Source organism: Bubalus kerabau, chromosome 3 (genome assembly GCF_029407905.1).
Source record: "Bubalus kerabau isolate K-KA32 ecotype Philippines breed swamp buffalo chromosome 3, PCC_UOA_SB_1v2, whole genome shotgun sequence".
Classification (NCBI taxonomy): domain Eukaryota; kingdom Metazoa; phylum Chordata; class Mammalia; order Artiodactyla; family Bovidae; genus Bubalus; species Bubalus kerabau.
The window spans coordinates 35,645,992-35,934,349 of record NC_073626.1 but is presented as its reverse complement, the minus strand read 5'-3'; the positions used below and the strand labels follow the sequence as shown (position 1 = coordinate 35,934,349).

Sequence of the window (288,358 nt, the reverse complement as noted above, 5' to 3'; positions counted from 1 at the left end):
AAAGGGAGAGCAGCAATTGCCAGCTGTCTTCAGAAACTTGCCAGCAAGAATTCTTAATTAAAGTCTTTTGTTGCAATGCAGCATTATTCTTTTCAATGACTTTTGTAAATTATAAAATTGATTTGTGCTCACTCCAGAAAACCAGAAAACATTTCATTTTTAATGACTTTTTGTAATCATAAAATAAATGCACGTTCATTACAGAAAAATGAGAAAACTTGTTTAAAAAATCCCACCTAAACAAATCTAAATCTATATGTTAATCAAATCACATTCCAATTGATAATCAAAGAAACTCCAGAGTTGGGACTGATGTTAAAGAGGGACAAGGGACAAGTGGCCTCCTAGGCTATGCCACAGAGTGCTGGAGGGCGATCATTACGACAGCAGAGTCCCTCTCCACAGCCCCTGACAGGTGGTCACCTGCTCCAACAATTCTCACTTTTCCAGGCAACCCGTGCCATGTGATGGACACTCCAATGGTTCTTCTTGCATTGGAGAGTGGTCATAATTATATGCACAGGAGTTGGTTTTTTTTAAATTAGGGTTTTATTTCACAGACTTTTTATTTATTTGATTGAAGTCTAGCTGATTTACAATGTTGTGTTAGTTTCTGGTGTATGGCAAAGCAATTCAGTTAACATGTACATGTTCCCTTTCATATTCTTTGCCATTATTGTTTACTATAGGATACTGAATATAGCTATCTAGTAGGACCCATTGTTCATCCATTCCATATACGTCAGTTTGCATTTACCACAACCAACCATCCTTCACCCACCCCACCCTGGCAACCACAAGTCAGTTCTCCGTTTTCCATGTTTCATAGATAAGCCTGTTTCTGTTTCATAGATAAGCTCATTTGTATCATTTTAGATTCCACCTACAAGTAAATATTGCATGGTATTTGTCTTTCTCTTTCTGACATATGCACAGGCTTTTAAGAGACCTGGACTTGAGTTCAATTCCAAGCTCAGCCTCTTACATGCTCCTTGACACTGGGAAAGTCACTTGGCCTCTGTGAACTTGAACTTGCTCATCTCTCAGATGGGAACAATAATACCTGCTTACAAAGATTGTTGTAAAATTGAAATGAGAAAATGTATAGAAAGCATTTAGCAAAGTGCCTGCACAGTGGAAAGGGAAAGTGAAAGTGTTGGTTGCTCAGTCATGTCCGATGACTCTGCCACCCCATGGACTGTGGCCTGCCAGGCTCCTCTGTCTAGGGAATTCTCCAGGCAAGAATACTGGAGTGGATTGCCATTCCCTTCTCCAGGGGATCTTCCCAACCCAGGGATCAAACTCAGGTCTCCTGCACTGCAGGCAGATTCTTTACCATCTGAGCCACCAGCTCAATAGATGGTAAGTATTGTTATTAAATGCTCATAACCGGTAGCTCATAACAATGGCCTTCAAACTTTTCCACCTCACCCCCTAATAAGATATTATACCATGACTTGGTACATAAAATATCAACATATACATATATAAAACTGAACAAATATTTCATAAATAAAACTGACCCATACACATCTGATCCACTCAAGTCTTTTTTTCCAATTCTATTTCAACCTTTCTATTCTATTTCATATAGAACAGTCTTATGGACTCTGTGGGAGAGGGAGAGGGTGGGAAGATTTGGGAGAATGGCATTGAAACATGTAAAATATCATGTATGAAACGAGTTGCCAGTCCAGGTTCGATGCACGATACTGGATGCTTGGGGCTGGTGCACTGGGACGACCCAGAGGGATGGAATGGGGAGGGAGGAGGGAGGAGGGTTCAGGATGGGGAACACATGTATACCTGTGGCGGATTCATTTTGATATTTGGCAAAACTAATACAGTTATGTAAATTTTAAAATAAAATAAAATTTAAAAAAAAAAAAAGAAGACTCTTCTAAAATAAATATTGAAGACTAAAAAAAATAAATAAATAAAAAAAAATAAAAACTGCCGGTTTAGTCACTAGATTGATTGCACAACCCACTAATGGGATGCCAACAGCAGCTTGAGAAAGACTGATATATACACTAAGCCCAAATACCTCCTCCTGTAGTTTCTACCTTTCCATTCTAGCTTTACCTTCTGGAACCACATGGAACTACTCTGCTCTTCACATGCTTGTTAAATGTCCAAGCACGAGAAACATTTCCCATTCTCTCGAGCAGCCACTGTGTGTGATCTGGCTTCCCAATCCCTCTTCGTACCCATCTGCTCCTCCTCTGGACTCCTTCCTCCCTCTGCAAGTTTTCCTCCTTCAGTTACCACTGCCCAGGATGTCCTGCTCGTTTGGCAGCCATTCTGCTCTTCTGGTGGCTTCTCTGTTGCCTCAAGTCAAGCAGCCTGATAAGAGCATCGTTGTGAACCTTCCCAACAGATGCACTATTCATCCCCGAGGAACTCAGCTCTCCTTCAGCCCATCCCCAACTCCTCTCTAAGCTGGTTCGTTCATGCAAAGGTGTTCCCTCCACCTCCTCTTCTGCCTTTCCACAAACGAGATAAGGATGCCTCAAGACCCACCGACCAGAAGAGGGAAAGTGAGGAAGAGTTTCAATATGCACAGTTGAGCTTGAATCTACAAACAGAAAGTGCCCCCTTCTTACTCATTTCTGAACTAGCTCTGCCTGCAAATCCTGGCACCAAACCGAGAAGGCCTCATCACCCAGTCACATCTGTCCCTTCATGGTGACAGCAGCCTTGTGACAAGGAATCTCACACCTGGCTGCAAACACAGCCCTTCAGCGCTGACATCTCCCAGCACCACCTTGCATATGCAGGAAATGATACATATCAGATACAGCCAGTTTCCCATATCCTATCTGCATTTGTATTCATCAAAAACATACACTTCTAATGATAAAAAAAAAAAAAGAAATGCACACACTTGCACCTAATGTCACTACTTTGATGGGTAACATTTCATAATCTGGTCTTTAAAAAGTTTCCAAAGCAAAACCTAAAAAAAACCTACTGTGCCTTCAAACTGAGAGCTGGCTTCTCCTGGCTCCCCTATCTATCCTGCAGGTGGGGATCTCATCACAAAAACATCCACATATCTTTCCCACAGAAGAGAACCCACCAACTCATATTTATGGGTTTATAATTTAAGTTTGGGCTTCCCTAATGGCTCAGACAGTAAAGAATCTGCTTGCAATGCAGAAGACCCGGGTTGGATCCCTGGGTTAGGAAGATCCCCTGGAGGAGAACACAGCAACCCACTCCAGTATTCTTGACTGGAGAATCCCATGGACAGAGGAGCCTGGCGGGCTACAGTTCATGGGGTCACAAAGAGTCGGACATGACTGACTGACTATCACTTATATATATCTGTACCCCTAAATAATGTATTTTAAATATTTGTTGAGTTTTTAAAATATATTCCAAAAGTATCATATGGTATGGAATACTCAGGGTATCGCTTTTTTTTAGGTTGATTTTTCTTTTTTTTTTTTTATGTTTTGGCCACGCCCTACTGTATGCAGGATCTTAGTCCCCAGACCAGGGGTTGAACCCGTGCGCCCTGCAGTGGAAGACAGAGTCTTCACTACTGGACTGCCAGGGAAGTCCCCAGGGTCTTGCTTATTTAAATTCAACCTTAGATGACTAAGATTCACACAGATCATTGCAGGGAAATGGTTGTGCATTCGTGTTGCTGCCAGATAACAGCCCATCGTGTGACCAGAATGTTTTGACCCATCCTCCGGCTGATGAGCATCTCGGTTTCCAGTTTTTAGCTAGTATCAACAGTGCCACAAGGAACATTCTTAGTATACCTCACCTGTGCCCACGTGAATGAGCTTCTCATGGCAATTTTACGCTCAGAAGTAGAAATGCTAGGTTATGCCATAGGTGCACATACAACTTCACAAGATAATACCAAATTGTTTTCCAAAGGGCTTGCATCTGTTTACATGCCGGCCAGCAGCACATAAAAAGCCAGTGATCTATGTTCTTTCCAATGCTTGCTACTGCACAACTTCTCAGTGTTTGACAATCAAATGGGGATATGGAATCTCATTGTGATTTGTATTCACCGATTACTAACGAAATTAAGTGTCTCATAAAAAGAGAGAGATCCTCCCCCAACCTAAAGGCCCTGTACTTTTCTTTCACAGCTCTTATCATGGTCTGTAAGTACACATTTGTGGGGTGATTTGATTAAAGTCCATCACCATGCCTGTTTTCTTCGCCATTACATATTGGACCAAGGCACAAAGTTGGGCTTCTGTGTGTGTGGCGAATAAATGAATGAATGCATAAAGAGCTGAGTAGGGACTTCCCAGGTGGCTCAGACGGTAAAGAATCCACCTGCCAATACAGGAGATGCTGGATTGATCCCTGGGTCAGGAAGATCCCCTGGAGAATGAACTGGCAACCCACTCAAGTATTCTTGCCTGGAGAATCCCATGGACAGAGGAGCCTGGCCGACTATAGTCCACAGGATCACAAAGAGTCAGACACGACTGATCCACTGAGCACATACGCACGCACAATAACAATAAAACAACATCTAGTGTTGTAAGCTGCAGGCCTAACAGGGACCACACACTTCACGCCAAATAATAAAAACTATCATGTACATAGTATGCTTATTAGACTCCAGGCACTGTATTATGTGCTTACGAGATTATTCTGATCCTCCCAACATCTCCATGGGAAGGGATATGACAAGCCCCATCTTACAGCACAGAAAATTGATGTACACAGAGACTAAGAATGTACCCAGTCGCAGCACATGAGGGACAACCCCAAGAGTCAGAGTCGAATCAAGGTCAGTCTGGCTCTGGAACCCGGGCCCTTTCCACACACCTGCTGCCAATCCCTCCCTCCGGGCTTTCCTCCTCCTCCACATGGGCTGCTTTCCCTCCCCATCTGCCCCCACAAAGACCCTCTGACTCCCAAGTATTGCTTCACAGCCCATAAATAACTTTCCCTGCCCTTGGGGAACAGTACTCTAAAGATCACCCACTATCTGTCACTTAAACGTCTGTCCCGACGACACACTTACCTAGCAGGTCGCCGGCTACAGAGGCTGGGTGTCACCTGGCAGGCAGGCACGAGGACATCACCCATGCCAGGCTCTCCCAGAGCCTCCAGAGCCACAGTTCCCACCAGCAGAGCTTCTGCGGAAAACAGCGCCTTTTCAACTCTGGGTTTTACTGAACCTGGAAACAAACATCTAACAAGTGCCTACTAAACCCCAGCACATGACACGCCTTAATTCAGCAAGAAATACTATGTAGCCACTAAAATTATACAATCTAGACCAATACATAGAAATATGCATGCAAAATTATGTTAAGTGGGGAAAAGAACAACTCAAAAATAGTGTCTACCAAATTAAGGACATACAGTACCCCCCCACCCCCACCCAGACCCCACCACACACCCATAGATAATATAAATAGAACTGAGTGTTCACTGGAAACTTTCTTCAGTAAAGTTACTTAGGCTTCCAATGCTCCCCCCAAAGCTACTTGTCAACTATTTATAACAGGTGTGTTTCCAAAGCAACTCTATTAACAATAGCAAAGAATTATTCCCAAGGGAATGAAAGCGCCATGAGGGTCATAATGATGTCAGGTTTGTTCATAGCTGTGTCTCCAACAAAGGGGTCAAAAGGGTCAGACCAGGGGTCAGCAACTGTGGTCTGCTGCTAAGTCCCACCACCTGGTTCTGCAAGTACAGTCTGCCGGGAGCACAGTCACTCACCCATCTATGTGTTGTCTGTGGCTGCCTTTATGCTACAGTGCGGAGTAGAGTACTAGGGACAGAGACATGGCCCACCAAGCCGAAATATTAACTCTCTGGCTTTTTATAGAAAAACTGCCAATTCTTCAATAAAACATGTATAATATCATATATGAAACGAGTCCCCAGTCCAGGTTCGATGCACGATACTGGATGCTTGGGGCTGGTGCACTGGGACGACCCAGAGGGATGGTACAGGGAGGGAGGAGGGAGGAGGGAGGAGGGTTCAGGATAGGGAACACGTGTATACCTGTGGCAGATTCATGTTGATATATGGCAAAACCAATACAATATTGTAAAGTTAAAAAATAAAAAAAAAGTAAAAAAGAAAAACTGCCAATTCTTGATCTAATGCTTAGCCTAGTATTCTGCATATAGTGAGGATTCAATCATTTTTATTGAATTCATCATTTCCAATAAGACTAAGTCGAGCTAATACATAAGAATGAAGATCTTATTGACCCAGGGCACACGATAACCAATGCCTGAATGCTAAGTCACTTCAGTCCTGTCAGTTCAGACTCTTTGCGACCCCATGGACTGCAGCCCACCAGGCTCCTCTGACCGTGGGATTCTCCAGGCAAGTATACTGAAGTGGGTTGCCTTGCCCCCTCCAAGGTATCTTCCTGACCCAAGAATCAAACCCCTCTTGTGACTCCTGCATTGCAGGCAGATTCTTTAGCACTGAGCCACAGGAGGAAATAGCCACCAATGCCTAGCAAATGAGAGATATGTTCTTTTTGTTTTGGAAATATCTCCTTTTACATTACAAAAAAGGAAGGGAGGGACCCCTGACATCCTCAGTAGGAGAAATGCCTTGAAGACGGATCACACAGAGTCACCCATAGAACACTGAGAGACAGCTGGCAAGGGCTTGGCAGGCCATCTAAGGTCAGAAGTAGGAGTCAAGTCTGGACAACCAGTCAAGATGCTGTCATAATCCCCACATAGGCTCAAAGCAGGATTCTGGCCTCCGGAGCCTTCATTCTAAATAAGTCAGCTACATGCCGAGCCTTCATTCTAAATAAGTCAGCTACATGCCCAGGACCTACCAGGGTGAAATCATTTATTTCCTTTGTAACTTCTGGTTGGGACAACACATCAGCAAACAACTGTAGACTCAACTATTTCCCCCTTAATTTATCAGTACATCTGCATTATAATGCAACCCTGTATTTTTAGTTCTGTAGGGTTGATTATTCACGGCTGATCATTTGGCTAGTGGCTTTTTGAAGCTTATTATGCCCCCAGAACCAGAAGACAGGAGAGAGGAAATGAAAGGCGGTGAAACTCAAATCGGTTGGTGTTGCTACTTTATTAGCTGATGAGATGCTAAGATTGGGGCAGAGAGGGTGGCAGAGGGTGAAACCCCTGGTCTGGAGGGCAGAGGCTCCCTGCAGGCATGCGTCACCATATCTCCACATCTCACATCCCTGCGTGCTGAGAGTCTATCAATAACTTCGTATAACTGGCCTGTCCCTATCGAAGAACTTACTCCCTAAACTCTCTTCCTTTTTTCATATAGAAAAACCAAAAGTCACAAGGAGATTCAGAGCTAAATGAAGCTCTAAGGCCTACCTACAGCAAACCCTTGGCCTCCTGGAGTCAGAGGACAGGCCTGCCCTGACTCTGAAAAGCCTGAAGATGGATTCATTTAGGAAAATGTTTAGAAAAGAATGCTGGGAGGAGCCGAAGCCACTTCCTCATCAACCGCGATGTCCTCCTCCCTCCCATCCACACACATGAATTACTGCCAGCGGGCCTTCCCACTTCCCAAAGACCCACAGATTCAGGAGAAGTTCAACACGCTGGCTCTGAGCCACTGGGTTCACCCAGGGTCCCCAGGGACCAGCCACCCCGCGGCCTCTGAGTGGTGATGGGAGAGCTGACTCCAGCCCAGGCCCACGGACCCTTCTTCCTTCTAGCCCATCTGTATCCTAGCAGCCTCTCCATGACTATGGATGAGCAAATGAATGCCATCCACCCATCACTTGAACCAAAAACTAACAGTCACTCAAGGAGGACCACACTCCTCATTTCTCCTTACAACGTCATTCCTCCAACCGAACCGAACAGAAAAAACACACCTCGCTGTCCCCTCTCGCTCTTCTCCTCTCCAGCCTGCCTCCTTCTTCCTTCCGCCCTGGGTACTGGCGACTGGCGAAAAGCCTTCACTGCAGGAAGGCAGGCGTCCCCTCTCTGGCTGACCACACACTCTCCCTCGGATGCACCCTGGGAGGTCTGGGACTGCTCCCCTCGACTCTGTGGGCTTTGGGACATCCTAAGTGAACCAACCACCCAGAAAAAGCCAAGGAGAGGGGGCAGGCGGGGAGCTGCCGCCGCCGCCTCTCACTTTCCTCAGGGCCTGAGCGCCCTCAGATTTTGAAGCATAATGAGTTTTGTTTCATAACAGTCTTAAATGAACTGGAAGGGGGAAGGGGTTGACAATGATAAAAATCTTAATTAAAAAAAATTCCTACAGGCAAAGAGACTTTCCAGATCCTAAGATGTGATGAAAATCTCTTGAGTTCGGGGCTCTACAGAGGATCCCACCCCCCCGACAACGACCCAACATTCAACATACACCTATGAGGACCTACTATGTGCCTGGCGTGATTTGGGGTGCTTAGGATACTGCAGAGAACACACACACAAAGATCCCTGGCTTCCTGGGGGCTCATATCCTAGGAGGGAGGAGGGGGCAATAAAGATACTTAGCAGGTAAACAATACAGAGGGCTTCCCGGGTGGCTCAGTGGTAGAGAATCCGCCTGCCATGTAGGATTCCTGGGTTTCCTGGGTCAGGAAGGTCCCCCAGAGAAGGAAATGGAAAACCACTCCAGTATTCTTGTCTGGGGAATTCCATCGACAGGAGCCAGGGAGGTGGGGAAGAGTTGGGGGAAGGGGGTGGGGGAGGGGAGGGGAATGGGGCACGGGGAGAGGGGCCCTACAGTCCATGGGGTTGCAAAGAATCGGGCAGGACTGAGCAACTACACAACAACAAACTATCTGGAAGGCTAGAAGGTTAAAGAGCCTGCGGATAAAAGAAAAAGTCAAGGAGATAAAGAGGATAGAGACCTCAGCGGTGAGGGAAGCCTCAGTAAAGAGAGACATCTGAGTGAAGACTGGAGGAGGAAACAGTGAGCAAGGCAGATGGGTATCCAGGTTCTGGAAGAGCCATCCAAGCAGCGAGGGCAGCCTGGGCAAAGGCCCTGAGGCAGGAACACAGAAGGTGTGTCCAAGGAATAGTCAGAGAGTCATTGTGGCTGGAGCGAGTGGGCAGGTAGAGAATAGTAGAACATCCCATCACAAAAGCGGGAGGGGGGGGCGGGGAGGGGGCAGGGTGTCACCAGACCATCTGAGGACTTTGGCTTTCACTGACTGAGGTGGGGGCCACTGAAGGTTATGAGCGGGGGAGGGACAGAGCCCCTTCAATTCTCTGTTACACTGTCGTTCCTTCCTGGTGACCTGCTTGAATATATTTAACAAACACATCTCTTCTGCAAAGCCCTCGCTGATTAATCACAGCAAGTTATAAACTCAAACCACTCCAAAAAAACCAGCAAACCCAACCCCTACCTTTCCCTCAAATCAATATTAGACCCAAAGGGAAGGAGAGTCAGAAGGTGAGGGAGGGGAATGGGACCAGGAAAACACAATGACAAACAGAGAGAGGCAAGGAGAAAGAAGATACACGTGGGAATGAACACGAAGTTCCAAAGAGAGGCTCAAAGACAAAGGAACAGGAGTCCAGCTGCTCCTAAGGTCCCTTATTCTTCATCTACTCCATCCAGTTTATAAGATCCACAGCACCAGTGCTTAAGTTTTCCAATCCCTGCTGCCCTGTGGCCGCCCTGACATTCCCATCAGTCGGGAGCCCTCTCTTTTTACGTCTTTACTCTATATCCTGATATTCAGGGAAGGAAGAGACAGAGTCCTTTACTCTTACTCTCTAACCTGCAAAGGCCCAGCAAACACTAGCCCAAAAGGTGGAAACAGAAACTCCCTTGTAGGGACTTCCCTGGAGGCTCAATGGTTAAGAATCATGGCCATGGCAGGGGACATTGCATTTGGACCGAATTCAATCCCTGATCTGGGAAGATCCCACATGGCACGGAGCAACAAAGCCTGTGCGTCACAACTTGAGAGCCCATGCTCTGCAACAAGAAAAGCCACCGCAGTGAGAAGTCCGCACATCACAAGCATCACAACCCATGCTTGCAACCACTAAACAAAGCTCAGGCACAGCAACGAAGACCCAGCACAGCCAAAAATAAAATAATAAATTAATTAATTTTAAAAAAGAGACTCCCTTGTCATTGAATCCACGCCAGATCCCCAAAAGATTCACTACAGGCCACTGCTGCTGCTGCTGCTAAGTCGCTTCAGTCGTGTCCGACTCTGTGCGACCCCATAGACGGCAGCCCACCAGGCCCCGCCGTCCCTGGGATTCTCCAGGCAAGAACACTGGAGTGGGTTGCCATTTCCTTCTCCAATGCATGAAAGTGAAAAGTGAAAGGGAAGTCGCTCAGTCATGTCTGACTCTTAGCGACCCCATGGACTGCAGCCTACCAGGCTCCTCCGACCATGGGATTTTCCAGGCAAGAGTACTGGAGTGGGGTGCTATTGCCTTCTCCGACAGGCCACTAGGCAACCTCAATCAGCCGATCTACAAAGTGAGCGGCCACCACAAAGCCCGAGTTCCAGGAGTCACTTCTGTCCATGGCACCTCCTTCCCCAAACTGTCCCCACATTCACACTCATCCCCCAGCTACCACACGGGAGAAAAAAAATAAATGCCTAATTGTAAGAAAAGGCTGGGGAAGCCCTGGAAAAGGCCAATGTTGGTAGAAAGGAAATAATAAATTACAACAATTAGCTCAAGGTGGTACAGTGTGGTGGCTAAAAGCACCAGCTCTCAAGCCAGAATGCACGGTCCAGCTCTGCCACTGAAGAGTGCGTGGCCTTGGACGAGTCATCTTGTGAACTTGAGTGAGCTACCCATCCTCTCTTGCCCCAGATTCCTCATCATTATTAGTTCCATTATGGCCCTAGGACTATTAGGAAAACTAAAGTTAGTATTATATTAAAGCATGTAAAAGAACGTTGGCACACGGTAAGCATTACAGGAATATTTTTAAAGAAGGGACGTCCCTGGATATCCAATGGTTAGGACTCCGCACTTTCACTGCCAAGGGCCTGGGTTCAATCCCGGGTAGGGGAACTAAGATCCCACAAGCAGTGCAGCACGGTCAAAGAAAAGAAGGAAGGAAAAACACGTTTGTAAAAAAGGATAGCTTCTTTCTAAAACATCTGAGAGAGAATCAGACTAGTTTTATTTCCGTACCTGACATATACATGAAAACAATCAATACTGATAATATTTTCAACTCTGTTCATTCCCATCCCATACTTTTAAAATAGTAATACAGTACTACAGCACAAAGATTGCACCATTACTTATATAAGAGCTTAATGGGAAATGACCTAAGTGTCTGACAATAGAATGGTCAAGCAGATTATAAAAGCTGTAAGAAGGGGTTCTGTGCAGATATTAAAAATCACCTAATGATTTTTTTAAAGACATGGAAAATACTCATAATGTCAAATAATAAAGGATACAAAAATTAGCCTTCACTTTCAGCTATTATGACATGTGTCTGTGTGATTGCTCAGTCACTCAGTCATGTTTGACTCTGCGACCCCATGGACTGTAGCCCGCCAGCTCCTCTGTCCATGGGATTTCCCAGACAAGAATACTGGAGTGGGTTGCCATTTCCTCCTCCAGGGGATCTTCCTGACACAGCGATGGAACCTGCATCTCCTTTTCTCTTGCATTGGCAGGTGGATTCTTTACCACTGAGCCATCTAAAAAGCCTCCATTATGACATAACTTCCAGTAAACTGTCCTGTATAGAACAACCATGAAAGCCACTGTAAATAAAATGTAAACCATTGTAAATAAAATACAAAACAAAACAATAATAATAACTGTTTGCTGGTGTGGCATAGGAGTACGACGAGGCAGCTAGGACTTAAGAAGCCAAGCTCTTAGGGAAAGGGAAGCTTCTGAGACGCATATTAGTACTAATGCTTCCCCTTAGGACATTTGCCGATTTGGTAGAAGGAACATTAAGGTGAAAGAGAAGGCAGCAAATTAAAGCTTGCAGCAGCTTCCTCCCTGGACTGAGAAGACAGAAACTGGAGTTCAGGGCCATGACAATAGCCAGGATTTGAGAGGCCAAGATCCCAGACAAAAAGAACACACATAAGTGAGCCCAATATTCAGCAGCAGTTTCCCCTCAAGGCGTTGGCTGACACCGAACCCAATGTGTGTACAAGGCTAGACTCTGGGAACCTAGCAACAACAAGCTATTAATAGGGGTCCAGTGGTTAAGAATCCACCTTGCAATTCAGAGGGCACAGGTTCAATCCCTGTTCTGGGAACTAAGATCCCACATGCCAAGGAGCAACTAAGCTCTGAGCCACAAGTACTGAGCCCCAGGGGCGGGTTGGGGGTTGGTTTCAGCTATGTGTCATAACTAGAAAGTCCATATGCCATAGCTAGAGGGTCCATGCACCGTAAAAAGATCCCGCATGACGCAATAAGACCTGACGTAGCCTAATTAATTTTTTTAAAAAGAAGAAGCTATTAAAAGACTTAAAAGGTAGGTAGAGATTTTAGTAGTTTCACAGGGGCAGGAAGACAAAATCTGGAGATCAGGGCCTATGAAGAAAAAGGGACCCTAATAAATACCCACATTACAAGTAAGGGCAAATCAGAAATACCAAGCTTAAATGAATCAAGGCGATACAGCCTGAGCCTCTATATTTTCCATGTAAAATGCCCAACATTCAGACAAAAATGACCAAGCATGTCAGAAAAAGGCCCAAACCAAGAGAAAAATACGCTCATTAAAAATAAAGATATATTTTATCATAAATCAAATATTTCCAACAATAAAAACAAACTTAAGAAGTAAATAGATGAGTTTTATAGCAAAAAAAGAAACAGAAGGGATAGTCGATGAATTAGAAGATAGAACAGTAGGAAAAAATATTCATATTATAGCACAGAAAAAACAAAAACAAGCTCACGGGGCATGCAGGATACCATGAAATGGTCTAACACATGTACAGCGGTCTAAGAAGATGAGAGAAATAGTGGGGCAAAGTAATATTTGAAGAACTGCCCAAGACTTTTCTAAAACTGACCAAAAAAACACCAGCCCATGAATTCTAGAAGCTCTCCAAACTCCACAGGGCTCACACACAAAGAGTACCATACTTTTATGCACATCATAGTAAAACTGGTGAAAACACAGCACCAAAGGTGGGGGGAAATATGTTAATTTCAAAGGAGTCACAATAAAACGGACAGATGACATTTTAACAGAAATGAAGAAAGGCAGAAGACAATGGAATGATATCTTAAAAGGACTAATTCTATACCTGGTGAAAATATCCTCCAAATATAAAGGCGAAAATGACATTTTCAGACAAGCAAAAACTGAGAGAATTGTGACACCAGCATACACATACATATACACATAACAAGGGGGAGTTCTCCAAATAAAAGAAAATTAATCTGCGAGGAAAGCATGTATATGTTTTACAGGGAGAAATGAAGAACACCAAAAAGAGGAAATATGTGAATTAATCTAAAACACTGTTGACTTTTAAAAACAATGGGATTAAATTCTTATGATAATTTTACATTATTTTATAAATAAAATATTTACATATTTAATTTAAATATATACTAAAATATATCTATTTGACCTAAATTTATATTTGTATATAAATATATGTATTTTATATTTAAAATATAATGTATTTATTTTATTTTAAAAATATAAATGTATTTATTTTATATTTTAATTATGTTTTATATTATACTACCATAATTTATAGGATAAAATTCTTAGGAGAATTAAAATCACAACAAGACTTCAAAAGGAATATAAAGAAGGTATAAGAGTCAAAGTGTTCTAAAGAGCTTGCATTGCCCAGAAAATGGTGAAATGATCACTTCAGGGTAGATTCTTAAAAAAAAAAAATACAAAATCACAGACAAAGCATTCAACTGTACAAAGGTGTATCTATTGAAAAAAAAAAAAAGGAAAAAAACACCACTTTTTAAAACAGAGGTTCTACCTAGACGATGGAATGAGGTTCTACCTAGATGATGGAATGAGGACTGGTTTTCATTTTCTTCATACTTTGTGGCATTTTCAGTAGAACAACTTTTCCCCTCAATATCTAGTTTCATATAACACTAGTCAGTATTTTCTTATACTTGCAGGGGGTAAAAGTAGCCTTCATTTTCTTATAAAGATTTAAAAAGAACAAATTCCTAGAAAATTGGACCAAGATCCTGTATTTCTTCAGTCAATTATTAGCAACATTTATTCTAAGAATGCTGCTTGTCTACTGACCAACTATTTGACATATCCCGTGTCCTGGGCACGGAATGACTACTCATGCTAGGTTTGGTGAGAGACACCACACCTAAGTCCTTCTCGATAAGCACGAGGAAATTCTCACTTCACTTCTGAGAATAACTCGGGTCATCTGTTTGGTCTTCCATAACAGAAATCCAAAGAGCCTACTAAATTAACAAGTAACAGTCATCAAGCAAGAGGCAGTTCCACTCCACTTTGCAGCTAGGAAAAACTGAGCCCCAGAGAAGGAAGGCATATTGTTTACAGAATAATTCATGTTACATAAGAATGACCATTTTTTGAAAAACAGTAATATTAGGGTGGAGGGGATGCAGCATACTCTCGTATGCTGGTAGTAGGAATGAAAATTAATTTTATAACTGTGTGAAGTACAATTAGGAAATATTATCAAGAACCTTAAAAAACACCCACTCTCCTTAACACAGTAATTCTCCTTTCCAGGAATTTAGCCAAAGAAAACAATCCAAGATGTGATCAAAGATCTATGTATATCTATGTTCCATGATCTATGTTCATCAAAGCACTATTTATTGTATAATAAATGATAATATAATAAACAATATTAATACATAATAACAAATGAGAAGTAAGGTAATCTCTAATAAAAATGACTAGTTAAGTCAGGGGACCCAATGCCTGGTATACAGTATGTGCTACATAAATATATATTGAATACAGAATCCAAATAAGAGGATACTAAACAAGTATTTCAGAATAAAAATGTTTCCCAATAATATTTAATGAGCTAGATATTAAAACATATGCAAAATAACCCCATTATTACTTTTAAAGCACAATATCATAGCTAATGCTTCTTGAGAATTTACTCTCTGCCAGGCACAGCCCCAAATGTTTTACACGTACCATCTCATCTCATCTCAACCAGTCCTAACAAGTTGTTGTTGTTATTTCCAGTAACTGAAGGATCCTGGATTCAAACCCAGGCAGTCTGGGTTTGAACTTATATTAAGAACTTATACTCTTAATATACTCTTAGCCACTAGACTACACTCAAAAAAAAAAAAAAATACTGGATGGAAATTACTAAAACGTTAATAAGAACGAATTAAAGAGAACTTAACAACAATTTTTATTTTCTTCCTTAGACCTGCCGATATTTTCTAAATTCCCTATGATCACTATGTACTATTTACAGCCTCTTTCTCCAAAACAAAGTCTTATGAACTCTTTTCATTTACCATTTACACAATTTCAGTGAAAAAGTCTTAGCTCTAACAAAGCTTTGAATCATCTTTTTTTTTTTTTTTTTTTGGCCCTTGCAGGGTGCAGGATCTTAGTTCCCCAACTAGGGATTGAACACATGCCCCCTGCAACAGAAGCTTGGAGTCTTAACCACTGGACCACCAGAGAAATCCCTGAATCATGTCTTCTCCAGGCCTTACAATCAGGAGCCATGACATTCTGATCAGAGAAGAGGGACGAGCCTAGACTGTGGACTTCTATTCCACAAATACAGGTTATCCTCTGGCTGCTGAGGTGCTGATTTTTACATATATTCTGCTGTTAATCTTCCCAATGGCCCTACCAAGTAGATGTGACTATCTCAGGAAATGGAGGTTAAGGAAAGTGAAGTGACTTTCCCAAGGTCATGTACACCACTCCACCTCTGGTCAAAGGTCTGTCCACCAACCATCCCTCAAAATCATGTAGAACAATTGGGGCAGAGCTGAGAGCATGTCCAGGCCCAATCACTACATCCCTTGGTACCTCCATTCCCTCACTTGTATGATAGGGATAATAACGCCTTTCTCATAGAGTTGCTTTGAGGCTTAAATGAGGTAATATATGTAAACTGGTGGCGTGTATTTGCGCTTATTAGGGAGCTGTTACACTTTGAAATGCATCCTGCCCCCAAACATGCACAATGTGAGGTCACCACGGCCTCATCTACTGAAAGAAAAGAATCCTCTTATGCTTCTCTAAAGCCTATCATCCTGGTTCCCTCTTAACTATCTCAGAGACTGGACTGATCTCAGTTACATCCCAGGCTCCTTTTCAAAACTCTCTACACAGGCTTCTTCAATTTAAGCCCCCAAAAGTGTCCTCAGAGAAGAACCTGGCACAAGTCTGCAAAAACAGAAAGGCTGAAATCCCAGCCTCGGCGCCCTGCACTTCTACTCGGATTTGATCACAAACTGAGGCTTGGGATGACCCAGAGTGAGATGTTCCCTGGAGGGACATGAATAGGCGGGCATAGGGCGGCAGGGGAGGGGGAAAGAGGACAGCCACCAACCAAGCAGAGAGTGGACGGGGTTGGGGGAGGGTCCCAGTACACGGCAGGGGGCCTCAAAAGCAAAAGGGGTGCAAGGACCCAGAAGAAGAATTCTTCTTGCAGTCTCCTTTAGAATTAGAAAAGAGCATCTAAAATAGAGAGACACCCACTTCTCTAGTGGTCCAGGGGTTAAGACTTTGCCTTTCAATGCGGGGGGTGTGGGTTCAATCCCTGGTCAGAGAGCTAAGACCCCACAAGCCTCCATGGCCAAAAACCAAAACATAAAACAGAAACAACACTGTAACGAATTCAGTTCACTTCAGTTCAATTGCTCAGTCATGTCCGACTCTTTGCGACCCCATGAATCACAGCACGCCAGGCCTCCCTGTCCATCACCAACTCCCGGAGTTCACCCAAACTCATGTCCATCGAGTCAGTGATGCCATCCAGCCATCTCATCCTCTGTCGTCCCCTTCTCCTCCTGCCCCCAATCCCTCCCAGCATCAGAGTCTTTTCCAACGAGTCAGCTCTTTGCATGAGGTGGCCAAAGTACTGGAGTTTCAGCTTCAGCATCATTCCTTCCAAAGAACACCCAGGGCTGATCTCCTTCAACAAAGACTTTAAAAATCGTCCACATTCAAAAATTAAAAACAAAACAAAAAAAACTTTAAAAATAAATAAAATAGAGAAAGAAATGGTAGAAAGCCCTGACTCGGCAAGATGGCAATGCTACTCTTTCCGCATCACTGCCACAGCCCGGAAGTCCAGACCCTTAGCCCTCTTACGTCTGCACTTCCAACATTTTCCTAACTGCTTTCTCTCGGCCTGCAGGCTCAGCAGAGCCAGCCTGTCCTTCCACACCTCTCAGGGTAATTTTTCTAATACATAAATCTGATGTGGCCCCATCCCAAACCCATCAGTGACTTCTCCACTGCCGACAGGGTCAAGATCAAGTTCCAGACCATGGCACTGAGTTCCCCCTGCCCAATCCTTTGCTTATTCCTCCAGCCTCTTCGCCTGAAATGTCATTAACTTCTTTGTGCCAGGCCTCAGCTGGGGTCTAGGTATACAGTGATAAGCAAGACATGACACAGATGAACAAGACCCAGTTCATGCCTTTAAGAAGCTGAAAGTCATGCTGGGGAGATAGGTACATGAGGGGAACGCTGTAATCCAGACGGACAGGGAGACGGAAGTCCTGCCTGTCTGGGGTGTTTAGGGAATGGCTCTGGAGGAAGTGGGAGTGAGCCAGATGAGGGGCAATGGAAAGAACATTCCATGCTAGAAAAAGCCTCAGAACACAGTTTGACAGCACTCTCCTGACAGAACTTCTCCACTAGCAGAAATGTCCTACATCCATGCTTTCCAATATGGCAGTCACTAGCCGTGGGTGGCCACTGAGCACTTGACATATGGCTAGTGCAACTGGGGAACTGAATTTTAAATTTTATTTATTTTTAAATTAATTTAAATTTAACTGGACACAAATAGCTAATGGCGACCATGCTGGACGGCACAGTTCCAGAGCATTCAACTAAGGGTGATGTGAAATGAAGTTAGATGGGTAAGCCTTGAAACAGAAGTGGCACTGCAGTGAGGCCAGACTGTATGTGGCTTCCTATACTAATCAGGCTGTCAGCGGTCCCCTCCCCCTGGTCTAGCTGTAAGCACCCCTTGAACCCACACAACCCACCCACATACCACCTCTCTCTGAAGACTTCCCTCCTACTTACTATTTCTGAAGTTTTGTCTTTTTCTAGGGCGGCATCACTGTGTATCGTCATACTTCTATGTTCTATATATGTTCTTCTAACAGTCCTCCACTAGACTTTGAGCACCTTCTCTTACTTGTTCTAGTACATCCAGCCACGGGAACAATCCCAGCACACGGGAGATAACCAATAAATGCCTGATGAACAAGTGAGTTATCAGCAAAGGGACCATAGCCTGGCAGGTGTTGGGGGGGCGGGGGGAGGCGGGGCATTCACCTCTTCTAACAAGCCCCTAACTTGACCTTTCTTAGAATGCCAGCTCTGTCCAGGAGGGCACCAGCTCTCATGATCGCCCTGAGCACTTTACCCTTACTGATCATCAGCATGCCTCGTGGTGGCTCTATTTTCCCCAAATTCCTAGAATCTAGAGGCCTGTACAAGGACGGCGATGAACCAAATTTTAAAGGCAGCATGGCCTAGCGATCAGGAGCCAGTCTTTGGAGTCAGTCCTAGGTCTGGAGACCAGCTGGGCAACAGCCCCTGAATGTCCTGAAATGAGTTACTGAGCCTCAGTTTCTTTGAGTGTAAAGTAGGCATCATGTCTGCCTCTTACAACTGTGCAGATGACACTGACATTCGACGCGGTCCGCTCTCTATAAGCACAGGGGGCACGATAAAGCAGACACACTGTAAGCTCTCTATAAGCACAGGGTGCACGATAAAGCAGACACACTGTAAGCTCTCTATAAGCACAGGGTGCACGATAAAGCAGACACACTGTAAGCTCTCTGTAAGCAATAGCTACCATTCCTAAAGCCATGTGGAACCCTCACTTGGGTTCCCTGTGGCATGTGCAATTCCTGAGCCTCTCAACTGGCTCTTCACGATGCTCCCCCAGATGCAAGGGATATAATCCAATCTCTGACTCACAGCACACTTGCCAAAAATCTCCTCAAGTTCCCAGGAGAAAATTTATTTTAATTCCCTCTAACTTTAAAAATTAAACAGTCCTCACAGCATTTTGGGGTGGCAGGGGTGAGGACGGAGACCGTGAAATCCAACAAGCCGCTTGGAAAAGGTTACAAACTGATTGGAGAAAGAAAAGGAGAAAGAAGCTGGAGGGGGTGGGGAGGGATGGGGACAATCCCCTGAGTTTCTGCTATTATTGAATACCCCAACTCTCAAAGCAGCCCGGCAGCCCCCTCCTCCACGTGGGCTAAGCTCCGTTAATGAGAAAGCGGAGCTCTGCCTACATTACCACAATAATGATTTCCCCGTTGCATTTTTACATGCCTGCTGCTTTATCATAGCAGAAGTAGACATATATTTTCAATAAATCCCTTCTCTCTCCTTCCTCCTCCCCAACTCCAGCTCTCCCAGTAAATGTCGCTCCCTCCGCGCCCTCCCCCACCGCAATCCCAACCCCGGAGCACAATGAGTTCCACTAATCAAAACAGAAAGAAAAAGAAAAATGGAAAAATCACAGCTGCTGAAAAACAGCATTCGCTACAAGTCAAAGCCCTCCACATTTTTTCTGCAGGCAGCGTTTACTTCTTCAAGGACACAGCACCCCTCCCCTATCAGAAATCTTACGTAGAGTTGCTCCAAGGGGAGGGAGGGGGGGTGGTGAAGAAATCTAATATTCACTCTTTCCTATTTTGACTAAGCCAGCACAGACAGAAATATAGATAAGGCCTTGAATAACTGATTTAACAAAATGTCACTTATTAAAAGAGATGGGGGGATGGGGCCACATTTGCATTTGAGAGCTCAGTTAAACCATCCCACTAAAGCCTGCCAGGCCAGAAAGGCAAGGGGGAAGCAAACATTTCTCTGATCTGGTCTCCTTCAGCGGCTGCAAGAGCTGACCCTGGTGGCATAGAGGCCGGGATTTCTCCCTCCACCAAGAACTGATGAGGAGAGAACCAGAGAGGCAAAACCGAAGCAACAAAGCAGCTGGAAGCATTTACAGCGTACTGTATTAACCAGCACCAGGCTCTGTGCTAGGTGCTGGGGGTGCAGAATTGAGTGGTGACCCAGTTCTGGCCTCCCCAGGGCAGTCTAGAAGGAGTGAAAGACACGCCCAGTGGTCAAGATGACAACAGTCCTGCAAGCCAAGGGCTGCAGGGGCCCAAGGGTATCCCCCCTCCCCAACCCCCGCAGCCCACCCCACAGTTTGGCCCAGGACCAGGCACATGGAGCCCTCAAGAAAGACTTCAGGAATGAGGAGCCGCACTGTGAAACTGTCTGAATTCCATGCTAGTCTCTAAAGCAGCTCAGACCCTTCAAAAGGAAAGAGGCCACCAAATGTCCTTACCTACCCTGGCTCCCCTTGAAAACTCCTCAGCTCACATGTGTTCCCCCAATTAAAACACAGAAGTGGACACGTCCCAGCACTTGAAAATCAGTTCATTATGGGTAGCCTTCAGTTGAATTTTAAGGGAGTTGGGTATCTCCCATTGTGATAACAACAGAGGGGACTCAAACGACCCTCCTACTAAAACTCCTTGGGTATTGACTCCATTATTTTTTTCTTTTCCTTTTTTAAAAAGCTTTCAAATAAGTGGGACTGGAGGTGGTTTCCCAAAGATGAGGACTGGCTCTCAGGGCAGCCTCTGTTACAGCCTCTGTTAAGACAAAGAAACCCTAGGGGCCCTCAGGAAGCCTCCCCAGGTAGCAACCTGTTCTGGGCCCAGTTGTTCAAAGGCAGAGCCTGCAGACTGAAGGCCAAGATCTCTATTATAGAAATGACCACGGAGGGGCCCCATAGAGGGGCCAGGGCTGAAAGTAGTAAGTCGATGAAGAATAGCCACTAGATCTGTTAAAGTCAAGTTTTTTGGCTTTCATCACGAAGCAGACTTAAAGCTATGTGCTACAGCACGAGCCAGACGATTGAATTTTTTGAAAAATGTAATGCCCAAAACATGCTTAAGTCATCTGAATATTTCCAGCTAAGGTCGTTGGAGTTCTAACCCCCAAATTCCCAGAGGATCTTCTTGGTTTCCAGGATCCTTAGCATTTATTCTGTACCACACCTCTTATTGAATACTATATAGCATTATCTGTTTGAGGGTACACAAAATTTGGAGGCCATTCAAATTCTGGCATTAAACTAGGGCTTTGGATGCTGGCTGGACATGTGACTCTGGGTTAATCACTTATTTATATTTTTTTCAATTCTACTTCTCTAGCCTCCCTTTCCTCGGCTGTAAAATTAAAGTAAAAGCTACCTCCTATGGTTGCTGCAAGACAGTTAAAAATAAGACATGCCTAAGAGGCTCTGGACCTGTAACATGCTAGGTAAACACTAGGTATTACAATGACGTCATCCACTTCCTCTCTCTCTCTGATTTCTCGTTGATTATTTTCCCTCTCTATGAAACCAAACTGATATCGGTCCTACTGATCTCTCATAACTGACAACTTGTGTTTATTTTACAAATACAGGAAGAAGTCCCCTTATCCACAGGTGTGCAAAATCTAACTTCTGAATCTAGGAGATGGGTACAGTGCAGTTCATTATACTAGTCTGTCTGCTTTTGTGTGTGTTAAAGTGTTTTCATAGTAAAAATTAATTCTAAAATATATAAATAAAGCCTCAACCTCTGAGGCAGAGGCCAGGGGTCTGATTAGTAAGAAGCACCAGTTACTTTTTAAAACTAGAAATGACTTTCCAGCATACACAGTAAGACTGAGTGCTAAGGACTGTTTTCAGGTAGACTCAGCTTTATGGAACAGTCCTCATTTGCAAAACAAATTCAGAAGGTGAATGAATCACTGCTAAGACCACTGGACCACTGCTGGTGTTCTTCCCTGGGTTCAAGGTTCCCCTGTACCAAATTCACAAAACAAGTTCATTTGGCCCTTTGAGTGGGCAGGTCTCAAATTCTATATATGGAATCAGACCGTGAACCTATAAAGACTGGCATTTCACAGCCAGCCCTGCTGATGCCAGCTTTCCGGCAGTAAGAGCAGTTTCACTGAAAGAAATCACAGAGGACTTGAAAACCCCAAACAGAAAGCGGCTCCCAGCAGGGAGCAAGAGTGAGAGTGGACACAGTGTACCGGGAGGGGGGGTTTCAGCAGAAGCTTTGGAGAACCGAGGGAAGTTGTTCATTGGTTGTCAGGTTTCACATCTAAAAAGAGATCCGGCTGAAGATCACCGCACCTCGCTGCCGCCCATGTGCCACACCGCTTACAGTTTACATCGCACTTTGCGTACATTATCTGATTCCATCCTCACAACTCTCACAGAAGCGGCGGCAGATGGTATCACCTTCTTCTTACAGATGCGGAGACAGACTCGGAGGCTGACTTGTCCAGAGCCACACGACGGGGCTGAACCCCCAACCCAGATCTTTTGACTCTCTCCTCGCGCACTCACCTGCCAGACAGACCCCATCAATGGGGCCACCGGCGCAGTCCACGGCAAATTTTTGTTAAAGGCCACCTGAAGAAGAAACAACCCTTTCGCCTTTTATTTTTTATCCCTCCAAACGTATGACACCAGTGCCCACCAACTTTTGAATAGGGCTGCAAAGCTCAGATGTCTTTTCCCAATTATAGTTTTCAAATCAGTCTAACGCGAAGCTCAAATTACTTTAACTGAAGACTCTCTTCCCCAAGCGAAAGAATCCTGTCTTTCCTCTGTACTGCTCCGTAATGCAGTCAAATGTTCAGAAAAAACGCAGTACAATTTTCTGATGCAGTCTTAACCCTTGTCGTCTCTGGCTGGTGTCAAAGCCCGACCTCAAAGCCCCTGTCCAAGGGGAGTGGGACCTCAGCCTGGAGAGACAGAGCACATAGCTGCCCCAGCAGCTCCTCAGCTTTCCCTCACTGCCACCTTCACTCTTTCTGGATCTTCCCTCCAGGTCATCATGAAGGAAGTGTCCCTCCCTCCTCTCACCAAGGCCAGATCTTCCCCACAGACTTTCTCAAGGACTTTTGCTCAGGCTGACCCCACCCATTGCTCAAGATCAATCCCTCCCTCTCCCCGATCTTTCCCATCATCACACACATAGACCAGCAGCACCTGCAAACCCTTCCCTCTACACGCACATCCTCCCAGCTCCCCCTCCATTTCTCTGCCCCTCTTTCACAGTCAAACTTTGCCCCAAAGTTGTCTACACATGCTATTCCGGGGTTCTTCACCTCCTATTCCCCTCCCAACCTCCTCCAATTTTGCTCCCACCTAATCCATTGCTCCACTCAAACTGTTCTTTGCAAAGTCGCCAGTGGCTTCCATTTTGCCAAATCTAGTGGTGACGTTTCTGGCCTTAAATTCATGAAACATTTAACACACTCCTGGCCCAAACACACACACACACACACACACACACACACACACACACACACAGCCTTTTCTTATCTCTCAATAGACTCTTTAGAGCACCTCATCCAGTCTCCTGGATTTAAATACCACCCTTTGGCTGATGGTTCACACATTTTGATCTCCTGCCTGGCCATTCCTCTGGGGCTGGATGCTGTAACAGACTGCAAGCTTAACATGTCCATCTTGAATCTAACAGGCATCTCACACTTGGCAGTTCCCAAAGTGAAATCGCTTGAGTCTCCTCCCTGGGACTCTCCCTTGCCCCCATCTCAGCAAAGAGTACCACCTGTGTGTATGCAACCACCCCCATCAGAAACTTCCTCTTTGGATTCCTCCTCCTCACCCTCCACCAGATCCATCAGCAAACCCTGCCCATTCTACCTTTAATGTGTGTCTCACACCCACCTGCTCCCCTGCATTCAACTCCTGTCACCTCCCCAACCTGGCCTGCTCCAAGTGCCTTTTACTGTGTTTCCTAATTTCACTCCTGCCCTCTCGACCAATACCATCCCCTTTAAACATAAGTTAGGGGATGTCACTTCCCATTACAAACTTTCAGTGACTTCCCACTGCCCTTCAATGAAACTCAAACCTTTCCAAGGCCTGGAATTCTGCAAGATCATTTCAAACACCCTCTCCCCCTCCCCCTTATCCACCTTGTCTCTTCTTAGTCCCACCCCAACCCCGCACCAAGTTCTTCCACATAGACTTCCTTGCTCTGCCTGATGCTCCCTGTCTTCCTCCACTCCCAATCCCCAGAGAGGCTTTTTGAGGCTACTTTAAGTAAGTCCAGGTCACTGCCCTCTGTGGTTTCATCTGAGCATTTATGGCATTTTGCAAGATATATTTCTTTACATATCTGCCTCCCCTCTGGACTGTAGAATAAATGGTAGGGTAGGGGATGCATAGAGGAAGATGATAATGTCTCTTTTAATTATCAGTATATACCCAGAGCAGTAACACAGTGCTTAGGAAACAGTAGGTGCTCAATAAGGAGCTGCCAAATGTACGCATGAATAAACCAGATCCGGTTACAGCATGAAAATAACTGTTAACCTCCAGCCATTTAAGCACATAGGTTCTTTTTCCCCTTCCTCTCTATCAAAAAAAAAAATTTTTTTAAGTGTTACTAAACCAATAGCTCAGTACATACCACTCATCCCCAGCTTGTCTTCCATGAGGAAAAAGCAAAAATCATCTTTCTTCAGTAAACTCAAATTTACCAGAAGTCCCTACAAGCAGCTGCTGTGAGAACTTAAACATTTTTAGACAAAATTCCAGAAGTTTTTTGTTGTGTATTTTCTTTAACCCAGAGGAAAAGTTTATTAAGAGAGCCATGGAATCAAACTTACATAACCAGGACTATATTATTCTTTAATATGCCACAGCACCCTAGCTGAAAAACACGCCAATATCTCCAGTTGCTCTAGTCTCCCCCTCCCCACAAAAGAAATCATCTAAATTTTAGTCTCCCCTTTATTTCATTGGTTCCTCTCTGATGTGCAAATTCAAAAATATTATTAATCCACGAGATTCCAGCTGATTCTCCTCCCTAAATCACAGTTTCATGAGGTCAGAAATAAAATGAGCTGAATTCAACTGTTTTTAGAGCAGGACAGTCAACACCCATCTCTACTGCCTGAGGTCTGAACCACTTGTCTGGATCCTTACTTCTCATGTCAATACTCAAGGTCAATAAAAACATCAAGAGCTTTTCCCCCAAAAGTGCCTGTGGTAAAATATACGTTATTGCAGAAGGGACAGTAACACAATATCATTATTATGAACCTTATCACAAATACATGACCAAATCCCAATTACCCACTTGTGAATTCTCCACAGAAAGTGGGTAAAGCCACACTGGGTGTTCTGGTCTCCCACTCCTCCCAGGACTACCTCCCCCTGCTGCCTGGGAATAATAGCTCAATTAACCTTAGATTTGACCAGGCATAATTAGGCAGGTGAACCAGTTGGCTGGAGGGGAAAACTTCCAAGATGAACTGAAATTATTTTCGGTGTCTGGGATTATATGCCCCACTCTTTATTAGCACATATAATTGGGAAATGCACTCCCCCCACCCCCCGCACCACCCCCAGCACTTTTTTCCCCCTAAGACAAAGTATTTCCTTGCATTTGACAGTCAAGATTATCAGGCCACTCAAGAGTCCTTGTTGGAATGCCAAGGTATAAATCCACTCTGTCCAGGAGAAGACAAAAAGAGAAGTTAATCAACGCCCAAGTCCATGAGGCAATCTGGCCGTTGGCCCAGGAAGAGACGGACTGTGGAGATCTCTTGAGACTTCTCTCCACAAGACCGAGTCACAGAATTTCAGAGACGGATGCAACTCTCGGATCAAACCATGCATTTTTAAGATAAAAATTCTAAAGCCCAGAAACGGTTAGATGCTGATAACCTCCCCACTTTTCTTTCCAGTGACGCTGTCCTCCTCACCTAAGAATCAAATCACCTTAAAAGTTCTTGTCATTTTACAAATACTGTAAACTGAGCCAATGGCTGAACACAAGACAATTTTACCATTTCCTGATTAATCAGCTTTATAGACAATTCTCATGCTTCTCCCAAAAAAAAAACAATGCTTTTGATTCTTAGGACCAAGCCACCCATCAGAGCAGGAGAAAAAGAATTTTAACTAAGTCTTGTTTCTGTGACCACATATTTTATTATATAAGCAGCAAAGAACACTACAGACTATCGCCTCTTTTACAATGAAAGCTCCTACCTCAACAAAAACCACAGGCCCAAGTGGGTTAAAAGAGGCAAAACTGAGTACTTTCCACACAGTTCATAGAACAACTGTTTTCACAGCAAGCTCACATAAACGCTATGTGATATTAACACATGCCTGCTATGTGGAAGCCTGCTTACCAAGCTGTGAAAAGACCCATGCTTACTATGGAACCCACAAAATTAATCTTCTCAGTGCTCATAAAGCAGAAGGGAAACGCTTTTTTTTGAGATGTCAAGCAGGCTTCTTAAACAATTCTTTGGCGAAAATGGACATGCCTAAAAGGGCGGAGCCCAAAGAGGTGTGTCACTGCCTGTATCAATTCCTATAAATCAAATCCTGACAATATTTTTAAAAGAATGAATTATGATTCATGGGCCTTCAAACCTTTATTACCACAAGAACATTCTCAGAAGAGGGAAAAAAAGCTTCTGTGACTTGATTAATGGCCAAAGCAAGACAATAAAATAAATCTCATAAATTAAAAAAAAAAAACTGAATGACTGCTCTTGGCTTCAAGGGTAGACATGTAAATAATTCCCCTTCCCTGGGATAAACACACATAAAGATTTTGTTTACCTTCCCAGCATATACATCAACCAGACTCAGATTTTCAGCAGGGAAAAAATAATAGCTAATTTGTTTAACGAATGCCTAGTTAGGAACACTTGATAAGTAGCAATAATATTTAATTCCCAGCTAACTCAACTCTCAAGCTGCCAAATATCAAATTCTCAATCTGGAAATCTGATGACAGGAAGGAAAGAAAAAAAAACAACTCTCCCATCAGTAACATGTACAGAGCTCATTTTTTTAAAACAGATTTTTTTTTTCCTGCTAGTATTGAGCTTGTCTACAGAACTGCAGAAAGCTTAACCAACTTTAGTTAACCACATTGCTTACTGTTTACTCCCTGACTCTTCTAAACATGTCTTGGTTTGAATCCCTGATGCTAAAATTATCCTGACCAAGTTAAAATTCCTAGCATATTTATGGTGGTGATCATTTCATAATGTATAAAAATACTGAATTGCTATGTTATTCAACTAAAACTAATACAATGCTGCAAGTCAATTATACTTCAGTTAAAGGAAAATAAGGAATAAATAAACCTCCCAGCATAATAAAGGTACCTGACAGCCAAAGACCTACAACTCATCTGCAGAAACCAGTAGGCTGAGGACCAGGAAAAGAGGCACAGAGAAGCAAAGAGGGCAGGTTAACTAGTTAAGCACTGACTACTCCTCCTTGTTATCCTTCCACTGAGCACCAAAACCACATTTTCCATCACCAGACTGTTTTCCTGAGACAGTAAGTGATGCAGGAGGTTGGTACCAGTTGGGACAATGTAAAACTCCTTTCTTAAAGCTCTGCTCCATGGCCTGCTAAAAAGTGCAAACAGCCGGCATTTTTTAAAGAACTCTTCAGCAATCCCTGGATCCGTCATTCCTAAGCATCGCTTCCATGCACTTCACGAGACAGCCGGGGCCATGCTGTTAGCAACCCGCTTCACCACGTTCACTTGCCAAAGCCGCGTCTAGCGTGGGGAAAGAGTTTCCACAAAGCTGGCTCTAACGGGCCAGTCGAAGGCACACGGACGAACCAGAAGTCATTTTCTTTTAACCTAAGGATGGCAGGCGCACATGCTCCAGCCCAGTGCCGGCCAGAGGCTGCCCGCCAGGTGCTCTTGGCCTCTGCCAGTGAATGGGTGGTTTTGTGCTGTTTTTTAAATATCTATTTCTTTAGACCACCAGCAGTAACTTCCCAGCCTCCCCGAACTGAAGTTGGGGAGTGAAGGGATAGGTTTACTCCCTTATACATTTCTCCCATCTGGGTGGCCACTTTAACTTCTGGGGAGTACCCAGCCCCCGAAGAGCCCACAGGAGCGTATACATACACATATGCATCATGTCAAAAACCCCAAAAAGCACATCCCTAGAGTCCTGCGGTTTCTTGGCTGGAAGAATGAAGGCCTTATAACAGCACAACCTTCAATTGCAAGCTTCACCGCCACCATCACCCTTTAAGCTGGGGCTGCCAATTACAGCGCCCACCTCACCCCTCCCCCTTTGCTGGGATGCTGTGCAGCGCAGAGAGGGGAGAGGGAAGAAGGGAAGCAGAGAAGGCCCTGCGAACATACTGAAAGTAAAAAAGAAGGGGGAGACGTCTCCTAATCCATCCCCCCACTTTTTCCTTCCCCTCCCCTGTCTTCTCACGGAGCATCCCCCAACTAATTTTTTTTAAAATGTAACTTAACAAGCTTCTTGCCTACCTTGGCTGTTTCTGCAACAAGTGCATAGGCAATCCGACAAGAAGACCAGTCTTCGCCTGGGGGGTGAGATGAGGGGCGAGCAGAGCTGATGGAGTAATTTCAATATTAATTTATGTCAGAGCCGCCTTCTCGAAGCGCTACTCACTTACAGTACTGCCCTTAGCCTGTAAACAAATATCGCTCCGCCAGGAAACATACTCCCCAGATGCAAGCCCCTCTCCCCAACAGGGAACCTGGCCCTTCGCCCCCCTCCACCCCACCCCCCGCCACCCAACAGCGTGCTTCCCCACCCCGGGTAGGAAGCGCTGGGTTTCCAAAGCACCAACCCAGCAGCTCCGCCACCACCCCAGCAAGAAACTTACTCGGTCCGTCTACGCCTCCACCCTCCCTTCAGGAAATCTACTCTCCATATGCATTCAGCCTCCCCGCAGGAAATCTGCTCCCCCCTCCCCCCTTCTGTATACATGCACCCCTCCCTCTCCTCCTCCCCACGCGCCCTCCCCGGCCAGAAACTTACTAGCGAGCAAGCGTGCAGGCTCTCCCGATCCTGGAAACTTACTCCCAGATATAGCGCCCGCCAGCCCCCTTTCCCGGCCCTGCTCCCCTTCCTGCCCTCCGCCGCAAGCAACTCCAAACTCTCTGCATCCAGCCACTCTCCCTCCCCGGTGGAAATTTGCAGCGCGGGGCCGCGCGCGTGCATCCACCCTCCCCTTCAGGAAACTTACTCCCCATCTGCATGCACCGCCTCTCAGCCATCGCTTAGAGGGAAGGGGGTGTGCTAGGGAGACAGAAATACATATGTATCTCTCGCCCCTCCCCCGGCCGCAGCCCACTCGGGGCCGAGCCGCGGTAACCTGGCCTTACCTTTTGCATTGCTCCCCACCCTCGCCCCCTCCCTTAACCCTCCTTATCCGCTCCCCGGCGCCCCCCTTTTTTCACCCATTACCCACCCCTAGCAACCGTTCCCAAGCTCCTCTCGGCCTTTTTTTTTTTTTTTTTAATCCAGGATGCAAATTCCTCCCCTGTCAGCAAATCGACTGTCAAATTATTTTCTTGCAAAAGGAGAAAGGCGGGGGGGTGGGGGGGGAGCAGAAGCAAAAAGGAGGGGGGGCGGGGAAAGGGAGAGAGAGGGACAGAGGAGGGGAGAGATATCCCTCCGCAGAGCTGGGTCTGGCCGCGGGCGGGGAAGCAGGAAGTAAGGTGTCCAGCGCCTCGGCCGGCGGGTCCTCCGCCGCGGCCCCCGCCCGCGCCCCCTTGTCCCCCGGGGCGCCGCGCTCTGGCGGGCGCGGGCCGCCCGGCGCATTGTTCGCAGCCTCCCCGGCGATGCGCTGTCGACCTTATTATGTGTGCTCTGCTTGTGCGTGAGATTGCACCTTTTGTAGGCTGGGAAGACTCTGGACGAGGATGGGGCAGGGGGCGCGGACCAAGTTGCTGCCCCGCGCGGGACCTGACAGCCCCGGGGTGTGGCAGAGTCTCCGACGAGGCCGGAAAATCGAGGCCCGGGAGACGGCGGCGTGGCCGGGGAGCTGCCGCTCGAGACCCAGACCAGTGCAGGATTGTTTCCTGCGTAGCCGTCCCGGTTATTGTAACGCGCTTTGCAATCTAACGACTGGGCTTTGGGTTTTCTGTTTATTTTTTAAGGGGCTGCAGAGATGCCAAGGTCTGGGTGGGCTGCGAGGAGACGGTCTGCGCCTACCCACCACTGCACCCGGCCTCGATGGGGCTGGGAGAAGGGCTGAGGCTCCCGGGAAGGGGCTGGAGGTTCGCGAAGCGCGCGGCTCCTGTCCCTCCGCCCCTATGGGGGCGGGGACGGGGTGCTGCAGTCGGCGCTGGAACGGCAGCCCTCTGGGGAGGGGTCTCCATCTCCGCTGCGCAGCAGGCCGGGGAGGGAGGTTGCCTAGGAGAGGGGCCGGAACCGGGCGGCGGAGGGGAGGGGAGGGGGCGCGGGTGCCGCCGCGGCGCGCGCTCGCCCCTCCTCGTGCGCCATGACTGTGGAACGTGGTGCTGGGGAGGAGGGCCGGCCGCCGGGGGCCGCCCGGGGCTGCTCGGCATTGGTGCGGAAACCCGAGCCGGGAGCCGCTCCTCGCTCAGTCTCCTCCTCCTCCTCTGCGGGGGAAACCGCTGCACCCGAGCCGAGAGCAGCTGCGAGCAGGGGGCAGGGCGCGGGCTGAAAGGCGAGCCAAGGGTTCAAACCTCGGCGGCGCCAGGGGGGCGAGAGCCGGACAGCCCCTGGTCCCTCAAAGGCGCAGCCGGCCTTTCGGTCCATCCTGGGACGCCAGCCTTTCCAGGAGGCTTCACGAGTTCAGGGAAACGTGAACCAAAGATGGTTGGGTGGCACAGACCACCTCGAGCCGCGTAGGGGGCATCTCTCTCGTTGAGGTCCCACAAGACAGCGAGTGCTTTTTGCTCCGGAGAAAGTTAAACCATGCGTTTTTCACTATGGGAAAATCGTTGCGCCCGTTCCCCCAAATCTTCGGGCAGCATAAATAAGGTGCTCCCGCTCCCCGGACCTTCGCCACTGTCCCCCACCCCCACCCCCACTCGGGCGCCGGGTGTGGACAGGGCGGGGGAAGGCTATATGGGAGCTTAAAGCATGAGGTCATGGGCAGAGAAGGCTGCTGCCAAAAGCGGCCGAGGTTTTTGTGTATTTTGAGGGGTAACGGTTCTCCATCTTCAGCAGTGTTGAGTTCTCCCGCATAACCCTATAAATTCTGGGGCACCTGGACCAGAGAGCCCCCGAAAGAAGAGGGGGCTCTGCGCTCTTTTCATTCTATGAGCTTTTGGCCGGTGCCCTACCCTTTTAGGGAGCCCTTCCACAGAAGCAAATAAAGTCGAGGGACAGCGCACAGTGTCGTGGGGTTTGAGAAAGATTCTGATTCCTCAGTCGTAGGTTATCTTCCAACCGGATTGCTTTCTGCGATGGCCTCCTGCCCCCCCTCCGACCCATTCTTCCTAAGTGTCCAGAAGAATCTTCCTACAACTCCGGACTACACTCCTTCAAACCCCTCCCATTTGCTCTTAGAATAAAGCTCCGAAGCCCCCGCGCGATCTCGCCCCTACAGACCTCCACTCTCACGGCTCCTCCTCCTCTACTGTAAGCAGGGTAGTGCTTCTTTGTTCTGTGGCTGGGGGCGGGGGTAACCCTTCCCCCTCCACCTCTTCTTACTAACTCCTGCTAGACCTTCAGACTCGACTCAACGTCACTACCTCCAAGAAGCCTTCCTAAGGATACAGTCTCAGCTCTAACTCCCTCAGAGAGAAAAGACCCACCCTCGACCTCGCGGCAGCTGGGCTGTGGCCGAAGCTGGCCGCAGTGGCAGCCCTTTTCCAAGTGGAGGAGGAATAGCCAAGCTTGAGCGCCATCACTGACTGGGGACCGGACCTCCTGGGTGGGAGTTGACGAGGACAAAACCTCAAAACACCCTGTTTCCTCAAGAGACCTAGGAAAGGCAGCGGCAGTACCGCCCAGAAACCTCAGCTCCACCACCTCCCACCCCCGGCACACACCCACACTTGTAATGCAGGGAGAGGTCTTTTAATCTAAAACTCCTCCCTGGGGCAGATAAGGAACCTGAGACTTGAAGGGAGTAAGTAACCTGCCTAAGGTCAGTGAGGAAATTGACACCCTGGTCTTTCTTGCTCCTAAGCTAAAAGGAAGGATTGGGGACCTAAAGTACTGCTGCTGCACAGCCTAGGATGCCCGCGTTGCCTTCCAAGGACCCCTACATGCTTAGCCCACTACCAGCAGAGGGGTAGTAAGCCCAATGGTTAGCCGGGCAGGCTCTGACCTTATTAGGCAAGTTACTTAACCCCACTTGGTTCAGTTTTTTGCTTGTAAAATCAGAATAATGGTACCCGCAGTGTAGTGTTTTGTGAAATTTTTATGAGTTCGTACATGTAAAGGCCTTAGAACAGAGTCTAGGCAAGTTCTTGGTTACTTGTGAGTGGGGTTTTTTACCCTCTCTTCCCAAAGACTCTAGAAAATCAGGGCCTCAGAGTCTTACCATCAAAAACTGCCTAGGGCCTAGTAAACTTTGACAGCACCTATAAATGCACAGATAATACACATTACAAAGGATTTAGTTAGCCAACAGATTCAGCTCTCAACAACCCCAAATCTGGGAGCACTGGTTCTGGACTTTTAGAATGAGTGTCAGAGGGAGGGTGACTAAGGTTAAAATATTACCTGGGATCTTTGAAATCAGTGTCAGGCTGAAATAGTCCCAGCCTGGTGCGAAACCTGCCTGAGATGACAGAAGCCTTCCCAGGGCTGCAAAAACTGTAAGGGGACAGGAAGGGGGTATAGCTCACTGGTAGAGCACATGCTTTGCATGTATGAGGCCCCGGGTTTGATCCCTGCCACCTCCAGGCATTGGTTCTGTTTGGGGACTTCACTGGTGGCTCAAATGGTAAAGAATCCGCCTGCCAATGCAGGAGACACAGGAGATGGGGGTTTGATCCCTGGGTTGGGAAGATCCCCTGGAGACAGAAATGGCAACCCACTCAGGTATTCTTGCATGGAGAATCCCATGGACAGAAGAGCCTGGTGGGCCCCAGTCCATGGGGTTGCAAAGAGTTGGTCACCACTAAGCCACTAACACTTTCACTTTCATTATTATTATTATTACTATTATTATTGTCATTAGATCTTAGTTTTCCCATTCTCAGCATTTACCCCATGATAAGAGAGGGTTGTTTTTTTCAATGAAATTCATTTTCTTGGAATTTGTTTGATGCATTTATAATGGTTCCAAATTCGAATAAACACTGAGATGTCTCCCTCCTTCCATCTCTACTCCTAACAGTTTTCCCTCTGTGGAAGGTCCAAAGACATGTTCAACTGTTGTCCAGCTGAGGTCTCCGGAGAACTCTTCGGACGCCTATTTAAATTTTTATGTCCAGGGCTTTCTTCTCCAATTCAGGCAGAATCAACCCCCTACTCCCAACCTCTCTACCCCTTCAGACTCAATCCTAAACAGGTTTGTAGTAACAGTGATGAAGCACCACTCCTGGGCTACTGACAAAAGCAGAAAACTTGTTTGTGATTCTTTCTCCTCCTCTACACTAGAAATAATAGCTAAGGTTTACTGAGTACTTTCTATGTGCCTAGCACTATGCTAAATTCTATATGTGCTTTCTCCTATTTTATCAGCCCCAAACCATCATCATTAACCTTATTTTACAAATGCAGACAGAAGAGGAGGATCAGAGAGATTATGTAACTTGCTCCAGTTTGCATCCAGGCCAACCTGAGCCCAAACACTCCCTTAACCACTAGGCCTTTTGCCTCTCTCCAATGCAGGAAAAACCCTGGTAGCCTGAAGGGGAAGGAGTGAAAAAGAGTTTGGGGACTTAAATTGTGGTTAGTTGCACAGTCGTGTCCGACTCTTTGCAACCCCACGGACTATACCCTACCAGGCTCCTCTGTCCATGGAATTCTCCAGGCAAGGATACTGGAGTGGGTTGCCATTTCCTTCTCCAGGGGATCTTCCTCACCCAGAGACTGAACCCAGGTCTCCTGCATTGCAGGTGGATTCTTTACCATCTGAGCCACCAGGGAAGCCTTAGGCAGATCTTACTTCAAATTCTGGGTCATGCCCTAAGCAGTGAGAACCTGGAAAGATTTCTTAACCTTTCTGAGCCCCAGTTCACCCACCTATGAACTGGGACCATACAATTCTTCCTTGGCCAAATGAAGTGAAAGTCAAATGCCTGTGAATAATGAGTTTTAAAAGGCATAGTAAACCAAATGCAATGTTTAGATCTTGTGTGGCTGTGATTAGAATAAACCAATTGTTTAAAAGACATTGTTGAGACAATCAGGGAAAGAAAATGTCGACTTGATATAGATGTAAAGAAATTATTAATTTTTCTTAGACTTGATGGTACTGTGGTTATGTTTTTTCTTGAGTTCTTATCTTTTCATGCATAATGAAGAATTTAGGATGAAAGTTGTTTTGGATTTATTTTCAAATACTCCAGGCCTCTCTCCCAAACCCATAAGATAAATACAATAAGATTAGCAAAGTTTGGATAATTGGTGGAACTGTCTATAATACTGTTTATCCTACTTCTGCTGAATGTTTCAAATAAGTCTGAAATAAATTTAAAAATAAAATAACTATTTTAAAGCACTGAAATTTAAAATGATCAGGCTTATTTAATTACTATGAAAGGTTATCAGTGACTATGAACTTTTTTTAAATTGTTGAAATAATACAGTAGTGGCTTACAGGTAGGTAAAGATGGCAATTTTGTCACTATAAGACATTTGGAGCAACTCCTGTGTCTGGAAGGTAAACCAGGGAAGAGGCAGAAATGAACATCACAGAGAGCAAAGTAGACAGGTGATTGTTAAGCACCCTCCCCCACTTAACCACACAGAGAACAATGTACAGGAAAGAAAATGGCAGGAATGGGTGATGGAGGAACAGGCACATTAAAATGGGGGGCCAATTTTCCCCCAAACTGTGTGTCTCCATAGAGCCACTTCAAAACTGCATGGATTAGGAATCTGATACCTTGGGCAAACTTCTCAACTCTGTGCATCAGTTCTGTCACCCAGTCCAGAAATGTTGTCCTGAGTTTCCTCATTTGTAGCTTGGGTATAAGACCTCTCAGGCCCTTCCAGCCATCCAGACTAAAAGTCTAAGCAATTCTGTTGTTGGCTTTCACAAGAGAAGGCTCATTTTTGTGGCCACACTGGTTATTTGCCTAGCTCAAGAACAGACCCCAAATGAATGGAAATGTAGCTGATTCTCAAACAAATGAAATGTTTTAGGCCCAATGAACATTCTGTGTATTGTTCTAGGAGTAATTTTTCTGGGCTCTGGATTTAAACAGTTGGATTTTTTTTTCATATGACCCCCTTTTGAAATGAAAGTTTGTTCTTGAGAGAAAATTTGCATTTCAGAGAAAAGATGAGACAATATATTTGGTAAATCTTCAAAGAAGTGAACTTTTCTGTATAATACTTTATATTAAAGGTGACTGTTCAGGAGAGTTTCTTAAAAACTGAGACTTCCCTGGCAGTTAAGTGGTTAAAGCTCTATGCTTCCAATGCATGAGGCTTGGGTTTGATCCCTTATTGGGAGCTAAGATTCCACATGCGGAGTGCATGGCCAAAATTTTTTAAAAAGAATAAAAACTGGGAAAACAAGGCGTGGAGAAATGGGGAGAAAAACATGGAAATCCCACTTCCGCTTCCTGCTCTATCCAAGGCTCTGAGATGCAACGTGACCAAACCAACGGACTGTGTGTGTAGAACCCATCAGTGTATACTTTAGGAACGAGTGATACTGCTATATTTAAAATGGATAACTAACAAAGACCTACTGTATAGCACAGGGAACTCTGCTCAGGTAACCTGGCAGCCTGGACAGGAGGTTGAAGGAGAATGGATACATGTATATATATATGGCTGAGTCCCTTCACTCTTCACCTGTAACTATCACAACGTTCTTAATCGGCTATTCCCCAATACAAAATAAAAACTAAAAAAAAAAAAGAAAAGAAACAAGTGATGGATGTAACTCCCACAGTTGTTGAAGAAGGCTCAGTGGTCAAGGGCAAAAAAGCCTGTGGCAAGTTCAAGCAGTGAAACACAAGAGTTGTCGAGTATTTCTGAAACTCGTGTTTGTTTGCCACCAAAGCAACAAAAGCAAAAAGTCCTGGCACAAGAGGGCTTATGGGACTCCCATTTTGAAACTAATAAGATAGCATGATATGTTGACTGTCACCTTAACCCCCAAGTCTGTTAAAGACGGTGTTGAGAGAGCAGGCCTTACTCAAGACAGGAGGCCTAACTGGTTTTTATTTAGTAATACTAAGAGATCGCTATCTCAGGCAAGTTTCTAGCCAGAGAGAGAAAATAGGTTCCAGACTATGAGACGGTTCTCAGTTTAAGTCTTATTTCCAAGAGAGAGGAGAAAAAGCTAGCATATTTGGTAGATTCTGTATCTGGTACCAAAAAAAAAAACCAACACAAAAGCAACACATTGGTTGAAATTCCTGCTAAAAATTCCTGCACCTGCCTAGAAGGCATGCTTGGGAGTCACACATTTCAGCTAGGGTACCAGCCCATGGTGAGTCCGACTCAAGGGTTATGGTGGTGGCCCCCGCTGGTTCGCAAATGAGTGGCTTTTTTCGATATAACGTTGAGGAAGAAAAAGTAAGTGAATTTCCTACTGGAGATGCAAATCTACTAAAAAAGTTTTAAATTGCACAGTTTTTAAATCTAAATATAGATCACAACTACTGTTCCAGGACCCCCCAGTGGAGTCACAATTTTTTTTTTTTTTAATGGGAAAGAGAACCCTTAAGACCTCATATTAGAAAATTAACCTGGCCGGCACACTTCAACAGGTAACAGAGGAGCATTTCGGGTAAGAACTGTTTAAAATAGTGTGCAGTAAGGGCGGGCTTCGTGTACATGCAGCTTATGTAGTCACGTAAGACCCTGCACGTAGAAGGTCCCAGCACTGTTCAGTCAAGATGGCGATGGTGGTCGCCATCTTTAAATTCATTGTGGTTTTTGAACGAAAAGTTCTGCGTTTTCATTTTGCTCTGCACCCTGTGGTTTAGATGGTAAAATCCTCTGCTTGCAATGCTGGAGACCTGGGTTCAATCCCCGGGTCAGGAAAATCCCCTGGAGAAGGAAATGGCAACGCACTCCAGTATTCTTGCCTGGAAAATTCCATGGATGGAGGAACCTCGTAGGCTACAGTCCATGGGGTCGCAAAGACTCGGACACGACTGAGCGACTTCCCTTGTGCAGGGCTTAGGGAAACCAGGAACAGACAACATAGCACCAGAGGACTAAAAGCAGTGTGGAACCTTAAACAAACCCATAAGTCAGAAAGGGCAAGAAAGAGAAATATCTGGAATACAGGGAAGGCTGTTGCTGAAGTCATGTGTGAGAGGGTTACACAACATTAGTGACTGTCTTCTGTAAGAACACAACACAGAACACACCCACAGTCAACTGGCAGCCTGCAAAGAGCACTCTCTGCCCCTGCCCTCTGACCTCCAGCACGTGCCTCCCATTGGCTGAACCCTACAGGAAGTCAGAGACTCTGGAGCCTATTGAAATCCGTATAGGTCAGCCTGCCGGGCCACAGGATATGCTGGGGGAAGGTAAGAGTGAGTTTGGAGAGGGCAGAAGAGAGCCAGCTCAGGACTTCTATCTGAAATTTTCAGGATCATGGTTAAGAGTAAATAACACGGAAATGGAAAATTCAAACAGTGAGTTTCAATAATTGACTTTGTGTTGATTTTTTTTAAAGGATAGTCATTTGCTAGGCATCGTGAAGAGGGTCTTACATACTTTCAAAGGAAAAACGAGGTAGTCCAAGAAATGTTTTTTTAAAAATCAGATGTTTGAAAGAACCATCGTTAAGTGAAGAGAGAAGCCTAAGATTTCAAAATTTTTAGAAACATTCCAGGCCCCAAAGTCGAATTTTGTAGGTAACACCTCACCTTTACTTCTCTCACGCTTAAACCAACATCATAACAAAAAGGTACCTTTGACAGGCACTGGATCCCAAGAATTGCAAGGACCATTAGGGTTCGAGAGATTCTTTTCACACATGAATAGCTTGTACAAAGGGAGTTCATTATGCTGACTTGTAACCATTCCGACTACTCAATTCCTCTAAACATTTTTAGACTATTCAGATCACTTTCAAAAAAGTGCATATCACTGATTAATTCTCATGCCACTCAGAGTTCTTAACTATTCAGATATGGGCTAAACTAAATTTATCCTTTATAATTTCCTTGAAAAACAAAGATTTTTGCTGCAAATGTGAAGAATACTGCAGGGACACACTTCATCTCTTTTTTAAAAATTGAGGTAAGAGTCACAGAGCACAGAATTAAGCATTTTAAAGAGCATAGTTCAGTGACACATCTGTGTAGTTCCAAACATTTTTATCACCCCAAAGGGAAACACAATACATGTTAAGCAGTCACTCCCCACCCTTCCCTTCCTCTAGGGCCTTGCAACCACTTACCTGCCTTCTGTCTTTAGGTTTACCTATTTTGGATATTTCATATAAATGGAATCATATAAAACGTGACCTTTTCTGTTTGGCTGCTTTCACATAGCAATGTTTTCAAGGTAAATTCATGATGTAGCATGTGTCAATACTCATTCTTTCTTATTGCTGGGTGATATCCCCTTATATGGGTATTAATATTTTTTAATCAGTTCATCAGTTGATAACATGTGAGTTGTGTTTCCAGCTTTTGGCAATTGTAAATAATGCTGTGGTGAACATGAGTGTATATGTACTTATTTGAACCCAGGTCTCCCGCATTGCAGGTGGATTCTTTACCAGCTGAGCCACAAGGGATGTCCAAGAATACTGAAGTGGGTAGCCTATCCCTCCTCCAGGGCATCTTCCCAACCCAGGAATTGAACCAGGGTCTCTTACCTGCAGACGGATTCTTCACCAGCTGAACTACCAGGGAAGCCCTACTTATTTGAACACCTATTTTCAGTTCTTTTGGGTATACACATAGGAGTGGAATTGCTGGGTCATATGGCAATTCTGTTTAACTTTTTGAGGAACTGCCAAATTGTTTACACAACCTTTTAAGGGAACTCTGAAACCCTTTTAAAAGCACGCATTTTACAACCACAGAGTCGGACACGACTGAAGCGACTTAACACCAGCAGCAGCAGTGAACTCGTAATACACACTTTTTTTTTTTTTTTTTTTTACAAAAATAGCCTCAGAGTGCTCATCAATAAATCCAGCCTGAAATAGAAAATGAAATTAAGTCAAAGAAGAAAAACAACACAGTAAACCTCTGAATGGTAACAATTTCACATCAGAAAGCACCCCTGTCTAGCTTTTTCAGTTCAACCCGTTGCTCTAAAAACCTTAAGCACGATTGTATGATTGTGTAAGATAATTCAATTCAGTTCAGTTGCTCAGTCGTGTCCGACTCTTTGCGACCCCATGGACTGCAGCACACTAGGCTTCCCTGTCCATCATCAACTCCCGGAGCCTGCTCAAACCCATGTCCATCAAGTCAATGATGGCATCCGACCACCTCATCTTCTGTCATCCCCTTCTCCTGCTTTCAATCTTTCCCAGCATCAGGGTCTTTTCCAATGAGTCAGTTCTTCGCAACAGGTGGCCAAAGTATTGGAGCTTCAGTTCAGCATCAGTCCTTCAAATGAATATTCAGGACTGATTTCCTTTAGGATGGACTGGTTGGATATTCTTGCAGTCCAAGGGACTCTTAAGAGTCTTCTCCAACACAACAATTCAAAAGCATCAGTTCTTCAGGGCTCAGCTTTCCTCATAGTCCAACTCACATCCATACGTGACTACTGGAAAAACCATAGCGTTGACTAGATGGACCTTTGTTGGCAAAGTAAATGTCTCTGCTTTTAAATATGCTGTCTAGGTTGGTCATAGCTTTTCTTCCAAGGAGCAAGAAACTTTTAATTTCATGGCTGCAGTCACTATCTGCAGTGATTTTGGAGCCCAAGAAAATAAAGTCTGTCACTGTTTCCCCACTTATTTGCCATGAAGTGATGGGATCAGATGCCATGATTTTAGGTTTTTGAATGTTGAGTTTTAAACCAACAATAAGTAGGATAATTACCTAGTAGATTAACTCTGACTTTGAGTTGCTGAGCCTGCATATAGAAGGTGTGGTTTGTGTTTGTTTTTGTTTTTTTTCTTGCTGTTGTCCTTTTTTTAATCTATTTATTGACTTAATATTTATTTTCTCCTTTGGAATTGAGTTGAGAAGCACAGAATTTTGGCAAACTGTCTCTTTCAGATGAAGTCAGAGGTCCTACCTAGGAATAGGCTTTTCTTTCTTTTTTAAAATCAACATCTAATAAGTATAATTGATGAGTGTATGTGTGTGTTCTATGTGTAAACATCATCACAATCAAGATAAAGATGGTTCTATCCCCTTCACACTAAAAAATCCCTTTAGAGTTCCACTGTCCCCTCATTATAACCCCTGGAAAGTAGTGGTCTGTTCTCCATGACTCCTTCACTTGGCCTTTTTCCTAAATGTCATAGAAATGGAATTAAAACATATACAGTCTTTTGAGACTGGCTTCTTTGACTCCACATAATGTCTTTAAGACTCACTCATATTACTACATATAATAATAATAGTTCATTCCTTTTCATTGCTCAGTAGTATTCATACTCTACTAGCAATAATATTTATTGCTAAATAGTATCTTAATGCTAAAGAATATGAATATACTCACTTTATTCACCCATTGGAGGATTTTGGGGGTTGCCTTCACAGTTTGGGGATGATTAGAATAAAGCAGATATAAACATTCATGTACAGGTTTTGGGGTGGACATAAAATTCATTTCTTTAAGGTACATACTTAAGAGTGGTACTTAAGTATATACTTAAGGTACATACTTAAGATATACTCATACCATATCACATGATAAGTATGTGTTTCACAGGCAAATTGTATTCCTGAGAATCATTTTATATTCCCAGCAATAAATGAGAGTTCCAGTTGTTCCACAGCCTTGCCATCAGTAGATACTGCCAGGCTTTTGTCGCTACTGATGTTTTTTCATCCTATGAGCTATATAATAGGATCTGAGTGAAAAGTGAAAGTGAAAGTCACTCACTCATGTCCGACTCTTTGCAATCACAGTCCATGGAGTTCTCCAGGCCAGAATACTGGAGTAGGCAGCCTTTCCCTTCTCCAGGGGATATTCCCAGCCCAGGGATCAGACCCACGTCTCCTGTATTGCAGGTGGGTTCTTTACCAGCTGAGCCACAAGGGAAACCCAATAGTATCTCAATATGGTTTTAATTTGCATTTTCCTAATGGCTGATCATACTGACATCTTTTCATATGCTTATTTCCTCTAAGGTGAAGTACATAGATATTTGTCTTTTGCCTTGTTTTTTTTTTTTTTTTTGCCATCTAACAAACTACATATTTCATCTATCTATTTTACTTATTGTTTGTCTCTCCTATTGAAATGTAAATCCCATTAGGGTAGGGATTTTGGTCTGTGCTGTTTTTCCTTTAATTTATGATCTAAAATGCATGTGATTTACCCATCAACTGTAACAGTGCTTCATACATTGTAGTTTTCTAACTAATAGTTTTTGAATAAATGAACATGTATTGAGGACTTACTATGCATCAGGGACCATTCTAAAAGCACGGTAATATTATCAGAATTTTTGGTTGTTGCCATTTAATTATTTCATCAATAATTTTACTTTTTCTTTACAAGTCTTTAATTATTCAACAAACACACTGACTGGTTACTACCTGCCAGTTACTATGCTAGGGCTTGGAAATAAAGTGAAAGCCACCCTCAGGAGACAGGTTAATACTGTAAAATAAGAAAGGTTCTGTGATAAAGATATGTATAGGAACCGGGCAAAGCACAATGGAAGGAATATGGAATTCATATTTAAGGGGCTGATCTAGAAGAGCTGATCACTTAAATCAAACTGAAGTGAATAAAGTGCTTACTTATACTTTTCCTGTAATATTGATATTAAACAGAATTAATTTTAAACCTCAATTATTTTTGTTCCCACCTACAGTAATGTAAAGTCTTCCCCGGTGGCTCAGACAGTAAAGCGTCTGTCTACAATGCAGGAGACCTGGGTTCAATCCCTGGGTGGGGAAGATCCCCTGGAGAAGGAAATGGTAACCTACTCCAGTACTCTTGACTGGAACATCCCATGGGCGGAGGAGCTTGGTAGGCTGCAGCCCATGGGGTTGTGAAGAGTCGGATACGACTGAGCGACTTCACTTCACTTCACAGTAATGTAAGTTATCCAGAAAGCACTATATTTTAAAATGGCATTGAAACCAAATGAAAGGCATTGGTCATCAGTTCCTATCAAGATAGGTATCTTTGGGGGCTTTCCTGGTGGTACAGTGGTTAAGAGTCTGCCTTGCAATGCAGGGGACACTGGTTGATCCCTGTTCCAGGAAGATCCCATATGCTGTCGAGCAGCTAAGCCCATGTGGCATAACTACTTCGTCTGTGCTCTAGAGCCCTCAAGCCACAACTGTTGAAGTCCATGCCCCTAAAGCCCGTGCTCCACAACAAGAGAAGCCACCACAACAGGAAGCCCAGGCACCGCAACTGAGAGTGGCCCCAGCTCACCACAACTAGACAAAGCCAGCACACAGCAATGAAGATCCAGAACGGCCAAAAATAGATACATAAATAAATGATAGGTATGGAGGAGCCTGGCAGGCCACAGTCCATGCAGTAGCAAAGAGTCAGACATGACTTAGCAACTAAACAACAACTTTTGTTTTAAGGATGGTAAGAATTAAACTGTAACAAGATGTTCTCCTCATTTTTAATTGGGTTGTTTGCTTTCCTACTATTGAGTTTTGAGAGTTTTTCTAGATACAAGTCCTTTGTTGGGTATATGATTTGAAAATACTTCCCCCCACATCTATAGCTTTCCATTCTCTTGATGTCTTTCACAAAGAAAAAGGTTTTCATTTTAATAAAGTCCAATTTGTCCATTTTTTTCTTTTCTGGGTTGTGCTTTTGATATCAAGTCTAAGAAAGCTCCCTGATCCCAAGTCATGAACATTTCTACTCTGTTTTCTTGTGAAAGTTTTATAGTTTTACATTTTACATCTATGATCTATTTTTCAATGAAGTGTGAGATTGAGGTCAAGATTTTTTTGTCTTTAGCTTCTTGTGGCATACTTTTGCATTTGGATGTTCAGTTATTCCAACATCATATGTTGAATAGACTATCTTTTAACCATTGAATTGCTTTTTTACCTTTGTCAATAATTGACATTTTCTGACTCAGTTGTTTGATATAGACTGATCCATTGGTCTCTGCCTCTATCCCTCCACCAGCACCACAGCATCTTTTTTTTTTTTTTTAACTTTACAATATTGTATTAGTTTTGCCAAATATCGAAATGAATCTGCCACAGGTATACATGTGTCCCCCATCCTGAACCCTCCTCCCTCCTCCCTCCCCATACCATCCCTCTGGGTCGTCCCAGTGCACCAGCCCCAAGCATCCAGTATCGTGCATCAAACCTGGACTGGCAGCTCGTTTCATACATGATATTATACATGTTTCAATGCCATTCTCCCAAACCTTCCCACCCTCTCCCTCTCCAACAGAGTCCATAAGACTGTTGTATACATCAATGTCTCTTTTGCTATCTCGTACACAGGGTTATTGTTACCATCTTTCTAAATTCCATATATATGCGTTAGTATACTGTATTGGTGTTTTTCTTTCTGGCTTACTTCACTCTGTATAATAGGCTCCAGTTTCATCCACCTTATTAGAACAGCATCTTGATTATTCTTCCTTTATAGTAAGTTTTAAAATTGGGTAGACTGATTTCTCCTACTTGATCCTTCTTTTTCAAAATTGTGTTGGCTATTCTGTTCCCTTCCCCTTTCCAAATAAATGTAAGAACCAGCTTGTCTATATCTGCAGAAATCTTACTTTTGATTAGACTTTTGATTGGAATTGTATTAAATCTATTGATTTCTTGGAGAAAATTGGCATGTTCAACTAAATTGGATCTTCCAATCCATGAATCCAGTATGTTTCTCCATTTATTTATGTCCTTTGATAGCTTTCTTTAGTGTTTATAGTTGTCAGCATGCAGATCCTGAACAAGTTTTGTTAAATTTATATTTAAGTATTTCTCTTTTAAATTTTTTAAATGAAATATATTTTGAATTTTGATTTCTGAATTGTTTAAACATATAGAAATATAATCGTTTTGTGAATGAGCCTTATCTCTTATAGTTGTGCTAACTTCATTTTTTAAAAAAATTTATTTATTTATTTATTTGGCTGCACAGGGTCTTTTGTGGCATGTGGGATCTAGTTCCCCCACCAGGGATCAAACCAAGGGCCTCAGCATTGAGAGCTCAGAGTCTTAGCCACTGGACCACCAGGGGAGTCCCTTCATTTGTTAATCTAAGAGTTTTTAGTAAATTACTTGGGATTTTCTATGTAGAAAATCATGTCATCTACAAATACACAATATTCTTTATTTTTTCTGTATCCAAAATGTGTTTATTGGGATGGTTTCCCATTCATCCTGATACAGGGTATTTTAAGTGCTGCTTCCATCTGAAGAAGCATCCTTCTGTAAGCCTTGCTTTTCCTCCTGTAGGCTGGCAGAGGACAATAGAGCAGCCAAACTATGATTTGTGCATGGCTAAAGATAGTGGTGATTTTATAGCATCCTGGGCATTTCACATCCATGAAATACAAATTGGAGCTCTGCATCAGGCACTTCTTCCTGTGTTTCCTCTTTTCCACTTCTGGAGAGGGATGAAGGTGATCCTTTGCGAAAGTCACGTTCTCATGGGGAGGTCGTCACTGCCAGAAAGGCCATATTTTCTTTCATATGCTTTTGTATGCCTTTTACTGCTACTTTCTCTGACTTATTGCACTGACTAGGACTTCCTGTATTACACTGAATAGGAGTGATGAAAGGACATCTTTGCTTTGTTCCTGATATTAGGGGAAAGCATTCAGTATTTCACCATTAAACATTACATTAACTGTAGGTATTTTGTAGATGGCCTTTATCGAATTAAGGAAATTTCCTTGTATTTCTATATCACTGAGAGTTTTTATCATGAATGGATGCTGGATGACTTCAAATGCTTTTTCTGCATTGTTGGATATACTCATGTCATTTTTCCTCTTTAGTTTTTTAATATGGTGAATTACACTGATTGATTTTTATATTTGGAGCCAGTCATGCATGTCTAGGATAAATCCCACTTGGTCATGGAGTAGTAGTCTTTTTATATATTGCTAGATTTGATTTTCTAGATTTTTGTTGTTGTTGTTGCTGTTTCAAGATTTTTGTGTACTGTTCATGAGAGATAGTGGTCTATAATTTTCTCTCCTTGTACTGTTTTTGTCTAGTTTTTTAGGTATCAAGGCAATCCTAGCCTCATAAAATGGGTTGGGAAGTGTTCCTTTCCCTTCCCTTCTGTTTGCTGGAAGAGATTGTATAGAAATAGTGCTATTTGTTTTTTTAAAGTTTGATAGAATTTACCAGTGAAGCCATTGGGCCTGAAAGTTTGTTTGTTTTTAAGGTTTTTAACCTGTGGATTCCATTTCTTTAATACATATGTTACCTATTTCTTCTTTGGGTGAGTTTTGGAGTTTTGTGGCTTTTAAGGAATTGGTCCATTTCATCTAAGTTTATATACATAGGGTTGTTTAGAGTACTTTTTTTTTAACATCTCTGAGGTCTTTAATGACATCAGTAATTTGTGTCTTTTCTATTTTTTAATTGTTATTAATAGTATTTTGATTTCATTGATCTTTTCAAAGAACCAGCTTTTGATTTTACTGATTTTATCATTTTTCAGTTTTAAGTGGCTTTTTTTTTCTCGCTTTATTATTTCCTTCCTTCCACCTTCATTTGGCTTACTTTGCTTGTCTTGGTTTCTTAAGATGGATGCTTAGTCTGTTGATTTAAGACCTTTCTTCTAATATAAGCTAATTTATAATGCTATAAATTTCCCTTTAAGAACTGATTTAACTTCATTCCACAAAATTTTATGTGTTGTGTTTCATTTTTGTTCAAAAATATTTTATAAAATGCATGCATCCCAATGTTCATTGCAGCATTATTTACAATAGCCAAGACACAGAAACACCTAGATAACCACTGACAGATTAATGAATAAAGAAGATGTGGAATACTCAGTCATAAGAAAGAATGAAATAATGTCATTTGCAGCAACAAGGATGAACCTAGAGATTATCATAAGTGAAGTAATTAAGGCAGAGAAAGACAAATATCATATGGTATTGCTTATATGTGGCATCTTAACAAAAAAAGATAGAAATGAACATATTTATAAAACAGAGACTCACAGACATAGAAAACAAATTTATGGCTACCAAAAGAAAAGGGAGGAGGAATGAATTAGGAGGTTGGCATTAACATATATACACTACTATACATAAAATAGATAACCAACAAGGACCTACTCAATAGCACAGGGAACTATATTCAGTATCTTGTAATAACCTATAAGGGAAAAGAATCTGAAAAAGAATATAGTTGCTACCTCCCCGAGTTGCCTTCCATTAGACCACTATTCTCCTTCAGGAAACAGCAAACCTTCCTTTAATTTACTGACTAAAGAGTTAATATTTGGCCCATTAGGAAACCTACCGGACTGAGCTCCAGTGCTGTGATTGAAGACTATTCTGATTGGTCAAGGCCAGTGCCTACCGCTCATTAAATATTTGAAACATCATCTGTGCCAGTACCTTATGTTTGTACAGCATTTTTAGCTTATGAAAGATATTTACATATATTATCTTAGTTAAGTTTCATGCCAACTCTGGGCCATCAGTAGGAATTGTTATAGACATCATAAAATATTTTAATTATAGAATTAACACATATGAGTGTGGAAAATGAATTATTATTTGGGGACTCTCTGCTAGGAAAAATGATCACTTACCTGATGGCACCCCAGTCCAGTATTCTTGCCTGGAAAATCCCATGGACAGAGGAGCCTGGTAGGCTGCAGCCCATGGGGTCGCTATAAGTCGAACACGACTGAGCAACTTCACTTTCACTTTTCACTTTCATGCATTGGAGAAGGAAATGGCAACCCACTCCAGTGTTCTTGCCTGGAGAATCCCAGGGACAGGGGAGCCTGGTGGGCTGCCATCTATGGGGTTGCACAGAGTCGGACACAACTGAAGCGACTTAGCAGCAGCAGCAGCAAGATCACATGGTTATAGGAGTTGGGGTCTAAACTCCTAAAAGCTTCAAGAACAGTCATATCTTACGTGCTCGGGTTGAGGGAAGACGATTTCACTCAGCACTAGATAGATATCCAAAGGCAATTCCAGGAAGAAGGCACCAAGCTTGTACTGAGGGAAAAGTGGGGTATGGTTCACAGAGAGGAAGAGCAGGGATATTTTACTAAGGAACAGTGTGAAATGTGGCCCAGAATGTAGTAAAAGATCCTATTTCCATGATAATTTCAGGACACCCACTCTCAAGGGGTTGGAACTGAAATTCTCCAATGCAAATTCACAAAGAGCACCCAAGGCAAAGCCTACTTTGCTTGCTCAATTCTGGAGTGCCGTTGAGGGTGGCAGGAAATGCATTCTGAAGCTGCTGAAGCCGAATTACATTTATTGGGTCACTTTTTCTCCGTCACACTTGGGTCCCTCTAGATCGAGCAGTTGATGAGAAAGCAAGTGAAGAAGTCTGAAATATTATTCACAGCTCCTCAGCGGCTGTTAGCAAGTTCACAGAGGCTTATCCCAGGAGAGAATGGTACTCTAGACCACCATAGTCCTAAAGTTCTTTGTGTGTTTGTGTTCTGTCTGCAATAGCAATGGGACCAATTTCCTCACATCACACTCCTTAGGTCATTTAACAGCAGCATTGGACCATTCCTTAAGATGGCGCTGGGTGGCAAGATGGCGGTGCCAGTGTCCAAGAGGTCTCTGATGGCATCCTCAAGGCTGAACTGAACAAGCCTCTCACTTGGGTACTGGCCAAAGATGATGCCCCTGTTGAAGTCCGACTTCAACCAACCAGGACAGAAATCATTATCATGGTTCCCTGGACACAGAATGTTATTGGTGAGAAGGGCCAGCGGATTCAGGAATTAACTGCTGTGCTTCAGAAGAGATTTCGCTTCCCTGAGGGCCATGTAGAACTTTACAGGGGAAAGGCAGACAGGAGAGCTCCATGAGCCATTGCCCTGGCGGAGTCTGCAGCACACACTTCTAGGAGGGCTTGTTGGAGTGTGCTATGGGTCATCATGAAGAGTGGGGCCAAGGCTGCTAGGTTGTAGTGCCTGGGAAACTGAGGACAGAGGGTTAAATCCATGAAGTTACGGATGGACTGATGATCCACAGTGGAGACCCTGTTAACTCCTACGCAGACACCAGCTGGCTCCATATGCTGCTCAGACAGGGTGTGCTGGGCATCAAAGTGAAGATCATCCTGCCTCTAGACCCAAGTGGTAAGAGGGACCCTTAAGAAGCCCCTGCCCACCACTACCATCCCCACTCCAAAGAGAAGGGAGGGAAGCCATGGATGCCTGCTGTGCCCACAAGTACCCGCAGCATAACACGGTCATAACATGGTCTCTTCGGCAGCTGGATCTGGAGTCTGGATGTTGCTCTATAATAAAATCTTTTTTCTTTTTTTTTAAAAGTAGGGTTGGGGAATTCCCTGTCTGCCCAGTTGTTAGGACTCTGTACTCTGCCTGGGGGCAGATTCAGTCCCTGGTGGAGGAACTAAGATCTCACAAGCTGCATGGTGTGGGGGGGGGGGAAAAAGTAGGGTTGCCTCCAGGTTTCATGGAGCCTGAATCTTATATAATACAATACAATTTGGGGCCTTTTAAAAAAAGAAAACACAATTACAAACAGAAAATTAGCTATAGAACTTTGTAAAGAACCCTACAAGTGAAGGTCCAGGAGCTTTAACTTTATTAGCATCCCAGTGCTTAACAGATCTTATAAAAAGAGGGGAGATTATTCAGTTAAATAGCATAGGAGTATTTTTCACCTCTGCTTAACAGTAATTTTTAAAATTTGCTAAAAGAAAGGGAAACTACCCAAGGAATAGCATAGGAGGTTTTATTGTTTTGTTTGTTTGTTTGCTTTATGGACCTGTGCTTCCAGGCTGGGTTTTTTTTTTTTTTTCTTTCCAGTACTTTTTAAACAGTTTTATTTAGATAAAATTGACATAAACTTGTATTTAAAGTATACAATATGCATTTTATAAAAGCATCAGTATAATCAAGATAGTGAATATATTCATCACCCTCAAAAGTTTCCTCATGTACCTCCCCCATCCAGGCCCTCCTTGTACCCCAGCACCTATTTTTTCATATATTTTAATCTGCTTTTGTAGTTGTTGAAGGCGGAAGGATAAATCTGGATCCTGTTGTTTTATCTTGTCTAAAAGTAGATGCCTTCAGGCTTTTTGTTTGGTCTGTTTTATTTTTGTGTTTGTGTGTGTGTGCTCAGTTGTGTCCAGCTCTTTGCTACCCCTTGGACGCTAGCTCACTAGGCTCCAATGTACATGGCATTTTCCAGGCAAGAATACTGGAGTGGGTTGCAGTTTCCTACTCCCAGGGGATCTTTCCCACCCAGGGATCAAACCTGCATCTCCTGTGCCTCCTATATTGTCAGGTGGATTCTTTACCACTGTACCACCTGGGAAGACTTTATTTTTACTGGAGTATAATTGTTTAACAATGTTGTGTTAGTTTATGATGTACAGCAGAGTGATATATGCATTGTGATATATATATGATATCCATATATCCCTTCTCTTTTGGAACTTCTCCCCACTCCCACGCTCTAGGTCATCACAGAGCACTGAATTGAGTTCCCTGTCCTGCACAGTAGATTCCCAGTAGCTATCTGTCCGCAGTTGTCACCGCAGCGCTGTTTACAATAGCCAGGACATGGAAACAAGCCAAACGTCCAACAACAGATGAATGGATAAAGTAAACGTGGTGCAGGCTTTTTTAACACAGAGAAAAATATAAACAACCCAAATATAAAGAAGTGAAGAGACACTCCTTTCGGGTAAGTATGGTTTTGAACAGAGAAACTAGAAGAACAATAATCCACGATGAACTCCTCAATCTTAATTCAGAGCAAAAGGGGAGGAGAACACACCCAGAAAGAGGTGTGTCCAGTCCATATGGGTCTTTCTTTACAAATTCACAAATGCGCTTTAGGGATGTAATCATCAAGGCAGAAATCAGGTAAAAGAAGCAAAAGACATTTTCTCCCATACCTGACTTGTCATGAACCCACAATGAAATTAATTTTGGTTTCAGTTTATGTGTCTTGGGTATGAGCCACTATTGTGTGGCTGGATGTGTACTCGTGCCAGAGTGCAGTTTCTGTATGAATTCAGTAAATCTTCAATTCTTCATAGTGTTCACTGAGCACCTGTACATACCCTGGGGATTTGCAAAGACCCTTGAATCCTTCCTTGCCCTCCGCTTAGCCTCTGGCACGTTTATCATCCAAGGCTGGGCCCAAACGCTTCTTCTAGGTTCACTCAACCTAGTCATTTTTTCCTTCCAAAGTACTTGCCAACTGTACTTTTAGTTCTCAGTGAACACTGTTTCCTGAATACCTTGTCTTATTATGAAATGTTTTTCCAATGTATGTATGAACAAGATCATAAATCTCTTGAAGGCAAGTCTATATCCGTATTACTTCGTAGAAGCTCCACCCACATCACAGAGCCTAACACAATTTGATATATATTTATTTTATTTTAATATCCTTATTATGTAATTAATACTTGTCCTTGATGGAAATGTTCATTATGGAAATGTTAGATGATGCAGATAAGCAAAAAGATTTAAAAATTAACCATAATTCCAATATTGGAGAGTAACTACTACTGATATTGTGTATAAGGTGTACACCAAATAGGATGTATGCTGCTGCTACTGCTGCTAAGTCACTTCAGTTGTGTCCGACTCTGTGCGACCCCATAGACGGCAGCCCACCAGGCTCCGCCGTCCCTGGGATTCTCCAGGCAAGAATAGTGGAGTGGGTTGCCATTTCCTTCTCCAATGCATGAAAGTGAAAAGTGAAAGTCAAGTCGCTCAGTCGTGTCCGACTCTTAGCGACCCCATGGACTGCAGCCTACCAGGCTCCTCCATCCATGGGATTTTCCAGGCAAGAGTACTGGAGTGGGGTGTCATTGCCTTCTCTGAATAGGATGTATAGAGGAGCTAAAATTTTAATGGAATAAATTGAAATATACACAGCCACAAGTAAGATGGGGTTACAGGGATGCAGTGACATTTCTTGAGAAGCCAGGAAAATGATGTATCACTTGTGACCCAGAGCAGGTAGCATAACTGTGCCTTTAGAGACTTGGCCGAACACGTGATCCAGAAAATACTTCTCCCGTCACTTCTTGGAATTCTTATAGCAGGAATAAAGTCCTCTCGCGATAGTATTCAAACAATGTCAGGAGACATGAGGTCCCCAAACCCACAACATCATCTGGGAACTTGCTAGAAATGCAAATTCTCAAGGCCCATCCCAGACCTACTGAATCAGAAATCCTGGTGGGCCCAGCAGTGTGTGTTTTAACAAGCCTTCTAGGTGATTCTGACGCACAATAAAGTTAGAGAACCACAATCTAAGATGGGGGGGGTGTATCTTGTTCATTATTGAGTTCTCTGTCCCAGAAGGTCAGAAAGAATTTGCTAAATCAAGAATACAAACACCCCTAGAGATGCATCACTTGTTAACATTATTTTTATTATGGCATATTTCTCATCAAAATATATAAAAGATATAATGAGTACCCAGTATATCCAGCACTATCTATAGCAAATTAAATCTTAACAGTTGGCCACATTTCCTTCAGATATTTTTTTGGAGAACAAAAGCATTGCAGATTCAACTGAGAGCTTTCTGCATGTCCTCTTTCCAATCTCATTCTTCTTTCTACTTCTTCAGAAATAACCAAGATCATGAATCATTAATCATTCTTGTACATGTTTTATGCTTTAACTGCATATTCATGTATCTGTAAACAATATATGGCACTATTTTGCAGGTTTTAAAACTATTTAAATGGTGTCACACTCTACATACCCTGCAATTAGCTTTTCTGAATTGTTTTTAAGATTTATTACTGTGCAGACCCAAAGCTGTGATTCATCATTGTAATTGCTGTGTAATATTCCCTTCTATGAATACCTGATGATATATGAATCTGATCTTCCATTAATGACATTTAAATGTCTCCAGTTGATTTAGTTTTTCACTATTAAAAGTAATGCTGCCACAAACATATATATCTTCTGGTGCAATCAAATTGCTTCTCTAAGGTACAGACCAAAGAGTCGATTTTGTGGGATGTAGGAATCAGAGAATTTCCAATATTAATAGATAAATTGCTCCCCAAAGTGGCTGTACCAATTTCAATACCCTTTTCCAACATTTGATATCATTGAAGTTTTAGATTTTTGCCAACCTGATGAGTATGAAATAATATTTCATTTTTATTATAAATTTCTCACTACCTTAATTTCTAGCGAGGTTCAGCACCTCTTCATATTCTCATAAGCCATTTGGATTTGAGAGATGTACAATTAACACATATTTACATGAAAGATATAAATCCCTAACATCATCTGTACTTTTTTTAAAAATTAACTTTTGGCTGCACTGGGTCTAGTTGCTTCTTGCAGGCTTCCTCTAGCTGTGGCGAGCAGGGGCCATTCTCTGTTGCAGTGCGCAGGCTTCTCTTTGCAGTGAGTTCTCTTATTGCAGAGGACGAGCTCCAGGGCCCACGGTCTTCAGCAGTTGCAGCACGTGAGCTCAGTAATTGTGGCACTTGGGCTCAGTTGCCCGGTGGCATGTAGGATCTTCCCGGACTAGGGATCAAACCATGTCCCCTACCTTGGCAGACAGATTCCTAACCACAAGGGAAGTCCTCATCTATGCTTCTGAAAGAGTATACTAGCTTGAAAGGGAAGAGAAAGCGGAAATCCCTGCCAGATGGGAGAAGATGGAATGAGAAGGTAGAGGTATCATTTGCCATCCTTAAGGTCCTTTCCAGGGCTGGTCCTGGCTGATTGTCACATCAGCTGTGTTTCCTTCCCCCTAGAGCTGCAGTCCCTAGGAGAGGCTGAGGGAAAGTGGAGTTGTAGTTCTCCTCTTCATCGAGGAAGGACTTTTCTGGTCCTGAGTTTTTTCAGCCTTCCTGGACTCAAGACTAGTTAACCCAGTGATTGTCAATGAGAGAAGAAAATCCCTAGTCAGGTGTGTTGTGGAAATCGGGGGGGATTTTTTATTATCACAATGATTAGGAGACTGGTATTACTGGCATTAGTAGATTAGGACCAGGGGTGCTATACCTCCTTCCACATATGACACAGTCCCACCCAACAAACAATTTCCATGGACACTCCAGACCACTTTCAAAAGCCCATTTATATGGGTGGAAAGCCTGTTCCAATGATCAAACCTAGCACCTAACTCTGTTTTCCACATAATCACAAAGTGTACTGTCGTGGGTTTACACTGACTTTTCCAGGAATGTAGACTGCAGTTTAAACTGAGAGAAGATTCTAACTTTGTTTTATTCAGCATCTGACAACTTTATTATATTTTGTATTATAGTTAAGCCTACGCATTTTATATAGCTTTATGATAAACAGCTCTTCTTTTCTTTCTCCTTTGTATGTGGGCATTATAATTATTTAAAACTTCTCAGTGTAGAATGATCATATTACCTATGAATTTCATTTTGGTATTGAAAAAGGACCTTCCGAAAAGTTTATTGAGAACCAGTGCACTAATGGTTCCTTGATAAGGAAAGTTAGGCTAAGAGAGTGAAAAAAATATCCTAACTTACCCCAAGATGCCACGGTTGGTAACTGGGAGAACTACAAGACCCCTGTAGGATGATGAATCTTAAACACTTCCAAAACCAGTGGGTAAAAAAAAAACATTGGTCCAAATCTTTAAATGGGAAATTCTATCAGAGAGGATCTTATAACTAAAAAGGAAGTATATAGTGAGGTCTATCCCAGAGTAGACTTAAGGGAAATAATTTCAGAGGATCACCTTATAAATAGGTCTTAAAAGAACAATCTTGTGCCACTAGGACCTCTGCAGGGGGTTGTTTAGCTGTGCCCTAGCTGAAGGGGCAAATGGAGTTGAATTCCAGCCAGCAGTCTCTTCACTAAGCTGTGTGCCCATGTGAAGGGTCTACTTTTTATTTATTTATTTGTGACCATGACTCAGGGCATGCGGGATCTTAGTTCCTCGACCAGAGATCTATCCCACGCCCGGTACATTGGAAGGGCTGAGTCTTAACTACTAGGCCACCAGGGAAGTCCCAAGGGTTTACCTTTTAAAAATTTGCCCAAAGGAGATTATTCACACACAGTCCCATGTGCAACCACCACCATCTCTGCTGCTTCACACTATAAAAATCAGCTAGGTTTCATCCTCAGATCTAAACTATCATCGCTAGCAATATATTCTTCATAACAATATTCCACTGATCTAGAACAAAAGCAATTTAAAAGCCTCGGGCTGTTTGTTATAATGGAATTTTCCTGATGTGAAAAAGTAAGCATTACTGTTGTATTATTAATGGAGTTTTATTCTCTTTTCCACCAAGTTGACAGTTTTAGGATCATGTTGGTACGATTTACTCTACTAAATGATTAGAATACTTCTGTGTCACATTTCTATCTTCCTTTTCTAAATTGGAAATATTTGTATTCTTGCTCTAAAGTCCAACATTTAATGAGATTTGAAGTTGTTTGCTTTGTGTTGAATGGGATTAACCCCCCGCCAGAGCCTACTCTCAAGTCTTTGTGTTGGGGAGGCCTTGGTTATGTGGGCAAATGGATGGTTATTCTCAGCAATAAAAATGAGCAAATAACATGAAAGCGCCCATACCTCAAAAAGCAGAAGAGTGACCTCTGTTTGACCTTGAGGTCTGTGCGCTGAAGAGAAAAGTTCTTTAACAGACAAAACAAGCTTCGAGCCAGAGAGAAAGAAGAAGATTGCTTACTTTCTGATTACTTTTGTTTAAACCAACCTCCTTTCTAGTTTATAATCCTTTATGGGAGCATATTAAGAAGAGGCTGTTTAAGGTCTGTTTGGAGTAGAGGAGAATTGTGAAATAAACAATTAATATTTAGGAAAGAGACCCAGAACCTTCTATTTGTTGGGTTTTTTCCTTCCCCTATTTAATGACTATTAGCCTTTGGCTATGGTCTCAGGCATCCCATGTGTTTCTTTTGATTGCTGCTGTGATACATTCATTCACTGGTTACACTCCATGTGTTATTTTGGACAATCCAAAAACTAGGGGAACTCATTGGAGTAAATAATGCAATTGTTTCTACTGGCATGAGTTGTTTATGGCATACAGGATTGTCAATTCCAGTAACAGGGAAGCAAATTCAGTAGTCATGTTTTGTCCTGGCTAAGTGGTCTTGGAACTTTTGCTTTAAGGAATTAAAAAAAAAATCAGTCCTATTCCTTCATTTTTCAGCCAAAGACTCCATTACATGGAAGCTTAACGTTTGGTCTCTGTTGCTCCTGCCCCGAGGCTGATCTGCATTGTCCAGCTTCTAGGCTTCTGCTCAGGTCAATGCCTCCTGCTGGGGTGCCCTCCCAAGCTTTTGTGCCTATTGAATCCTTCTTATCTTCAAAGGGGAGTTCAAATCTCAGTCCTTCCAAGAAGCCTTGACACCTACTCTTCCTCCTCCGAATTTTGGCAACCCATGGCTTGGTCCTTCCCAACAGACTATTCATTGTCTTTTCAAGCCTACAGGTTCTTATCTCTCCAAGTTGATTTTAACTTCCTACAGCAGAAATTGTCAATTGCCACCCCATATCCATTCAATACCCCACTTTTCAGTAATAGAGGTACACTGCCATCCTCTATTAGAGTAGAACTTTCTAATAGAAATTGGTCTCTCTGGGGCTTTCCTGGCAGTCCAGTGGTTAAGAATCCGCCTGGCAATGCTGGGGACACAGGTTCCACTCCTGATCTGGGAAGACATACCACAGGGCAACTCAGCCTGTGAGCCACAACTACTGAAGCCCACGCACTCTAGAGCCTGTGCTCCTCAGCAAGAGAAGCCACTGCAATGAGAAGCCCATGTACCATAACTAGAGAATAGCCCCTTCTCTCCACAACTAGAGAATGCCCTCACGCAGCAATGAAGACCTAGCACTTCCAAAAAATAAAAATAAATAATTTTTTTTTTAAGAAATTACCCTCTCCAGCCTCCCTTTACATGGTAAAGTATGGTCATGTGACTAAATTCTGATGAATGAGATATTAAGAGAAAAGTTTTCTGGAACTTACAGGAAGACAGATAAAGGAGAACAAATTCAGATGGGAGCTGAACATTTTGTCCTTTCCTCCTTCCAGCTTCCTGCCGCCTGGGGTGAAGAGGGGATAGCTAAAGCTAAGAAAGCCATCTTGAATAATGTAATTTGCAGCAATATGCAGTGACCTAGAGACTATCGTACTGAGTGAAGTAAGTCAGACAGAGAAGGAGAAATATTGTATGACATCTCTTATATGTGGAATCTAAAAAGAAATGATACAAATGAACTTATTTACAAAACAAAAGCAGACTCCCAGACCAGAGAAGGAACTTACGGTTGCTGGGAGAAGGGATTGTTAGGGAGTTTGGGATGGACATGTACACACTGTTATATTTAAAATGGACAACCAACAAGAACCTACTGTATAACACAGAGAACTCTGTTAAATGTTATGTGGCAATCTGGATGGGAAGGGAGTTTGGGGGAGAATGGATACATGTATATGTATGGCTGAATCCCTTTGCTGTCCACCTGAAACTATCACAACATTGTTAATCGACTATACTCCAATAAAAAGTTAAAAAAAGAGAAAGCCATCTTGGATCATGCAATGACCTTCATTATGGATACCAGTTAAGGATGATGAAATAGAAAGAAAGAAGGAGGCCAGAGTCCAAAGACTGTGAAACCACTAGTCCAACCCTGGCTTATCTCCCCTAGACTTCTTTTCTGGAAAAGGATCAATCTTTTTATGTTTCAGTCATTGTTGTTCACTACAGCCAAATGTACTTCTCTCATCCAGCTTCTTACGAGCAAATCAGCTTTTTAATTATTGTATCACCAGCAGTGCCTGACACAGTACATGATAAATTCTGAACAGTTCAGTTCAGTTCAGTTTAGTCAGTCAGTCATGTCCGACTTTGTGATCCCATGGACTGCAGCACGCCAGGCCTCCCTGTCCATCACCAACTCCTGGAGTCTACCCAAACTCATGTCCGTTGAGTTGGTGAGGCCATCCAACCATCTCATCCTTTGTCGTCCCCTTCTCTTCCTGCCCTCAATCTTTCCCAGCATTAGGGTCTTTTCAAATAAGTCAGCTCTTCACATCAGGTGGCCAAAGTATTGGAGTTTCAGCTTCAACATTTGTCTTTCCAATGAACACTCAGGACTGATCTCCTTTAGGATGGACTGCTTGAATCTCCTTGCCGTCCAAGGACTCGCAAGAGTCTTCTCCAACACCACAGTTCAAAAGCATCAATTCTTTGGTGCTCAGCTTTCTTCACAGTCCAACTCTCACATCCATACACAACTACTGGAAAAACCATAGCCTTGACTTGACGGACCTTTGTTGGCAAAGTAATGTCTCTGTTTTTAATATGCTGTCTAGGTTGGTCATAACTTTCCTTCCAAGGAGTAAGTATCTTTTAATTTCATGGCTGCAATCACCATCTGCAGTGATTTTGGAGCCCCCCAAAATAAAGTCTGACACTGTTTCCCCATCTATTTGCCATGAAGTGATGGGACTGGATGCCATGATCTTAGTTTTCTGAATGTTGAACTTTAAGCCAACTTTTTCACTCTCCACTTTCACTTTCATCAAGAGGCTTTTTAGTTCCTCTTCACTTTCTGCCATAAGGGTGGTGTCATCTGCATATCTGAGGTTATTGATATTTCTCCCGGCAATCTTGATTCCAGCTTGTGCTTCTTCCAGCCCAGCGTTTCTCATGATGTACTCTGCATAGAAGTTAAATAAGCAGGGTAACAATATACAGCCTTGATATACTCCTTTTCCTATTTGGAACCAGTCTGTTGGTCCATGTCCAGTTCCAACTATTGCTTCCTGACAGGCATAGAGGTTTCTCAAGAGGCAGGTCAGGTGGTCTGGTATTCCCATCTCTTTCAGAATTTTCCACAGTTTATTGTGATCCACACAGTCAAAGGCTTTGACACAGTCAATAAAGCAGAAATAGATGTTTTTCTGGAACTCTCTTGCTTTTTTGATGATCCAGCAGATGTTGGCAATTTGATCTCTGGTTCCTCTGCCTTTTCTAAAACCAGCATCTAGAAAAACATCTGGAAGTTCATGGTTCATGTATTGCTGAAGCCTGGCTTGGAGAATTTTGAGCATTACTTTACTAGTGTGTGAGATGAGTGCAATTGTGTGGTAGTTTGAGCATTCTTTGGAATTGCCTTTCCTTGGGATTGGAATGAAAACTGACTTTTTCCATGGCTACTGCTGAGTTTTCCAAATTTGCTGACATATTGAATGCAGCACTTTCACAGCATCATCTTTTAGGATTTGAAATAGCTCAACTGGAATTCCATCACCTCCACTAACTTTGTTTGTAGCGAGCGATGCTTCCTAAGGCTCACTGGACTTCACATTCCAGGATGTCTGGCTGTAGGTGAGTGATCACACCTTCATGATTATCTGGGTCATGAAGATCTTTTTTGTATAGTTCTTCTGTGCATTCTTGCCACCTCTTCTTAATATCTTCTGCTTCTGTAGGGTCCATACCATTTCTGGCCTTTATTGTACTCATCTTTGCATGAAATGTTCCCTTGGTATCTCTAATTTTCTTGAAGAGATCTCTAGTCTTTCCCATTCTGTTGTTTTCCTCTATTTCTTTGCATTGATTGCTGAGGAAGGCTTTCTTATCTCTCCTTACTATTATTTGGAACTCTGCATTCAAATGGGTATGTCTTTCCTTTTCTCCTTTGCTTTTCATTACTCTTTTCGCAGCTATTTGTAAGGCCTCCTCAGACGCTATTTTCTTCCTGACTCATTTTAACAGTTTTTCATCATCATTAATATTACAATTTCTGTTTTTCAAATCATGCCCATTAATATTATGCTCCAATTTCAAAAGTTGATATTGTTTCCACTGCATAAAGTTTTTTATCCTTACAGATGAAGTCATTTAAGAAATAGAAGAGATAGCAGGGAGGAAAGGGAGAAGGCCATTATTAGATAACAGAGAGAAGGAGGCAAATTCACCCTATGACCCAGAGGAGCCCATATAAAAGATGTTTTCATGGGTTTAATTTCATCTGGTTAATTTTGCTCCATTTCAGGCAAAGGAGAAACAAGGCATTTATATGCCTGTACAATTCTCTGAAGCCCCATCTTCTTTCATTTATTTGAACTTCTGATAATGAGGTCATCTGTGATCTATGATATGGACCCCAGTCACTTAGCAGGAAGAAGTTTTGAACCATGTTATCCAATATGTCAGTCAGAACTTGGTCAAGAAATAAAAGTCATTCCAGGTATTACATGATGCTCAATATCGCTCATTATTAGAGAAATGCAAAACAAAACCACAATGAAGTATCATTTCACACTGGTCAGAATGGCCATCACCAAAAAGTCTACAAGAGTAAACGCTGGAGAGGGTGTGGAGAAAAGGGAGCCCACCTATACTGTTAGTGGGAATGCAAACTGATACAGCCACTATGGAGAACAGCACGCCTTTTGCTTCTCTTCTTTTCTCAGCTATTTGTAAGGCCTTCTCAGACAACCATTTTGCCTTTTTGCATTTCTTTCCTTGGGGATAGTCTTGATCCCTGCCTCCTGTACAATGTCACGAACCTCTGTCCATAGTTCCTCAGGCACTCTGTCTATCAGATCTAATCCCTTGAATCTATTTGTCACTTCCACTGTATAATCGTTAGGGTATGATTTAGGTCATACCTGAATGGTCTAGTGGTTTTCCCTACTTTCTTCAATTTAAATCTGAATTTGGCAATAAGGAGTTATTGCCCTATTATTATTTCCTAGAACATCGATGGTGCCAACCCTCTTTTTTTAAATTGGAGTATAGCTGCTTTACAATGTTGTGTTAATTTGTGCTGTACATCAAAAAGCCAATCAGCCACACGTATGCACACATCCCCTCTTTTAGATTTCCTTCCCATTTACATCACTACAGGGCACTGAGTAAAGTTCCCCGTGCCATATAGTCGGTTCTCGTTTGTTATCTATTTACAAGGGCTGCCAATCTTGAATAAAATTTTATTTATAAACACCCTTCCCTTGCCTTTCTCCTGAATATAATAATTCTTAGGAATAAATGGAGGACAAATTCTCTTCCAAAGCTATACAGACTATATGGCAAATCATAGCTTTGCTATTTTAAGGAAAAAGGAGTTAAAACTCAAGCTTATAATTTTTCTTTCCATTTACCATTCCCATGCTCTATTTATGTGCCTTGGGGGCAAAATAAAATGGAAAGCTTAAAATTTATCTGTGCTCTTGAATTTTAAATATGTAAAAACCCAGAACTAGAAAAGGATCTTGAAAGAGTATCTGATTTTGTACTCTTCCTTCACATAGATGAATAACTAAACCATAAAAAACATGTTTCAGTCCATTCCATTCATAAAGTCCCTAGGAATCAAGAAATACATTGATATCTCAGATAGTCTTGTCCAGAATTTAAAAGTTCTCTTTCATATTTGACCAGAGTATCTACACCTCCAGCTCCATAACTGCCCTAGAAAGGTCCCTTAGAAGAATATCACCAATACATGAATCTTTTTATTAGAAGCCCAGTTACATGTAGTGAAGTGGCAGGCACTATGGAAGGAGAATTTCTGTCTCCATCTTGCTATAATTTTTCACTGAACATGAACAGGCACAACTGCACACAAATGGTGGAGGGGCTTTTTTTGTTTTTGTTTTAAATCAAATCAATACCTAAGTGGACAAGGAGACTGTCTTACATAAGAAGCCTTCCTCCCACTGGCCAGGTAATGAATTCTGTCCAGGAAATTCATTTACAGAGGATAGCAACTTTCTGTAAAATAAAGGAATAATTTTTCTAGGAAAATATTCCCCCAAAGGGAGAAGGATTGATGAAAAATTGGGTTGAAAGCCAATCTATTTGAAACCCATATTTAAAACTTGGTCATTCATCCTCTTTATACCCAAATAATTATACCCATAATTATGATTCAAGCCCCTAGCAAACTCCTTGCTATAAATAACCACACACATCCCTCAACATGTTTGAGAAGCTCCTGTATAGTCCACATCATGATTCACCTTTCTCCTGGACCCAGCTTTCTTCGGCTGACTGATATTGCTAACCGTCTTCATTGAGAAGTTAGGGATTCCAATTTTCCTTCTAATTCATTGCTCCAAGCCTGGGCACCAAATCTTTCCTAATTTCTCCCAGCAGCATTGAGACCAAGATAATAACATTAATAACACCTACTGGAGGCAATTCCCTGGAGGTCCAGTGGTTAGGATTCCATGTTTCCATTGCAGGGGCACAGGTTCAATAACTGTAGATAATACCCTAACACCTTGAGTTTTTGTTTCATCAACCACATTTTTATGTTTTTTAAATAGAATTAAGATATTAACTCCGCAACCAATCCATTCAACAATTCCACAGTTCAATTCAAAAATTTCATTATCAAGGTCATTCCTAGGTTTCCTAAGCGTTACCCAAAGGTTGGTTATGAACAACTAAAAATCAATTAAAACTCTCCTGTTGGCAATAAATGCATCATGATTACAGAATCGAATACTGTTCAATATAGCATTGTCTTATCTCCTCTCATTTTAACTCCTTACATAAGAAGGCTCTAAAGACTTGCTATGTAGCTGAAAAATATATAGATATACTGGGGAGAGACAGAGACAAAGAGAGACAGATGGACAGACAGAGATGAGCAAGGATATAAAGGCTATGATCTGCTTGGGAGTTATATTTTATACCTAAGTGAACAACATATTACTATGGCATGAAGGGCATAAAATCCTTGCAAAAATTAAATACTCACATATGTAACATATATACATCTTTCACACACACCTGTGTAGAGTGAGAGGAAGAGAGCAAAAAAAAAAAATTCCCTCTTTACATTATTGTTATTGTGAAAATACTGTTCATTGCAGAAGCTGTAATCATTAGATTTCCTTTCTTACTGCTTTTTGATTTTTTCTGGAGTTTCTAGCTGCATTTATCTTTCGGTTCAGTTCAGTTCAGTCGCTCAGTCATGTCCGACTCTTTGCGACCCCATGAACCACACCATGCCAGGCCTCACTGTCCATCACCAACTCCCAGTGTTTACCCAAACTCATGTCCATTGAGTCAGTGATGCCATCCAGCCATCTCATCCTCTGCCATCCCTTTCTCCCGCCCTCAATCTTTCTTAGCATCAGGGTCTTTTCAAATGAGTCAGCTCTTCGCATCAGGTGGCCAAAGTATTGAAGTTTTAGTTTCAACATCAGTCCTTCCAATGAACACCCAAGACTAATCTCCTTTAGAATGGACTGGTTGGATCTCCTTGCAGTCCAAGGGACTCTCAAGAGTCTTCTCCAACATCACAGTTCAAAAGCCTCAATTCTTTGGCACTCAGCTTCCTTTATAGTCCAACTCTCACATCCATACACGACTACTGGAAAAACCATAGCCTTGACTAGATGGACCTTTGGCAAAGTAATGTCTCTGCTTTTTATTTTTATTCTATACTATTTATAAATTTTTATGAATAATGTATGAAAATTTCCCACATTATTATTTACATATTTCCAATAGCTATCTTTTTAAAAACTTTGTGCATTTGTGTGTGGGGGGGAGTATATGTGAATGTACGTGTAAAGAGGGTTTTATTTTGTAGGTTTGTTCAATGTCTTATAACACAGTACACGTGGTTCTTTGACTTGCCTTTTTAACTTCCTTTAACTCTCACCCAAGTACTGGTATGGTTCTATCAGTTTTGTTCATTTGTTTGTTTGTTTTGTTTTTCTAAAATTGTTTGTTTTGTTTTTCTAAAATTGTGTTGCTGCTGCTGCTAAGTCATTTCAGTCATGTCCGACTCTGTGCGACCCCATAGACGGCAGCCCACCAGGCTCCCCTGTCCCTGGGATTTTCCAGGCAAGAGTACTGGAGTGGGGTGCCATTGCCTTCAAGAACGCAGCTAAAAAAATGTATCAACATGATTTGATTATTCATACACCTTAGTTATGGCCAATTTTGACCTTCATTCCCTACCCCCATTTTTCCCCCTTCACTATAGACATCTACTCTCAGATATTTAATGTGTATCCTTTTAATTCACCTGCCACATTTTTCTTTGATAACATAAAGCATTATTTTGTGAGCTTAAAAACTGTTACAAAATTGGTTTCTTTCTATATGACTCTACAACTTGCTTTTATCATGCAAATTTCATTTGATATCCATCCACATTGATAAATATGTGTTTTTATTCCTATTAACTGCTATATAGTAATCTATCATATGGTAAGACCACGCTTTATCTATCCATTCCTTCATTATTGTCATTTAAGTTGTTTTTAAGATTTTCTACTACAAATAGTGATGCAGCTAACATTATTGTACATGTCTTCTTGTGCACATGTACAATCCATAGATCATTTGCTACTGCTACTGCTAAGTCACTTCAGTCGTGTCCGACTCTGTGTGACCCCATAGACAGCAGCCCACCAGGCTCCCCCATCCCTGGGATTCTCCAGGCAAGAACACTGGAGTGGGTTGCCATTTCCTTCTCCAATGCAGGAAAGTGAAAAGTGAAAGTGAAGTCGCTAAGTCGTGTCCGACTCTTAGGGACCCCATGGACTGCAGCCTATTAGGCTCCTCCGTCCATGGGATTTTCCAGGCAAGAGTACTGGAGTGGGGTGCCATAGGTCATTTAGTTCACCTTAAATTTTTATTATTATAGAATCTCTTTGTCACATGTGCATATAGTCTCATAGTGTATGCTATGTAAGTAGTGTGCTTACATAAAAGGATGTGCATTTTTAGAATTCTGATATTGCTAAATTATCCTCTAAAAAGATTGTATCAATTCAAATTCCCAACAACTGAAATTAGGGTATCAATTTTTTCCCTATTTGCCTGTGCTTAATATAACCGGTATGAAATTCTTGACTATATCATAGTTAACAAAATAGTTTCTCATTGTTAAGATCTGGATGTCTCTGATAAACTACATAAGGGATATATCTCTTAATATCTTTATGGGGTTTTTATTTTGCTTCTTTATAGTGTTTTACAATTTTTCTGTTTAATTTCATTTTTTCTTGTTGACTGGCTAACATATTTGTGATGGTAGTTTTTTGTTACTCTATATAAGATGAAAATCTTTTCTTCTAGCCTCTCGCTTTTTCTTTCATTTTGGTTTTGATGATGAAATAATCAAATTTATCAAATTTTTCTATAAGGCTTTTTGTGCAAGCACAAGTATGTCTTGCTTTAGGGAATTTTCTCTACCCCATGGGTTATAAATATTTGCCTGTATTTTCTTGTGTGAGTGTATGTATGTTTGATTTAGAGGATCATTCCTTCTCCGTAGTTAAATATATACATTTGTCTGTATTTTTATCTAATAATTTCATAGCTTTTTTTTTTAAGTTTAGCCCTTCAATCCATCTGGAATTTAATTTTGAAAAGGCTATGTCATAAGGATATATACTAATTTCTTATATAGAGACAGATCTATTTCTACAGTCTCCATTCTGCCTCATTAATCTAGTTACGTATTTCTATGCCAAAACTACACAATTTTAATTGCTTTAGAATTATAAAATATGTTTGATATGGCAGGTCCTAATTTCTGTTTCTAGCAGTATAGTAGACCAGATAGTCTTAACTACTTCTTTCTGCAAGACAAGTAAAAATTTTGGACAAAATAGATTTGCTTTCAGTTTTAAGAATAAGTTAGCAAGAGAGTTAGATGAGACAGTTAGATGAGACGTCACCAACTCAACCGACATGAATTTGAGCAAACTCCCAGAGATAGTAAAGGACAGAGGAGCCTGGCAAGTTGCAGTCCATGGGGTCACAAAGAGACACATTAGAGACTGAACAACAATAACAACAACAGCAAGAGAATCACAAAAAGTTGCATAGGTCATATGAGTGAAAGGAGCAATCTAAGTGGAATGCTAGGTGCCTTAAAGTCACCTTTTATGACCTCAGGTTTCTATCTTGACATCCTCTCAAGGTCTAGAGAACAAAAGTCCTTCCAAAGTTAGGGAAATGGATAGGAGACCCATGCAGAAAGCTAAAATACCCAACGATGAGCTAGGAAAATCCAGCATACAGAAAAGCACAGTAAAAAAAACTTACCTGCTTCAGTCTTAATGGTGGGTGGGAGGGAAAATACAAAAATCCTCAGAAAATATGGAATCACAGCTAGGCTTCACATAGGTGCCTGACTTAAATTCACATGGCCCATGGTTTCTGAGAAATCTCTATCTGATCATTGATTTGTAAATGGTTCCAGAGCAAACACAACATTGATATCAAAACCTGACAAGGACTGCACAAAGAAAGAAAATTATAGACCAGTCTTACTTATAAATATCAACATAAAAACATTAAATAAAGCATAGTTGTTGTGGTTCAGACACTAAGTCATGTCTGTCTCTGTGACCCCAAGGACTGCAGCACGCCAGGCTTCCCTGTCTTTCACTATCGCCCAGAGTTTGCTCAAACTCATGTCCATTGAGTCAGTGATGCCATCAGACCATCTCATATTCTGTCATCCCCTTCTCCTACTCTCAGTCTTTGCTGGCATCAAGGTCTTTTCCAATGAGTCAGCTCTTTGCATCAGGTGGCCAAAGTATTGGAGCTTCAGCTTCAGCATCAGTCCTCCCAGTGGATATTCAGGGTTGATTTCCTTTAGGATTGACTGGTTTGATCTCCTTGCAGTCTCAAGGAATCTCAAGAGCCTTCTCCAGCACCACAGTTTGAAAGCAACAATTCTTCAGTGCTCAATCTTCTTTATGGTTGAACTCTCACAACCGTACATGACTATTTGGAAAACCATAGCTTTGACTATAGTGATCTTTGTTGGCAAAGTGATGTCTCTGCTTTTTAATATGCTATCTAGGTTTGTCATAGCTTCTCTTCCAAGGAGTAAGCGTCTTTTAATTTCATGGCAGCAGTCACCATCTGCAGTGATTTTGGAGCCCAAGAAAATAAAATCTGTCACTGTTTCCACTTTCCCCCCATCTATTTGCCATGAAGTAATGGGACCGGATGCCATGATCTTAGTTTTTTTTACTGTTGAATTTAAGCCAGCTTTTTCACTCTCTTTCACCCTCATCAAAAGGTTCTTTAGTTCCTCTTCACTTTCTGCCATTAGAGTGCTTTATCTGCATATTGAGGTTGTTGATATTTTCCCTAGCAATTTAACTTATAGCTTGCAAATAAAATATTAGCATGCAGAATCAAGGGATACATTTAAAATAATAATCAAGAGTTGTTTATTCCATGAATGAAAAGATGGGCTTAACATCAGTGATAGTTCTATATTAATATAAACAAGGAGAAAAATTATCTCAGTGATAATAAGGATTTGGGAAAAAGTAAAAACCCATTCTTTATTTTTAAAAACACACCATGGGAGTTTAGGGGAGAATGGATACACGTACATGTATGGCTGAGTGTCTTCGTTGTTCACCTGTCACAACGTTATTAATCAGTTATACTCCAATAGAAAATAAAGTTAAAAAAATAAAAATAAAAAAATCCCATAAAATATTAATGGATGATTTATTTAATATGATTCACATAATTTATTAATCCAGACACCAGAAACAATCTTAATGGAGAACAATGGAAGAACACATGCTAAGGTAAGAAATAAGCTGAAGATGCCCCCTGTCAATACTGCTATTTAATATTGTCTTGATCTGCCTCTTGAGAAACCTATATGCAGGTCAGGAAGCAACCGTTAGAACTGGACATGAAACAACAGACTGGTTCCAAATAGGAAAAGGAGTTCGTCAAGCCTGTATATTGTCACCCTGCTTATTTAACTTCTACGCAGAGTACATCATGAGAAACGCTGGGCTGGAAGAAACACAAGCTGGAATCAAGATTGCTGGGAGAAATATCAATAACCTCAGATATGCAGATGACACCACCCTTATGGCAGAAAGTGAAGAGGAACTAAAAAGCCTCTTGATGAAAGTGAAAGTGGAGAGTGAAAAAGTTGGCTTAAAGCTCAACATTCAGAAAATGAAGATCATGGCATCCGGTCCCATCACTTCATGGGAAATAGATGGGGAAACAGTGGAAACAGTGTCAGACTTTATTTTGGGGGGCTCCAAAATCACTGCAGATGGTGACTGCAGCCATGAAATTAAAAGACGCTTACTCCTTGGAAGGAAAGTTATGACCAACCTAGATAGCATATTCAAAAGCAGAGACATTACTTTGCCAACAAAGGTCCGTCAAGTCAGGGCTATGGTTTTTCCAGTAGTCGTGTATGGATGTGAGAGTTGGACTGTGAAGAAAGCTGAGCGCCGAAGAATTGATGCTTTTGAACTGTGGTGTTGGAGAAGACTCTTGAGAGTCCCTTGGACTGCAAGGAGATCCAACCAGTCCATTCTGAAGGAGATCAGCCCTAGGATTTCTTTGGAAGGAATGATGCTCAAGCTGAAACTCCAGTACTTTGGCCACCTCATTTGAAGAGTTGACTCATTGGAAAAGACTCTGATGCTGGGAGGGATTGGGGGCAGGAGGAGAAGGGGACGACAGAGGATAAGATGGCTGGATGGCATCACCGACTCGATTGACATGAATCTGAGTGAACTCCGGGAGTTGGTGATGGACAGAGAGGCCTGGCGTGCTGCGATTCAAGGGGTCGCAAAGAGTCCGACACAACTGAGTGACTGAACTGAAGTGAACTGAGAATAGTAAGACCTACAATCAGACAAAAGAAAGTATAAGAATTGTAAGAGATGGCAAAATTGTCACTGTTTTCAAAAGATACAATTTTATATTAAAGAGAATCAGCGGAAAAACTACTACAAATATTAAAAGAATGCAATAAATTGCAAGGTATAAAGTTGATATACAACAATGAATAGTTTTCTTACATAAAACAATACCAATTTTAAAAGCACAAGAAAACCACATCTGCAATAGCAAGAACAACAACAAAAAGATAAAACACTTAAGAGCCATCTTAAGAAATAGACATCTTGGGACTTCCATGGTGGTCCAGTGGCTAAAACTTTGCTGCAATGAAGGGACTCGGGTTCAATCCTTGGTCCAGAAAGATCCCACATGCCACAGAGTAATTAAGCCCACGTGCCACAACTGCTGAGGCCACTCGCCCTAGAGCCTGTGCTCTACAAAAAGAGAAGCCATTGCAACGAGAAGCCCAAGTGCTGTAACGAAGAGTAGCCCCCGCTGGCTGCAACTAGAGAGAGCCCAACATGCAGCAACAGAGATGCAGTGCAGCTAAAAATAGATGAGCAAATATTTTAAAGATTGATTTAAAAAAAAATAAATATATAACTTTATGAGGAAATTTTCAAAACACTACTATGGGAATGAAAGTAGAATGGAACAATAGAAATGTTTGCCTTATTCTTTGGTTAAAAAAAAAATCAACATGGTAAAAAGTCTATTCTCTCTGAGTCAGTTTATAAATTTAACCTGATCTTTAAAAAATTACCAATAGATTTGTTTCTAAGAAATAGATACATTGTTTCTAAATTCATTCCAGAAAATAAATAAGCAAGAGTAACCAGAAAAACTTGAGAACTGAAGAACAATGTGGTGAAGCTATCCCAAACAGATATTAAAATATGTTAATAGGTCCCAATAATTAAAACAGTATAATTTTGCTTGACTAGACAGGCTAAAGGAGTAGAATTTAAGTGCAGAAATAGAGCCAAAAACATACAAAAACTTAGTATATGAAAAAGTGGCAACTCAAATTAGCGTGGCAAGAAAACAATTTCAAATAAATGTTGTTGAGACAACCAAATAACCACCTGGAAAAAATAAAGTTGGATCTATCTCTCATCATGTACCAGGAAAAACACTACTATCTTTAAAGTCTCAATATTAAAAAATTAAACTATAAAACTCTCAGAAGAAAACATGTAACTTCTTTATGAGCTTACTATGATTCAAAATGCATACACAAAAACAGTAATTTTTATTACACAAAAATTTTAAGTACATAGAAAAATATGCCATAAGAAATGTTGAAAGACAAATGATAAATTGGGAAAATACCTTTTTAACTTGCATCTTTAGACAAAGTGCTAATTATCCAAATACATGGAGAACTACAATACATCAATACAGAGAGACCAAAAATGATCAGTCTTTTTAAAGAAAAATGAGCAAAGTACACAAACTGAAAAGTTCATAGAAAAAGACAAATGGCCTGTACATATGTAAAAGGAAACTTTCTTCAACTCATAAGAAAAAAGCAAATTGAAACGAAACTGAGGTAACTATTAAATTAGGAAAACCCCCCAAAACTGAGTAGTAGTTTCTGTCAGCAAGGCTGTGGGGAATCAGGTAATCTTAACCATTGTCAGTAGGAGGGAAAAGCGACACAGTCATGGGGCTTCTCTGGTGGTCCAGTGGTTAGAATCCGCCTGCTACTGCACACGACACAGGTTCAATCCCTGGTCCAGAAAGATTCCACATGTCGCAGGGCAACTAAGCCCATAGGCCAATCGACTGAGCCCACGCTCCAGAATCTGTGAGCTGCAACCTCTGAAGCCCGAACTCTCTGGAGCCCATGCTCCTCAACACAAGAACCATCACAGCGAGAAGCTTGCACACCACAACCGGAAAAAGCCCGCACACAGCAACAAAGACCCAGCACAGCAAAAAATAAAAAAAAATTTTTAAGTGACACAACCATAATAAAAACCAATTGACAATATTTCCAAAATTTACAGTACATTTACCCTTTGACCTGACATTTCCACTTCTGGAGATTCTATGTTTCCCTCCACAATGACAACATGATATAGAGGATAATTCGTCATTGCATCATTGTCCACATAGAAAAAGATCAGAAGCAACCACATGCCCATCAATAAGGAATAGATTAAATAAACTATGCTATGTTCGCACATGAGAACACAATACAACTAAGGTCCTAACACTTCTTTTGCAACACCATTAAAATTCAGCGGCCCGTGCTCGCTTTAGCAGCACATATACTAAAATGGGAACAATACAGAGAAGATTAGCATGGCCCCTACATAAGGACGACACGAAAATTCGTGAAGCGTTCCATATAAAAAAATAAATAAATAAAATTCAGTGGTCCAATGTCACATGGGTTAGACATACATTTGAATTTCCACACATTCTGATTTTGGAAATAGTTGCACCTATTTTTCAACTTGGTTTTTCCAGTAATCATGTATGGATGTGAGAGTTGGACTATAAAGAAAGCTGAGCGCCAAAGAATTGATGCTTTTGAACTGTGGTGTTGGAGAAGATCTTGAGAGTCCCTTGGACTACAAGGAGATCCAACCAGTCCATCCTAAAGGAGATCAGTCCTGACGATTCATTGGAAGGACTGATGCTGAAGCAAACTTTTGCCACCCAATGCAAAGAACTGATTCATTGGAAAAGACCCTGATTCTAGGAAAGACTGAAGGCAGGAGGAGAAGGGGATGACAGAGGATGAGATGGTTGGATGGCATCACTGACTTGATGGACATGAGTTTGAGCAAATTCCGGGAGTTGGTGATGGACAGGGAAGCCTGGCGTGCTGCAGTCCATGGGTTGCATAGAGTTGGACATGACTGAGCGACTGAACTGAACTGATCTTTCAACTTTCACTTTCTCTGGTAACGAAACAAGAGTCACTTTCATATATATTAAGGGTAGTCCCTTCTGGCCCCCTCAAAGAAGACTAATAACTGCCTTATATATATATTCTATATAGCTCATACCCCAGGAATTCTGAAATCATGCGCTATGAAAATTAAATGAGCAAGCAGGTGTGAAAGTATTCCTTGGCACTTAGTAGGCTCATGACAAGTAGATGTTGTGAGTTAGAAACATCTCCAGTCTCTACAGATGGGTGGTATCTAAGGTTGATTTTTTTAAATGCAAATTAAACTCTCAAATGCAGTTGTTTCCAAAGGCATATATATATATAGATATAGATATAGATATAGATATCTGGCCTGCCAGATTGTGAGTTTGTGTTTCCATTTCTCAGGTGAGACTGTGTAAGCTCTAGGAAGCCAGCAGTGACTTATACTCTGTACTCTGAGTCCTCCCCTACCAGAGGGTCTTATGTCCCATATGGCTTCTTTCTATACACATGATGGTGTTCATAGCTGGCCTTGGTGTATGGGAGTGAACCTCCAGGCACCTTGGGGAAAATGAAGCTGTTCCCCACCCTTCTCCCATGTTACATATCACAGTTAGGTTCACTCAGCTCCATTCCAAGTTCCTTGAACTATGCTTCCCTAAATACTTAAGACTAAAAAAGACAGACTAGGGGCTTCCCTGGTGGTCCAGTGGTTAAGAATCCATCTTGCAGTGCAAGAGACTGCAAGGGATAAGGGTTTGATCCCTTGTCAGGGAACTGAGATCCCTCATGTCACAGGGTAACTAATCCCACATGCCCCAATGAAAGATTCCACATGACATAACGAATATCCCAAGTACTGCAACTAAGACCCAATGCAGTCAAATAAATGTTTGGTTTTTTTTTTCAATATTCTTCAACTTAAAAAAGACTATGTATTTCCTAGACTCCTTGACAGGGAGCGTTCCAAGTCCATCAAGGAAACACATCTGGGGATTTGGAAGGCAGAAATACGGGGCAGGCCAGGCTTCTGCTGTTTTCTGTTATTTCTGCTGGCACACATGCAAATAGAGGTGGGCTGGGTTCTCCTGAGACATCAGTGGCAAGAGTCCCAGGGTCTGTTTCTCAGCTGTGTGGGTGTTAGGAGCAACGTGGTCCTAGTACTTCCTGATCCCCCAGCTTACTAGTATTGACAGAAGTCAGAGCTCCCTTTGGTGGGCCACCATCCTGTTCTAGGCATCATTCCTGGAAGCTCAACCTAGGGCTCTTCCGACAATCCTTCAAACAAGTTTTTAAGCACATAATTCCCTTATTTAAAGGGTTGTTGAAATCAGCCAAAGTGGTTTCTGCTCTTGCAAATGGACCCTGATTGAGAGACCCTATAAATGCCCCCTTTCTCTCACTACCCCATATTCCCTCAAGGCTGTGGGTGGAAAATATATTCCATTTATTCGAGCCTCTGAATCCTATAAGCTTACCAAACATGGGAATATATAACCCATTGTAGGATATTCTCAACCAATTATAGGTCAGAATAATAAATATAGAAAATTTCTCCTGGTGAAAGATTTTGAATGTGTAGAGAAAAAGAAAGAGAGAGGAAGGAAGGAAGGAAGGAAGAGGAAAGAATACAAGTATACAGAGATTCCCCTGGTGGTCCAATGGTTAAGACTCTGCACCTCCAATGCAAGGGCCCAGGTTTGATCCCTGGTCAGGGAACAATACCCACGTGTCACAACTAAGACCTGGTGCAGCCAAATAAATAAATAAAATTTTAAAAATACAGGTATCTAAGGCAGCGTTGGAGAGTTGACACTGAGCGGGGAGAACCAGATGCTGAGCCGGAAAACAAATTTTGCCACCCTTACACTTTTACCCCACAGCTTCCCCTGAGGATGGTGAGTTTGGTTTGGGGCAGAGCTGACCATTAGGAAACCCAAATAACTGAGACAATGGCTGAGGAATCACCCATCTCAACTGGCCTACTTGCCTGGGTCTGCATTCGTGATGCAAATTTTCCAAAATGCTCTGTTTAGCAAATAAAGAGCTGGCTGTGGGATCTAAAGAAAAATCCCTGATACTATGTTTGTACGCATCCCAAGTACTCTTTCAGGAGGAGGGTTTTTTTTTTTTTTTTTTTTTTTTTAATTTAAAAGTAAAATGTAGTTATTTTTATTTAAGGCAGTTCCCCATCTTGAACACATTTACATTTTTCTTCCCCCATTTACAGCCTATTTCCTGAAAAATGTTGCAAAGATTTAAGTGTCTAATATTTTCCAAAGCCATCTCATGATTCATCAGTTTATTGTTTGTTAAAATATCAGCCTCAAGAAACTGGCTTAAATGGGAATGTTCATCTGGATTTTCTCTTCTGATTTACTTCATGGATGACATGAGAATGAATTAAAAGATTAAAAAGTCAACATTGTGTTGAGGCCCGTGAATAACAAGGAGGTCCTGTAAGAATCAAGTGAGGCTACAACAGACACTCCTCATTCTATAATCTAGAATCATATATTAATAGAATTTGTAACTGGGAGGGGCCTGAGACCTGTCACCTTATTTCACAGAGGAAGAAGCCAGGCCCTAGAGAAAGAAAATGACTAACTCAAGATCACACCCTCAGCCAGTGGCATAGCTGGGACTCGAGTTCATATCTCCTGAGAGTCACCCTCCAGTGCTCTCTCTCTTGCTTATTTTCAATTATATCCTTTTCAATCGCTCTTCTCTTTCCTGCTCTGCAGCTGTTTCTACTTTAGTAGGAGTCGGACACATTTCTGAGTCCCTACTTATGAGAAGTAAGAGATCATTTAAGTAGCTGAGAATTTCCTTCCATAGAAGTCAGGACCCCCGGTCCCATGGTGCAGAGATAAAGTTCAGAGATGAAGTTGACTTGCCAGAGGCCGCACAAGTAAGGCTCAAATTCAGGCCTCCTAACAACCAAGCCAAGGTGCTTACCAGCGCATTATAATAGGTGGCCTGGTACATTCCACGTGCTTTTAAGATGTAGATTGCAAGCAGAATTTGGTCTAATAAAAGGTCATTCAGGGACTTCCCTAGTGGTCCAGTGGTTAAGACTTTCCCTTCCAAGCTGGGGGGTGGGACGGGATGCAGGTTCTATCTCCAGTTGGGAAACTAATATCCCACATACCTTGGAGCCAAAAAAACAAAACAAAACAAAAAAACAAAACAAAACAGAAGCAATATTGTAACAAATTCAAAAAAGACTTTAAAAATGGTCCACATCAATAAATCTTTTTAAAAAAATGTCATTCAATTAATGAAATACAAAAAGGACCTCATTAAAAGGATCTATCCTCTACAAGGCAGGACAATGGCAGTTATCTTTCCAAAATGAACATTAGAAAGCAGTTCCTGTGTAATTTTCTAATCATTTAACTTCAAGATTTCTATCTATAGAGCACATATGGGTTTGCATGTCCTTTTATGATGGTCTGAATCTAGGCTGACTTAGAGGAAAGCTGCTAAAGGTCAGTGATCATGAGCTATTACCTTTATTCAGGTATAATTGTTTAATAATAAAAGTAATACAAGCACATTACAGAGTTTTGGAAAATTCAGGAAAGAAAAATACATACCCATAATTCTACCATTCCTCATGTTATTGCTATTATTTTGCATATTTCCTTTCTCTCTTTTTCCTAAAAGTGTTTTTACATATTTTAAGTGGTCTTCCTCTCATTTCTGTAGCATACTTATAATTTTGAGTCCTGCTTTCCCCTCTGGCATTAGATCATAAATATTTTTCTTGTAATACATTGTCTTCATAAGCATGTTTAATGGCTGCAATACATTCTCCCTCATAAGAATCTCATAAAGTGTCTGTTATCCTTTGCAAGGTCCATGAACATTATTCCAGGGGATTCCTCAGAATGTGGAATGTTTTTCCACATTCAAAGTTCGCAATTGCATTTGTTTGAATTTCAAAAAGTAGCTCAATTAGTTATTTAAAACATTTCTCCTGGACTTCCCTGGTGGTCCAGTGGCTAAGACTCCATGCTCCCAATGCAGGGGGCCTGGGTTCAATCCCTGTCTGGGGAACTAGATCCCACATGTCACAACTAAAGATCCCATGGTGCCCCAACTGAGACCTGGTGCGATCAAATTAATAAATAAAATATTAAAATAATGATAATACTAAAACATTTCTCCTTTAAAGACCAGCATGAGAGAACTCTGGGCATGTTTTGAGTGAGTCACACAGACAGAATTTGAGGAAGTCATGAACTGGTCCCTGAATTCTTATCCAGGTCGATACAACACCATGGGCATTAACACTTAAGAAACCTATTACACGATTATAGTCTTTATTCCTTACTGCCTTCTTTAATGTACACTCATAATGATTAAAGACTGACAAAAGAAAGAATAAGGAATTCTGTTATTAAAAAGCCTCTTGATGAAAGTGAAAGTGGAGAGTGAAAAAGTTGGCTTAAAGCTCAACATTCAGAAAACGAAGATCATGGCATCCGGTCCCATCACTTCATGGGAAATAGATGGGGAAACAGTGGAAACAGTGTCAGACTTTATTTTGGGGGGCTCCAAAATCACTGCAGATGGTGACTGCAGCCATGAAATTAAAAGACACTTACTCCTTGGAAGGAAAGTTATGACCAACCTAGATAGCATATTCAAAAGCAGAGACATTACTTTGCCAACAAAGGTCCGCTAGTCAAGGCTATGGCTTTTCCTGTGGTCATGTATGGATGTGAGAGTTGGACTGTGAAGAAAGCTGAGCGCCGAAGAATTGATGCTTTTGAACTGTGGTGTTAGAGAAGACTCTTGAGAGTCCCTTGGACTGCAAGGAGATCCAACCAGTCCATTCTGAAGGAGATCAGCCCTGGGATTTCTTTGGAAGGAATAATGCTCAAGCTGAAATTCCAGTACTTTGGCCACCTCATGCGAAGAGTTGACTCATTGGAAAAGACTCTGATGCTGGGAGGGATTGGGGGCAGGAGGAGAAGGGGACGACAGAGGATGAGATGGCTGGATGGCATCACCGACTCGATGGACGTGAGTCTGAGTGAACTCCGGGAGTTGGTGATGGGCAGGGAGGCCTGGCGTGCTGCGATTCATGGGGTCACAAAGAGTCGGACACGACTGAGCGACTGAACTGAACTGAACTGAATGAGAACATTAAAATGATAATTCTGTATCGATATATACATAACATGGACAAACCTTAAAATCATCACACTAGATGTAAAAGACCAGGCACAAAAGGCCATATATTATATGCTTTCATATATCTGAGATGTCCAGAATAGGCAATTCCATAGAGACAGAGAGATTATTGGTTGCCAGGGACTGGGAGGTGGAGCAATGGGGATTGACTGCTTAATAGTTATGGGGTTTCCTTTTGGGGTGATAAAAATATGGGGTTTCCTTTTGGGGTGATAAAAATGTCCTGGAATTAGATAGTAGTGATGGTTACACAACACTGTGAATTTGAATGTGCTATAAGACATTAATGGTAAATTTTATGTTCTGTGTATTTTACCATAACAAAAGATTATAATTCTGAAAATTTTCCTTGAGATAGTCTTCATCAGACATGTAAGTTGGTTTTATTTTATAATTATAATAACATGAATTCAAACTTCAAAATATGTCTTATACTTTAAAATCTGTTTTAAAAGTGGGGAAAAGCAATCTAGCAATTGATACATACTAGATTTCTAATTTATATTCACTCAAAACTTTGATATAGTTTCACATATTTTGTATCTAGTATTACTGCTAAAAGTAAAGAAAGTTTATCTTAGTGATTGTTTTTTTCATTTGAATGAGGCTTGAAACTTCTAATCCAATTCTGAGAATATAAAGAAATACTATGTCGTTAAAAAAACAACAGGAAATTAACATGATACAGTATTAGTAACTAAAGTACAGATTTTGTTCAAATTTCACAAAATTGTATGCTAGTGTCCACTATTTGTTTTTATACCTTATTCAAGATTCTATATTGTATTTAGTTGCATTGAGCAGCTTCAACTACCTGTAACAGATTCTAGTAAATTCTCATTTCATTTTTATTCTGTTACAAATATTTCTAATTTTCCTTGTATGGCTTCTTAGATACACCTATCATTTAAAAGTGGACATTTAATTACCAAATACATATTTGATATTAATTTCTCATTTTGATACTAACTTCTCATTTAAATGCTTTCCACTTTGCAATCACCCTCTGTGTTTTTTTCAATCTTCTAACTTTACTGAGGCTTTCAGTGGCTAAGTCAAAGATCTCTCTTGGTAAGTGTCACACTGCACTTGAAAATACATGGATTACTTTCAATTATCTTTTGATATTGTCTTCTAACATAATTCTTCAGTGATAAGGGAACAGTCTCTGTATGATTTCAATACCTTGAAACCATGAAATTTTTGTACCTTGTTTTATGTCCCTGGGTATGTTCCAGTGTCTACTAGTTTGTAGGTTATGGGAACTTGAACAGAATTTGTATCCTACTGTTGTGTGAAAATTGTATAAATCTTAACTATGTAGAATTGGTTCATGGTGCCTTTTAGGTCTACTACATGCTTCTACTTTTTTATATATTCATTCTATTAATTTTTGAGAGTTTGGTATTGAAACTTCAACTAAAAACTTTCATTTATCTACTTAAAAAATAACTGCGATATAGAGTGGAGCTATATGTAATTTTGTTTTGTATTTTCCAAGTCTCTTGCAAATGTGGTCACTTTCATAATTATCGTACTTTCATAATTTAAATATTTTTTAAAAGAAAGAGTAAAAAAAAGAATTGCCCACTATCATTACGGGTCCTTAGGCCATGTCAATAAGCACACAAAAAAAGCAGATTTATGCACATCAAATAAATAAAAAGTAAAAGTGGAAAGAAGCAATCTACTTACCAGAATACTAATCAGCCACACCAAAATCCCATTCCCAAATATATTTATAGAGAAGTATCTGTTAATTACAGTCTGAAATCTCTCTCATCTCTTCACTTGGAAATACAATTTGAAAATTATAAAAATAAAACATTGATATTTTAAGTTAAAATATAAGAATTGTAAGCATTAGGCAATGAAGACAATTTTTGCCCATTTTAATGGCAGAGAATGTAGTTTCTTTCGATCTATATTAAAAATAGATTTTGTGCCTAAACTAAGCACAATAAATTATTCTATTTAAAAGGCATATCACAGATTATTTTCTTATGTATTTTAAAGTATTTGTCACGTATTAATAGGAAGTTAAATTTTGTCTTAGTAACATGGATATTAATGAAGTTTGCAGTGAATCAATCCTTATCAAACAGCTTTAATACTATTTTGTTAAAAGTAAAATATTTTACAAAGATTTAAAATATGTATCAATGATTTAAAACATAATATTTTTAAGTTTTTAAAATAATGCCTGATACTTATTAGGCATCATACATGTTTGTTAAATAAAAATAATGAAATGATTTTAAAAATACTATGAATTTTATGAGACTATATATGTGTTGACAAGGGAGACTTCAAAGTAAAAAAAAAAATCTATATATTTACATATATTATATATATGCAGGGAAAGGCAGATTTATATAATGATTCCCCCATTGTTAGCTATTTGTGTTACTGCCCAGGTCTTTTTTCAAAAAAATTTAAATATAATTGACATACAATATTATATTAATCTCAGGAGACAACATAGTTATTCAATATGTACTATAAAAAGATCACCACAGTAAGTCTAGTAACATCTGTCACCATCAGAGTTATTACAATATTAGTGACTATATCCCCTATGCTGTACTTATTTGTTTTGTAGCTGGAAATTTGTACCTCTCAATCCCCTTCCCCTGTTTTACCTGTCCCCCAACACCTCCCTCTGTGTAGCTTTTATAAGGATTACTATAACAAACAGTTTTCTAGCATAAAGATAGCTCTGTAGGTTGTTGTTCTTTTGAGGTATAGTAAGAGAATTAGGGTTACTGGTCCAAACGTTAGAATAACATATATTACTTTTGATATGTGTCATTATTGCTAACCTTATCTATGTGGAACTTAGCATAAGGAAAATATAATGTCTCAATTCATACAACCTGTTGTATCAACCTTATCATTTTGATCTTTGTAATGACTCTATACAGTAGGAGGTATTAAAATTCTCTTCTCTAGATGAGCAAACTGAGACTTGAAGAGCTGATTCATTATGACTTGATATGTAGCTAGGAGGGAACAGTGAGTTTCAACTTCAGGGACACCAAGCAGAAAGACTGTGTGATAAATTTCTTTTTCTTGGTAAGGGGGCCAACTTACTGTCAAATTGGATGTAGGCCCCACCTGAATCCAGCATGGCTTCATCTTTTCTTGACTACATCTGTAACGACACTATTTCCAAATATGGTCATACTGACAGGTTCTAGGTGAACATGAATTTGGGGAGACACTTCTCAACCCAGTATACTTGGGTAGGAGGACGCTGATCGTCTGCCCCTCCTACTTCCTACTCTGTGCTGTGCAGTAGTTAGCAGAGGCATGTGCTCCTAATGGGTGAAGGGAGATCCTGGGGCCAAGAGGCAAGGCAGCACCCTGGGAGACTCCCCATACTCAAAAAGCCAGATAATGGGCCCATCCTCATCTCCCTCCCCATCAGTGGCTGGAAGCAAGTTTCAATAAACAGCTCCTCCCACAGTCAGAATAATAGAGACTCGCAAAGGAAAAGATTGTATAGAGCCAAGAATTACTAGTACTTCATGAAAGAGAAGCATAAAGCGCAACACAGGACAAATATCTAAGAAACAGTTACTAGAACTCACAGAAGGTGATTTTAAGGAAAATATAATTGACATCTTCACTGAGGTAAGAGAGATAATTGAATCCACAAGACAAAAAGAAGTTATGAAAAAGAACCAAGTAGAGCTCTTGGAAAATAAAAATATTCAGAAGAAGGGGAAATAGCAGAATGAGCTGGAAATAGCTGAGAGATTCTCCCAGAATGTGGTACAAAACAGAATGTATGAAGAAATGTTTAGAAACATGGAGAATAGAGCCAGAGTCTCCCAACCTATTTATACATGTTCCAGAAGAAAATAAAAGACATAAATGATAAAGGAGAGGAAAAGTTCACGAATCTTCAGGTTGGGAATAGAGTCAGATGAATGAGAGATGACTACACATCAATAAATAGAGAGAGAGCTAGATAAGTAAATAATTTTTTTAAAAAAAAGAAGAAAGGACTATGTCTAGTGTATATGAGTGAAATTTTAGAACAATAGGCAATAAAAGAGAATTTCTTAAAATCATCCAAAGATTTTACAAAACATTTCTATGAAGACTGACATCAGAATTCTCAGTGAAAACATACTGGACACAAGAAAACAGAAGAAATATATCTCCAAATTTTTGAGATAAAAATGATTACAAATTTAGAATTCTATATACTCAGCTATTATTCAAGTGTGAATATAAAATAAATATATTTATAGATATTCAAGGATGCAGAACATTTGCCAGCCACAAAGAATTAATAGAGAATGTGCATAGAAAAAAAGGAAAAATAGTAATCCTAGAAGTATCTTATTAAAGAAATCAGTGAAACTTGTAAAATCCATATGTTAGGGTAACCACTAAAAGAAACAGCAGACACAAGTTCCAATTTTAAGAAGGATAAAATAGGACAAGGAAAATTCAATCAATCTTACAAATGACAAAAGGAAACAACAAAAATCTAGGTGAGTAGAAAGGGCAAAATAAGTTGGGAGTTCAGATGTATCAGTATTACTTGGAATGTGAATAGATTTAGTTCATGGATGAAAAGAGAATCTTATACTGGATTTTTAAAAATCTAGCTATTACAAGACACACATCGAGTTAGGGACTTTGAGAAGGTCATATATATACTGCTAAATTTAAAATGGATAATCAACAAAGACCTACATGTATAGCACATACATGTAGTTCCATGTATATATATAGTTCCATGTATAGCACATGGAACTCTGCTCAATGTTATGTGCCAGCCTGGATGGGAGGGGGGTTTGGGGGAGAATGGATACATGTGTATGAATGACTGAGTCTTTTTGCTGTTTACCTGAAACTACCACAACATTGTTAATCGGCTATACCTCAGTACAAAATGTTTTTTGTGTTTAAAAAAAATTAAAATGAAAATATAAATATATAAAATTTATGATATCAAAAAGAAATAAATAAAAGTCATCTAGGGGATTCCCTGGTAGTCCAGTGATCAGGACTCCATGCTTTCACTGCTGAGAGCCCAGCCCAAGTTTGATCTCAACATTCAGAAAATAAGATCATAGCATCTGGTCCTATCACTTCATGGGAAATAGATGGGGAAACAGTGGAAACAGTGGCTGATTTTATTTTAGGGGGCTCCAAAATCACTGCAGATGGTGATTGCAGCCATGAAATTAAAAGACACTTACTCCTTGGAAGGAAAGTTATGACCAACCCAGACAGCATATTCAAAAGCAGAGACTTTACTTTGTCAACAAAGGTCCATGTAGTCAAGGCTATGGTTTTTCCAATAGTCATGTGTGGATGTGAGAGTTGGACTATAAAGAAAGCTGAGCGCCAAAGAATTGAGGCTTTTGAACTGTGGTGTTGGAGAAGACTCTTGAGAGTCCCTTGGACTGCAAGGAGATCCAACCAGTCCATCCTAAAGGAGATCAGTCCTGGGTGTTCATTGGAAGGACTGATGTTGAAGCTGAAACTCCAATACTTTGGCCACCTCATGCGAAGAGCTGACTCATTTGAAAAGACCCTGATGCAACTAAGATCCCACAAACCACATGGGAAAAAAATCATAAAGATCACCTAAGAAAGTTGAAAATAAAGTGATGAAAAAAGATATTCAAATAAAAAATGAATAAAGAGACACTATGAGTGACTATATTTAAAGTAAATAAAATTGAAGGAAGATCTGGAAAATGGGTCCACCTAGTTGCAAGTGAGCACCCCAATATCTAAAGAGTGGCCTCTAAACATCATTTTCCACTAAAAGGAATTAGAATTCACTTGAGAAAAGGCTGATTTCAGGTCTGGGGCAGGAAAGGTATAAGATGAGTATGGAACAAATTATCATATCAGAGACAAGAAAGCCAAAGGCCACGGAGAGTATCAGAACCACTCAGGAGTCCTCATACAATTTGGTAACAACAACAACAAAAACAAGGCAGCCGAAAAATAGGCAGAAGACATAAACAGATGTTTCTCTGAAGAAGATATACACATATGATCAACATCCACATGAAAAGATGCTCAACATCATTAATTACTAGGTTCATCAAAAAAACTAAAAATAGAGTTGCCATAAGATCCAGCAATCCCACTCCTGGGCATATATCCAAACAAAGCTACAATTCAGTAAGATACATGCATCTCTATTTTCATAGCAGCTCTATTGACAACAGTCAAGACATGCAAACACCGTTAAGTGTCATCGACAAATGAATGGATAAGGAAGACATGGTGTATATATATATATATATATACACAATGGAATCCTACTCAGCCATAGAAAAGAATGAAGTAATGCCATTTGTAGCAACATGGAGGGACCTAGAGATTATAAGTGAAGTAGGTCAAATACCATATGATATTCCTTTTATGTGGAATCTCAAATATGACACAAATGAACTTATCTACAAAACAGACTCACAGACATAGATAACAGACTTGAGGTTGCCAAGGGGGAAGGAGGGTGGAGGAGAGATGGACTGGGAGTTTGGGAGTGGCAGATGCAAAGTACTGTATTTAGAATGGATAGGGACTTCTCTGGTGGTCCAGTGGCTGGGACTCTGTGCTCCAAATGCAGGGAGCCCAGGTTCAATCCCTGGTCAGGGAACTAGGCTGCAGGTGCCACAGCTAAGACCCAGCACAGCCAAATAAATAAGTAAAATATACATAAAAATATACATATTTTTAAAATGGGTAAACAACAAGATCTTACTGTATAGCACAGGGAACTACAGTCAATATCTTATGATCAATCACAATGGAAACGAATATGAAAAAGAATGTATATATATGTATAACTGAATCATTTTGCTATATAGCAGAAATTAACACAACATTGTAAATCCACTATACTCAAAATAAATAAATTTTTTTAAAACCTACTTATAAGTCAACTTGAAGAGGCTCCTGTTGGCAAAAGATGTGACAGTTTTACATTAATAAAAAATAATAACTGTACTGGATTAAAACACTTCAAGTTTATGATATGGAATAATTTTTTTAAATCAGTATTGGCTATTTTCTATAAGGAACACAGTAAACAACACCAGAGAAATATAAATCCAGACTGTAGGAAATTCTACAGAACAAGTGATCCAGTTCCTTCAACAAATAAATGCCAAAGAAAAAGAAAGATGTGTGTGGTATAGTGGACGGGGGAGATCTATAGATTAGAAGAGACCTAAAAGACACATCACCCAATTGCATGTATGGCCCTTAAATGGATCTTGATACAAACACTGTTAAAATATTGATGAGACACAAAAGGAAATTTGAGCACCAATGGGATATTTTATGATATATTGTGGTAGGTTTTTAAAGGTTTTTATATTTCAGAGATATGTGCTGAAATATTCATAAACTGTAATGTCAGGGATTTGTTTCAAGATGATAATTGCTGTGTATTGATCATCTGGGGCTATGAGTTAGTAAATAGATGTTTATTATACTATTTTCTGCATTTTTTAAGTTTCGCTGTTTTTTCCTTGCCCATTGCCACACAGCTGGCGGGGATCTTAGTTTCCCCCGCAGGAATCCAACCAGTGGTCCCCTGCAATGGAAGCATAGGGTCCTAATCACTGGACTGCTGAATTCCCATAGTGTCTTTTTTTCCCCCCACTGGCATACAATTGCTTTACAATGTTGTGTTATTTTCTGCTGTAAAATATTGTGAATCAGCCATATATATACAGATATCCCGTCCCTCGTGAGGCTCCCTCCTACCATCCCCTTTACTGTCTTCTTTTTAAGCTTTATAAACTTTGTAAGGAAATTCTGTGGAGGTCCAGGGGTTAGAACTCCACACTTGCACTGCCTGGGTTTAATCCCTGGTTGGGGAACTAAGATCCCTCAAGCCAGTCGTCACAGCCAGGAAAGAAAAAAAGAAAGAAAAAAAAGCCTAAGAAGTTTAATGGATAAGCACTAAGAAACTTTCCAAAAAGAGATAAATTTCTATGTTATATACATTATTCTGGGCTTCCCTGGTGGCTCAGATGGAATGCTGGAGACCTGGGTTTGATCCCTAGGTTGGGAAGATCCCCTGGAGGAGAGCATGGCAAAGAGGCCCACTCCAGTATTCTTGCCTGGAGAATCCCCATGGACAGAGGAGCCTGGCGGGCTACAGTCCACGGGGTCGCAAAGAGTCGGACACAACTGAGCGACTAAGCACACAGCAATAGGTTATTCTACTGTTGGAAAAGTATCTAATTCATTTTGTGCATTCAGCAAAACACCGAAGCCAAAACTCAGCAAGATTAACCTCACTTGGAACAGAGATGCAACAATTCTATTTAAATTTCAACCAGGCAAATACAATAGTGTATCAAGGAAATATATTATGACAAAGAGGTTAATTACAGAAGTCCAAGGATCTAATTTTAACTTAGAAAGTTTATGTAATTCACTACATTTACAGATTAAGGCATCTGATTATATCAACAAATGCTAAAAAATAATTGGCAAAATTTAAATCTATTATTGATTTTTTAAAAACCCACAAACTTCTAAGCAGCTAGCTCTAGAAGAGAAATTTCTTATCTTAATAAAAGGACTTACCAAAACCTACAGTCATTATAATATTTAGGGGTAATTTTAGAGGTAATCCTATTAAATCTGGAATAAGACAAAGATGGCTGCTTTCATGCTCTATACAACATTACACTGGGAGAGCTAGTCAGTAAAATAAAATAAGAAAAATGAATGAGAAACCTATAAATGAGGATGTTTTCATCTACTAATAAGAGAAAATCTAATTTGAAATAGCTTATACAATAAATAAATTTTATTATCTCACATAATAAGAAATCCTGAGGTAGGAAGTCTCCAGAGTTGGTTAATTCAGTGGTTTGCTGACCTCATTAAGTATCCAGGTTCTTTCTATTTTCTAACTCGACCATCCCCTGGAGGTCAGATTTGTAAATCTCCCAAGCTTGCCTCTTCCAAGTCAACAAGATGGCTCCCGTATTACCAAGCATCCTTTGTAAATTTGGCCTGTGTGAGGGTTATCTATTCCTGTTTGTTTCTTTTCAAGAGTGGGAACATTTCCCTGAAGCACTCCAGGATATTTTGTCACCTGTCATTGGCCATAACTAGGTTATATACCCATCCCAGAACTATGTAATAGAACTCCCGGTCTGTTATAATGGAATTTAGCGGGAGAAAGAAAAAGACCACTGAGACTTTGGTGTGATTGTAACTACCACATAACCAAGCCTCTCCTGATTTTTTTTAGCATTTATTTATTCGGCTGCACTGGGCTTAATTGTGGCACGTAGGATCTTTGATCTTCATTGTGGAATACAGAATGTCTAGCTGCAGATTGTGGGATGTTTAGTTGAGGCCTGTGAAATCTAGCTCCCTATCCAGGGATTGAACCTGGGCCTCCTGCTCTGGGAGCAAGGAATCTTAGCCACTGTACCACCAGGGAAGTCCCAAGTTTATCCTAACTTGATTAACAAAACCTCAAGTTAATCAACATCTTTACCCTCCTCTTTCAACAGTAAATCCAGTCACTCTCTTTCTTGATATGCTACTCCCACTCCCTTCTCTCTGTAGTCAAGCACTTTTATAAATTTCTTTTAAATACTTCCAATATTTTTCTATGCAGGTACAAATTCTTGCATAAAAGACAGAAAATTATATATTACTATTCTGCACCTTCCTTTTGTTGCTTAAAATAGACCTTGAAACTCTTTCCATATCAGTACACAAAAGGTTCCTAAATCTTTACAGCTGTACAGTAAACCCCTGTGAGGCAGCCACTATTTCTTTCTGCATTTTACAGATGAGATGTTAGGAAGCTGCCCACGGTCACACAGCTATTAGAGTAGCAGAGCTGGGATTTCCACCCAAGCAGTCTAGCTCTAGAGCACACGCTATTCATCACTATAAATCAGAAGCAAAAGGACACTATTCAATAAGAACACACAGATTTTTCAAGTCAGATTTCTAGAAACAAAAAATAGTCACTCTTTCATTCATTCACCAAATCTTTATTGAGCTCATAGTACATGCTGGACATGGTTCAAGGCTCTGGGATCATGGCAGTTATCAAAATAGGTTTTTAAAAAAGCCTAGTCTAATAAACTTTACATTTTAATAATGAAGAGAGATAATAAATATAATGGGGCTTCCCTGGTGGCTCAGACAGTGAAGAATTTGTGCTTGCATTGTGGGAGACCTGAGTTCAATCACTGGGTCAGGAAGATCTCCTGGAGAAGGGAATGGCTGCCCACTCCAGTATTCTTGCCTGGAGAATTCCATGGACAAATATATAGCATATGAGATAGGAGATAAGTAAAAAGGGTTAAGTAAAAAAATAAAGTAGGGAAAGGGGTATGGAATGTCAAGAGGGAGGGGTTAAAGTTTTAGATAAATTACCTGAGAAAACTTCACTGAGCAAGTGATGTTTATTCAAGATCTGAAGAAGTAAGAGAGCAAATCACAGGGATGTGTGGGGAAGAACTTTCCAGGCAGAGGAAACAGCCAGAGCAAAGGTCCTGACTGGGAACCATGCCTGGTATTTTTAAATTACAGCAAGGAACAGGGTGTGTGGGGGAGTGGAGTGAGAAAGAGAGAGCACGCAGTGGGAGATGAGTCTCGGAGGTAACAGGGAGCTGGATCATGCAGGAATCCTTGCAAATCACAGTGAGGACTTTGCTTTTACCATGAGTGATAAGTGAACAGTTACTCTGGTGGGTTCTGAGCAGAAGGAGACAAGGATTTGACTAACACTTTAATGGGGTCACTCTGCCACGTTGAGAATTGGCTGAAACCCTACCAGTCATGAGGCTGCTGCAATAATCCAGGCAAGAAGTGATGGTGACTTGGACCAGGGACAGCAGTGAGGATTATAAGAAGTGGTCCAGTTCTGGGTTCATTTTTAGGTAAGCTGCATAGAAATTGCAGTATCAGACAAAAAGAGGACATAAAGATGACTCCAAGGATTTTTCCCTGAATATTTATAACAACAGTTATCATTAACTGAGATAAGAGAGAACTCTGGGGTTTGGGGATGAAAATCAGGAACTCAGTTTTTTTCAAGCCTCATATGATCTTTAATAAATATAAACTACAATGCATTGGTTGCTATATTTCAGATTAACTTGTTTTGGAATTTTTTTCTTCCTCAGTACATATAGGCAGCTTTCTATAAAGAATCAATAAGCTGACTTGGGTGTCAACATGATGGATCAGAATCTGCAGAACCAATGGTCTTAACACACATACTTGAGAACATCGAGCTTTTTATTTAATATATATCATATTTCCATGCTATTATATATGCAGCTCCCTTGTTCTTTGTATCAAGAGTGTAATGCTGTAAAATATTCTTAATTCTCTGTTGATGGGTCGTTTCCAATTTAATTTGAATTAAAATAATGCATATTTTTGATGCTAAACAAATAAGGCCATCTTCCCCAACAATTCCTAATCCAGAGAACCTTTAAATATGTCAGGATGAGTTGATTATCCTACTAAAGGGAGTGCTGATGCTAAGAAGGACTTTTAGAATTGTCCCCCATTGAGACAAGAAGGCTGGCTCTTTGTATCCCTGCAAGCTTTGTATCCCTGCATGGACCAATCCCAATCGTTGGATGCAAGCTTCCCTTCCCTGATGGCTCGGTTGGTAAAGAATCCGCCTGCAATGCAGAAGACCTGAATTTGATCCCTGGGTCAGGAAGATTCCCTGGAGAAGGAAAAGGCAACCCTCTCCAGTATTCTTGCCTGGGAAATCCCATGGACACAGGAGACTGGCGGGCTACATGGGGTCGCAGGAGTTGGACACGACTTAGCAACTAAACCCACCCTTAGGAAGGGGTGTAACCCTGTGAGCAAGGCAGCACTATTCAGCTGCAAGTACTTCCTGGAGAAGGCTGATATATATAAGCATTGTCTTCTGGAAGTACCCCCAGCTCCTAGCATCTAGGGGATTTGATTCCTCAGTCCTGAGGAGGGTACAGGACAGTGTTGAACATAATGCGTCTTTCTATCTGAAGTAGTAAATTGTCTCGAACAGAATAAATAATGCAAATCTACACCTAAACACATCATCACACCTGCAGAACAATACAGACAAAGATAAATCTGGCCAAATTGGAAAGACAGACTGTCTACAAAAGAACAGCAATTTCTGAGAACAGACTTCTCATCAAATAACAAATGCCAGAAGAAAATGAAACAATATCTTCAATATATTACGGGAAAGTAATTTTAAACCTGGAATTCTATATTCAGCAAAATCATGTTTCTACATTAAGCATAGAATAAAATAAAGACATTTTTAGACAAACAAAAGACTCAGTTCACCTCTCACTAACCCTTCAGGGAAAGAATTCCTGAAGAACATTCTTCAGTAAGATGGCTGTTGAAGGACTGTGATGCAAGAAGCAGTGGGGAGCAAATGGGTAATCTAAACCTAATAAACATCAACTATTCAAAATTACTCATTTATGTGGGGATGTTTAAAAACAAGATGGAATACATTTTAGCCCACAGTTATGTGGAACGTGGGAAACAGAGAAAGGAATTAAATCATTATAAGACCTTGTATTTTTCTTCAGGAGGATAACAGTACCAATTAGATTTGTACTTTATTATGTCAAGAATGCATATTAAAATTCTGAGTATAACTCTTAAAAAACAAAATAGAATACATAACTTTCAAATTTGTAGAAATAAAAAAGGGGAGCATAAAAAAACTCTTCTAATATAATAAAAAGCAATAAAAGGAAAAAGAAAAACCATCATAAAAGAAAAGCACAAAAAAAGGAACTAGAGGGGCTTCCTTGAGGGTCCAGTGGTTAAGAATCTGCCTTGCAGCAATTCAGGGGACACCAGTTCAATCCCTGGTCCGGGAAGATCCCACATATTGTGAGACAACTTAGTGCATGTGCCACAACTACTGAGCCCACACTCTAGAGCCCGAGAACCACTACTGAGCCCGTGTGCTGCAGCTACTGAAGCCTGAGCACTCTAGGGCCCATGCTTCACAAGAGAAGCCACTGCAATGAGAAGCCCGAGCACTGCAACTAGAGAAAGACTTCATGCAGCGATGAAGACCAAGCAGAGCCAAAAATAAAAAATAAAAACAAATGAATAAAAATAAATAATTTAATAAATATTTGTTTAAAAAATGTAAATAGACATAAATCCAAATAGATTACTAATGTCTATAAATTTAAACAAATAAACCCAGTTGTTAAAGGACAAACATTCTCAGACTAGGAGATAAAGCCCAATTGTGACATTCTTTTTAAAGAGACAAACCTGAGACATAATGATATAAGAAGGCTCAAAGTAAAGAGCTGGAAGTATAAACACCAGGCAAATATTTGTGGAAGGAAAGCTAGTGTGGCAATCAAAGACAAAAATAGATATTAAGGCAAAAGCATGACTAAAAATTAAGTAGACCTCAGCTTCTGGCCAAGATGGAGTAACAGGAAGTGGATCTACCCTCTTTTGCCCTAAACAACTAAAAAACTGGACAGAATACTAGAAACAAAGGTTTTTCAGGCTTTGGACATCACACAGCACCCTGATCCCTGAGAGGTGAAAGACAGTAGCTGACCCTATGCTTGCTCCAGTTAAGTTCTGGAGAGTTTCTAGGCCAGAGCTAGGCAGGGAGAACCTGAGCAGATCCACAGGGTCTCCAAGTAGAAGAGATATATCTGGGAGTCTGAGAAAGCCAAAGCTGTTGGAATTTTCGGGCACAGAGAGGGAGGAGAAACTGCTCACAGAGAAAGCCCATTTCAGAGATGTGCCCAGGATCCCCATTGAGTCTTCAGCTGAGAGTTCATCAGCCTGTGAGTGTGATACACCCACCCATGGCCAGAGAATGAATGACCCAAAAGGAGCAGAGATAGCAATCCAGGGAGATGACACAGGGCTGAGAAGAACTGGACTCCCATCAGACAGAGTGGAAAACCTTGTCATTCATACGGCCTTGAGTAACCAGAAAGGTACTGCCTCAGTTGTGGGGAAATAGCCTCAGACTAAAGTCTACTTGGGTCCTGCCTAACAAAGCTTAAAAATAAAAAAGCCTTAAGAGGATCAAACTCATTCCAAATAATTTGACTGTGTCTCAAAACAAAGCTCCGGAATATTTACAGGCATACAAAGCATCCAGCATTTAACAAGATAAAATACACAATGTCTGGCAACCAATCAAAACTTACCAGGCATGCAAAGAAGCAGGAAACGCTGACCCACAATGAGGAGAAAAATAATCCATCAATAGAAACACATCCAGAAACAGCACAGATGACAGAATTAAAAGATAAGAGCATTAAAAGTTATTGTAACTATATTTTATAAACTCAAGAAGGTAAAGATTGAGTACGTTAAGTGGAGACATAGATGATGGAAAGGAGACCCAAGTTGAATCTCTGGAGATGAAAATGCAAGTTTTACTGAAGGGTGTGAAGATTAGACACTGCAGGAGATAAAAGAAACAATTCATCAGGAAGTTGGGCTTCTCAGGTGGCTCAGCAGTAAACAATTCGCCTGCCAACAATGCAGGAGACACACGTTCAATCCCTGGGTCGGGAAGATCCCTGGAGAAGGAAATGGCACCCCACTCCAGTATTCTTGCCTGGAGAAGCTCAGGGACAGAGGAGCCTGGTGGGTTACAGTACACAGGGTCACAAAAGAGTTGGACATGACTTAGTGACAAAACAACAACATCAGGAGGTTATAAAAGTCCTGAACTGGGGCACCTACCAAAGAATCCTCAGAGTATAAGCAAAAATGAACAGTTGTAAAGGAGAATCTGATAACTGCATGACCGCAGATTTTAACATTGCTTTGTCAAAAATAATAGATAAAAATACTAATATATTAATAATATTAAATACTAATATTAAAATAATACATTAAATATACACATAAATTAAAATATACAAAGTAAATACAGATTGACATTGCAGGTCTTATATATTCATTCACTGAGACATTTGTCATCTACTATGAGCTCCATGAGGACAGAAACTGTGTACTGATCAGGAATGAATCCTCAGAGCATTGGGGCCTGGCATGGGGCCTGGCATATTTTAGTTTATCAGTAAGTTAATATTATATATAACTTATAAGTTAATATTATTAACTTATATATATGTTATTATTAACTTAATATAAGTTAGTATTATATTTATAATTTTAAATGAAATACCTAAAATATTGTAAGTCTATAGAGGACATAAATGCACAATAAACAAGCTTAAATTAATGGATATGTTTAAAACTGTACCTCACAACAAATAGAGCATACAACTTTTTTTTCGAAAACATCTAAGACATCTATAAAAGTCAACCTTTCAGTAGCCGTTAGAAAAATGTGCTATTATGCTATTGCAGGATAATCTAACTGGAACTTATGCTTTCTGACTATGTCAGCAATCAATTCAGATACTTTTGACAGTTCTTGTGAATAGAGTTATGCACATGGTTTTGTTTTCTGGGAAATTGAGGAGGGGGCCATACTGCCCTCGTCCCTTTCTTCATGCTGACAAGCTACTATCACATCAAAAATTAGAACACAGCAGTTCCCTAGAGGTGACTTAACAAACTCAATCAGAGAATTTAAAGATTCAGACCAAATCTTTGTATTGATCTTCACCTTATGGATAAGACGAAGCTAAGAATATTAACTGTAATATTACATTATATTAACTGTATAATAAACTGACATTCAGCTCTCATCTCATGTTGTTTTGATAAACTACCCCATCAAAAAGCCTATTCAAGTGCTGTTAGCTCTCCGAGTTGATTTAGCCTTATCTGATGACAGGCAAGAATCTAGTGCCCAAAGCAGGCAAAATAAAATAGATATCAGTCTAATAGGAGATTGCCTTTCTTGTTTTTTTGTAACACCTTTATTGAGCTGCAATTCACATATCATACAATTCACCCATTTAAAATGGGCAATTAAATGTTTTCAGTATATTCACAAAGGTTGAAATCATCAATCTGTTCAATTTTAGAGTATTTCATTATACCAAAAAGAAGATCTGTACCCATTAACAGTCACTCTCCATTGCTACCCAGTTCTAGGCAACCACTCATATAAACAGGATTCTACAGTATGTGGTTGTTGTGACTGGCTTCTTTCACTTCATTCATTTTCAAGGTTCATTCATGCTGTAGCATGTATCCATACTTCATGTATGTATCCTTTTTATTCCTTTGTATCTATACAGTTCTCTTGTATAGATTATACCACATATTATTTATCCATTCATTAGCTGATAGACATTTGAGTTGTTTCCACTTTTCAGCAATCATGAATAGTGTTGCTATAAAAATTCCTGTACAAGTTTTTATGGGAACATATGTTTTCATTTCTCTTGGATATATCCTTAGTAGTGGAGTTTCTGGGTCAAGTGCCCACTCTATGATTAATATTTTGAGGAACTGCCAGGCTTCTTTCCAAAGCAACTGCACCATTTTATATTCCCATCAGCAGTGTATGAAGGTTCCAATTTCTCCACATCTCTGCCAGCACTTGTTATTATCTGTCTTTCTGATTGTAGTCATCCTAGTGGTTATAAAGTGCTATCTCACTGTGGTTAGAATACTGCTTTAATGAGGCTTGTTTTTTAATGATTTTTTTCTAACGTGGACCGCTTTTAAAGCCTTTATTGAGTTTGTTACAATATTGCTTTTGTTTCACGTTTCGGTTTTTTGGCCACAAGGCATATGGGATTTTAGCTCCCCCACCAGGGATTGAACTTGCACCCCCTGCATTGGAAAGTGAAGTCTTAACCACTGGACTCCCAGGCAAGTCTCTAATGAGGCTTATTTTTTTTTTATTGGGTGTTTTAAGTGAATGTTTTTCATCACTTTACTGTAGTATACATTTTTATCAACACTTCAGTTCAGTTCAGGTCCGTCGTTCAATTGTGTCCGACTCTTTGCGACCCCATGGACTGTAGCACGCTAGGCTTCCCTGTCCATCACCAACTCCCAGATCCTGCTCAAATTCATGTCCATCAAGTCGGTGATGCCATCCAACCATCTCATCCTCTGTCATCCCCTTCTCCTCCTGCCTTCAATCTTTCCCAGCATCAGGGTCTTTTCCAATGAATCAGTTCTTTGCATCAGGTGGCCAAAGAATTGGAGTTTCAGCTTCAGCATCAGTCATTCCAATGAATATTCAGGAATGATCTCCTTTAGGATGGACTGGTTGGATCTCCTTGCAGTCCAAGAGACTCTCAAGAGTCTTCTCCAACACCACAGTTCAAAAGCATCAATTCTTCAGCGCTCAGCTTTCTTTATAGTCCACCTCTCACATCCGTACATGACTACTGGAAAAACCATAGCTTTGACTAGACAGACCTTTGCTGGCAAAGTAATGTCTCTGCTTTTTAATATGCTGTCTAGGTTGGTCACAGCTTTTCTTCCAAGGAGCAAGCATCTTTTAATTTCATGGCTGCAGTCACTATCTGCAGTGGTTTTGGAACCCAAGAAAATAAAGTCTGTCACTGTTTCCATTGTTTCCCCATCTATTTGCCATAAAGTGATGGGACTGGATGCCATGATCTTAGTTTTCTGAATGTTGAGTTTTAAGTCAACTTTTTCACTCTCCTCTTTCACTTTCATCAAGAGGCTCTTTGCTGCTGCTGCTGCTGCTGCTAAGTTACTTCAGTCGTGTCCGACTCTGTGTGACCCCATAGATGGCAGCCCACCAGGCTCCCCTATCCCTGAGATTCTCTAGGCAAGAAAACTGGAGTGGGTTACCATTTCCTTCTCCAGTGCATGAAAGTGAAAAGTGAAAGTTAAGTTGCTCAGTCGTGTCCGACTCTTAGTGACCCCATGGACTTGCAGCCTACCAGGATCCTCTGTCCATGGGATTTTCCAGGCAAGAGCACTGGAGTGGGGTGCCATTGCCTTCTCTGTGTTAAGGCTTAGATATGGTCACTTATATCCTCCAACCCCACTGAAAGCACACACACACACACACAAGCTGCTAAGTGGTTCCTCTTAACTTTCTGCCATAAGGGTGGTGTCATCTTCATACCATAGTTATTGGTATTTCTCCTGGCAATCTTGATTCCAGCTTGTGCTTCATCCAGTCCAGCATTTCTCATGATGTACTCTGCACATAAGTTAAATAAGCAGGGTGACAATATACAGCCTTGATGTACTCCTTTCCTGATTTGGAACCGGTCTGTTGTTCCATGTCCAGTTCTAACTGTTGCTTCTTGACCTGCATACAGATTTCTCAGGAGGAAGGTCAGGTGGTCCAGTATTCCCATCTCTTTAAGAATTTTTCACAGTTTGTTGTGATCCACACAGTCAAAGGCTTTGGCGTAGTCAATAAAGCAGATGCTTTTCTGGAACTCTCTTGTTTTTTCGATGATGCAATGGATGCTGGCAATTTGATCTCTGGTTCTTCTGCCTTTTCTAAATCCAGCTTGAACATCTGGAAGTTCATGGTTCATGTTGTTGAAGCCTGGCTTGGAGAATTTTGAGCATTACTTTGCTAGCATGTGAGATGAGTGCAATTGTACAGTAGTTTCAACATTCTTTGACATAGTTTTCTTTGGGATTGGAATCAACACTTGTTTCAGTCCAGTTCAGTCGCTCAGTCATGTTCGACTCTTTGTGATCCCATGAAGTGCAGCATGCCAAGCCTCCCTGTCTATCACCAACTCCTGGAGTTTACCCAAACTCACGTCCATCGAGTCGGTGATGCCATCCAGCCATCTCATCCTCTGTCGTCCCCTTCTCCTCCTGCCCCCGATCCCTCCCAGCATCAGGGTCTTTTCCAATGAGTCAACTATTCACATGATGTGGCCAAAGTATTGGAGTTTCATTGTCAGCATCAGTCCTTCCAACGAACACCCAGGACTGATCTCCTTTAGGATGGACTGGTTGGATCTCCTTGCAGTCCAGGGGACTCTCAAGAGTCTTCTCCAACACCACAGTTCAAAAGCATCAATTCTTTGGCGCTCAGCTTTCTTTATAGTCCAACTCTCACATCCATACATGACCACTGGAAAAACCAGAGCCTTGACTAGACGGACCTTTGTTGGCAAAGTAATGTCTCTGCTTTTTAACACTTGTTTACCCATAATCAATTTTGCTATATGAATATGAAATGTGTTTTGTTATCTATTACTATGTAACAAACTATTCCACACTCAGGAGATTTTAATAACAAGTCTTTTATTACTTCTCATGTTCTATAGGTTAGTTAGGCTCAGCTGGTTGGTTCTTCTGCTCTGCGTGATATCAGCTAGGGCTGCAGTCACCTAGAAGTTCAACTACACAGAACATTCAAGATAGCTCAGATACATGTCTGGTGCCTTCCCAGGGATGGCTGAAAGGCTGGACTAATGAAATACTTGAACAGTTGGGACTCTCTCTTTCCACATCATCCTGGAATATCTCTTTCTCTCTCCATGGTCTCTCCAGCGTGACAGTAGTTGGATTCATACACAGCAGTACAAAGTTCCCAAAAGTACACAAATGGAAACTGCAAGAATTTTTCTAAAATTGAGGCCTGGAACTGGCACAGCATCACTCTCACCACATTACATTTGGGCCAGTCTAGATTCCGAGGCATGAGTCCCAGGAGGCATGAACCCTTAGTGACCATCCATGGAGATTAGCTACCTCAAAAAGAATAGTTAATTCAGGCATCAATAACAAAGTTTCTACTTTACTAGCATTACTGTTAAATGCTCTCCATTTTTGAAGCATTTAAGTCATCTATCATTGAGGATGTTTTGAGAGGCAGGAAAGAATGTGAGCTCAAAAGAAACCACCAAGACTCTAAGAAAGCATCCTCTCCCACCTTCCAGATTTCTTGTTAAGCATAAGGGAGATACACAAAGGATCATTTTTACAAAAGAAGATAGAGGGGGGAAAAAAGGGCCTCCGATGTCAGCTAATAAAGATTTTGCTGTCAGGTCATTCCCATTTTCAAAGCATACATTCTTCTGATGTTTTTGGATGGTTGCCTTATCCATCATTCCACACATTAGATACTTTCTTGATGTTCATGCTTGGATTTGCCAACGTAGGCTACCTTCTGCTGTGTGCCCCACTTCAAAAAGGGAGAGAAGCAGAAGTCTTCATGCTGCAGAATTTCAGACTCCAGTCCTGAATAGCACACCTAAAAACATTCTGTATTTCACAACTGAAACCATTTTGCCAGCATACAGTCATAAAGTAAATTGAGGTTTAATATTTGAAAAGTACTCATTAATTTCAACAGAGGAGCTGACCCCTGGTGAGGGATGAAGCTCTCATCCCCAGAAGAGGTCAGGCAGAGCTGGGTCACCTGTCAGGGATGCTACTGTAAAGATTTGGGAAAGCTGGAAGAGACGTAACAAATTCCAGATTTTATTCTTTTGAACCTATTAAATGTAGACAAAGCATTGCCCACTAATGAGAGACTCAGTTTCTGAAGTCAGATCTGGATTTATAATCTGGCTTCACCATTTACCAGCTGTGTGACTTCAACAAGTTTTTTTAAACTCTGTCAGCCCGTTTCCTCATCTGTAAGGTGAGTTTAAGAATGTTACCTATATTTCAGGTGTGGGGCTGCTGTTGAATCAGAAAGCATACAGATGCTCCAGCCTTGGAAAAGCCTTGGAACCCTCTTCCATATGAGGCCACGGACTTTTCCAAGAATCTGAGAGCTTTGGCTCCTCCACATTGCCCCAGTCAATATATGTATAATGAAAATTGCCACAAGTTCATGGGGCTCACATATCCCTAGTTGTCCATCCATGGTCCTCCTAGAGAGTTATAAACCATGGCTCTAGACTAAACACAGCAGCCACAAGCCCACAAAGAGAAGGCAGTGACTCCTCATGAAAGTTGCAGCAGCTCTGAAGGTGAACACAGCTCTTGTCTTTTGAGAGTCTTGGTCTGCCTCTGAAGTCTGGAAGTGTAATCTTCTGAGACTGAGCAGACCCTACAGAAATTTCCCTTATTTTATGGTTTAAAGAAATATCTTGGGAGGAATAAGGCTGAATACACAACCCATGACCATCTTATCTTTAATGTTTTATATATACGTCTTTTATAATCTAACATTCTCATTTCTTTGAGTTCTCTGAGGAAAACCTAATTTTTATTTTTTTTCCAGATTTATCTCTGGATCTTTTCTCTTGGTTCTCCCACATAAAGACTTGACCTGAGGAGATTGATAAAGGGACCTTTAAGGCTACGTCTGTGATTAAAAAGGAGGAAGGGGAAATTTGTTCATTTTCGGTATCTCACTCAAGCCCTGCCCTAGAGTACGACCCAGGAGCTTATGAACCCTACAAGTGTCCAGTGGTTATCAGTTTTAAACTCTGATGCTCTGTGGGTAAGAAGATCTGGTCCTCTGGTAGATAAAGAGAAATAACAGGTTAACCCATCTCAGGAACAGAGTTATTTTTTCTAAGTCTTTACCCTCTGAGAGGTGGGTTGGTAGGGTCTCTTCATAAATGAAGAGACATTATGATACCTTATGAGTATATTATTGTTAATCATTGATTTTTATCAAGAACAGATGGAGAACATCTCTTGTGCTTGAAGAAGGAATTTTTATGTCCCTTACATTATTGTATGCAACTCCTCTTAGGCTGTTTTAAGCCAGAGCTTAATTTTTAATAATTCAATAATGAATCTTGTTTAATCTCTCTTAATCCTCTTGCCTAATTCTCTTTTACATTAAGGGATTAAACACAGAAAAGAAGACGTGGCCAAACGATGAGTCACTCCTCTTTCAGTACTGATCCCCAAAGGCAGATAGACGAGAAGAAAGGTCCCAGAAGTGAATGAAACACACAAGTCTCAACTGAGAAATAAATCATCTGATTCTCAGGCTATTTACTCTTAACTTCCCCTTTCTGCCGTGACACAAAAATTAGTCTTAAAAGGTTTGCAAATGCTATTTATTGCTGCACCTTCCACAAAATAGTCTCTAATGAAATTGACATTACTCAGTCACCATCACAGACTATCTGCTTTGAGCTGTTTCTCTAATAATGGGGATGGGCCACAGTGAGTCATCCACACTCTTGCCCAGTCCCCTGAGAACCCAGGAGATTCATTAACTTGACAATTGGCCAGGATTAGCAATGCAGGGACTGTGGCTGTGGACTGCAGCCTAGGGCTGATGGACTGTGGACTTTTGGAGCCCTTAGGCTGAGGAGGCTGACTTCTCAAATGGCTTGGAGAAAGCCTGATCAGGTCAGCTGACTCTCCAGAACCTAGAAATGGTGCCTTGGTCACATTCACGGGGCTCTGTGTTGCCCTCACCTCCTTCCTGCTTCTGCCCAAGCTGGTGAAGTGTATCATGATGGGGTAAGGCTGGAAGGGTCCCTGCTCTGGGGTCACCTGTGCTTTGCTCCCTCTGAATTCAACCCGGAAAATTCCCCCTTTTCCACCGCATTCTTAGCATCTTACAATAGCCTTGTGCAATGGAGAATAAAGTAGAAGCTTCCTATACGCCCTCATTCAGGGGTGTCAGATCAAGCCCCCTCCCTGAAGAGACCTGGCTCATGGCTTACCAGGCCTACAGGACACCTTTTTTCAGGCAAGACATTAAAAGTGGTTGCTAAAAGGCAAATGAGGTTTGGGTGGTGGTCTAAAATAGAAACCTATTTTTCCCCATTAATGCCTTTCAAACTGACTTATCAGATTTGCCCACTGGGATATCTGAACTATGAAAATAGCACTCTGGACTAGTTACTTTTATGCAACCTGGGGCCCAAACTCTCAAATTCAGAATCCTGAGTATTTCTGCCAATGATCTGTCCAGCCGTCACATTAAGATTTTGTGGAGAAAGTATCCAATACCATGATATCAAACATGGAAACAGTCCATGTTCTGCCATCCACATTCCTCAGCTGGTTCAGAGGCTGCTGCTGTGTTCAGTCATGTCCAACTCTTTGTGACCCCTGGGACTGTGGCCCACCAGGCTCCTCTATCTGTGGGATTTTTCACGCAAGAATACTGGAGTGGGTTGCCATTTCCTCCTCCAGAGGACCCTCTCAACCCAGGGATCGAACCCTCATCTCCAGTTTCTCCTGCATTGGCAGGAGGATTCTTTACCACTGAGCCACCTGGGAAGCCCTGGTTCAGAGGCTACATTCTTCATATTATAAAAAAGCAAAAGTTAAACCAAGGTTCAGAGAAATATTTAATACTGTGTCCTCTCAATAATCCAAACCAGGAGAGGAAAGTGCAAAAGATTTTAGAGAATACACAGTACCAGTTCTACAGCGTAGAAGCTCGTGCCTTTGTACATACTCCCCTGGCAGGCCTAGCTTTCTGAATTCACTTTTGCTTGGCAACCTGCCATGAGGAGGTTCAACTGTCCAAACAGGACAGTTTCTTCCCAACAGGGGTAGAGGATGGCATTTGGAAGGTAATTTTGAAATAGGAGGGTATTAGCAGATTCACTTGACAACCAAGCTACATCCTCCAATCTAACTTTATAATGAATCCAAATTTTTATCTCCAAAAATATTAATATTTTTATAAAAAATAATATCTAAAAAGGATCCTAAGACTCCAAATGGGAGAAGAGATATACTCTTTTTTTTTTTAATTGGAATTCAGTTACTTTACACTGCTATGTCAGTTTCTGCTGAACAGCAAAGTGAATCGGCCATATGTATACATATATCCCCTCTTTTTTGGATTTCCTTCCCATTTAGGTCACCACAGAGCACTGAGTAGAGTTCCCTGTGCTATACAGTAAGATCTCATTAGTTATCTATTTTTTACACGAAAGCGTTATCACTCCGTTGTTTCTGTTTGTGACTCCATGGACTGTAGCCCACCAGGCTCCTCTGACCATAGAATTCTCTAGGCAAGAATACTGGAGTGGGTTCCCATTTCCTTCTCCAGGGGATCTTCCCAATCTAGAGATCGAACCCAGGTCTCCTGCACTGTAGGCAGATTCTTTACCATCTGAACCACCAGTGTATATATGAGACATACTCTTCTGAATTGTCCCACCCTGCCTAGGATGGCTTTTGGTTCTGTCTTCCAGTTTTTAGGAGTGCACTGTCGGGGGCTCAGGGCTGGGAGCTCTCTAGGGTATTTCTGACTCCGCCTTTCCCGACAGGCTCCCCTGGGTATATATATGGGCTGTTCACCACTTTCCCACACTCTCAAGAGACAGCGCCCTTCACGCCTCCCAGAACAGTGAAATAGGAAGTCCTGACACCTACTCAAGAAATGTTTCTGTGTTACGTACCAAGAGAGATACTGAGGTTACAAAAATGAAAGAAAATCCACGAATTCTTTGGATGATCTCACAAACATGTCAATGACTATGAAACTCTATGTTAAATTCTAGAATGGAAGTACAGACACAGGGGTTGTGGGCACACAGAGGAAGGGATGTTTAACTCTGTCTTGGGAGGGGAGGACTTCAGAGAGAATGCACATAATTTTTGGCTGTTAAGTAAGAGAATGCAGTAGCCTAAGTGGTAATAATATTAATGTGTGTGCTAAGTCGCTTCAGTGGTGTCCGACTCTGCAACCTCATGGCCCAAGGCTCAAATCTGCATCTCTTATATCTCCTGCATCGGCAGGTGAGTTCTTTATCAGTAGCACCGCCTGGGAAGCCCAATAATATTAATAAGATATTAATATTATAAGATATTATAATACCTTAATATTATAATAAGATATTAATATCAATGAGGTTTATATTAATAAATAATGTTGTTGCTATTAATATCTCATATAACAAGAAATGCAGAAAGTACCTGAATGCTTCATTTTATCCTGGGCCTGGGGAGAGAAGCTTTCATTTTACTTCAAATCTTCTCCACTGTGGATCTGATAGGAATATTCCATTCTTACATTCATCATTTCTGATTCAGCAGTTCTGAATTTCTCCACTAAATAAAACATATTAGAGGACGTTAAAAAATTTTAGTAACTCACTCAGGCCAAACAAGTTTCCTATATTTATGCTACACACATGAAGCAATACCTTTCAGTTCTGCAATGGTGACTGTATAACCTGGATTGTCCCCAAGCACTGGTGAGTGCTCCTTATAACAATCGTCCCAGAGCACAGTCAGCCCTCTGTACCCATAGCTTCCACATCTGCAGAGTCAACCAATGAACAGATCAAAAACAATTGGAGGAAAAAATTTTCAGAAAGTTCCACAAAGCAAAATTTGAACTTGCTGCACACTATTTACATAGCATTTACATAGGGATTAGGTATTATGAGTAGTCTAGAGATGATTTAAAGTGTACAGGAGGATTGTGTAGCTTATATGCAACTACTACACTATTTTAGACAAGAAACTTGAGCATCTGTGAAATTTAATATCCACGAGGGTCCTGGTACCATTGCCCCAGAATCCCAAAGGACAACTATACTGTGATAATTTCTTTGTCACTCTAGTGAAAATGCCAAACTAGGTCAATTTCTGTTGTCATTGAAAAGTTTTAGGGAGACAAAGCAAGGCTGCAATTTTTACTGCTTTTATTTGATTACACAAGAGTAATACATGTGTGTTTTAGAATCTATGGGCAATAAAGGAAGTTGCATAAGCCGAAGGTGCGCAGAGAGACAAACGGGGCCTCTGGAGTTGTGGAATGCACAACTTATGAGATTATATATGGCAGCCTATTTCTGAACACAGAACGGGAAAAAATTCCCAATGATTCTACCTCCCAGCAACAACATTATTATTTTGCTAAGTTTCCTTCCAGTCTTTCTTCTAGGTAAATTGGATTTTAAAATTGTATTATCATGTGTACCTGCTCTATAATCTCTTTCACTTAATTAATGATAAACAGTTCAAATATTCTTGAACACATCATTCTCTATAGCACCATATTTTATTATTTCATTTAACAAACACTTATATAGTATTTTTCCCATGCCAGTCACTATCTTAAACTCATTAAAAATATCAATTCATGTAATCCTACACAGATATCTTTGTTTGCCTCTCTAGACATCTCTACCCTCTTCTGCCCTGCTCTGTGCCCCGGAAAGGCCCTGTACAGAGAGCATCACCCAGCTTCTGTGCCCCTTGGATATGGCCAACGACAAGTTGTCACTGGATTATCATGCCCAACTCCACTCTCTCCCTCTCTGCCTGTGTTAGGATTTGCCATGGGAGTTTAGCTTCTACTAGAGTGTATGGAATATAAATATCTCTACTCTATTTACTTTAGCCTCAGTCATGGGACACACTTTGGCCAATGGAATGTTTGTACACTTGGGGTAAGCAGAGGACTGAAAGGGACTTGCCTGTTTGGTTTGGCCTCTTGGCGGCTGGTCCTAAAATAAGGGGGCTAGGAAGCTGACCTGAACCCAAACAACCCAAAGCCTGAAGGAGCATTGTCTCAGTCAACCTGGAAGTGAGGAAAACAAATGTCTGCAGTTTGTAGCCAGTGAGATTTGGGATTATTTATATGTACCATTATTGCAGCAGTGGCAGACTAATTACAGATGTCTCAGAAGAAGCCTGAAGGGTGAGGTTAAGGTATGAAGGGTCACTGAGCTTTTAACAAAGACCACAGCTCCTCCGAGGAACTCTTTCTCGCTCCAGGTTCCAATACCTGCCTAGATGCTCCCTATGACTTCCTACCATTACTAGCTGAGAGTACTACACTATCCTTGGGGGTTTCACGACATCCTGTCTGCAGCTCTGCACAGAGTCCCTTTATTAAACTCTCTTCACATTAACTAATTTGAATGTGTCATCTGTTTCCCACATAGGGTGTGATTTAAAAATCCTCATAACCATCCTATGATGTAGTACTATTGCTATCCTCATTTTATGGGAGGAAATTGAAACAGAGAGGCTAAGTAACTTGTGCAAAGTCACACAGCAAGTAAGTGGCAGAGCTGAGATTTGAATCCAGGTAGGCTGGATTCATGCTGACTTCACTATGTCTCTGTAGGTTCATCTAAGGGGCCTGTGTCATAATTTATCTAGCTTCATATTATTTAAATGATGTTTCTATGTCTGTTATCAGGTTTTTTCCTATTGTAAACACTGTTATGATGAATCTCTGTATAAATAAATATTTGCTCATATTCAGCATTAAGAACATTTCTAAAAGTTGGAATAAAGAGTATGAACTTCTTTGTTCCTCAGCCCTTTCTTTATTTTTTACTATTGTTTCCTTTTGACTATAAAAATGATAAAATTCAATTAAAAAAAAATTCAAGCATTACAAAAGTATATATCATAGCACACAAACGTCCCTGTATCCATACGTTTGATAAAAACATTGATCCAAGTTCTGAGTTCTCTTTAACAATAATTAATAGTAATTATTAGTCTTATTAAAAAATCAATAAATGTATACTGTAGAAATGTAGAAAAGTAAAAAAGAAAAAGAACAAATCATGAGTAATCCATGTCATGCTCTGTGTGTATGTGATTATGTGTATATGTGTATATATGTGTATAAACAAACACGGGATCATGCTATGAATACAGCCTGGTAACATGCTTTTTTCACTTAGCAATATACATTGTCATGGATATTTTTCATGTAATTAAATATTCGTCTACAATATTAACTGCCGAGTATATTTGTTTAATTGCCTCTCATCCCGCTAGAACAATAGTGTGTCATTTATGCAACCAATTCCTTAGAACTAGATATTAAGTTGTTTCTTCCTTTTAACTTCAATAAATAAAATTTCTACACACATGATTATAAAGAGATATTTGCACATATTTCCAATTATTACTTTAAAATATAGACAGACATGGAATTGCTGGATCAAAATTAATTCAGGTTAATAAGGTTTTAATTCCTATTACAACTGGCCTTACAAAAAGACTACTGATTTATTCTCCCATCAGCAAAGGATATTATGGTTTAAAATTTTTTTCCAATATCATTAGGTAAGATAAAAAATGGAGAGAGAGAGATCTTTTTGGTTTGTATTTACTTTCATTTGCTTATTAAGGAGATAGAAATTTAAATAATTTATACTTCTTTGACAAATTGGGTACTTTGCCATTTTTCTATTAGTATGTTTATTTTTTTCCTATTTGCAAGAATTCTTTCAAATCATCATATACGTAGTAAAGGTTTGTCCTACACTGTCATTTATATTAAACCTTTTAAAAATTTATTTTTCATGTAGTCAAATTTAATCTGTTTTCACCCTTATGACGTCTGCCTTCTGTATTAAAATTAAAAAGGTTTTCTTCTCCCAAAGATCCAGAAACATTCACTGGTTCTTCTTCTAATTCTTTTGTAGCTTTATTTGTTTACATTAAAAGTTAATTTATTTTGGAGTTTTAGGAGAGATAGAGCCCTACTTTTATTTACATCCAAATGATCAGTCTATTTGCCCAATATCATTTACTAAATAAACAATCATTCCCATTGACCTGAATCAGCTTTAGCATATACCAAATTTCTAATATGCTTTGGGTTCTCTTTCTGGGCTTTTTATTTCATTCCACTGATCAATCAATTTTGTGCCAACCTCACTGCTTAAAACACTGTAGTTTAATAACTTTGAAAACCTAGAAGGAGAGTTATCCTCCTTCACAACTGTTTCTTTTCAAATTTTTCTTGAACTTTTCTTCAAGTTCATCTAGCAGATGAACTTAAGAATAATTTTGTTACATTCTAAGAAAAATCTTGTTGGAATTTTTGTTAAAACTTCATTCAATTTAATGAAATTTGGGGAAATTATTATACTGAACTGTTCCACTTAGAAATATGATGGTATTTATTCCATGTTTCATTTGTGCAAGCCTTTTGGATCTCAAACTACAATTTGGGTTTTTCTTCACAAAAGTAATGTACAGTTATTCAAAGTGATGGAAGCTCCATGGTGGGTATTTTCAAATTCCAGGAAGCCCTGATTAGGAATCAAAAGACCTAATTCATAATTTTGGCTACTCATTTACTAGCTGGAAAAATTTACAAAACTCTTCTCAGCCTCACTTTTTCTCAAGTGGACTAATAACCCCTGCCTTTTCCTGCTGTCAGAGTTTGCCTGATGATTATATAAACACAGCAGTAGAGAGAGCCATGCTAATATAGGGGTTATTATTTTGACAATGTATTGCTAAAAATGGGAATGTGCTTAGTAGGGATTTTGCCATATAAAACAATCCAACCAATCAAGTTATAATTATCCAATCAAGTAAGGACCAATCAAGTAAGGGACTCAAGAAGTGCCCAGCTGACTTGTCAGGACTAAGTGGGTTTTCTGGAGGTGGGACTTTCAGTGCTAAAACCAGGAAAGTCCCAGGCAAACGAGGAGGCACTGGCCATCCCAGCTGTCGAGCATCTCCTTCAAACTCTAAAATGCTATCCAGGGTTCTATACATAAGAGAAAATAGGCCTATGTTCCCAGGTTGCTTCTGGTCTAACAGTGAGGCATAGTGAATGTTTATGAAAAGATGAAGGAACAGGTATGTATATAATCATCTCCTGAGGACTGTGGTCCAATAGCCGTCTCAAAAGCAGAAGACTGGTTTGGACTGCAGGCTCTAGTGAAGGTGCTGGAACTAGACTTAAGAACCAGAGCATTTGTATGGGATGGGAGTCCAAGTGGGGGATAAACAGGAGGTACAAATCAGTGTTCTGTTGTAAGGAAGAGATGACTGAGCATTCAGTCCCCAGACTGGTACATGGGAGGGACTCAAGTATCATGTTGGCCAAAAAGTTCTTCTGAGTTTTCCCATAAGATGGTATGGAAAAACTCGAATGAACTTTTTGGCCAACCTAATACTTTGATTGAACACAAGTTGGTACCACAGAATGAGGATATGTGTGCAGTATCTATTTAGGGTTGCACACCCTGAAGTTCACAAGAGTAAACAATTAGAAATGCAGAAAACCACCTAAGAGGCTCTCTCATAAAACATGAAATAAAATACTATGAAATTATACAACCAACATGTTTCTTTTTTTACTTTGGCTGCCAGAGTTCTAATGCTAAATTTAGTGCCCAAAATGACCTCAAAGACTAGTTCCCACTTACTCCTTCCACTTCCTTTAAGCAGGCATTGTTCTTTCATATCCTGAAATATCTTCATTTGCATTGCTCTAGAAAAATCACTACCTAAAGACATTATGAAAAAATCCGAATATAAGGAAAAAATGTAAAGAGGAAAGTTAAAAGTTCTGATATTCCTTCTAAAAATAGCCACTGTTAATGTTTTAGTGCTCCCGCCTCCAAACGTACCCGCTGGCTCTTTCTTCCTGGATATGGTACTGAATATGTTTTCTAAATTGCTTTTTTAACTTAATAATACTTCATGAAGATTTTTTCCATTTCAGTACATCACTTCTATATCAGGACTCTTAGCTGTTACATATTTTTTCATTTTATGGTGATACTCTAATCTGTTTAAACTAGTCTCCTAATGAGAATAGGGACACTTTGAGATTTTTCTAGGTCTAGTTGTGTTCTGAATTATGCAATTGTCTGATCAGTTCCTTCAATAAAATCCTAGGACTAAAACCATGGGGCAAAGTTCATTTTATATATCACTTAGAGGTCAAGAGACAGATTCTAGGACAGACTACTTGAGTTCAAATCCTCTATTTTCCAACTCTTGTGGCCATGGGGTCTGTCCTCTAATCCCTCCAGCCCTTGTTTTGTTTTTTATCTGAAATTAAGATAGTTATTGTACCTGCTGCATCAGATTGTTGTGAGGATTTTTTAAAAATTATTATTATTTTAAAATTTTGGCTGCACCCTGCGGCATGTGATTCCTTAGATCCTGATCAGGGATCAAACTTGCACCCCTTGCATTGGAAGGTGGAGTTTTAATCACTGGACCGCGAGGGAAGCCCCTGTTATGAGAACTTAATGTGTGGGTGAAGCACTCAGAACAGTGTCTGACATTGAGTGAGCACTCCATAAATATTTTCTGCTATTATATTGCAAAAGGGATCCCCAGAAAGAATATAGAACTTTTCATTGACACAAAGGTCAAGCCCTTTGAGTTATAAGGCTGAAATGAAAGTTAAAAAGTAGCAATACAAGCTGCTCCTCTGCCCACCAGGATGACAGTGCCAATTTACCTCCACTCTGAGGAGTTTCTCAAAGGGACAAAGGCTTCTCTCCTTCTGCAAGTGTTTTCATTCAATCCCTCTAGTGGCCAAAGAATGAGTTTTCAAGATAACTAAATAACCCTGTTCTTTCAGGACTGATTCACGCAACAGAAACAAAGCAACCTCAATTTTTTTTTTTAAATTTTAAAGAAAATATATAAGGACCCAAATAACACCCTCCAAGATCATCTAAGATGTCTGCTTTCTAAAAGTTGCCAGCCTACTTTCCCAGACAGCTTGCGTTTGTTCCCAGGGAGGAAGGATTAAAAAATCTGGCTAAAGCAGTGGTTTTCAATCTTGGCTGAACCTCCTCGGTACCTTGACAAATAGAAATTCTCTAGAGATTTTTATTTGATCAGACGGTAGTGTGGCTGAACATCAGGATTTTAAAAAGTTCTCCAGGAAATTCAAAGGTTCAGCTAAAGTTGAGAACCACCGGGCTAAAGAAAGTTGGCAGGGATGCTCTCAAACTCATTCTTTTCCAACCAGTTCTCAATCAGACAGAGAGAAGCTGCTTCCTCTCTCACCTTTTCCTCTGCCCTTACAAGGGTTCCAAAGAGAATAAACAGCAAACCTAAATAATCCCCCTGGGCCTAACTTCTTTCTAGTTGCCTCTGCCTGGCTAGAAATAAAGTATGAACCAAAAAGGCAAGCCACATAAGTAATTTTTAAATTTCTAGTAGTCACATTTAAAAAGTGAAAAAGAAATAGCTGAAATAAAGTTTAAGAATATATCTTATTTATTCCAAATACATCTAAAACAGTATCACTTCAATATGTAATTAATATGAAACATTATTAATGAGCTATTCTACAGTTTTTTTGTTTTTTTTTTCATGCTAAGTCTTTGTACTCTGGTGCTTATGTTATGTTCACAGCACATAGCAATTCAGACCAGCCATATTTTAAGTGCTCAACAGCCATATGTGGCCAGTGGCTGCCATATTGGTCTAGGGCTTAAATGCAAATTAAGTAACCTCTGTAGGGCTCAGTCTCCTTTAAAACGCGGACATGGTAATGCTGCTCCTTGGCATTATTACAAAGGTAATGAACTGCCTATAACAATACTGGCAGTTAGAGAGCTCTCAGCAATGTTTAGTTTCTTTTGTCTTAAGGGAAAGAGATGCACCAGGTCAGGCGGTAGATGGAAATGACTCCTCTTTTTCCTCTAAAGCAGGGTTTGTCAGCATTTAACTCGTGTTCCCTTTTGCTAAACATTAAAAGCTCATGCTTCCTTTCTGTGATAGTTTTTAATCTCAGAATACAATTTTCAGGTTTCCCTGGTGGCTCAGTGGTAAAGAATCTACCTGACAAGGCAGAAGACACAGATTTGATCTCAGACCCGGGAAGATCCTATGTGCTGAGGACCTCCTAAGTCCACGTGCCACAACTATTGAGCCCACACTCTAGAACCTAGGAACCACAGCTACTGAAGCCCCGAAGCCCTAGAGCCAGTGGTCCACAACAAAAGGAGCCACCACAGTGAGAAGCCCACGCACCGCAACTAAAGAGTAGGCCCCGCTCACCGCAGCTAGAGAAATGCCTGCCCAGCAACAAAGATGCAGCACAGCCAAAAATAATTAAATAAAAAAATTATTTTTTAAAATACAACTTTAAGAATTTAACATCATGACCAAACATAAAAGAAACAGCACAACATATTGCTTTGTTTCACCCTCCCTCCCCCAACCTGGGAACATGTACTTGACACTTCCCTTTCTATGGTGAATCCTGCTCTGAAACATCTTCCTCACTTCAAGGCTAAACCTCAGATGAGCCTTGCATCCATTTAGAGCTTTTTAATTTTAAATAATGTTTTAAAATCATTAACAGAACAATGTGTTCATGCTAAGTCGCTTCAGTCATGTCTGACTCTTTGCAACCCTATGGACTGTAGCCCACCAGGCTTTTCTGTGGGTTGCCATGCCCTCCTCCAGGGGATCTTCCCAATCCAGGAATCAAACCCACATATTTTATGTCTCCTATATTGGCAGGAGGATTCTTTACCACTACAGCCACCTGGGAAGCCCAAAAAAATAATACACATTCCCTAAACAAAAATCAGAAAATATACAAAAGCAGAAAGAAAAAAATTAGAAGCTCCAGGTTTGCACCAGCCACAGAATAAGCACTCTAACAGCTTGAGTGAAGGTGCTCAGCAGGTATTTCCAATCCTGGCTGCCCCTAGGCATCAGTTGACAGTTCCAAGATATACGATGCCCAGCTTGACCCCAAAGAGGCGATTTGGTTGGTCTAGGTGCTACGAGGGCATCAGGATTTATTTTTTACTGCTCCCAGATGAATTCTGATGAGCAGCCAAGAACCAGTGTTCTAGAGTAGTGAGTCTCAGACTTTACTCTGCATCAACAAGGCAGTGATCATGCCAAAAAACACATATTCTGATTGAGCAGGTCAGGAGAGAGGCCCCAGATTCTACCTTTTTGTGAAGCTCCCAGGTAATGCTGATGCAGCAGGTTTGCCAAGCACGCTTATTTTTTAAGATTTATTTATTTTTGGCTGTGGTGGGTCTTTGTTGCTGTGCGTGGGCTTCCTCTAGCTGCTGCAAGCCGCAGCTACTCTCTAGCTGTGGTGTGCGGGCTTCTCTTGCTGCGGAACACAGGCTCTAGGTGCTTGGGGTCAGTAGTCGTAGTGTATGGGTTTAGCTGCTCCGTGGCATGTGGGATCTTCCTGCACCAAGGATCAAACTGGTGTCCCCTGCATTGCAAGGTGGATTCTTAATCACTGGACCACAAGGAAAGCCCAAACATACCTTTAATACTCCATATCCTTCATTATTCATAGATACCTATATGTATTTTTTTCTCTAAAAATTCCTGCCATAGCAACTATACTCCAATAAAAGTTAATTAAAAAAATAAAAATTCCTACTATAGTCTTGTTTTATAATCTGCTTTATTCAACGATCCATCATGATTTCCTTTGCATGCTAAAAAACATACACACCTGCAGAAATCATTTTGTTTGGCTATATGAGATCCCATGTTAAGGACATATTTGACTTCCCTGGCAGTCCAGTGGTTTAGACTTGCCCTTCCATTGCAGGGGGTATGGGTTCAATCCCTGATCAGGAAGCTAAGAGCTCACATGCCTCACAGCCCAAAAAAACAAAACATAAAACAGAAGCAGTATTGTAACAAATTCAAAGAAGACTTTTAAAATGGTCCACATAAAAAAAAAACTTTAAAAAATAAAAAGGATATATTACTGTAGGTCATTTAGAGCAGTACTTTTGAGGGTGGGATTTGGAACTCGTATACAATCAGGAAAGTTCAACCCCTGGCTCCATTCTGGTGACACAGATCAGGGATGAGGTTCTCCAAGCAATTCTGATATACTATCCCTTTTTCTCCTCCTAGACTTTGAAAACCACTGATTTAACAAGTTCCTATTTAGGGGGCATTAGATTCCAACTGTTTTTCATAGCAAACATAGTACACACAAAAATATGAAAAAAAGAATAATCACATCAATCTAATGAGATAAGTGTTATTACTGTCTCCATTTTACAGATGAGTAGCTCCTAGAAATTTGCATATGTAAAAATTTGCCCATGAGATGGCTGCTATTTATTCACTTGGTTTGGGAATCATCAGGATTCCAATTTAGCCCTTTTGTGCTTGTGGGAAGGATAACCATGTTTCCTGGATAAAGCCCAGTTCAGAGTGCTGAGCACAGCCATGGCCCTGCCACATCCCTGTCCAGAGGAGCAAAACCCCAGACAGAAACACATGTCTTCCATGGCCACAGATGGATGGATCAGAGGTAGTGGATCAAGGTCAGCCAGTGAGTGGCCCAGCTAGCAGCTTACAAGGAGCTATACTATGAAAACTCATGCTCATTAGATGGGAGGCAGTACCACGGGGTAGTAGATGCCACAGAGGCCCAGAATGCTCGATAAGCAGCAGTTTGGAGAGAACACAAACCATGAGGCAGAGAAAAGAAGAGGGCAAGGTAGGCTGGCAGAGACAGAAGTGTGAGAAGCAGAGGCAGAAGGGGGCTGTGCTGCTGTCATGCTGAGGGGTGAGCAGTCTCCTGCCCAGGTGGAGACACATCACTGTCTTTAGGGCTCTGGGTTCTGAACCCCTCTCAGGTCTCTGAGCTGAGCTGTGTTCCACATCCAAAGCCCAGAGAGGACTCTACTGTAGGTGCCTGCAGAGCCCTGATCAATTACCATGTGACTCTGCAGTCATTGTGTACCCCACCCTCCCACTGGGGGAAGGGAACTATTTGAGGAAAACCAAGGAAGATCCTGTTTATTACCAGCAAGAGAGTCTAACACACTCCCAGTAATTTGATTCACTTATTAAATTTGACAAATAGAAGATATAAAATCTGATTTTAATGGGAAGATAAGTGTAAACACAGGGTAACTGAGGGAGGAGGAGACTGGGGGACCCCTGGGGAAGCAGGAGCAAAAGAGGGGAGAGGACATTGCAGGGATGGACAGAGTAGGGCAAGAAGAAAATGAACTTCATCAGTGGCCAGTCTATTCCTGGGAACCTGGCTGGCCAGTCAGAAAGCGGACCCAGCTGTTGGCTGGAGTAAAAGGGAAAGGCAGCTGAGCTGCACAGTGATATCCAGAAAGTGTGAGGGGCATGGGATGACCAGAGAAGGCTCAGCTGGCGCAGAAAGCAGTGACTCCCCGGAGGCAACCTTTGCGCTTTTGATGACCAACCAGAAGTAGCAACCAGATTTGCCCATCTGGAATCCAGTCTCTAGCCATAAGCAGAATAAAGAGTCTGGTCTAGGGACTTCGCTGGTGGTCCAGTGGCTAAGACTCCATGCTCCCAATGTAGGGAGCCTGGGTTCCCAGTCTCCTGGTCTTGAATTAGACAGACAAGTCAAGCTGGTAAAATGTATCAAACACCATCTTTCAGTGGAAAAAGGGATCATTGACTCTTTCTATTTGTTAGCACATGGCGACTCCAGACCTGTTCCAGTACACATTTCCCCTGGGGAAGCTTCTACAAAGGTGACTGGGGAGACCACAGAATTGTGGAGCCAAGTCTCCACAATTGTGGAGAAAGGAGAAGTAGAAATTCCTTTTACTTTGTCCTATGTTATCAGGCCTGCTGAAGAGAAACAGGGTCTGTTGAACTAAATTCTAGTCCAAACAATACAATTAACTTCCTCCTCCTCCTTTTCCTTTTCCTTCTCCTCCTTTTCCGGCTCCCTAAAGCTTCCAGAAAGTAAATTTTACATTTTTCATTCAATATTACTTCTGTCATGCCTGATGATACTAAACTGTATAATATTCATCTACTTAGAGGAAGGCGTCACCTTACAAACTGTAATTCAATCTGAAGGATGGTGGAGAGCCAATCTAGTACTGGACACTATTATTTTAAAAATTTACTCATCAGTTCATTCCAATGCTGTTAAATAGTTCCAGTGCTGTTAAAGGAAGTTTTTGGACTGTTTTACAAAGCCAGTATTACATTGATACAAAACCCTGGAAAATACAGCAGCCAAAAGAAAATCACAGACAAATATCACTCATGAATACAGATGTTTTACACCTGAAAGATTCAACACTAATTTCTGATAAAAATCTCTTAAAAGAAACAAGGAGTATTTTCTTAACATAATAAATATATGCAGTCAAACGGAAACCAGTGTCAGGCTTAATGGTGAAATTCTAAAAGGACACCCAGCAAATCTAGAAAAAGACAAAGACCCCCACATCACTACTATCATTTCATGTTGTTCAGAAGGTATAAGGCAACGCAATTACAGAAGCTCCCGTATCCTAAAACATCTTGGCACAAATAAAACACAACTGCTTTTTATCAATATATTTAGTCTTTGTAACGGGAAAACCTGGGAGGGGGAAGTGGGACTCTTCTGATCTGGAGGAATTAGGCACATTTTAGGGCAGGGGCACACTAGCCGACAGAAAACGGGATTAGGCGTCAGGTACTGGATGTTAAACGTGGGTTCGATCCCTGGGTCAGGAAGAACCCCTGGAGAAGGGAATGGCAACCCACTACAGTATTATTGCCTGGAAAACTCCATGAACAGAGGAGCCTGGCAGGCTACAGTCCATGGGGTCCCAGAGAGTTGGACATGAGTGAGCATGCATACACAAGCACATTGGATGCTAAAAACTCTGGCGTCCTCTGCTTCTGCTCCTAGAAGATGTCAGCCTGCCTTGCACCATTCCACAAGGAGATGGAAGAAGACTTATCTGGGGAATCTGACCAGCTCACAAGGAAAGACATGAGGATATATCAAGGGTTCCCTTAATGAAACCAACCAGCCAGAGCACTCAACAAATCCTTCCCTACACCATCAAAGATTCCAGTCAGGTTAAATAAGAGCAAATGACCAAAGATCACCCAAGCATCTAGGAAAACTTATAACATGAAGCATAGAAACCAAAATGTGCAAACAGAAAAAGGAACTTGGAGGAAATGGATTATGGCCATCAGGCAAGGAGAAGGAAAAAAACAAGCAAAAACTATCATTAACATCCTTAACTGCCCGGCAGTCCCATCTGACATCTAACACTGGCAGATCCCTGGCAGTGGTTAAGACTTTACCTCCCAATGCAGGGGGTTGGGGTTCCATCCCTGGTCAGAGAGCTAAGATCCCACGTGACTCATGGCCAAAAACCAAAGCATAAAACAGAAGCAATATTGTAACAAATTCAATAAAGACTTTAAAAATGGTCCACATCAAAAAAATATTTGTAAAAATCCTTAGAAAAATGAAAAGCTATTGTGATACTGCATCCATAAAATAAGAATAGACTGCTATAAAGAAAACATATTCAGAGAAAAAGAGTGAGAAAGAGCTCTTAAAATTTAAAGACATGCTATCAGAGATTTGTTTTCAATCTACAGAAGGTCTGGAAGATGATAGAAAATCTCCCAGAGTGCAGAGCATAAAAACAAAGAGATGAAAAATAGGAAAGAAAAGATAAGAAAATTGGAAGCCTGATCCAGGAGGTCCAAGACCAGAACAATACGAGTCCCAGAAAGAATAAACAGTGAACATAAAAGGGAGGAGACCAGTATAGAATAACTCAGGAAAATTTCCCAGAACTGAAGAGCATGAGCTTCTAAATTAAAAGAGTTCCACACAAAGAATTAAAATAGACCTGTACTAAGGCATATCACGGAGAAGGCAATGGCACCCCACTCCAGTACTCTTGCCTGGAAAATCCCATGGACGGAGAAGGCTGGTGGGCTGCAGTCCATGGGGTCGCTAAGAGTCAGACATGACTGAGCAACTTCACTTTCACTTTTTACTTTCATGCATTGGAGAAGGAAATGGCAACCCACTCCAGTGTTCTTGCCTGGAGAATCCCAGGGACGGGGGAGCCTGGTGGGCTGCCGTCTATGGGGTCGCACAGAGTCGGACATGACTGAAGCAACTTAGCAGCAGCAGCAAGGCATATCATTGTGAAATCTCAGAGCAAAGGGGACAAAGAAAAAAAAATCCTCCAAATTTCTAGAAAGGAAAACAAAAGACTCATATAAAAGATGAAGAGGGACTTCCCTTGTGGCCCAGTTGTTAAGAATCCGTTTCCCACTGAGGAGGGCACGGTCAGTCCCTGGTCAGGAAACCCACATGCAACGAGGCAAGAGAACCCGCACACCACAACTAGAGAGAAGCCCACGCACCAAAGGAAAAGATTCCTGCATGCCAAAACAAAGATCCCATGAGCTGTGAGGAAGACCCAATGCAGCCAAAGAAATAAATATATTTTTAAAAGATGAACAAAGATAAAGAAGTGCCACAATCCTCAATGTTGTCAAGAATATGGGGAAACAGTTATTCTCACAAGCTTTTAGTGGGCATGTAAATTAATGCATTATCAGAAGAGAGGAAATTGGCTGTATTTATCAATACATGTGGAATACATACCATTTGAACCAGCAACTCTTTATACTGTAGATATATTCTTATATGTTTATGAAACCATGTGAAGAAGATTTTTTGTGTTAGATCCCTTCAGCAGTGACTTCTGTTGTGTTAACAGGACTCAAGATAACAGGTTTTAATGAGGAAAAGTCAGGGCCAGCAAGAGAAAGCCTGTGATCCTCAATAACCCGTTTGCCCCTGGAGACATATATTAGGACCAGGCAGTCTACTGTATATGCAGTGTGGGTCTGTGTTACATAGGAGGGGCCCCCACGCCCTAAGGGGCTCCCCTCTTTCAGGGCACACAAGAGAACCATCTTATCAATGAAGCACAAGCTTAGACATTGTGCCACTTGGATTTGGTGCCAGCCAGAGTCTAGACATTAGAGTGAGGCAAGTAAAGAAAGCACTGATCTCTGGTGTAAAATTTAAGAGAGCACCAGAAAATTCAGTAATCAAAATAAATCATATTTTAATAAAACATTTTAAAATAAAAATTAATGTATAATCCAAAAAGGACTTGGCACCACACTGTTACTGATCCTATCTTCATTTAAAATTCTGATATTCTGCTCTTCATGGATTTTTGTGGCAATTAATATTAATTTAAAAATATTGCATTCAATATTATTTTTCTTGATTACTGGGATTTGAGTACCTTCTTAATTTTGTATCCAAGCATGTTAGTCTCAGCTCTTTTGCTATTGTTTGCTGCGTTCTCTTGGAAAGCCAACTGCCAGTACCTGGATGGGGGATCCAGGTTCCTGGCAACAAGTTCAGCTGTAGCACCATCCACTGGGAGAAGGGTGAAGGGAAGCACCAAGTTCTGGTTGGCTCACTGTCCAGACTACCCAGAGGAAGCACTTTTGGACAATCCTCGCAGCACAAGATGTTCACTGAAACAGTCAGGCAGAAAAGGGTTGGCAACAACCTAAATGCTCATCAATAGGCATCAATTAATTGGTTTGTCTGGTCGCACTACATGGCATGCAGGATCTTAGCTCTCCAACCAGGGATCAAACCCATGCCCTCTGCAGCAGAAGCACGGATTCTTAACCACTGGACCATGAGGGAAGTCCCCAGTAGCAACTAATTAATTTTAATCTTTGTACTGCATTAACTAATACAATTTTATTTTGTATTGGGACATAGCTGATTAACAAAATAATGTTATGACAGTCTCAGGTGAACAGCTAAGGGACTCAGCCATACATATACATATGTTCATTCTTCCCCAAACTCCCCTCCCAACCAGGCTGCCACATAACATTGAGCAAAGTTCCATGTGCTATACAGTAGGTCTTTGTTGGTTATCAACTTTAAATACAGCAATGTGTACATGTCCATCCCAAACTCCCTAGCTATCTCTTCCCCCATCCATCCCCCCAGGGAACCATAAGTTTGCTAAGTCTGTGAATCTCTTTCTATTTTGTAAATAAATCGTTTCTATAATTTTTTTTTAGATTCCACATATAAGGGATGTCATACGATAATTCTCTTTCTCTACCTGACCTACTTCACTCAGTATGACAATCTCTAGGTTCATCCATGTGCAACTAATTAATTTTTAGAAAGGAATTCTATGACTCTGTGAAAAAGAATGAGATATAAAAAGTGAACAAAAGCAAGGTATGGAACAATTCATATAACATATCTCCATTTGCAGTTTTAAGAATGATACATGATATTGCTTGCTTGCTTGCTAAGTCACTTCAGTCATGTCCGACTCTGCGTGACCCCACAGACGGCAGCCCACCAGGCTCCCCCGTCCCTGGGATTCTCCAGGCAAGAACACTGGAGTGGGCTGCCATTTCCTTCTCCAATGCATGAAAGTGAAAAGTGAAAGTGAAGTCGCTCAGTTGTGTCCGACCCTCAGCGACCCCATGGACTGCAGCCTTCCAGGCTCCTCTGTCCATGGGATTTTCCAGGCAAGAGTACTGGAGTGGGTTTAGTGATTAATAATTATCATTCAGTGCTTTCTATGTGCCAGACTCATTTAACCTCCATTAACACTCTATGAGAGTAATACTATTATTATCCCCATTTTACAGAAGAGGAAACTAAAATCCAGGGAAATTAGATAACCCTTTCAAGGTCACCCAGCTAGCAACTGGAGGAGCCAGGGTTTGGACACAAAGATAGTATATTCACAAATAGTTTATGGAAAGACATAACCAAAACCCTTAATATTTATCTCTGCCCAGTAAGATTGAGAATCTACATTCTTTTAGATTGTTTGAACTTTCTTTTTACAGTTAGGGTGTCCAGATAGAATACAGGACACCTATTAAATATCTGAATCTGAGAAAAAAAGTTATTTTAGTGTAGGTACATCCTATACAGCATTTGGGACATACTTATGCAAAAAAAAATCATCTGTTGTTTTTCTGAAAGTAAAATGTGACTGGGTGTTCTATATATTTTTTATTTGCTATATCTGACAACCTACTTATGGTGACCTTTTCTTTGGCAAAGCCAGAAGTTCCCTTGGTACTGCCTTCATGAAATACCGGTTCTCCATCAGGGTGCCACCTTTGATAAAGCAGGATTTCAACAGGTGGCCTAATTCAGATATTGAAGTTACTTGATTCACTTATGACATTAATTAGGGATGATTCAGAAACAACTATGCTTGAAGCTCTGTCGTCCCTTGATTTTTGATGAGATGTGATGCATCATTCACCAGGAGAAAATTCAGGGGCCCTTAAAGATACAGTTTGGTTCTACCCCTACACTGTAGAGACATTCACCCTGGTCCAGGGAGAGGCTTTTGTTCTTCCAGCGCCCTGTCACCAAACAGCAGGCATAGATTTTAATGGGCATGTTGGACCCTGGGGACAGACGTCCCACATTTGGGTACTGTATCAGAATTTGTATAGGGCTGGAACCACAGACTGCCTCGGAAGCTTATAAACAGCTGTACTTGCCACCCTTCCTCTGGGTCCCTATCAGCAATCAGTGCAGGAGGTGTGTCTCCGGGGCTGATGGAAGCTAGAGCCTTTTGGGATTCCTGAGCGAGAGGAAAGAATTGGCCTCAGGATTCTCCTCCTGAGGATGCTGAAGCCCAGGCTCCTTTTGAATGTCAGTTATATCAGCTGCTTATTGAATTCAAAACAACAATTGGACATCAAGTATTTCTGCGTCCCAAGCTGTGCAACGGGAATTGGTCACGTTCAGACAAACGCAAGCTCCCTTGTTAAAAAAGAACCCCAATGATAGGAAAGCCCAGCCCCACCAATGTTCGTCTCTCCTCCCGGCTCTGCAGAAGCCAGCCCTGGGCAAGAGCGCCCCCTGCAGACACCCGGCATCACTGCAGAGGAAGCGCTGTATTAGAGCTGAGGCTTCCATCTTCTTTTAAAAAAAAACTGCCTTCAGCAGCAAACATCCTACACCTCGCCTGGGGTGGGGGATATTTCGAGAAGAGCATGAGGGGTCTTATCTCTGTGCAAGATTAAAGGCAGCCTCCATGACACGAACCTGGGCTCTAGAGATAAAAATGGGACATTCTCTTAGTTATTCAAGTTCTTGGGCTGTGATTAAACGTTTACACCATTGGCTTGGCTGCTTGATTCGACTGACTGGCAGTTCTCACAAAATTAAGATCCTGGTTCCTCTTGTGGATGCCACGAAACCCCTGGTAAGGAATCCTGTTGGAACAAAGCCGGAGATACTTTGACAAGATGAGGGAGGCAGGCAAAACGACACAAGAACAGAGTGATCACAAGGGAAAACGAATGCTGCCTTGGCAAGGGTCTGACAATGTATTTAACAACCAACATGCTACATTCAACAGCCCCATGAGGTTGGCCTTCCCCTACCTACTTCTGTGCCTGGAGGTAACGCCCTGCCCACTTCTGAAAGGTACATAAGTTTCCCTGCTGCCTAGCCCATCAAGGCCAAAAGTATGTTCTCAGAACAATTAATGCTTAATTAGTAAAAGCTGCCATTATGGAATCAACTCTTAGGGAGCTTACTAAGGAAATTGTGCAGAAATATGATATTCCTGATTCCTTATATCTGGTTACGACACCTGTAAAAGAACCTGGTAAATACAAATAAGGAGTTTTTTAGTTTTTTTTAATTAATTCATTAATTTGGCTCCCTTGTCATAGTTACAGTGCGTGGGCGTCCCCAAATAAGTTTTAAACTTAGCTTTGATAAAGCACAAGTGCTTTAAGGATTGCAAAAGAGTGGGCAAAGAATTATGAACTGGGAAACATACAACTAAACATATGAGTCAAAAATTAAATTTCCCTCTGCCTTTTGGGTTTTACACAATGTGGGCAACCAGCCTGATGATAATTCACTGAGTAATCTGGGACAGGAACTTATTTCACAATTCACCAGAAATATTAACATAAAAATGAAAATGCCTTTTAACCAAATGGTAGGTAAATTATAAACTTACTAGCTGGGAATCAATCAGGATAGTGAGAAGGAGGGAGGCCCAGGAAATGCTGAATATGACCATAATCACAAATTTAGTGTCCAAATCATGTGAGGAGTCTGATTGAATTTCCTCTGCTAATATAGCTCATCTGATCTTATTTCTTTTAATTATGGCTCCTGCTGGTCAAAGACCAATCCTTGATGTATGTGGCATTATTCCCTCCATTGCAAAGCAGTATAACCTACAGCATGACTCCTCATGCATTAGTTGTGGACTAACTGAACACATAAGAATCTCCCAAGCCAGGGTGAGGTGTATAATAAAAAATAGCCAGGTACTCTAATTAATAACATTGGATTCTCTGGTGGTTCAGATGGTAAAGAGTCTGTCTGCAATGGGGGAGACTGGAGTTCGATCCCTGAGTCAGGAAGATCCCCTGGAGAAGGAAATGGCAACCCACTCCAGTATTCTTGCCTGGAAAATCCCATGGTCAGAGGAGCCTGGTAGGCTACAGTCCATAGGGTCACAAAGAGTCAGACATGACTGAGTGACTTCACTTTCACACAGTCTTTGCAGATAGAAGATTATGTGAGTATAAGCTCAACTACGGAAGGATTCAACATTCCATTGGTAACAATAAGTAATGGATCAAAACAAATACCAATAGTAATTGGTGTCTACAGGCCCTAGATCATTGCTGCTGCTGCTAAGTCGCTTCAGTCGTGTCCGACTCTGTGCGATCCCATAGATGGCAGCCCACCAGGCTCCGCCGTCCCTGGGATTCTCAAGGCAAGAACACTGGAGTGGGTTGCCATTTCCTTCTCCACTGCACGAAAGTGAAGAGTGAAAGTGAAGTCACTCAGTCGTGTCTGACTCCTAGAGATCCCATGGACTGTAGCCTACCAGGCTCCTCCGTCCATGGGATTTTCCAGGCAAGAGTACTGGAGTGGGATGCCATTGCCTTCTCCCTAGATCATTGGGTATGCCTTTTTAAATGTACACTAGTGCCCTTTTAGAAATACAAAGTGAATACATCCATCCCTTCCAGTCTACAGTGAATTTGTTTAACTGACTCAATCTGGGAGGCTGGGAATTCTATCCCTGCAGGTTCTGACTCTGGGTGCCATATTGCACTAGTCCCTTGGCAGTGGGGAAAGATAGGACCATTTACATTTCAGGCAAGAGAGTAAGTGTGTTCTATGAGAAATCTGACTAGACTAAGGGGAAAGACCTAGATATACTGACATCAGAGATTTCCCAGTGAAATGTCCCAGGCAGATCATCCTATAGCAAAGTCCACAATTGATATACCCTACCCATGCATTCAGAGCATCTTGTCAGATTTTTAGTCTCCCACTCTTAAAAATGAGCCAACAACCACAGATTGCAGCCTGTAACAGAAGAAACAATAAAACTAACAGAAAAGAAGAAACCTGGATAAAACTGAAGCTATATAGGAGGGAAGAAAACTCCAACAACAGAACACACCCACAACCACACCTATAATTTATATCCTCAGAGACACACTATTGAAACCATAAAAGAATAAGATATTATTTAAAGGAGTCAATGAATGAAATTGAAATCTGAGAAACCAAAAATGGAAAGAAGAAATGAAAAACTGATCAAAAGAGGAGAGGGAGGGTCAAGAGGGAAGTGATATATGTATAACTGTGACTGTATAACCAATACAACATTGTAATCTTCTTCCAATTAAAAAATAAAGTAAAAAAATAGAAAAATTAATTAAATGGAAATCTCCCAGAAAGAAAACCAGAGAGAGGGAATTCTCTGGCGGTTCAGTGGTTAGGAGTTGGCACTTTCACTGCTGGGGCCCAGGTTCAATCCGTGGTTGGTGAACTTTGATCCTAAAAGCTGTGTGGTGCGGCCAAAAAAAAGAAAAGCAGAAAGGCAAAGAGACAGAAGTAAGAGAAAAGACACAAGAAATAGAAGACTAGCCCAGGAATTATAGGAGGGAAAAAAAATAGAAGAGAACATTATCTTTAAAAACTAATTCTTTAAAACTTCCCAGACTGTAAGGACATGAGTTTTCACACTGAAAGGGCCCTCTGAGTGCTCAGCATCAGTGAATAGAAATTGACCCACATTGAGTCATATCATTGTGAAATTTCTAAGGATAAAAAGAAGATCCTTTAGACTTGCTGCTGCTGCTTCTGCTAAGTTGCTTCAGTTGTGTCCGACTCTTAGCGACCCCATGGACTGCAGCCTACCAGGCTCCTCCGTCCATGGGATTTTCCAGGCAAGAGTACTGGAGTGGGTTGCCATTGCCTTCTCCAAGACTTTCAGAGATAGAAAAACTGATCATAAATAAAGAATTAGAAATCAGAATGACTAGATTTCTCAATAGGTATACTAAAAGTTAGAAAACAACTAGAAGCTGCCTTCAAAATTCTGGAGGAAAATTATTTCCAACCTCTAACTCTATACTCAGGCAAACTATCAATCAAGTGGCAGAGCAGAATAAGGATAATTTGACAATCTCAAGGTCCCCAAAGTGTATTTCTCATGCAACCTTTCTTTGGAAACTACTGGAATATCTGGTTCATCAAAATGAAGGTGAATCAAAGAATGAAGAAGATAAGAAGACATAGAATCCAGGACACAGGAACTGCAACACCAGGAGGATGAAGGGAATCTTAAGGACAATGGAGATTGGAGATTCCAAAGAGAATGTGGAAAGAGATTTCAGAATGTTGGCTATGTAGCAGGCAGGGGTGGATCCAGGCTTTATGGAGCCTGAAGCTTATACAATTCGGGGATCCTCTTTAAGAAAGTAAAATACAAAATTACAAATACAAATGTTGGTATGAAAATGAATATTTGAATATTTGAATAAATGAATATTTATGTATTGATAGAATGAGCAAGCAAAACAAACCACAAATTTGAAAGAGCTGACAAATACCACAAACATCACAAAAATCCAGAAAAATATAATATTATTTTATGAGTTAACTACTTGATTCAAGTTTCTAATACCTTTACTCTATATTTTTCAGCCGCATAATTTTTCTCCCAAATAATTTATTATGAAAAATTTAAAGCCTATAGAAAAAGTTACAAAACCTTTACAATAAATACCAATACCTATCACCTAAATTCTACAGTTATCATTTTACTATACTTAATTTATCAAAGATCTGTCAATCTATCCAATTCTCCACTGCTACTGCTACTGCTAAGTCACTTCAGTCGTGTCCGACTCTGTGCGACCCCATAGACGGCAGGCCACCAGGCTCCCCCGTCCCTGGGATTCTCAAGGCAAGAACACTGGAGTGGGTTGCCATTTCCTTCTCCAATGCATGAAAGTAAAAAGTGAAAGTGAAGTCGCTCAGTCGTGTCTGACTCCTAGCGACCCCACAGACTGCAGCCTACCAGGCTCCTCCGTCCATGGGATTTGCCAAGCAAGAGTACTGGAGTGGGTTGCCATTGCCTTCTCCATCCAGTTCTCCAACTGTCCATCAATTCATCTTATTTTTTGATGCATATCACACGGAACAATGTGCAGGTGTCAGTACATTTCCTGCCATCTACCTCAGCATAATGAAGTGAAGTGAAGTCGCTCAGTTGTGTCTGACTCTTTGCGACCCTGTGGACTGTAGCCTACCATGCTCCTCCATCCGTGGGATTCTCCAGGCAAGAATACTGGAGTGGGTTGCCATTTCCTTCTCCAGCAGATCTTCCCAACCCAGGGATTGAACCTGGGTCTCCTGTATTGCAAGCAGATGCTTTACCATCTGAGCCACCAGGGAACCTCAGCATGCATGCCCTAAATAGGAGATCAATTTTTTTTTTTTTTTACAATTCTTGCCCTTTTTTAATTTGAGGTAAAATTTACATACAATGAAATGTAAAACTCTTAAGTGTATGCTGTATACTTTTTGGTCATCTCTACATATGACAAAGATTTTGTGATATTTTTCTCTAGAGAGAATATGGAGATAATTCAGTCTTTTCTCCAGCATGATTAATCAAAATTTGTTTTTATTATCAATTGTAGAGATGTATACAAAACAAGCAACTTTTACATATACATAGCGCTATTTATAATACTGCTACAGGCTTAAACAGAATTCTGATAAATTCTATTTAGATGTTTCACACCAAAAAAGAAAAATTATACAGTACATTTATAATTCTATGTGTTGCATTAATCAGTATATTCTTGATAGGCAAAAACTAAAATGTTAGAAACTGAATCCATCACTTATAATTTCCTACAGCTGACACAAGGAAAAAACTTTTCCACAGACTATCTTCCAGCTCCATACATTCAGACCTTGTTTTTCTGCCCCTAGTCACCTACTTCTGTCATTAGGCACCATAGGACATATTCACATCTTGTTATAACCTCTGCACCTTCGTGTTACAACCCAGGATGAATTAGCATAGTATTAATAGAAGGTAGGAATATTCCTGAGTTGGTGCAGTGGTGAAGAATCCGCCTGCCAATGCAGATAAACATAAGAGATGCGAGTTCCATTCCTGGGTGGGGAAGATCCCCGGAGGAGGAAATGGAAACCCACTCCAGTATTCTTGCCTGGAAACTCCCATTAACAGAGGAGCCTGGTGGACTACAGTCTATGGGTTGTAAAGACACAATATAGTGACTGAGCACACACACACACACACACACACATACACACACACACAAATATTCCTATAGCAATTCCTATTAGGATGAATGACAATAACTGAACTTTATACAGATGTGACTACAAACTACATAAATAATCCAACTAAATACAAGCTGAATGGATCTCCAACCTAATTCCCCTTGCTTGGATCCCAAAACTGTAATGTGAGAGAAAATGTGACAGAAGGAAAGAGGAATAGGAAAGAGACAATGTATTTAACCAAACACAGTTAAAATGTCTCGCTTTTCAAATTATACAAAACTCATGTATCATGTGGATACGTTGCTAAGGCAAATGAAGGTTCTTGAAGCTTAAGCTTCATAGTGTCATGCTGGCTCTAGGCTAACAGGACAGCCAATTCATTCAGGGTTTCTTTTTTTTTTTGGCCACAAGGCATATGGGATCTTAGCTCTCTGACCAGGTGTCAAACCTGCCCCTCACCCCACCCCTCCGCATTGGAAGGCAAAGTCTTAACCACTGGACCACCAGGGAAGTCCCATGCCATTACCACTTTGGAGGAGGTCAGAAAACTCCAGTAGAGATTTCTATAAGATATAATTTAAAGGTAACTGGATGTGTCTCAGTATAATGAGAGACTTAGACAATTGGTAGAGAACTGTAGCTTGAACATCTTGGTGTGCTCACAGAAAATGATGAAAATGAAAAATAAGACAATTATTAACTCCATGGAAAATAAAAAGTTGTTCAGGAAAAGAAAAGTTAGCATAATTTACTGATTGGTTCAGCTATAAAAAACTTCTATCAGCATAATAATGTAAACTCTGAAAGTTTGTCTATCTAAATGACAAATATAACTACATTAGGAGGGTAGAGGAATATGAAGGTGGGGGCAGGGGATGAAAGAGAGTGAAATCTTCTTTCCTAACAGGAAGTGCATAGATGATGCCTAAAATGGAAAAAAATCAAGAAGTAATACAAAGAAGCTATTTTGAAATATGGCAGCAACTAAAATAATTCAAAGTGATTGACTCCTCTGAGAAGACAGAAATAGGGGGAAAGGGACTAGGGACTGCTCTTTTTCATTGTTTTTAAACAAACTCTGTAGAACTGTAAAATTCTTGACATTTGCACATGTATAATTTTGACAAAAATTAAAAACACTCATCCCTTGTAGTCTAGGGATTCTAACTTTAAAGACTTTATCTGTCCCACAGACACACTTACATGTGCATAATTTTTATAAGGTCATTTATTGCTGTATGGTCTGTAAGAACAAAAGACTGGAAATGATTTAAACATCATTAATAAGGGATTGTTAAATAAATGAAACATATAGTCACTGGAATACTACATAGCCTATGGAGGAATCTCCTAAATGAAAAAGTGAAATGCAGAAAATATGCATATATGCTACCACTGGCATAAAACCAAAAATATACCAGCAATATACAGAAACTCTCTAGCAGGACACACGAGAAATGGAAACAGTAGTTGTCTCAGGAGAGGGAACTTAATGGCTAGGTTCAAGTGGCAATATTATCTATTAGAAAATAAAATTTTAATTAAAAAGCTTTAATACAAGATGGAAAAACACAGAATTAATTAAATGAACCCAACAACAAGACAAATGGATATTTGCTAATAGTAATCGTATCAGTCAGGGTTCTGCAGAGAAACAAAGCCAATAGATACACATCTCCAGGACCAAGCTTGATGTCAGTAACGGCCAGGAACAAGAGAGTCTCCAGTGCACTTGCAACTTCTAACTCTCACCTGAGCACATACAATTGATGGAATCTAATTTGTTTCCAGGACTCTAGTTGCAAAGGAGTGTAGACAATGTGGTGTTTAGCTGACCACACTTTAGAGGGCATGAAAGCGTATCTGGAGATGACACTGTCTGGGAAAGCCGACCCACAGAGTTTGCCGCAGTAATTGAACTTGTGAATGGTGGTTTCTGAGAGGCTGATATAACAGAACTCATGCCTGGGGCAGCCTTACGCCCTTGTCCTCTTTGGGCTTGGTGTCACTGGTTTTCTAATGCCTGTGTAGAGCCAGAAAGACACTATTTTGCCTTCTTTCATTTGGCCTCCCATAATGACCAAGTACAATAATTTACATCCCTTAAAGAATATATTGCACCTGTCAAAGAAAATAAAAGTATTCCTGAGACTTGTTATAGATGGTAAGGGAAGGACTTCTCTGATAGTTCAGTATCTAAGACTCCAAGTTCCCAGTGCAGGGGGCCTGGGTTAAATCCCTGGTCAAGGAACTAGATCCCACAGGATACAACTAAGAGTTTGCCTGCTGCAACTAAGACGGAAGATCCCACATGCCACCGCTAAGACCTGGCACACCCAAATAAACATTTATTTATACATAAAATAAGGGCCATAAAACTGATTCAATCTGCCACAGTGACTCTGGGCAAGTTACCTTATCTTCATGAAGCTCAGTTTCATCATATCTTAACTAAAAATAGTAACATCTATCTTGAACAGGTTTTAGTAAAGAATAGGAAAAATAGAATGGTTCTATTACTAGTGAGCATGTGTGCGTGCTAAGTCGTTTTAGTTATGTCTGACTCTGTGTGACCCTATGGACTGCAGCCCGCCAGGCTCCTCTGTTCATGGAATTCTCCAGGCAAGAATACTAGAGTGGGTTGCTATTTCCTTCTTCAGAGGAACTTCCTGACCCAGGGATCGAACCTGGGTCTCTTATGTCTACCTGCCCTGGAGGCAGATTCTTTACCACTAGTGCCACTTGGGAAGCCTAGTATTTATTAGTTTATCTGAAAACTTTTTGCCATAAAGCCACAGCTTTCTTAATGTTCTTGATTCATTCCACGTCTGTTTTAGCCTCAGGGCCTTTGCACTTGCTGTTTCCTTTGTTTACAATGCTCTCGTGACTACCTCTTTCTTTTTACTCAGGGCTTGGTACAATTCTCCCTTCCCAGCTATGTTTCGCTAACCAACCTATGTAACAGCTACCCTCCCATTGGGAAGAGACACCAGAGACCTCTTTTTCTCCACACACACAGAGGAAAGGCTGTGGGAGGATGCAATGAGAGGGTAGCCATCTGCAAGCCAAGGAGAGAGCCCCCACCAGAAACCAACACAGCTAGTTCTTTGATCTTAGACTTCTCGACTCCGAACTTCGATAAAATTAGCTTTAAGTCACCCAGTATGCAGTATTCTGGTATGGCAGCCCAAGCAGTCTAATATAGAGTTTCATGCCTCTGACAGATTTTCTTTTAGGCTGTTTTGTCTCTCTGGAGAAGACTCTCTCAAATTTCTGCCTGAGACGTATAAGCCAGCCACTGGTATGCTTAGAGCCAAGGGGGTGAAATGCATTTGGGGTGAACCTATTCAGTGTATCAACTTTGAATTAGGGCCCTAGTATTCAGTACAGTGTCCCTGTTCTTAGTTCTGCCTTAAGTCTCTCAATCCAAAGACCCTCAAGTGCAGCCTCTCTAGAGGATAAACCTTTAGTCTTCTTCGAGGGTGGGAGATGAGGTGATCTAACTTCTTGTTATACAGACTTTCAAACAATATTCTTGTTTTTAGCATCATCTTCACTCACCTTCACAGTAGCATGGTGCTTTATTTTTCTAAATCTTTCAGAGTTCTGGATATGAATTAGCATGAGTCTGTACTGCTTTACTGCTGGCTTGAAAGTGAAAGTCACTCAGAAGTGTTCAACTCTTTGCGACCCCATGGACTGTACAGTCCATGGAATTCTCCAGGCCAGACTACTGGAGTGGGTAGCCTATTCCCTTCTCCAGGGGATCTTCCCAACCCAGGGATCGAACCCAGGTCTCCCGTATTGCAGGCGGATTCTTTACCAGCTGAACCACCAGGAAAGCCCAAGAATACTGGAGTGGGTAGCCAATCCCTTCCCCAGCAGATCTTCCCGACCCAGGAATCAAACTGGGATCTCCTGTATTGCAGGCGGATTCTTTACCAGCTGAGCTACCAGGGAAGCCCAGGTTTCAGCATTCACTGACAGCAAAGTCAGTTACTCCTCATCCATTTGCTTTCCACCTTCCAAAAGTTTGGTGCTATCATCTCCATACCTACCCTATCTTTCTCCCCACCCCCCTTTACTGTCATGAGGTATTCAATATGCCATGTGTAACTGAAAATTGGAGCTTAGTGTTTAATGACCAACCGGGAACAAAAGATTCTGGGCCAAGGAACATAAATTGAAACTGAGATTCCCACATAAAGCCAGAGCTTTCAAAGGAATGGAATATCAGTGAAAGGATAGATTAGGAAAAAACTCGTCGACTGGCAGAGGAAAATAACAAAGAAGCTTTTAGACTAGACTCTGAGTAGGGAAAAGAACTCTCCCTTAAGAATTTATAAACAGGGACAATGTCACACAATTGAATTAATACTATTAGGGAATCCCCAAGCCAAGAGACTGACATAAAAATCGATCCTAGTGTGCCTGGCTCTGAGTATATGATATTTCTAGAAAATTTGGCCTTGTAGAAGCAAATGGAAAATTGTTTTGAAGGTCATGCTCTAAATAAAGGCCTGTTGAGATTCCCATAGCCAATGCTAAGTAGAAATCATCTCAAATTTGATAATCACAAAGCACAAAGGAGCAATCATTTAAATGAGGATCTGCACGGACACACAAGCTAAGATTCAGCTCCCAAGTCCTTTATAAGTACAACAACTACAGAACACTACTAAATAAGCATTTTCATAAGTATTAAAGATATCAAAGAAAGATTTATTACCATAAGTAAATAAGGCATTATAAAAGAACAGAACTTTCTGAAAGTGAATTAAATGTAATTTCTAGAAATGAGAAATGAAGTCACTGAAAATAAAAACTAAATAGATAGTTAATATCAGATTAGACACAGATGAAGAGAGAATTTGTATGCTAGAAGATATATAACCAGAATGGAACAAAGTTAAAAACATGGGAAAATGAAAAAGAGATCAAAAGTCCTGGAAAATATAAAAGGGAGTCAAACAGAAGTTCCACAAGGAGGAAATAGAGAGAATTCAAGAAAGGTAATATTTGAAGAAATAATGGCTTTGGAGTGATTCCTTGACCATATACCCTAGTCCACAAGGCAAATGTCATCAAATACCAAAGATCTATATCATATAAACCATGTTCTCTGCCCACAGTACAGTACAATGAGAAATCAGTAACAAAGGATAACAATACCAGAAGTGGCCAAGATGGCAGAGGAGGAAAAATCTAAGTTCACCTCCTCCCATGGGGACACCAAAATTTGAAAAAAAAAAAAGCAACTATTGATGAAAAAGGCCAGAAGACTAATGGAAAAAATCTTCTTTAACTAAAGATATAAAGAAAGAACCACAAGAAGACAGGTAGAAGGGGTGTTATATAGTCAACACCCATCCCCTGAGTGGGTGACCCACAAATGGGAAGATAACAACACCGTAGAGGTTTTCCCCAAAAAGCAAGAGTTCCAAGACCTACATTGCTCCCCCAGTGGTCCTGCACCAGGAAGATGAGCTCCTAGAACACTCTGCTTTGAAGGCAAGCAGGGCTTACTTTCAGGAGAATTAGAGGTCTGTGGGAAATAGAAACTCCACTCCTAAAGGGTGTATACAAAATTTCACATGCTCTGGGCCCCAGAGCAGAAGCAGTAATTTGAAAGAAGCCTGGGTCAGATCTACCTGCTGATCTTGGAGAATGTCCTAGAGAGGCAGGAAGCAACTGGAGCTCACCCCGGCGACACAGATACTGGTGGCAGCCCTTTCGGGGTGCTCATTCTATGAGGACCCTGGTGCTGGTGAGGGCCATTTTAGAATCCTCCCTCTAACCTATTAGAACTGGAACATGGCCCCCATGGCATTAGTGCCGGGACATCTAGCTGAGCAGCTAGCTGGGGAACAGGGAACACAAGTCTACCCACCAGCAGGCTGATTCCAGCCCTGGGATGCCCCTGGGCCCCAGCCCCACCAATCCACAGGCTAATAAAAGATCCAGGACCCTCCGCCCCATAACCTCTCACCAGTGTGCCAGTACTAGGCCTGGAAAGCCACGGGCTTCCACAGCCAGCTGCCTCATGACCCAGCCCCACCCTCTAGTGGCTGGCAGCCTCCACACAGTGCAGTTTGGCAACCAACTGGGCAAGGGGACAGCCACACCTATCAGACCACCCACAGCAATCAGTCTCACACAACAGAAGGGCCCCTGCAGCCCACATAGGGGGTACTCCTAGGGCATAAAGCTGTAGTGGCCAGGGGGAAAGCATACTGCTGGGATGCCTCCTACAAAAGGCCACTTTTCCAAGGCCAGGAAATGTAAATACTTACCAAATACAGAGAAATAAAAACAGCAAACTAGGCAAAATGAGATAATAGAGGAATATGTTCCAAACTAAGAACAAGATAAAACCCAGAAGAACTAAGTGGAGATAAACAATCTACTCAATAAAGAGTATAGGGTAATGGTCATAAAGACATTCAAATAACTCAGGAGGAAAATCAGATGAACAGAGTGAGAAGTTAGATGTTATCAACAAAAAATTAGAAAAATATAAAGAACTAGATATAAAGAATACCATAACTGAAATGAAAAATACACTAGAAGGCAATTTTTAGTAGATTAGATGATACACAAGAACAGATTGGTGAGCTGGATGACACAGTAGTAGAAATCACAACAACAACAGGAATACAAAGAAATGAAGACAGTTTAAGACCTCTGAGACAGCATCAAGCATGCTAACATTCAAATTATAAGGGTCCCAGAAGAAGAAGAGAAAAAGAAAGGGTATGAGAAAATATTTGAGAAGATGTATAGTTGAAAACCTCCCTAACATGGAAAAGGAAGTAGCCACCCAAGTTTAGGAAGCTCAGAGAATGCCATACAGGATACAGCCAAGGAGAAACATGCTAAGACACATATTAATCAAACTAACAAAAGTTAAACACAAAGAACAAATATGAAAAGCAGCAAAGGAAAAACAACAAATAACATACAAGGGAACCCCCAAAAGGCTAATAGCCAATCTTCCAACAGAAACTCTGCAGTTCAGAAGGGAGTGGCAGAATATATTTAAAGTGATGAAAGGGAAAAAAACCTACAACCAAGATTACTTTATCCATCAAATATCTCATTCAGATTCAAAGGAGAAATCAAAAGCATTACAGACAAACAAAAGTTAAGACAATTCAGCACCACCAAACTAGCTTTACAACAAATGCTAAAGGAACTTCTCTAGACAGGAAACACTAGAGAAAGAAAAAGCCTACAAAAACAAACCCAAATCAATAAAGTAAATGGTAACAGGATCATATATATCAATAATTACCTTAAATGTAAATGGACTAAATACTCAAGCCAAAAGACACAGATTGGGCTGAATGGATACGAAAACAAGACCCCTATATATGCTGTCTACAAGAGACTCACCTCAGACCCAGTGACACATACAAACTGAAAGTGAGGGGCTGGAAAAAGATATTCTATCCAAATGGAAATCAAAAGAAAGCAGGAGTAGCAATACTCATATCAGATAAAATAGACTTTAAAATAAATACCATTACAAGAGACAATGATGGACCAAAGGATCAATGACCAAAGGATCAATCCAAGAAGAAGATATAACAATTATAATATATATGCACCAAATATAGGAGAACCTCAATACAAAAAAAATACAAAGAAATGAGGACAGTTTAAGAGACCTCTGGGACAGCATCAAGGATACTAACATTCATACTATAAGGGTTCCAAAATGAAAACAGAAAAAAGGACAGAGAGGATATTTGAAGACATAATACCTGAAAACTTACCTAACCTGGGAATGAAAAAAGACATCAAGGTCCAGGAATCACAGAGAGTCCCAAAGGCTATCAGCTGACTTCAGCAGAAACTCTGAAGGCCAAAAGAGAGTGACATGATATATTTTAAGTGATTAAAGAGGGAAGACCTACAACCAGTAACACTCTATACAGCAAGATTCATTTCCATTAGATGGAGAGATCAAAAGTTTTACAGACAAACAAAAGCTAAGAGTTCTGCACCACCAAACCAGCTTTATAAGAAATGTTAAAGGGACTTCTCAAAGTGAAAAAGAAAAGGCTACAACTAGAAATATGAAAATTACAAAAGGAGAAATTTCATTAGTAAAGGCACATACAGTAAAGATATAAAATCAACCATGTAGTAAGCTAGTAGAAGGTTAAAAGATAAAAGTAGTAAAATCATCTATATCCATACTAAGTAGTAAAAGGGCACAGAAAACAAAAAAATATAAAATATGATGTCAAAACAGTAAACATAGTAGGGAAGAGTAATTAGCAGGATTCTTTTTTTTTTTTTTAAGTATTTATTTATTGGCTACATGGCATGTGGGATCTTAGTTCCCTGACCAGGGATTGAACCCGTGCCCCTTGCATTGGAAGCACAGAGTTTTAACCACCAGACTGCCAGGGAAGTCCCAATTAGCAGAATTCTTAAAAATGCATTTGAACTTTATAGATCAGCAACTTAAAATAATCACATATAGATTTCTATATGTAAACCTCCCGGTAAACACCAACCAAAAATTTATAATACATACACAGATGAAAAAGAGAAAGGAATCCGAACATAGCACTAAAGATAGTCATCAAATCACAAGGGAAGAGACCAAAACAGGAAGAAAAGAACAACCAAAAAAAAAGCAAAACTACAGAACAACCCCACAATAAGTACACACCTATCAATAATTACTTTAAACGTAAATGGACTATGTTCCAACGAAAAGACACAGAATGGCTGAATGGATATGTAAATAAGACCCATCTATATGCTGCTGACCAGAGACTCATTTCAGATCTAAAGAGGCACAAAGACTGAAAGTGAAACAATGGAAAAAATGATTCCATGCAAATGGAATCAAAAGAAAGCTAGTGTAGCAATACTTACAACAGACAAAATAGACTTTAAAATAAACACTGTTATGAGAGACAAAGAAGGACATTAAATAGTGATCAAGGGATCAATCCAAGAAAAAGATACAACAATTATAAATACATATGTACCCAACAAAGGAGCACATAAATACATGAAGTAAATATTAATAGATATAAAGGGAGAAACTGACAATAACAACTTAATAGTAGGGAACTTCAACACCCCACTTACATGAATGGACAGATAATTTAGACAGAAAATCCATAAGGTAACACTAGCCTTAAATGACACATTACACCAAATAGACTTCACTGATAATAGAGAACACATCATCCAAAAGCTGCAGAATACACATTCTTTTCATGTGCACATGAAATATTCTCCAGGATAAATCACATGGTAGACCAAAAAATGAGCCTCAATAAATTTAAGAAAACTGAAATCATATCAAGCATCTTTTCTCACCACAACACTACAAGACTACAAATCAACTATAAGGAAAAAAAAAACTGCAAAAAACACAAAAATCTGGAGGCTAACAATACGCTAACAATCAATGGATCACTGAAGAAATCAAAGAGGAAATTTAAAAGCACCTAAAGACAAATGAAAATGAAAACATGACAATCAAAAACCTATGTGATGGGACTTCCCTGGTGGTCTAGTGGCTAACACTCCATGTTCCCAGTGCAGGGGACCCACATTCAATTCCTGGTCAGGGAACTACATCCCACATACCACAACTAAAGATCTCACACGCTGCAACTAAGACCCAATGCAGCCAAATATTTAAATATTGCAGCCAATACATAAATATTTTTTAAAACTTACAAGAAAATTATGTGATGCAGCAAAAGGAATTTTAAAAGGAAAGTTTTTAATGATATAAGCCTATCTCAACAAGAAAAATATTGAATAAACACCCTAACCTTACACCTAAAGGAACTATAGAAAGAAGAATAAAACAAACCCAGACTTAGTAGAAGGAAGGAAATCATTAAGACCACAGCAGAAATAAATGAAATAGAGATTTTAAAAGCCCAACAGAAAAGATCAATGAAGCTAAAGGTTGGTTCTTTGAAAAGATAACCAAAATTAGCTAGACTCATCAAGAGAAAAAGGGAGAGGGACCAAATGAATAAAATCAGAAATGAAAAAGAAGCTAAACCAAAACACCATAGAAATACAAAGGATCATAAGAAACTATATGGAAGACTATATGCCAATAAAATGGACAACCTAAAAGAAATGGACAAATTACTAGAAATGTACAACGTCCTAAACTGAAACAGGAAGAAACAGAAAATCTGAACAGTAATGAAATTGAATCTAATAAAACAAACTCCCAACGAAAAGAATTTGAAAAAGAATAGATTCATTTATATGTTTAAGTGAAATACTCTGCTGTACACCTGAAACTAACAAAACATTGTTAATCAACTACACTCCAATATAAAATAAGAATCTTTTAAAAAACTCTCAATAAACAAAGGTCTAGGACTAGGTGGCTTTACAGGTGAATTATATAAAAATTTATAGAAGAGTTAGCACCTATCCTTCTCTAACCATTCCAAAAAATTAGAGGAATAAGGGCTTCTGAAGGCAATGGCACCCCACTCCAGTACTAGTGCCTGGAAAATCCCGTGGATGGAGGAGCCTGGTAGGCTGCAGTCCGTGGGGTCGCTAAGAGTTGGACACAACTGAGTGACTTCACTTTCACTTTTCACTTTCATGCATTGGAGAAGGAAATGGCAACCCACTCCAGTGTTCTTGCCTGGAGAATCCCCAGGACAGGGGAGCCTGGTGGGCTGCCATCAATGGGGTCACACAGAGTTGGACACGACTAAAGCAACTTAGCAGCAGCAGCAGCAAGGGCTTCTGAACTCATTCTATGAGGCCAGCATTACCCTGATACCAAAAGCAGACAAAGCTATCACACAAAAAAGAAAATTACAGGCCAACATCACTGAACACAGATGGAAAAATACTCAACAGAATATTAACAAACCAAATTAAACAATACATTAAAAGGACCATGATCAAGTGGGATTTATCCCACTGATACAAGGATGGTTCAACACCTGAAAATCAATGTGATACACCACATTAACCAATTGAAGAATAAAAACCATATGATCATCTCAATAGTTGCCGAAGAACTTTGTCAAAGTTCAACATCCATTTATGGTAAAAACTATCCAGAAAGTGGGTATAGGGAGAATATACCTCATCATAACAAAGGCCAGATAGTTCAAGCCCTTAGCTAACATCATACTCAATGGTGAAAAGCTGAAGGAATTTCCTCTAAGATCAGGAACAAGACAAGAATGCCTACTTTCACCATTTTTATTCAACATAGTATTAGAAGTCCTAGCCATAGCAATCAGACAAGAAAAAGAAATAAGAGGAAGACAAACTAAAAAGGAAGAAGGAAAACTGTCACTGTTTGCAGATGGCATGATACATATAAAATCTTTAAGACGCTACCAAAAAACTAATAAAACTAATCAATTAATTCAGAAAAGCTGCATGATACAAAATTAATATATAGAAATCTGTTGCATTTCTATACACCAGCAGTGAATTATCAGAAGAGAAATTAAGAAACAATCCCAGTTATAATCCTGCCAAAAAGAATAAACTATCTAGGAATGAATCTAACTAAGGAGGTAAAAGATCTGTACTTAGAAAACTGTAAAACACATGATAGAAATTAAAGATGACACAGATGGAAAGATATACTGTGTTCACGGATTGAAAGAATTAATTTTGTTAAAGGACCATACCCAAGCCAATCAACAGATTCAACACAATTCTTATTAAAATACCAGTGACATTTTTCACAAAACTAGAACACATAATTCTAAATTTGTACGGAAACAGAAGTTTTTTCCATAGACACATAGACAAAGCAACCTTGAGAGAGAAGAACAAAGCTGGAGTTATCATGCTTCCCGATTTCAAACCTAATTATCAAACCAGTATGGTACTGGCACAAAAACTGACACATAGATCAATGGAACAGAACAGACAGCCCAGAAATGAACCCACATTATATGGGCAGTCAATCTGTGACAAAAGAGGCAACAATATACAATAAGGAAAAGACAGCCTCTTAAATACATGGTGTTGGGAAAACTGGACAGGTATGTACAAAAGAATCAGACTGGACTACCCTCTCATACCATGTACAAAAATAAACTCAAAATGGATTAAAGATGTAACAGTTGAAACCATAAAACTTCTGGAAGAAAACATAGGCAGTTAAGCTCTTTGACACTGATCTCAGCAATATTTTTTGCTTATGTCCCCTTAGGCAAGACAAACAATAGCAAAAGTAAACAAGTTGGATTCTGCACTGTGCTAGGTTGCTCAGTCATGTCTGACTCTTTGTGACCCCATGAACTGTAGCCTGCCAGACTCCTGTGTCCATGGGGATTCTCCAGGCAAGAATTCTGGAGTGGGTTGCCATGCTACGTCAAACTAAAAAGCTTTTGATCAGCAAAGGACACTATCAACAAAATGAAAAGACCACCTACTAAATGGGAGAAAATATTTGCAAATGATATATCTGATAAGGGTTTAATATCTAAAATATGATAAAGAACTTATACAACTCAATATTTAAAAAACAAACAACCTGGACCTTCCTCACAGTCCAGTGGTTAAGTCTCCATGCTTTCACTGCAGAGGGTAAAGGTTCGATTCCCTGGTTGGGGAACTAGAACCTCACATGTTGCATGGTGCAGACCTAAAGAAAAAAAATAATTTTAAAAAATTTAAAAATAAAAAAAATAAAGTAAAAAAAGCAAACAACCTGATTAAAAAAATGAGCAGAGGATCTCCACAGATGGTTTTCCAAAGAAGACATACAGATGGCTAATAGGGACATGAAAAGATGCTTAGCATCACTATTCATTGGGACAGCAGTCCCCTACCTTTTTGGCACCAGGGACCGATTTCATAGAAGACAATTTTCCCACAGACCTGTAGGGAGGGGTGGGGAATGGTATCAGAATGATTCAAGAGCATTATGTTTCTTGTACACTTTATTTTTTTTTATTATTACCTCAGTTCCACCTCAGATCATTAGGTGTTAGATCCCAGAGGTTGGGAACATCTGCATCAGGGAAATGCAAACCAAAAGCACAAGTATCCTCTTTCACCTGTCAGAATGGCTATTATCAAAAAGACAGTAAATAGCAGGATGTGGAGAAAGGGAACCCTCACGCACTCTTGGTGGGAATGTAAATTGGTGCAGTCACTGTGGAAAACAGTACAGAGATTCCCCAAAAAGTCAAAAATAGAACTACTATATGATCCAGAAATTCCACTTCTCCATATTTATCTGCAGAAGATAAAAACACTAATTAGAAAATACATATGCACTCCTATGTTTGTTGCAGTATTGTTTACAATAGCCAAGATTCGGAAGCAACCTAGGGACCCATCAACAGATGAATGGATAAAGAAGGTTTGGTACATACATACAATGGAATATTACTCAGCCACAAAAAAGAATGGAATCTTGCCATTTGTGACAATATGGGTGGACCTAGCAGGTATTATGCTAAGAAAAATATATTAGACAATAAAACAAATACTGTATGATTTCACTTATATGTGGAATCTAAAATTCAAAACAAATGAACAAATATAACAAAACAGAAACAGTGCTATATGTACAGAGAACAAACAGGTGGTTGCCAGAGGGCAGCAGGTGGAGGGAAGAAAGAAAAAAGTGAGCGAGATTAAGATGTATAAACTTCCAGTTACAAAATAAATGAGTCATGGATATGAAAAAGAAAAAAGATCACAAGGTCATACACACTAGAAAATTTTAAATCATACTAATAAATGATAATAAAATATATCAAAATTTGTGTAACATAATTAAAGCAGTATATAATGGAAATGCATTGCATTAATAAATCTGTGATTCTTGAAGTTAGTCCCCAAGCCCACAGATTGACCCAGGAACCTGACGGAAATACAATTTTCAGACTCCATCCAAAACCTATTGAATCAGAAATTCTGAAAGTGGGATCCAGAAGTCTGTATTTTATCAAGACCTCTAGGTAATTCTGATGCATACTCAAGTTTGAAAACCACAGCTTTAGATGTACATTTTGAAAAAGAACGGTTAATAGAAATATCCAACTCAAGAATTTAGGGGAAAAGAATATTAAAATTAATCCAAAAATTAAAAATAATAAAGTTTCTTTAAAATGCATTTTAACGGCTTTAATTCTACATTAGGACTCTTAAAAAGGCATTATCTTTGCCTCTGGGTTATAAGAATCCCAGGCTTCCTCCAGGTTGTCTCTGGTTAGGGAGCCCATCAGGGCAAGGAGGTTGGGCAAAGAAGAAAGTAACATATATGTATATATAAAAGACCCTTTCAAGATCTCTCATTCTAGGTATTTATGTATATATGCATACTTTTTTTTTTCTGGATAGAATCATAAGAAAGCATTAAAAATGCTTTTCTTTGTGGAGAAGGACTTTGGGTAAGAGGCATAGTTATCATTTTTCCCTTTAAAAATATTTCCATTAAGTTTGAAGTTCTAACTTATACATATATTAGTTTCATTTTTTAAAGCGATAACAAAGCTTATTTGGGCTATGGGATTATGGGTAATTTTTATTTCTTTTTTTTTAAATTTTTATTTCTTTAAAAGAAAAAACTTGGGTAATATTATAGTTTTGTCAACAACAGTAACACCCAGCAAAAAAAAAATTTCCCAAACCTGGATTCCATCAGAACTTTTTTTGCCTAATGTAATTCACAATTTCTTTGTGGGAATAAAGCTCATACCTAATACAACATGTTAGGCAATTTTCTGATAAACTCTAAAGGAACTGAAGACTTGTTCTAAGAAACCCACCCACCTGTCAGTCAAGAGTCTAATTACCTCAACCGAAACATAATTTCCTTTTGTGTCCAACCTAACAATGATTATCTATTTCTATAAAACGTCCCGATCGAATAAATCTTTGAATTGGCTCAGTAGACTCCTTCTCCTTTGCAACAAGATTTGTAATAAATTTTAATAATTGGTCATAACTAAATCACTTGAAACGTTTCCTTTCACACCAGTTTAACATGTTTTAAAAACCTTCAAAATCCTGGGGGATGTACACCTTCGTTACCAGTGTTGATGGATGACAGGGCCATAAACACTATAGAAATGTAACTATGGGAATGTTTATTCGTTTGACAAGTATTTGAGTTCGTACCCACTCCAGGCTTTGAAAAGCATTTGAGTTCTACCACGTGCCAGGCACCGTTCTAAGCTCTGGGATACAAAAATGAACAAACGGTGTTGAGGGATAAAACTACAGTACCACACAGTATCTCGCGCTTCTGCCTCTTTCCAGGTGGTCTCTTCCCACGATTCTAGCTGTGCAGAAAAGCCCCGCCCGCTCATCTGCCATTTCTCCAAGCTCTTAGGAGACGAAGGGACTACAACTCCCACAATGCCATCCCGGGGGGGGGGGGGGCGGGTGGTTTCCTTGTAAGGGTTCCACCTTTTCCCTGGCCTTGCGGAGGACGACTACAACTCCCAGAGTGCTCTGCTTCCTCTTTGGTGTGTTATTGCCCCTTTCACGGTGCCGGACGCTGTAGAAACGGGCTAGAGTGCCAGGTCCGATGTTTTCTGTGTCCTTCCCCGAGGCAGGGACGAGGCGGTGACTTGACTCTTGGGCGCAGAGCCCGGGAGGGAGCGCAGGAGACGCTGTCCCTTCTGCCCGGCTCACCTCGCGCTCCTCTTCGTCTTCTCCACCCGCAGCCACCTGAACTCCTGCTCAAGACCGACCGCCCCAGGCAGGGTGGTGGCTTTGCGCCCCACCTCCCCGCCTCGGGCCGTGGCGAGGCCGCGGCCCTCGGGGCGGCAGTAGCGGCGTCAGCGCTGGGGAGGCGAAGGAGGGAAAATGGCGTCGGAGCTGGAGCCTGAGGTGCAGGCCCTCGACCGGAGTTTGCTGGAATGTTCAGCTGAGGAGACCGCGGGGGTGAGTGCCAGGACCGGGGCTAGGATGTCCGGCCGTGGCAGGCCGCGCCCCGGGGGAGGAACCGACTCCTGGGAATCCCTGGGTGGCGGGCCCTTCTTGGGGTGACGAACCGGCGCGCGGGGCCTCGCCGTGTAGGTAATGGCCCGGGGAGGCCCCAGATCCTGCCCCTCTCCGTCCCTCTTTATCCACAAGTAGCCGGCAGCGCTGCTGGGTGCACCAGCCACCCTCGCGTTTCCTTTCGCTCTTCCATTATTCCTCCTTTCCCCCTCACTCCCAGTAAGTCCCCCAGCACAGGGCCTTTGCCCTCTGTGCCAACTCTGCTTCCTGGTCTTTTGGATACTTTGTCTTCCTGATTCCTTTTCCGGAGATAAGCGGAGCCTTGCCTCCTCATTTGAAACCTGCCGCCTTTACTTTGTTTCTGGGACCGGCCTTGGCATCCAAAGATGCCAGCGACACTGTTCTCCGTCTTTACCCCTCCTTTTCATTCCTTTTTTGCCCTGGTTTGGTTAGTCGTCGTTAGTGAATGTGCGAAGAGTTAGTGTCTTGACACATTTATGGAGTGTGAGAAAGTGGTCGTTGAGACTGGGAGATTAAAACAATAATTCGTCTAGGAGTTGGGGGTAGTTGGACGGAGAACAAACGTTATATAACTTTGAGAGAGCGGCTGTCAGTAAATGGAAGCTAATAATGTGGCCACAGCATGGTGAGAGCAGTTAATGCCCCAAACTTAAAGCATTCAAAGCCAGTCTTGTGCTGAACCCGTAATATGAATATGCTCATATAAGTAGCAGAGTTATAAAACAATTAATAAAACTCGATGGTATCTTTCTTCCAGAAGGACAGGGAACACCCATTAGAACAGATTGCCCAGAATGATTATGAATGGACCAAAACAGCTTAGGCCCTACCTTTCGTGCTTCCGATTTAAAAAAACTAATAGGGAGGAAGTGACCTTTGAGCACAAGTCAACAATCTGAATGTTAGGAACAAAATTGTAGTAGGACACTATGGGGCTGTTGGTTAGTAAGGAGTTATTTTGGGCGAATTGATGAGGGCACTAGATCATAGGGGAAGTAAATGTCAGGAGTAGAGGTGAAAAGTTTCAAGAAACACGTTGTTGAACGATGCGTCTTTGTTTTTAAACCAACTTGTTTAGTTCAGTTTTCATTTACTTTCTGCTTAATATTGCAACAACCCAAGGATTTTCCCCATCTGCCTTTCATTTATTGAGAGATTAAAAAAAAAAAAGAAAGCTGTGTTTGAAGTAAATAGTAAAATGATGATAACAGTTGTTCCCTATCCAGGTCGCCCTGTTAGTATCCATGTTGATATCTGTCCTGTTATTTACCCGACATTTTTTTTTTACTCCACCGAGTTTTGCCTGTGACCCAGTGGTACAGGCTATGTACTCTATTTTCCTAGTTCTAAAAGTGGAAGCTGCTGTACACCTGAAACTAACACATTGGTAATCAACTATACTCCAATATGAAATAAAATTTTAAATAAAAGTGCAAGTTACTTAGTGAGAGCTTCTCAAATTTGTTGAGATTTCCTGAGTAAACAGTTATAAAACCAATGCTAGAGACCAGTGCTCCTAGTCCCTGCATAGTGAAATTCTCAGTCAGATGTAGTGGGGGAGATTAAGGGAAATGCAATCAAAGTTTAGTACTCTGGACTTGGAATTTGTGAAGATCAGAGTCTGAGCTACATTTTAGTTTTGCTGTTTCCTTTTAAATGAATTTCTGAATAATAAGATGGAAAAAAATTTAGTCTGAAGGCCAACAAAATTTCTTAAAGAAGATTCAGGCTAGTAGTAAAACACAGGATTCTTCAAGCAGTATAATTTGCTTGTACTTTGTGAAGCGTTTATTGTCTGTATTTGGTTAAAACAGCATAATGCTTTAGTATTCTTCCAGCTTCGGCTCCAGCCCAGCCTTTGTCACAAATTAAAATGAATAAAGTTTTCTCAGGTTAAAATAAACTTTAGAGAGAATAAACAAGTAATAAACAGTTATTGCAGCCTTTAGACCTCTGTAACTGGTAATTGGTTGGGATCACATCCGTCTAAAATTACTTAATAAGCACTGGTGTCATCTTTCCCACACTGTATTTACACACTGGCTTTTCTTATTTGAATGAGGAGGAAGGACTATTTGTGACCCCATCTATTCTTTACTAGAATGCGTCACAGAAGTATTTAAGTACTCCAATACTTTCAAGTTTAGGATAGTAAAGTGACTGGCCCTGTGTTCTAGTTTTCTCTTTCCTTTGGTAGAATTGATTCTGCAAGTATGTTCAGTTCAGTTCAGTAGCTCAGTCGTGTCTGACTCTGCGACCCTGTGGACTGCAGCATACCAGGCTTCCCTGTCCATCACCAACTCCCGGTTGTGCAAGTATATATGACTCCACAATGGCACCCCACTCCAGTACTCTTGCCTGGAGAATCCCATGGATGGAGGAGCCTGGTAGGCTGCAGTCCATGGGGTCGCTAAGAGTCAGACACGACTGAGCGACTATCACTTTCACTTTTCACTTTTACACATTGGAGGAGGAAATGGCAACCCACTCCAGTGTTCTTGCCTGGAGAATCCCAGGGACGGGGGAGCCAGGTGGGCTGCCGTCTGTGGGGTCACACACAGTCGGACAGGACTGAAGCGACTTAGCAGCAGCAGCAGCAGCAACACTTCTTGAGTCTATCTACATCTTATGCTCCACAGATTGGATTATATCTTTAAAGTGGATGATTTGCTGCTGCTGCTGCTAAGTCGCTTCAATTGTGTCCAACTCTGTGCGACCCCATAGACGGCAGCCCACCAAGCTCCCCCGTCCCTGGGATTCCCCAGGCAAGAACACTGGAGTGGGTTGCCATTTCCTTCTCCAATGCATGAAAGTGAAAAGTGAAAGTGATAGTTGCTAAGTCATGTCTGACTGTAGCAACCCCATGGACTGCAGCCTACCAGGCTCTTCCGTCCATAGGATTTTCCAGGCAAAAGTACTGGAGTGGGGTGCCATTGCCTTCTCCGAAGTGGATGATTTAAGAAGTGGATATATTGTTTCTCCCCAAGTCTGAAAGAACTGTGTATTCCTTACAGAAGTTTTATGTAGAGTATTATATCTATATTGATTACTTTTTACCTTAAAATTTCCAGCAGTTTTATATATTGCAATGTAATTCACACATCTTACAGTTCGGTTCAGTGGTTTTTAGTATATGCAGAGTTGTACAGACATCACCACTATCAGTTTTAGAACATTTTCATCACCTTCCCAAAAGAAGTCCTGTATCCATTAGCTGTACACTCCTCCTAACCTCCCACACTCTAGGCCACTGCTGACCTGTTTCTTTGTTTCCATAGATTTGTCTCTTCTGGAAATTTAATATAAATGGGGTTATGTAATATGTTGTCTTTTGTGACTGGTTTCTTTCGCTTAGCATAAGTATTCAAGGTTTGTTCTTATTGTAGCATGTATCCTCAATACTTCATTCCTTTTTACTGCCAAATGATAGTCCATTATGTGGATATACCATATTTTATTTATCCATTCATCAGTTGTGGCTGTTTGGGTTGTTCAACTTTTGGGAGATTATGAATTGTGGTAGTATGAACTTTTGTGTACAGTTTTTTTGCGGGAACATATGTTTTCGTTTCTATTGGGCATACACCCAGGAGAGGAATTGCTGGGTCAGGAATTGCTAGGCAGAAATGACTGCATCGTTTTACCTTCCTCTCAGCAGATGTGGTTTTCAGTGGGTTTCACATCCTTGTGAACACTTGTTAGTTGTCTGTTTTTCGGTTGTAGCCATTCTATTGGGTGTAAAGTTGGGTCTCTTTATAGTTTTGATTTGTATTTCCCTCGTGACTCATGATGTTGAACATCTTTCCATAAGCTTTTTGGGTATTTGTTTATATTTTTTTTTAAGTGTCAATTCAGATCTTTTGCCTATTTTTAAGTTACATTTTTCTTGGTTCTAATTTTTTCTTAATATAGTCCCAAAAGCTCCGTTTCAGCATTAGTGATTGTTGCTTTAGATTGTTGTTTTATAGTTAACTTACATGTTGATTATCCTTGTTCAAAAGCAAAACCAAATGTGGTTAAAGAACGCAGCTTTAATTTGGCAAGCATTATAGTTAGATACTGTGATACAAGCTTCCCTTGTGGCTCACCTGGAAAAGAATCCGCCTGCAATGTGGGAAACCTGGGTTCAATCCCTGGGTTGGAAAGATCCCCTGGAGAAGGGAAAGGCTACCCACTCCAGTATTCTGGCCTGGAGAATTCCATGGACTTTTTAGTCCATGGGGTCCCAAAGACTCAGACATGACTGAGTGACTTTCACTTTCACTGTGCTAAAAGAACTAACCCCAAAGGATTCTTTCATTTTTGTGTTTATTATACTTGCTCTCCATCCCAAGGCTGAAAATTAGCTTTCAAAATAGGAGAGAGCCTAGAAGCATTGTTATAACATGTTTACTATAGGGGAATGAGCTGACAGTTCGTCCACTTCCTTGTGGAGGACTTCTCATAAGGTAGTGCTTATTACTGTGATGTACACGTTATATGGCAGCCACAAGGGTCTGAAATGAGGACAGATTAACATGCAACCGAATTGGGAATCTGGTCATTTTTCCTGTTGAAGAAATAGTTACAATTAGCTTATGTTCCTGAGAACTAATACAAAAAGCTATAGATTTTTTCTTTTGAGAAATATGTGGACCATTGTTCTGAAATGCAGCCAGAAATTTTTTCCACCTGCTCATTTTCACTTCACAGCTTTTTTTTCTAATCTGTACTGTTGCTGGTCACTAATTCTATATCTCTGGTATATAATTCCCATGTAAAGGTACTTTGCTTTGTTTATTAAGTGTTTTAAGTAAGGTGACTGATTTTTTATTCCTTAGCCAGAAGCTGATATTAGTTTCTGAATTTTTTGTTTAAGAAATCGATGAACATATTTAGCCCATCAGTGTTGTTGGAGCCACAAGACAACATTTTCTTTTACAAAGCACCATCCTTTATCCTCCCTGAATCAAAATTCTGCAAAAGTAAACTTTTAAGAGAAATGCAACATAAAATATAAAACAAAAAATCACTGTTAAACAAAACCTTTAAATATGTTGTAAATTAAAATTGAAGCATAGTTTTCTAGGATCCTGGGGGTGAATTCTTAAATCTTAATGATTGTCTCCCTCCAAGTACTGTTTTCCAGGCAAGAACACGGACACGACTGAAGTGACTTAGCAGCAGCAAGTACTGCTTTAAGAGTAATTTAGTCTCTTTCCTACTTAATAAAAGGAAACAGAGCAAAATTAGTTACATTTGGAAAGGATTGTTTCACTTCAGGGGTAAAGACTTTTTCACTGTTTTCAATTGTAAACTTCCATCCAGCCCTTATCTTATGAACAAGAGTTTTACATTTTTAGGAAAAGTTCTCTAAAGTGTGAAATTAACTAGAAAGTTAGTATGTACTACCTCATGAATATTTAAAATCTCTCTGTAGAGTTATTTTTCAAAAAAAAGAAGTGGATTGAAGATTATGCAAGTAATAGTTAAAAAGACCTTGTACTCTTTTTTTTTAATGTTTTATTTTATATTGGAGTATAGCCATTAAGAAGACCTTATACTCTTGTCTGATGGTGTTAGACATCACTTGAATGCACTCTTTCTTAACCAGGATGTAATTTGAGACATAAATGTAGTCTATAGGTAAACATGAGACCTATGAGTTAACAGATAACTGCATTTTTGTAGAAGTGAGTTGTTCCATGTTTTCTGATTTCAAATTTTTATTTGGTTTAGAGACAGAAAAAGGTGGTTGTAATTAACGCAAGGAAATGTGGAGGACGAGTAAACGTAGATGGAATTGGTATGGGAGGCAGGAATAAATAAATGACAGAATATGAGGAAAATTCTTAAGGTTTAGGGAAATAGAGAAAAGAATGGAGGTAGTTTGATGGATGCCTTATTATAGGGTTTACTTGGTTTGGTTTTTAGAGCCTGCACCTGGATTGGCTTTATTTCTGCTTCCATAAAAGCCACATGGAGCATCTTTCTGTAATATCAACGTTAAGTGACAGTCAGTAGTACAGATATATTTATAGTCACTAGGTTAATGGATTTTGCTAAATGCCTGCTGGGGCTTGGTTCTGTTTTAGATTTGGGGGTTTTTGGGGGTGGGGTAGAGGAACAGGAGATTCGGGTAAGGAATGGGCAGAGAAGGCGTCTTAGAGAAAGTGAAACATAAACTGAGATCTGAAGAATGAGTAGAAAATAGCCCTGGGAAGCAGAGAGGAGCAATGCCAGTCAGGAGGAGGAGACTAGTAAGTATAATACAAGACAGCAGGCTTTGTAAACCGTGTCAGTGGACTTGACTTGATCCTAAATAGAAGGGGAAACAGTGACACGATCAGATTGGCATTTTGCAAGAAACACTCTGGTAGTGAGTTTGGAAAAATGGACTGTAGAGGGGCCAAACTAGTGGGGATCACCAGTTAGAATATGGTTGCACCAATCTGATGGCTCTGGGCAGTTTGGACTAGGGTAGTGGGGGCAGTGCCAGTAGGGATGGAGAGAAAGAAATGGATGGATTCAACAGATGTTGAGGAATCCTAATAGACAAGACATGATGATTAATTGAATGTTGGAGTAAGGAAGAAAGATTTCTGTGTTTTTTTTCTGGTTTGAATACCTGGTAGACGCTGGTGTTTAAAATAGGGAAATGGAGAAAATAGCAGGAGGTTTTGTGTTGTGGAAGATCATGAGTTCAATTTTGGACATATTGAGTTGGTGTCTGAAAGGAAAAACTGTTTCTTCTGTTTCTCTTTACACTCCCAGCCACCAAATGTAGGGGAATGTTTTTCCCACATCAAGCAATTCTCTCCTTCTCAGCAGACACCAACTGGGTGCCCTACAAGTTGGTCAATTCTGACACCATACACCTGGAGATAGCATCAGATCCCAAAGATTAAGGGCTCAGTCCCACAAAGCTGCCCCCATTACTACTTCAGATGCCACTCACAAGCAGGGGGTCCTCAGGTTACCCACAATTTATGTTGCAAATGAGGGGGGTTCCTGTGACCCCCTCTTTGGGTTCAATAATTTGCTGCAGTGGCTGCCAGAACTCAAGGAAGCAGTTTATTTACTAGGTTACTTGTTTATTATAAAATGATACAACTCAGGAATAACCAAATGAAATAGAGGAAGGTATGTGGAGCTTCCATGCCCTCTCTGGGCATGTTAGCACCTCTGCCTGTTCACCAAGGAAGAAGGTGGCTGAACCTCAACACTTTGGGATTCTTATGGAGGCTTCATGCCTCCATAGGCATGATGATCAAATCATTGGTCATGAGTGATTAACTTCACCTCCAGCACCTGTCCCTTCCCTGAAGTTGGTTGGGGTGGAGGCTGTAAGTTCCCACCTACTAATCATGTTCCTGTGGCAACCAGCTCCCCATCCTTAGGGGCTTGCCAAAAGTCACCTCAGTAACTGCAGTTCAGGTCTGATTGAAAGAGGTTTGCTTTGAATAACAAAAGACACTCCTTTCTTCTTTATCTCACTTATACTTAGGAAATTTCAAGAGTTTTAGGAACTCTGTGCTAGGAATGAGAAAACCAAAAGTATATTTCTTATTGTAAATTACAATATTGCAGCATCTGTTAGATATTACCACAGGTAGTAGGACATGAAAATTTAGGTACAGGAAAAAGTGGCTTTTTTAAATGTTTTTAGCATGGAGAGCAAAGGAGAAAGGGTTTAAGCAGAGGTCGATCGGGGGAAAAGAACATAATCATTAAAACAAAGTCTCTTGTGGAGTGTCATTTATTAATCATTGAGAAATAGAATTAGTATATTGGCTGTTCATGTTTACTGTATGTTCTTTCTATCAGCAAACTGAAAAGAGAATCCAAATCACAATTAGTGTATCATTTGAGCAAAACAGTTGAAATTAGAAAGGAAGTCAGATGGGCTCAATGGCTAGCATCTTTGAGATGATTTGTTGTGGTTATTTTCCTGGACTGCCCATAGAAGGTTGCTTCAGGAGTCATTTTGAGGAGATGGACTCATTTCACTGTTGATTTTGCTTTCACTTTAAGTAGAATTCTAAGATACTGGCTATTGTAGTTAAAATCTAAATGTTTTACCCTTTTTGAAAAGGCATACAGTGATGAATGTTGTCAGTAAAACAGTTTATAAGATTCTTTTGTCATTATTTTTTGTGTCTAGAAGAAAACAGAGTAGATTTATTCAAATTTGCAGCTTATTGACTTTGTTTAAAATTATTTTTTCTTTTTTTTAAGAAATGGCTGCAAGCAACTGACCTCACTAGAGAAGTATACCAGCATTTGGCCCACTATGTACCCAAAATCTACTGCAGGGGTCCCAACCCTTTTCCACAGAAAGAAGACATGTTGGCACACCAAGTTTTGTTGGGACCAATGGAATGGTACCTTTGTGGTGAAGATCCTGAGTTGGGATTTTCCAAACTTGAACAAACAAATAAACCTTCTCATCTTTGTGGTCGTGTTTTTAAAGTGGGAGAACCTACATACTCTTGCAGGTAAGATATTGCCATTTTCTTTCTTTCCTTCTTGTTTTTACTTTTTTCTTGAAACCTTACATTTTAATTTTTAAATTATGAAATATTATATAAATGTGTGTGCGTGTAAGTCTACACAACAAATATATTTGGTTGAATAACTTATTATAAACAAATATTATTTTCCAGGTCAAGAAATAGAGCATCACCAGGATTTCAGAAACCCATAGTGTGCTTTCTTCCTCCTCCATAGTTAACCCCTACCTTGACTCTTGTAATGAGCACTTTCTTGCTTTTCTTGATAGAGTGGTTCTTTTTGATGTTCGAATTACCCCATGTTTGGCCTTTGAATGCCCCATCACACTAGCTTCTTGGTCATTTTCACATGCCTTTCATAGTCTTTGGGTGCTTCTTTGCTTTCTGGCACAAGATGTCCACACCTCACTTTGTACTTACTCTGACCCATATGTGCAATCAGCCACTTATGCAGGGAGTTTCCTTGTAGTTGGGAATGTTAGAAACCATGGTCTGGGTGCTATATGTACTTAGTACTACTAGGTTGACTTTAAATTTCTTGTTGAGAATTGAGTGTACAAGGGTAGAAGATGGAGAGGAAAGTGCTCTGTTTCCCTTTAGGACTATCCTCTCCTATTTCTCAGAACTAATCATTATTGACAAACTCTTATGTATCCTTCAAGAAATTTTTTGTGCCTATACATGCCATATATGGGGCTATCTTAAACATATATATGCAGACATACATAGAAAAGGGACTGTGTTAGATATACTGGGCTAAGTTTTCCTTTCTCTACAAAATCTTGCCATTGACATCTGTCCATATCAGCTCATATAGCTAGGTAATATTCCACTGTGTGGATACAGTATTGATTGTATAATATTTTTTTCTTTAAGACTTTTTCCCATGCAACTTAATTTTGGTTACAGCTTTTGGGTGTCTGTGGCAATCTTTCTTTATGGTTAGAATACCAATCAAGAGCTTTTTATATATTGAAAGACTGTTAGATCTAGTTTTTTGTTTGTCTATACAGAAACCTAAGTCCCTTATTGGTATTTGGAGCAGTAGATCTAGTTTAATCTCATGATTTACAGATGAGGAAACTGAGATCCAATTGTTGCAATAACATCCTTTGTATCAAAAATATCCAGTTCCAAAGCATGCATTTGTATGTCTTGTCTTTCAATCTTCAGTTTGGAATGTTGCATTGGTTTTTCTTTGACTTTCATGATCTGGACACTTTTGACAAGTACAGGCCATTTATTTTGTAAATGCCTCTCAATTTGGGTTTGTCTGTATGCTTCATGGTTAGAGTCAGGTTGTTTCTTTCACAGAAATATTACAAGAATTACATGTTCTCAGTGTTCCAGTAGCATATGATTTTGGTTTGGTTCAATAGCTCTTTAACTTTGATCACTTGATTTCTGCAAGGCTTCTCTACTGTGGAGTTACTCTTTTTCCCTCTCTAATCACTAAATATTTGGTGGTGAGATACTTTGAGACATATTAAATATCCTCTTTCTTACCAAATGTTCAGGGTTTTATTTGTATCAGTATGTATTCATGGAGTCCCATTATTCTGGTGGTCAAAATTGTCCTAGATTTGACCAGTGGGAGGCCCTTCAAGCAGTTTCCCTGGTGGCTCAGACGGTAAAGAATCTGCCTGCAATGTGGGAGACCTGGATTCCATCCCTGGGTTGGGAAGATCCCCTGGAGAAGGGAAAGGCTACCCACTCCAGTATTCTTGCCTAGAGAATCCCCATGGACACAGGAGCCTGGCGGGCTGCAGTCCATGGGGTTGCAAACAGTCAGACACAACAGAGTGACTAAGCACGCACACACAGGCTCTTCACGCTGTCTTTGTTCTTTTTTATGTCCCCATCATTCTTTGAGCACTTCCTTTTTCTGACACAAGATGTTTTGAACACATCTTGGACTTTTCTCTGCCTCAGTTCTAAAATCAACCATTTCTCCGAGGAGCCTGTTCCTTTTTAGTAGAGATCGGTGTTCAGAAATAAGATAGTAACTCTACTTGTTGCTGTTGGTATGTCACTAATCCCAAACCCTGTCAATGGATCTGTGTATCTGTATGTAGGTCTCTCTAGTTCCAGTCCAGCACCACAGGATTCTTTCTTGTTTTCTTCCTTTGTATATTTTGTCTCTTCTCTAATGATGCCATGTGTGTCTGTGTATGGGGCCATCCCAGGGGAGAACAGGTTGGGTGCTGGTTTGAATGCTTTGTAAGGAGGGCTTGATTAAATTGACAGTTCTGAGAGCTTCCATGACTAGAAGAAAAAGAAGTAGAAAGAATCTTGTTTTCAGCAGTGATCATGGAATTGGCTTTTTTGGGGGTTTGGAGAAGTGGAGGTGGGACGACAGGAGGAGGAATGTATTTATTCCCTCAGTGAAAGTGGTGCACTGAAAAGCTGTTTGCTTATATTTGAAGATTAAGTGTGCCTGTAGGATTTGTTGGTGAAACCAAGTCAGGAGGATCTCAGAAGAGTTTTCCTGTATGTGCATGGTGGAGGCTGGAGTCTTTGAGATATAAAATCATTAGAGTGTGGAGGTATAGGTTAATCCATTCATACCTATCCTGGGTATTCTAACTGTATATTTAGAGAATGTATAGAATCAATGAAAAGGAAGGTTCCTTGGGTAAGAATTTTCATGTTCATGACATCATCTAAAGGGTCACGAAAGTGAAAGTGTCTCAGTTGTGTCCAACTTTTTGCGACCCCATGGACTATACAGTCCATGGAATTCTCTAGGCCAGAATACTGGAGTGGTTAGCCTTTCCCTTCTCCAGGGGATCTTCCCAACCCAGGGATCAAACCCAGGTCTCCCGCATTGCAGGCGGATTCTTTACCAGCTGAACCACAAGGGAAGCCCCAGAATACTGGAGTGGGTAGCCTATCCCTTCTCTAGCAGATCTTCCCAACCCAGGAATCAAACTGGGGTCTCCTGCATTGCAGGTAAATTCTTAACCAACTGAGCTATCAGGGACATTTATGCCCAGAATGGTTGAAGAAAGAAAGCAGTATGCAGTAACCTGTACTTGGACAGACAAGTACCCTGAAATGGGGGGGAGGGATATAATTATGATGGCCTCCTAGGACTCAAGCTTGAACCAGACTCTTAGAGGATATTTCTAAACTTTGTTGTTACTTAAAGTTGGCCAACTCCAGGTTATGAGCCCAGACTTCTACAAGATTGTCTAAAATACAACTGAAAGTTGGGGACCTCCTGAGCCACACTCAATTCTGATCTGCTGGTTACAAATTTTAGGCATCTCCATAGATTATCTTAGGTTGGATAATCACTGGAACAACTCACAGAACTCAGGGAAATGCTGTAGTTATGATTCAAGTTTTATCATAGCAAAAACACACAAATCTGAACTAGCCAAAAGGCAAGATTTCCAAATGCAATGTTTTCTTATTCTCAGGGACATGTTGTTATCATCCCAGCACATTTACTGCATGACAACAAAGTATTGCCAACCAGGGAAGCTCACCCAAGCTTAGGTGTCCAGAGTTTTTATTGGGGTTTCTTATATTGAATAGTGGTTTATTGAATCATTGCCCACATGACTCAGTTTCCAATTCCACTGCCCTTCCCAGTGGCAGAGCTGTGCCTGAAAGCCCCAGTCCTCTAATCACATGATTTAGTTCAGTTCAGTCGCTTAATTGTGTCCGACTCTGTGACCCCGTGAATCTCAGCACGCCAGGCCTCCCTGTCCATCACCAACTCCTGGAGTTCACTCAAATTCATGTCCATCAAGTCGGTGATACCATCTAGCCATCTCATCCTCTGTCATCACATGATATTAGCCCTCTAATCACATTGGCCCTCTAATCATTTGCTCTAATCACGTGGTTGGTTTTCTGGTATGGCCAACCTCCACTCTGAGTTACTTAATTCTGCCTGCGCTCTGTGACAGCCTAGAGGGGTGGCATGGGAAGGGAGGTTCAAGAGGGAGGGGATATGTATGCCCTTGGCTTATGTTGATGTATGGCAGAAGCCATCACATTGTAAAGTAATTCAGTTCAGTTCAGTCACTCAGTTGTGTTCGACTCTTTGCATCCCCATGGACTGCAGCACACCAGGCTTCCCTGTCCATCACCAAGTCCCAGAGCTTGCTCAAACTCATGCTTATTGAGTCCGTTGTGCCATACAACCGTCTCATCCTCTGTTGTCCCCTTCTCCTCCTGCCTTCAATCTTGCCCAGTATCAGGGTCTTCTCCAATGAGTCCATTCTTCACATCAGGTGGCCAAAGTATTGAAGTTTCAGCTTCAGCATCAGTCCTTCCAGTGAATATTCAGGACTGATTTCCTTTAAGATTGACCGGTTTGTTCTTCTTGCAGTCAAAGGGACTCTCAAGAGTCTTCTCCAACACTACAATTCAAAAGCATCAGTTCTTTGGTGCTGAGCTTTCTTTACGGTCCAACTCTCAGATCTGTACATGTCTACTGGAAAAACCATAGCTTTGACTAGACGGACCTTTGTTGGCAAAGTAATGTCCCTGCTTTTTAATATGCTGTCTAGATTGGTCATAGCTTTTCTGCCAAGGAGCAAGCATCTTTTAATTTCATGGCTGCAGTCACCATCTGCAGTGATTTTGGAGCCCCAAAAAATAAAATCTCACTGTTTCCATTGTTTCCCCATCTGTTTGCCATGGAGTGATGGTACCAGATGCCATAATCTTACTTTTCTGAGTGTTGAGTTTTAAGCCAACTTTTTCACTCGCTTCTTTCACTTTTATCAAGGCGTTCTTTAGTTCCTCTTGGCTTTCTGCCATGAGGGTGTTATTATCTGCATATCTGAGGTTATTGATGTTTCTCCCAGCAGTCTTGATTCCAGCTTGTGCCTCATCCAGACAGCATTTCGCTTGATGTACTCTGCACATAAGTTAAATAAGCAGGGTGACAATATACTCCTGTCCCGATTTGGAACCAGTCTGTTCCATGTCCAGTTCTAACTGTTGCTTCTTGACCTGCATACTGATTTCTCAGGAGGCAGATCACGTGATCTGGTATTCCTATCTCTTGAAGAATTTCCCACAGTTTGTTGTGATCCACACAGTCAAAGGCTTTGGCATAGTCAATAAAGCAGAAATAGATGTTTTTCTGGAACTCTCTTGCTTTTTCGATGATGCAACAGATGTTGGCAATTTGATTTCTGATTCCTCTGCCTTTTCTAAATCCAGCTTGAACATCTGGAAGTTCACAGTTCATGTACTGTTGAAGCCTGGCTTGGAGAATTTTGAGCATTATTTTGCTAGTGTGTGAGATGAGTGCAGTTGTGCTGTAGTTTGAAAATTCTTTGGCATTGCCTTTCTTTGGGATTAGAATGAAGACTGAACTTTTCCAGTCTTGTGGCCACTGCTGAGTTTTCCAAATTTGTTGGCATATTGAGTGCAGCAATTTAACAGCATCATCTCTTAGGATTTGAAGTAGCTCAGCTGGAGTTCCATCACTTCCACTAGCTTTGTTCGTAGTGATAATTCCTAAGGCCCACTTGACTTCACATTCCAGGATGTCTGGCTCTAGGTGAGTGATCACACCATCATGATTATCTGGGTCGTGAAGATCTCTTTTGTATAGTTCTTCTGTGTGTTCTTGCCACCTCTTCTTAATATCTTCTGCTTCTGTTAGGTTTGTACCATTTCTGTCCTTTATTGTGCCCATCTTTGCATGAAATGTTCCCTTGGTGTCTAATTTTCTTGAAGAGAGTAATTATCTGCCAAATAAAAATAAAATAAAATTTTAAAAAAAGTTACCTCATTAGTATAAACTTTCAGATATGTGGGTGGAGTGGAAGCATGAATAACAAAGACACTCCTATATATGGGAAATTTCAAGGATTTAGAGTTACTTCCTAGGAACCCCAAAGGTCAGCCAAACTCTATCACACAGTAGTTAAGAAAGTAAGTGAGGTCCTTTGTATAGTGCTTTCCACAATATTTGGTACATAATAAACTCTTGGTAAATGGCCATGCTGGGGTCTGAGGATGAATGTGTTATGTTTAAAGTAGTACATGAAACCCAGTACCTTGATAAGATGACATGGAGTCTGTTATTTGGAAAGATGAAATATGGTTATTGGAATTCTGGGAGAGTTTCTAAACTAGACCCTTTAGGAGAAAGGTGACTTATGTCTGTAGGTTGGAGATTTTCTTTAACCAGAAAAAATGATACTCAGAAGTCTTTAAAATGAATCTGTGAAGGAAATTAAGTTAATTTTTCTGTTATTTGTTCATCATTTCAAAAATCGTGTAGATCTCAGATGATCTCGCTGAAGCTGCTGTGATGTCAGAAAAGCTATCCGTTTTCATACAGTAGAGTAGTTTTTATATTTGTCTATACTTAGTTGGGAGAAGGCAATGGCAACCCACTCCAGTATTCTTGCCTGGAAAATCCCATGGATGGAGGAGCCTGGTAGGCTGCAGTCCATGGGGTCGCGAAGAGTTGGACACTACTGAGCGACTTCACTTTCACTTTTCACTTTCATGCATTAGAGAAGGAAATGGCAACCCACTCCAGTGTTCTTCCCTGGAGAATCCCAGGGATGGCAGAGCCTGGTAGGCTGCCGTCTATGGGGTCGCACAGAGTCAGACACAACTGAAGCGACTTAGCAGCAGCAGCATACTTAGTTGGCTTCCGTGGTGGCTTAAACAGTAAAGAATCCGCCTGCAATGCGGGAGACCTGGGTTCGATCCCTGGGTTGGGAAGATCCCCTGGAGAAGGGAAAGGCTACCCACGTCAGTATTCTTGCCTGGAGAATCCCCATGGACAGATGGGCCTGACGGGCTACTGTCCATGGGGTCCCAAGGAATGGGACACGACTGAGCTACTTTGACTTTCACTTTTTCATACTTAGTTCTCTATTAGGAAAAATGGAATCAAACGTGGCACTTGTTATTACTTTCTAAATAGAGATGATTGTTTTTAGGGACAATCATGTTAGTGTGATGTTGATCATAGGTACTTATATTTTGATATCTCATAACCATTAAGAAAAAGAAAATACTAGTAAAATGTGAAATCATACTTTGGTTTATGAGTTTAACATTAAGTTAATTCCATTGTTTTTTGTTGCAAAGTTAAATTTAAAACATTCTTATTTAACATTTAAAAGCTTACTGCTTGAATATTACAGATAACCAGAATTTGGAGTTGGGAGTTATGCTGCCATCAGTTAGGAATATTCTTCGTACATGTTTCCAGATAGTACTTTATGATTCTTTGTTATGAACAATTTTGCTTGTTTAATTTTTCTAAACATTGAGTCTGTCAGTAATGATAGATGAGGTTATGTTAAAAATAACCAACAAACTTACCATCTCAGAGACTTTAAATACCCAAAATACATTTATTATTCAGACTATGTGACCAGATTGGTGGGGGTGATGAGTGGGGGCTCTGCTCTAAGTAGTTACTTTATACCGTGTGGCATCTTGGTCAACTTAAAAATTTTTTTAAGGGTCACCAGGGCAAGGAAATAGTAGGGTCTTACACAGCAAATAAATTGCTCTGGCTCAAAAGTGACGACCACGCCTACATCCCTTTACCTAGAACTGGTTAGAAGGCCTCTGACTCCAAAACAGGGCAAGAAAGTGTATTTTTTCTGTGTCTGGTAGAGATGCAGACTTGAAATTGGATGAACATTAGAAGTGTTTTCAGTGATCTTTGGAGTTTGGGTGTTATTTTTCCTTCCTCACAGGGTTGTTAGGATAAAAACAGGTATAGTATAGAAAAACACTTAGGGAACTATAAGGAATTTTTATATGTAAGATTTTTTAAGCCAAATACTCAGTCTTAAAATTCATTATTGAGCCATGAGTAATAAATATCTTAGGCAGAGGGAAAGAGGTGGTTTCATTCCTTTTCTCTCTGGAAATATAGAACTATAATATGGAAGAAACACTTATTTTTAGTAAGAAGAATTTGTTCAATTTTTTGCCTTTTAAAAAACTTGAACACTTGATGTTTTTTTTAGGAGAGTTCTATTTTAAGACTGTTTTTTAAAAACATGAGTGGTCCAGAGATTGAAATCAATGCTGTGTTAGTTTAAAAAATATATGGATGTGATACATGAGTGAAATTATGCTGTGTGTATTTGTAAATGTGGCTTTTTTTCATGAAACAATTTGTCTTAGAGATCTTTCTCAGTCAGTTTATATAAATCTACTTCATTCTTTTAACTGCTGTATTTCCACAGTAAGGCCAGGCCATGATTTATTTGTTTGCCCTATTAATGAAATGAGAAATGGAAAATTTCTAGGATTTTTTTTTATCCTGTAGCAAACCATGCTGCAGGGAACATTCTGTACCTATTTCTACACATCTCTTTTTATACACATTTTAGTGTTTTTCAAGATAGATACCTATTAGTAGAAACAGAATTTCATTGCTGTGTATTATCACTGTGTTCTTCAATGTACTGGAATTTCCCTTGTCTACTTTGCTCTCTCCAACCTGGAAAAGTAACAGGAAGTGGGTAGTTGATATCTCCTAGATAGGTTGAATTTCTGTGGTTGTCCAAAATGAATCTTGTATTCTTGGTTTGGATATTTATGGTCATTTTTATTTACTTTTTTTTTATGCACCAATTTGGTGTAAGATTGAACATAGCCATACATTGGGATATGTTCATACCATAGCCATAATACCAACTTTACATGTATGCCTTTTATCCAGTTGTTGGGGAATAGTAGATGTATGAATAGGTTACTGTGGGGTAATCCTTTTAGATAAGGAAGCTTGGATTTATATCACCAACATTTTCCTAATGATACCATATTTGAGTTCTTTATTTCTTAGAGGAAAATTTACGTATTTCAAAAGGCACAAATCTTAATTGTACATTTTTTACAATAGTTAACCTCATGTAACTCACATCCTGTCAAGCAGAGAACATTTCCGTCTGACTGGAAATTTCCTTGTTAAGGACTTCAAGCCCTAGGTAACCACTATTCTGATATTTTCACCTTAGATTAGTTTTGTCCATTCTAGAACTTCATCAAAATGAAATCATACTCCTTTGTGCCTGGCTTCTTTTACTCAGCATAATGTATATCTGATTCATCTAGAATCCTATAATTATTAGAAATTGTTTCCACTTGTATTGCTGAGTAGTTGTCCAGTGTATGAATGTACTTTAATTGCCCATAATCCATTGTTCTACTGATGAACATTTGAGTTGTTTCAGTTTGAGGTTATCATAAGTTTTCTATGGCTTTTTTTTAATCAGTTCATTCTGTTTTTTGGTAGAAATTTAAAATATTTAAAGGAAAGGAAAATGGTAGTTTGTTTCATAAATCATATCAGCTTATGCCAACATTATTTTAAATGCAACTTATTCAAGTATTAAACATTATTATTTTAAATCTCTGTGTTTAAAATACCAATAAAGAAACTCCCTGGTGGTCCATTTATTGGAATTCAGCTTCCACTGCAAGGGGCATAGGTTCAGTCCTGGTTGGGGAACGAAGATCCAGCATGTTGCATGGCATAGCCAAGCAATTTTTAAAAATAAAAGACAAAATAATAAATATTACACTATTAAAAATCTTCAGCTTTTTATGACACACTTTAGGAATATTAAGACACCATTGGTCATTGGTTGTTTATTCCCAAATTGCCCAGGCTCCTCTGTCCATGGGATTTCAAACCCCACATCTCCTACATTGCAGGCAGATTCTTTACCACTGGGCCACCAGGGAAGACACCAGTAAGATAAGCTTTTCTATACTATTATTCTGATAGACTGAACACTCTTAGCTGATCCATTAGTTACTGGCCATGACTATTTGCAAACAAGTCTTTGTGTGGACATATGTTTAATTTTGGGCTTCCCTGGTGGCTCAGTGGTAAAGAATCTGCCTGCAGTGCAAGAGATGCAGGAAACATGGATTTGATCCCTGGGTTGGGAAGATTCCCTGAAGGAGGAAATGGCTACCCACTCCAGTATTCTTGCCTGGAAAATTCCATGGACAGAGGAACCTGGTGGGCCACAGTCCATGGGGTCACAAAGAGTCTGACACGACTGAGCAATTGCGTGCACACACACACACACATTTAATTGTTAGTGGATTCTACCCCAGGAGTAGAATTGCTGCATCAAAGGACAAGTATGTTTGAACTTAATAAGAAACTGTCAAAGCTTTTTCTAAAAAAAATGTTTTTTCCCGCCAGTAGTGTTCCACTTGCTCCATGTTCTCACCAACATTTGATTTTGTCAGTCTTTTAAACTTTAGCTGTTCTATATAGTGATATCTCAATATGGTTTTAATTTTCTTTGATGACTAATGATGTTGGTGCAATTTTACATGTGTTCATTGCCCGTTGAACTAATGAAGTTTTTCTTCAAGTCTTTTTTTTTATTGGCTTCATTATCTTTTTATTACTGAGTTTTAGAGTTGTTTATGTATTCTGGATACAAGCCCTTTGTGAGATAGATTTTATGAGTGTCTCCTCCAAGTCTGTGACTTGCCTGTATGCTGTCTTATGATGGCAGAAGTTTTAAATTTAATGGTTTAACTTTCCAACTTTTAAATTTTATGAGGATTGTTTCTTGTGTTAAAGAAATTTCTTCCTTTTCCAAGGTGACAAAAATATTCTCTCAGTTTTCTCCTATAAACTTTGAAGTTTTAGGTTTTATATCTGGGTCTGCGATCTGTCTCAAAACTTGATTTTTTTAATCAAGTTTGAGGTACAAGGGTTGAGCTTCACTTTCTTATTGCTTGTGGGGATCCAGTTGTTCTAGCACCATTTTTTTACTTTTCACATTAAATTGCTTTGTTCCCTTACCGAAGACCTCTTGACCATATGAGTGTGGGTCTATTTCAAAATACTGATCAATTCCATTCATTGATACAGCTATTCTAATGCCAATAACCACATTAACTTGATTACTGTAACTTTGTAGTAAACTTCGTATTGATTCCATTTTTGCTTCTTTAAAGTTTCTTTTCTCTATTTCAGATCCTTTGCATTTTATAAATTTTAGAATTAGCTTGTCAGTGTTTATTTTTCAGAAAGACTGCTGAGAAAGAAAAAAAAAAAAGAAAAGACTGCTGAGGTTAAGATTAGGACTGCATTGGCTCTATAGACCAGTTTGGGGAGAATTGACATTTTAACAATACTGAGTTTTCCAGTCCATGAACATCTTCTATCTCTCCATTTATTGAGGTCTTCTTTAATCTCTTTTAACTGTCTTATAGTTTTTATATAAAAGTTGTACATACCTTTTGTTACATATTTATTCCTAAGTATTTTATGATGGTGTTTTTTCCTTAGTTTTAATTTCAGTTTTCTTTTGTGAATATAAAGAAATAGAGTTGGTTTCTGATATCAAACTTGTAACTGTGAGCTTGTTACACTTATTTGTAGTTCTAGTAGTTTTTGTTTTCTTCTGGTTTTGGTTCTTTAGGATTTTTGCATAATTGTGTCCTCTCTGAATGGGGACAGTTATATTTGTTCCAGCCTTTCTGCCTTGTATTTTTTTGTGCCTTACTACACTGGTGAAAGAGGACATCCTTGCCTTGGATGGAAGGCATTCAGTCTTTTGTCATAAAATATGTTGTTATAGTTTTCTCATGAACACCCTTTATCTCATTAAGGACATTTCCTTCTGTTCCTAGTTTGCTGAGTTTTATTATTATTATAATAAATGACTGAATGTTATCCAGTGCTTTTATTATATCTTTTAAGATTATTATAATTTTCCTTTTTTATTCTATAAATAGTTGTATTGATTGATTTTTTTTTTTTCCCCAAATGGTTTTCATTACTGAGATAAACTCTACTTGATCATCATGTATTATAACCTTTATATATTGCTGGATTCAATTTGCTAGTGTTTTATTAAGGTTTTTTGTGTCTGTAATCCTTGAAATATACCATCTGTCACTTTCTTGTAATGTCTTTATCTGGTTTTGGTAACAGAGTTATGCTAGCCTTATGAAATGAGTTGAGAAATATTCCTTTTTTTCTATATCTTTGAGGAGTTTGTATAAAATTGGTATGAGTTCTTCCTTCAGTGTTTTTGGGTTTTTGTGTTTTTTTTTTTTCATTTTTGAAAAGTTTTATTAAAAATTTTTTTAATTTATTTTTTTATTGAAGGATAATTGCTTTACAGAATTTTGTTTTTTTTCTGTCAAACCTCAACCTGAATCAGCCATATATCCCCTCCCTTTTTTTTTTTTTTTTTTTAATCCCCTCCCTTTTGAACATCCCTCCCATTTCCCTCCCCATCCCACCCCTCCTTCAGTGTTTGATAGAATTTTCCAGTGAAACAAATCATCAAAGCCTAGTGTTTTCTTCAGAGAAAGATTTTGATAACAAGTTAAATTTCTTGGATACTTTATGAGTTATTTAGAACTTTATTTCATCTTGTGTCATGTTTGGTACATTGTGCTTTTTGAGAAATATATTTCATTGTATCGTGCCAAATTTATTGGCATTAGGTTCTTAATGTCATTGATATCTATGGTATCTATTGTGAGGTCTCTTCCTTTGTTAAATTAATAATTTGTATTTTCTCTTTGAAAAGATTCATAAAACTGTTTAAAGAATCAGTTTTGGGCTTTATTAGTTTTCTATCTGTTTTGTTTGTTTGGTTTCTACTCTTCTTTCTACTTATTTTTGACCTAATGTGCTCCTATTTTATTCTTTGCTACTGCTAAGTCGCTTCAGTCATGTCCGACTCTGTGCCACCCCATGGACCGCAGCCTACCAGGCTTCTCGTCCATGGGATTCTCCAGGCAAGAACACTGGAGTGGGTTGACATTTCCTCTTCCAATGCATGAAAATGGAAAGTGAAAGTGAAGTCGCTCAGTTGTGTCCGACTCTTAGCGACCCCATGGACTGCAGCCTACCAGGCTCCTCCATCCGTGGGATTTTCTGGGCAACAGTACTGGTGTGCTATTTAATTTTCATACTTTTGAGGCTTTCCAGGCTTTGTGACTGGTTTGTAACACAGTTAAAGTTCTGTAAGGTTGCAGTCTTTGAATTTATTGAGGTTTGTTTTATGACTTAGCAACACAGTCTTGTACATTCCATATGCACCTGAAAAGTAGATATATTTTGCAGTTACTGGATATAATAATCTATGACTGTCAATTAGAACAAAGTGGTTGATCATGCCATTCAGTTCTTCTATACTTACTGATTTTTATGACTAGTTCTTTTAGTTACTGAGAAAGGGGAATGAAAGTCTCCATATATGATTACCATTTATTTACTTCTTTTAGTTCTATCAGTTTATATTTCATTTGTCTAAAAGCTCTTTTATTAACCACATACATAGATATTTATAATTTCTATTACTTCCTGATATATTGACCCCTTTATCATTTATTAATTCTTGTAAGAGTCTTCTTTGCCTGATAAAAGTTTTTCTTTCACTTTCACTTTTGGAGGATAATTTCGCAGGTACAGAATTCTAGGTTGGTAGGCATCTTTTCTTTCAACACTTCAAATATTTCACTCTACTTTTCTGTTGTTTTCATGGTTTCTAAGAAGTCAGATACGATTCTTACCTTTGTTCTGCTACAGGTAAGATTTTTCTTCTCCTCTTGCTTCTTTGACTTCCTGTATTTTGAAAATGATATGCCTGGGTACGAAGTTTTTTGGTGTTTATCCCACTTGATGTTCTTTGAACTTCTAGGATCTGTGCTTTGGTGTCTGACAGTCATTTAAGGAAATTTTCTCAGTAAATGTTTTCTGTTTACTTATTTATATTCTTCTTCTTCTTCTTTTTTTTTTTTTTTGGTTGCACTGGATCTTTGTTGCTGTACGTGGGCTTTTCTTTAGTTGTGAGCAGTAGGGGCTGTGCTGCCCTGGTGGCTCAGAGGTTAAAGCGTCTGCCTCCAATGCAGGAGACCCGAGTTCGATCCCTGGGTCGGGAAGACCCCTGGAGAAGGAAATGGTAACCCACTCCAATATTCTTGCCTGGAGAAGCCTGGTAGGCTACAGTCCAAGGGATTGCAAAGAGTCGGACATGACTGAGCGACTTCACCTTCACCTTCAGCAGGGGCTACTCTGTTGCAGTGCACAGGCTTCATTGTGGTGGCTTCTCTTGTTGCGGAGCACAGGCTCTAGGCATGCAGGCTTCAGCACTCGCAGCACACGGGCTCGGTAGTTGGGGCTCATGGCCCTGGAGCATGCGGGCTCAGTGGTTGTGGCACACGGGCTTAGTTGCTCTGGGGCACGTGGAATCTTCCCAGACCTGGAATTGAACCCATGTCCCCTGCATTGGCAGGTGGATTCTTATTTACTGTACCACCAGGGAAGTCCTACATATTGTTTTCAGTATTCTGTTCCTTTCTCTCTTTCCTCTCTTTCTTGTGTTTCCACTACGTATGTGTTAGACCTTTTGTAGTTGTCACACCGTTCGTAAATATTCTGTTCTGTTTTCCTTCCAGTCTTTTTTCTCTTTGCTTTTCAATCTTAGCGCTTTCTATTGAGATATCCTCAAGCTCAGATATTCTTACATCAGCTATCTTCAGTCTGCTAATAAATCCATCATTCCTCATTTCTGTTTTGGTGTCTTTGATCCCTGGCATTTCTTTTTTGGTTCTTTCTTAGGATTTGCATCTCTGTTTATATTGTCCGTCTGTTCCTAAACACTATCTACTATATATATTAGAGCTCTTAGCATGTTAATCATAATTGTTTTTAATTCTGTGCCTAGTAATTCCAGTATCTGAGTCTGCTTTTGATCCTGGCTCTGTCGCTTCAAACTGTATTTTTTGACCTTTTAGGATGTCTTAAATTTGTTCTTGGTCACTAGGCATACAGTATACTGGGTGAAGGGGACTCTTGTAATTAGGCCTTTCATAATGTGATGGTACAGACATAGAGAACAGACTTGCGGTTGCCAAGGGAGAAGGGTGTGGGGGAGGGAACTGCTGGGAGTTTGGGATTAGCATATACAAACTGTTACATATAGGATGCATAAACAGCAAGGTCCTGCATTATAACACAGGGAACTATATTCAGTATCCTGTGATAAGGCATAATGGAAAAGAATATAAAAAAGAGTCTATAACTGAGTTACTTTGCTGTAAAACATAAATTAACACAATACTGTAAATTAACCATACTTCAATAAAATTTTAAAAAGCAAAGCATCTGCTAGAAAATGTATAACAACAACAACAAAATAACATGGTGGTAATGGGTCAGGGAGGGAGAAGCATTCTGTAGTCTTGTGATTAGGTCTTGTCTTTTAGTGAGCCTGTATTTCTGGGCTGTGAACCTCACATGTGCTTCTTGATGCTCTCCCTAGCCCTAATTTAGTTGGGACAGATGGCTAGAGCAGGCTAGAATTGGGTATTTCCCTTTTTCCAGTTAGTTTGATAAAACCCCAGCAGGTTAGGCTCTGATTAAGGAAAGCTAGGAGAAAAGGAAACATATAAACATCTGAAAGCAGAGTTCCAAAGAATACCAAGAAGAGATAAGAAAGCCTTCTTCAGTGATCAATGCAAAGAAATAGAGGAGAACAACAGAATGGGAAAGACTAGAGATCTCTTCAAGAAAATCAGAGATACCAAAGGAACATTTCATGCAAAGATGAGCTCGATAAAGGACAGAAATGGTATGTACCTAACAGAAGCAGAAGATATTAAGAAGAGATGGCAAGAATACACAGAAGAACTGTACAAAAAAGATCTTCACAACCAATATGATCACGATGGTGTGATCACTCACCTAGAGCCAGACATCCTGGAATGTGAAGTCAAGTGGGCCTTAGAAAGCATCACTACAAACAAAGCTAGTGGAGGTGATGGAATTCCAGTTGAGCTATTCCAAATCCTGAAAGATGATGCTGTGAAAGTGCTGCACTCAATATGCCAGCAAATTTGGAAAACTCAGCAGTGGCCACAGGACTGGAAAAGGTCAGTTTTCATTCCAGTCCCAAAGAAAGGCAGTGCCAAAGAATGCTCAAACTACTGCACAACTGCACTCATCTCACACACTAGTAAAGTAATGCTGAAAATTCTCCAAGCCAGGCTTCAGCAATATGTGAACCGTGAACTCCCTGATGTTCAAGCTGGTTTTAGAAAAGGCAGAGGAACCAGAGATCAAATTGCCAACATCCGCTGGATCATGGAAAAAGCAAGAGAGTTCCAGAAAAACATCTATTTCTGCTTTATTGACTATGCCAAAGCCTTTGACTGTGTGGATCACAGTAAACTGTGGGAAATTCTGAAAGAGATGGGAATACCCGACCACCTGATCTGCCTATTGAGAAATTTGTATGCAGGTCAGGAAGCAACAGTTAGAACTGGACATGGACCAACAGACTGGTTCCAAATAGGAAAAGGAGTTCGTCAAGGCTGTATATTGTCACCCTGCTTATTTAACTTATATGCAGAGTACATCATGAGAAACGCTGGACTGGAAGAAACACAAGCTGGAATCAAGATTGCCGGGAGAATTATCAATAACCTCAGATATGCAGATGACACCACCCTTATGGCAGAAAGTGAAGAGGAACTCAAAAGCCTCTTGATGAAAGTGAAAGAGGAGAGTGAAAAAGTTGGCTTAAAGCTCAACATTCAGAAAATGAAGATCATGGCATCCGTCCCACCACTTCATGGGAAATAGATGGGGAAACGGTGGAAACAGTGTCAGACTTTATTTTTCTGGGCTCCAAAATCACTGCAGATGGTGACTGCAGCCATGAAATTAAAAGATGCTTACTCCTTGGAAGGAAAGTTATGACCAACCTAGATAGCATATTCAAAAGCAGAGACATTACTTTGCCAACAAAGGTTCGTCTAGTCAAGGCTATGGTTTTTCCTGTTGTCATGTATGGATGTGAGAGTTGGACTGTGAAGAAGGCTGAGCGCCGAAGAATTGATGCTTTTGAACTGTGGTGTTGGAGAAGACTCTTGAGAGTCCCTTGGACTGCAAGGAGATCCAACCAGTCCATCCTGAAGGAGATCAGCCCTGGGATTTCTTTGGAAGGAATGATGCTAAAGCTGAGACTCCAGTACTTTGGCCACCTCATTTGAAGAGTTGACTCATTGGAAAAGACTCTGATGCTGGGAGGGGTTGGGGGCAGGAGGAGAAGGGGACGACAGAGGATGAGATGGCTGGATGGCGTCACTGACTCGATGGACGTGAGTCTGAGTGAACTCCGGGAGTTGGTGATGAACAGGGAGGCCTGGTGTGCTGCGATTCATGAGGTCGCAAAGAGTCGGACACGACTGAGCGACTGATCTGATCTGAATGTTTATTTCCTTGTACTTTGGTTAACATTAAGGAAAGCTTTTAAGGAAAAGTAAGGGTGTAAAGGGACTCTACTATTTTTGCAACTGTTCTATAAATAAAATTATTTCAAAGATAAAAAAGGTAAACATGGAGTTCAAGAAGTTAGAACAATTGAGCTCATTCAAAAGAAGAGAAAGAAAGGAAATTAAAAGATCAGAAAAGGAAACACAAGTAAAAAGTTGGGATACTTACTCTTTGGAATTATTAAGGCAATTTTCTGAGAAGACCTAGTAAAAAAAAAAGAAGGTGAACATATATAAAATTCAGAATGAAGATTGATACACTCACTGCATTCCTTGTGGTGGTGTCATTTCTTGCAAAGCTGGGTCCTCTCTGTTGCTAATTTTTAAAAAGCAGATACCTGTGAAATAAGAAATGAGGGTGGCAGTATCCAGTTTGATTCTAAAATTTGAGAAATTGTGCAGTGTCCAACAGGTGCTAAATTCTTCGAGTCTAAGTGTTTGATCACAGAATTGTTAGGTGTTTCATTTGGTGTAATGGTGCCCTGAAGGAAACTATTGAGACGCTAAAGATGCCATGAACCAAGAAAGTGTGACAACCTCTGAAATGCAAGAATTATGAACAAGTAAATGCAAAAAAAGAAAACACACACAGAAATTGAAAATGTAGATGAAATGGATAAATTTGTAGAAAAGTGATAGGCAACTTGAATATATTATGTGAAATAGTATGAAACATGGAAGGGTAATCAAAGATCTTCCCTCCCTAAAATCCCATACCTGGATGACTATACGGGTGAATTCTATCAAATTTTGAAGGAACAGTTGATTCCTTTCTTAAACAAGTTACTACAGAAAATGGGAAAGTAGTGAAAACTGCCTCTTTATGAGGCTACTTATCAGCTTGATTTCAAGCCCTGATAAATTCAAGGAGATGTTATAAAGCCATTTCCTTCATTCATATAGATGAAAGAATCCTAAATAAAATATTAAATATCTGAATCCAAGAATATACTAAAAGAGTGATGCATCATGATCAAACAGAATTTAGTTCAGTAATCCAAAGATGGAGAAGGCAATGGCAACCCACTCCAGTACTCTTGCCTGGAAAATCCCATGGATGGAGGAGCCTGGTAGGCTGCAGCCCATGGGGTCGCTAAGAGTCGGACACGACTGGGCGACTTCACTTTCACTTTTCACTTTCATGCATTGGAGGAGGAAATGGCAACCCACTCCAGTGTTCTTGCCTGGAGAATCCCAGGGATGGTGGGGCCTGGTGGGCTGCCATCTATGGGGTCGCACAGAGTCGGACATGACTGAAGCGACTTAGCAGCAGCAATCCAAAGATAGTTCATCTTTAAAATAATTATTAATGTAATTCACCATTTTAATAGCTGAGAAAAGAAAAATGTTTTACTGATTTGAATCAGATAAGTGTTTTGTAAATTTTAGTTATTGTTTGTGATCTAATTCTTAGCAAACAAAGAATATATAAGGGAACTTAGATTGAGTATTTGTATATTAGATTTCTCTTAAGTTTTTTTGTTATGGATATTTTCAAGCATAAAGGTAGAGTGAGAGGTCTAATATACCTGAGAGTACTCATTGGTGAGCGCGAGTAATTACCAGTATATGGCAGCTCTTTAATCTGTGCACACGTACAGGCTTATACACTTTTTCTTGCCCTGCCAGATTATTTTGAAGAACATTCCAGATAGCGTACTTTTTAAAAAAATCAATACTCACTATGTGCCTTTTTTCTCTATAACCATTAATGTCTTAAGATAATTAACACTAATTCCTTAATATTATCTACTGTCTAGCAGGGTTGAACTTGTCTTAATTGACTTATAAATGTGGCTTCAGAATTCACACATTGCATTTGGCTGTTAATCATTTTTTTCTTTTAAATTATAATAGCTCCTTTACTTCTTTTTTTCATTTTTCTATTTATGTTACTAAGAAACCAGGTCATTTGTCCTATGGAATTTTCCACATTCTGGGTTTGGCTGATTGTGTCCACATGATATTGCTTAACATTTTTCTTTTTTCCCGGTCTTTCTTCTAAACAGGTAGTTAGGCTTGGTTAACTTCTATTATTAGGGAAGGGGGTGGATAGTAATTTTATAATTTTGATGCATAACTTCTTTTAATAAACTTCTTATATCTTAACTGACCTGCCCATCAGACACCTGCTTATTTATTATTTATGTTTGGCTGCGCTGGATCTTTGTTACTGTGAGTAGATTTTCCCTGGTTGCGGTGAGGAGAGGCTACTTCTCATTGTGTTGCACAGGCTTCTCATTGCGGTGGCTTCTCTTGTTGGAGGCCATGGGCTCTAGAGCGAAAGGGCTTCGGTAGTTGCAGCACACAAGATGACTGGTTGCAGCATATGGGCTCCAGGGCGCGGGTTCGGTAGTTGTGACATACGGGCTTAGTTGCTCTGCCGCGTGTGGAATATCCCCAACCAGGGATCAAACCTGTGTCCCCTGCCTTGGCTGGTGGATTCTTATCCCCTGTGCCACCCCAGGAAAGTCAGAGGCATAACTTCTTATTTCCTCATATCAGGAGGCACGTAATGCTTGGCTGCTTTTAAGATTGACCAGTAGGTTTAGGTACCTAGCAGATGCAACCATTGTAAAGGTGTCCGTCAGCCTTTCATTTATTTCTTTATTTTGCCTCATTATGCGGCTTGTGGGATCTTATTTCCCCAGCAGGGATTGAACTCATGCTCTCTGCATTGAAAGCGTGGAGTCTTACCGACCAGACTGCCAAGGAATTCCCTCTACCAGCTTTTTTGCCTAATGTTTTAGCAGTCAGTGATGGCTTGCTGCCTGGATCTTTATTTTGTTAGGTGGTCACAAAATGGTGCTATTCGAATTTATCATCTCTTTTTTATTAGCTAGTCTTCTATAAAGAAGAAATACAATCCCTCATCAATCCTTTGATTACCCTGAGGCACAGTTTATATAGGAAAGGCAAGATAAATGCTTGACTCCTTTTAGAAGAGCACTTTCTTACTAAACCTACAGTGAACATAATACTTAATGAGTGATATCACTGAGTTTATCACTTTCTAAGTAAACTGACAGTGAATATAATACTTAATAAGAACCTTTAGATGTGTTTAATATCTAAAGCCAAGACAAAGATGCCCACTATTACTGCTGCTGTTTAACATTTTACTCAAAGTCCTTGTCCATAGTATAAGGGAAGAAAAGTAAAACATATAAATATTGTAAGGAAAAAATTTAAATTGTCATTGTGTACAGACTATATACTCATTTACTTCAGGGGAAAAAGAATCAGCAAACTATTAAAATTGCTTAAGTTTATCAAGGGTATTAAAAATCGATAATGTTTCTTTTCATCATCCTTAACTAACTAGAAAATGAAAAAAAATTTAAATGTGTGTCATTAAAACAACAAAATCTAAAAAGTACCTAGATAATTTACTCTTAAAAGGATGCTATTACTCCTGAAGTTTATCAATAAATTCCAGGTAGTCTATGTCAAAATTTTAGCTGAATATTTTTGAGGAACTCTGTATAAACTTATGTGATTAAGCCTTTAAAAAAGGAGAATAAAGGGGAGTTTATCCTATCAGGTATTAAGATATTCTACGAAAAGCCATAGTAATACAGTGTGGTTTAGTATAAGAACAAATAGGTCACTCAAACATATTAGAGAACCTAGATACAGACCTAAGTAATGGAACTTAATATGTTTAAAGGTGACACCACAATCAATAGGTAAAAATTAGATTGTTTACTAGATGGCTTCAGACAAAGAAAGCAGCTCATTATGAAGAAATAAAAGTTATCTCTGTTATATGCAAATGTAGATTCCAGATGGATGAAGCACCTAAATGTGAAAAATACCAAAAGATTTCATGTAAGAAAAGTATTTTCTTTAAAAGCATATATTTTTGTGACCTAGGATTGGGAAAAGAAGTTCTAAAAATCTCAAAGCACAAACCAATTTGTGTGTAAATTTAATTGCATCAAAATAGGGAGTTCTGTTTAACAAAGGACCCCTTGTGCAAAACTAATACACACGTGACACATGGGAGACAATATTTGCAATTCTAAATGGCCAAGTGATTAATGTTCACTAGACTAAGTTATATAGGGAACTCCTGCAAATAAGGGAGATGAAGCAATCCCAGCAGGAAAATGGGCATAGGATATAACCAGGCAGTTTATAGAAAAGGAAATCCTCAAAGCAGTTAAGTATATGAAGAGTTGCTCAAATGTATTAGAAAAATACAAATTAAAATAGTAAAGTATTATTTCATAGGGCTTCCCTTGTAGCTCAGTCAGTAAAGAATCTGCCTGCAGTGCAGGAGACCTGGGTTCGATCCCTGGGTTGGGAAGATCCCCTGGAGGAGGGCATGGCAACCCACTCCAGAATCCTTGCCTGAAAAATCTCATGGACAGAGGAGCCTGGTGGGCTGCAGTCCATGGGGTCGCAAAGAGTCGGGCATGACTGAGCGACTAACCCTTACTTACTTATTTCATATATGTTATGCTGATTGTTGTATAGTTGCTAAGTTGTGTCCCACTCTTTTGTGACCCCATGAACTGTAACCCACCAAGTTCTTCTGTCTGTGGGATTTCACAGGCAAGAATACTGGAGTGGGTTACCATTTCCTTCTCCAGGGGATCTTCCCAACCCAGGGATTGAACCTGTATCTCCTGCATTGGCTGGTGGATCCTTTACTGCTAAGCCACCAGGGGAGCCCCTGTTAGGCTTGTACATATAAGCAAACCAGAGAAAAACTTAATGCTAGTGAAGATACAGGGCTATAAAAACCCTTACACACTGCTGGGAAACATGGAACCACTCTGTACAGTAGCATGGCACTTAGAATAAAAACTTTATATATGTATGTATATGACCCAGCAGTTCTGCTCTAGAGTTGATTTACCAAAAAAATCTCAATCAGATCTATAGAGAACATTTACAGGGATGTTCATTGCAGCATTATTTGTGGTAGAAAGGCATTGGAGGTAATCCAGGTATCTGGTGCAGGGATAGTATAGAGAAAAAATGCTTTGGAACACTCCATGACATATTAGAAGCTTCTATAGCGATTAGAAGCAGCACATCAAATGTACACATACAGAATGAATGGATTGTGTTGCAGAACTGAAAAAGTAAAGAACAGAATGAGAGAATGATACATAACATTATTTGCACATAACAATATTTGCACACATCAAAAATACATGCACTTAGTAAACAAATATTTACTGTACAGCACAGGAAGCTATATTCAGTGTCTTTTCATAACCTATAATGGAAAAGAATCTGGAATATATATGTGTATATGTGTATCTGAATCACTTTGCTGTATACCTGAAACTAATAAAATATTGTAAAACAGCTGTTTTAAAAAGAATAAAAGAAATACATGTACTCAAAAACATTTTGCAAGAATATATACAAATAAAGGGCTTCTCTGGTGGGTCAGCAGGTAAAGAATCTGCCTGCAATGCAGGAGACCCGGGTTCAATCTCAGGGTCGGGAAGATCCCCTGGAGAAGGGAATGGCTAGCCTGGAGAATTCCATGGACAGAGGAGCCTGGCGAGCTACCAGTCCATGGGGTTGCAAAAAGTTGGACACGACTGAGCCACTAGCATACACAAATAAAAGACAATAATAAGGATATTAGGGTGGTCGCCTATGAGGATACAGAAACAGGATAAGGGGAAATGTAAAGATTTTCATGACTCCCATCTCATTTCATAGAATCATAGAGATTCTCTTATTTAAAGTATGATATGTAAGTATATCTAACTGACAGTATGATAAAAGCAAATGAAGTGACTGAGGCTACCATTGTCACCCCATTCACCTTGTGGAATCTTACTCTCCCATCAGGATGTCTTATGAACCATAAATGTTGTGCGACCATCAGATATACAAGTGTAGAGACCCATGTCAGCCTCTATATTGAACGCATAGTATGTGATTGCCTTTTAAATTGGTGAAAATTTAAATAGATATATGTTTTAATATTATCTTCTTGCATCTTGCTTTTGGGGAGTGTACATAGAAACCACTTTGATGACCCTTGGTCTGAATTATCTGTTTGGATAAAGTTACTTGAAATCTCAGGATATATCTTGCTGCTGCTAAGTCGCTTCAGTCGTGTCCGACTCTGTGCGACCCCATAGACGGCAGCCTGCCAGGCTCCCCTGTCCCTGACATTATATCTTAAGAATGTATAATATGTAAAATTGATTCCATATACATCTATGTGTTTTCATATAAAATACGATTTCCCCAAATCTTTAGGGGAAATTGCCATTCTGGTAATATGTGCCCTCTAAGACCCCCTAATATACATCCAATATGAGAAACAGTTTCTTAAGCAGACTTCATTGATCAAAGATCTGACAGATCTTCAGGAGCAATAATTTTTTTCTTTTTACAGCAAGGCTTTTCACTATTCTGGCTCTTCTAAGATAGAGTCTAGTTTGAAATACTACATTGTAAAATATACAGTTATTTTATACATTCTGATTTTTTTTTTTCTTTAACTTTACAGAGACTGTGCAGTTGATCCAACTTGTGTTTTATGCATGGAGTGCTTTTTGGGAAGTATTCACAGAGACCACCGATATAGGGTTAGTAATATCCAGATGATAACCACACCTAGTATTGAAATTTATACTCAATACATTTTCTTCCTTTTTAAAATTCCAAAATTTAACACTGAAACTGGGGAGAGTGGTTAAGAAATGTGTTAATTTAAGTACTGTTAAACATGTGATGGCAGTGTAGAGACAAATTATGAATCCAGATTTCATGGAATAGATGGTTTAAGAAAGGCAAGACAGATGTTCCAGTATTGGTTTTCAGCTAGTTTGCTTTGCTGTTTATTTTTAATGTTTATTATCTTGCTAATTCTAGCTTTATAAAGGAGGTTATCAAAAATTAGAGAATAAAGATGAGAGTTAAAATGTGAAAGGGAAACTCTGAAGGGAGAATGACTGAGCAAAATAAGGAAAAGTGACAGGATTATACCTTTAAGAAATATTCTGTTGGTGAACTTCTACAGAATATTTGTTGTTTCTTAATGTGAAAGAGGCAGCTATTATTATACAGTGTAGAAGAGAGCCAACTCTATAACATAAGGCTAACCAGGTTTTGTTTGTTTTACTGCTATAATACAATCAATACTTTTCCAAAAATCAAGTGTGTTTGCTTTTAAATCAGGGCCACAGAATACATAGGCAGATTATTGCTAAGCCTGTCCTGGTTCCTCTACTGGAAATTGAAGACAGCTATGAACATTCAAAAATTTAGGGAGCTGTTAGTAGCTGGAACTTCTAACACTAATCTCAAGTAAAATGATAGAGAAGAAATATTGCACTCATTCTATTAGTTCAAGAGCTTTATTAGTTCAGGACTTTTTCTCCTGTTTGTTTTTATTTACTCTACCCAAGTATTGATAATAATCAACTAAAACAGCTGCAAAATTAAATTCATATTTCTGTATATTTTTTTAATTTCATAAATCAGCAAGGGCATCCTAGTTTCCTTTAGGCTGTTCTACCTATCTTTGGTAACCAGAGCACACATAAGAGCTATAGGGTGAAGTTACCATTTTCCATATGCCTGCCTCTCGTGTTTCTTGGTATCTTTGCAGCCCTTAAGAATAACTGTCATTTGTGAGTTTACATTAATTACCTTGTGATATGTAACACATAAATACTTTCCTTGAGGAAAATATGAAAGGCTCTTTCTAAAATTTGCACCTATACCCATGCATAAACTCACAGCATGTTTTCAGAAGCAGAATTTCCAATCTCCTAATTATTAAATAATAAGTTTTATCTTGCCAGATTCCTTGAATCATTGCTGTATTTTAAGGAAGCAGGAATAATTCTTGATCCCCACAAGTGGTAAAAGGAAATACCAGGTGGTATTTCGAGAGTTTTCTTCCTTTTCAAAGAATGCTATTTAGAGAGTTTTAGAAAAGAAAAAATAAATGATTTCTATACTTTTCATTGGTCACTTTTCTGATACACATGCAGCACTCTTATTAGACTTTTGTAGAAGATAGCAGTTATAGGAATCTTTGTAACTATTGAATCTGTTCTAGTATGTCATTGCCTGGTAGCACAGATACCAGCAGTGTTAGCCAAAACCTAGCAAGAAAACCCTTGTGATTTTTACTAATTAGAAACTCATGCAAGTGGACATATTTTACCTCTCTAAAATAGATATAGCCTTGTTTGGTAGAAACCAATGCAATACTGTAAAGCAATTATTCTTCAATTAAAAATAAATAAAAAATAGATGTTGCTTACTAAACACTATAAAGTATCTTATTTTGATATCCCTTAAACTAGCCCATTTAAAATAAGTTTTAAAACATTGAAAGATTTGACATTTTGATTTTATCCTCCAAAGAAATTAAACATTTTAGCAATGTTATTTCCTTAGCACTTGATATTCCTATTTATAAGCTAATAGTCCTCAGTAAATACTTATTGACAAGATACTTTACAATTTCTTTTCAAGATGACAACATCAGGAGGTGGAGGTTTCTGTGACTGTGGTGATACTGAAGCTTGGAAAGAGGGTCCTCACTGTCAGAAACATGAACTTAACACCTATGAAACTGAGGAAGAAGAGGTAAAAACATTTTCACAAAAGTTGTTACTAAGGAAATACTGTTTTAACTATGTTTTTGAAATATTTTCACACCTAGAATTAGGTTGTAATATAGAATTATATAAGTAAAATAGTCCTCTCACAATAAACTGTCCAAGTATACTTGAAAAGCTTTTTTGCATTTTATGGATGCCATACAGTTACTAATAGAACACACTTGAAATTCTAGAAATTTAATTTAATTTGGACTTTTGCATTTGTTTTATTTTAAGCATATATGAGTTTTTTTTAAGTCTTCATTTTTTATTAAAAGGATTATTTTTGTAGACCAGTTAGCTTAGCTGATTTTTATTTGTGTTGTGACCAAGACTTTGTAGACTGGATACCTTTCTTTTCTATAGTCATCCATAGCAACCAGTCCTACTCATCGTCTCCCAGTGAATCAGTGTCGTTGGATATGTGATGGGCAAACATTGGGATGATAGCTCAGTACAGATTATACTTACTCCAGTAAATAATGTGCTTTCTAAAATTATCATTGATCCTTCATTGTTTTTCTTTAAATGATATTTGGAATGATTCAGTGGATTCTCACTAAATAAATAACTTCAAACTCTGCTGTTGTGGCAGTTGATATTTGATTTAGGATCTTATTTCAGATTTTAATTTTAAATGGCAGAGAGGTGGGTATGTTTAAAGTACTTATGCATTGTTAGTAAGTAGATCTCATATAGATTTGGGGCAAGTGGACATTACTAGTCCTTCCTCGCGCATATATCTTCCTGGTCTCGAGTATTTTAACAGAATGACCAAAGAACTTATAGTGTAGGACAGTGTCTTTTAAACGTGTTCCACTGTGTTTTGGATGGATTAAGTTTGTGCAGAATGATTCAGTGCTATCGAAAACATATTTGTTTGTGTTTCATTTGCTTTGTGCATGTGTACTGTGATTATTTGCTAAAGAGAGATGCCAAGTGATCAGGGTTTCCGATTTCTCCACTGGCAGTTGGAACAGCTCCATTTTTATCTCTTACATATTGGATTGTGATTCTGTATATAAAAATACAAGCAAGGCAAACAAAGATAAATTTGGAAAAGGGGATTTTAACTTTTGAAAAAAAGTTGAGAACTAGTATAAAACTTTAGGATTCTGGGAGAAAATATTTACAAATCATATCTGATAAGTGTCTGGTATCTAGAATATATAAACTCAGCAACAAAAAGACAACACAATTAAAAATGGGCAAAGGACCTGAATAGACATTTCTCCAAAGAAGATATAATATAAATGACCAACAAACACATGAAAACATGCTCAAGATTATTAGTCATTCAGTCAGTTCAGTTCAGTTCAGTCACTCAGTCATGTCTGATTCTTTGCGACCCCATGAATCGCAGCACGCCAGGCCTCCCTGTCCATCACCAACTCCCAGAGTTCACTCAGACTCACGTCCATCGAGTCAGTGATGCCATCCAGCCATGTCATCCTCTGTCATTAGGGAATTGTAAATCAAACCACAGTGAGATACCACTTCACACCCATTAGGATGGACATAATCAAAAAAGTGGTAAATAGATTGGAAAGAATATAGAGAAATTGGAATTCTGCAGTGCTAGTGGGAATACAAAATGATGCAGCACTGTGGAAAACAGTTTGGCTATTCCTCAAACGGTAAACATTGCCATATAAGCCTGTAATTTCATTTCTAGGTATATATGCAAAAGAATTAAAAACAAATATTCTGATATGTACATGCACAAACATGTTAGTAGCAGCATTATTCGTAATAGCCAAAAGGTGGAAATAGCAGCCAAAATGTCTTTCAGTGTGTGAATGGATAAACATACAGTGTAATATTACTCAGTTATAAAAAGAAATGAAGTAATGAACTTTCAAAACATCATGAAAGAAGCCAGACACAGAGGGTCATATATTGTATGATTCCATTTACATGAAATATCCAGAAGAGAAATCTGTTTCGAACAGACTGGTGGTTGCCAGGGGATAGGGAAGAGAAGAATGGAGAAAAACTGCTTCATGGGTAAGGGCTTTACTCTGAAGTGATAGAAATGTTTAGAACTAGATAACAGGTGATCGTGGCTCAATATGAGGTACTAGATACCAGCAGATTGTTCACTTTATGTTTTCTAAGAAAAATTATGAATCTGCTTGCAGTTACTCTGTTGGCTTTATTCTCATATGTTAGTGGGGTAGCTATCAAGTAGTGAAGACAGGTTAATTTCCTAAATTTTAAGAAGATGCTGAGACTTCAGGTGGTCTAGTGGTTAAGAATCTACATGCCAGTGCAGGAGACACAGGTTCAGTCCCTGGTCTGGGAAAATTTCACATGCTGTGGAGCAACTAAGCCCGTTAACTGCAACCACTGAGCCCGAGTAGTTGCATGCTGCAGCTACTGAGGCCTGAGCACCTAGAGCCCGTGCTCTGCAACAGGAAAAGCCACTTCAGTGAGAAGCCCACACTCACCACAGCTAGACAAAGCCTGTGCACAGCAGTGAAGACCCAGTGCAGTAAACATAAAATAAGTAAATTTTTAAAATTTAATACTGTTGGGGAAAAAAAAAAAATGCCAGCAAGATACCTGCTTGAGTGAAATTATATGGTCCTGCCTGGAGAATATATATTCCAGCAATTTGATAGAAAATCAAAACTCCAGACTCTGCCATTTTATTCCTACTTAAGAATTCAGTTAAGAGAATGCAGTCTTTAAGGAAAGACTGCTGCTGCTGCTAAGTCGCTTCAGTCGTGTCCGACTCTGTGCGACCCCATGGACTGCAGCCCACGAGGCTCCCCGTCCCTGGGATTCTCCAGGCAAGAACACTGGAGTGGGTTGCCATTTCCTTCTCCAATGCATGAAAGTGAAAAGTGAAACTGAAGTCGTGTCTGACTCTAGGCAACCCCATGGTCTGCAGCCCACCAGGCTCCTCTGTCCATGGGATTTTCCAGGCAAGAGTACTGGAGTGGGGTGCCATTGCCTTCTCTGAGGAAAGACTAGAAGATATTAAAAAGATAGCATTCTGTTTAGCATACCTGGTCCCCACTGACTGAATTCATACATTATCTCGGTTTTCTGTATTTTGTGCTTGAAATGGAAGAAAGCTATGTAGTACTTGAAACATGGCTTTTTAGTCTGTCATAGAATTGTTTTTATTGAACATAATTTTATTTTTGTTGTACATTCAGCCTACATCTTAAGAAAAAGTTGGAAAAATTGGATTATATACTTTTGTTGGGATAGTGTTTAGAACAGCTGTGTAAGATAAATACTACTGTTACCCATATTTTGTAGCTGTGGAAACTTGAATCTTATTTTAAGAAAGTTGTCTGCAGTACCCCACACAGTAAGTGTTGGTGCTGGGCTTTAAACCCAGGTATTTCAGACAACTCTGATAGTACGTTAACTGATTTTTTGGAAACATTTTTTGGCGGTGGAATTTTTTTTTAAATGAAATTTTAATTAAATCCCAGTAGTAAAACATAAAATTGATATTATTAATGAATTTATTTTTTATAAGTTGGAATGTATATTATTTACTTGTTAGAAAGGCATTCATGATTATTTTGTTTCTAGTTAATTTCTAGTTTTAGTTGGGCAGTGTGAAGAAAGCTCTCCCTCATACCTTATTCACATAAGACAGCAGTTAAACTCTTTAAATTATAAGGTTACTTTTTTCCTCTTCTTTTTTTTCTGTTTGGCTGTGTCACTTGGCTTGCAGGATCTTAGTTCCCCAACCAGGGACTGAACACATGCCCTCAGCAGTAAAAACTCAGAGTCCCAACTACTGGACCACCAGGGAATTCTCTTTTTTTTTCTTTTGACATTCTGAAAATTCAAACATTATAGAGGTATAGAAGCATATCACATAAAAGATTAAAGTTCTCCATAATTCCCATGGTCTTCCAAGATAACAGTAGCCTTTTTAACTCACTGACAAAGGCTTGCATTCTCTAATATAAATGTCATCAAAACCATTATTAATCATAATAGGTAATACAACATAGGATAAGACAGTCATTTATTTTCTCATTCTGACTGACTTATGCTGTGATAAGAGCACTTTGAACAGAGGTCTCTTCAAATAGCATTTGATTTCCCATTGTACACATGAATAGACTTGCACAGCCTAGCATCTCTTCACTGCAGAAATGTTTCTTAATCTGTAGCCATTTTCAAGAAGTTAACATGTGCATACAAAGATGTCAGAGAATCTTTATCTGGAGACTGTTTAAAAATGTAGGTAGTCATATTCTTTAAACAGATGTGTATTTCAAATAAGAAACATCTCTGCCAGGCCCTGGGATGTTGTAGAACAGAGTTTGAACACTACTGGCTTGGATTCTCAAGAGGTGGCAGTTGTTTCTATCCCAACACCATTTAATTCTTATAAATCCTGTTTATCATAATTCTTCAGTCCTCTAAAATGCCTTGTATTATGGGACATAATTGTAAGAAATGGAATGACTATATAGTGAGATACTATAACCTAGAAAACTGAGTTTTGGTTCTACTTTTTATTTTAGTTCTGTGTGAGGTTCATTTTATGATTACTAGCCACTCTTCTATGAATCCCCAAAAGGTTCCAGTTCCAGTACCTTCTTTATAATAGGTGATTTTACCATGTTAACTTCTAAAGTCTCCATAAGAAATGGTAGCAAACCTGGTAGCAGTATAAAAAAAATTTTTTTGATGGAACATATAAAGCATAGGTAGAAAGTTCTGTAAGACTTTGGAAAACCTTCTTACTTTACTTTTTCTTACATTCTTTAGGCCCTGCACCCATCTTCTTTAGGAATCTGTCCTTTTTTCTTCATTCTTTTTATTACTCTCCTCCATTTGATTTATATCAGTTCCATTAAGCTGGTCCTTGGTGAGGATGTACAAAATTGTTTCTGTATCCTTATGTATATTTGCAAGAATGTGCTGGTTCCCATTCCATCATGTTGGAATATATTGATATTCTTATTGAGAGATGAATATAACACTTTTAGCCATTAAGCTGAATAACATGTTTATCTTAAGTCTAAACATAAGATAAAGCATTAAGATTAAAGATTGTGTAAAACATTTTGCCAGCCTGACTGAAAGATACCATGATAAACTTAGTGTATATTTATAGTAATACTTTTTTACATTAGCCTTGAAATTTAGTGATTTATTCACTGTTAAGTCTAATGTGTGAAGTTCCATGTTACATGCATACACAACTTGTCTCATTGAAAGTGAGTGATTCTTAACTGCATGAAGGAGCAGTTTTCTGATCTTGTTGACTTCTCCCCTTTAAAATCCTCAAAATCAGGCTTTCCTTTATACCTGTAAAACTAAATATTGCTTGTCTGTCCTTAGATAACGTTTCTTTGTTTATCCTGGAAATTGGGGGTTAGAGGGATATGAAGCTGTAAACAAGCTTAAATTTTAAGATCCCATAATGCCATTCCAAAATTTTTAGATTTATTAGGCATTGGCTGCTGCTGCTGCTGGTGCTCCTGCTAAGTCGCTTAAGTCGTGTCTGACTCTGTGCGACCCCATAGACGGCAGCCCACCAGGCTCCCCCGTCCCTGGGATTCTCCAGGCAAGAACACTGGAGTGGGTTGCCATTTCCTTCTCCAATTAGGCATTGGAGAGCCTTGGAATATTTTGATTCAGAAGATTTAGTAATAGGGATTATTGTGGACAAAATGTTTTAGAAGTTTGATTTGCTGAGATATAACAAATAAGATCAAATTGGAGAAAAATTGACACTGGAGGATCAGTCAGCCTTTTACAGTAGTAGTTTGAGGAGGAAGGCAGAATGGATAAAAGGAGCATTAATGTGCGTTTAACATGGTTGCTTTTTTCTTCTTCTTTCAGGATCCCCTTGTCCATTTATCAGAAGATGTGATAGCAAGAACTTATAACATTTTTGCTATTATGTTTCAATATGCAGTAGAGATACTTACCTGGGAAAAAGAAAGTGAATTGCCACCAGATTTAGAGATGATGTAAGTACAACCCATTTATTCTTTGTATTTGCTTATACTCAGTTTTAACCATTTTGATTCAATTCCTCAAATGAATACAGCTTGGATTGAACATAATCTTTTTTAATTATTAGTTTTCAACAAAATAATAACCTTGATTTTATAGTTTTAAAATATATGTGAGCCATTTAATTAGTAGAGGTTTTTCCCTGTTGGTTGCTTTAGCTGATTTATAGCCGTATTTTAGCCACATCAAAGCTGTACCACTGGTTGCAAGCACGGGCATTTTTCTCTTCTTTTTGTGTTAAAGCTGTTAACTCGATAATTCTTTTTGTTTCATCTGTCAGATTTGATTAGGGAATGAGCACTGTGACCTAAGTGAAGTGAGTTTTTTGGTTTGACTAAATGCACAAATTCAGTTTTAACCATTTTGATTCTGAATTTTTTAAAAATTTATTTATACTTTGTGCTTCTTTGGGTGTACATCTTTTTTTTTTTTAAATAACCATTTGTTCTTAATTATTGAGGAGATTGTAAATTTGCAACCAGAGAGCTGGATTCTGCTATAGCTGTATTACAGCTAAGGACTTACTTTTTTGCATGAATGTGCTTGCCTCGAGCAGCCTTCTCTTTTAATTCTAACCAAGCTTGTTGGAATCATACTCATACTTAAGGTTGAATACAAGTCTAAAGGACATTGGTGCTGTATCTTTTTTGCTGTCTCAACAGTGTTCCAAATAATCAGGTTATAGTTTATGTTTCTTAATGAAATAAGATATTAACATTCCTTTTTGGAAATGTTGAAAATGACTTCGTTAACCTCATAACTTTATCTTCATGTACTTTGAGTTGGGAACCAACTAAGATCTGAATCTAAAATCCAGATTGAGACCCTAGAGAATAGAAAAGTTGTGTTTTTATTTTTCTATTCCATTGTAAGTTTGGGACCACCAGCATAGAAGGGAAAACAATCTAACTTACTTCTCTTGTAATGTTTTCTCATCTTAGTAAATGACGTTTCATCTGCCCAGAAACCTGAATCACCCATATATCCACTTAGATTTCGGGTCCAGTAGGTTCCCCCTGTATCAAGTTGTTCTACTTTTGTTCATCTGCATTACTACTATGGTAGTCCAAATTACATTAATTTCATCCTTGGACAACATGATACCTTAACCAGACTGCCATATCCACTCTTGTCTCCCTCAGTTCATTCTCCATACTGTAGCCACAGTGAATTTTAAGGCAAATCTGACTATAGCTCCTATTTCAACATTTCAAATCCTGGATTGCTCTTAGGATGGGAAAATCCAAATCTATTTCAAGGTCTTTAAGATTTCTGCCTCTCTCCAGACTAACCTCCTCCTTCCTCCCTGTGCTCCACTGCCCAGTTTACCTTTACCACCTCAGGGTCTTTGCTTTCACTTTTTTCTAGCCCATAGTTTCTCAGCCTTGGCACTGTTGACTTTGGGGGCCACATATTATGGGCGTGACTTGTGGATTGTAGAATTTTTAGCAGCATCATTGGCTTTTACCTGCTGGACACCAGTAGCACTCCTATCCCAGTCATGACGACCAGAAATGTTTCCAGACATTGCCAAGTGGTCATCTATGGAGGGCTGAGGAGAATTCCTCCCAGTGAGTACCACTGATACCCAGTTCTGACTTCAGCTCTCAAGTTACTTCTTTGGCAGTTCCCTGAACTCCCAGACTGGTTTTATCCCACTGTGGCATCCTGTTCTTGATAAAAGCCAGTTCACACAGATTATATGTATGTATCTTTCACACCAGCTTGATAACACCATAGAATGTGGGGACCACAGATGACTTCGTTACAGATATGTGTCTAGTACCTAGCACATTCCCTAGGACAAAGTGTCTGAAGTGAAAGTGTGACGTGCTCAGTCATGTCCAACTCTTTGTGACCCACGGACTGTAGCCCTCTAGCCTCCTCTGTCCATGGAATTCTCCAGGCAAGAGTAATGGAGTGGGTTGCCATGCACTTCTCCAGGGACTCTTCCCAACCCAGGGATTGAACCCTGGTCTCCTGCATTCTAGGCAGATTCTTTACCATCTGAGATACTAGAGAATCCCAGGACAAAGTGTTCTCTTAATAAATCATCCTGGAGCAGGGTGATATGCAAATAGATGATGTATAATTAATGTTTTATCCCACAGTGAGAAGAGCGACACCTACTATTGCATGCTGTTTAATGACGAGGTTCATACCTATGAACAAGTTATTTATACTCTTCAGAAAGCTGTTAACTGTACACAAAAAGAAGCCATTGGCTTTGCAACTACAGTAGATCGAGATGTAAGTAATTTCATTACATTGATGTTGCATAATTACACTTTTAATACAGGTAAGGTATCCTAGAAAATTATGTTAAAAGTTTTGTCTAGGTTATTTTTTTTAATTTCATATGAATATTGTCCCAAATATATATTGGATATAACTGTAGGCTCTTGTCTGAAAGTTTAGGTGAAAACATAAATTGCCTTCATTCTACACAGAAGAACAAATATAGTGTTGTTCAAAGGTATATACTTACTGATGGCTTGAAAATATTAGGATTGCTTTGAAGGAAAATATTTTAATTTACTTTCTAATTAGTGAATAAAATAAACATTGTAAATATTAAAAATTGACCAGAGTTGTTATATGCTCATATAACACTGTTTGTTTACTGATTCAGAAGTTATTAATACTGAATATAAATATTTTTGCAAGTTAATCTCAAATGTCTTTATTTATAGGGACGTAGGTCTGTTCGATATGGAGAATTCCAGTATTGTGAACAAGCAAAATCAATAATTGTGGTAAGTAATATAAAAACACGTCTACACTTGTATTTTTTATTAGTATAAAACTAGTCCCATATTTTGGTGTTTATGAACACATTTTTCTGCCTTCATGAAAGCCAACATCAGCCAAAAATCATGTTTAAGGATATGTTAGTTTAACATTGCTTGTTGCTGTACCTAGTTTTTTTTAAGCTGTAAGATTGATATAAAAAAATGAATGTTTAGATGCAGTACATATATATTTTTTCTCTCTTCCTATTTCTTCATTAGAAATGTCTTAGAAAGCTTTTTGCTTTTTGTTTTGCTTTTGATAGGGTTTCATGTTACCTTTTTAGGAATTAAATTGGCCTTTAGCACCAAGATTAGAATTCAAGGGAGGTTGTTTCTTGGTACCTTATAGCAAGGTATGCTGTATATCCTAATAGTATTTAGTGTATAATACATCTGAAAGAAAACTATTCCCCACATTTAGATTTATTTTTAAAAGTTAGCATTTATTGTTTTAAACTATTCCATGTAACTGCATTTTATGTAAATGTTCTTTTAAGTATAATTTTATATATTGTAAAATATTTTAAATATATAGATAAAATATGGAGATAACACAGTAAATGCCTGTGTGCTACATTATATCTTATTTTCTTCATGCTTATTTTAAATAAATAAAACAGTACAGAGGCCCTTGTATTATCTCTTCTAAATCCCATTCCCCTTCCTCTTTCAGTAGAGATAACTACTTTTGTTAATTAATTTTTCATTTCCATACATGCCTTTATACTTTATCTGCTAAATACCTATCAGTATTATATGCATTGATTTGGAGGTCTTTAAACATTATATAACAAGATTCATACTGAATGTATTATATTGTAACTTGGCTTTTCATTTCAGTGTTATTTCTAGATTTATCTGTGTTGATACATGCGTGGTATAAAGTATTCCATTGATGACTATACCATCAATGGTGACTTGTCTTTTCCTGTCAGTGTTGTTTCTAGATTTATCTGTGTTGATATATGTATTTGTAAAGTATTCCATTGATGACTAGACTATGATTTTACATTCTCCTATTGATGGAGAGTTTGGATATTTCCAATTTTTTGTATGACTGTCAGTCCTGCTATGGATGTTTTTTGGTCCTCTTGTTGCATAGAAGCAAGAGTTTCTCTAGTATGTATACCAAGAAATGGAATTGTTGAGTTATTAAGTTATAAGCATTTTCAGCCATACTAGATTTTGCCAAGTTAATCTCCAAAATAGTGGTAGCCAATATACATTCCAACCAGCAGTGAAGTACAGTTCCCACGTCTCTACCACTTTCTCAGAACTATATATTGTCAAATTAAAAAAATTTTGCCAGCCTGCTGTGTATGTATGGCATCTCTTCTGTTAAATTTGCACTGCCTTGATTACTGAATATCTTATTTCATATTTAATGTATTGGTCACTTAAGTTTTCTGTAAATTTCTTGTTTATACCCTTTACCCATTTTTTTATTAAGTTATTTGTCTTTTTCTTACTAATTCGTAGGGGTTCTTTACATAATCTGAATCCTGATCTTTTGTTACAGTATCTTTTCCTGACATACAGCTTTATATCTTATTTGTGATGCCTCTCCTTGAGCAAAACCTTTAATTTTAATGTAGCAAACTATATTTTTCTGTTTATGAGTTTGTGTCTTATTTTAAAAATTCTTGCTATCTGGACATACTCAATTTAATAATGCATTAGAAACAATACTGTGGTAGAACATTCCCATTCTTAGGAACTATATACTGAAGTTTTTAGGAATAAAAGGACATGATCCATATAAGTTACCTTCCGTGGTTCTTTTTTGTTTGTGTGTGGAAAAAGAAAGATAATGTGTAAATGATAAAGCAATTAGGATAGAATTTTACAGAATCCAGGTAAAGGAGATGACATTTCTTCCCTTTAATTTGTTGTTTAATAGTATTATTTCAGTTTTTCCCTAAAAAATAAGTACTTGTAAGTCTCTGGTAGTGTCTGCATAGATATAGCAATACTATTTTCATAATATAGAATAAAGTCCAGAAATAGTTACTAGGATGAGGAAAATCTAGGACAAAGATATATTCTAAGGGAGGAGGAGAGCTTCTTAACCAAGACTAGAACCCCAGGAGTTAAAAAGAATACATTTTTTTGGCTACATAAAAAATTTGCGTAGCAGAATATTATTAAAAATGTCAGTAAACTTAGAAAAATTATCTCTAACACAAAGGATAGACATTTAATGTTTATGATGAACAGAGCACTCATAGATTATCAAGTAGGGAGCAAACAACAGAATAGAAAAATGAACATGGGGTATGGAAAGACAACCACGGCCGAGATAATCTCAATGGTATAAATATATGTAAAAAGAGACTCAAAACTCACTAGTAATTACCAAAATGACAGGGAGATTTCACATCCAACAGATGGAGAAATTAGAGTGATAAAGTACCTTGCAGGCAGAGATGCATAAATTACTACCATGTATTTGGAAAACAATCTAGTAGCATATATTAAAATTTTGCCTCTCCTAGAAATTTATCCCATAAAAATACAAGCACCAGTTAGTGTATGTACAAAGATGTACTACCTTTGTTATAGTCATGGAAGATTGAAACAGAATATGAATACCCTTCTCTAGAGAATGTTTAAATAAATCCACACCACAGAATATGATGAGTCATTAAGCCCCCCCCAAAAAAATCTGTTAACACAAAGATGCAAAAGAGTATGATAATATTCCATTTTTTTGCAAAATCAAATAAAAGTCTTTTTAACTGTGTACATATATGATACATAGAGGTGGATAAAATATGCAAAGGTATACTGTGCTAAAGTGGGTTATGGAGATGGGATGAGATGGGTAGAGAGATGATTCAAAAGGAAAATGGGGGAAAACATGTTAAATGAAAACTTTTAATAGACTTAAATACATTTCTCCAAAGAAGATACACAGATTGGCAAAGAACATGGAAACATGCTCAATATTATTAATCATTAGGGGAATGAAAGTAAAAACCACAATAAGATAGCACCTCATATGCATTCAGTTCAGTCACTCAGTCGTGTCTGACTCTTTGCAGCCCTATGAATTGCAGCACGCCAGGCCTCCCTGTCCATCACCAACTCCCGAGTTCACTCAAACTCACGTCCATCAAGTCGGTAATGCCATCCAGCCATCTCATCCTTTGTCATCCCCTTCTCCTGCCCCCAACCCCTCCCAGCATCAGAGTCTTTTCCAATGAGTCAGCTCTTCGCATGAGGTGGCCAAAGTACTGGAGTTTCAGCTTCAGCATCATTCCTTCCAAAGAATACCCAGGACTGATCTCCTTCAGAATGGACTGGTTGGATCTCCTTGCAGTCCAAGGGACTCTCAAGAGTCTTCTCCAACACCACAGTTCAAAAGCATCAATTCTTCGGCGCTCAGCCTTCTTCACAGTCCAACTCTCACATCCATACATGACCACTGGAAAAAACCATAGCCTTGACTAGACGGACCTTTGTTGGCAAAGTAATGTCTCTGCTTTTGAATATGCTATCTAGGTTGGTCATAACTTTCCTTCCAAGGAGTAAGCGTCTTTTAATTTCATGGCTGCAATCACCATCTGCAGTGATTTTGGAGCCCAAAAAAGTAAAGTGTGACACTGTTTCCACTGTTTCCCCATCTATTTCCCATGAAGTGATGGGATCGGATGCCATGATCTTTGTTTTCTGAATGTTGAGCTTTAAGCCCACTTTTTCACTCTCCTCTTTCACTTTCATCAAGAGGCTTTTGAGTTCCTCTTCACTTTCTGCCATAAGGGTGGTGTCATCTGCGTATCTGAGGTTATTGATATTTCTCCCAGCAATCTTGATTCCAGCTTGTGCTTCTTCCAGCCCAGTGTTTCTCATGATGTACTCTGCATATAAGTTAAATAAGCAGGGTGACAATATACAGCCTTGATGTACTCCTTTTCCTATTTGGAACCAGTCTGTTGTTCCATGTCCAGTTCTAACTGTTGCTTTCTGACCTGCATACAGGTTTCTCAAGAGGCAGAAACCTGGTATTCCCATCTCTTTCAGAATTTCCCACAGTTTTTTGTGATCTACACAGTCAAAGGCTTTGGCATAGTCAATAAAACAGAAATAGATGTTTTTTCTGGAACTCGCTTCCTTTTTCCATGATCCAGTGGATGTTGGCAATTTGATCTCTGGTTCCTCTGGCTTTTCTAAAACCAGCTTGAACATCTGGAAGTTCACGATTTACGTATTGCTGAAGCCTGGCTTGGAGAATTTTCAGCATTACTTTACTAGCGTGTGAGATGAGTGCAATCATGCGGTAGTTTGAGCATTCTTTGGCATTGCCTTTCTTTGGGATTGGAATGAAAACTGACCTTTTCCAGTCCTGTGGCCACTGCTGAGTTTTCCAAATTTGCTGGCATGTTGAGTGCAGCACTTTCATAGCATCATCTTCCAGGATTTGAAATAGCTCAACTGGAATTCCATCACCTCCGCTAGCTTTGTTTGTAGTGATGCTTTCTAAGGCCCACTTGACTTCACATTCCAGGATGTCTGGCTCTAGGTGAGTGATCACACCATCGTGATCATCTTGGTTGTGAAGATCTTTTTTGTACAGTTCTTCTGTGTATTCTTGCCATCTCTTCTTAATATCTTCTGCTTCTGTTAGGTCCATACCATTTCTGTCCTTTATCGAGCCCATCTTTGCATGAAATGTTCCCTTGGTATCTCTAATTTTCTTGAAGAGATCTCTAGTCTTTCCCAGTCTGTTTTCCTCTTATTTCTTTGCATTGATCACTGAGGAAGGCTTCTTACCTCTCCTTGCTATTCTTTGGAACTCTGCATTCAGGATTATATCTTTCCTTTTCTTCTTTGCTTTTCGCTTCTCTTCTTTTCACAGCTATTTGTAAGGCCTCCCCAGACAGCCATTTTGCTTTTTTGCATTTCTTTTCCATGGGGATGGTCTTGATCCCTGTCTCCTGTACAAAATGTCACGAACCTCCATCCATAGTTCATCAGGCACTCTGTCTTATCAGATCTAGTCCCTTAAATCTATTTCTCACTTCCACTGTATAATCATAAGGAATTTGATTTAGGTCATACCTGAATGGTCTAGTGGTTTTCCCTACTTTCTTCAATTTAAGTCTGAATTTGGCAATAAGGAGTTCATGATCTGAGCCACAGTCAGCTCCCGGTCTTGTTTTTGCTGACTGTATAGAGCTTCTCCATCTTTAGCTACAAAGAATATAATCAGTCTGATTTCGGTGTTGACCGTCTGGTGATGTCCATGTGTAGAGTCTTCTCTTGTGTTGTTGGAAGAGGGTGTTTGCTATGACTAGTGCGTTCTCTTGGAAAACTCTATTAGCCTTTGCCCTGCTTCATTCCGTATTCCAAGGCCAAATTTGCCTGTTACCCCAGATGTTTCTTGACTTCCTACTTTTGCATTCCAGTGCCCTATAATGAAAAGGACATCTTTTTTGGGTGTTAGTTCTAAAAGGTCTTGTAGGTCTTCATAGAACTGTTCAACTTCAGCTTCTTCAGCGTTACTGGTTGGGGTATAGACTTAGATTACTGTGATATTGAATGGTCTGCCTTGGAAACAAACAGAGATTATTCTGTCATTTTTGAGATTGCATCCAAGTACTGCATTTCAGACTCTTTTGTTGATCATGATGGCTACTCCATTTCTTCTAAGGGATTCCTGCCCACAGTAGTAGATATAATGGTCATCTGAGTTAAATTCACCCATTCCAGTCCATTTTAGTTCGCTGATTCCTAGAATGTTGACTTTCACTCCTGCCATCTCTTGTCTGACCACTTCCAATTTGCCTTGATTCATGGACCTGACATTCCAGGTTCCTATGCAATACTGCTCTTTATAGCATCGGACCTTGCTTCTATCACCAGTCACATCCACAACAGGGTATTGTTTTTGCTTTGGCTCCATCCCTTCATTCTTTCTGAAGTTATTTCTCCACTGATCTCCAGTAGCATATTGGGCACCTACCAACCTGGGGAATTCCTCTTTCAGTATCCTATCATTTTTTCTTTTCGTACTGTTCATGGGGTTCTCAAGGCAAGAATACTGAAGTGGTTTGCCATTCCCTTCTCCAGTGGACCACATTCTGTCAGACCTTTCTACTATGACCCACCCATCTTGGGTGGCCCCACACGGCATGGTTTAGTTTCATTGACTTAAACAAGGCTGTGGTCCATGTGATTAGATTGACTAGTTTTCTGTGATTGTGGTTTCAGTGTGTCTGCCCTCTGATACCCTCTCACAACACCTACCATCTTACTTGGGTTTCTCTTACGTTGGACGTGGAGTAGCTCCTCTCAACCCTCCTGCGCCTGTGCAGCCACCCCATATGCATTAGGATGGCTGTTATAAACAACAACAATAACTGAAAATCACAGGTATTGGCAAGGATATGGAGAAATTGGAACCCTCGGGTGCTATTGGTGGGAATGTAAAATGGTGCAGCCACTATGGAAAACAGTATGGTGCTTACTCTAAAAATTAAAACTAGAATTACCATATGATCCAACAGTTTTTCTTCTGATTACGTACACAGAAGAATTGAAAGCAGAGTCTCATGTTCATAACAGCATTATTCAGTTGACAAAAGGTGTCTATCAATTCATCTACTGATAGACACTTAAGGAGCAATTTAACTGGATGAATGGTTAAACAGAATTTATATACATACAATAGAATTTTATCCAGCCTTAAAAAGGAAGACAATTCTGGTACACACTACAGTGTAGATTAACCTTGAGGACATTATGCTAAGTGAAATAAGGAGTCATAAGAAGGTAATGTATGGTTCTGTTTGTATGAAGTACCAGAGTGGGTACAGAGTTTCAGTTTTGCAAGATGAAGAGTTCTGGAAATCAGTTGCACACCAGTGTATCCTTTGCACCACAGAACTGCACGCTTAAAAATGGTTAAGCTGGAAAGTGTTGTGTGTTTACTATAATTTTTTTAAAAGTATCGATAACATCACATTTGTGCAATGAAGTAAATTATTCAAATTAGTGTAATTACATTAAGAACTTAGTTTAAAAACATACAACCAGTTTAACACTTAAATAATTTATAATTGATGGGGCACATTTTCAGATATAAGACCAAGAATTCAGGTTAAAACTGTAACTTCTTACTTTTTTGTAAGAATCCTAGGATTCCTTCTAGAAAGTTAGAATCTGAATAAAGCAACCCAAGTCATGTTTTTCTTACACATATACATGAATAACTCACCTATAATGATGAGAGTGTAGTTATATTAAATAAAAATTTGACTTATTTTCTATAAAATAGCCTTTTTAAGTTTGGTTTTTTTTCATCCTGTCATTTCTTTTTAAGAGAAATACCAGTAGACAGACAAAGCCACTCAAAGTTCAAGTTATGCATTCGTCTATTGTCGCACATCAGAATTTTGGTTTGAAAGTTTTGTCTTGGCTGGGAAGTATTATTGGATATTCAGGTAGGTCCATAAAACCTTTTACAAATTGACTTAAAAATGAGTTCATATGCTCTAGCAAAACTGTGTTGGAAAAGTAACAAATGGAATCAGGTGTTCTGGGTTTTTTGTTTGTTTTTTTTTTTTTTTGCTTTAGTTTTGTGTTTTAAAATACCATCTCAGAATATCTTTATATACACAAAAAAATATTTCCCAAATTTTGGTCCATGAGATCTTTTTCATATGCATACATTTATGTATTTTCATACATAAATAAAAGATATTTATGTATCTTCAAATAAATAAAGGAAACAGTGGATTAAACATTGTAAATGATTTTAATATGCTAATGAATCTAAATCTTACCAACTTGATTAAAAAAACCTATTTTTAATGGAGCATCCTGTGGAATTCTCTTCCACAAAGCAAGCTGGAAAATGCCACTGTAAATAGAACTTAAATGGTTAATTGTTTAAAGGATATCTTTGTTTTGATTTCTACAATTTGTGTTTACCGATAATTTGCAACCCTGAAAATATGCAAATTTGAAGTTACTGTGTATTTGAGTTTTTGTTTTTCCACAGTCTACAGGTTAGATAATCTTTTAAAAGTAGTGGTAACAATTAAGAGCCTTCATGTCCAATGCCAAAAATACAAGTTTGTTGTGTAACACTGAAGAATAAACTAGGAATACATCTAAGCTGTCTGTCCTACATTTCTTCAGGCAAGGGATGTGGTTTGAATAGATGATATTCCAATGTTTGCTATAAAGAAAATTTCTAAAACATTTGTATTAAAAAGCTATTAGAAAGAGTATTGCCAACTGTGAACTGACAGGTGAAAATCGGGAGGTGTGGAAATTTAGGAGAACATGTTTGCTTGCCTTTTAAATGTCTTTCCAATTAGTTTTCTTAACCTTTTTTAACTTTGTTGTTTTCCATTGGGTATCTATCTGAATGCCAAATACTGTGCTACAGAATTAATAAATAGTATCATGGAAACAGTTTTCTGCTAAAAATTTTCTTTGAGAAAATTTATCATCAACAATTTAAAGACCTTATCATCTATTATTTAATATATATATAAAGTTTTCTCTGTAGCCTTCTAAAAATTTTCTGTTTGGTGGCTCTTATAATTAAATTAAAAAAGAAGTTTCAGATTATTTTGCATGATTGTAGATGACTAAAAACTGTGATTTTAAATATAAAATATGAAACTGGAAGGTATTAAAGTTCTAGTTTTGTTAATGCTTACATTAATATTTGAAGGTTTTGTTTTTTAAGTTTAGCATTTAGAATATGTAGGAATTGCCTTCCAAAGCCTCTCATATAGTGGGTATCCATAGGTACATATTTTTGTATTTTTGTTTAATGAACATTTTGCATAATAACAATAAAATGGACTGGTATGTATAAAGTACAGAGCATGTATTCTTTTAAATGGTAGCATAATTTCATATTATACCTATCTTCTGTTATCATAGGATATATAATTTTACTAATATATAATTTTTTTTACTAATATATAATTTTACTAACACCTGGTTTAATTAGCATAGATGCTTAGAAAACCATGTTTACCTCATTGGCTTTTGGATTCTTTGTTTAAATTATTTAAGCATAAAAGATCATTGCCATTCTGATAGACAAATATTTTGGTATTTTGGAATAAAAATTGGTATATAATGCAAGATTTGGAGTTTTTCTCCATTTTGTGAAAATGTTAATAAAATAGTTAATATAGTTACTTTTTCTGAATCAATTTGACCTTTTAAAAAAGCAAGTAAAAACTCTATAGTAAGTCCATTTGAACATTTTTACTAATATGTTATTTTAATATTTGAAGTTAACTATTTCTTGACTATTTTTCTTTCTGTTTTAAGATGGCCTTCGCCGAATTTTATGTCAAGTTGGTTTACAAGAAGGGCCAGATGGTGAAAACTCTTCTCTAGTGGATAGATTGATGCTTAGTGACTCCAAACTGTGGAAAGGTAAGTATCTTAACTACTGTAAGGTGTAGGGAACTTTCATAGGTGATTGGATGTTTAAGTTTCTTTTTCATTTGAGGAAATATTTAATAAATGTATTTATGGTTTTTAGAATTAGCTCATGCAGTCTTATTCTTTGGGGAAAAAACAGATTTGAGGATCCATGACTCAACCTTTATGTTTTGTTGGAAGAATACATTTAGAAAAACTGATTTTTAAAGAAGCAGGTTTCACATGTTTTAAGGAATACATGTAGAGTTTTGCTCTTGAGACTTAAAAATACAATTGATCATGTGAAAACTTTGGAAATGTAATTTTTGGCTTGTTTGGTATATCCTCATGTTCCATCTGCTCTTTTTGTGAAAGGTGCTAGGAGTGTGTATCATCAGTTGTTCATGAGCAGTCTACTTATGGATTTGAAATACAAGAAACTGTTTGCTGTTCGATTTGCAAAGGTAAGTTTCTCACTTTTGAAGAGTAATAAGATAGGTAATATACAGAATAGCTGTAGTCCATGATTATATCCAGCATTTGTAAAATTAGTAGCTAATAATAACATGTCATTATGTTGCTTTTAAATTCTAAGAAACTTCATAAATTATCTTTTTATCTTTTATCAATAGAATAAAAGTCAGGCAGTGAGGTTTTTCATGTTTATAACCTGCCGTGATAATATGAATATTCACCTATGCAGTGTATATGACATGAAGTGATAAATGGAAACTTTAAACCTATGCCATTCTGAATTATGATATTATTCCTATTAAATTTTGTGTAGGAAAAGATAATCTTAGTTGAAACGACATGTGTATATGGATATGATTTAAAAATCATGAATTCTAGATTGTTGATATCATTGAATTATGTTCTTCTCCCTTAAGCTAACTGCTTGGTTATTTTTATTCACCTGAATTAGGGATTATTAACAAAGGAAACATAAAAGAATCATTTGAGGAACTCTTTCAAAATATACATGTTTGTGTTTTCCATTCTCAAACCTGCCGAAGCAGATTCACCAAGAATAGGGTCCAGTCGTGTGTACTTTGAAAGAGCCATCAGGTGACTGTGATAGGCATCCAGAAGTAATGAAAGTCTGATTTCATCAGGGACAATGTAAAACTACTGTGATTTAGCTCCACCTATGTTCAATGACAGCCCAGGATTTTAATAGCTGTTGCTGTTACTCCTGTTTGAGCTCATAAACTGCCACTGTGCTCAAGAAGATTGAATAGTGCATCAGTGTTTTTACAGATTAGTATATTGGTAATTGGTAGAAATCATTCCAGCTATTCTCATAGCACATCTTACTGACTCCTCCAGCACTGATTTTTCATTATAATCCTTAAACATTTGGTCATTGTGGATTAGAGGTGAATCTCCCCCTTGTTGTTTAGAATTACCAGCAGTTGCAGAGAGATTTTATGGAGGATGATCACGAGCGAGCAGTGTCCGTGACTGCTCTGTCTGTCCAGTTCTTCACCGCACCTACTCTGGTGAGTAGTGCTTGCCTCTTCTTTGTCACTGATAGCTGGCACTCCTTGCCTTTTTTTGCCTTCTTAATAGAACTATGAGCGTTTGCAGAGTGATTATGTGACAGATGACCACGACAGAGAGTTTTCAATCGCAGACTTCTCGGTTCAGATTTTCACAGTCCCTTCACTTGTAAGTACTAAAAGACTAAGAAGAACTTTCTTGTTTTCCTCTAGAAGGAGTAAAGCCTTAAAATAATAGAGAACTGAGATCTGTATATTTCTGAATAGAAAAATATTTTATTAATGGGTGATAAGACTTCAGATGCCTTGTATAGCAGAAGATATAACTTTGAATGTGTAATCCGGAGGGGGAAAGTTATTGGAACTCAACCTGTACTTTCTCATAGTACTTCTTGAGGTTTTGAACTGACAAGTTAATTAAACTTATTATTAGTTTAACAAGTTTATCCATTAGAAACAGCATATTGTGTGAATTCCTGGACTGTCCAGTGGTTAGAACTCAGTGCTTTCACTGCCGGCTCCTGGGTTCAGTCCCTGGTTGGGGAACTAGGATCCCACAAATGACGCAGTGTGGCCAAAAATAGAAAGACAGGAAGGAAGAAACAGCCCATTGTATATAATCTCACATTTTGAAAAGCCTCCTTTTCCACCCTAAGGGAAGGTATTACTAAGGCAATTGAATCATCATGATTCAGTTATCTTGTACTAAGTTTCACTAGTTGTTCCAGCAGGCATCCTTATGTTTTCATAATATTGAATAATTAATATTTAATTCATTTAACAAAACTTTGAGCACCTATTATTTATTTAGTTCTGTGTTTTGGGAATGAAATGGTGAACAAAAACAGACATAGTCTTTGCCCTCATGAAACTTACTGTAAAGGGAAAGGCTAACATAAATGGTTAATTAAAGCTATAATGAAAACTGAAGAATTTGGTTGTTTTGAGAGAATAGTAAAAAGATCTGACATTTTCCCACAGTTTGGAAGAGGATTCTATGTAGCTTTATGCAGGCTCATGAAGGAAAATCTATTCAGAGGAACCAGCACTTGAGAAAACCCTGAAGTAGGGACATTCATATACAGGGAATAGAAGGAGAGAAGGAATAAAATGAGACCAGAAACATAGGCAAGGGCCCAACTGTATGGAGTTAAGAGTATGCTACAATTTTTTATTAATAAGGTATCTGTTCCAGCTTCTTTTTTTAATGACTGTTTTTTCCTCAGATACTTTTATATTCAAGGGTGTATTCTAGCACAGCTGGAGCTATCTGAAGTCTGTTTACCCACTAATGAGATATTTTGGGTCAAATTAAGGATTTTGATTTTTATCTTAAGAGCATTGGAAGGCATTGAAGAGTTTGAAGTGGCACTTACATCATCACATCTGTGATTTTTAAAAGATGAAGCTTTTTGAAATTTGGAGAACAAATTTGCTGCGGCAGTAGTGGTTGTGGGGAGCATGTTAGGGATTGTGGCAAAGGGTATAGAAGTTGCAAGACAGATGTAAGTAGTGAAATCTACTAAACAACCACACTTTGGGTTTCAGGGATATTGGGTTTGGTGAGTCATTGGTTATGGGGTTTGAGGGGAAAATGTAAAGGTGATTCGTGGGTTTCTGATTGTAACCAAGTAAATTTCTCTGCCACTTGCATAGGAAGTTTTGGAGAATGAGTAGAACTTGTAAAGAGGGGAAGTGTTGCTTTCAGTTTAGTCAGCGGTGAGTTTGAGAAGCCTCTGAGACAATCCCATGTGTAATCAAATCTGCATTTCTCCTTCACTGATCCTTTTGTCCATTTCCATGCCAGTGCTCAGTTTTAATAATTTTAGCTTAATATTCCATTTTAATATTTTATGGAGCTCTAGATCCCCTTTTATTATTCTTTCCAAGAAGTTTCTTGGGACTTCCCTGTGGTTCAGTAGCAAAGACTTTGTGCACCGCCCCCCCAACCCCCGCAATGCAGGGGGCCCGGGTTCAATCTCTGCTTAGGGAACTAGATCCCACATGCAGCAACTAAAGATCCCATGTGCTGCAACTAAAATACCTGATGCAAGTAAGTAAATAAGAACTGAACTGGAAAAAGAAAAAAAATTTTTTTTGTAATTATTTTAGGCTTTTTTTTTTTAAAGGACTAAAATCATTTTGTCAATTTCAAAAAAACAAACACACACACATTAGGGTTTTTGACTGAAAACCTACTGGCTCAGTGTTAAAGAATCCTCTTGGCAGCGCAGGAGACTCAAGTTCAGTCCCTGGGTTGGGAAGATCCACTGGAGAAGGAAATGGTAATCCACTCCAGTATTCTTGCCTGGAAGATCCTATGGACAGAAGAACCTGGTGGGCTGTAGCCCATGGGTTCTTAAAAGAGTCAGACATGACTTGATGACTAAACAGCAACAAACAAAAATAAGTTTGTCAGTTTCAAAAACACAGAGTTTTTGACTGAAAAAATGTTTTATTTATAGGTAATTTGGGAAGAACTGATATTTTTGCAATATTGAATATGCCCATCTAGGAACATAATTTGTCCTAAAAGTATTTTATGTTTTATATTTTTGACACTATTATAAATTACTCACAATTTTAATCTCATTATGGATAATTTTTATATATCCATCTTGTATCTATCCAGTTTTCTTATTAACATTTTCTCTAATATTTTGTGTTAATGCCTTAGAATTTCTAGTAATCTGCATATAATAATTTTTGTTTTTTTCTGATATTTCAGTTTTTTATGTTTGCTTCTTACCTAAATTCTTTAGCTAGAAGCGCTAGAAAAATAACATGTATTTGTAATTCAGAGCATATTTATTTAGAATTTTTATTAACTAGGCATTGTTTGAGGCTCTGGAGATAAGTAGAGCAGTAAACAAAAAAGACAAAATACCTTGTTCCCATGGAATTTATCATCTTAACTAGGAAGAGATACATGTATGTAATACTACTTATAAATCAAAGGTCGTTGAGAAGTGCTATAAAGTAGGAAAGCAGATTAAAAGGTTAGAGAGTGACAGTGAAAGGGTCATATTTTATACAAGGTTTTCCCAAAAAAGCCTCTCGGAGAGACGGTGTTTGAACAGAGACATGAGGGAATAAGTGATGTGCCTAGCTGGTGGAAGTCTCCTCAGCAGAGAAAAATAGCAAGTGCAAAGTTCTGAGGTGAATGTGTGCTTGATATTTTAGAAGAAAAAACCCAAATCAGGCCAGTGTTGCTAGAGTGACTGAGGAGGAGAATGATCCGTGAGGTCATTGAGTTTGGGGATGGGGTGTGATGGGAGTGAATAGTGCCAGGCCTTGAAGGCCATCGTAATACAAATACTTCTGTCTTTTATCTAAAGGAAGTAGAAAAAGGGAAATAGTAAAGAACACAAATTAACAAAACAAAACGTACAAAAAATTTTTCTTTGAGGATAAGAAAAGCAAAACTGGTGGGAGATAGCTCTCTAGAAAGTCTAATAAGAAAAATAGAAAAAAATTTAATTTAAAAAGGATTGCAAAAGCTACAAATCTTACAGATTTCAAATAGAAAATAGGCAATATTAGGATCCAGTTAATATAATTGGAAATCTAGATGAGATGAACAGATCCCTAAGAAAAAAACACCAGTTATTACAAGAGAAACAAGAAATAGAAATTTTAATTAATATAAATATCTGCTCACAAGGAAGTCCCCAGGCCCAAAGGCTACACTGGGAAATTCTTCCAAATATTTAAGAAAAAAATAATACCTGTCTTATGTAACTTTTTCTAGAAAACAGAGAGAGAATATACTTGACACTTTAATAACGTATTCTGTAGTCTTATCACCAAAACTCAGATTGAATTGCAGACAGAATCAAGCAATATGGGAAAAGGATAATGTATCATAACCAAGTTTGTTTTATTTCTTTAAGTCGAGAATAGTATACCATTTGAAAACAAAATCAGCTTGCATAAAAGAGCTTATTAACAGACAAAAAGGAGGAAAATTGATCATATCAGATGCTTATCCCGAATTCATGATTTAAAACAAATTAATAAAACCTCATGAAATAGGAATAAAAGAATTTCTATAATCTGATACAGTACCTAAAAGCAAAGCAAAAAGTAAAACCTGAAAGCAAACAATGTGCTTGATGGCAAAAATAGTAAAAGCTTGTCCCCTGAGACTAGAAGTTTTTCTTAAGTCAGTGAAATTGCATATACTTATTTAATTGTCTCAAAATTGACTAATACAGCAAACAAGAAGGAAAATCATTTTACTTGGCAATTCCTCCCCTCCTTCAAACTTGAACTATAGTCTTCACTGTCTAGGAAAATTAACATAAATTAATCCTATTGACTTTGAGCTTCTTGGAGCCTAAGTCCTGGCAATGAGATGATGATTTAAGAGTTTTTCAAAGGGATGTTTAACTGTACATTAATAGATTTTTCTCCTTATCTGATGACTTTACCACTTAACCTCTACATTAGGTATCTTTTCTTCTTTGACATCTTTGTCTTCTTTCAGGAGACAATTTGGAGTTTGGTGATATCAGTCAAAATTTATAATGTATATTACCTTAACCCAGTAATTCACTTCTAGGAAATTATTTTATGAATCTCCTTGCAGCTGTACACAGTAGATAATTGTTGTAGTATCTTTTGTGATAAATAGCATAAGATTGGGAAAAACCCAAATGCTCACCAGTAAAGGGCCTGGCTAATAAAGTATGATAGAAGAGAATAGTTGTGATAGTTCAAAAGAATGAGAGAATTTATGTTAACTGGTATGGGATAATCTCCAAAATATATCAGGTGAAAAACCAAGTGCAAAACAGTGTTTATAATAGGATATCCTTTGGGCAGGAGACAGGGGGCAGAGATCATTTTACATACCCATACTTATATCTACTTAATAACACTTACTCATGTATACTATAAATGTATATATATGTATGTATGTGTGCATACATGTATATGTTATACACACACCACCTCTGGAAGTATATGTAAGAAAACTGCTAACAAACATTGCCTTTGAAAGGGGAACTTTGGGAACTAAGAGACTTACCTTTTTACTTTTTTTTTGCATCATTTAAGTGTATTTGCTTATTCAAAAATACATAGATATGTATACCTATACATAGAAAGAAACAAAAAATAAATCTCAACTAAGATTAAAAGAAATATGGTTTCATATTTCATACTGAGTTCTACAGAATCTGTGATGTAAGCCTGTGGATCCTAGAATAATTATACCATACCATTATAGGTGTCTAAATGTCTCAGTTAAGGAAAATTTGCAGCCTGGTTCAGATCCCCCACCCTGAATTGTCTTTGAATAATGAGCCTTGGATCTGTCTCCTTACATTCTGGCATCTTTCTCCGTGATATAATTGTTGCTTCATACACGTGGCAATTGGAGTAAGTAATTGTTATTTAGAAATACACAATAATGCATTTATAATATTATGATATTATATAGTTGTATTGAAAAAGGTCTAAACTGAAAGAACTAACCAATGTTGGTGACTTTTTTTTTTTTTTAGCTTTCTGGTAAATAGTTTTTTATTACTATATATTCTCATATTCTTTGTCTTAGGCTCGGATGCTTATCACAGAAGAAAACCTGATGACCATTATCATTAAGACTTTCATGGATCATTTGAGACATCGAGATGTCCAGGGCAGATTTCAGTTTGAACGATATACTGCTTTACAAGCCTTTAAGTTTAGGAGGGTTCAGAGTCTTATTTTAGATCTCAAGTAAGTTTTTGTTCAGTTGTTAAACCAGTTGCAACTTGTAAAAGGTCATTGTTTATTCATATACTCATTGCTGTTTTTATCTTGTTCAGGTATGTGTTAATTAGCAAACCAACTGAATGGTCAGATGGTCTGAGGCAGAAGTTCCTGGAAGGATTTGATGCCTTTTTGGAATTACTCAAATGTATGCAGGTACGTATAAATGGATACATTTCAAAAGGGAAACGTTTACTTTTTTCCTTTTTGGCTCACTGATCTAAATATCTTTCTCTTTGCTTTTTTTTTTCATTCTGGGCACATTTTTAAAAGAATAATTTGGATAGCTACAATTTGGACCAAGAAGCTCCTCTTAATTGGAAACTCTTAGAAAGATGTAGAATGCATAAGATCCCAGCAGAGGTTCTGACATCTGCTGTTCTTCTGTATTTGGTTATTCTTTTGCTTACCATTAATGTTCTTTCTTTGGGGGCTTCAAGTTAGTTGTTTTGTTTTGAATATGCTTGAATGGAAGTATTGTCAACTTAGTTAAGAAGCTATGTTTGTGTGTTTTTTTAATGTTTCCATATTTCTTTTTTGTTTCATGGATGTCATATTTATGTGATATAGTATAGAACTCTCCTCACCAGCTGCCCCATTTAATTTTCTTTTTGGAAACACCTCTGTATACAAAATAAAATCTAGAAACAAATTAACTGGTATAGTTAACCAGTTTTGTTATTGTTGTTTTGTTTGTTTTTAGCCACAACTTGAGGCTTGTGGGATTTTAGTCCCCAGATCAGATCAGTCTCTCAGTCGTGTCCGACTCTTTGTGACCCCATGAATCGCAGCACGCCAGGCCTCCCTGCCCATCACCAACTCCTGGAGTTCACTCAGACTCACGTCCATCGAGTCAGTGACGCCATCCAGCCATCTCATCCTCTGTCGTCCCCTTCTCCTTCTGCCCCCAATCCCTCCCAGCATCAGAGTCTTTTCCAATGAGTCAACTCTTCGCATGAGGTGGCCAAAGTACTGGAGTCTCAGCTTTAGCATCATTCCTTCCAAAGAAATCCCAGGGCTGATCTCCTTCAGAATGGACTGGTTGGATCTCCTTGCAGTCCAAGGGACTCTCAAGAGTCTTCTCCAACACCACAGTTCAAAAGCATCAATTCTTCAGCGCTCAGCCTTCTTCACAGTCCAACTCTCACATCCATACATGACCACAGGAAAAACCATAGCCTTGACTAGACGGACCTTTGTTGGCAGAGTCATGTCTCTGCTTTTGAATATGCTATCTAGGTTGGTCATAACTTTCCTTCCAAGGAGTAAGCATCTTTTAATTTCATGGCTGCAGTCACCATCTGCAGTGATTTTGGAGCCCAGAAAAATAAAGTCTGACACTGTTTCCACTGTTTCCCCATCTATTTCCCATGAAGTGGTGGGACCGGATGCCATGATCTTCGTTTTCTGAATGTTGAGCTTTAAGCCAACTTTTTCACTCTCCACTTTCACTTTCATCAAGAGGCTCTTTAGTTCTTCTTCACTTTCTGCCATAAGGGTGGTATCATCTGCATATCTGAGGTTATTGATATTTCTCCCGGCAATCTTGATTCTAGTTTGTGTTTCTTCCAGTCCAGCGTTTCTCATGATGTACTCTGCATTTAGTCCCCAACCAGGGATCAAACCTCAGCATTGAGAGCATGAGTCCTAGCCACTGGACAGCCAGGGAATTCCCCTGGCTGTAAAAAGATAGATAACATTTCAGAAAATATGAGCAATATCATTATGCTTTCTTTAGTACCTGTCCTTTTTAGGATATATTCTAGTTCCCATGTTATGTGGTAGTTTAATGGATATTTAATTTATTATAGTTCTTTTGTTTTTTGCTTTCTGCCTGTAGAAACAGTAGCTACCTTGGTTAATTTGAATACTCAAAATGTCCTATATTTTCCATCATTTAATTAGCTTTGTTACACCAAGGTAGTTAGGCTAGTTTCTAAAGAGGTGTATTCTTTTGTATTAAAAGCTGTTTATCTTTTTCTAGTTTTGCTTCCCTTCAAACTCTGAAAACTTGCAGTTGCAAAATACAAATAAATATAAAAATTTTATTTTAGCATTTCATAGAACATATTTATAAATTCAATAGCCTTTTAAAAGCCTGTCAAATTTCTTCTGACAGCTTTTTCTATAGATGATAGAACTAAAAAGGAATTTTTGAGGGATTGTTGCAGTGAAGTACAAATTTTATTGTCTAAAACATGTAGAAGATTGCCTCTAAAGTAATTCATTCTATGTTTTACTGGGATTTTTTTCTTTATAAAATTTTAGGGAATGTTATATTAAACATGTAATTTAAGAAGTTGGGCTTCTCATACTGCTTGAAGCTTCCTGTTAAAACTCTTGTATGTTTTTGTAATCAGTATATATTTCTTCTACATTATGTCTTAAGTTTCTGTGTAAAAAAAAAATTAATTTTAATTTATTTAAAATCTTTTCACTTTTAAGGGAATGGATCCAATTACACGTCAAGTAGGACAGCATATCGAAATGGAACCAGAGTGGGAAGCAGCCTTCACACTACAAATGAAATTAACACATGTCATTTCGATGATACAAGACTGGTGTGCTTTAGATGTGAGTCTCTTCTGGGGTCAGGGATAGGAGATAAATTGGAGGAGGGGCAGAGATAAACAATTTCCTAAGTAAAATATGAGGCAGTTTGGAGAGGATAGTAAGAGGATCATATTTTATGATATGCTCATAAAATAGCATATTTTCCTCTTTCACCTATACATTCAATAAAAGTTACAATTCTAAAGCCTTAGAGAAATCAGAAAATAGAGGGAGATATAATCCACACTCTTTTCTCTTATGTTGCTGTCTTCTTTTTTTTCCCCCCATAATCCTATCAAGATTTTGAGCATATAAAAAGTTTATAAATTACTCCAAAATGAAATTTTACTATTAGTACATTTGTCCTGTGTCTTTAAACTATGTTGGCCTCCTTTGGCTATAAAATCTAGATGAGAAGTGTAAAGTTAGGAGATCAGAGAAGGCTTCCATGAGATGTAAACTGTGTGTCAGAATTAACTGATCAGAGTAAAGAATATTCCTGACTGAGGAAAAGCTGTATCATGCTCTCTGATGAATAGGAGTATGGTTGTTCCAGAAGCTGTGAGAGGCTGTAGTTGGAGCAGAGGTTGAAGAGGGCCATGTTCAGAAGTTTAAATTTTATTCTGACTGAAGTGGATGCTATTTGAGACTCCCAAGCAGAAAAGTGACATGATCCAGTTTACATGTTTTTGAAAGTTACTGTGTGTGGATAACGGATGGAGGAGGGCAAGAGTAGAAGCAGGAAGTTCAGTGGAGACACATTGGCTTTCCTTTAAGTGACTGGAGATATCAGTGGCCAGGTTTGAGAGCATTTTAGATGCGGTTGCTAGCTTGGTAATAGATTGCACAATGGGGAATGAAGAAAATAGAGCCCAGAAATAAACCCACACAATTATGGTCAGTTAATCCACAACAAAGGAGACAATATGCCGTGGAAAGAAGGTGATCTTTTTCAGTAAGTAATGCTGGAAAAACTGGACAGCTGCATGTAAAAGAATGAAATTAGAACATTTCCTCACACCATATAAAAGAATAAACTCAAATTGGATTAAGACCTAAATGTAAGACTGGAAACCATAAACCTCCTAGAAGAAAGCATTGAACACTCTTTGACATCAATCTTAGTAAATTTTTGGATGTATTTCCTAAGGCAGAGGAAACAAAAGCAAAAGAATAAACAAATGGAACCTAATTAAACTTAAAAGCTTCCACACAGCAAAGAAAACCATCAACAAGACAGAGAGACAACCTACTGAGGAGGAGAGAATGTTTGCCAATGAGATGAACAATAAGGGGTTATTATCCAAAATATATAAACAGCCCATACAGCTCAGTATCCAAAAAACAGCCCAATTAAAAAATGGGCAGAAGACCTGAATGGACATTTTTCAAAAGTGGACATACAGATGACCAATAGGCACATGAAAAGATGCTCAACACTGCTAATCATAAAAGAAATGCAAATCAAACCACAGTGAGCTACCGCTTCACACCTGTCAGAATAATTGTCATCACAGAGCACAAATAACACATGTTGGCAAGGATGTGGAGAAAAGGAAACCTGTACAGCTGTTAGTCCGAATGTAAATTGTTGTAGCCACTGTGGAAAACAATATGGAAGTTCTTCAAAAAACTGAAAATAGAGCCATCATAAAGTCCAGCAATCCCACTCCCAGGTATTTATCTGAAGATAAAGAAACACTAATTTGAAGAAATACATGCTCACCAATGAGCCTGGGAGGCTACAATCCACTCACAAAGAGCTGGACTTGACTGAGTGACTAAGACTCCAGTGTTCACAGCAGCATTATAATTGCCAGGATACAGTGTCCAATAGATGAGTGGCTAAAGAATATGTAGATGGGTGGGTAGGTGTAGTGGAATATTACTCAGCCATGAAAAGAATGGAATTTTGCATTAGCAACAACATTGATGGACCCTGGAGGGTATTGTGCGTAGAGAAATAAGTCAGAAAAACAAAAAGTTATGCTTAGTGAAATAAGTCAGAAAGACAAATCCTATAATCACTTTATGTGTGGAATCTAAAAAATAGAAACAGACTCACAGGTACAGAGAACAAACTAGTGGTTACCAGTGGAGAGAAAGAAGACCAGGAGGGACAAAATAGGAGAGATTAAGAGGTACAAACCACTGTGTATAAAATAAATAAGCTATAAAAATATATTGTACAACACAGAGAATATAGTCAATATTTTATGATAACTAAATGGAATATAATCTATAAAAATTTTGAATCACTGTATTGTATACTTCTAACTAATATACATCAACTATGCCTCAATTTACAGGAAAAAATGGGGAATGAGGGAAAGGAATATATTAGAATGACTTCTAGATTTCTGCAGCTCTGTAGAGATGTTCCCTGAGACAGGGCCTTGGATAGAGGGAACAAGTTGCGAGGGGAAGATTGAGTTTGCCCATATTGATATTTGAGGTAAATATTTGTCATTGAATTTGAGATTCTTGTTTAATATTGCAGAAACTTAACATAAAATCCTCTTTTATAGGAGAAAGTATTAATTGAAGCTTACAAGAAATGCCTTGCTGTATTGACGCAGTGTCATGGTGGTTTTACTGATGGTGAACAGCCTGTCACATTAAGCATTTGTGGACATTCAGTGGAAACTATCAGATACTGTGTTTCCAAAGAGAAAGTTAGCATTCACCTCCCAGTTTCTCGCTTACTTGCAGGTAAAACATTTTTCCCTAAAAGGAGAAGCCTGAAATTGTCTTTTGAATTGTTGTTTGTGGTTAGTATTTACTGAATACTTACAATGCTTTATTTTGTAAGTGTTCTTGTTCAGATCAGTCTGTCACTTAAGTGATTGTTAATAAATTGAAAACACCCTAGACTTCCTCTCTCTAAGCAGTTTCTTATTGATAAATTTTTTAATCATCAGGTTGAAGTGAGTTCCAAATTGGATTGATAGGTTTTTTTTAATTGTAAGTAGCTGATTTACACACTATTTATACATGCTCGACTATTTGAAGCTGCTACCTCAGAGCAGCCAGAAACTCTGCATATGCACTCGTCTGTCTCTATAGACATCGTAACTTTCTTCCACATTTCTTGAGTGCAGGAATTCTTAGCCTGTTCACATACTGTTCCCTTTAGTTCCATTTTCAACTCAGAGAGTAGAAAAGTAAAGTTATAAAGGTAAATATTTTCACTCATTTCAGAATTTACAATGTAGCTTAAGTGTGTGGCTCAGTAACTTAATAACGTGAAAGTAGTTTGTGTGTGTGTGTGTAAGTGTAAAAGACTGGAGAATTGGTATCTTTTCTTCCTTAAGTGTTTGGTAGAATTCACCAGTAAAATAGTATGGAACTGATACTTTCCCTTTTTTGGTAGGCAATTAATCATTGATTCAGTTTCTTCAGCAGATATATAACAGTTCCTATTATCTGTATCTTCTTGTGTGAGTTTTGGTGGTTTGTGTTTTTCAAGAAATTGGTCCGTTTCATCTGAGTTATCAAATATGTGGACACGGAGTTGTTCATAAAATTCCTTTATTATCCTTTTAATGTCTGTGGGATAAATAGTAACAATCCCTCTGTCATTTCTGAAGCCTTTTTTTTTTTTTCATTGTTCTGTGCATTACCACATTATCTTGCCAATAGATGTTAGCATTCCAGCAATTTTTTTAGATTCTTACTGAAATTGTGGTGATTTAAGATTGAACTTAGACATGTGAATTTAAATAGTACAAGTAGAACAATAAAAAGTACCTGAAATGAAATTGTGATTGTAGGCAGAAATCTTTTTCCTGTAACTTGTTAATGCCAAGTTTTGTTTTCATAAGTATTGATACTTGCATGCTGAATTATTGATCTTCAGTACAGGCAAGTGATGGCATGGTGGTGTGGCATAGTGTTCAACTAGAATGCAGGAAAGTGGGTCTTTAACTCAGCCACTGATCTTTTCTGCCCTTTGAAAATCTGAGTGGAAGCTAATGCTGATAATTATCCACAGGGAAAACAGTCAGTACTCTAAAAATGTACTAATTTTGCCAAGGTATTTACCCCCCTCAGTCCTCTAATATTTTGAGCATTTTATCTTCCTGTGTTTGGCAAACCTTGGCCTGAATGCTTATAATCTAACTGGAGAGCCAAGTGAACATACACAGAGCAGTTCAAGAACAACTTGGAGGCTGTGCTAATGGAGGCTGAGTGCACATTGTTAGAATGGAATTCTCAATACAGGTGTTCTTGGATGAGGAAAGCTTCAAACCAGGCTTGACCAAGCAGCCTGCATCTACTGATGAGACTGTAAAAAGCACTCTCTGTTTAGACAACAACATAAATAGGACAGTTCTTAGCTAGCAGAATTAACTAAGGTTGAGCTATGAAAAGCCCTTTGCAATTAGGGACGAAAGAGGCTTTGATCCTAAACTGAAAATTCTGGGGAACTGAATTCTGAGATCAGAATCAGTACAGACCTTGAATTCCATGGCCAGTTTCTCAGTTCAGCTGCCAGGAGGATCTCTTGCTACTGTACTTTAAATGAAACAAACTTCATGATCCAGTCGATTATGACCCTTAAAATTGGTTTAACATATAAATTGCTTTGATAGTTATATAGCTGCTTTTGCTGTGTTTGCACTTCTAACATTTACTTCTGTAAAATTTAATCAGTGTATGTTGGTACATGTAATTAAGACTCTGGTTCTAAGCATGCCTTTAATACAGAGGTTCATGAAAATAACAGTTGGAAAGCTTCTTTTATGGATGCAGTTCATTTTGTATCTTAATGTGTAATATGATAGGTTTCCAAAGAGACACAGAAAGGGAGTTAGATATAAAGTTGAGCAAATATTTAGTTGTTTTTTTTTTTTTAATCTAAATTACTTTCACCTATAGAAATACTTCTATCTTTGTTTTCCATGCAGGTTTGCATGTGTTGTTAAGCAAAAGTGAAGTGGCATATAAATTTCCAGAGCTCCTACCTCTAGTAAGTAGTGCGAACATTTAAAAGTAAATACCTATTACAGACCTCCAGTTATATAATAAATAAGTTATGAGAATATAATATCCAGCACAAGGAATGTGCTGAGTAATATTGTAATAACTTTGTATGGGGACAGATGGTTACTAGACTTACCATGGTCATCATTTCATAATTAGAAAAAGTGAAAGAAAGTGAAAGTCGCTCAGTCATATCTGACTCTTTGCGACCCCACGGACTATACAGTCCATGGAATTCTCCAGGCCAGAATACTGGAGTGGGTATAGCCTTTCCCTTCTCCAGGGGCTCATCCCAACTGAGGCATCAATCCCAGGTCTCCCGCATTGCAAGCGAATTCTTTACCAGCTGAGCCACAAGGGAAGCACAAGAATACTGAAGTGGGTAGCCTATCCCTTCTCTACCGGATCTTCCCAACCCAGGAATTGAACCGCAAATATCAAATCATTACATAGTATACCTGAGTGTGTGTTTGTATATGTGTGTGTATACCGGAAAAGACAGATTAATTTATTGTAGGGATTTGGCTCACATACTCAAGGGATTTGGCAAGTCTGAAATAAACCTGGCAACCTGGCGGATTAAGAGTTGATCTTATAGTCTGAAATCCAAAGGCAGGCTGGAAGCAGAATTTCTTCATCCTTGGAGAAACCTCAGTCTTTTCTTTTAAGGCCTTCTAGCTTATTGGAAAAGGCCCACCAATATCATGGAGAGTAATGTGCTTTACTCATAAAGTATACTGATTTAAATACTAGTCACATCTAAAAAATGGCTTCACAGCGACATCTAGACTGGTGGTAATCAAAAATTGGGTATCATGGTCCAGCCAAGTCCACACATAAAATTAACTAGCACACAGACATACCTTAAAATAATTTTGACTTTTATTTTATATAAAGTTTCCATCTCTAAACCAGTCTTCTTTATAGAGTTGAGATTTTTGTTGTTTTTTTTGTATACCCAGAGTGAACTTAGCCCACCCATGTTGATAGAACACCCTCTTAGATGTCTTGTTTTATGTGCCCAAGTACATGCAGGAATGTGGAGAAGAAATGGTTTCTCTCTTGTAAACCAGGTAAGTGGTTTTTAATTCTGTGAAGAGTTTTCAGTCCATTCTTTAGTTTCTGTGGAGGTTATAATAGTCATCGAAAGTCATCTATATTAAAACTATTGAATGGCCACTGGAAATGAACCTTAAAAATGTTTTATTAAAAACTGTTTGACAAGATAGATGTAATGTTAAACTAAAAGTTTCTTAGAGCTTTTATTCATATTTTATTAAGAAACAATATCAAAAGTAGAAATGAACTTAATTTTCACTTGAAGTCATTTTTAGAACAAAGTTTGATATTTTTAAAAACATAATGAAAAATCAAGATTTCACCTACTTTAATTATAAAATTGGTTTAAAAAAGATAAAAGTTCTGTTAGTATAGCTCTGAAATTGAGGTTTTAATTTTTAAACCTCACCGAGACTTGGTATAGGATTTTTCTCTACTTTTGATAGCTATAAATCTCATTGAAAGAACTTTATTAGGAGACCCAGAAAGTTAGTTGCAAAATGTGAACCATAAAGTTCCATAGAGTTTCCATACTATAATCTGGAAATTTCTAATTAATCTCTCTTAAGAGAGCACTCACTGCTGGGGAAACCACATTATGTGTGCATGTTTGCATGTTCATATACTCACGTGCACAGAAGCCATGTGGTCTTTTGGTGAGTGGGGAGAGGAGAGAACTGCACAAATAAAAACCTGTTTACCCAACATAATTACTTGTTTTTTTTTCAGATTTATTACTACCACAATGTGAAATGTAGACGTGAAATGTTTGATAAGGATATAATAATGCTTCAGGTAATGAATTAAAAGCATTAAATTTAAAGGTTTGGGGGAGTTTTTCTTTTTGTTATTTTCACCAGACCCAGACACTTAGGAGCACTCTCAAATCTGTAACTTCAATCTACCCCTTATCTGTTGTTGTTTAGTCGCTAAGTTGTGTCCGACTCTTTTGTAACCCCATGGCCTGTAGTGCATTAGGCTCCTCTGTCCATGGTATTTCTCAGGCAAGAACACTGGACTGGGCTGTCATTTCCTCTCCAGAGATCTTCCCAGCCCAGGGATCGAACCTGCATCTCTTGCATTACAGGCGGATTCTTTACCACTGAGCTACCAAGGAAGCCACCTAGCCCTTTATCTACTAAGCTCCAAATTCATATGGCTAAAATAACTGAACATTTCCAGCTGATTTCCTGAACACATCTTGTATTTCACATATTCAAAATAAATCCTGTGTCCTCCATACCTTCTTCCTATCTTCAGAGTTTCTCTACCTTGGTGAATTGTTCAACAATCTGTACAGTTATTAGAGTCAGAAATCTGAAAGCCCATCCTTTCTTCACTGTCCTCTGATTATAAAGCCCCAAATCCCTCAAACTGATTTTCAAGGCCTTCAATACTTAACTATGTGAAAAACTCCCTGAATTTGTCATATACCATTAAGTCTTAAAATTTGTACGTTTATTTCTTTCCTTACCTAGGTTGTGCACCCCACCCTCTTCCTTTTCTGTTTGCTGCCTGTCTTGTTTTCCTGCATATCTTCATGTTTAGTTTAGCATCACTTTCTCCAGAAAGCTGACATACTAAAACATGGCTGTGTATCCTTTTGGGAAGGGCCCAAAGCATGATGCTTATCCCCACCAGAGCATTCATAACTCTGGATTGTGGTTGCCTGTCCCCTTTCCTTCCTCTACACTAAACTGTGACAACTCCCTTGGTCCTTTTTATGTCCAATTATGTAGCACAGTGCTTGTCACAAAGTAGTGTTTCCATATTCTTGCTGAGTGGATTTAGAAATTATAGAATAAGTTACAAAATGTAAATTTCAAAAAACTATTGGTTCAAAAAAATCAGTATTCAAATTGATTGAGAATCTATACAAATGGAATTATAAGAGAATTAAAACTAATATTTAAAAACCAGCATTTCACTTAGTATAGCATTTATTACTAAAAATTAGTTTGAGTTCTTGAAAAGAGTTTAATATATATGCATTTTTTAAAAAATACTGAAAGTTTTATTACTATACCACATTTCTCTCAGAGTCGTACCCCTGCCAGTGACAACACTGACATAAAACCTTGAACTGAATCTATAGGGATACAACTAATTCAAAGCATAAACGGGAAGAGAACGTATAGTCCATGTTATTATGATATGTGGGTTCAGGGCGTGTTTTGTTTTGTTTTACCAGCATAGATTCCGTCCACACTTGTAGCTATCACAAGTAAGGACTGGGGCTAAATGAGTCCTCATCTTTTGTTGGAATTGATGAATGAGTAAGCTGCTTTCTCTTGTGCAAACCAAAATATGTCTCACTAATTGTTTAGTAGCCCTTTTGACCTTCCTCTCTTCCTTTCTTTCATACATTTTAAAAAAAGACAGGTGTCTCCATGATGGATCCAAATCATTTCCTGATGATAATGCTTAGCCGCTTTGAACTTTATCAGATTTTCAGTACCCCAGATTATGGGAAGAAAATTAGTTCTGAGACTCCCCATAAGGTAAGAGCATGCCTTATGAGACCGCAACATAATTGTTAGAGAAGCGCCTTTCATTCTTTTTGGTTATTTTAATCATCTGAGGTAATACAGATGATTCTTATTCTTATCTCTGAACTTGCTCTCTTCCATTGCCCCCGATGGTTTCAGGATTTAGTTCAGCAGAACAACACTCTAATAGAAGAAATGCTATACCTCATTATAATGCTTGTTGGTAAGTTTGGATATTTTGAAACATTTATGTATTATATTGACTTTTGAAAAACTTTTAAAATTTTTATTTATTTATTTTTGACTGTTCTGGGTCTTTGTTGCTGTGTGGGGCTTTCTCTAGCTGGCGTGCACGGGCTTCTCATTGCGGTGGCTTCTCTTGTTGCAGAGCACAGTAGTTGTAGCACACGGGCTTAGTTGCCCCACAGCACATGGAATCTTCCCGGGCTAGGAACTGAACCCATGTGCCCTGCGTTGGCAGGCAGATTCTTAACCACTGGATCACCAGGGAAGTCCTGTATTGAATTTTGTGGTAGCAAGTAGTTTAGAATATGAACTGTTTCTTTTGTTTGAGCAGTAACTCAGTTTTAGGGGAAGGAGATTAGAGTATATATTTTTGTTTTCCCCTCTGGTTACTGTAATGATGAGCACTACAGTGCTTTGTAAGAAGGGGAGAGGACAACTGCTAACGCAGGATAAACTGGAAAATTGTGAGTTAGGAATAAAACGGGACAGGAGAATTTAGCAAACAAGAATAGGATATTTAGGAGCTATTTATTGTTACTTTGTATCTTAGCTGTGTTTCTGCCCATGGCTTTGTGGTGCACAAGTGTTCTCACTATCTATATTTTCAGTCCCGTTGCCTTCACCTTTACTGTTGTGTGCTTTACTTTCTCCCTCCTCCCATATTGTTTCAGACTCTCAACAGTCCTGGAGCAGAGAATCCTGGCTGCTGTCAGGATGTAATACCAAAGAAGGAGATCTCAGAAGGTGATACCTTATTTGCCACTAGATCAAAGGGCAAAGGAGGGCTCCCTTCCTCCTACCACATGGCAGATGACTTGAAAGCAGTTTCCTAGGCTGCTGGTACAGTCTGTTCCTAGTCCCTTCCCACCTTCTGATCTCATTCTTTGAAAACAGCAACCAGAGTTCTCTCTCCATGGCTAAGGACTACACTCACCTGCTTTGTCAGAGGCTCAAAAAGATGACTGGGAGCTGCTTTCACCCTGCTTTATTGCCTGACCAGTCATTGCTTTTCCAATGTACAGAAAGAAAAATATATTGTGTTTCATGAATCATAAATATGTATTGCTTACAAATATTATGATTGTTAAGTGTGTATATATGTACTTATTCATTGTTGACAGGAGAGAGATTTAGTCCTGGAGTTGGACAGGTTAATGCTACAGATGAGATTAAACGAGAGATTATCCATCAGTTGAGCATCAAACCTATGGCTCATAGTGAATTGGTAAAGTCTTTACCTGAAGATGTAAGTACCTACATTTTAAAAAATATATGGAAATCCTTCCATAAACCCTTCCATAAATATATGGAAACATTTAAACCTTTAACTGTCCATCTAGTTGTGTCTAGACTGACTTCTGTATACCTTTTCCACAATTGTAAAAACTACAGTGCCAGCACATGTATAACTCGAGTCACTCTTATTAGAGATAAATAGAAAAAGAAAATACTAGGTACTAGGGGTGGAAAGCAGCAAAGAAATAGAATTCTTCATAGTGAAGCCTTGAAAGAGATAAGGCTACTGAATAAAAGAAAACGTGTTCCTTAGAACGGAATTTACATATCCATTAAAGAAGAATTGTTGATAGGATGTTTAGTACAAAGTTGTGATGGATAGAGATAACGCTTTATAACCTAGAAATACCTACTCAGGTATGTTGAATAAACTAAAGTTTGCTAGAGTTTTTTCCTTGTAAAGCATCCAAAGACTCTGCTAAGCCATTCCTCTCATTTTAGTGAATGTAAATTAACATTCATATAGGCATTCGTAGATCATTTGTAGCTATTTTTCCTCCTAGAATCTTCAGGTCCCATACCACCTATTTTTCAGCCCTGGGGCTTTTCAGAAACCCCAATTACAGTTGGGAAAGGTTTTTCACAATGTTTTCCCATATTTGAAACATAGATTAGAACTCTGAACGTTAATTTTCATCTTCTGGGATTTAAACATTGTGGAGTTGTAATACTTCTCTTAAACTTTGTCTTATTTCAAACTTATTTCAAACATCTATAGGAATAGAGAACATAGTATAATGAACCCATTGCCAGTTTCACCAGATGACCAATCTTATTTCTACTCTAACCACTAATCTCTGCACCCTCACTGGGTTATTTTGTGGAGAATACCAGATTTACCATTTCATCTATAAATAGAATTGTATATATCTAAAATAGTGGTTCTCAACCAGGGACACTTTTGGCACCCCCCACCCCGGGAGGGGACCATTTGACAGTGTCACTACTCAGGCCTGAGTGTGTGTGTTCCTGGCATCCATTCAACAGAGGCCAGGATACTCTTAACATCCTACAATACAGGACAGACTCTCACAATAATGACCTATCTAGTCCAAATGTCAGGAGTGCCAAGGTTGATCCAAAAGTTACAAGCTTTTAGAAAAACACCTGTGCATTTGCCAGTTATCACACCTAAAAAAATAATAATTTTTAATATCACTAAATATCTATTCAGAATAAAAATTACATGTACTTTTTTTTTAGGTCTCTGTTAATGGGCTACTTTTGCCATTTCCATTTCTAGTTGTGTATGCAGGTACTTTTTAATGCAGGAAATTAGGGAACAATTATAGTTTCACTTAGATGTTAGAATAGGAAGAAATAAAATGTAAACAGCATTTTAAAAATGCAAATACCTTGTACAAAGTGATGGCATCTATACCTACCAAACATTTTTGACCAGAGAATTCTTTTATTCACACAATTCCTGTTAACATCTTGTCACAAATAAGATATGATTTGGAAAATGCTGTTTTAATGAAGATAGATAAGAAATTAGTATAGCTATTTCAGAAAATATTACAAAGATATAAATTTTGTTTAAATGTTATGTATACTTTGTGTTTTTATTTCATTCCTTTTGAAAGCTGTCACCTTGATTTCATATGGTGACTTGTTTTTAATTGTATCAATCTGAATGAATGTTAGCTTACCAAGTAAATTTCCCCAACTGCATATTAATCATGTTTCCTATGGAATCTTCATCTGTAGAAACTGAGATAGTAGTATATTCACTTTATACAATTTCTTTATGAAGCTTAATGAGATAAAAGCACAATGCTCAGACTGCTAGCAGATACTGTTATTAACATAAAACACATTTATTTCCTGTACCTTTAGGAGAACAAGGAGACTGGCATGGAGAGTGTGATTGAAGCAGTTGCCCATTTCAAGTGAGTTTATTTTCTATTTTTTCACATTTGATTTGATTTGATACATTTATTTTTCTTGGAGTGTTTCCTTTGATGGAAGTAAGAATAAAATTGTTGTTTTCAGAGAGTGACAACCATTTTCAGACTTGTAATTCTGAACTAGATTTCCCACTGACATTTCTCTTTTATGATCTAGCCCTATTTAGCAACTTAAAGTAGATATATGAGAATTTTCATTGTATTCAAAATAGGTGTTCATAGCCGATAGTTTCAAATAGCTGAAATTAACCTGATCTTAAGTGCATGCATTGTGCTTCCTTTGCTTCCATTTGAATGTGCCGCCTGAGTGGTGGGTCAGCCTCCGAGTCGTGCTTTCCCTGGTGTCCAGTGTGTCAGCCAGTCAGTAAATTAGTTTCCCCTTAAGGTTGTTGAGGCAGTTTCTTAATCCTGCTTTTTCTTTGCTCCTCACTTCAATGACAGTGTCTTTATTTCTATTGATTTTAAAAACAATACATGTTTTTGAGGGAAGTATAAAAAAAAAAAACTAGAAAAGAGACTCTCAGGGACTTCCCAGGTGGCTCAGTGGTAAAGAATCCACCTACCAATGCAGGAAAGCTGGGTTCAATCCCTGATCAAAGAAGATCCCACATGCCATGAAACAGCTAAGCCCATGTGCCACAACTGCTGAGCCCACACTAGATCACAACTGCTGTGGTCTGGAGCCCAAGTGCAGCAGCTACTGAAGCCATGCACCTAGAGCCGCTGCTCTGCAATAAGAGAAACCACTGCAAGAAGAAGCCTGTACACAGCAACCAAGAGTAGCCCCTGCTCTCTGCAACCAGAGAAAGCCCATGTAGCAGCAAAGACCCAGCACAGCCAAAATAAATATAAATAAAGTAAATTATTAAAAAAAAATTCTCTCAACCCAAATTACACCTGCTTTTTTCACTTGGTAGAACTTTTCATAGACATCTTTACATGTCAAAATATAAAGTTAACATCACTTTTAACAGTTTTCGATTGTTTGGAGATAGCGTAATGTGTGTTACCTGTCCCTTATTGTTAGACTTCAAATTGCTGTCACTACAATGACCATCACATTCCCGTGTCCAGTTAGAATAAATCCACAGTGGACATGCTAGATAAAAATGGATGCACATGAAGCTTTGGATATAGATTCCCAAATGAATCCACAGAAAGCAGTTCCAGCTTATGCTCACCAGCAGGTTATGAGATCTTTAAATTATTATTATTATTTTTAATTTTTGGCTGCCATGGGTCTTCATTGCTATGCATGGGCTCTTTCTAATTGTACAGGCTTCTCACTGTGGTAGCTTTTCTTGTGAAGCACAGGCTATAGAGCGTGGCTTCAGTAGTAACAGCACATAAACTTAGTTGCCTGGTAGTATGTGGAATCTTCCCAGATCAGGGATCAAACCCATGTCCCGTGCATTGGCAGGCAGATTCTTAACCACTGGACCACAAAGGAAGTCCAGTATATGAGATTTAAGAATTTTTTCTTCCCCAAAGGAAACCTGGATTAACAGGACGAGGCATGTATGAACTGAAACCAGAGTGTGCTAAAGAGTTCAATTTGTATTTCTATCACTTTTCAAGGGCAGAGCAATCCAAGGTAATTGGGAAAATTAAAAGTATATTGGGAAAGGGTTGCTTGGAGTTTTTTTGTTTTTGTTTTTTCCTAAACAACTTTTACTGCTTTTCACACAGATTGAAAAAGGACACGTTTTTATTGTAGGAAATTTGGAAAATATGAAAAGGTATAAAGAAGAAAGTACAGATTACCTATAATACCACCACTTAACATATGGGGTTTTCCCCTTAGTACTTTGTGCATACATAAAAGAGATCTATATAATTATACATGTACCTACACATATCGAATTGTATGTATTTTATTGGCTTTTGAAGACAAATCATCAACCTTATGGTAATCAGTTAACCTGTTTTACACTCATTTCGGAATTGCTAGTGCTTAACATTATGCTTTCCCATGGTGACTTACAGAATTTAACTAGTTAAATTTTGCCTTTTAGCAGTTTACTCTTAAAAATAGGTTTTGAATAAATGGCATTAAACAAAACTTAAGCATGAAGCTTTTGTTTACTAGTTGGTCGGTTGGGTTTTTTTTGAAGTATAGTTGATTTACAATGTTATGTTAGTTTCAGGTATACAATACAGTGATTCAGTCTTTATATAATATATAGTTTTTCAGATACTTTTCCCTTATAGGTTATTATAAAATATTGATTATGGTTCCCTGTGCTATGTAGTAGGTCCTTGTTGGTTATCTGTTTTATATATAGCAGTGTTTATTCATTTTTGATACATGATATAGAGCTCAAACCTAAATAATTTTTTGACTTTGGTTGATACATGTTTCCCCTGAATTTTAAACCAAGAAAGAATCCACCTGGGGGATTCTCTTAGTGGAAGGGGAAATTAACCTTGATATCAGTTTCAGGGTGATGACAAAATTAAGGATAGAAATTTCCTAAAATCAGAAGTTAGTATGAGAAAGATTAACTTATATCAGTAGTTTCAGATATTGTTTCATATTACTTATTCTGTGTCCAAATTAATTCATTTTTATTAGGCAGAGGAAGCTCAACGAAAATTGAAAAGACAAAATAAAGAAGATACAGGTATTTTTAATCTTTCCCAAAATCTCATGTCAGTCTCTTAATTGTTAAAGGTTGTTTTGTATAGACTATGATAATGATCCTTAGTGAAGTGAAAGATTTAAATGTAAGCTTTCTGAATGAATGAACATTTAAAGGGCTAATATAGACATAGTCTTGTACTGAGTCACCTCTGAGTTTATCTCAGTTTTATCTCAGATCTTCAGATATTTCTAGGGAAAAGAAAGACATTCTTTTATACTACTGCTATTTATGGAGCTACTTTTATGCATTTAACTGATCTGAGAAAGTAAAATATACCTTTAAGATGCAAATATTCTTTAAAGGCTATCAAAAGTATGTAATAAGGTCAGAGTTTTTTTGCTTTGGTTTGGTTTAAAGCATGTTCTACAAAAGAAGCCAATAATATCTTTATTTTCAGCACTTCCACCTCCAGTTTTGCCCCCATTCTGCCCTCTGTTTGCAAGTCTGGTTAACATTTTGCAGTCAGATGTCATGTTGTTAATCATGAGGACAGTATTGCAGTGGACTGTAGAACATAGTGGACATATCTGGTCTGAGTCCATGCTGCAAAGGGTAAGTTTGAAGACAATTATTATTTATATTTCAGTGGTTTTGTAGTAAAAACCAAAGTACAAAATACTCTTTCAATATCTGTACATGGGACACTTCACTTAAAATGTAGTGTTATCTTACTTTGAAATAAAGTATTTTGTTTCTATTTTTGTGTCTAAGGATAAAAACGAGAGCTTGGCAGATGTTTTTACACCACGTGTTTGTGATTACCCTGCTCTTGTTGGCAGATCTGCCTCTCACTGACTGGTCCTGATCTGTCTTTGTTTATACAGTACTCTGATATTTGTATAATGTGTTATCTTTACATTTGTTTATTACTTAATTCTCTTTAAAAACTTGTGAGTTCATTAATACTTATATTTTGCAATTGAAGAAATTGAAAGTCAGGTACTTACGGTCCTATAGCTAATTAGTGGCAAGTTCAGAACCTTTGTTTGTATTTTACTTTATAGCTTTAATGAATGTAAGTCATTCATAAATTATTATCTCACTAAATTCACATAATACCCCTATGTAGATAGTAGATAGTTTTTCTTCTGTATAGATGAGGAAGGCAGGGTTCAGTGAGAGTCAATTAACTGGTCCATGTTACTCAACTAGAAAGTAAGATAATAATAATACTCAGTTAATAGAATTAGCCTATTCTTGCCAGGCACTTTTATGTACCATACTGGTAAGCCTCAAAACTCTAGAGGGAAGCTAATGTTTTTTCCCATTTTAAAAATGATGAAGTTAGGCTTAGAGGAACTCCCTAAAGGCATGTAGCTTCAAAGCAGCAAAGCCAGAATTCAGATGGTGAGCCTTGCTTCAAAGCTACTATTTCCCGTTGTCTCAGCAGCCTCAACTATCCCACTGGCTAAGATATTTGCATATGTGTACTCCCCTCCTGTTTATAAACATACACTTAAAAATATGAAAGCATGGCTAGATGGGAGGGCATTTTGGGAGAGAATGGATACGTGTGTGTATGGCTGAGTCCCTTTACTGTTCACCTAAAACTATTACTGCTGCTGCTGAGTCGCTTCAGTCGTGTCCGACTCTGTGCGACCCCATAGACGGCAACCCACCAGGCTCCCCCGTCCCTGGGAGTCTCCAGGCAAGAACACTGGAGTGGGTTGCCATTTCCTTCTCCAATGCATGAAAGTGAAAAGTGAAAGTGAGGTCGCTCAGTCGTGTCCGACTCTTCGCGACCCCATGGACTACAGCCTACCAGGCTCCTCCACCCATGGGATTTTCCAGGCAAGAGTACTGGAGTGGGGTGCCATTGCCTTCTCTGGAAACTATCACAGTATTGTTAATTGGCTATACCCCAATAATAAAAAGTTTAAACTAAAAAATAAAATTAGATTACAGAAATTAAAAATAATAAAATGTAAAAGCATGGAGTTGTGGTGTACTGGAGATGATCAGTATTATATGAGCAAAAGATTTGTGGGAAACGATGGAGAAAAGAGGAATGAACATCATTTATCTTATGTATACATTGGCTTTACGTCGTTCACACTAATGTTCTTCCAAGTATTTTGACAATCACAGCAGCCCTATGTATAGGGAAAGGTACAGAGACACCACACACATATCTCCTTCAAAAATTGGGGAGAAGGGTAAAGAACAATAAAGATCAGACAGATTCAGTGTAGTTATATTCTTAGAAGTCTAGCAATGAATTTTTCATCAGGTATGCTGAATATCTTTATAAATGATGTGGCATTAGAGATAAAAGTATGTCTCTTTCTGAGATGATTTTTAGTCCTTAGAAAAACTAAACTAGTATTATAGATTAGATAATTATGTGATCGATGCTTTCAGGTCTAATTATTTGACCACTGATCCTTAGAATCAGTGGTTTTTAAGACTGTAGTATAGGGATGGAATATTGGAGAAGGAAATGTCAACCCACTCCAGTGTTCTTGCCTGGAGAATCCCAGGGCCGGGGGAGCCTGGTGGGCTGCCGTCTGTGGGGTCGCACAGAGTCGGACACGACTGAAGTGACTTAGCAGCAGCAGTAGGGATGGAATAAAACTGAAAATTATATGAATTGCTAGTCACAGCTGTTAGTAATTTTAACTTACCTTAAGAATTTGCAATTGAATTTTCTTCCTAGCTGAAATAGAAATTTTTGTTTCCTTGCTTGGAATTCTTTATTAGAAAATGAACTTTGTTTGGATTTAATAAAAATTAGTACTTTGAATTATTTTTTACTATACTTAATCTTTAATAGTTTGATTTCTCTTTTTTCAGTAGTGGATTATTTTTTGTTTTTTCTTACAAAATTATGTACTTGTATTTTAGGTATTACATTTAATTGGAATGGCACTACAAGAAGAAAAACAGCATTTAGAGAATGTCATGGAGGAACATGTCATAACATTTACCTTCACACAGAAGATATCGAGTATGTATACAACTTCTACTAAACTAACTCAACATATCAGTGATTTTTTAAGTGTAGTATAACCTCTTTTATTTGATCATACAGGTTAGAAGTAGATTATATTGAATCCAATTTTCTGAGGTTATCTGTATTTACCTGTGTATTTTATCAGAGCCTGTGTGCTTATCAGATCTAATTCATTTTCCTAGACTTGTAAAATCTCAGGTAGACCTTTCAGCTGGGTTTTTATTTAATTTTGCTAGAGGTTATCTTAAAATAATCATATGGTGTAAGACGTCAGTTTTTGAATGATGAAAGCATTCTAGTTGTTAACAGTTTGTTTGTGAAATACAAATACGTCACATTTTGAGAAGTATTGAAAATTTCTAAAAGAGCTGTAATCAAATGATGGGCCGATATTATAAGCAATTTCATTTTATCTTCTTTTGCCTGGTAGTAAGCACTATTGCCTGGAGAACCCCAGGGACAGGGGAGCCTGGTGGGCTGCTGTCTATGGGGTCGCACAGAGTTGGACATGACTGAAGCGACTTAGCAGCAGCAGCGGCAAGCACTTAACTGTTATTCACATGCCCATTTTTTCTTCCACCTTAGAACCTGGTGAGGCTCCAAACAACTCACCTAGTATACTAGCTATGCTGGAAACACTGCAGAATGCTCCCTACCTAGAAGTCCACAAAGATATGATTAAGTGGATATTAAAGGTAAAGTTTCCTACATCACTCTGCTTTTTGTGAAAAATATTAAATGTTTATCTTTAAATTTTATAATGTTTCATAGCTTCAGAGTAACTGATACTTTTTTTCATAGACTTTTAATGCTATTAAGAAGTTAAGGGAGAGTTCATCCACCAGTCCTGTGGTAGAGACAGAAGGAACCATAATGGAAGAGGTAAGAAATGTAAAGTGTAATACTGAAAAGTTGTGGCAAGGTCACTTTAAGCAATTAAATTTATCTGCAGTAAGTTGGTAGTTGATATTATTCACAACCATGTAAATCCAAAGAAGTTGTGGCACTATTTGTTTATTTTTGTAGCAATCTTTTGGACTGCTTTTTTTTTTTTCTTTAGCATGTTAAGTTGATTAAAAAAATCTAATTAGTATTTACAATAAAAATATTTCTCCTTTGGGGGAAACATGTGCATTTAGCCTCTAGTGGTCTAATTAAATGAAGTGTAATTTCAGAGTTCGAGAGACAAAGACAAAGCTGAGAGGAAGAGAAAAGCTGAGATTGCCAGATTACGCAGAGAGAAGATCATGGCTCAGATGTCTGAGATGCAGCGGCACTTTATTGATGAGAACAAAGAACTCTTTCAGCAGACGTTAGAACTGGATTCCTCTATCTCTGCTGTACTTGATAATGGGTAAAAATTAATCACAGTTTTTGAAACGCTTGACCAGGGGTTCTCAATTGAGGGAGATGTTGGTTTTTTTTTCCTTTTTTGCATGCATGTGTGTGTGCTAAGTCGCTTCAGTCGTGTCTGACTCTGTGACCCCCATGGACTGTAGCCCGCCAGGCTCCTCTCTCCATGGGATTCTCCAGGCAAGAATACTGGAGTGGGTTGCCATTTCCTTCTCCAGGGAATCTTCCCAACCTAGGGATCAAACCCACATCTCCTGTGTCTCTTGCAAGGCAGGGAGATTCTTTACTGCTGAGTCACCGGGGAAGCCCCTTTTTTCTTTATAAGTACACTTAATCCTAGAGTAATTTAGAAGAGTTGATAGAAAAATTGTGTGGCCTTGTAGTTGGAGGATTTACTCTTAGAAATCTGAGCTAATTAGCATATAATTATGAGCATGTCTCTGACTATAGATAGAATAATTCCTGTGTATGCTTAAAATGTAAGCTATTCAAAAAACCCTTGACATTCATAAGTGAATGAGTGCACTAGGCTCAGTTAACTTAGCATCTGGCTTCTGTGTTATATATTGGATTGCTGTGAGAACTGAAGGAGGTAATTTTGATACATATGAAAGACTGTCTCTCAAATCAAGTCATCAAAACTGTGTTTTAAATATGTACATACCTAAAATCTACTGTTCTGTGATTCTATAGAAACTTCTTAGGCTCATTAATTATTCTCATAACCTTTTATCGCAGCCCTGTGGCTTCAGACATGACTCTTACAGCACTGGGCCCAGCACAGACTCGGGTCCCTGAACAGAGACAGTGCGCCACCTGCATACTGTGTCAGGAGGAGCAGGAGGTGAATGCAGAAAGCAAGGCAATGGTCCTGGCGGCATTTGTGCAGAGATCAACTGTGTTATCAAAAGATAGAAGTAAATTCATTCAGGATCCAGGTAAGTCATAGCTATGTCCTCAACTGGCCTATTAATAGTGAGTGCCACTTAGTATGGTAAGTGACATACAGAGATTTTATTAATCTGATGATAACTCTGTAGGCTTGCCGGTATCTTGGGCAGGTAACTTGGGTGGGAATTCCTCACTTGACAAATGCAGAAACATTCCAGTGGGTTAAGTATTATGCCTGAAGTACACAGCTGACAAATAGCAGGGATTCAAAGGGAAGCTGTCCTTTGTGATAGAACATTAACATACTTTGGTACTTAACAGTCTTTCCCATTCTTCACACTTGTAAAGTTCCAATAATTAGTTGACACACTGAAATGACAATAATTATTTTTTCTCATGGATGGTTCCAGGGTGTAATCCTGATGAGTAAGCCTTGTGAGAAGCAGTGCTTGAGCCAGATTCTCATTTAGATTATTGAGATAGAGACTACCGTGTGGTGCAGGACGTTCTTCAGGAGTCTTGGAATCAGTATCTATGGAATAGAGGGGAAGGAAGCAGGTTTGGCCAGAGGGAGAAGTTGAGCTGTGTGGTACAGTTTCCAGAAGACCTTAGCCAACCCCATAGGCGCTCTGGAGCTAGATAGAGCTCAAAGCTGTCCTGAGTTGGGGTAAGGGGGTGGGTTTTTTATACCCTGACACTGATAATAAACTGGTTGTGGGCTGCCTCTGGAAAGAGGTGTGACCTTGAGCAAAGCAGTGTGATCCTGAGCAAAGTCTCTTAAAGAGGGATAATAGTTGAGTGCTCCCTTTTAACAGCTGATGGAGTAAGTCATTCATTCCTGCAGGGGCATCTGGGCTACACCTTGTGTCCACCATAGATACTTTGATGTTTCTGCTCTTCTATTTGTTTATATGTGCCTGTGCCTCAGTGATACCAGTAAACGTTGTGAGAGCAGGAGCTGTCTTAATTTCCAAGGCACTTGTTTAGCCAGTGCCTTTCACATTGTATGACTAGAAGGAAGTTTGAGAGCTCACTGGTAAAATTGCCTTTTCTCTCCATGGGAAGTCTTCAGAGTGTGGCTCTCAAGCCCCCTTGTTAAGAAGGATTGGTCTGCTTCATCTTAAGAAATGACCATTTGTACCAGATGGTTTACAAATTTCATTCTAGGCTGAAGATAAAGTTATCACCTGTATTTAGTTTGTTACCTGCTTGGGAAAACTGACTGGCTATAAGTGGATTTTTTTTAAGGCTTTCACAGTTTAGATCATTAAAGATTTCTTTATGCTGTGAAATTTGCACTATTCTATTATATAAAGCAAATTGAAATGAGTAATTTTACTGTTAGAGAATTTCTAAAATTATGCTAACTTATGTAGAGAATTCCAAGAATTCCCAAAGAAGTCAGCTAGCCAATTTATGTTTGTCTTCATTTTTCATCTCCTTTGAATATAAAAATTAGTGCCAGAACAGAAGGCTGTGAATTGCCCTTTTCCCTGCTCTGGACTGGGCTGCTGTCCTGGTACTTCGCTGCACCTGTGGCTCGTACAGTAATTGTGGCTGTTCTCTGCACGAGGGTCCTGAAGCAGAATCTCCTCTAGGGAGCGCCCCGCTACTGCCAGGACATATTTTTTGTTCGAGATCATTGTGACCCAGCTGCCTGAAGGCATTAAAGACAGCTCCATCATTTGTGGGAAATAGGAGTCTCTCAGTGCCCTGAAAATGTGATGTGTTCAAAAAATTAGATGTACTTAAGTACAGAATTCCCTGGAGAAGAAAATAACAACCCACTCCAGTATTCTTGCCTGGAAAATGCCATGGACAGAGAAGCCTACAGGGGGCTACAGTCCATAGGATCGCAGAGTCAGACATAGCTGAGAGTCAGACAAAACTGAGCAACTAAACAACAACAGGATTCCAGTTTCAGTTCACAGTTCAAGGAAGTTTCACTAATTTGCTCAGGGTAATGAAAATTAGAGAGTCCTGTATTCTAAATAATCGAGGGTCTTGCATAAATTATTGGTATCTCAAAGGAATAAACTAGCATTTCATTTGAAGTTTACAAGCTCTTAGTAAGGATTTCACAATTTAACGTTGTACATTTGTTATAGGAATATTAAATGCTTGAGTTTTCTCTTATGTTTTCTGTTTGTTTTATAATGCAGAAAATTATGATCCATTATTCATGCACCCTGATCTGTCTTGTGGAATACATACTGGTAGCTGTGGGCATATTATGCATGCACACTGTTGGCAAAGGTAATTTATATTCTTAATATTAGTCAAGAGAAGCTTACCCAAAGACTCAAAATTTAATTTTTTAATAAAGGAAATTCCATTCTAGAAAAAGGAGAGAAAACTAAACACATTGGAAGAAAAAAAGACTCCATTATTACTGCCTAACAAATAACAATTAAAATTAATTTGCTTTGTCAGTGCATTTAAAGGAGTGACTTAGAAACGTCATAGTATATCAAATATAATTTTTAATTTAGGGGTCTGTATTTTTTAATATGGGAAATCTAACAGACTGGATGAAGAAAAGGATTTTTACAGTGGTATAAACCTGAGAAGAATGTCTTTCTTCGGGTCCAAGGTGAACAACTCTTGATTCTAAAGATGCTAGCACTTGCCTAGTTACCTCTCAAGACTGTCATGGCTCCCTGAGCTAATATGGAATAACTTCAAACTTACTCTGTTTTGGTGCTTTCTATGCTTCTGCGGCAGCAGAAGTGCCGTTATTCTAGTGCTCTGCTCATTGAGGTGTACTGAACCACCCCTAGTAAGTAGCACTAGCCCTGCAGGAGTAACCACAGAGCACTAGGGCCAAGAAATATGCTACTTGGTGAATGACTGTTTGCAAGGCAATCTTTTTTTAATTCTCTTGTTTTAGAACTCTTAGCCCTTTTTGCTAATTACTACAACTTAAAGTATCACTTTTAAAAATAATTGAGGTCATTTTAAAATTTTAATTTTTAGATGTTTTGTGGAAACAAAATGTTGAAGCTTGTGGCTCTCATTAAAAAAAAAAATTGCCATTGTTTTTGATACCTCATGTTTTCTAATTGTGAAGGTATTTTGATTCCGTTCAAGCTAAAGAACAGCGAAGGCAACAGAGATTACGCTTACATACAAGCTATGATGTAGAAAATGGAGAATTCCTTTGTCCCCTTTGTGAATGCTTGAGTAATACTGTTATTCCTCTGCTGCTTCCTCCAAGAAATGTTTTTCATGGGTAAGTTTTGGCTCATAAAACCTTTGTATCAAAGAAGTAGTTTCCTTTAGAAGGTAATGAACTGATAAACCACAGCTGGGTGGGAATATCACTCTAGGTTAATGCATGTTTTCCAGGTACTTTCCAAACTTTTTATTTAGTCATTTCTTCTAGCTGACCTATGAGATACAATTTTAGTTTTTAGAAAGGAACAGACCAAAATTTAAGTTTCTTGATCACCCATAAACACGATAAAGGATATAAAATTCCCATGGGTTCATGAAAACTGTCTCCTTTATTTCTAAGACCCCGCTTTAAATATCTCCTTCATACTTTTTTGAGACACGAAATAAATCAGTGGGGGGAAGGGCAGCTCAAACTAACCTTATTGAGCATACTAACAATTAAATATTATTTTTTGCAATTGACTGGCCAATTGAAGAATTGGGCCAAAAAGTGAATATCTGTTAGTGTATTTAAAATGTAAAATTTTGTTATTTCATGATGTTTAGTGTGCTTTTTAGTTATTCATGATCATTTTCCTTTCAAATATGAATTCGATGGTATCTCCTATTCAAACCTGACATTAAGTTTTATGAATATGAATCATCTATTTATTTCTATGCTACTATTTGGGTTTAAATTAAAGCAGAGTCAGTTTTTTTCTCTTCAATTTTAAGAGTTCAAACTATGGTGTCTTAGTCTATGCTACCACAAAATGCTCTTAAAATGCCATTAGATATGATGTAAGCTCATGCTTTTTTAATTAGAAAAGAAATATCATGGTGCTGACTTATATCTGTATTTGAACTGATAAAGAAATTAGTCACTGTAAGATTAAGAATAGAATTCTCTGCGTGTAAAGAGAAAAAACTCACTTCAGGTTTTGCTTTTTTTCCCAGGAGAGTCAGTTATGGCACATTTGTTAACACAAGCTATCGTGTCTGATGTAGCTGGGTTTGAATGCCACATCTGTCCCATATACAGCCTTAGTCAAGTTACATAGCTCAAAACCTCAGTTTCCTCATCTGTAAAATGGGGACAATAATATAACCTATTTATTAAGAAAATTTTGAGGATTAAATCTAATACTGTGAAATGCTTGCAACATAACTAGGTGCTTGCAGCATAATAAGCACTCAATAAATAGTACCCATGATGTGTTGGTTGTGATATTTAAGAAATACTGGCAAATTCTGATACTGGAAAAGTGAAATTTTTGACAAATATCTCAATTTTATGCTAATAATTAGTAGCATCATATTGACAAATAATACATTTTCATTTCCATTGACAAATACCTATTCTAACTTTTAAAAGTAACAAATTTTCCCCAAGTTTTTTTGGTTGTTTTAGTATTTTAATGTTTGAAGTATGTTTAAAATATACCCGTGATGATTTAAGGAGTCTTTGTATCTTAAACTAAGCAACAACAGAATACTAAATACTCTCTATAATCTTTTCTAGCAGGTTAAATTTTTCAGACCAACCAAATCTGACTCAGTGGATTAGAACAATATCTCAGCAAATAAAAGCATTACAGGTTCTTAGGAAAGAAGAAAGTACTCCTAGTAAGTTCTGATAACCTGCTTTCATTTTTCCCTAACATCTGAGACCATTGGAAAATACAGTTCCAGATTAAATTGTTTTAAAATATTTTAAAAGTGAAACCTCACATTTTAAAATTTGACTTACTCAAATTTTCTTTATCTTAATGAACTAAATTTGAAACTGCTACATTGCTCCTTATTTCTTGAACACACAAACTCATGTGTAGTTTATGATAGATACTTCTCACTTATTTCCCCCATTTTATTGAAGAGCTTCTGGGGGTGGGGGAGATGTAACTGAGTATCGAAGAGCTGGCTTTATTCTCCATGGGCTGACTCACTTTATTGTTGGCATTACCAAAACCTTCCCAAGTTTGATAGGTATGCACTGCACTTCCGACCTTGAGTGAAAGTGAGCTGAGCAGAATTTATACCATTGGTTTTAAGGAAACAGAACAGCGTACTCCTCCAGTGGCTGCACTATCAGGAGAAGCACAGTGATTGAGGAAGGTGTCTAGCTCATCCAGAGCAATAGTACTTTTCATGCTTTGAATGTATATTTCACCAGTTTTCACTATGGGAATTTTTCCTGTTTTAATTTAGAATGAAATTTATGGCTGAAATTTATAGAAATATTGGGGACTGAACATAAAATGCTTGTTTCTGTAGTTACTGCCTCATCGAAGAATTTAGAAAATATGGATGAGTTGCACCTTCCTGAAGGATTTAGACCTGATTTTCATCCTAAGTGAGTATATTATCCCTTTTACATTTGGCCCGCTTGAAATGAAAAATTAAATTAGCCATTAGTAAGAATATAAACTTGTCAAGTAGAGGAGCAAAATGTTACAGGACATTGATCTTAATAAATCCTGAGACTTAATGCAGGAATACTGATAACAACACCTAAGACCTACATGGCATGTTTAATTCTCACAAACTTCTCCTAGGTGTTGCTGACTCCCTACTGCACCCCTTTATCTGGCTCTCCTTGATAGCACCTCATCCGTACATCTAAATCCAAGCTGCTCAACCTCCTCACCAAAGTCCATGCTTCCTGCTGACTTCTGTATTTCTATTTACGGTCCCACCAACCTCTTAGTAACTCTGGATCAAAACCAGAGTGTTTTCAGCTTTATTTTAGTTCAGTCTCTCAGTTGTGTCCAACTCTTTGCAACCCCGTGGACTGCGGCATGCCAGGCTTCCCTGTCTATCACCAACTCCCAGAGCTTGCTCAGACTCATGTCCATCGAGTTGGTGATGCCATCCAACCATCTCATCCTCTGTCATCCCCTTCTCCATTTGCCTTCATTCTTTCCCAGCATCAGGGTCTTTTCCAGTGAGTCAGTTCTTTGCATCAGGTGGCCAAAGGATTGGAGTTTCAGCTTCAGCATCAGTCCTTCCAATGAATATTCAGGACTGATTTCCTTTAGGATGGACTGGTTGGATCTCCTTGCAGTCCAAGGGACTCGCAAGAGTCTTCTCCAACACCACAGTTCGCCACATTTTACCCCATAGCCAGTAAGTTACAAAGTATAGCCCAGATTCTAAAACTAGACTGCATTTGTTCAGTTCCAGCACCACTGTTTATTAGCTGTGCAACTTTGTGCAAATCACTTAACCTCACTCAATTTCCTCATCTGTAAAGGGAAGAAAATAATACCTACCTCATATGTGTTATAAAGTAACATAATGCACTTAAAGTTACCTGGCAGCTGTGCCTGGCACATACGAAATATCTCAGCAAAAGTAGTGCATGTATGCATGCTCAGTCGCATCCATCTCTTTATAACCCTATGGACTGTGGCCCACCTGACTCCTCTATCCATGGGACTTCCCAGGTAAGAATACTGCTGCTGATGTGGGTTGCCATTTCCTGCTCCAGGGGATCTTCCTGACTCAGGGATCAAACCTGTGTCTCTTGCATTGGCAGACAGATTCTTTACCACTGTGCCACCTGGGAAGCTGGCAAAAATAGTACTAAAAGGTTTAAATAGAATAAACGTCAGTCATGTGCTCCCACATTCCCTCTTCCCGTCCCCAGTCCTGTCATTTTGTTCTTTCTACTATTTACTTCCTTATTTCTAATTAAGATGCTTAATCAACTGTGTTTTGATTCATCATTTTTTTTAAAAGTATCTTTACAGACTATAGTAATGTAGGATTCAGCTTTTACCTCTTCCCTATTCACTTACACCTCACCAATCTTCCTGTAGAGTTATTCTACAATTTTTGGTTAAATCATTTGTCAGATTTTACATTATAATTGTTAATACTGATAAGTTGTGTGATAAATCTTTCTTCTACAATTTTGTTTTCCTGTGGTTAATAATTACCTTTTCTTTTTTTTTTATGTACTTGGTTTTCTGTGTATATAATACTTTTTTCCCTAAATGCTGCTGTAGGTCTGCCTAGCAGTAGCTATTAGTGCTTGGATCCATCTGATGATCTTCTTCCCTGAAGCCCTCCTCCCACAGCCTCTGTCCTCTCGCACCAGTCAGGACAGGACACAACTCTTACCCTGACACTCGCCCTGGCCATGCTCCTCTTGTTTGCTGGATCTTGTATCCTTCTCTTTCTTCATTTACTCCCTCATGTTGCATGCCTCAGCAGATTCCTGAGAAAAGGTGCCTGGATGTTAAATTTTCCATGTCTGAAAATACATTGCTTGTATCCATATGCTTGATGGATGGTTTGGGTATAGAATTATAGGTTAGAAGTAACTTCACATCTAAATGTTGAACACATTATTTTACTAACTTGTAGCACCCATTGAGAAATTAACACCTGATTCCTATTCCTTTGTTAATTTTATTACTTCTGGAAACTGTTGTGGTCATCTCATTAATTCCCAGTGTTCTGGAATTTCTCTTTGATATTCCTTGGTGTGTGAATCTTTCTTCATTCATTTCGCTATGTGTGTTTTCAACAGGCTCTTTGAAGATTCATATCCTACAGTTCTGGGAATTTTTTCTGGTTTTTCCTTAGATAATTTTCTCTTCTTGGATTTTCTGTTCTTCGAGCTAGTCCTACTGTTAGCTCATTGTTGGCCCTCTTGGACTGATTTTTTTCTTAATTAATTTGCTGTTTTCTGCACTGTCTCCCCTTCCCTGAGTTCCTTTTTCTGCTTCTCTGTTTTGGTGTTTCTCTCTTTGATGTTTGATTCTTTCCTTAAATGTTTATTGGCCCTTGGGTGACTGTTCAAGAATGAGTCACTAGGAAGCTCAGTGGATACCTGGTGGGCAGGTTGGAGCTTCCTGACAGATGAGCCTCGCAGTGAGGAGATCAGGCCCCTACCAGTCTTTTTTTCTTGGGACTCGGAAAATGTCATTGTGTAAAGCTGGCATTTCCATGAGGATTCATCACTGGAGAAACTAAAATCTATGGCAGTGGGTATACATTGCTGATGTTCATGAGATGGAGGAAGAGGTCAAGGGTCCTGTAGTTTAATATGTAGACCTTCAGCCTAATACCTTGTTTTCGAGCCTGTGCCTCATCACCACCAACCCAAGTTGAACATAACTACTCTCAGGCAGGGACTGTCTGCATGTCTTTAATTCCCCCTTTTCACGCAACTGTCTTTAGATAGTTTAAGGGGTTCAATTCCAACATAGAAGATAGCTGTTAAGAAACTGAGCCATTTGATTGATGTGAGCACATTGTTTTGACCTAATGCTATGCATGTTCACTTCAGGAACCCTTATTCTGAAAGCATAAAAGAAATGCTAGCAACGTTTGGAACTGCTACTTATAAGGTGGGATTAAAAGTTCATCCCAATGAAGAGGATCCCCGTGTGCCCATAATGTGTTGGGGTAGTTGTGCATATACCATCCAAAGCATAGGTAAGAGATTTAGAATTGTGTCTTTAAATCTAAAGCATACATTGACATGAATTGTGTGCAGATTTAAATGTGTATTTAAATGAGATATTTAAGTGGGCAACAGTCTTAAGCAATAATATAAAAACTTTGAAGCAGGAAATGTACTATACTGACAAAATATTAGATTGACAGTTTATAAATTAACCCCAGCCACAAGAGCACTCATTTTAGTGGTGGTTATAGCTTCTAGTCAGTCAAAGTAATGTGTTTTCACTTTTACTTCTCATGCACAGTTAATTCTTGTGAAATGACTTAAAGATTTCAAAACCTGACAATATTATGCTTTCTGCAGAAAGAATGTTTTTTTACTTTTTTTAAAACTTGAAATATACAAAGCGTAAAATTTATCATCTTTACTATTTTTAACCACAGAAAGAATTTTAAGTGATGAAGATAAACCATTGTTTGGTCCTTTGCCTTGTAGACTGGTAAGTTATTACTCGATCCATGGAATGGGAAAGTAGAAGTTAGGTTGTTCTGCTCTTTTTAATCCAAAAAACCTGTAATCGTTATTTAAGCATAGATTTATTCCTTTTGTAGTAAAACCCATTGTCTATAACAATATTGAAGCAGTAATGTTTGTAATTTAATTTTTCATGATTTTTCGTTTAAATAGACTTCATCTCTTTTGGTTAAACATGTAAAAAGATGGGGGAAAAAACTAAAAACAAAGTGCTTGTTCTTAAATTTTTAGTTCTGTAGTCGGAAATACTGAACAGAACATATCCTCTACCACATTTGATTACCTGTTGTAAGCAACATGTAAATAAATACAAATAATGTCAGAACAGAGTAATTTAATGCCTGGAAGAGTGAAGGAATATACAGCTAAAGCTTGCTCATTTTTACTGTGTAGCTACTATCAGCTTCATTTACTACTTACTGTTCAAACTTACAGCTGTAAAAATGCATGTAATTTTATTCACGTAACATCACCTGAGGAGCTTTTAAAAATGCCTAGGCCCTACCTCAGGTCAGTTAAATCAGAGTGTCTGAAGATGGGCCCCAAGCATTAATATTTTTTAAAAGCTTTGCCCAAGGCCAGGATTGAGAACCACTGATATAAGAGCGATCTTTGGAGTTTTTAAAAATACAGACACCCGGGTCACTTTGACTTATTACGTTGGAATATTTAGGAGTACGCCCTGGTATGAAAACTGCCCTGAATTGTATTTTTATAGTAAATCAGTAGAATAGCAGTTCCTGTAGTCTTAGCTATGATATGTGATGGGTAGGATGTGACTAGCAGTGTTGACTGTGACACTTTTTTGCTGTAGTAAATAAAGAGTGGATAAATATGCTGATAAGGCTGTCACAGATGTATAGAATAGAGTTTGTTTTATCTGGTTTTTAAGGCAGTTCTTCCATTTTCTAGATTCTATATACTTCACACTACCACTTTGGCAGCCTATTTCTCTGCTAATATGATTGTGTGTAATCTGTTTATATTGATTGTTATACCAGTCAGCCTTGCATCCCTGAAATAATCCCAGCTTGGTCATGTAGAGCAGGGGTCCCCAACCTCCAGCTGCGAACTGTACTGGTCCTGTTAGGAACTGGGCAGCAGAGCAGGAGGTGAATACAGGCAAGCGAGCGAAGCTTCATCTGCTGCTTGCCATCACTTGCATTATCACTGGAACCATCCATCCCCACCCTCACCCTGCCACCCGTTGTCTGTAGAAAAATTGTCCACAAAACCAATCCCTGGTGCCAAAAAGGCTGGCAACCACTGATGTAGAGTAGCCTTTTTATATAACATTATATTTGATTTGCTTATATTTTATCTAAGTTTATTTTTCTATGAGAAATTTCTAAGAGAAATTTAATTTTTTGAAGAATATAGTATATAGCCATTAGGGACAAACTTCTATTTTTTTGACTTCCACTTTTTATCTTCATTGACCTTTGTCTCCTATATCAGATGATAAGGGACCTTCATAAGGTGGTTTATCTTTCCCCCAACCTATTGATTTCTGTGACATTCCTGGTTTTCTCCCTATCTTGCTGGCAGCTTCTTCTCCATCTGCTTTCCCTCCTTTGTCCTATAAATATTATTTTAAACCCCCAGAGTTTGGCCCATGACTCAGTCATGATATTCTTCCCTGGTCAGCCCTGTCTGTGACTCTGATTTGAGTTACTTCCAAATGATTCCCACCTGTGTATCTCCAAGCCTGATCTGTTACCATATTGCCTGCTTTATTTTTCTCACCTGGATCTCCTAAAGTCACCTCAAATTGAACAATCCAGCTTAATTTTGCTGCCTGTATTCAGTGTCTAGTTAATGCGACCACTGTCCATCCAGGTGACCAGGCCAGAATCCTGGAGGTGCTTTAGGTTGCACCATTTGGTCTGGATGTTCATCTCCAGTTGATCAGCAGAGATTGTTGAATTCCTCTCCTGCAAATTTGAATTTCCCTCTCCTGAAATTTGTCCTGTTTCTTCTATTCAGTTTATTTGGTTCAGCCCTGTATCTTTTCATGCCTAGATTATTATGATCATAACCATAATAATAAGATTATTATAATCATAATGATAAGATTATTATAATATAATATCAACATTAATATATTATATGTATAATTATATATTTTATATTATAATTGTAATTATGTTATATTTATAATTATATAATGCTGTTGATATTAATTTAATTATTATTAATATTATAATTATATAATAATGATAATAAGATTCTCTACCCTGAATCTCACTTTCTCCTAACATACTATCAAAGGGGTTCTCCAAAAAGTAACCCCAATCATACATCTTAAATGTTATTTCTCCATTATCACTCACTTCCTGCCAGTCTCCACATCCATTGTCCAGGATTGCAGAGTCGTTACTTGTCCCCAGATGCTAGTTCCAGTCTTTTGCCTCTGCTCAAGTGCCCAAAGCAGACAGCTCCTCTTTAAGAAGCTCTTCAAGCTTTGTCTTCCCTGGGAAATTTCTGAGCCATGAATGGGATATCACTCATCTGGGATCCTGCCTCCTTTAGTTGTCCCCATCCCCCTTTTCTTTCCCTTCCCACCCTCAAGGCTGTGAGCTCCTTGACAGAAGCAGTTGGGAGGGTTGAGTTTTCATTTTAAGATCTTCAAAACCAAAACTAGCGTATGGTAGGTCCTCAATATCTACTGAACCAGACAACATTATAGAAAATAGAGAAGTAGGAAGAAAACTTAAGTCAGTCACCCATTTGTCTTTTTTTATTACCATGTTTATACTGTTATTATAATAGATATTTACATGTAGTTTTGTTCCTACTATATTCTTCACTTTAAAGTTTTCTTTAAAACTATGTATTGTTGCTACATAGTCCCCATAACAGTTTTTGGTGTTTACTGACACCCTGATTTTATACAGCCATCTTCCATGAAGTTTCCCCAGTATTGGGAGTATTTCCCACATTTTAGTGTATTTCTTTAGACTAAATACAAAGAAATACTGCTTCACATTCCTGAGAGTCTCTGTTGTTTACTGTCTGTCTTGACGCGTGTATCCTTGTTAACTTTTCCATACAGAACTAGCAGCATGGTGATAGGAGATAACTTTGTTTTATTCAGCGTACAATTAGATATTTTCTATTCCATTCATTTCACGTTAGAGACATGTCGGTAAAGATGTCATAAGATTCAGTACCATACCATCTAGAGATTTCATTGTGCTTCCAACTTTACTTCAACTAGCTATGCTTTGAACGAGCATTCCTAGAAGAGAACTACTTCATATGCTGGCTTCTTTGTTAACTGTGTCAGTGTCTATTTCAGGATGACTGTCTCAGGTCACTAACAAGATTTGCTGGAGCACATTGGACAGTGGTGTCACTTTCAGTGGTACAAGGACACTTTTGTAAACTTTTTGCATGTGAGTATTAATACATGTACCATATGTGTTAGGGTAATTTCTCATCTTCTATAATTTTGTTTTTAGTAATGAAACTTTCCTCCACTATGAAAAAATATTTTAAAGGTAATACTGTTTGTCTTATATGCAAGTTCTAGCTATGAATTCATTTATAGCTTGCAAAAAATAAAGTCAAGTTAGGTTATGTGCATGTTAAAAATAATTTAATACTTACATTGATATAAAAATATGATCTCGTATTTTTCTTTAAATATCAGCATTGGTGCCTGGTGACAACCACAGAGACCTTCCATGCATATTAGATATCGACATGTTTCATTTATTGGTGGGTATTTTATAATTCGTGTTTGAAATTCTCTGTCATACTCTGTAGCTTCATCTTAGACTTGAGTAATGTAGAGGCAGACAAGAGGAATTATCATCTGTTGTTCTTCAACTACTTCTGAGTCTAATTCTTTTCTGAAGATACTTAAAAAAAAGGTTAAGAAATCTAGTTGAGAGACTTGACCTGGGTGTCTAATCCAGCCTCTTTCATTTTTGCCTTGTGGCTGAGGTCAGTACTGTAACCTCTCTATGCTTTTTCCAATAAAGAAGTAAAAAGAACACTGGTAATGGAAGGGCTGCTGCCAGCCCATACAGTGGTTTGGGGCAGATACAGCCTTTTGGTTCCACTACTTAGTAACAGACAGTCCCTTTGTGTGGTTTAGGGCAAGTCTTGTCTTCTGAGCAAGTGCAGTCTGGTGCTAGATCAGCACTGGCCAAGCAGTGCATGGCTGAAGTTTAGCCCCACCTCAACCAGGCTCCCTTTCACAGGACACTGAGTATACCACCACACACAGCAGCCCCAATGCTGCTCCCTTAATCACTTTTGGGCATCAGATTCTATGCCTTTAAGTTAGTTAATACCTACCTGAAATGATTGTGTCAAAACTCAGTGGGATAATCAATGCAGAGCTCTTAGAGCAATGTGTCCCTAGTAAATATTAGCCATTGTTATTGTTCCCATTTCTCCTTTGAGAGCTACCACCACTGACACCATCATACAGGCAGCAGGAGACTCACAATGGAGCTAGCATTTAGTTAGTGGGCACCTGCCTGCTTTCACATTCATCTTCATTTAGTCTTTACATCCTTACTACTAAGGTATTTAATCCTAAGGTATTAAAAACACATATATTATCTCCAGTTTACCAACAGGGAAACTAAGACTCAGAAGAATTATGTAAAAGGCTCATAATAGAATCTGGGATTCATACCTGGATCTTTGTGGGTCAAAAATTCATGCTTTTTCTGCTGCTTACTACCTAGAAAGATTTCAAGCTTTATTTCTGTTATTATTAACAATAAATGTAAATAGGGGAATCACTGGATAAATGAGATAATAATGTTCTAAATAATTGTCTTTAGTCAGTCCTAGTGGAATTTCTAACACATGCACCCTTTAAGAACAACAGATTTCTTAAGAGGAGGAACTGAGTTCACAGAAGGATCGCATTAAGGAAGTGCAAATGTTCCGCAGTGAAAGGAAAGGTGCTGTGTCTGACCCTGTGTTTGCTGTCCAGGTGGGCTTGGTCCTTGCCTTCCCTTCGCTGCAGTGTCAGGACTTTTCAGGGATCAGCCTGGGCACTGGGGACCTTCACATTTTCCATCTGGTTACCATGGCACACATTGTTCAGATCTTACTTACCTCGTGTACAGGTAACTCCTCTTTGTCAGATTCTTAAACGAAATAATTGAGTTTTCTCAGCTTAAAAAAGAAACAGTACTGAAGGAAAAGGTGCTTGGATGAGAATAATACATAAATTTACAATAAGGCTACTTGTAACGGTAAACAGTAAAATAAACAATAAAAATCTGTTTATCCTCATGTGAAAATTTTTGAAACCATTTCCCTTCTGTTAAAAATCCCTTAGTGATGTGAATGTTTTTACTTATTTTTTTTTATTTCACATGTTTAGTAAAATTTGAGTACTACAGACTATATATTTAGCAGATTTTACTCACCACTTGCTGCCCGGCACCCTGGGGCACATTCACGTCCTCTGTCTAAGAGGTTCCTTGTTAGGATAGTAAACTGTGCTCCGGCCTGAGGGATGAAAGTTCTGTGTGTTTCGTGGGAGCATTTTCATATTACATGTGACTGGGTGAATATATTTGAGTGCTTAAATGATGTGGTCAGCAATCCACTTAGTAGGCAAATGCAGGGTACTAATATTGCCTTGTCTTTCAGAAAAGAGTGGCATGGATCAAGAAAATGCTGCTGGCAAAGAAGAAGAACTAGCAGTTCTTGCTTTGTATAAAATGATTCAGCAGTATACAGGAAGGTGAGATCATACATTCTCTTTATATGATAGGCAGTTCCCCAAATATTAGGAGGCGATAGCATGAAAAAGGAATTCATTTGGGGCTTCCATGGTGGCGCAGTGGATAGGAATCCACCTGCCGATGCAGGGCACACGGGTTCGATCCCTGGTCTGGGAGGATTCCACAGGCTGCAGAGCAACTAAGCCCCTGCGCCACAACTACTGAAGTCCGCACACCTAGAGCCTGGGCTCCACAACAAGAGAAGTCACCGCAGTGAGAAGCCCATGCCCCACAACTGGAGAGTAGCCCCCACTCACCACAACCAGAGGTAGCCTACGTGCAGCAGTGAAGACCCAGCACAGTCAAAGATAGATAAATGTCGCAGTGTGTACATGTCAGAAAAAGAGGGGGAAAATGGAGTTTGTTTGTTAAATAAAGGAAATTGCTGTCTGTTGACATATTTAAAAAAGAAGATGGGCGATCTGCAGGACTCCCGAACTTTAATATACTAACATGATTGGGAATCTCTGCAAGAAGGGTAATATACAGTGCTTCCCACACATTTTTAAGATAATGTCCAGGGCTGGTAGAAGTTCTCAGAACTCAGATGTTATTGAGGCCGTTGTGATTTAGTTACAACAGTTTCACTTGGCTTTCTAATAGTAGATCTCAGGAACCATACTGTTTGTTCTTTAACTAAATTATCCTATTTCTGAGAATCCATATTAACAAAATAATCCACATATAGAAAAACCTGTAGACATAACAGTGTACACTGATATTATTTATATTAGAGTTTAAATCTAAGAGTTTGCTTGCAGGGGAGTAATTCAGTGTAGGTTATGATAGGTACTATCCAGAGTATTAAAACTCTGATAAAAATTATGGTTTATGGTATTCTGAAAAATGTGGGGGTTTTTTATATTAATTTTAAATTTCATGGTACACTTAAAACTGTGTTAGACTGATTAGTATGAAAGTAGTTTGCCAGAAGAATACTTGCTAATATAAAAGTTACAGAATAATGCATAGTGTTTTTATTTTCCAGATTTTCTCTTTATGTAGCTATATTACTTTTATAAATTTTAATAACAGTGTGGAAGGTATATCACCAGTTATACCTGACATCCTGTAATAGTCAGGGCTACCCACACCTTTGACACCAATCTGCTGTCACTTCCAAATAGCAGTTGTCTGTTTTCACACTGTGCTATAACTAGAATGAATCATTTTTAAATTAAGTTTCCCACTTATCATTTTTCTCTTTTTTAGTGCCTTGAAAGAAATGCCGTCTGGTTGGCATCTGTGGAGGAATGTCAAAGCTGGAATCATGCCTTTTCTGAGGTGTTCTGCTTTGTTTTTCCATTACTTAAATGGAGTTCCTTCCCCACCTGAAATTCAAGGTAATTTTTTTTTTTTTTTCCCGGTAATTTCTAATTTATTTCAAAATGTAGGAAATGTGTGTTGTCTTTCACTCCAGCAATTTCAGAATTAAAATGCATTGCAAAAATTAAAACTTACTAAACTTTAGATCATAGCTAGTTGAGTGGTGATGTACAAAATTATAGAATTAAATGCATATTTATGTAAATATCTGATTTTATTTGGATCTCAGTAATGTACTGATTTTTTACATGTATAAAAATATAGTTTTGCTGTCAGATGTTAAAATGTTCAAGTATATATTATTTATAAAATGGGTTCTTCAGATTTTAAAAAGGGAAAACTGAAATTCAGGTGGTTTTTAACATGAGACATGTGGCATTGAGGTTCAAAATACTCATAATTGCACATAAATCTGATTTTAATATAGGAGTTAATTTGCTGTTTCACAGTTGTTCTCTGTGTTCTGCTTCAATTCATTTCTTGAAAGTAGTGTAAAGGTAGACTTAGAGTTTACTGTATCTCGTAGTGCCTGGCCCAGAGCATGGGGTACCTGCATGTAATGTCACTCTCTACAAGTGTGTTGAATAGCATCTCCATCTATCTAGTTGTCCAGGCACCATTGAGAGAACAGTTTAGACTTCCTAATCATTTGCAGTGATGATTAAGTGAATGTTTAAATCCATCTCTCAGGGATAAAGTTGTCTTATATTTCTGTACTTCTTTATACTTTTCTGGAGCTCCCCATATGTTATTTTTGTCATTTAATGTTCACAAATAACCCCATAAAGTATATCACACAGGACAGGTGTCCCATTTTGCATATGATAATACTGAAACATCAAGAAATTGTGGGCAGTTTAGTAAAGGAGTCGCCTGACTCTATGGATTCCTTCCTGTGCCATCTTATTTACTTCCAGGTTATGTACCTGGCCAAATTGAACTCTTCCGTCTTGTGCTTTTTTTTTGTTTGTTTTAAACTCTGCTGTTGCTTACTCTAATATAGAATCTGCTCTTAATTGTTATATCTGTATCTCTTTTCTTCTCTATTTGCAGCTTCTGGAACAAGCCATTTTGAACATCTATGTAACTATCTTTCCCTGCCAAACAACCTTCTTTGTCTTTTTCAAGAAAATAAGGAGATAATGAAATTACTGATTGAAAGGTAATGATGATACAATTTTCTTCTTTATGTTACAATAAATATATATATATATTTGGAAACACATATTTTACAAAATTCTCAGATAGTGAGCCTGGCAAAATTCAATCCTTGTGATTCATTAGGCCTTCTTAGTTAAGGGTTTACCTTTGTGACAAGATTTTTGCCAGGCCCAGTGAATAGCATAAGTAGATTTGCCTGGACAGCGAACAGTAGTGGAGATGTTTATTTCCTCGTACATTTAGTTCTAGCCCTTCAAAAGTAAAAATGTTTTGTTTTATTTTTTCCTCCATTTACATTAAAGTTGGTGTCATAACATCGAAGTTAAAAGATACCTGGAAGGTGAAAGAGACGCTATAAGGTAGGTTGCTGCTGCTGCTGCCGCTGCTAAGTCGCTTCAGTCGTGTCCAACTCTGTGCAACCCCATAGACGGCAGCCCACCAGGCTCCGCCTTCCTTGGGATTCTCCAGGCAAGAACACTGGAGTGGGTTGCCATTTCCTTCTCCAATGCATGAAAGTGAAAAGTGAAAGTGAGGTCGCTCAGTCGTGTCCGACTCTTAGCGACCCCATGGACTGCAGCCTACCAAGCTCCTCCGTCCATGATATTTTCCAGGCAAGAGTACTGGAGTGGGTTGCCATTGCCTTCTCCATAAGGTAGGTTAAAGATTGTCACACCTCTTGGTTGCGGGCAGGAGGTAGGGAGGAAGCAGGATACAAGTGTACAGTACTGTCTGTTGTCCTGATAATTTTTATGCTGAGTTCTTTAAGTAAAATGTGAATCCTAAGGCCCGGTGTTATAAGAGTGGCATTTTAATTTCTTGCTATAGCTTCTTGCTGCTGTGGTAGCAGCCAGTTTTCCTTTATTTGACTAAGTCAAGAGTTACTTTGTTATCATTAAACAATATGTCCTTCTATTAACTGAGTTTTTGTGTGGCTTTTGTTTTGTTTTGTTTCTAGTTATCCAAGAGAATCTAACAAATTAATAGACCTTCCAGAGGATTACAGCAGCCTCATTAATCAAGCATCTAATTTCTCGTAAGTTTTGATATTAGCTTATTGAGCATTTCCTGCCACTGTAAACACTTGTTCTCTACACAGAATGTGAAAGATTTTGCTGTTCTCTTCAGTTTGTGTAGAGAAATTGTAACATCAGGAGGACTTTACACTATTTAACTCATAAAAGAATGATCCCACCATCTTACAGAATAAAGTAGGAGAAACAGGATGCTGAGGAACAAGTTTGATTCATTACAGTTTATCTAAACCATTTGCACTTTAAGTAACACATTAACTACAGATAGTTATATTCCTAAGCAGTATATATTATTTTGCATATATCATTATTTTAAGCTTTAAAATAACATTGTACCTCTTCCTGTGGCTTTTTTCACTAGCATTGATTGTAAGATTTACTTACACATTTGACGTACATAATTTTTAATTCATCACTTTTCACTGTTGTATAGCGTTTCATTATCTGAGAGTAGCAGCATTTACCTATTTTTCCCTCCTATTGATAATTTTATTTCTCCTTTCTCCAATTGATTGTTTCCAGTACCTGATGTTGGTGTATATGTGTGAGATGTTATCTATTCCAAAGTGAATTTGCCTGGGCTGTAATCTGTATGGATCTTCAGCTCTACTTGATATTGCAGAATTTTTTCCCAGGACAGTTTTACCATCATCTCTTTAGTCTTCACTTGTACTTTTTTTATTCCCTGAAGGTGCCCCAAATCAGGTGGTGACAAGAGCAGAGCCCCAACTATGTGCCTTGTATGCGGAACCCTGCTGTGCTCCCAGAGCTACTGCTGCCAGACAGAGTTGGAAGGGGAGGACGTAGGGGCATGCACCGCTCACACCTACTCCTGTGGTTCTGGGGTGGGCATCTTCCTGAGGTGAGGCCCTGGAAAGAGCTTTCTAGCTTTAGATCTGCCACAATAGATGGCCTGTTGAGGAATGGACTCGAGAAACTGCTACATTGAAGAGGATTAGAGGCCACCGTTTTTATTCATTTGAGGAAAACGGGGAGCCTTGTATCCACACCTCGTATTTGGCTCATGCTAACTCTGTGCTGATTCTTCCATTGTCATTTCCATCCCCATGACAGTTCTGTTCTTTCTTTGCGCCTTGTTCTAATGTGAAACTGCTAGCTGTCTTTGATTTTCTACCCAGACACAGTCAGAATTACTTACTTCTTTTGTTGTAATGGCAGGATTCACACGAGCACAGGCTGATGCAGGCAGTTGTGTGTGTTCAGCAGTGTACGGCAGATGCTTACTAGTGACTATACGAGGCATTGAGAATGCAGTGGTCAACACAACAGACAAAAATCTCTGTTTTCATGGAGTTCATTTTCTCATGAGGGAGATAGAAAATAAGAATTTAGAAAGTGATCCATGCAGAAGAGAAAAAATAAGGCAGGGAGGGGAATATGAAATGGTGGATTTTATTATAGATAGATTATTATAGATGGATTTTACTATAGATAGAGGTGGATTTTATTATAGATAGGAAACCAGAGAAGGTCCCTGGGAAGGTGTCTTGAATAAAAACCTAAAGAAGAGGGGAGAACATCCTAGGGTGCAATGAGCAGCAAGTGCAGAATTGCTGGGGCGTGTGCCTGCCATCGGAGAAGGCAATGGCCCCCACTCCAGTACTCTTACCCGGAAAATCCCATGGATGGAGGGGCCTGGTAGGCTGCAGTCCATGGGGTCGCGAAGAGTGGGACACGACTGAGCGACTTCACTTTCACTTTTCACTTTCATGCATTGGACAAGGAAATGGCAACCCACTCCAATGTTCTTGCCTGGAGAATCCCAGGGACGGGGAGCCTGGTGGGCTGCCGTCTGTGGGGTCGCACAGAGTCAGACACAACTGAAGCAACTTGGCAGCAGCAGTGCCTGCCATGTTCAAGAAACAGAAAGGACAAAATTCTTCAAACTGTGTTCTAAAAATGGATACATTTTATTTAAAAAATTATACCTCTGTAAAATTTATTTAAGAAAAGAGGGAATTCCTTGGCAGTCCAGTGGTTAGGAGTCCAAGCTTTCACTGCCGAGGGCATGGGTTCAATCCCCGGTCCAGGCACTAAAATCCCACAAGCTATACAGGATGGCCAAAAGAAAAAGAAACAGCACGGAGGCTACTGCCACTGGAGTAGCGAGTACAGTGGGGAGAGTCATGGGCTTGGGATGTCCCCTTGACATCTCTGAGTGAGATGGAAGCTGTTGCAGGGCCTGAAGGAAAGAAGTGACGTGAGTTTGAGCTCCTCTGGGACATAGATTTTAGGCACATCTTAGTACCCCCAATATACTACAGGTTCTCAGTAAATGTTGAATTGAGCTGAATTACTAACACCAGAAAAAGTTAAGCAAACGTCTCAACAGAATCAGGAAACTTTTTTTTAAAACCCTTAGGAGAAATACGAAAGTAGCCTTTTACTTTGTTCAGCATATTTCAGAATGCTTTTGGTCGAGTTGGGGTTGCTTTTTGTTTAGGTCAATATAATTTATAATGTGTGTGTACCATTTTTTTAATGAATAATTTTCTCATAATAGTGGTTGATACATCAGTACCTACTTTTAGAAGTTAACTTTCTCATATTTAACTTTTTCAATGCCAGTTTTATATGAGTTGTTGAAATCTAATCCTACATGTCCCTCTTCCTCCTTATATTGATAACAATATAGTCCTTTTAGTTATTTTTAATACTTAGGCATGTGTTGAGAGGGGAGTTGGGGAGAGAATGGACACACACATATATATATATGGCTAAGTCCCTTCACTGTCCACCTGAAACTGTCAAGTGTCTCTGCTATAAATACCGCTTGCCTCAGCACCAGTTTTGTTTGTTTACATTTATTTATTGATGTATAATTGACTTAGGATATTGCAGTAGTTTCAGGGTCCATCACAGTGATGTAGGGGTTTTTTGTTTTGTTTTTTTGCAGATTATATTTCATTATATGTTATTAGAAGTTACTGGGTATAATTCCCTGTGCTGTACAGTAAATCCTGATTGTTCATCTATGTTATGTATAACAGTTTGTTAACCCCATACTTCTGGTGGTTTTGTTGATTTCTCTAGGACTTCAGTCCATTTGTAACTGAATCCAAATCTTGGTTCCTAATATATAAATTGGTCTCTCTACAGAGTACGAGAATGTCAAGTACTATTTTTAGCTGGCAAAACCAAAGGCTGTTTTTATTCTCCTCCTTACCTTGATGACTATGGGGAGACGGACCAGGGACTCAGGTAAGGCCCATCCTGGGGAACTACATTGGCTTGCTCTGGGCCTCCAGGAGCTTCAGCATGAGGTGATCCTGATGAACCCTGTGGTCCGGAGGCCTGCCTGCTACCTGCCCGGGGCGTTAGCACAAGTGGCTGTTGTCTGTGGACTCTTTCAAGGAAGCTTCCCTTGCTGTCCGGTTTGCCATTCCCATTGCTAGCCCTCAGAAAGTCATCAGGGCCATCACGATACATAAGGGGGAGAAAATGGAACTTTTTTCCTGTCTCACTCCAGAGAACTGTTTGAATGGTCCTGTGGCATCAAGCGCTGCGGGGAGAGCACACTGTGACTAGTGCAGTTTTGTATGTGAGACCCAGTATTCTTCAGGTGACAAAAAAAGAGCAAATCTTAACTGAAGAGAGAAGCACTTATCTTACTACATAAGAATCTGGGGGACAAAGACTTAGGACATATAGAGCAATAAACAGTATCTGGGGCAGTATTCTACTCAGGTAGCACCTATTGAGTACTCTTGCCTGGAAAATCCCATGGATGGAGGACCCTGGTAGGCTGCCGTCCATGGGGTTGTGAAGAGTCGGACACGACTGAGCGACTTCACTTTCACTTTTCACTTTCATGCATTGGAGAAGGAAATGGCAACCCACTCCAGTGTTCTTGCTTGGAGAATCCCAGGGACAGGGGAGCCTGGTGGGCTGCCGTCTATGGGGTCGCACAGAGTCGGACATGACTGAAGCGACTTAGCAGCAGCAGCAGCACCTATTGCATCAAAAGCAGTATACAAACAGTAGTTCCTTTGAGCACTATTAAGGAATTTTCAGATTGTTTATTTTTGCCAAAATGGGGTAAAAATCTTAACCTAGATGTAGCTTCCCAGGCTTGGGGAGCAGAAGTTGAAGGCCTGGAAACCAAGGCAAGATAAGTAGTTGGGCTCCCCAGACACTTGACTGACTGCAGGGATACACTTGTGCCACCAGTTGATGGTTCAACCTGGTGCTCTGAGAAATGCCTTAGAGCCCTTAACTTTGGGGTGATTTGTTATATGACCACTGGTAACTGAGAGTTTTATTTCTGTCTCTTCTGACTTCTGGGTATTCCTTGTGTATTCCAGATGAGTTCCTGGTATATTTCTAATGACTCTGTGCCACCCCTACCATCCCCCTTCCTCCCGTACCACCATAAGCACAGGGCTGACTCCTGCGGGCCTCAGTCCGGTGCCACCTCCTCAGAGAAGTCCTCCCTGACCACCCTGGCTAACGTGGCCTCTGAGGAGGTTTGTCACATTGGCTAGTTTCATTTTCTTAGCCCACGTTACGACCCAGAGTCACTGTGTTTACCTGCCTACTGCCTGTCTCCTGGGCTAATTTTATGTGGCTGGGACAGTGAACTAGCATGTAACAGGTTCTAAATAAACACTGTTGGATGAATAAATGGAAGAATGAATGAAAAAAGAAATGAGCCAAACAGGAAAAAAAGAAAAAGAAATGTGGGCTCTTAGGAGGAGGAGCCCTGGATGGAGAGTTGAGAGGACTGGTGCTCTGAGTCGGGAGCCAAGGCCTCAGGCTCACCAACTCCTATTCTCTGGTTAAGTTGGAAACCAGAGTTATTCATGTTTAGCTGCTTTGCTTAAACATTGGATCTAAAAGACGTACTTGGAAGAACATTTTTACCTGTGTAATGTTTTCATCCTCCCCCCTACTCCCTGTTTTACATTTTACCAACAAAATGGACAATGAATGCGTAGTTTTAGCCTCTCAACGTTCACCTCCTGCTCAACCCCACCCTCCTGTTCCTCACCCCAGCCTGAATCAGTGTAGTTTATTTGTTTTCCTCTTCTTTTCTGCACTTACTCCCCTTCAGCTGCTCCTAGCAAACGGTCAGAGCTAACATATTAATAGCCACAGACGCCTGCCAAAGAGACATTTTGCAGAGGATCTAAAACCAATAAACTTGTTAACTTTTCCTAAACCAGGAAAGGTTGGAGTAGAATAGATGAATACACCACCAAATACCTCCTGAGTGACATGTGTCTTCTTTCTAGACGGGGAAATCCTTTACATTTGTGCAGAGAGCGATTCAAGAAGATTCAGAAGCTCTGGCACCAGCACAGTATCACAGAGGAAATTGGACACGCACAGGAAGCAAACCAGACACTGGTTGGCATTGACTGGCAACACCTATAGCTACGTCACTACCAAATACATGAACTTGGATTTTTGTAAACCAGCTGGCTTTTCAAGAAAGAAAATAGGAAATAGCTTCTTCTGAATTTGGAAATAAGTTATTTAAGCTTTTTTTTCCCCCCAATTTTTATTTTTATACCTTCTGGCTCCAGGAACTGATGAAAATCATTTTCTGCCAGCAGATTTTCTTGCATCATTTGCTGTGTCCTTCAAACATAACTTCTTGAATTTTCGAATCCAGGAAGGAGCTTCTCTTCCTGGGCTGGACTCAGCCCATTTGCGGGCATCTGACTGCGTTTGACTGTTCCCCCGTCATCTGAGCCATGTCACATTACTGAACACAGGGAACTCCAGGCCGGAAGCTTATTCAACAGCGGCAGGAAGCAAAGTCTCTGGTCTTTTGGGGTCACACTTCCTGGTCCCGCTCAGTGACGCTCAACCTTGAGGCTGGGTCGGTGTGCCCACAGCTGATGGGACCCTACCTCTAAGCAAAGCAGTGTATTTCGAAAGTGGCATTCCCTGTCTCCACTGGCTGTGAGGGGGTTGGGGGACACTCTTGCTGGAGGAGCCTGTGGGAATCCAAAGGGGAGATGGTGGTGTCTCTATGTGCCAGCTGATTTTCCGGGCTGTACAAGGTTGGATTCCCCCCTCTTTTTTTTTTTTTCTTTTTGCAAGGCTTTGGCTTTGAGGAAAAAATACTCGTTTTAAAGGGCTTTTTGAAAACTCAAGAGTATCATAATTTTTCAGATAATATATTCTGTTATTTCTAAGACTAAGTTGAAAGAGTGTATTCATCTAGAATCAAGCACTTGCAAAAAAAATGAGAATTCAGTGTTTTGAAATTCCCTCACCCCCACCCTTCCAGCATTTTCTGGAATAGATGAATTGCTGTTTACCTGCTAGTTCACTTAGGACATTCCTGGGACAGCCTGTGTGCCCAGGCTTTTTATTATTTTTTAACCTTATTGTTCTTACTAAGAGGTGCCTTCCTAGAATGATAGCCGCTTAGTAAAATAGTTTATAACCACGCCATGCAACACACCACTCTGCCGTGATCATGTGTGCTAAGAGCTTGGGTACGCAGAGAGTGATGGCAGGTTTGGTGGAGGAATCAGTTGGGAGTCTCTCTGAGGAGGGACTAAGGGATGAATGAGTAATAAGAGGTTCTTGGGCTTCTTTAGCCAATGCAGATAGCCATTTCGCTCAGTTTTCTTTGAACTGCGTCTGAAAGTTGCATCCTGCTCAGCTTCGCACCCTCTGCAGTACACCCAGGAGGAAGGCCGGAAATCCAGACGCTCAGCTAAAGGCAGTGGGGGTGCAGAAGCCACACTCGCTACTTCACCGGGGTGGTGTATGAAGAACCCCTTCCTCTGAAAGGATGAACTGGACCCTTCTTGCCTGGGACTCACTCACCCCATCTGAGAGGAGGCGCTTCTTGCCCAACCGGAAGAAAATCCACGTTAGAACCCAGCGCTCACCCCGCTCTTCTGGCCTTTCTCCCTTTCTGGTGGTGTGGTCTGTGGATGGCATCATGGTTTTAATGTTATTTTGGCCTTGGTCACATCCCCACTCCTTTAGCTTTTAAGTCCATCTTCTTTTGGCTTTTCTCCAGTTGTTAACCAAGCTTAAACTCCAAATAAAACCAGGTTTCTCCCTCTGTAGTAGGATTATAAACTTCTTCACTAAATCATAACAATACTTCAACTTTTAAAACTGACTTCATATAAGCCTGCTGTTAGCAGAGGGTGTCCCTGGATTCCGTTTTCTGAGAAGGTCAGGGAGTCTGAGAGAAAATGAATTTACATCAAGTAGCAACACACACCCTTTTATCTTCTGGTGTGTGTATCATTAAGCTAATTGTCTTCCCCATCTAAGGAATCATCTTAGTCTTATGATTTGTTCCGCATGTATTATGTTTATTGTAGAAATGTTTATATAAACATGCTTTCCATATCAGGGAAAAATCATATCTGTTTAATAAATTGGCTATAACTTTATTATCTGTGGACAACTTGTAAAATTGGGAATGTATCATATGTAAAAAGTTTAAAGATATCCAAATAAATGCTTTAGGTGTTGACATTACTTTGGGTCTGCCTACATTTCCTTTATTTTGTTTCACACGTAAAATGCAGTGGAATTGCCCCCCATATCACCTTGCTACAAATAAAGTGGGACATCTGTATTAGCTTGAAGTTTAAGATGCTTATATTATTAGTGTCAATAATTATGGCTGTTAGCCAAACTATTTTGACCTTCTGAAGAAAGCTTGCTCATCATTTCAGCGGATTAAGTCTCATATTGACTGACTATGACAGCTTGTGACCTTTCTAAACTCTCTTGGACCTCAAATCACTGGGAAAACAGGGCCCTCAAAGCCTCTTCCAGCTGGAAGTTGTTTCCAGATTTAAACTCTGCTTGCCTATTCTTACCTAGTGATCGCCAGGTCCTCCTCCTTACACAGTCCCCAGACACATATACAAAGGAAGCTGCGTGCTGCATTTGCAAGGAAGTCATTGCCTACGAGTGCTCTTGAAAATCCTCTTAGAAGGAAAGCATCAAATAAAACAGTTCCGATTGTGTTTCCTCTGTCTCCTGGTCATTAATGCTGCTCCTAGCTGACTCCCTTCCCTGATCTAACATCGAAAGTTCCAGGACTCATTAAGTCCCTCTGACATGCTCCCTTCTTTCTTTGTCCCTACTTCTGTTTTTTTTTTAAGTCAGGTTTATTGAAGTTTATTCTCCAAATAGTGAAATTCACCCTTTCTAGTGGATGATTTTATATATTTTGACAAATGCATACAGATGTTTTCTAACAAACCACACTCGGTTTGGTTCCATTGCATCACCCTAAGAAGTTCTCTTGTGCCCCTTTTAGGACACCTTCCCCAATCATGACCCCAAACAACCAGTAATTTTTTCTGTCCCTTTGTCTTGCATCTTCCAGAATGTTATATAAATATATCACACGTAGCATTTTGAGTCTGGCTTCTCTCTAAGAAGACTGATGCATTTGAGAGCCATCCGTGTTCCTTTTGGTTGCTGAGTCGAGCTCCATTGTGCAGATGCTTACACGGTCATCAGGTAAAAGACATTTGGGCAATTTTTCGTGATTAGGAACACAGCCACTATAGACATTGCTGTTCAGGTTTTTGTGTGGACCTGTTTCCATTTCCCTCAGATGAAGAACTCAAGAGTTGTTGCATATCTTAATCTTCTTTATAGCAGGCCCACATGACCTTCTTCACTTTGCCACTTAACACGCATCCTCTGATTTAGAGGACAAGATATAACGCCCTCAGGAATCAAGGTCTGATATTTCCTCTCTTCCAGCCAATCTCGTCCTCTTAAGACCAGGAGGGCATCCTCCCCCAGAAGTGAACTCGCTCAGTCGTGTCTGACTCTGCAACCCTGTGGACTGTAGCCCACCAGGCTCCTCTGTCCATGGGATTCTCCAGGCAGGAATGCTGGAGTGGGTTGCCATTTCCTTCTCCAGGGGATCTTCCCGACCCAGGGATCAAACCCAGGTCTCCTGCATTGCAGGCAGACGCTTTAACCTCTGAGCCACCAGGGAAGCCACCAGGGAATCCTCCCCCAGAACTTCCATGTTATTCCCGCACATTCCTAGCCCTTCACACACAGTGCTGCTGGCTGGCTGCACTGCCTTTGGATCTGGTAGCAGGTCAGAGGCCCTGACTGTCCTGCACCACCCCACGCCTGCCCCTGACTAAGCTGCAAACCTGCTGGCCTAGCATTACAGGTGCCTGGAGAAGGAGAGAAGAGGCGGGGGAGTGTGCGGAGCAAGCGCCTAATCTTATTAACCTGAATTGAGGTTACTCAGGGTTTATTGACTGGTGGCTCAGTCCTAGGCTTGAAAATGCTGCAGGAGGCTGTGTGGTCTTGAGCTGAGGCCATTAAAGACACCTATTAAATGTTCGGAATAGCTGTTACTGCTCCTTCACTGTGGAGTAGTTGTTTTAAAAACAGAAATTCTAAGATACTGTCTTTATCTCTCACCTTCCTCCAGGGTTAGGCTGGCAAGATTTGAAAAGCGGAGTCCCTTGGGAGAAATGAACTTACACTGGCCCAAAGAAAGACTGAGGTTAGACACAGGAAAAAGCTGGTCCCAGTCCTGCTGGGCACTTACAGAGGACCAAACAAGATGGGCAGTTCCCTCCGGCAGCTACCTGAGACGACTGTGAGGATGGCATACCGCCTCAGTCAGATGCAGTCTGTGTGCTGAGAAAGCAGCTATCGGGAGCTGCTGCCTATGCATTTTGCTGTGTGACAGCCCAGCTCAGGACATTCAGACAAAGACCTGAGCTTAGGTTTCCCTCCCCCAGTATTCCTACTTTGCTTTTCCCGAGGCTCCTTTTAAACACTCCAGATGGAGCCTAGCCCAACCACCTCTTACGTAATGGGTGCTCACTGCCCTGTTCTCTGTCTCCTGCTTGCCTGACCTGGGATGAAAGACCGCCCTCCCACTGGCTCAGTCCACAGCCCCAACCCCACCCAACCCGTTTCTATTCTGGGACCTGTAAGAGAGACTTTGTGAATTTACTCCCTTTGTATGAGCGCACTGCCTCCAGTGGTATCACTTCCCCAACGTGGGACGTAGGATGCTGAGGGAGCTTCCTGCATTGTGTCTTTTGCCTCCTCCTCCTCCAGATTGTCATCTGCATGTTCTTAATTCAGTACACCAGCTCCGGGCTCCCTACACAGTCTGCTCTGAATCAACTGATATTTATTGTAGAGTCTGTTCAACCCTTCATCCTCTCAACAGCACTCAAAATTCTGACCAGAGTGGTGGTTGGGTGTGGGGGGGTGGAGATTTGGAACTTTTCCTTAAATCCCTAAATTGAGATTCCACATACTAAAATACTAAATTCCGTTCTGGTCCAAATACTAGGAAATATTGAGATTATTTGGATAACCTGATGGCCCCTGTTCTTGCAGATCAGAGGTGAGGTGACACCCAGGCTGTTGAGACAGCTCCCTGATCGTGAGCAGTGCCTCCATTCAGTGTCAGGATTCGTTTGGTTTTGTTAGCAAGTATTAGCAAGAATCTGGGTTCCTGTGCTAAACACATTTAGCACATACATTTAAGACAGGCATTTAACAAAAGTGATTTTTGTATAATATAATTTTTAATGTCTATTGTACAGCTGTCAACAGCATCGTCAAGCATGTGGGCCTGGAGTGGCATTTTCTGGATGGTTCTCAGCACCCCTGGGAGGGGAGAGCTCCGGGACCCTCATCCGAGAGGTTGACTCCCTCAGTGTTGCCCACATGGATCATCTCTTGCTTGGTCTCCACACTCAGAAGTCTAATTGAATTCAACCTGGGACCAAAGTCTGACAGGATATTCAAACATCTTTGATCTAGTCTGGGAGAGTTCAAGCCCCAGCACATAGCCCAGGCAGCACCAGAAGTCTTACTATCTCCACACTGAAGACTCAGGACAGCAATGAAATCATTCCCTCCTTCCCTTAAAGCTTCTTTCTTGTTTCCGGAGGGAAGTGAAAACTTCTTTCGTAGTTACTAGCATGGGAAGAGGAGAAGTTGCAAAGAATCTTTTAACGCAGAGGTGTTCGGGAAGTACCCTTGGCAGGATGGATATGTGGGGGAAGAAGCAGGGCAGAGCTTGCAGAGGACCCCACCCTCCACTGTGGACGGCTCGTGTGGTCCAGGGGCTGTCACAGCACCTCTTGGGCATCCCTGGGCCCACTGGGGGTGAGGCCCAGTCTCCAAACAGTGGACTCTTGTCTCATTGTTGCTCCTTTGCCACAGACCTGGCGCTTCCACGGACAAGCCCAAGGAGGTCCGTTATCTGGAACCTGCAGCAGCCCCACTCCCTCAGCCTGTAGCTCACTCCTAGCTAAGTGCTGAGGGCTTGTGAAGGTGACACAAAAGCTGTGTTTTTGCTGGGGGATATAATCCCCTCTCTTTAAATGCTCTTGCCTCACGATTGAGAATTCCTCTTTGGAGCCCTCAGTGCTTTGGAGAGACCATTACTCTTAAAAAAATATAACTGTCCCTCACCGTCTATAATTACGTAAAATGGATGACCTGTCAGTCTTTGCATTTGAAAAAACTGACAGCATGTCCAGTACATTTTTCAAATTCCTGGGCTTATGCACCAAGTGACACTTGGGATATAGAATGAAGCAACTTGGAGCTCACCAGAACAGCCGGTGTGTGAAAGGAGAGCAGCCCTCAGCTGCGGCCAGTAGCCCCCGGGTGGAACCGAATTCCTGTGAACACAGAGTCACCTGCTGAGAGGCCCTCCATGAGCCCACCGTGAAGGTGCGTCCAGGGCAGTGGGGCTGAGCAGGACTCATGCAGTCACAGTGAGACATTCATTCCACAGAAGTTTTTAGGGGCCCTGAATATTAAATCCCAGCATCCAGAAGAGCCTCTGTGAGACGGCTGCCCTCTTCGGGAGATTCTGATGGGATCCGGGGGGTATCCGAAGTTCCTGGAGTCCACTACTTTTCAGTGTACAGAGGGGAGGGGGCCGCAGGGCCGTCAGCCTGCCGCCGGGGCCTGGCCTGCATCCTCGCCCTCAGCTTCCACCTGGTTGCCCTTGCCCAGCTTCTTCACACTCTCCAGAAAGGCCTTCCAGGTCTCTGGCACGCTCTTCTCCAGAAGCCAGCCCTCACTCTCACACTCGGGGTCTTCGGGGTTGGCCATGCCTTCCAGCGCCGTGTGCAGGTAGCGTAGCCCGACAGTGATGGTCACCTGGTGTGGGGAGAGGAGACTTACAGGAGCAGGGAAGTAGCGGGGGCAGGCGTCACTCAGAAGCCACGGGGGCCCTTCAGACAAGGCTCTGTTGGATCTGAGTTGACAAGGGCCTGCCTGCCCCAGCCATGCCTGAGTGCTCAAAACACCTCCTGCTGCCCCTGCCTCACCTGTGACCCTGTTCTCCCTTGCCAGTCACTCCAGGGTTCTTTGGATCCTGCCCACCGCAGCCTTTCTCCTTTCCAGTTTTACCATGTGCCATTTTCTCTACCTAGAGTATTAGGGGTGCCCCTCCCCTGGGTCTCCCCTGTCCTGGGGGGCATTAATCCTGGGCTCCTTCTCCATGCCCACCCCCACCTCATTCCTAGCACACTGCTTGGTACATATTGGGTGCTCAGCAACTATTCGCTGGACAGAATAACAAGTCATCTTTTACCTGCAAACAAGGTAATAGATGGTTTCCCTCTATTTCTGTTATTCTGATTAGTATGGGGATGAGTGGGTGATTGGTTTGGATTTGTTCACTGGCAGTCACTGCTACAGACTCTGGTGCCAGAATGCCTGGATTCAAGCCTCAGCCCTGGCACCTAGCCAGCCATGTGACCAGGAAGCCTCAGTTCACTTGGCTCGTTTGCAGACTTTCAGATGAAGTACGCCTGTTCCACGGGCGTGCCGTGACACTTGAGTGTGTGGAGTGTGGCAGCTGTAGTTGGTTTTTAGGCAGCGAGGTAAGTATTCTTTCTACTCTTCTCACCCTGTATTGTGTTGGCTTGCTTCTGCACAAATTCCTGCTTTGCTTGCACTCTTCCTTTGATGGTATAACGATCTCTGTGAGAGGCCTAGACCCGCTAACAGAGAACATCCACCCCCTGAGGGCAGGAGTGGCCTTGAAGCGGCCTGTTCACCTGCTGTCGCAGCCCCAGAAGGGTACCCCATGGTGCTAGGGCCTCAGTAGACATCTGTGAATGAATGCTCTGGGAGTATTTTATAATTATGGTAGTGCATGGTAATAGTAACTAGTAGTTTTAGGGTTTTGTTATAATTATTGTTGACTGAAAGTTTAATGAGATATTTTTACAGTGAAAAAATCCTTCCTCCAGGAAGTCCTCCTGGTACCCACATGCCCATTCTGATTCTTTCCTTCTTTCCTCAAGAAGGCCTCCTGCCACACTATGAATTTTGCACTAGTGTTAGTATTGAGGTGTCATATCCTCACTGGATTGTGAAACCCAGGAGGGCAAGGCTGAGAGCAGAATCTTATCAACTCAGCCACCCTTGTGCCCATCGCAGAGTCTGCCCACTAAAAGCCTCAAGCAAAAGTCAGGGGCATGCAAACTCCCTGTTCCCAGCGAACTGTTCCTCTTCTTAAGCAGTCGCTAGATTTCTGGAAAAGTGGGTAAGCGGAGAGGCAGCCAGTGGAACTCCATTTTCCCACTGACTTCAGTTACCCTTTCAGTCTTCTTTTCATGGGTTTTCAAGGGATGCAGTCTTCCAACCTATCCTCATTCTACGTTCTAACCTTTTCTCCTCATTGTACCCATTCATTCCTAAGACTGCCTTAAGGAGCCAGGGACCAGTAAATCTCCATGAATATGCTTGCGTTTGCCTCAGTGTGAGAAGAAGGCCTCCTTCCCCATCTCATCCCCCCTCAACAGGCAGTTCAACCCCCTGTGGTGTGACATGGTGAGTTAGAAGTGGTGTGTCTCAGAGGAGAGCACACCTACCTGTGAATTTCCATAGCACTAAAGTGAAGTGAAGTGAAGTCGCTCAGTCGTGTCCAACGCTTTGCAACCCTGTGGACTATAGCCCACCAGGCTCCTCCATCCATGGGATTCTCCAGGCAAGAATGCTGGAGTGAGTTGCCATTGCCTTCTCCAGGGGATCTTCCCAACCCAGGGATTGAACCCAGGTCTCCCGCATTGCAGGCAGACGCTTTAACCTCTGAGCCACCAGGGAAGCCCAGCACTAAAGATAGACTTAGTTAAAGGGAACTTTCAGTGAATCTTCTCTGATGAGCAGTTTCCTCCCTAATATCCCTGGCTTTGTAAATTTAGCTTTTGGAGGCTGGGTTTCCTGCTGTCAGCTCAAAGCAAGAGCCCATGCGCCACCCTCTGTACTACCTCAGCTTACCCTTCCTGTACTACCTCAGCTTACCCTTCCTTGACATGGGCTCTTGTTCAGCACCGAGGACAGCGCCCAACACTCAGGTGTTTGAGAATTATTTCTTCAACAAATGAATGAATGAGGGCTTGCTACATCCCAAGCCCTGCAGCTACAGAGAGGTATTAAACCTAATAGGTGATGGAAAATGAACCTACAGATAATCAGAATACCAGGTAAACTGCTACCAGAATTTCAAGAAAAGCACAAATCAATGTGCCTGTAACTCCTGTTGCCTCCCAGTAGCCCCAGAGCTAAGTGCTGTCAGCCCCCTATAACAGAGAGGTTAAATAAGTTTCTGAGACCTCAGGTGCAAAAAGTGGAGACACAGGATGAACCTCAAAAACATCCAAAGTGAAAGAAGTCAGACATGAAAGGTCATATATTAATTAAATGATTCCATTTATATGAAATGTCCAGAATAGATAAAGCCACAAGGACAGAACAAAAATGGGTGGTTGCCAGGGGCTTAGCGGGAGGGCTGGAGGGGTCTGACTGCATAATGATTATGAGGTTTTTTTGAGGGGGTGGTGGAAGTATTTTGGAACAAGATAGAGGTGGTAGTCGCACAACACTGTGAATGTACCAAATGCCTCCGAACTGTTCGCTTTAAAATGATTGATTTTATGTGCTATGAATTTCAACTCTTCTTTAAGTGGTAGGACAGAAACAAAAAGTGGAAGTGCCAGTATTCAAGCCTGGGGCTGCCTGCATGCTGGCAGAGGGCTGGTTCCCAGGAGGGAGTCCCGGGCCCAGCTCCACCCTGTGAATCCCAGTGGGGCAGGTGAGTCCCTCTTGTCTTGCCCCCTCGTTGACCAGGGCCTACCTCAAAGAGCCAGACGAGGAGCGTCACAGCACCTATGGTATTCATGAGGTTGCTGTAATAGCTCAGCAGGGCGGCCCTGCAGCCACGCAGCCACAGGTTGAGCTCCTCCGTCTGGTGGTCGTAGCTGTAGTGCGCAGAGTTGTTGGTGAGCTGGTACTGGATGCAGGGCCGCGGTGAGTTGGGGTTGCAGCAGCTGAAGGGGACACCGTCCACCAGGTACCGCCCATCCACATTGCTCTTGATGCGACTGCAGAAGAAACAGATAGATGGCTTGAGACTGGCCTCCTGGACTTCTCAGCAGATGCCAGTTTCTCTCATCCCTCATCTCTGAAAATCTGGGATATTCATTCACTCATTCTTCTCGAGAACTAATTTGCTGTTCATCAGCTACATGCCAGCCACTATTCCAGCTGCTGAAGATGGAGGAGTGGCCCAGAAAGCCAAGGCCCCAGCTTCCTGGAGCTTATGTTCACAGGGTTGAGACAGATGATAAACCAAGAAGCAAGTAAATAAGGAACATATGTATTCTAGCCCTTGTATAGCAATGGAGATTCGGCAAAATCTTACAAGACATTTCAAGGATTCTATGGACCTGCTGATCCTGAAATGCCCTGGAAGCCTCTGAGCCACATTTGGTAAAACTGAGATCCAGAGTGCTGTTCACTGTACTGATCTGCCAGAGGGTAGCCTATTAGAGGTTCAGTGTTTCTTCAAGATCCTGGGATAACTAGTAGTGTAGATAGGAAGGAAGTCACAGGACGGGGCATTTAGACAAGAGTGAATCACATACATGAGGCATGTGTTCATTCTTTTATTGCCCATTGTTTTAACCCAACTGAACACAAGATGAACATGAGCACTGTACTCCTGGAAGCTATTATGTATGTCAGAACATGGATGTTTCACTGTAGACAACATTTGACCCCAGTCGATGGAGCACCACATCAGTTTTTATAAAGACCAAAATAAAGATTTATGCAAAAAAAAATCACCCAACAACTCTATGTGCTGCCAGGGCCTGGCATGCAGTGATTTCTTGGAGCCGTGCCAGGCTGGTAGGATGAGAGCCGCAGGAAAGGTTGTAAGTGTGAGACAAGGCTCTGCCTGGCATTTGTGACCATCAACATTAGCCCGCAGCCCCTTCTTTAACCTCATCTCCCCCTTACAGCTCTGGGGACCAACCAATGCCTCCTCTGGCCAGATCAGTTCTGTCTAGCAGATGTTTCCAGAAGGCCTGCTCTGGCCCTGGGCCTTTGCAGTAGGGGCAAGGAATGAGTCTTTGCCCATGGCTTCTCTCCATCCACAATGAGCTCTGCCCCACCCTTCCCCGCTGGGTGGAAGAGCCTTATTCACCTGAAGGATGCAGTTTGCACAACTTTAACATTTCTCTATTAATTTATATTTGGTTAGAGCACACCATGCATTTATGTGGATTCAAAAGGGGCAGCGACTTCCCTGGTGGTCCAGTGATTAAAATTCTGCACTTTCACTGCAGGGGGCACAGCTTCAATCCCTAGTCAGGGAACTGTGCAAGCCTCATGGTGCAGCGAAAATTTAAAAAAAAAAAAAAGTTTATGTAGCTGTCTCTGTGCACTTAAGATTTGCACACTTAATTATGTGCACATTATCTTGAATAAAAAAATTTTTTAAGTTTATTTTTTTTAATTGCAAGGCATTATTACATAATAACAGCAGACTTTTACAACATAAGAATAGGGAGCATGTAGTTGCTCATAATAGAAGTTATTTCCAATGTTCATTGAAATGGTAATTAATTGTACTCTTAAAAAGATGTTCAAGGACTTCTCTAGTGGTTCAGTGGTTAAGACTGTACTCCCAATGCAGTGGGCCTGGATTCAATCCCTGGTCAAGGAACTAGATCCCACCTGCCACAACAGATTGAAGATCCCAAGTGCCACAGCTAAGACCTGGCATGGCCAGATAAATAAATATTTAAAAAAAGATCAAAAGATGTTCAGGGACTTTCCTGGAGGTCCAGTGGTTAAGACTGCACTCTTCCCCTGCAGGGGGCATGGGTTTGATCCCTGGTCAGGGAACTAAGTTTCTGCATGCCACTTGGCCAGGAAAAAACATGTTAATGTTTAGCTTCTAAGTAATATCTCCTTGATTGAAAAAATCCTCCCACTATCTTGTTTCTTGGCCTCCAAGTGCCTTCACTGTGGCCAGCTCTGTCTGTCCTTCTACAGAGGCCTCACACATGGACAAGCAAATTCAGATTTTGCAAAAATTCTTCCTGTTTGTTTTGTTTTTACCCAAATGGTCACATTATATTGACACTGCCTTAAACCATCATTTTTTCCATTAACAATACCTTGGAGATCTTTTATATCTGTCAGGGGGGAGAGTTCTCCAGGTTTTAATGAGGTGCATGGTATCCCCAGTGTGCAGATAGCCCATGGGGTACTATCAACTTCCCTACTGATGGACATCGGGGATTCTCCCAGTTTCATGTTAATACAAGCAGGGACGGGGTCAGTTCACATACTAGGACTATATCTAGAGCATCAGTTGCTAGGAGAGGCGTCTCTGCATCAGGGCCCATCTGTGGTTGCACCCAAGCTCTGCTGTCTGTCTCCTTTGGGGGATTGTACAGTGACGTCTCCACTGGCCACATCCACACAAGTCCTGTTTTTGATCTTTGCCAAAATCTGATAGATGAAAAATAATATCTCCAAAGTTGTTCTAAGTTTCTTTTTTTTTTCTTGTTATAAGTAAAATTGGGAATCTTTTGATATGTTTTAAGATCCATTTGTGGTTTCTTTTCAGTGAACTGTCTGCTGATCGGTATGGTTAAGACCATACCATACTGCACGGTGTGGCCTCCTTGGTTCCAGAACAATCCGCGCCTGGGTCATGGCGACCATATTTCCACCTGCCCTGCAGTCCCTGGCCTCTACTTCATGGACAGGACCCACAGCACAGCTGGCCCTGGATGCACAGGTTGTCTAGGACTAGGACCATGATAAGAGCAGGACAGCCTTAGTTTACTCCAGATCCATCCCTCTGGACCACCTTACCCTTGTGGGTCTCAGCTTACTTATCTGTAAAATGAACTTGACATGAGGATTGTGTGAAGGGATCCCTGTAAAAAGGCTTAGAAGAGTGCCTGGTACATACTAACTGTGCAGGAAATGTGGACTCCTGGGCCAGGGCTGGGCTGGGTGACTGAACAAGAGCTTTTGCAGGAGCCCTTTGTGTCCTCAGGGAGCAGCTATGAGGGTGGAATAGACCACTCTAGTCCACTGGGGAGCAGCCACGCATGAGCGGGGTCATGGGCCCTGCCGGCTGTGGAGAAGAGGGGAGCCCCTGCTGTGATCCAGCCCTCAAGGGCAGAGCTCCCCGCTGGCCCTCAGCTGGCGCTGGGTGGCATCTGTCCAAGGACAGAAGGGGTCACCGCTGAAGCTCACCTGCCTGGAGCAGGTGAGTGCCTGGGAGCAGCCGTCTGAACAGCCCCGTGTGGCACAAGGCTCCGCTGGCCGGGGTGGTCCCAGTGGGGCACTGGAGCAGCAACCTTCACCTTGGGGCTCCCAGCCCCATCCTGAGGGGCCAGCTGCCCCCACAGCCCTGGTCCCCAAACACAGATGCTATTCGTCCCTCTTTCTGACCTGCAGGCAACCCCTGGAACCCACTCCCACCTAGGCCAGCCCCAGCATCTCCATGGAGGGCAATGGGTTAGAGCGCAGAGAGCTGGCCTCTGAGTCCCAAATCTGCACATGTGAGCTGTAGACTGTGTGAGGTGGGACAATCAGAGACTGTGGGGAGGGTGAGGTGCGGCAGTCAGTGGATGCCCAGGACATAGGCTCTGAGAGAATGCTGGATCCTCCCCACTCTTGGCCATCTAGGGGGACCCTGCAGCCCACCGGACTGTTCTACCAAGGAGGAAATGGGGCCCAGAGCAGGGCAAGCCCTCACCCAAGTTACACAGGAAGTGGAAGACCAGCCCACAGCAGTTGCCCACCTCTCCTCTTGGAGTTTCCTCAGAGTCTCCAGTGCCTTCCTGCCTGTTGGCTCTTTCTAGCTAGAGAAGTGTAAGTCACTCATTCGTGTCAAACTCTTTGTGACCCCATGGACTATACAGTCCATGGAATTCTCCAGGCCGGAATACTGGAGTGGGTAGCCATTCCCTTCTCCAGGGGATCTTCCCGACCCGGGGATCGAACCCAGGTCTCCCGCATTGTGGGCAGATTCTTTACCAACTGAGCCACCAGGGAAGCCGAAGAATACTGGAGTGGGTAGCCTATCCCTTCTCCAGGGGATCTTCCTGACCCAGGAATCGAACTGGGGTCTCCCGCATTGCAGGCAGATTTTTTACTAGTTGAGCTACCAGGGAAGCCCTTTTCTAGATAAACTCCCTAGAAAGGTGTGAGTTCTCGCCACTGTTCCCTGTCCCAGGAGCCCTTCCTTGTCTACCATCATCTCTCCTGTGCACACCCCATGTCTTCCTCAACTGGGGTAAGGCCTACAGACCTGTCTCATCCCCTCTGAGGCATACTGGGGCCTAAGGGAGGGCAGCCCTGGCTCGATCGACATTGGGGTTCCCCCAGCCTAGGACCTCTTGGGGTCCCATATCTCTGCAACTAGCCCTCCCTCTCCCTCAGGAGTACTGTCTTGTTTACTTAGCACTCGCCCTGGTTCCAACCACAGATTAAGGCTCCACTCACTCACCCTCTTAAGACAAAGTCAGGCAGAGGAGAGCTCCTTAGTTGGTGAGCTGGCTATTTATATCAGAGTATTTCCCAGGCTACAAATCTCTGCTCAGGGCTCACCAAGGGTTGTAGGGGTCTTGATTAAGGTAAGGCTTTGTTCTAGCTCACTCTCTCACAGCCAAGATACAATATGGGAAAATCATCACATTGGAATTTTCCTGGAAAAAACAATATAATTTAGTAGGCGAATTAATAAATCAATAAGGAACACCATATGAAAACAAGCATGGGAGGGGAGAGGAGGGATCCAGGAGTGTAAACTGATAAGAGTCAATTCCCAGCCCGTGTGCCAGCTGAGTGACACCTGTGGAACCTTGGCAAATCGCTTGACCTCTGAGACCCTCAGTTTTCTCACGTGAGAAATGACAGTAAAGTCTCTGACAGTGGTGTGGTGGAGATTAATTGGGTTAATACACATAGAGAACCTGGTATTCAGCAAGTGCAGTATTAGTATTTCTTGGAAGGGCAGAGGGAAAGGAGGGGACCCAGCCTTTTCCAAGGAAGCCCCACTCTGAGAGGAGACACTGCACTGCTTTCAGGGAGAACTGACCTGATGAGGGATCTAGACCTGTGCCAGAGAGTCCAGTCTCAGCGGGAGAAACAGACCAGTACTCGGGGAGCCCCATTCTGAGGGGAGTCCAGGCCCCGCCTCAAGGAGCCCCAGTCTGAAGAGAAAGAAACAACAGAGTCCCTGTTTGCAAGGATACCTTAGTCATATGGGGAAGATGCAGATCAGCCCCAGCTCACAGCCCCACCTCAGGGAGCCCCAGTCTGAGGGGAGTCACGGCCCCGCCTCAGGGAGCCCCGGTCTGAGGGGAGACATGGCCCCGCCCTCTGGGATCTCCTAGCCAAGGTCGAGAATTTTTGAGTTACCTCTTAATTGTTTAGGAAGAGTTTACTGTCCTCTGGGTTCCATGGAAAGGACAGTGAAGTGCAAGAGCTCAGTGCCAGCTTCTCCCTCAGACTGAGGGCCCCAGGCCAGGCCTTCCTGGCTTACAGTTCCCTCAGGCTGGCAGTGCCAAGGCCTCTGAGCTTCTTCATGCTCTGCTTCTCATCCCAAGACCCTGAAGCTCAGCTTGTCATGAAAACAGGAAGAAACCTTGAAGGAATGAGTATAGGGACTTCTCTGGTGGTTCAATGGTTAAGACTCCATGCTTCCACTGCAGAGGGCACAGTTCCATCCCTGGTCGGGGAATTAAGACCCCACATGCCAGTGGTGTGAACGAAAAAAATTATTATTATAAACTGGTTGAAGACGTCATGTCTCACCTGGTGCCATAGCAGCGCCCTGCTGGGTGTTCTTGCCAAAACAACCTGAATCCAGCCACACCTTAGCCCCACTGCTGGTTTACACAGGAACAAAGGAGACAGAAGACGCTAGATGACGACAGCTTTTGGCTGCGACGACCCAAGCCCAGAATGTGAGGAATTTTGCAGGACAAGGGGCTGACTTCCTCCAAGATGCACATGGCTTGAAAAAGGTAACGTTAAGAGTAAGAAAGGTTGTTAGGTCTCCTAACAACCAAATGCAAGGTGTGATTTAGATCCTGATTTGAACAAACCAACTGTAAAAGACATCTTGAGACAATCAGAGAATACTGAATATTAGATGATAGTAGTGTTAGTGGACATGATTACTATTGTGCATCTGTTAAACAAAAACAAAAAGGCAAAAAAACACAAATCCTCTTTATCTCTTGTCTACAGCCATACCACCCTGGACGCACCCGATCTCGGAAGCTAAGCAGGGTCGGGCCTGGTTAGTACTTGGATGTGTGTTTTGGGGGAGCAAGGGCAGTAGTGATGGAACGAGAAAGGGAGAATGTTTACATTTATCAAAGTAAGGTGACAGGTACATGGGGATTTCTCGTAATCTCTCTACTTCTGTGAATGCTTGAAATTTTCTATAATAAAAGTTGAAATGCAAAAATAATAATAATTAAAGCAGTTCTGGTTAAGAACTCCAAATCTATATCCCAATTCCTTGCTCTGAAAACTCAAGAGTCTCTGAGGGAGGCGGCATTCCTGGACTCCCCTGAGGACCTCCCCCAGTTGTAACAGCCTCCTCCCCTGCCTCTGTGCCAGCTGAGTGACACCTGTGGAACCTTGGCAAATCGCTTGACCTCTGAGAGCCTCAGTTTTCTCACCTGAGAGATGACAATAAAGTCTCTGACGGGGTGGTGGAGATTAATTGGGTTAATATACATAGAGAGCTTGGCATACGCAAGTGCAGTATAGCTGGGAAGGGAGAGAGAAAGCAATCCCAGGAGAATGGAGCACAGTCCTGTCCTGGGTGCCACAGCCCACAGGGAGTCTTGGGAGGGGGGTCCTGGCTTCTGGGGGCCTCATGATGATCTGAGATCCAGGCATAGAAGGATAGGAATCCCATCACGATCCACAGGTGTTTGTTGAGTCTGTGTCACACCTTCCACTGTGCCTCTGGAGAAGGAAGGAAAGAACAAGACAGAGACAGGAGGAGGGACAACGTGAGGCAAACCGGCCCCCTCCAGAGGTTTCAGTCATCGGGAAACAAGCACTCATCTAACGCCTACGGGGTGGAGAGGAAATGGCCGAGTAGAAAGAGCAGAATCAAGAGCTGGACCTCCCCTCAGTGGGACAGTGTCCCAGCAGAAGAATGAACAAGCGCTGATACTGCTGCGACATGGATGAAATCTGCAAACAGTGCACTGACCGAAGAAGCCAGACCCCAGAGGACAATCCCGCACTAGTCCATTCATAGCAAAGTGGTCAGGGCAGGCAAGTGGATGGAGACAGAGTGGCTGCTTGGACTTGGGGGCAGGGGAGATCAGAGTGAACGCTGAAGAGTGCAGGGTTTCTCTGCAAGATGATGAACACGTTCTAAAATCAACCTCAGTCCTGGTTGCACAGCTCTGTGAATATACTAAAAACCATTGAATTGCTCACTTTAGATGGGTGAGTTGTGTGGTGTGTGGAGTATACTGTCCATAAAGCTGGTTGGTTGGTTTTCCAAAAATCTGTCCCACCCCGCCCCCAGTCCCAGCTTGCTAATTCCTGGTGTGAGATTTTCGAAACATCCCTTAACCTCTCTGAGGCTCAAATTTCTACAAAATAGAGATAACAACAACTAAAAATAATACAACGTCCCCCCCCAGGAAAGGTTTTGTGCCCACCAAATAAGGATGCTTTTCCTCCCAAAAGCCCCAGCAACATAGCAACAGGACAGGCTGGGGTGAGGGGGTGGGAGTGGGTCAAAGGCTTGTAAACTCTTGTAAAACATCTTGCATTATTCCACTTGATCTCCATGATCAGGAGCCTTCAGGAACCAGCCGTTGACCTTAAAGATTCCTGTGAGAAATCTCCCAAAACCAACCATCTGTCCATGCTTGGCTGAGCCCACAAGTGCCAGGCTCAGTCAGGGATGTTCAGTTAGTTTCTCTTAATGTTGTGACCATGTGTGTGTGTGTGTATGTGCAGCAGAGAAAATTTTTTCCAAGTCAGTGGAGTTAGGATAGTTTCACACCAATAAGTTGGTATGGGGCACTGAGGTGATTTTGATCAAGTTTAATGCTGGCCTAGCAAGTTGGATATGCCGACCGCTGGGAGTGAAGTGCCTGGAACGTTGCTCTACCCTGGGACAGAAGGGGATTTGGGGATTACAGAGAGATCCTGTAAGTCTTGTCAAGGACTGACCCTGCAGAAGACATTCAAGGAAAATGAGAGAGAGGATGAGAAACCCCTTGCTGCCCATCACAAAAGCTGGTTCTACCATCAATTCCCACTCTCCCCACTCTCCCCAGCCCCCAGAACTCTGCTTGTCCCTCTGGCTTCACACCCTTCTGGGGCGACATATATAAATCATGCCACTTCGTGCCGTCTCTGCAGACCTGTCCCCTAGGAAGGGCAGAGTGGTTTACAAGCCTCCTTGAAAAGGGATTTATAGAAGTAATCCCCTCCGACAGAGAAAATACAGTCCCAAGCAGTGACCTTCATTCTGACTTCCCTTCCCTCGGGTTCACCAGTGTTGTCTGGGCTTCACCCACATCCTGCAGCCAGTGTGCCTGTGTCCCGAGTGCCTGTCCCCCTGACCCACCAGCCTCACTCAGAGGATAAACCACCTGGGGGAGCAACTGAACCCCTAGCCTCAACCAGGGGATGAGGAGAGTTGGACAGAAAGAAGAGGTGGGGGAGAGCCACCGGCTCAGGGCTGGCCAACCTATCCCTGGAAAATGACTCAAGGCTCTAATGGTGGGTCTCTGGGAAGAGGGGTATGCCAGGGGCAAAGGGTGAGAGTCTCCTCTCGAACATTCCCTTACATCCCCCTCAGGATGTTACTTTTACACAAGCCAAGAACATTTTAGAAACACTTTATCAAGTTGCACTATTATTACTTAAGTAGTGAACACCAGCAGGCATTTATTGAGCACCCATTGTATGCCAGGCTCTAGACAGAGCTAGGAGATAATCACCAAGGTTGTGTATTTTGGTGCCTTCATTTAAAAGATGGGCAAATATATAGGACTTCCTGGTGGTCCAGTGGTTAAGAACCCTCCTGCCAATGCAAGGGACACAGGTTCAATCCCTAGTCAGGGAAGATTTCATATGCCGCGGGGCCACCAAGCCCATGCACCACAACTACTGAAGCCTGTGCCCTCCAGAGCCTGTGCTCCACACAGACGCCACACAGTGAGAAGCCTGCACACCTCAACTAGAGAGTAGACAGTAGACCCCTCTTGCCGCAACTAGAGAAAGCCCATGCCCAGCAACGAAGACCCGGCACGGCAATAAGTAATTTTAAAAAGAGAGAGATGGTCAAGCAGGGGGCCCAAGGTGTCAAAGGCCTCGTCCAAGGTCACCATCTAATGAACAGTAGAGACAAAGCTACAGCTTAGACCCCCTGACTGCCCCCATCCTCTGCTCTTTCCACCATATCCAGGGACAAACACCTTGAGAATGGATGCTCAGGGTTGAAAAGTTGGAAAACAAGGGAACAGCCCAGAAATTTATGCTTGTAGGACTGAATCCATTCACTTTGAGTGAATGAGACAAGCAGCCAGATACCAGCTCAGTATATGTGACCCATCTCTCCTGTATGAAGCAGACACAGTCCTGGCTGGGTCTCCCCTGGCCACCAGCATTCAAGCTGCTTCTATAACTTGACACTGTCTTCCCGTCTTAGCCAAACATTAGGTTGAACTGTACAATGCTGCTAATTTTATAGGTAAAAAATGATAGAATATTGACAATTCCGTATGTCCAATCAAGTACACCCTCACACACACACCAGTAATAAGTTGTATACCCAGAGCGCCCAATGGGGAGGAAAAGGCTGAACAGTGGGGAGTCAGAGGCTGGGGTCTCTGTGCCCCCATCACTCTGACCCCAGGACTGGAGGCCACTTACTCTTTGACTTCTTTGGAGGAAAAATCCAGATAGCGGTTGCTGATCCACTGAATCTCAAACCAGTCCCGAAAGCCGTTGTTGCCGCAGCACTTGAACTCGATCTGCAGCATGTCGATGGTCTTCTTCATGAAACACCGGCCTGGGGTGTCCGTGTCCCGGTAGAATTTCATGCCGTTCTTGAGTCCATGGGCCAGCGTGCTCTCCAGCGAGCCCCGCAGGAGGAAGCAGCAGAGGGCCACCAGGAAGAGGACCACGTTGAAGAGGACACACACGGCCAGGTACAGCTTCAGCCAGGGCTTCCACTTGGCGTACTTGGCAGGGTCCAGGGCGTCGTAACAGATCTTGCCAGCCAGAGAATTGAAGACACACGACAGCACCCCCACCCCGATCAAGGAATTGGGCACAAAATGGCTCTCAGAATTATTCATCACATCACTTCTCTTCCGGAGTTCAATCTTCAGGAACAGCCCTAAGCCGAAGATGATGATACCAGCCAACACGGAGAACCAGTTCATGAGCCAGAGCCCTTGGGCCAACTTGACCCGCTTCTTCTGGTCAAATTTGACTTTCAGCAGCGCCATACTTGCAGGGTGCAGTCCGGGTAGCCTCCCACAGCACAGCTCTCACTCCTGACCTCAATAAGCCCAGAGGCTGAAGACTCAGGGCCTTGGGAAAGGTGCAGACGGTCCAAGCTGAAGGGAGCTGCTCTGGGGGCTGCCCATGTTGTGCCCCCTAGCCCGGGACCCCTGTTAACCCTCGAGTGGGAGCAGGGACCTCAGAGTCACAGCTCATGAAGGAGCCAGTCCTCCCCGTCGTTGCTGTAGCTCCCTTCCCAACCAAAGAGGGACAGCCTGAAGGCTGCAGATTAAAAGTGGGATCCACAAGACATCTTGCTAATCTCTTTAGCCGGGTTCATCCCATTAGATAAAGCCGTGCCAGTTTCAGAACATGCTCAACAAGCGCCTCCATGGACAACCTGGAGCAGAGAGCTCTGGGTTCAGCTTGGAGCATCAGGAGCAAAAAAGACGAGACTGGCCAGAGGAATGGGCTTCATCTGCAAGTCTAGCTCAGATCATATCATGTGTCTCCCCAGAAGCACATTTCCAGGCTAACCTCCTTCAAAATTTGAAACATTCTAATGGGTGGCAAAGAGTTGGACAGGACTTAGTAACTAAACAACAAATGGGACAAAAGAGATCATTATCCAAGTTGAAAAACAAATGACAGATTGTGAGAAAACATTTGCAACATGTTAAAAAAAAGAAAAAGCCACAGTTCCACATCTTAAAAAATCAACAATCACCTGAAAAAACAGGCAAAGGAAATGAACAGGTGATTTATAACAAGTGAATCTGGAAAGTCCAAGGATCTGGAAAACATGTCAATCTAAGTAGAACAATTGGGCAACGCAATTAAAACAACAATAAAAGACCATACTTGACCCATCAAATTGAACATCTGTCAAAATTCTGTCACCAGTGCAAACAAAGATAACAGAAATGAAATGTACATCCTTGATGAATCTGTAAATTTATTGTTATTTTTAAGTAATAGATTCTATTTCCTAGAGCAGTTTTAGGTTTACAAAAGAATGAACAGAAAATACAGAGTTTCTAGATACTCCTTTCCTCCAACCAGTTTCCCTATATTTAACATCTTACACTTGTGTGATACATGATGAGTCAGCTTCGGTATGTTATTAACTAAAGTCCATAGTTTACATTAGGGTTAACTCTTTGTGTTGCACGGTTCTATGGGTTTTGCTAAATGCATAATGGCATGTTTCCACCATCATATCACATTAATGTTAGTCGCTCAGTCGTGTCAGACTCTTTGCGATCCCATGGACTATAGCCCGCCAGGCCCCTCCATCCATGGGATTCTTCAGGCAAGAATAGTGGAGTGGGTTGCTATTCCCTTCTCCAGGGGATATTCCCAACCCAGGGATTGAACCCCCGTCTCCTGCATTGCGGGCAGAGTCTTTACTGTCTGAGCCACCAGGGAAGTCCATCATATAATATCGTATAGTATTATATCATTATGTCATATAGTATTGTACAGTGGAGAAGGCAGTGGCACCCCACTCCAGTACTATTGCCTGGGAAGTCCCATGGATGGAGGAGCCTGGTAGGCTGCAGTCCATGAGGCTGCTAAGAGTCGGACACAACTGAGCGACTTCCCTTTCACTTTTCACTTTCATGCATTGGAGAAGGAAATGGCAACCCACTCCAGTGTTCTTGCCTGGAGAATCCCAGGGATGGGGGAGCCCGGTGGGCTGCCATCTATGGGGTCACACAGAGTAGGACACGACTGAAGCGACTTAGCAGCAGCAGCAGCAGTATTGTACAGAATGTTCTCACTGCTGTAGATATCCTCTTCATTTTTCCTCCCCTCCCTGCCCAATCCCAGGCAGCTACTGTCTCTACAGTTTTACCTTTTCCATGTCATATTGTTGGAATCATACAGAATGTAACTTTTTCAGACAGGTTTCTTTCCCTTCACAATATGCGCTTAATGTTTCTCCATCTTTTTGTGGCTTGATGTTGTTGTTCATTCACTAAGTTGTGTCTGACTCTTTGTGACCCCCTGGACTGCAGCATGCCAGGCTTTTCTGTCCTTCACTGTCTCCCAGAGTCTGCTCAGTTCACGTCCATTGAGTTGGTGATGCTATCTAACCATCTCATCCTCTGCCGTCCCCTTCTCATTTACCTTCAATCTTTCCCAGCATCCGAGTTTTTTTCCGGAGAGTTGGCTCTTCACATCAGGTGGCTATAGTGTTGAAGCATCAGCTTCATCATCAGTCCTTCCAATGAATAATCAGGGGTAATAGCTCATTTCTATTTATCACTGAATAATATTCCATTAATATGAATGTATCATGGTGTGTTTATCAGTTCACCTATTAGAGGGCAACTTGACTGCTTCCAGTTTGGGGCAATTATAAATAAAGCTGCTACCAAAACTCTGGTCTGCAAGTTTTTGCGTGGACATAAGTTTTCAACTCATTTGGGTAAATATCTAGGAGTGCAATTGCTGGATCATACAGTGAGACTATGTTTAGCTTTGTAAAAACTTGCCAAAGTATCCTATACTATTTTGCATCCCCACCAGCAATGAATTAGAGTTCCCATTGCTCCACACCCTAGCTGCATTTGGTGTTGTTAGCGTTCTGGATTTTAGCCATTTTAATAGGTGTGTTGTGGCATCTCGCTAGTTTTAATTTGCATTTCCCAAAGGCATACGATGCAAAGCATCTTTTCATATGCTTATGTGTTATCTGTATATCTTCTTTGGTGAATGTCTGTCTAGCACTTTTGCCCACTTTTTAATTGGAATATTTACTTTAGACTTTCTGCAGCCATTTTAGAGAGTAATTTATCTATCTGTATTAAAATTTTAAGTGCACATACCCAATGATAATGCAATTAGACTTCTCAAAACAGTCTATGCATAAGTACAAGGAGTTTTAAGAACAAACCCATCTTGTCCTCAAATTCCTGTCCACTGAATACTAAGGAAGTTTCCATGATTAGAATAAGAGGCGTGTGAGCTCAAGGCAGTAAGAGGGTCGAATCTCCAACCTGGAATCTCCTTTTTTCCCTTCTGTGTTGATTCTACTAGACTCACCACCTACACACTCTTTAAGATCTCCTCTTTAAGTCACTAAGGAAAAATCAAAGGAGTATTTCTCTATGCATAAACGAGATGTGAGAACAAAGCAATGGGACATGATTTTTGTTTTTTCCCTTCCAATGTAGTCACCTCAGCAAACAAAACACTTATTCCATTGCTAGACCCAAGTTTTAACTCCAGTTTGGGACTGATCTCTGAGACCAGGTTCTGAGCCTTATGGGGAAAATCAGCCTTGCTATTTTATTGTCAGACCACTCCTCACAGCTAAGATTCAGCTTCTAAATAGCTTTGGACCCTCAAAGGATTTCAACTCTTCATCATCAGAGACACTGAATAGAATGTGCTGCAAAGTTCTCCCTCCGCCTAAGAGAGGACATTCGGACAACCAGAAATATGACCATACTCATACCTCATATGCACAAAATCTGAGGACAATTGTTCCCAGAGAAAAGGGACGTGGATGATTGTGAAGCTATCAGAGAATCTATTAGGAGCACATATGCATATGAGAAAAATCAAAGGGAAGAAGAAGAAAGATTTGACACTGAAAACAGAAACAAATGTTTAAAATAGCTCTGCAGGGATAAACCAATTAGTCAAGGACCTCCTTCTCCTCAGATGACCCCAAAGTGTACACCCTGAGGAGGGGCGCTGTGGAGTAGCCGCAAGTCAGTGGTTTCCCCCTAGTGGCCAAAAAGAGAATGACTTCAGTGGATGGAAGAGAGATTTCTGCTCTCAGGCTAGAATCACTCAGGATGTTAAATTACATAGAAAGGCAAGAGAGAAAGGACACGTCGGACATGTTCCTGGCCATACTTTTCAAGTAGGAAGCAAGGCAGGATATGATGAGGAACGAGCCAAGAAGAGCAAACTGCAGAGGAAAGATGCATCTCTGGAAGAGGATGGGGAAAGCTGGCTATCTTTCCCACTGAACCAATGGATGTAAGTCTAGACTCTGTAAATCTATTATAAAGAGAATAGCACAGGTTAATTGAATTAGGAGTGATTAGTTTTTCTTCCTTACTATTTCCTTTAATGGAATGAAAATAATGAATTTATACAATTAAAGGGGAAAAAAAAGAACCCAAGAGATCTTCTCCCTGCATTTCCTACCCAAGGAAGAATGAAGCACACCTTGGCTCTTTGAGAAATTAGCTGATCCTTGTTTTCTTAACCTATCTCCCTTATCATTCTGACTCTACTCTGAGCTCTTTTTCCTTCTCCCTTCCTTCTTCTTTTCTTTCTTCTTGTTAAATATATCATACATAAAGAGCATAAAGAATAATGTTCATTTACTACATAAAGGATGGAACTGCAAAGCAACAAAAATCTTTTCTCACGAATCTTTGCCCTCCCTCTTTCAGAGATAGTCCCGGTTACTCTTCAGAATGAAGACAAAACATGGGACTTTCCTGGTGGCAGAGTGGATAAAAGTTTGCCAGCCAACGTCGGGGTCGTGGGTTTGATACCTCGTCCAGGTAGATTCTACATGCCGCAGATCAGCTTAGCCCGTGCACCACTTACTACTGAGTCCCTCCTCTAGGGCCCACAAGGCAGAAGTGCTGGGCCCGTAAGCTGCGACTAGTGAAGCCCAGGTGCCTGGAGCCTGTGCTCCACAACAACAGAAGCCACTGCCTGTGCGCCCCAACTGAGAGTACCCTCCGCTCGCTGCAACTGGAGAAAGCCTGCGCAAAAGCAACAAAGACCCGCACAGCCACACACACACAAAAAATACCAAGCAGGACCATTGGAACCAGTTTAAACTTGAAAACTCCATAATGAACACAAGCTCTGATTTGATAAGAACGAAAAAAGAAAGACCATAAAAACTGTTCAGTTCAGTTCAGTCGCTCAGTCATGTCCGACTCTTTGCGACCCCATGAATCGCAGCACGCCAGGCCTTCCTGCCCATCACCAACTCCCAGAGTTCACTCAAACTCACGTCTATCGAGTCAATGATGCCATCCAGCCATCTCATCCTCTGTCGTCCCCTTCTCCTCCTGCCCCCAACCCCTCCCAGCATCAGAGTCTTTTCCAATGAGTCAACTCTTCGCATGAGGTGGCCAAAGTACTGGAGTTTCAGCTCGAGCATCATTCCTTCCAAAGAAATCCCAGGGCTGATCTCCTTCAGAATGGACTGGTTGGATCTCCTTGCAGTCCAAGGGACTCTCAACAGTCTTCTCCAACACCACAGTTCAAAAGCATCAATTCTTCGGTGCTCAGCCTTCTTCACAGTCCAACTCTCACATCCATACATGACCACAGGAAAAACCATAGCCTTGACTAGACGGACCTTTACTGGCAAAGTAATGTCTCTGTTTTTGAATATGCTATCTAGGTTCGTCATAACTTTCCTTCCAAGGAGTAAGCGTCTTTTAATTTCATGGCTGCAGTCACCATCTGCAGTGATTCGAAAGAATATTTTTAGAAAGAGTTAAATAGCAAGAAAATATCCCTCTGCATGTCCCTCTGTGACAGCCAGCTAACTACTCACTTCTGCCTTTGTAGTGTAAAAGCAGCCATAGACCATATATAAACTAATGAGCATGGTTCTTTTCCAATAAAACTTTATTTACAAAAACAGATGACAGGCCAGGTTTCACCCACCAGCTGTAATGCCTGCTGTAGAGCAGCATTGTTCAATAGAAATATAGAGCAAGCCACATTTTAGATGCTCTTGTACCCAGTAAAAAAAAGGTAGAATTAATTTGAATGTATGCAATATAACATTTTCAAAATATTATCATTTCAACATGTTATTAATAAAATATATTAATAAGTTACTTTATGTTTTTTCATATTCAGTCTTCCAGAGCTGCTGTTCGCTTTATACCCATGGCACATCTCAGCTGTGACTAGTCCATTTCAAGTGCTCTGAGGTCACACTCAACTAGTGGCTACTGTACTGGATGGCACAGCTCTTTATTTCTGAAACTCTGATCAAACATAGGTATGATCTTGATAAAAACACTGAGCAAACCAGGAACAGAAGGAAGCTACCTCACCATAATAAAAGCCGTATGTGAAAAACAACAGCAAAGTTCAGGTAAGGCCAATAGGGAGGCGAGGAAGTGATACAGGAAGGAAGGCTAATAAAGAGTGTGCTGTGAAGCTGGCTTCCACCTTGAGGAACTCCCCCAGGAAACACACCTCAGAATTATTCCCTTCATGGACTCCTGACTACCATTTAATTGGTCCCAGGGAGCAGTGCTTTAGCTCTTCTGGCCTGCCACACCAGGACAGCAACTTGGCTTCCAACAGCTCTGGGAACCAGAACCCTAGGGACCAAATCCTGGCAGTTGAAAGTCTACTGGGGCACCAAGGAATGAAAAGTCCAAGGAATATGAGCGGTCAGTGGCCCCTTCTGTTACTCTGATATTACTTAAAATAATAGAAAGTGCTCTTAGAATAAATTTCTGATAAGAGAAATCACAAACAGCACTTTTTACTTATTTCTTTTTTTAAAGATTATACTCCATTTATAGTCATTTTTAAACTTTTGCTACATTCCCCATTTTGTACAGTATATCCTTGTTGCTTGTGCTGTGCTTAGTCGCTCAGTCGTGTCCGACTCTGTGACCCCATGGACCATATAGCCCACCAGGCCCCTCTGTCCATAGAGATTCTCCAGGCAAGAATACTGGGGTGGGTTGCCATGCCCTCCTCCAGGGGATCTTCCCAACCCAGGGATTGAACCCAAGTCTCCCGCATTGCAGGTGGATTCTTTACCATCTGAGCTACCAGGGAAGCCTTTAGTTTATATTTGATCATGTGTACCTCTTAATTCCCTACCCCCTTGCCCTTCCCCACTGGTAACCACTAGTTTGTTCTCTGTATCTGTGAGTTTCAAGCAGCACTCTTAAATATTTATTGACTTATTTAGCTGCGTGAAGTCTTAGTTGCAACACGCAGGATCTCCCTTGTGCCATGTAGGGCCTTTCATTGCAGCTCACAAACTCTCCAGTTGTGGTGTGCAGGCTCAGGGGTTGCAGGCAGGGGCTTAGTTTCTCTGCAGCATGTGGGATCTTAGTTTCCCAACCAGGGATCGAACCTGAGTTCCCCGCACTTCAAGGTGGATTCTTAACCACTGGACCATCAGGAAGTCCCAGCACTTTTGATTAAGCCCGCTAGGGACACATCCCAGTCATAGGAGCTACTGGACTGAACAGATAGATTGCTTCCTTATTGTCAGTCACAAGTCAGGCTATTCAGGTCTCACTCGTATTTCCAGTGCAGGTAACACATTTCCTACCATAAAAATGCCAAAACTGAAGATGAAAAGAAATGAAAATAAAATACAAATATACAAGGAACATAAAGCAAATATGTATTATGTAAATTGTTGATATTCTTTTTGAGGAAGTTTTATGTACAAGCTGGGTTTGCTAATGTTTCTTAAACTACAGCTTCAGTGTAATGTTCTTAGTGAATGTCCATAAGCTTTCTAATTGCTCAAGGACCTTAAAAATCTTTCAACATTCCAGGCTTCCTTCTTGGAAATTTCCATAACCAATGAGATATGTGTGAATGGCCCTCCCCTTTTCCTCCCTCCTCCATTTCCTTCTCCTCAAAGATTACAGCTAACTTCAGTGTGAGTCTTGGTATTTTGTATTGGTGCTGGAAGCTTCACTTGTTCTTTTCCTGTAGAGGTCATTCTTTGGTCTTTCTGAGAAGTTTTTCCTTTGATATCTTTTCTTAAACTTCTTAAAAGAGACTGATTGCTGAAATTATTGCTGGACCTAATTCTCTGTATCTGATCATGCTCCCAGGCCCTCTAAAGTTCTGTTATCACAGGAAAGTCAACCGAATTGGCCTACACTTGTCCATTTCTTCACATCTTTTTCTTTCCCTCAAAAATTGCCCCTACTGGAGAATGCAACTTGGCCTCAGAGACTGACTCATTTATTTATTTTTTTCTTGCTCCTATTGTCTCAAAATAGCATTCTTTGTTCTCAAAGAGACTGAGAGAAATCCTAGAAGACTTCCCAGAGGAGGTGGCAATTGGTTTGTGCAAAATTTTGGCAAGTGCTCATGGTCTCAAGCTGTGTGGGAACTACTTGAGAAAAGGCCAGGAAGAATGGCAGAATGTGTTTGTACCAAATATATTCCACTTGTTCCTCCAAATCTAACCTTCACTTTCCTCCACCCTGGAGCTCTGTATTCTGGGGGTTGACCCATAGGGACTGCATCAACCGACCTCCTTGCCCTAAAATTTTAATGGGGCTCAGCCCGTGGAAGGCATCATGGGAGAGAGTTTGGAAATTCATGTTGCTCTCCCACCTACAGGTCACAGCAGACTGGCTGCGTCCGTCCACTGAAGGCCACCACTGTGTCCAGTAGCGTGCTCTCTTTCTGGGTTCAGGGAAAAGTATAGTCCCTTCAGCCCTAGGAGTGATAACAGGTGTTGCACTATCTGTTATTACTTTTCCTAAACTCTGCCCATGGCTTTGTAAATAGCTCCTGTGTTAGACTCTTCTCAAATTATCCGTTTCAAGTATGCCATCTGTTTCCTGCCAGGCCCCTCACTGATACCGTGTGTTTGATTAATGGGTATTAGTTCAGACTAGTTGGAGCATGAAGTGTGTGTGATGAAACAGTAAAACATCATGTAGGAACAGGAGGCTAAAAGCTGGTGGTGAAGGTACTTGCCTTCCAGGCCAGACAGTCTAGCAGGCTCTGGGAATCTCAGAAGGTTTTAGACCAGGAGTAACATGCTTTAAGACAACGAATTTGGCAGCTGCATGCAGAATGGTTTAGAAACTAGAGCTGGGGAGACAAATTAGGACAGAATTACTATTACAGGAAGATAACATTTTGTAACTTTCAGATTGGCAAGGATCCAAAACTTTGATAACACAGCATGTCAGTAAAGATGTGAAGAAATAGCACACTCGATCTTTGATAGTGAGCGTGTATATTGATAAACCTCTTCAGAAGGCAATTTGATAATATCTGTCAACATAGAAGTTGGCAGAGGAAGAAATGGTTAAATAGCATCACGGACTCAATGGACATGAATTTGAGCAAACTCCAGGAGATGGTAAAGGACAGGAGAGACTGGCATGCTGCAGTCCATGGGGTCGAAAAGAGTCAGACACGACTTACGAACTCAAAAACAACAAATCAACATAATAAATGTTTTATAACCTATTGATCCAGCAATTGCATTTTGAAGAAGGAAATGGCAACCCACTCCAGTATTCTTGCCTGGAGAATCCCAGGGACTGCGGAGCCTGCTGGGCTGCCATCTATGGGGTCGCACAGAGTCGGACACGACTGAAGCGACTTAGCAGCAGCAGCCTATTCCTTAATACACTGCACACATGCTAAATAATTCATGTATGAGGAAACTCATTATAGCATTTTTCTACTGGGTAAAGATTGCAAACAACCTAAATGTTCATCAGTTGGAGACTGGTTAAATAAGTATGGCACATTCCACATAACAGAACACTACAGCAGTTAAAGGGAATGAGATGGCTACATGCTGATGTGGGAAGATCTCCAATCTAATGTTAAGGACAAAGGCAAAGTGCCCAAGTGTACACATAGTGTGCTTCTACTGGGGTGGGAGGACAGAAAAGTATATTGCACATAAATTTGTAACTGCACAGACCAAAAAAACACAAAGGAAACAGGTTAAAGGTGGTTGCTCCCTGAAGAAAAGTGAATCACTGGGATCAAAAGAAAGAAGGAAATTTTAATTTTGGATGCCTGTACATGAATGATCTGTTTTCAAAATCCATTGCTCTATCATCTCAGAATCAAACATCTACCTTGTTATCAGTTCCAAAAATTATGTATAGCTTTCTTGCTGAAATAAACACAAACTAAAAAATATTTTGTAATAAAGTACTTAAATGCTTGCACAGAATACTGAGTTTGGTTACCAGGTGAGGAAATGGCTTCAAATTGTTTGCTTGTTCTTGTCCGTCCTCAAGGTTCAGAGTGTACAGCATCTGGAATTTTGGCAGGCAGGCCTCTGAAGAGTAACTGCCTCCTCCTGTGACTGCTGCAGATCTGAGTAGGTGGTGGGCAGTGTTGTCGTCCAGGGAACTCAGACCCTGGGTTGGTGGTTAATACAGAAGACTTGCTTAAGTTGCTTCTAGCCAGGAGAAGTTATACTAGTAGGGCACGGCCCTACTGGAGCCCTCAGGGTTTCTCTCTCATGATTGTTCTTTCATTTATCTGATCTTCAGCTAGGCTGTAGCCTCCGTCAAGGAAGAGCACACACTTACCTTGCTTACCTTTGTGCTCTTAGCGCCCAACATGGAGAAGGTGTGTAGTGGATGCTCAAATATTTATTCAGCTGAATCGAACATGGCTTTTGTGTCATATTGTCCATGCCCTTCCTTTTCTATGTATTTATTTCTTTTTGGCTGCACTGGGTCTTTGCTGCTGCCTGAGGGCTTTCTCTAGTTGCAGGGCACCAGCTTCTCATTGTGGTGGCCTTTCCTGTTCTGGAGCATGGGCTCTAGGCACACGGGCTCAGTAGCTGTGGTGGACGGGCTTAGTTGCTCTTCAGCACGTAGAATCTCCCCAGACCAGGGTCGAACCCATGTGCCCTGCATTGGCAGGTGGATTCCTATCCACTGTACCACCAGGGAAGTCCATCCCTGTCCTTCTTTGAAACTTAAAGATGGCAAATAATGGACCATTCATCTAATTGTAATGGCCAATTTACTTTCTCTATAAGCGAAGAAAATAGTCAAATAGTGTGCTGCTGCCGCGCTTCACTCGTGTCCGACTCTGAGCGACCCCATAGACAGTAGCCCACCAGGCTCCCCCGTCCCTGAGATTCTCCAGGCAAGAACACTGGAGTGGGTTGCCATTTCCTTCTCCAATGCATGAAAATGAAAAGTGAAAGTGAAGTCACTCAGTCGTGTCCGACTCCTAGCGACCCCACAAGAGTACTGGATCAAGTAGTGTGAGTGGGTAATAAAACTTTTGAATTAAATGTAATTTAGCTGTCCAGTTTCTGTGGAGCTACAGTAATTCCATGATGTTTCTAAAACATTGTATTACTAAGAAGTAACATTAGCCATAGGAAGTTGAATCTTTACATCTTACTGTTTTTGTTCATTTCTGCCTGATTAACGCAACTATTTTTTGTTGTTGTTAAATAATGACTCTTGCATGGCAGTCAGAACTTTAGTATTAAAACTTTTAAGTAAATTGACCATTTTCTCCTGTTCTTTTGTGGTTGAGACCCTGGAGTGACACTTTTATAATTATACAATACTCACATAATATCGTGGGAGCTTCCCAGGTGGCTTAGTGGTAAACAATCTGCCTGTCAATGCAGGAGCCACAGGTTGGATTCCTGGGTTGGGAAGATCCCCTGGAGAAGGAAATGGCAATCCACTCCAGTATTCTTTTTTAAATTAATTTTTTTTATTGAAAGATAATTGCGTTACAGAATTTTGTTGTTTTCTGTCAACCACTCCAGTATTCTTGTCTGTAAGATTCCATGGACAGAGGAGCCTGGCAGGCTACAGTCCATGGGGTTGCAAAGAGTCAGACACGACTGAGGGCCTGAGCACTTGCACATGCATCTAATACTGCACTGTTGTATTTAACATAACTGATCATAAATGATCTTTAATAAGCTCTGATTGCTTGACTGCTATGCAATTTTATTGCTTTTCCAGAGTTGATCTTAGTGAAAATATATGGTCATTACGCTAATTGGTGAATATGCCCGCACTGCAATGATGATGGTCATTAGATTTAATAAAAACTTAACTAAAGCGACTTTAAGTCAATGATTTTAATTTAGGGGTATGACTTTAATATAGATTTGTTTTGTTTTTGTCTTTGTAAAAAAAAAAAATCCATCCCAGTTTAAGCATAAGGGAAAGAGATAGGGTCTATCTTCCTGAAAGAGCAGACAGACTTGAGAGGACAGGATGAACAGATGAGACCTTCTGGGAACGGAACTGACATGATCTGGGCATCACTCATCACTGGCCAACTCGGGGACCAGATGGAGACTGCAAAAAACGTTGTGCTTGTCTTGTCCAGTGTTTTTTAAATTCCTGAATTTGTCTGCCAAGTCATCTGGTCCCCCACTCCTTAGTGACTTTCTCGCAGCAGCCTTGCTCATGGACTTCACCAGCTTCAGTACAGTTCAGTTCAGTTCAGCAGCTCAGTCGTATCAGACTCTGCAACCCCATGGACTGCAGCACCTCAGGGCTCCCTGTCCATCACCAACTCCCGGAGTTTACTCAAACTCATGTCCATTGAGTCGGTGATGCCATCCAACCATCCCAACCTCTGTTGTCCCCTTCTCCCGCCTTCAATCTTCCCCAACATCAGGGTCTTTTCCAATGAGTCAGTTCTTCGCATCATGTGGCTAAAGTATTGGAGTTTCAGCTTTAGCATCAGTCCTTCCAATGAATATTCAGGACTGATTTCTTTTAGGATGGACTGGTTGGATCTCCTTGCAGTCCTAGGGACTCTTAAGAGTCTTCTCAAACACCACAGTTCAAAAGCATCATTTCTCCACTCAGCTTTCTTTATAGTCCAACTCTTACCTCCATACAAGACTACTGGAAAAACCATAGCTTTGACTAGATGGACCTTTGTTAGCAAAGTAATGTCTCTGCTTTTTAATATGCTATCTAGGTTAGTCATAACTTTTCTTCCAAGGAGTAAGCATCTTTTAATTTCATGGCTGCAGTCACCATCTGCAGTGATTTTGGAGCCCAGAAAAATAAAGTCTGACACTAGACCTGGTAAGCATTGGGTGCCTGGAGAAGAGTGACATCCTTGAACATGGAACTTGGGTGAGAAAAAGTGAAAAACGGAGATTTTTAACAATATATGGAATTTGAGGGAATTTCCTGGTGGTCCACTGGTTAGGATGTGGCACTTTCACTGCTGTAGGCCCAGGTTCTAGCCCTAGCTAGGGAACTAAGATCACAGCCAAAGGAAAACAACAGAAAAAAAAAAGAATTTGGAATCTGAAAGGCAGGTAAGCCCAATATGGGTTGAGGCTAGGGGCACAAACCCAAGACTGTGCACATAGGTTGAGAGTTGAGGCTCTGAGAGAATTAATACAGAAAGAAGCTAAAGGGGACTGCGCTGGTGGTCCAGTGGTTAAAACTCTGTGCTCCCAATGTGGGGGTCTGGGTTCAATCCCTGGTCAGGGAACTAGATCCCACATGCTGAAACTAAAGACCCTGCATACTGTAATGAAGGTCTCCCATGCAGCAACGGAAGTCCTGTGTGCTACAACTAAGACCCAACACAGCCAAATAAGTAAATATTTAAAAAAAAAAAAAAAGCTAAGTTTTGATGCTCAAAACTTTGGGCATCACTTACATTTAAAGGCTATAAATTACCAGAATCCCAATGAAGGGAAGCCGTCCTACTGGAAACAGGTTAGAGAAAGCTTATGGTCAAGGAGAGAAATTCAAGGATAAGTATAAACTGTACCTCAAACACAGAGTCCACTGTACCTAGAGTACAAAGGCTAAGTTGAGTGGAGGGGAAAGAGCCAGATTTGGTGATCAAGCCACTAATATACCCACTCCAGTATTCTTGCCTGGGAAAATCCCAATCCATGAGGTCACAAAACTGGGCAACTAAGCAACAAAGATCATCAAAGCGCACTTTCAGCAGAGAAGAGTTAAAATTACAAAGACTGAAAGAGAGTGTAGATATAGAGTAAGTGGACACAGCTGTTTTAGGATGTCAGACACACAAGAAAGGAGCTGGAGTGTCATTCAGTGACATGTAGGGTGGAGGGTCTCAGGATGGGATATCTTAAAAGAAAAAGGCCTGTGGAAAGGGAGTGAGAGCCACAGGAGGTTGGTTCCATGAATGGAAGAGGAAGCTCTGGGCAAGAGACATGCCTCTAGTGAGGAGGATCAGCAAAGATGGAAATGTTTTCAAATATTGAGGGACATTGCGGGAGCTAGTTGGATAGCCGGTTGGGTTGTCGGCAGAGTTACAGGTACATAATTGTGAACTTAAGGGGTTGGGACTTCCCTGGTGGTCCAATGGTTAGGATTCCACTGCAGGGGTCCGAGTTCAATCCTGGTCCGGGAACTAAAGTCCCCTCAACAAGCTGAAAAAAGAAAGTAGGAAAGGATCTAGGAGACTTGGCATCATTCAGGAAGGCAGGACAGGCTTTTTGAGCAGCAGAGAAAGCTAGGCTGAGATTAGCAAGCATTACTATGGTTCATACTGCCATAAGGTTTGCAAGAGATTCAAGGTATTTTATTCTTTAGATTTAATTAGCAAAGTAAACTTTCCTATAAAAGTGATCAGTCCACAGAAATGAATTGCAAGCCCATTAGTGTCACAAGCATGGTTTATTCTTGGGTAATTCCCTGACAGTCCAGTGGTTAAGACTCCAAGCTTTCACTGCCAAGGCCTGGGTTCAGTCCCTGGTCAGGGAACTAAGATCCTGAATGCCAGGCTGTGTGGCCAAAAAAGAAAAACAAGGATGGTTTATTCTTTTTTTTTAAACCTTTTTTATTTAAGCATGGTTTATCCTTAGTGCACTTGTGTAAACTATCAGTCTCTAGGGGTATAGCTTTAGGATATACAAGTTTCTAATGTAAAGTTGAGGATTTAATTATATGTTGTCTCTTTTTATTATCAGAATTAATTCTCCCAAGTAAATATTTTTCCCTCTTGTTTGTAGATGATGCAAATTGTGAAACTGATTGGGATCCCTTTTCAAGTCAGTTAATGGTTGAGGAAAAAAAATAATCTGCATTCACACCCAGCTAAGGAACCGAGTGTGGCAGCTACATTTGTTTATTGGCTTCATTTCTACCTGCATGCAGTTTGTCACTCTACCCTGGTTCCTCCTTCTCATTTATCATTTTGTTATATTTCACATATCCTAGAAGCCACTGTAAATCCTTTTTTGGAACAAAAGAGAACATATAATATTAAACATATAAAGACTTGAGATATTTAAGCACCTTAATACTTGTAGTGGATATTAAATAAAAAGCACACCCAGTTACAAAGCCACTAGACCCAAAAAAGCTTTTTGAAAATCATACAACTTTCCATTTAATAATGAGTCGTAGTGTACAGAGCAGAAAGCCAAATTTGTAACAGCAGAAAATAACAGCAAAATGAGTCGAAAAATTAAGACTCAGCCATGTTTGCCTCAGTTCTTTTAGTATATGAGAATAGATACTTAGCACTATTATGCCAAAAGCTATTTGCCCTTCTTAATTTTGGAAGCTTTCTTCCCAACTCAATTATCAGTATCTAGTAGTTAAGCTGGACTCCTGAGCCAGAGTACCTGGTTTCAAATCCAGCCCACCACTCCAGCTGTGTAGCCTTTGGGCAACTTTCTTACCTGTTTCCTTACTTGAAAAATTGTGTTAACAGAACTTAACTCAAGATTTTGAGGACTTAGTAAGTTTACACCAGTTAGGTGCTTACAATGGTGTCAATAACATTTTAAGTGCGCAAAAACTGGTAGCTGTAACTACTGTGGCTTTATGCGTGGTTAAGACTCATGAGGCTCTTGGAGCCCACTGCCAAAACTTTGGATTCAAGTCAGTCAATGAGTAGCTGGATGCCAAAAACCCAAGCCAACATGTAGCTGAAGACCAGATAGGAGTCCTTCCATCGATCCACTAAAAAATACTTATGGAAGTTAAACCTGCAAGTCAAAAAAGCTCTTGGTTAATGGCAGTTTAATTAAACAAGACTAACTGGCTCCTACTAGAGCCCTAGTGAATTCGTTTATTAAACAAATATTTATTAAAGGCCTAATTTATCAAGTAATAAGTTTTAAACACCACAAAATCATTAAAAACCAACATACAATCACACTTTTTCACCTTATGGCTTCAAAGTATGACCGTCTAACAATAGGTCCTAGGCAGTACCAAAATAGCAAAAATCCTTTAAAGTGCTACACCTGCCAAAATTTAATGGAAATCAAAAGTCAACCTCAAAGTTTTAAAATAATGAAAACATAGCATGACGACAGTAAGCTTTGGGGTCCCATGAGCCGGACTCAGTCCCACAGGGAAGTATTGGTGGAAGTGAAGAGTGACAACTGCTTAGTCCCACTGGATGCTTCGCTCTTCTTCAGGAAGAACATTCCAGTTTGGAGAGGCCACATCCCGGGCCAGCCAGTTGAAATCGTCAACGTCGTTCCAGTTATTTTTGTTCTTGTCTAAACCGGAGCCCTCGAAGTCCTTGTCGATGCCCGGGTAGCTCCAGGTGTAGGGGGCGAACTGGATCCCGGTGCAGTCCTCCATGATGGCCCTGCTGGTCACCTGCAAGAAGATGCGGGTGTCTTTTGTGGTGTGTACGCGGAGCTGCTGGCAGGCCACGGCCAGCACGCAGTCACTGCAGTCCTCCAGGAACACGGAGGTGGACACCGGGCCGCAGAGCAGCGTACAGCCTTGGGCCTTGGTCAGCCGCAGGGTGTTGGGATTGCCGTAGAGTTTGATCGTGCAGTTTCTCAGTTGGGTCAAAAGGACGTCCTGCTGGTGCAGCTCCTCAGCTCTCTTCTCCAAGACTTGGGACTGCAGATTGGAGAAGCCGCAGATCCAGCTGGAGTCGAAATCTCCCTCCTCCTTCAAGGGCGGCGGGGAGGTCAGGCTGCCTTCCGCCGCCGGGGCGTCGGGAGCCGAAGCTACTTGCGTGGCTGAAGCAGCATCCTTCTTGCGGGTCTTGAAAGCGAAACGCTTCTTAGGCTGAAGCTCCTGGCGCCGCTTGGCCAGGGCCGCCTGCAGCCGCGCCAACACCTCTTGCGCTTGCCGCAAATCGTAAGCGGCCAGGAACAAAACCGAGTCGTTTATAAGTTTCTGAAGCCCCTGCAACCGAGCGGCCGCCTCTTCCAGCCGCTCGACGGACTCCCCGCTTTCCAGAAGCTCTTCCACGGCCGATCGCTCCCGAGCGAAGGCGGCGGCGAAAAAGTCGCTCTTCTCCTCTTCCACCTCCTGGTCCTGCCGCTTTTGCTTCCGCCTTTCTACCTCCAGTTGCCGCTCATGTTCTCGCTTCTGAAGCCGCTCGGGCACCAGGGTCCGCTCTCGCTGGGATCCCAAGTCCCCGTTCGCTAGGGCAGCGGCGGACAAACCACTAGTCTCCATCTTGACTTCAAGCTTCCTTTCTCCTGCCTTCCTTCCTCCGGGCGCGCCCTTTCGCGAGGCCTCCCACCAACGCGCCCTGTGATTGGCCGGGCATGCTGACGTCAGATCCCGGCCTTATTTTCTTCGCCCATTGGTTCCTCTGCGCTGGAGGGGGCGGGGATGTGGGGCGGGGCCGACTGACAGAGGCGGTGGGGAGACAAAAGTCCTTGTGGATGGGTGGGGTGGGAGGCAGGCGGGGGAAGCTTTTTTTATTCTTAAAGGGGCAGGACTTATATCCGGGATTGTGGGGTGAGTTGCAGCAGCGGCAGCTGCACATGTGGGTTTGTTTATAAGAACAAGGTTAGAAACTCGCAGGACTCCCCCTCCCCCCCAGCTCCTCCCTACTACCCCCTTACAGGCCGGAGATCCGCAACTGGTGGGGGGAATGTGTGCGTGTGGTGGGTGGGTGGGGGGGACAGGTAGTGGTGAGAAAGATGGGGGGGGCGGGAATATTACACCGCCCGGCCGGCGCGGGTGGAAGCGGCAGCTGGAACAGCTGGCTAGGGAGCCGCTTGCATGTCTCTTGGTTTTTTTTTTTTCTTTTTCCTTCCACCACCCCTTCCCCCAACCCATTCTTGCCGCCCCTAAACCCTCCTACCCACCCCCGCGCCGCTGCAGTTCCGCGTGGCCTGGGGCTCCTGGATTCCCTAAGGCAGTTACCCGGGCGGGAGAAGGCGAAGGGCACGTACGGGAGAGACTGAGGTCCTCACTGCAGCCGGGTCCAGGGGGCCCTGGAGGAGTCTAAAAACGGATTACTATTTCTTTTTTTTTTTTTTTTTGCCAATTGCTGCAGTCGAAGGGGTGGGGAGTGGGGGCGGGGGGAGGGTGAGACTCCACACCCCCTCCCTCTTCCTCCCACGCCCTAACCCCCCTGGGCCGTCACTCCCTGCACAGCTGGCCGCTGCTGACCGCGCGGGGGGCTGAAACCCCAGCCCCGGACTCCGCGGCAGTCTGTGGGGCCGTCGGTGGTTAGGAAAGTGATGGGGGAAATGTTACATTATTTTTAGAGGTGATGGGAGGGATTTATCACCGGAAGTAAATGAGCCTCCCCTAAAGTCGGGACCAGCCAGAGGTGTGAGTGGGCAGCCTGGACGGCGCAATCGCTGGCAAAACCCAGAACAGCGGGCTGGGCGAGAACCCGGGCGCGGCCGGCAGCCGGCGCGGGGCACCTCGCGTGCTCCGCTGAGCGCCGGGGCCTCTGACCCTGCCCGTCCTTACTGTCGCCGGTTCTACCCTTATCTCCACCCCCGGTTTCCAACCTTTGTCGGGGTAGTTAACTGCCCGAGAAACTGTCACTTGAAATGGTACTGATATACCTGCATTTTGATGCAGAAAAAAATGGGAGGAAATGAGAGGATTAAGATTCCTCTCCCACTTTTTCAGTACCCACTCTCCTCCTTTCCTTCTCATTTAAAATGAAAACCAAACATAAATTCCCGAGTTTCTCCGCTGAAAGTCAGCGCAGGTCACACTGTTTGGCAGATTCCACTTGGGGATGGAATTATAATTATTGTGTGTTTGTAGACATGCACCTGATGGAAATGACGTTGCTGAAAACATCTTGTGCTTGCGCTTGTAGTATATATGATAAATTTTAATTTGCTTTGTTTCATGGACAAGATAGATGGAGACTTTTGTGTGTGTGTGAAGTATGTTTTCAAGGCTGGTGAACGAAATATAACTGGTTATCTTGTCTTTGAGTCATATGGGGGAATGCAATTGCTGATTTATTTTGTGAAGAATTGATTTAACCAGGGAAGGTTTGAAGTGAAGTCGCTCAGTCGTTTCCGACTCTTTGTGACCCCATGGACTGTAGCCTACCAGGCTCCTTAGTCCACGGAATTTTCCAGGCAAGAGTACTGGAGTGGGTTGCCATTTCCTTTTCCAGGGGAATCTTCCCAACCCAGGGATCGAACCCGGGTCTCCCACACTGCAGGCAGACGCTTTACCGTCTGAGCCATCCGGGAAGCCCCTAGGGAAGGTTTAGGGAAGGTTTAGAGGAAGTTTATTTTGCTAGGGAGAAAAATCTGATCTGCCTCACCCAAGTATTTCAGCAATACAGTCTGTCCCATCTCCAGTTAAAGAAGTTTGTAGCAAACAAGGTTTATTGGGCTTGGATGTTGCAACAGGAGTGAGACAACGTTTTTGAATTAGCTACAGTGACCCTGGGGGTAGGGGATAGTGTTGTCTGTATCTGAAGTGGAATGGAAAGCCATTAAACCCTTTGAAGAACTTCACTTATGCCCAGTGAGCGGTTTGGGGATAGGGTCCAATAGATTTTGGAAGTTTCCAAGTATTTTAAGTTGGTTAGTTCAGACTTTAATGAGAAAGGGGCAGTAAAGGGCAAGAATAAATGGGTCACCCTGCAGACCCAGGGTGTGGGAAAGAAAGAAAGAAACAAAGTGAAGTCGCTCAGTCTTGTCCTACTCTTTGCAACCCCACAGACTGTAGCCTACCAGGCTCCTCCATCCATGGGATTTTCCAGCAAGAGTACTGGAGTGGATTGCCATCAGTGTGTGGGAGGTGCCTTCAAAGACTAATGTGAGGCCCCAGTGGGAATGGACAGGGGTCAGAAGTCTGGTCATTGTGAAGCACTGGCTTGACTGTTCTTTTTTGTAATATATAATCTATAATGTATTTATCATTTATTTTTGATTGTGCTGGGTCTTCGTTGCTGCACTCGGGCTTTCTCTAGTTGCCATGGGAGCTACTCTTCGTTGCAGTGCATGGCTTCTTGTGGCTTTTGTTGTGGAGCATGGCCTGTAGGTGTGCCCAGGCTTCAGCAGTTGCAGCCCTCAGGCTCTAAAGCACAGGCTCAGTAGTTGTGGCACACGGGCTTGGTGCTCTGTGGTATGTGGGATCTTCCCAGACCAGGGAATGAACCTCTGTCCCAGGTGATTCTCAACCACTGTATCATGAAGGCGGTCCGGCTTGACAGCTCTTGACAGACCCCAGCACAGCTGCAAGCCAGGGAGGTAACGGTCAAGACATAGGTTTAAAGCTACATTTCAAAAGTAGGAAGGCATTGACAGGCTGTATATGTGTCTTCTTTATGACATTTGAGGGCAGTTGATTCAGTGTGCATCCTTGAAAGGACCCCAGCTCCTCAAAAGGACATGCCTGTTCTGATGGAAGGAAACAGGGTAATGCTTTACAGTGGAAATGTGGCAGAAGGCAAGCTGCCCATGAGTTCTGGATCCCGCTTTCAAGGATACTTTACAAAGCTTGTGAATCGAAGAACTGCTGTCCATTAGACATCTTGGAAAGTGAAAGAATTGTAATGTGTTCCAGACTTTAAAAATTATTTAACAAAAATTTAGATGCTTTAATGGTTCTATTTGTTAGATACGTTTTTTTTTGTTTTTTGTTTTTTTTTTGAACATTTAAAAAGTAGAGAGGAGAGTGTTTACATGTACCTATCACCCAACTTCAGCAATTCACAACTGGCAGTCCGGTTTCTTCTAAAACCCTAGCCACTTTCCCACCCCACCTTACTCTGATTTTTTGTTGTTGTTATTCAGTTGCTAAGTCGTGTCTGATTCTCTGTGACCTCATGGACTGCAGCATGCCACACTCCTCTGTCCTCCGATATTTCCCAGGGTTTGCTCAAATCCATGTCTATTGAGATAGTGATTCTATCTAATCACTTCATCCTCTGTTATCTCTTTCTCCTTTTGCCTTCAGTCTTTCCCAGCATCAGGATCTTTTCCAGTGAGTCAGCTCTTCACATCAGGTGGAAAAAGTATTAGAGCTTCAGCTTTAGCAGTAGTCCTTCCAATGAATATTCAGGGTTGATTTTCCTTTAGGATCAGTATTCAGGATTGATCTCCTTTCTGTCCAAGGGACTCTCAAGAGTCTTCTCCAGCACCACAGTTCAAAAGCATCAATTCTTTGGCTCTCTACCTTCTTTATGATCCAACTCTCACATCTGTACATGACCACTGGAAAAACCACAGCTTTGACTATATGGACCTTTGTCAGCAAAGTGATGTCTCTGCTTTTTAATATGCTGCCTAGGTTTGTCATAGCTCTCCTTCCAAGGAGCAAGCATCTTTTAATTTCGTGGCTGCAGTCACCATTTGCAGTGATTTTGCAGCCCAAGAAAGTAAAATCTGTCACTGCTTCCACTTTTTCCCTTTCTATTTGCCATGAAGTGATGGGATTGGATGCCATGATCTTAGTTTTTTAATGTTGAGTTTCAAGCCAGCATTTTCACTTTCCTCTTTCACCTTCATCAAGAGGCTTTTTAGTTCCTCTTCACTTTCTGCCATTAGAGTGGCAACATCTGCATATCTGAGGTTGCTGATATTTCTCCTGGCAGTCTTGATTACAGCTTGTGAATCATCCAGCCAAGCATTTCTCATGATGTACTGTGCATATAAATTAAATAAGCAGGGTGACAATATACAGCCTTGTCATACTCTTTTCCCAATTTTAAACCTATCAGTTGTTCCATTTCCGGTTCTAACTTGCTTATTTTAAAATGAATCCCAAACTTTATATTATTTAATATTTTACAATCCACGAATATTTCAATATGTATCTCAAAAAGATTAAAGCTGTCTTTTTAAAAACATAACTACAATACTATTTGTTGTTGTTGTTTAGTCACTCAGTCGTGTTCAACTC

The 288,358-nt window shown here is 40.4% G+C and overlaps 4 protein-coding genes, 2 long non-coding RNA genes, 1 other non-coding gene and 2 pseudogenes across 13 annotated transcripts in view; 4 read left to right on the top strand and 5 right to left on the bottom strand.

Annotated features, from left to right (window-relative positions):
- The window catches only part of TRERF1 (transcriptional regulating factor 1), a 209,787-nt gene extending 180,648 nt beyond the window's left edge, over positions 1-29,139 (bottom strand). The window contains exons 1-2 of the mRNA XM_055571403.1: positions 29,033-29,139; positions 28,516-28,600 (exon numbers count right to left, since the gene is read on the bottom strand). The gene's annotated coding sequence lies outside the window, so the exon portion shown is untranslated. The remainder of the gene's footprint in view (positions 1-28,515; positions 28,601-29,032) is intronic.
- An 8,448-nt stretch (positions 29,140-37,587) lies between these two features.
- LOC129647612 (uncharacterized) lies at positions 37,588-42,775 on the top strand. 2 transcript variants are annotated; one of them, XR_008712385.1, is made up of 3 exons: positions 37,588-37,650; positions 42,093-42,320; positions 42,461-42,775. It is a non-coding gene; the product is annotated as an uncharacterized LOC129647612 (long non-coding RNA). The 2 variants fall into 2 exon arrangements; XR_008712384.1 differs by having other exon boundaries at positions 37,649-37,758.
- Positions 42,776-44,599: 1,824 nt separating this feature from the next.
- LOC129647226 (40S ribosomal protein S27-like) lies at positions 44,600-45,591 on the bottom strand (annotated as a pseudogene).
- Positions 45,592-46,280: 689 nt separating this feature from the next.
- LOC129647225 (40S ribosomal protein S3-like) lies at positions 46,281-48,552 on the top strand (annotated as a pseudogene).
- Positions 48,553-70,326: 21,774 nt separating this feature from the next.
- LOC129648000 (U6 spliceosomal RNA) lies at positions 70,327-70,433 on the top strand. Its single transcript, XR_008712606.1, has one exon. It is a non-coding gene; the product is annotated as a U6 spliceosomal RNA (small nuclear RNA).
- Positions 70,434-95,381: 24,948 nt separating this feature from the next.
- LOC129645892 (uncharacterized) lies at positions 95,382-139,508 on the bottom strand. Of its 3 annotated transcripts, XR_008711537.1 has the most exons (4): positions 139,387-139,508; positions 131,934-132,015; positions 100,926-101,060; positions 95,382-96,318 (listed from the first exon to the last, which is right to left on the bottom strand). It is a non-coding gene; the product is annotated as an uncharacterized LOC129645892 (long non-coding RNA). The 3 variants fall into 3 exon arrangements; XR_008711536.1 differs by lacking the exon at positions 139,387-139,508 and having other exon boundaries at positions 131,934-132,369; XR_008711535.1 differs by lacking the exons at positions 131,934-132,015; positions 139,387-139,508 and adding an exon at positions 101,156-101,274.
- A 154-nt stretch (positions 139,509-139,662) lies between these two features.
- On the top strand, positions 139,663-248,222 carry UBR2 (ubiquitin protein ligase E3 component n-recognin 2). 4 transcript variants are annotated; one of them, XM_055571401.1, is made up of 47 exons: positions 139,663-140,049; positions 148,345-148,604; positions 172,402-172,480; positions 174,384-174,497; positions 180,344-180,474; positions 182,632-182,770; positions 183,214-183,276; positions 190,637-190,757; positions 192,616-192,723; positions 193,087-193,175; positions 194,115-194,213; positions 199,777-199,940; positions 200,030-200,129; positions 202,419-202,547; positions 205,055-205,238; positions 207,437-207,498; positions 208,475-208,585; positions 209,301-209,366; positions 210,950-211,072; positions 211,220-211,283; positions 212,428-212,552; positions 214,442-214,494; positions 216,004-216,106; positions 217,088-217,136; positions 217,555-217,709; positions 220,002-220,104; positions 220,696-220,805; positions 220,912-220,992; positions 221,286-221,464; positions 222,202-222,401; positions 224,517-224,610; positions 225,425-225,586; positions 227,033-227,136; positions 227,785-227,863; positions 230,810-230,958; positions 231,370-231,425; positions 234,762-234,858; positions 235,116-235,183; positions 236,421-236,556; positions 237,089-237,182; positions 238,435-238,565; positions 239,602-239,710; positions 240,012-240,068; positions 240,665-240,742; positions 241,432-241,602; positions 243,861-243,962; positions 245,996-248,222. In XM_055571401.1, exons 1-47 carry the CDS (start codon positions 139,972-139,974, stop codon positions 246,135-246,137), a joined length of 5,271 nt encoding a protein of 1,756 aa, XP_055427376.1. In that variant the 5' UTR covers positions 139,663-139,971; the 3' UTR covers positions 246,138-248,222. The 4 variants fall into 4 exon arrangements, 3 of the variants coding, with proteins under 3 accessions (XP_055427376.1, XP_055427377.1, XP_055427375.1); XM_055571402.1 differs by lacking the exon at positions 194,115-194,213 and adding an exon at positions 194,284-194,382 and having other exon boundaries at positions 139,664-140,049; positions 227,036-227,136; XM_055571400.1 differs by lacking the exon at positions 194,115-194,213 and adding an exon at positions 194,284-194,382 and having other exon boundaries at positions 139,664-140,049.
- A 4,443-nt stretch (positions 248,223-252,665) lies between these two features.
- On the bottom strand, positions 252,666-266,554 carry PRPH2 (peripherin 2). Its single transcript, XM_055574679.1, has 3 exons — positions 265,974-266,554; positions 255,865-256,111; positions 252,666-252,878 (listed from the first exon to the last, which is right to left on the bottom strand). The coding sequence occupies exons 1-3, from the start codon at positions 266,552-266,554 to the stop codon at positions 252,666-252,668; spliced, it is 1,041 nt and encodes a 346-aa protein (XP_055430654.1).
- A 15,760-nt stretch (positions 266,555-282,314) lies between these two features.
- Positions 282,315-283,761, bottom strand: TBCC (tubulin folding cofactor C). Its single transcript, XM_055571398.1, has one exon. It carries the CDS (start codon positions 283,688-283,690, stop codon positions 282,653-282,655), a length of 1,038 nt encoding a protein of 345 aa, XP_055427373.1. The 5' UTR covers positions 283,691-283,761; the 3' UTR covers positions 282,315-282,652.
- Between the last annotated feature and the right edge of the window lie 4,597 nt (positions 283,762-288,358).

Coding starts and splice junctions, on each gene's coding strand:
- UBR2 (XM_055571401.1), top strand. CDS start 139,972: ATGGCGTCGGAGCTGGAGCCTGAGGTGCAGGCCCTCGACCGGAGTTTG. Junction 172,481..174,383: donor ACAGAGACCACCGATATAGG/GTTAGTAATATC, acceptor TTTCTTTTCAAG/ATGACAACATCAGGAGGTGG. Junction 190,758..192,615: donor AAGTATTATTGGATATTCAG/GTAGGTCCATAA, acceptor TTCTGTTTTAAG/ATGGCCTTCGCCGAATTTTA.
- PRPH2 (XM_055574679.1), bottom strand. CDS start 266,554: ATGGCGCTGCTGAAAGTCAAATTTGACCAGAAGAAGCGGGTCAAGTTG. Junction 256,112..265,973: donor TCCTCCAAAGAAGTCAAAGA/GTAAGTGGCCTC, acceptor TTTCTTCTGCAG/TCGCATCAAGAGCAATGTGG. Junction 252,879..255,864: donor TCCTCGTCTGGCTCTTTGAG/GTAGGCCCTGGT, acceptor TCCCCACACCAG/GTGACCATCACTGTCGGGCT.
- TBCC (XM_055571398.1), bottom strand. CDS start 283,690: ATGGAGACTAGTGGTTTGTCCGCCGCTGCCCTAGCGAACGGGGACTTG.